This window comes from Acipenser ruthenus, chromosome 2 (genome assembly GCF_902713425.1).
Source record: "Acipenser ruthenus chromosome 2, fAciRut3.2 maternal haplotype, whole genome shotgun sequence".
Taxonomy (NCBI): Eukaryota; Metazoa; Chordata; class Actinopteri; order Acipenseriformes; family Acipenseridae; genus Acipenser; species Acipenser ruthenus.
The window spans coordinates 63,192,196-63,480,553 of NC_081190.1; the positions used below are offsets into that span (position 1 = coordinate 63,192,196).

Genomic DNA, 288,358 nt, shown 5'->3' on the forward strand with positions numbered 1-288,358 from the left:
TATACAATTAAAAACATATTTAACCACATGGTATATGCAAAAGGGTCAGTGTATGATAGGATCTCAAGCTGAAATACGACCCCATCGGCTTGGGGTTAAATTACTTTTTTAGATAGCTGAAATCGTGTCATGTCTGCAGAAGATTCACTTTACCCAAAGTGTTTTCATCACTTCATATAAAAGTGAGATTGAATTATTCTCCAGGTAAAAAAATATAATTAAAAAAAAAAAAACCTTAAAAATCCTGTTATTGATGTAGTAAATATTTTGCAGACCATTTACTTATTTTTTTTATAAGTGTTAACGTGTCAATTATAGCTATAAAATGTATTTTTGACAGAAAATCTCTACATTTCCACCAGCTGTGGAGCTGACCTTGAGTGGAGCAGGCTGCAAAAGAAGCACAGGTGTGGAGCGGAGCACGAGCGGAGCAGACTGAGGAAATAAAAACCTTGCAGCGAGAAGTTTTGGAGACAAAAAAAGATCATTGGGAATGGTTAGAGTACTCCATTAAGTCAGATTCAGTTTTTTTGTTTTCCATGCAGAACATTTGGATCTTTAACAGGAAATCCCGACCTTGCCTTTACTGTTAGCGGATATTGTGATTGGAAGCACGCAATTGAATCCAATAAAGGTTTAAATAAACATGCATTAAGTAAGGGACATCTACACTGTAAGGCTGCTTGGAATGAAAGAAAAGTACAAGGCGCTCTGGGAAAGGCTGTATCCACCCTTGTGAATACCGGTCAGCTTGAGAGGAATCGGTACTATATGGCTGCAGTTATTGACATGATTGAATTCCTTGCAGTACATGAACTGCCGTTCAGGGGCAGTGACAAATCTGTTGACATTGCGGATAGATCTAGTGGAGTTTTCCTGGGTTTATTTGAGTACACTTTAAGAAAAGATCCAGAGCTGGGAAAAGTTTACCAAACTATACCAGGCAATGCTAAGTGCACCTCGCACGATATACAAAATGAAATAAACGAAATAATGTGTGAAACTGAAGGAAGAGATAGTACGAGAAATTGGGTGTTCGTGGGATACAGTAATAGCTGATGGAACACGAGACCCAGCTGGTTGTGAAAACATCTCGATTCTAGTTCGTTTTGTAACTGCGAATGATGAAATCAGGGAAAAGCTTTTGACTATAGCCACAACTGACAGTTTCGGTGCAGAGACATTTGGAAAGACGATTGTAACTGAAATAACGGAAGCAGGACTCTGCCCTTCTAAAATATTAAGCCAGTGCTACGATGGAGAAAATGTTATGTCCGGCTGCCACGGGGGGGGGGGGGGGGGGGGGGGGGGGATTTCAAATGATTTTGCAGGACATATTGTGAAGGGAGGTCCTGTACATCCATTGCTTTAATCACCAGCTACACTTGGTCGTTAGCATGCCAATTCCTCAGAAGAAAAGGTAGAATAAGTTTTCAATGTGTGCAGCTCATTGTACATTGTATTCTCTACAAAGGCAAGAAACTTAAACGATTACTCGAGCAGCGTTGGACTGGGCATTACTGTACAGTTGGGGTTGTTGTGAAGTTGTTTAACAGCATTGTAGAATTACTTTCAGAAGTCCAAAGCACTCGAGGACTTGGAATCGAAGTTAAGATTGAAGCTATTGGTTTATTGAAGCAGGTGTCAGCTGTAGACTTCAAATTTATTGCACACATGGTGCAAAATTTTTTTGAGTATACTGGACACTCCAAACAAAATGCTTCAGGGAGAAAAAAAAGCGATCTTCTTTCTGCTGTAGAGGTCGTTCGTAGTGCTTTAGTGTTTTGCGAAACTGCGTTGTGATGCATGGGGGCAAAGACGGCAGAGGGAGCTCCTGCTCCTCTCCTCCAGGTGGTGGTGGTGGAAGAGGCAGAGGGAGCTCCTGCTCCTCTCCTCCAGGTGGTGGTGGTGGAGGCAGAGGAAGCTCTTTCTCCTCTCCTCTAGGTGGTGGTGGTGGAGGAGGCAGAGGCAGCTCCTGCTCCTCTCCTCCAGGTGGTGGTGGCGGAGGAGGCAGAGACAGCTCCTGCTCCTCTCTTCGTGGCGGTGAAGGCGGCAGGAGCTCCTCCCCTTCTGGCGGCGAAGGCGGTAGGGGCTCATCCACTTCTGGCGGCGAAGACGGCAGGAGCTCCTCCCCTTCTGGCGGCGAAGGCGGCAGGGGCTCCTCCCCTTCTGGCGGCGAAGACGGCAGGAGCTCCTCCCCTTCTGGCGGCGAAGGCGGCAGGGGCTCATCCACTTCTGGCGGCGAAGGCGGCAGGGGCTCCTCCCCTTCTGGCGGCAAAGGCGGCAGGGGCTCCTCCCCTTCTGGCGGCGAAGGCGGCAGGGGCTCCTCCCCTTCTGGCGGCGAAGACGGCAGGAGCTCCTCCCCTTCTGGCGGCGAAGACGGCAGGAGCTCCTCCCCTTCTGGCGGCGAAGGTGGCAGGGGCTCCTCCCCTTCTGGAGGCGACGACGGCAGGAGCTTCTCCCCTTCTGGCGGCGAAGGCGGCAGGGGCTCCTCCCCTTCTGGCGGCGAAGACGGCAGGAGCTCCTCCCCTTCTGGCGGCGAAGGCGGCAGGGGCTCCTCCCCTTCTGGCGGCGAAGGAGGCAGGGGCTCCTCCTTCTTGGGTGCTGGAGATGGTCGGGTCTGGTCCACCGCCCAGAACTACTCTGCAGTGTCCCCCGCCGCACATGGGAGCCACTTCCATCCTCCACTGCTCTTGTTCGGCTGCCCAGTCCAGGGGTCCAAATGGAGATGGAACCCTGGACCACCAGCTCTTAGACTGCTGCTGCTGCTGCTGTTGCGGCTGCTGCCGCTTTTGCTGCTTTCTCTGCTGCTGCTTCTTGCAGCTTTTCCTTCCCAACTTCTTCAAAAATTCAGAAAACAAAACAAAAAATCAATCAATAAATAAATAAGGCACCTGCAGTACCTACTTTGGCCTGAGTCTAGGAGGTGCTGATGATCCCACGATGAGCACCACATGTGACAGGGATGGCTGTAGTGGTGATGTCAGGCCAGAATGCAGGAACAAAAACAAAGAAGCAAGTACTGCAGTGCAAAGGCGTTTGCACCGTTTATTTAAACAACAAAAATAAACTAAAAGGTTTAACAAAAAAAAAAAAAACTTGCTCACAGAGCGAAAATAAAACAGTTACACAAAACAAAATCTCGGACCCAAAACACATAGATCGGTCAGGCTGGGCAGTAGCCTTCACTGACACAGATTTCTTTTAGTTTTGTTTTCTTTTCACTTTAACTCGCTCTTGTTCCTCCTTCCTAGATCACCCACACAGACTGCAGAGCACTGCAGGCTTTTATGTAAGTGCCCATCTCCTGATTAGCAACAAATTAATCACTTTATTCAGGAGATGGCCACCTTCTACACAAGGTTTTTAACTACTACTGGCAGAGGACGAGCTGCCGACCTCACCTATGCCAGAACACATTTAATAACATTTAACTTTTCATGTGCAGGGCTCCTCGCCCTGTCACATATACTTTTATTTGTATTTTCAACAAACAAGAGACCTATCTTTCCTGTACCTTTATTATGAGGGCAAGGAAAACAAACAAACAAACAACAAATACAGAAAATAATTGTGCATTCATCCCTGCTTCTTAATGGCAGAACAGGGGGGAAACAAATTTAAGGTAATAACACTTAAACCCAGAAAGCAGGGTCCTTTTCAGTCAAACAACTTGACCAACTTCTCCTGATGACCTAATCCTTGTGATTTTAGCATGGAACCATAACCTCACGCCAAGACCTCTGTACCATGCCTCTGGGCTTGTAAGCCAATTAAGCCTCCAAAACTTATAGAAAGAGACATAGGGGAAAACATCATAAATCAGCATTGCACATACAAGTAGTATTTATATGGACCAAATCAGGGGACAAGGTCCTTTAACCTGTCATAGGCTCGTTAAGAACTCCCTAATCAGTGGTATGGCTCTTTTAACCAAAAATGTTGGACAGCTCTGCGCTACATGACTGCTTTTGGCACAGCAGGCTTGAAAGTGAACAGCAGAAACTGAGCAGTGAATTATTAATGAATAAAAAAGGTTAGGAAGCACATTAATACCCATGGACGGAAACAAAAGTAAATCTAATCTCACCAGTAAGTTTATAACTTTATTGCATGAGGGTTTTCTTCTTCCACATATAGTGGAAGTGTAACTCACACTGGTTTGATTTTATTATTTGTTGATTTATTATGCAAAAAAAACAAAACATGCAGAATGGCAGACATTTACAGCACCTCAAATTTGAAGTTATAATTCTGTCATATTTAATACATTTATATGCACTGTATATTTAGTATGACCTTGTTTGACATCTAAAACAGCCGTGGATGGTTTAGTATGAAATGCACTAGTTTATTTTTCCATTTACTCGCTAATTACTCGCTGAGACTAGGAAATAGATGCATGTTTGGTCTTCCATTTTTTTCACCTTGTCTTTTAAGTCAGAAACATGTTGGGAGCCACTTGTTAACTTTATCTTTAAAAGCTGTCAGCAATGTAAGTCACACGTGTCACTGGTTAAACGAGCGACCACTAATGGTAAGTCTAACAACTATTTCTATATTCGTAGCTGACCATGCCACCTTCTTTTTTTGTTTGGGTGGTTTTTTTGGAGGGCAAAGTCCTCCTAGCACTAACCAGATCTTTCCTTCCCTTAGCAGGTTCTTTAGATTCCCAGGATCCACCACAACACAAACACAGGGGTAAGTATAATCAACGTTACAATTTTTATTAGGTTAACAAGGCAAAAATAAATAGAGATTTACTCAACGAGCAAATATACACCAAAAGTTTGTTAAAATACTATTTAAAGCAACGTCCTTCACAAGTCTTTGCTTAACTGATAGAACTGAGATCGTAGTGTCATAAACGTAGATATGTCTATTAATGCTTCTGGTAGGGTTGTTGTCCGAGGGCGGAAGGCCTCTAGCGTCCGAACCAAAGCTGGAGTGGGAGATCCCAGGAAACCTGGGAGGGGGCAAAACAGTAAAGACCTTCAGGGTCCAGCACATTCACAGGTAAGTGGGTTACTTATTATTTCACACACACACTTGCAGTTAGGCTGGATCACCTCCCTTTTAACTGTCTTTAACTCATGTATATTTCCCTTGCTCTCCTTCTATGCTGGGCCTCCGTCACCATCCCTCCCACTCTCGATGAGGGTGCCACCCGTTGCTCCTCGTCTCTCACCCTGCACCCAGGGATGATCAACTCCACTGCGGCTGATCAGAGCTGAAGGAGCCTTATTTAACACACAAAAGGCTGGCTCAGCACAGCATAAGTATTCCATAATGGGGGCTCAAACAGAAGGATTTAAGATTTAATAATAAAAATAAAAATATCACTTCCCTTATGTAGACGGACAGCCCCTGCCGCAGTCAGGAGATCCCAGTTGTTGCTAATCAATCACCTCCAAGCAGACACAGGAATGGATCAAATGGATGTAATCGGTAAGTAGTTCAACCAGGCTGGTCAAACCACTTCTTGTCTGAACACCCACTTCACTATCCTTAGGTATCCACCCTGTTCCACACTACAGCTCAAGGCTGGCAGACAATTCCCCACCCTGGAACAATACAATCTACTCACCGTTGTAACTCTCTGGTTAGTATTGTTAAAAGACTCTATGAGCTAAACCAAAGGATTTAGTAACGTAGATAAAAAATAACAAGACCCACTCTCTACCTCGCTCTCTGTAAAATCCCAGTTCCTGGATTCACTGTGTAGCTACTCCTGCTGCTGCTGTTGTTGTTGTTGTTATCGACGCACTCCATACACAGTCACTCCGACTGCCTGCTCCTTCTGGCCCCGTTTTATCCTCCCCTGTATCTGCTCTCTTTCCGCCCTCTATCCGCGCTCTCTCCATGGTCACAATCCCCACCTTTTATTTTGTCTTCCTGCTGCAGTATCCAATGAACAGCATCTCATCAGTTGTAAAAGCGTGGTCATAATTGAAAGTTCATAAGTGGATAAATTAACTACGCACAGCTATCAAATGTGAAAAAAACTAACAGTGATTTTAGTGAAGCTGTTTCTATATATGTAAAAAAAAAATAAAGACACAAAGTGCAATAAAAAAAAAACAAATAACTCTGACACATAACACAATATAAAGTGCAACAAATCAAAACAATAATAAGTGCAAAAAATAAATAAATAAATAATAAATACAATTTGTCACTTGTGACAAAGCTACTCAACAGAGTTGGTCTGTTCCCTGGGGCAGTGTGACAGAGAGAGAAGGAATCAGAGCTGCAAATCTCCCTCCTGACCAGAAAGGGCGTTTGTAAGGTTGGTGGTATGCTGTCCCATAGACGGCGTGACTCAGTGGTAGGTGGCAACCGGAAGTCGGACACTGGAAGTCAGACACCGTTGACGGTTCAAGAGATATCAGCGACACTCGGGCCCTGCGTGGTGGTCCAACAGCTGGCGGATGAAATGACCCGCCGGCTCTGCCCCGGCACCCAGACACCCAAGCAGATGCTGGGACTCATCGCCATCGAGCAATTCGGGCAGGTGTTGGGGTCAGACCCAAGCTTGGGTCAGCAAACACCGTGCAGCCACGCTGGAGGCAGCTATCCGCTTGCCAGAAGCATTCGATGACTCCTGCCTGCCTCTCCCCTGCCTGTTACACAACTCTCCCCTCCGTCCTCCAGCTGACCTAGGACTCCGGCCCCAAGGACGGGGCCCCCTCCTCAGCGAGGCCCTCTCACCCACGGACCTGCACCCCCTCAACACCCAATGGATGGCCTCGCTACACAGCAATGCAGACCGAGATCGACCTATCAGATTTCGCGGAGTGTGCACGGAAATATAAAATAAATTACGTGTACAGATTTTTTTTTAACAGCAAATATACAGATAAATGCACTGACATCAAAATTAACATCAAAGTTACTCAAGCACTTTACAATAGCTTGTGAAACGGTGTTGTAATTAGCAGCCTGTAGGTAAATTGTATCTGCAAGGACAGCTTTCAGTTCTAGTATGTCAGGTGCATGTTCACCATTTAGGTCTTGTGCATCTGTAAACCAGACTGTTTTACCAATTCCATAATCTCCTGCTTGTGATGATACTCGGCAACTTTAGGTAAGTATTCATGTCTCAGCTAGACTGATGAAGGAATCACTCTACCATTTGCTACACTCAGTCTGAAGAATTTACGTAACTTTTGGTTGCCCAATTTTTCAAGAGGGATATTTGCGCAAACAAACGCCTCTGTCAGGTCAAAATTTAATAAGTGGATTTTTGGAATATGGAAGTCACCATTTTTTGTTTCTTTGCAAGTAAAGCAGTTGCAGTACTGCTCTTGATTTCTGGGGCGACTCTATGGTAAGTGGCAACCGGAAGTCAGGCATTTTGGTGAAAGCGCGTAGCTGCAAGTTTTCTAAACAACTCCATTGTGGTCAGCTGCGGCGCCAGGCTGATCACAGGGAGGAGTTTGGCAGTAAAAAGGGGACGCAGCTATGCGAATACAGCCCCTTACGCTGAAAAGAGAATAACAAGCCGGAGTGCTGTTTGTTTTATCTTGTATTTCAGAGGATTAGGAGACAGGAGCTGCCGCCATGGAGCCAGTACAAGCCCCTGAGCACTACCCTCACTGCACTGCACAGACACACACCAGGTCCCTGGTTTGGAGAGCAGTTTCATGCAGTGTGGATTGGGGAGTGGATTGTATTTTTCTGTTTGGGACAGTAACCCGTCGTGTACCCCCCAATACCATCACTGGTAGAGGGGCGGCTTTATTGTTTACTGTTTTTAATTAAACACAGACGTTTTACAAATATTATTATTTTTATTTTCTTATGGTACAACCCTGCATTACTTAAACCTACTTGAAGTAATCTGCCCTGTCGCTCTTATTTGTGTGTTCCGTCCTCCTCCCCATCTCTCTTCCTTTCAGTCTGCTTCTCATCTGTTCCACATGGAGCTTTGCACACATTTGTACCTCAGCTACTGGCTATACTATTGTGTATAAAAAGATTGAGCCAAATTTTCACGTCTTGAACTCACTTACAGAGGAAAGGACTAGTCGATGAGCTAGCATGAGGTACCGTGGTTGCTGGTAGGCACTATACAGTGCTCACTACATTCATGAGGAAGAATAAAACGCACATGTATATACTGAAATTTACTTTGCGACACAGAAACATGAGCACCCTCACAGAGAAATGTACTTTGCATATATAAATACTGCTGTACAGTAATATTTTTTCACATTAAACACTTTTTAATCACAATTTACAGGAGTGATTTCTGTGTTTCCATGGGAAAAATATGTGTGTGTCCAACGTACATTTCAGTATCCAGTGTTTTAGAAGCACAATCCTCTTAAAGAGGATTACAATGATCTGAGGTGATGACAGCTGTCAGTACAGGAGGTCATATTGCCTAGAATGACTGACGATGAATACCAGAACTGCTGCATTAAGCCCATAAATGATAGATGGGATTTAAGAAAATAACTGACAGCTCACTTCAGTTAAAGGAACTCCAAAAAGTCTTTATTTTCTCATCTAACATTATAGTAAAAATAAAACATAATTGATAATGAATTCTTTGAACAAAGATGCTTAGCAATTTTCAACATGTTTTAACCACAATAATAAATCCTGAAATTCTCAAATTAAGTATAATTAAGAAGTTAGGAAACCCAAAGCAGTTAAATTTTTTTTTTAATTTTTTTTTTATTTCAGACTGAAGCGAATTGGATGCCAACATTTACACGTACAAATAAAAATTAAAGTCTTTTATTTGTGTATTTATTTTTGTACTTCAAATTGTTGTTAGCATACCAATTACAATTCTAAAATGAATAAACTTAAGACTTTTTACAAGCCCAAAACTTAAATGTCTGAATTGTTTATTGTTGGTTTGGGGGCCTTGAGAATCCAGCCAAATATGTTCTCACATATTTCAAAACTATAAACATCACTAATTCAGCATGTTGCTTTCACCCTGTTCCAGGGTCAACATTGTGCCTGCCAGCAATGGATTAGGAACTCATTTTATAATACCCTGACTATGTGATGTGTTATTAGCACTCTTGTGGCTATGTGAACCACCGATGGGATTTCACTTCTCACTTTGACCTTATTGTAACATGAACATTGTCCAATTATATGATCAAATATATTTGCTACTATGCCACGCTTACATCGCATACTTATTTTAGAATCACTGGGTACATTTTGGTACTGTTTATGGTATTTGAAATAATGCTTGGTGTATACCTTAATATGAAGTATACAGTCTTATTTCCCATTGTGGTTCTTTAGTATATAGTTAGTATATATTTTTAGAAGGGGTTTTAATCTTGATATTTTCTATTGATCGATTAATCTTACCTGTTTGCTAGTGATATGAAATTGTATTGAAAGACAATTGCAAGTAATACAAAGTATTAACACAGTGCTGTTTACTGCAAATATGTCATAATGCCAGCTAATATACATATAAATTTACATGAATATTTGCTTACATGTTATTGGAAGTTAGCCAAAGTGAGTCATTTAAAATATAAACTTAGTTTTGAATTGCCCTTTGTGGTGTTTTATAGGTTGTGTGAGGTCATACCTGGCTCTTTTTAATTTTAACGTTTCATTGGAAGGGGAGGAGAGAACTATTAACACAGAGGGGGACATGTATCAAGATCGACCGACATTAAAAGCACTAAATTGCCGGAGTGTAAAGTAGCGCTCTGCCACGGCACAAATTTGACCCCATCCCAAATGTATTCTGGCCCAAAATAAATGAGGCACGCCATAACATAAGCTGATACATTTAAATGCTTAAATGTGCTGTGCCGGTGCTCAAAATGGGTTATCGGTAGCATAGATTAACAGACTAATTTGAAAAATAGCGCCTCCCCTCCAAATGGGCTACCTCAATTGAACAATAGGTCATTTGGGGAGGCAGAAATGACAGTTCAAAATGGGCTAACCTGTGTTTTAAATAAAATGTACAGGTTTTAACCCAGTAAAGCCTGGGTAGCTCATCTGGAGAGGCAGAAATAGCCCTGTGTTGAGTGTCTTGCGTTTATATTATATATATTATTATTATTATTATTATTATTATTATTATTATTATTATTATTATTATTATTATTATTAGACGACGGATAAAGCCAAATATACATAATGAAAAGGATAACTAACCTCCATTTCAAACTTGATGATCCAGCGGCGTGCTGAACTGAAATGAAATGACGTATGCGTAGAGCCGCACTTCATCGCTGCACTTATTCCAAAGCAATCTCCCACAATGCATTGTAGTAAGTAATGACAAAACCAGGAAGTGAGTGAGTGTGAATGTATGTGTTTGTTTACGTTTGTTATCGATATTGTGCAATTGTACCGTGAAAACATTTACCCACTCTATCACATAGCATTCCGTGATCTAGCTAGCTAATTAGATATTGATTCGAGTGATACCGGATGGCAAACCATTATTTGCTGTCGCTTCAAGCCAGTGCTAAAACCCAGACAGCACTGAACCTGTACTTACAACACTACTGTTAAATTACCGCACCTTGTTTATATGCTGGCAATACCCATAGTTGGGTAGAGCCAGCATTATTATTTCAACGGTGTGTCTGTCGTTGTCTGGAGCACGTGCATCACCACTACACCTGTGCACTGCAAACAACTCGCTCACACCAAGTATCTGTAATCTGTACATCAAAATATGATGCAAATCAGGCTCCAAACCCTACCCACATGTACGCTGTATATATAGCGCTCTATATAACAATTTACATTAATATAACTGTTAATAAAGTCATAATGTGACTAAGACAGAAAACATTTTCTTAAATATACTAAATAAGAACAAACATGCCTATAAATGTTTGTTTAAATTCTAAAACAGAAATCAGGCACTTTCAAGTTGAAGAAAAAGACATTTTAATGAACTCAGTGCTGGAGTTAATATTTTCTTTTAAGTGACTCTGGTTTTCCCATTCTGTACTTTATACAGTGCAGCACCCAAGCCAGTTACACTTCACATCAGTGTGCAATATATACATGAATTTCCAGTCTCCAAGGATCGGGTTTAATTTCTCTATTACTTTCTCAAAAGCATTCTGACAATCTGCAGTCCATTTACTTTCTAAAGACTGGTTTCTTGATTGGTTTCTTTGACTTTTTAAATTTTAACGGTTCTCCTTTGAAAAGGTTATTTAGTGGTCTGACAATCTTAGCACAACTTTCCATAAACCACCTGTATTAGCCAGAAAAACCTAGAAAAGATTTGAGCTCCTGTATGGTTTTAGGTCTTGGCCACCCTGCAATGTCTGAAGTCTTATCTCAATCTGGCTGTACTCCCTTTTCTGATATTACATGACCTAGATATTTAACTGAAGTTTGAAAAAATCGACATTTTGAAGGTGACAGCTTCAAACCAAACTCAGTAATCCTTTTGAGTACCTTCATTATGTGTTCCTCTTGCTATTCTACAGTATCAGAGAATATCATCTAAAAATGCAATAACCTCTTGCAAATGAATTCCAGCCATAACCTTCTCCATAGTTCTTTGAAAAGTAGCTGGGGAGTTAGTAAGACTTTGGGGTGTAAAAGGTGTTGTGAATGTAGTTTTGGGACAGTATTTAACTTCTATTTGATAGTATCCATTTTTAAGATCTAATACAGTAAACCACTTGGAACCTGATAGGAGAGCGAATGTTTCCTGTAGACTTTATTTATTTATTTATTCATTTATTCTGCTGCTGTTGACTTGTTGACTACTATAAGTTTTGTATATAAATATTATTTTCTCCATGATATCAAATTATTGAAAATCCGGTAGTATCCACCAGTGTTATAATTCATGTTTTTAATCTTGTTTTTGATTTTCTTTGCAGGTATGGTAAGATGCTATATAAAATAGTTGCTATAAATGTTTAGTTATACTTTTAATTTAATAAATAAATTACATAATGTAAGTTTTTAATGTTGTTCAGTTTTATTGTTTTATTTATTTATTATTTTTTTATATGAAATAAAAGTTCTCTAAAGATGTTTTTCTGATGCACTTGTAATTTGTATATATAAATAAAAACTACTTTTAATAAAAACAACTTCATTTTCCCTTGGGTTTTTTTTCATACATTACCATGATAAAATGTTTTACATAAGACTTGGCAATGTACTTTGTGATATTCTGCTTAGTCTGGACTACTTTCATAAAATAGCTGACAGTTCTGAAAATAGGGCAGTTTTGGGGAATTTTGGCATACAGACCATGGCTCGGACAAAGTCTTATAGCTCCTCAATAGTAGAAGATATTTTAAATCTGATTTTTTATTTGAAATCCTCATAAAATTTCACATCTGTCATATACTGATAATTTGTTTATATCTAACTTGCAAAGGGGTCGAAATTGGCAGTTTTTAAAAATATAATTTATTGTTATACATTTTTCAATTATTTTTTGGGAGGTGCAGTTTATATTAAAAAATATATATATATATATATATAATACATTTCACAATAAAATACATTACGTTATTGGAAACAGCTACTAAAGGCAATTCTATAGATATACTGGGTTTTAATTTCTGATGTAAGGTTGCCAAACTACAAGCGCTAAACACAAAGTGGTCATATTCAAGCACAATATGGTCATTCTACCTAGGCGTCAAAGGGTTAATTTGTATCTCCGTAATTAGGAGATGTCCCGCAATGGCACTTTCTGTTCTCGCTACGCTGTCTAAGTGAGGTTTGCTTGCTGTAAATTACTCCAACATGTGCTACCCACATGTACGCTGTATATATAGCACTGAGCACTGCTCTAAGTAAGTGTACCTTGATGCCTGAAAGAATGTATCCACATAGTGAAACACACATACAGTAATTATAATAACTATAGTTGTTTTCTGAGGGAAAACGAAAGATGGGTTACACTAACACGGCCTTAACTTGGGCATAGTGTGTTTTACAAGCAAAACAAGGGGGAAGATGTGTGTCTGATTGTTTGGAATGCCAAAATGTATTAGTATATTTGATTTTTGTTTTTATATATATTAATTTTCTGATACTGTTTGAAAGAAACATGTTGAATAAATAGAAACATCAACTTGTAGTACCGCCATGAAAGTAAAGCACTGATGAGCAAATGTTACAAGTTTTTTCTTCATTCTGAGATATTGGGATATATTGGGTATACCTTCCAGTTGCCCTTTTGCCAAGGTCACCCATCTCCATTTTTCAAGATTTATTTTTTGTGCACCATTTTTTGGTACCGCACTCATGTAGACAAGATGAATCAATCAATTATTTGTTAATCGATAAAGCTTGCAGGTGTGATTAATCATTATTTGATAATTTTGTATATATTTTGAGTATGTGATTCATTGTAGCAACACAATAAAGCATTGGTATCATCACTGTTGGTCCAACATGATGCATTTGCTATTCCCTTTCCAAATAGACTTACTGAAACCACATAACATTTAATTGCTGATACCCAAGAGAAAACAGCAGTAATAACATATCGTTTTTGGAAGGGATAACAGAAACATTCCTGGAACATTTGTCTGCTTAGTAGTATCTTCAGTTTTAGAAACAAATTAGTATAAAACAAATGATGCAAGCTGTTTTTTTATATAATCATAAGGGTATACTTTGCTGTCATCAATGTTTTTAAAGCAGACCACTGAAAAAAACACATCTGACTCTGGTTAAGTCTTTGATCTGAACAAGATCACATGGAGGACCCACACATCACCAGAAAAAGTCAATGTATTTAATAGTCCATACTAATTCTTTTTTAGGTTAGTGTTACAACCTACTGTATATCTTATATACCAAGAATTCCTGCAGTGGTAAATACTGTAAGACAAGAGACAAAGGCACTCTGCTCTATGGAAGTGACGTCAACAGTCTTGGCTTCTAAATTACCATTGTATGCAATACAATGCATTTTTTTGTCTGTGATTATTATGTTAGAATTCATGAGCTTTTTTGATGTGGGTTTTTTAATTTTACAAGCGTATTACATCAATTGTTCTCCATTACAATGCTTTTGTATATGTCTCGATTTCCAAGGTAACCCTGCTTTCATTTATTCAATTCAGCCTGTTTCAAAAAGGCTTCCTTTGCGTAATACTTACAAGCAGCCCTTCCTAGCTAGAGCAGCCGCAACTGGTATTTCTCAAACAACACAGTACAGGAAGTCATAATTTATAAAGGGCACTTGAAAGAATTGAACCAATTAGGTTGTGTAATTGTAGCTGCAAGACACTTTTTCTGACTTTTAAAAATAAAGTTTTAACAGTTTTTCTTCTCTTTAACATTGTGCTATACTATTACACTTGGTGACTTGATGGTATTTTGGTATGAAAACTTGTAAATGTGAATGGTTTTACAATATTATACTGGCCTAATTGGCCATTTCCAGCATTAATCACTGGCTCCCACAAATCTTAAAATAGTAACTACTATTAATTTTGTTAATTAATGTTATAATGTTTAATGTACATAATATTTCATTTATAGAAATTAATCATTTACAAGAACCTCTTTATATTTATAGTCAGTAGTTTTCTACCAATAGTTACTGTGTGAAGCATATTGGACTAATGATTTTTACGTCTTTTTTTTTTTTTTTTTAACAAGATTAACCTGAATAATAAACTGTAAAACTAAGCAAGCTGAATTATATAATCAACAGTATATATCATCCCTTAAATACACCAAACAAAACATTTTCTACATTAAATTTTGTAGCACAATGCAGATTAGTGCTGACATCTGCTGGAGAAAATAATAATGACACTTAAAGCTGAAGAATAAGTGAGTGGTTTACAATCCAATTCCATCAGGAACTATTAAAATGTCCTGGGGTTTTGGTTACCTATTTAAAAATGGTTTTATGTTTTTATCTCATCTTCAGCAAGCATGATCAGTCATAAAGTTGGTACATTAGTGTGAATAGGCTAAGATAATACAGTAAAGGTTGCCAAAACAGCTATATAAAATTACAAAAAACTTATATATTTGCATTAATGTTAAATACATTACTAGCATTTAATCAGTCTAACCAAGGGTGTCAGCTTCAACAACATTACTGGGGAGTTGGTTCCAGACCCTCACAATTCTCTGTGCAAAAAAGTGCATCCTATTTTATGTTCTGAATGCCCCTTCATCTAATCTCCATTTGTGACCCCTGGTCATTGTTTCTTTTTTCAGGTCAGAAAAGTCCCCTGGGTCGACATTGTCTATACCTTTTAGGATTTTGAATGCTCGAATCAGATCACCACGTAGTCTTCTTTGTTCAAGACTGAATAGATTCAATTCTTTTAGCCTGTCTGCATACGACATGCCTTTTAAACCTGGATAATTCTGGTTGCTCTTCTTTGCACTTTCTAGAGCAGCAATATCCTTTTTATAATGAGGTGACCTGAACTGAACACAATATTCTAGGTGAGGTCTTACTAATGCATTGTAAAGTTTTAACATTACTTCCCTTGATTTAAATTCAACACTTTTCACAATATATCCAAGCATCTTGTTGGCCTTTTTATAGCTTCCCCACATTGTCTAGGTCTTTTTCAGATTCCTTCTTCAATTTTCAGTATCTCACATATGATATTTATAATGCACATTTTTATGGCCAGCATCCAGTACTTAACACTTTTCTCTTTTAAATGTAATTTGCCATGTGTCTGCCCAGTTCTGAATGCTGTCTAGATCATTTTGAATGACCTTTGCTGCTGCAACAGTGTTTGCCACTCCTCCTATTTTTGTGTCATCTGCAAATTTAACACGTTTCAGAATACAGATGTTATCTCAAGCTTCATGCATGAATCCTTATTTTATTTAGTTTTATTTTAAAAAAGACAACTACAAACAAACAGTTACAAAGTCAGGTTGTAAACTTTTATTAAGTCATAAAAGAGAACACCAATTATGAACAAACCACATACAATTTAATAGCTCTTTGTCATCTCATAAGCATCTGGAAAGGGAACCGATATGTGTCCTGAGCCCATAACAAGAGGTAGGATTCCAGCGTTTGGCACGACATTCCAGGACAGTGTCAAAGTGATGTTTTTATTTCCCCTGGTAACAAGAAACAGTTTTGGTTTTACAAAGTGCAACACATAAACAAATAATTCCACAAATACAGCAATGCAATGGAAACATATATAAATACACCTATTTTGGAAAAATAAACATGCATGCTTTAGTTTCAGTATAATTATATATAATTCAGTTAGACATTGAACTGTGAACACAGCCATGTATTGCTTTATAAGAGAGATTTACCTAGTTTTACTAGGTAAGCGAATGTGTGTAATCTGCCAGTAAAGACAATCAGTGCATTAAACACCATTCCTTGACCAGACATCTTAGAAATCGATGGACATCTCAACAGGCACTCTCTGCAGGTTTGTCAGTGAAACACCACTTTCTTTGTTTCAATAAATACATGTGACAAAAAGTACTTCTGACTAAAGTGACACAGAAGGGGTCCATCACAAGTAAAGGTACAAAGAAACTATTTACAAAGAGAGCTGAATATTTAGTGACATGACAGTGCCATCTGCCGATACAAGATGGTACTGCATGCAAGTGCAAATTTATAATACAGGGATGGAAATAATACTGTGAAATGTATACTGTTTTATCATAAGAGCTAAAAGGGAAGTGTGACTTTGAAGCTTATTATAAGTTGGTAATTGATATATATTTTCTGTGAAATATAAAGCTGTTCTTACCGGAGACCATTACCATCATCGAAAAAGAAATATTTTGATTTCATGTCCTTCAGGGAAAGTTTTGTGTTCTCCCCTCGAAGGATTATCTTATCCCATAACACCACTTGGTTCAGGGCCTGCAAGAAAACACATACAAGTCATTAAATATTCGGTGATGAAGTACTGGAGATATTTGGTGCATCAATCTATCAGCTGACACTTTATATACCAAGAAAACAATTGCACTCATCATTCAACTGTTTAATAACATATCTATACTACCAGGAAGACAGATCTAGCTTTTTCAAGGTAATTACCATCACTTACATATTAAGGCCAAACAAAATATATAACTATCCTAAAGGAAGAAAAGAACAAGGAATTCCAACAAGAAGTTTATTAGGCAAAATACAGACCAGTACTTACGTTGCTTTTCGTTTCATAGTCAGCTGATAAATACAGAAATAGTTGCTTGACATTCCAGTCAAATAGTGGCCTCAGATGTGGGAAAAGTTAAAGAAAATCAACACATACTTCACAATTTATCATCCCTTTACTCTCGCTAAGCATGGGACAACGTGAACATACTGTTTCTATAACTTTATATAAAACTATAATTGTGGATTCTGAAATACAATTATTACCTTGCGAAAGTTGGGGGAATGATATATTTCCTTTAAGTAGCTTTTAACATTTATAAGAACTGCATTTGCACAGGATTGTATTTGTACACAAGTTTATTCTACTCCTACTTTGAGAATGAGTAAAAACAGAAGATGAACCTATTTAACAGAAGATGAACCTATTTTTATAGCTGCCTTAACCTCTGTGTCACAGATGTACTTTAAACACAAGAGGAAGTTTGTACTTTACTCTTTACCTGTATAACAGTTTATCAATATTGGATCATTGACTCTGGAGGTCAAAAGTGAAAGGTTCCCCATAATGTTAGCATAAATAATTGACAGCACAGTAAACCAGATGAACACCTTACTTAACATTGAATAACACCTGTCACTTCTAGGGTTTCACAACAAAACTGAAGAGTTCTAAACCAAACCTGTGGCTAAAGTGGGATTTAAGTCATGCAGATTCTTGCAGTTCTGTGCAGCCAACCATTGTTCATGGCCAGCTGCACAAATCTATACTGGTGAAAAATACACTCCGGTAATATATATATAAAAAAAAAGTCTAAAACCTACTAAATAGCTAAAGGAGTACACATGATATTTACTACAAAAGCACACAGGAACCAATACAAGGGGTGTAGTAAGGTGTAGCGAGCTAGCTGTTCTGCTGGCTGCTGCAGGTGATGCCAGGCTATCTGCAGCCAAATCCGCCAGCATAGTTTAATTTGGGGAAAAAAAATAAACCATAACCATGCAAAGTGATGTAGCGTCCTTCCTTTAAAAGCATAGCTACTTGGCTGCTTTGTGAAAACATTCAAAAAGAAAATTACAGTAGTTATAACATATATTAATAGCTTAAATATTCTAACAATAGCTGCAGTTTTGTTTTAGTAGCAACAACTCACTGCTTCTGTGCAAATACATTCACTACAGACTAAGAGCAACAGTCTAGAGCTAAAGCCACTGATTGATGCAGCTGGTGTTTATCAGAAACTTCTCAACATTTCATCCCTGGGATAATACATGACAGAATGCACCGAATCTCCTTTAATTATTATTATTTTTTTTTTTTTTAAAAACAGCAGCTATGTTCCCTTACATACACTCCAATGAGAAACACACTGCATTCAATTAGCCTAAACACTGGAAGATTTAAGTTTAAATCATTTAGAAATGTTACATTTTGATCAATACTGTAATTAATAACTTTTAAAAGACAAAAACACACATTGTTACAGCAAGGGTTCTGAATAATCTACCGTTACACGTCCCCACGTGTTGCTACAACTGTTTAAATAACATATCTGTACTTTCTTTTCATTGTTAACATCCCGACAACTTTTTACACTTATAACTTTAAAGTCTGTTTCAAAGTTATTTTTAAACAGTCCGCTCTAGTGCTCTGGGGTTTGAGATCTGTCCTCTAAATCAGTGTTCTCAAACTCGGTGTCCTGACCCAAAAGGGGGTCGCGTGATCACAAAAAATACTGACATAACCTTAAGCTCCTTAGCATTACATTTCAGCGCATATACACTTAATCCTTAACTGTATACATGTGGCTGTGTGGTCCAGTGCTTAAAGAAAAGGGCTTGTAACCAGGAGATCCCCGGTTCAAATCCCACCTCAGCCACTGACTCATTGTGTGACCCTGAGCAAGTCACTTAACCTCCTTGTGCTCCGTCTTTCGGGTGAGACGTAGTTGTAAGTGACTCTGCAGCTGATGCTTTGTTCACACACCCTAGTCTCTGTAAGTCGCCTTGGATAAAGGCATCTGCTAAATAAACAAATAATAATAATAAAGGATGCAATATGAAGCCCGACTTCCCGTCATGTTTACCAAGTGTCCAGATGCTTGTTTGTATGTGTATATAGTTGTGTATAAAGTGCTAGCACTGGTCAAAAAAAATTAAACATTTTTTTAGGGACCAGTTAGGCAACGGGAATAGTCAGATTGTTTTCCAAATGGTTTCATGTGGGTACATCTGGCATTAACATTTTTGAAAATCCAGTGTTGCACCGAATATAGCCTTGCAGCCAAATAATATTTCAAAAGAACAGGCAAGAACAGCCCTCAGTTTAAAGAGGGAGTTTCCTTTTCTTTATTATGGGCTGGGAACCTTCCATTGAAAACCCACCCAACAGTGAGATGGGCAATATTTTCCAGTTCAGCATGTTCTACTATTAATTCTAATTACTATACGGATTATTGGTAACCTAAAACTTCATTCCTATCTTCACATATAATGGTTTACTTGAAAATACACATTTTAGCATCCAACTAACCTAGTTAACTGGGTTAAGTAACTCATATACCCAGGCTCCCTAAATAATATTTATAGATCAGTTTCTTCATCTTTTTAGGTGTAATGATTACATGTGCCTGCTTCATTTAGGGTTCCTATTTAGTATATACAGTCATTTCACATGATATCGCACTGCAGGGTGGGGGGGGGGGGGGGGGGGGGGTCGTCACAGCCTGAAACATTTCCAAAGGGGGGCCCAGCAAAAAAAGTTTGAGAACTCCTATATATATATATATATCTATAGAGATAGATATATATATATCTATAGAGATAGATATATATATATCTATATATATATCTATAGAGATAGATATATATATATAGAGATAGATTATATATATATATATATATATATATATATATATATATATATATATATATAGAGAGAGAGAGAGAGAGAGAGAGAGAGAGAGAGAGAGAGAGAGAGAGAGAGAGAGAGAGAGAGAGAGAGAGAGAGAGAGAGAGAGAGAGAGAGAGAGAGAGAGAGAGAGAGAGAGAGAGAGAGAGAGAGAGAGAGAGAGAGAGAGAGAGAGAGAGAGAGAGAGAGAGAGATTTCAGTTTTTTATTTTTCTTAAAAATATTTCCCAACATAAAACTAATGTCACCTTACAATAACTGATTTTGAGTTTCAGTGTTTTAAAATAAAATATCAAACAGAACGCAATTTCAATGTACCATTTGTAATTCAGTAATATGACAGAATTGGTCAGGGGTCTGAATACTTTTGCAAGGCACTGTGTGTGTGTGTGTGTATATATATATATATATATATATATATATATATATATATTAGAAAAAAATAAACATCTGTGCACTACAATGCTTAACCACAATGAGGTGCTGACCATATAAGGTGATTGTATATTAAAACAAAAGAAAGTCTGTTTGGGCTTACGTTCACTTCTCAGAGAGGTACACCGACCTTAGTTTGTAGATTTAAGTCCCAGAGACCAATTGGTCACACACTCAAAAATAGGCCAACAAAGCCCTGTTGTGTTGAAACACGCAGTTCTATTATTCTTTTGTTTGTTTGCTTGTTTTTGTAAAAACATGTTTTAACTAATAAAATTAATTAAATCTTTTTTAAAAGATTACAGTAAATCCTGTCCTATTTTTGAGTGTGCGACCAACTGGTCTCTGGGACTTCAATCTACAAACTAAGGTCGGTGTACCTCTCTGAGAAGTGAACGTAAGCCCAAACAGAATTAATTTTTTTTAATACATTATTGCTGTTTTACAATGTGGGCAATAATCCTTACACTATCAGTGCACTACAGAGGACATTCTGAACCCAGCTTTGAAACAGACTTTAAAGTTATAAGTGTAAAAAGTTGTCAGGATGTTACCAATGAAAAGAAAAAGGGCAGGTATGAAGGACGAGCCCCGCTACTTACTCTTTAAATAATACTGGTGTTTAGATCAGGCTCCTTTAGATCAACTTAACACAGCTGACAATATCAACATCTTAACCCACTAGTTGAATTTCATCCAGCAAGTAAAGGATATCAGCTGTAACATCAAAAGTTATGAAACCCAAGTCACTTCTTTCTCTGGGTCCAGTGAAGTCATCCACATTTTTTCTGCAATGGAATAACAAAACAGTAGATTTATATTAAAATAACTGTTGAAACAGTTAACCTATTTACCTATATATATATATATATATATATATATTTTTTTTTTTTTTTTTATTATTATTATTATTATTTTTTAACTTCTTGATTGTGTGTTGTTCACTGCCACATACATATGGAATTTGAGAACCACTGGTCTCTTTAAATTTGGATGGCTGATAGAGGGAAATAATTTGTAAAGTTATATTTACACAAGTCAATTTGCTTAGCAGCTTTTTAACTGCAGACTACATACATATCAATTACTTTATGCCAACATCATCACTCTAAACATTACATCTATCTATCCACACACAGGGATGGAAATAAGACTCCCATTGTATAGCAGTTTGATCCACTCCTGGTTTCACAACGAGTTTAATAAGACGCACCCTAACTTGTTATCTATACAGTGGGGCTAATCAAGCTCATAGTAAAACCTGGAATGGGTGACCGTGAAACTGCTATCCAATAGGGCTCTTATGGCCATCCCTGTAATTTATTTATATGTATGCATGTATGCATGTATGTATGTGTGTGTATATATATATATATATATATATATATATATATATATATATATATATATATATATATATATATCCATCCAAGGTGTAATGCCATTGGTAGACCTAGGCATATCGTCAATTGCCCCATGTTTTGTAGCCTGAAGCCAAAATAAATAAACAAACAAATAAACATAACTACCTATTTTCTTTTCTCGGAATTTAAGACATTTCTTTCTTCAGCCCAGATGTTAATCGAGCGCATGGCGTTGTGGTCTACACATTTAGCATTATTTTCATACATTTAATCATTAATTATTTCAGTTTAAAGCACGCGCCAAATATATGAATCGTACTGAAGCGCCACATGTGTATGAAAAAACACTAAGCTCGTTAGCGCTGCTGCAGTTTTGCATCAAATGTGTGGGTTTGTGGTTGACGTGTGTGACTGCCATTGGATGGACTAAATCATATAGCGAACTCGGGAAGAAATAGTGTGCTGTTTCGCCAAATAAATAACTTTACAATTATTATAGCTGCACCCTTACTTTGTAAATATGCAATCTTTTTATAATGTCTATAATGAACTGTTTAGTTTTTAAAAACATGTAGGCTAAACAATAACCATATGGCACATTGTACATGTAAGCAATAGAAATCTAGCAGAATCTTATGTTGGAACCTAATTTCCTATGGAATATCATTTTTTACTTTCTACCAAGAGTTACGTCTTAAAAGTACTATGTATAATAATAATAATAATAATAATAATAATAATAATAATAATAATAAAAAGTAATTTCCGTATATTGCATGACAACATTTTCAATTCACAGTAGCTAGCAACCGATTCAATCACATTTCATTTAGAATCAGTAAATAATAATTTCAAATATTATGCTGATTTTCAGGAATAATTAAATTTCGTTTTAAATACTCACAGCATTACTCTGGAAACCTGGATATCAACCGGAGCGCTTCTGTCTTTAAAAGCTGTGGTGACAAAACACCCAAAAGTGAGAGCCGCCATCACACTGAGAGAAAATGCAAAGAGAGAATTTGCCCGCGACAATACCGTATTCATTTTTGATCAGTTTAGACAGACAACTTACAAGAATAACAACTTAAAGTTAACAGTGGATGATCAATACCATCAAGCACAGTATGTATACCCGCTGTACTGGGCTATCTAATACATTAACAGGAAGCAGTATTACGGAATTACAAAGTTTGAAACCATAAATTCTGATACATTTCCTGTTTCAGGCTTTTGTGTGTGTCACTCAAAACTGCACTGCCACCTACTGTATCGGGGCTTAGGAGAATCATTTCACTGTACAGATGTGGTACCTGAAAACAGGCACACGGCAGTAGCCTGGTGTATTACGTGTTCTGAAAACCATACAAGAAAAATAAATTTAAAGACGTATTGCTAATCCCAACAAACAAACAAAAAACCATTGCAAAATATATCTTAAAATACACTATATATATATATATATATATATATATATATATATCGTAGGTACTGGATATAATTTGTAACTAACTGACCATTTACTTAGAACATATCACATTGTTTAAATTGTAAAGTTAGCTAGTTATTCAAATCTGTCCATTTCTATTTTTTCCTACTTTAAGACTTTTTGCTCATAACAAAAAGTCAATCAGCGTGCTGTATAATGACAAACTATTTTTGGTTACTTGGTGGTGCACCACAGTCATCGCTGATGGCATATTTGTTAAGACAGTGCTAGACATAAATTAGAGGGTCTGGAACCAACTCCGCAGTAATGTTGTTGAAGCTGACACCCTGGGATCCTTCAAGAAGCTGCTTGATGAGATTCTGTTGAGCACTACTGACACCGTTGAAACGGTGAGTCTAAGGTCGCCTGCGGATAGATTAGTCCAATCAATGTGTCTGAACCTGGTGTGTAATCCCAAGGTAACTGCTCACTGTTAACACGTTTTAAGACGTTAATTTGTAACAAACCCAATCCTTAAGCAACGTCCAATAACTAGTATTTTGTGACGGAATTACAAGTAAACTACCCTGAACAATATAAACTCTCCAAAGTAGTAGGATTGCGTGACAGAACCAAGAAAAATTGCTGGGTAAGGCAGGATTGTTTACAACACATAGAAAATATTTAAAAAATGTAATCAGAAGACAGCACCAGAATTCACATAGCAGATGTTATTGAATATGTGTGGAATATTATACTTGTCAAAAGAGGTATCAAACATTTGATGTACATGAGTTTTAAATCAGACAGCATTGCTTCCCGATCTCTCTTTTATAGACAGCAACCTTCTTCAAAAAAAAAAACCCCTGCTCTTTCCTCCAAACACTCTGCATCCACACAAAACCACACCCAAAAAAGAATCACCCAGAAAAGGAACCACCCCCTTCCCAGGACGTAATAGCCATATTTAAAGGGCAACCAATTAAGATACTTAGATAATGATAAATCAAGCTCAATAATCCCTTTGCCAAGGCAATTAGCAACACCTGACTCTAATTAGAACTTCCATGTGGAAATTTAGGAAAAGATCATTCAGTTAAAACAAGAGAGACCAGTGCAGAGAGAAACCCCTTACCAAAAACTGACAGTAAATTGAAGTAGCTTCACCTAAGTTTTACCTTATGAATCTGAAAAGCCCACTTTAGAAACGAGGACAAAATTACGTATTTAGCAATTTAATAGAGAATTAACTTAACCTGGCCAGGTATTCTGATACTCAATTAAGAGCAGCAGGCAGCAAATTCCTTATGCTGCATTAATGTAGCTAGTGCTACAAATTCACGATTTAAGTAATACACTGTCCCCTTCAGACATGTTAAAGGAGAGATTCGGAAATAACATTCAAAACTATGCGCGAGTAAATACCATCCTAACTGCTAACATCCAAAAAAAATAACAATAATAATAATTATATATATATATATATATATATATATATATATATATATATATATATATATATATATATATATATATATATATATATATATATATATATAATTGCATGCCCCGGTATCTACGATATGGAGTCTTTCCATCCACCTCCGGTTGCTTCAAAGAAAGAAAAAAACAACAACAATAATAATAATTATATATATATATATATATATATATATATATATATATATATATATATATATATATGTATATATATATATATATATATATATATATATATATATATATATAATTCTTATTATTATTTTTATTATTATTATTATTATTATTTATTTCTTAGAAGACGCCCTTATCGAGGGCGACTTACAATCGTAAGCAAAAACATTTCAAGCGTTACAATACAAGTAATACAATAAGAGCAAGAAATACAATAACTTTTGTTCAAGTAAAGTACAAGTTTGACAAACCACAATTCAATAATACAGCAGGTAATAGTGATAGTTACATCAGGATATGATTAAATAGTGATAGTTACATCAGGATGTGATTAAATACAAAGTACTACAGGTTAAAAACTTGGCAGATTACAGTATTCTGAAGTACAGGATTAAATGCAGTAAAATAGGGGGCTGATAAGAGCAAAATAAAGCACATTTACATGAAGGGTGATAGTGTCCCAGGATACAAACAGAGGAGTTCTACAGGTGCTCTTTGAAGAGGTGATTCTTAAGGAGGCGCCGGAATGTGGTCAGGGACTGGGCAGTCCTGACATCTGTAGGAAGGTCATTCCACCACTGCGGAGCAAGGGTGGAGAAGGAGCGGGCTTTGGAGGCAGGGGAGCGTAGCGGTGGTAGAGCTAGTCTTCTAGTGCAGGCGGAGTGGAGAGGTCAAGTGGAGGTGTAGGGAGAGATGAGGGTCTGGAGGTAGCTGGGTGCAGACTGGTCAAGGCATCTGTAGGCTAGTACAAGAGTCTTGAACTGGATGCGAGCGGTGATCGGGAGCCAGTGGATATATATATATATATATTGTATATATATATATACAATAACATGCCCCGGTAGCTACGATATGCAGTCTTGCAGGCCCCGGTAGCTACGATATGGAGTCTTTCCATCCACCTCCGGTTGCTTAAAACTGCTTACCAATCCCAAGGTAACTGCTCACTGTTAACACGTTGTAAGACGTTAATTCACGTTTTAAGTAATACAGTGTCCCCTTCAGGCATGTTAAAGGAGAGATTCGGAAATAACATTCAAAACTATGCGCGAGTAAATACCATCCTAACTTCTAACATCCAAAAAAAAACAAACAATAATAATAATTATATATATATATTTATTTATTTATTTTTTTTGCATTCCCCGGTAGCTAAATGCTTAGTTACGGCTCTGGGCAAAACCAAAGCCCATGGCCAGTATTCAATATTTTTCTGTCTGTATTATTTTCTGTTGAGCACTACTGACACCGTTGAAACGGTGAGTCTTAGGTCGCCTGCGGATACATTAGTCCTATCAGTGCGTCTGAACCTGGTGTGTAATCCCAAGGTAACTGCTCACTGTTAACACGTTGTAAGACGTTAATTCACGTTTTAAGAAATACAATGTCCCCTTCAGGCATGTTAAAGGAGAGATTCGGAAATAACATTCAAAACTATGCGCGAGTAAATACCATCCTCCTAACTCCTAACATCTACGATAAGGAGTCTTGCATGCCCCGGTAGCTGCGATATGGAGTCTTTCCATCCACCTCCGATTGCGTCAACCGGAGGAGCATGCAATTTATATATATATATATATATATATATATATATATATATATATATATATATATATATATATATATATATATATTTGCATGCCCCGGTAGCTAAATGCTTAGTTACGGCTCTGGGCAAAACCAAAGCCCATGGCCAGTATACAAAATTTTTCTGTCTGTATTCTTTTCTGTTGAGCACTACTGACACCGTTAAAACGGTGAGTCTTAGGTCGCCTGCGGATACATTAGTCCTATCAGTGCGTCTGAACCTGGTGTGTAATCCGAAGGTAACTGCTCACGTTAATTCACGTTTTAAATAATACAGTGTCCCCTTCAGGTTATGTTAAAGGAGAGATTTGGAAATAACATTCAAAACTATGCGCGAGTAAATACCATCCTAACTCCTAACATCTACGAAATGGAGTCTTGCATGCCACGGTAGCTGCGATATGGAGTCTTTCCATCCACCTCCGATTGCTTCAACCGGAGGTGCATGCAATTTATATATATATATATATATATATATATATATATATATATATATATATATATATATATTTGCATGCCCCGGTAGCTACGATATGGAGTCTTGCATGCTCCGGTAGCTGCGATATGGAGTCTTTCCATCCACCTCCGATTGCTTCAACCGGAGGTGGATGGAATATATATATATATATATATATATATATATATATATATATATATATATATATATATATATATATTTGCATGCCCCGGTAGCTAAATGCTTAGTTACGGCTCTGGGCAAAACCAAAGCCCATGGCCAGTATACAAAATTTTTCTGTCTGTATTTTTTTCTGTTGAGCACTACTGACACCGTTGAAACGGTGAGTCTTAGGTCGCCTGCGGATACATTAGTCCTATCAGTGCGTCTGAACCTGGTGTGTAATCCCAAGGTAACTGCTCAAATTAATTCACGTTTTAAATAATACAGTGTCCCCTTCAGGTTATGTTAAAGGAGAGATTCGGAAATAACATTCAAAACTATGCGCGAGTAAATACCATCCTAACTCCTAACATCTACGATATGGAGTCTTGCATGCCCCGGTAGCTGCGATATGGAGTCTTTCCATCCACCTCCGATTGCGTCAACCGGAGGAGCATGCAATTTATTTATTTATATATATATATATATATATATATATATATATATATATATATATATATATATATATATTTGCATGCCCCGGTAGCTAAATGCTTAGTTACGGCTCTAGGCAAAAGCAAAGCCCATGGCCAGTCTACATTCTGTCTGTATTCTTTTCTGTTGAGCACTACTGACACCGTTGAAACGGTGAGTCTTAGGTCGCCTGCGGATACATTAGTCCAATCAGTGCGTCTGAACCTGGTCTGTAATCCCAAGGTAACTGCTCACTGTTAACACGTTGTAAGACGTTAATTCACGTTTTAAGTAATACAGTGTCCCCTTCAGGCATGTTAAAGGAGAGATTCGGAAATAACATTCAAAACTCTGCGCGTGTAAATACCATCCTAACTTCTAACATCCAAAAAACAAACAAAAAAAAACAACAAAAAAAACAATAATAATAATTTATATATATATATATATATGTGTGTGTGTGTGCAGAAAAATGGCAGCAGGTGCTCTGGACTGATAAGTCAAAATTTGAAATATTTGGCTGTAGCAGAAGGCAGTTTGTTCGCCGAAGGTTGGAGAGCGGTACACGAATGAGTGTCTGCAGGCAACAGTGAAGCATGGTGGAGGTTCCTTGCAAGTTTGGGGCTGCATTTCTGCAAATGGAGTTGGGGATTTGGTCAGAATTAATGATCTCCTCAATGCTGAGAAGTACAGGCAGATACTTATCCATCATGCAATACCATCAGGGAGGCATCTGATTGGCCCCAAATTTATTCTGCAGCATGACAACGACCCCAAACATACAGCGAAAGTCATTAAGAAATATCTTCAGCGTAAAGAAGAACAAGGAGTCCTGGAAGTGATGGTTTGGCCCCCACAGAGCCCTGATCTCAACATCATCGAGTCTGTCTGAGATTAGATGAAGAGAGAGAAGCAACTGAGTCTGCCTAAATCCACAGAAGAACTGTGGTTAGTTCTCCAAGATGTTTGGGCCAATCTACCTGCCGAGTTCCTTCAAAAACTGTGTGCAAGTGTACGTAGAAGAATTGATGCTTGATGCTGTTTTGAAGGCAAAGGGTGGTCACACCAAATATGGATTTGATTTTGATTTTTCTTCTGTTCACTCACTTTGCATTTAGTTAATTGATAAATATAATCTATTAACATGTCTATTTTTGAAAGCATTCTTACTTTACATCATTTTTTCACACCTGCCTAAAACTTTTGCACAGTACTGTATATATATATATATATATATATATATATATATATATATATATAGATATAGATATAGATATAGATAGATAGATAGATAGATAGATAGATAGATAGATAGATAGATAGATAGATATATTGCATGCCCCGGTAGCTAAATGCTTAGTTGCGGCTCCGGGCAAAACCAAAGCCCATGGCCAGTATACAATATTTTTCTGACTGCATTCTTTTCTGTTGAGCACTACTGACACCGTTGAAACGGTGAGTCTTAGGTCGCCTTCGGATATATTAGACCAATCAATGCGTCTGAACCTGGTGTACATACATTTTTCAGTTTTTTTTTTAATTAAATGCAAAACATTTCAATATTACTGCAAAATACTTTTTTAAAAAATATGTACTATTAATTTTACGGAAATATACACTGAAAAACATGTACGTATGTAATTTGCTTACAAAATGATAAATTCCGTTAAATTAAAGAAGATAACTTTTAAAAAACCGCACAAGCTGTATTTATAACGACACAAAGTTTAATGTTAATGTATGTAACTGTTATTTAAAAAACTGTAAATTACTGCTAAATTAATTATTTAACAGGCTTATCTGAGTTAAATTAAATAATGAAAAAAGCTAAAAGTGTTTACTTTTTAATGTCGTTCAGATTTGTTAAAATGAGCTGTGCTGTAGTTTTCTTCCTAAAATAATAAGCCTACTTAATTTCAATGACTGGAAATAAACAAGAAAAGCTGCACATTTCAAACTCACCAGTCCTCAATGACTTAATTTGATTAATTATTCAATTAGCTAGATACATTTAACACCTATCCAGGCCCCAAACTAGTATATGAGAATCGGCAACTGTACCTTGAATCAAATGCACGTTTCAACCATCAATTTAAAATACCTCGCAATTTAAAAACAGTGTGTATATATGTGTGTGTGTGTGTGTTAAATCGAATGAATAATTAGATCAATTAAGTAATTGAGGACTTGTGTGAAATGAAAACTGAGTTTGACACTCCTCTTTTAAACCTTCTCTCAAATATGGTTTGTGGTCGCTCTGGTCATTTTATATCGATTTAAAAAGCGCTGCATTGATAACAAGCCAGCACTGCTGCACAGCCTCTCTGACAAAGCCGACGAGCTGACGAAGCTCTGTTCACCACCACCCTGTTATCAGTAAACTTTCTTTTTTTTTTTTTTTTTAAATGTCATATTGATGATTCATTCATTCATTTCTAATATTAATTGTACCTGAATTATTCATTTAATTATAAATGTTAACTTAAGTTTTTAAAATCTCGCGATACTATCAAGCCTGGATGACGAAATGTCCTGGACATTACCTCGTGTGAAGTAGAAACAACGTTTGTGAGAAGCCATTTTATTTTTACTGATGCAAGACTCTGCTCGACAGAAAAACTTGAAAGGTGAGTTTGTGTTTGGCAACACAAAATGTTGTATGAATGATATTTTATTTGTACCGAAATGAAAAAAAAAGTCTGTATTTTAATTAGAGCATGTCAGGAAATATGAATTAAAAATAGTGGGAGATTTAGGATAGCCATTATTCACACATTTTATACAACTAAACTTTAAAGACAGTGTCCGTGCTTAGACGTGTTGTGTGTGTGTGTGTGTGTATATATATACAGACGTGCTCAAATTTGTTGGTACCCTTACAGCTCTTTGAAATAATGCTTCATTCCTCCTGAAAAGTGATGAAATTAAAAGCTATTTTATCATGTATACTTGCATGCCTTTGGTATGTCATAGAATAACGCAAATAAGTTGTGAAAAGAGATGAATTATTGCTTATTCTACAAAGATATTCTAAAATGGACTGGACACATTTGTTGGTACCCCTTAGAAAAGATAATAAATTATTGGATTATAGTGATATTTCAAACTAATTAGTTTCTTTAATTAGTATCACACATGTCTCCAATCTTGTAATCAGTCATTCAGCCTATTTAAATGGAGAAAAGTAGTCACTGTGCTGTTTGGAATCATTGTGTGCACCACACGGAACATGGACCAGAGAAAGCAAAGGAGAGAGTTGTCTGAGGAGATTCAGAAAGAAAATAGACAAGCATGGTAAAGGTAAAGGCTACAAGACCATCTCCAAGCAGCTTGATGTTCCTGTGACAACAGTTGCAAATATTAAGAAGTTTAAGGTCCATGGAACTGTAGCCAACCTCCCTGGGCGCGACCGCAAGAGGAAAATCGACCCCAGATTGAACAGAAGGATAGTGCGAATGGTAGAAAAAGAACCAAGGATAACTGCCAAAGAGATACAAGCTGAACTCCAAGGTGAAGGTACGTCAGTTTGTGATCGCACCATCCGTCGCTTTTTGAGCGAAAGTGGGCTCCATGGAAGAAGACCCAGGAGGACTCCACTTTTGAAAGAAAAACATAAAAAAGCCAGACTGGAATTTGCTAAAATGCATATTGACAAGCCACAATCCTTCTGGGAGAATGTCCTTTGGACAGATGAGTTAAAATTTGAGCTTTTTGGCAAGTCACATCAGCTCTATGTTCACAGACGAAAAAATGAAGCTTTCAAAGAAAAGAACACTGTACGTACAGTGAAACATGGAGGAGGCTCGGTTATGTTTTGGGGCTGCTTTGCTGCGCCTGGCACATGGTGCCTTGAACCTGTGCAGGGCACAATGAAATCTCAAGACTATCAAGTCATTCTGGAGTGAAATGTACTGCCCAGTGTCAGAAAGCTCTGTCTCAGTCGCAGGTCATGGGTCCTCCAACAGGATAATGACCCAAAACACACAACTAAAAGCACCCAAGAATGGATAAGAACAAAACATTGTACTATTCTGAAGTGGCCTTCTATGAGTCCTGATCTGAATCCTATCGAACATCTATGGAAAAAGCTGAAACTTGCAGTCTGGAGAAGGCACCCATCAAACCTGAGACAGCTGGAGCAGTTTGCTCAGGAAGAGTGGGCCAAACTACCCGTTAACAGGTGCAGAAGTCTCATTGAGAGCTACAGAAAACATTTGATTGCAGTGATTGCCTCTAAAGGTTGTGCAACAAAATATTAGGTTAGCGGTCCCATCATTTTTGTCCATGCCATTTTCATTTGTTTTATTATTTACAATATTATGTTGAATACAAAATCAAAAGCAAAGTCTGATTTCTATTAAATATGGAATAAACAATGGTGGATGCCAATTACTTTTGTCAGTTTCAAGTTATTTCAGAGAAAATTGTGGATTCTTCGTTTTTTGTGGAGGGGTACCAACAAATTTGAGCACGTCTGTATATAAATGTAATTTATACACGCATACAATTCCATTAAATTAGCCATTGTATGGTCTCATGTTATGCTTTACCTAAAATAAATACATTCATCCTAAACTGGTATAGAAATGTATTCCCTGTATCTACTGGCATACATTTCATCAAATGCTCTTGTCAAATGCTCTTGGTTGTGAACACAAAAATAAGCATTACTGTTCTAGCTTTGTTGTTCTCAGTCTTTAAAATGTATATTAACAATCTAACAGCTTGCAGCTAACATGCTTAACACTGTGCGTAATAATGATCTACGGATAAGCTTGATCAATTATGAAAGAGATTGTTGAATTAATTTGAAGGAGTAGCAATTTTATATATAATGTGTGTTCCGTTCTAATATCCCAGTATATAGTCACTTATAAGTTACGTTGCAGTACTCCACACCATTCTTCCCATGGCCTGAACTCAGAATAAACTGTCCAGCTAACAAGTTATAAATTGTTCATTGGCTATGAAAGAAGGGGTTCTTACTAACTTTTCACTTGTAATCTTACATGAGAATCATCCAGCCAGTTGTGCAAGAAAAGGCTCTGATTGTTGTATGATAATGTGGGGGAGGAATGTATCCAAAGAAAAGACAAAAACTTAGTGTATGGTGTATTGAGGGTTTAGTAAGTTGAAGGTAAAAGATTAAACTTCAAAGTATATTGAATTTGGTATTTGACTGCATTGTGACCACTTTAAAATCCACAGCCTTCCTTTATAGTTTGAGTTAAGCGAACAGAGCAAGGCTATCATTTTAATCTTTTTTTTCTTTTCTTATAAAGCTATAAAATAGCAGCTCTGTAAGTGTTTGCTGTAAAAAGGTTGTCAGTATAACAAAGGGAATCCTTTTCAGATGCTGCTTTGATAATACACAATAGCATCCCCCAAGCAGGTTTCCCTACATCCTAAAATATTTGGCAATGAAAAAAATTGATTACTGTGAAGGAATGGTTTGCAGTGTGCAGGTGTAGTGATGATGCAGTGCTCCAGAACAAACGCACACAAGACAGTTCACAATTAACAGCTCTTTATTTTCAGCTGGGTTGCGTGCCAACAACACTTTAAATAATAAGCATGGGCTCTACACATCAATGTGTATTGCGCCATGCAAAAGGAGGGTTACAGTCCCGAAATAATAAAAACACTTTTTAAACACACAATACACAGACACAGACATGTCTCCTGACAGTGGGTGCTCTAGTGCAAGTGAATGGTGAAAGACAAACACAGAGGTAACAGTAGGTCAGTGTAGTCCGGGGTTTGGTGCTGGCGTGCAGCGACAGCTCCCGGTTCGTGTTAGCCGTCTAGCCAAACAAACAATGACAGTTAGCTGACACACACAAAACACTCACAGTACTTTTAATTCTCCTGTGTATACGGTCCTTATGGTTTAACCATCAAAACTAAGGAACAGATCACTGGGGCCACTTCCCCTTAAAACCCTCCGTCATGCCCTCTTTCGGTGGCGCGGCCAATCACGTCTCCTCCAATCCGTGACTGACACATCACCTACCGCATTAAGGCGCTGACTTCAGGTATCGTGGCCCCACCCCCTTCCTGAATGTCCGGCTTCCGACTGACCCTGGAATGAACTGCAAAAACATCCATTCTGGGGCACTCTGTTCTGGTTCTACAGCGCCCTCAGAGATTGGGAGGGAGATTGTTGACGAGGATTCATTCACTCTCTGTCACAATTACCAACCATTTTTATTAGTGGGGCTTGCGAAGCAAGAGTCCCCACTTTAAATCTTCGACATACTTCTTCTTCTTATTCTTTGGCACGCTACTCCTCTTACACCGTTTAAGCTAGAAACGCCGTTCAAACTTTAAAACGTGTAGACCGGTCTGGAATAGTGTGCTTGTATACAACTTTTTGATATCTTTTTATACTTTTTAAACTATTAAGCTTTTTATCCTTTTTTGTCCATCTTCCTTCACTTTAATGGGACTTTTTCAACATTCTAAAGCTCCCCATTGTTTAAAAACTCCCAGACTTCCAACATTCTATTTACTGTAAACGATGTAACTTTTGACACAGATCAGCTACTTTGACCACTTTCCCAACAAGTAAGACAAGAAGTTAGAGCATATGGAATCTTCCTCTACTTCTCTGCTATTCAAATCTGAAATCAAAACAGAAATAACTTTTACCAATCAAGAGGTACACCTGTTTTAGTAACCGCACCAACTAAAATGTTCTCTAACTTTTTATAAACTGCCATTTTGACCACTTTCCCAACAAGTTAGACAACTACTTAGAGCAAATGAAATCTTCCTCTACTTCTCAGCTATTCAAATATGAAATCAAAACAGGAATGGCGTCTACCAATCAAGAGGTACAGCTGTTTTAGTAACCGCATCAACTTCTTTCAGTAGGCTACTTCCCACTGTTGAATTAACTGTCATAGAACTTTGAGAAATTTCAAATTCTAGCACATTCTAAGCATGAGACAATTAGTAAACAATGTGACTTTTGACACAAATCAGCTACTTTGACCACTTTTCCCAATAAAGCAAGCCCCACAACTTGTAAAGTTACCATCTAGTTTGTTTTGTTTTTGTTTTACAGGCATTAAACAGCCAAGCCATGCTGTATTGGTTGCAGCAGCTGCAAATAAAACGGTGGCAGCACAATACCAGCCTGGTGAAAATACCTGCAGAGCCCTCCACTACCTCCACACAGCTCTGCCAGCTGCCTTCTGCACCTTGGGAAGGTAAGCTCACTGACAGCCCAGTTTTAATTCTAGCTCAGCTCAACCAAATTGTGTGTGGGGTGGGGTTCTTCAGTTTGTGATCTGATGGAGAAAAGGGTTCCAGGGTAGGTGTTGTGTGCATGCAAAACAAAACAGCTGAACCGGAATAACCCAATTTAAATTATTTATTCTAAACGCTTACAAAGTGTTGCTATACTCTTGTAACCACCACATATTTTTTCATGTTTGTCCCTTTATTGTAATTATATCTAAGATATTTTTATGAGGTGTAATGTGAAGCAAGAAATGCAATGCTTTAATTAGGTGAGGTAACAAAAGTACCAGGACTTTGTTTATTGTGTCTGGTGTCAGATATCTTTAATGAATTCAAACAATCAAAAATGATGATCATACAGGAGACTGTTGGTGCTGTGTGGTGGAAAGAACTCAAAATGACAAAAGGGTGATTTCAATTCTGCCCCATACCCATGCTGAGACTGTTCACAGTGAGACAGTCTCATTTCTGCCGATGACTCACCGGCTCTGTTGTGCTTGAAGCCTTGAAGCAGGCTTAGTTGCTGAGAACACAAACATGGTAACGAGACAGGGATTCACTTTGTGATGTTATCTTCTGCCTTGTTTCCATTTTTATAACAACAGCGTTGTGTGGAGGTGACTCTGGCTGTTCATCTGTCCATCTGTATGTCACACCTGTCTAATTTTGGTTAAACTAGGTGTACACATTCTGTGGCAATATTTATTGTGCGTCCATTCATGTCTTGGGACTTTTCAGGAAACTGCATTGCCATTTCATAATGCTTATGTCATGGTCATGAATTTACAGTCATGGTGGGGAATGTATGTTAATGAAATACTTGGTTCATACTTGGATTCAGGTTAACCAAATTGGGTTAATATTGCTCCCTCCCAATGCTGTTTTATTTATTTCTCAATTTACTGCCGTGATAATAAAATTGTCAATTTTTATATTTTACAGTCCTTTTGCCTGTCCAAACTACTCACAAGACAAGCTGTAAAAATGTCTTAACAACACCAGATTTAAATACCACTGAACTCTTTATTAACAACACCCAGTAGACTTACAGTATTTTAGATCTGGTGCTGTTTTAGACTAGGTACTGTATACAGGTTTAAAGCTGGCAAGATGTATATGCACCTCCGTATGTATAATAAAATAGACCCAGTATTTACAGCTGACTCTTGTCTTCTGGTATAAGAATGACGTATACTTTTAACCTGTACTTTCTTAAGACAGCAGCTTAAACAACACAGCCCGCAAACACCGTTTCTGACAGCTGTTGTGAGTGAGACTCTCTAATGTTGCCAGAAACTTTCCCAAGCAAAAGGTGCAGGGAAGGACATTTTCATTTCACTAAAACATACATATATCTACAGTTTTTGGAAATACGGAGAACGGAACCAAATAATACATTTGTATATCTAATCATTTAATTATATTTACTCCATGAAGTCCAGCAAGTAAGTACAAATGTATTGCAGTACATTAGAATGGCATTTCCACATGATAAATGAATATGTATGAAATGTGTACTTTGTTTGAAGGGATGGGCAGTTGAGATGCTTGTGCTCTTTTTCAGGAAGGACAGAGGACTTCCTCCCAGCAGTAAAGACCCCCAAGGGCCTAGTCGGAGAAGCCGCAGCCTGTCTGCCAGACCCTGGCAACAAAATGCACTGCAAAAGCTCTCCCTCAAGCACCCCATCACAGAGATACAGTAAGACACTACCTGCATACCTTGTTTTTTATGTGCCTCTTAATGGGAAAACACACTGAATTAAATGGCTCTCTTACGTACAGTTTAAGTACCAAAATCACAGCAATGGCTAGGGCAATGTCAGTTGCTCATGATTTGCTAGCACCAAATATTTTGTAACCAAAATATATTCCTTGTCTTCTATTTAATAACAGCAAAGTTTTCACTAGTGGGAAGCAACATGTGCTTTTATCCTAAGGTCATTTTGTATTTGAAAATTTACAGAAGTTATTCAAACCTGTTATGTAAACTAGTCAGCCCTATCCAGGCAGCTGCCTGTAAGCAAGAGAAGCAACCAGTTGAGCTCTGGATTTTGTTATTTGTTGTGTACTACTTTAGTTTGTGTGTGTGTGTGTGTGTGTGTGTTTGTTTCTATGCATTTAGTTTCGTTTTCTCTGTACTTTGCCTTCAGAAGTCAGTTTGTGTTTCCCCTGCCTTGCCCTTACAGGAACACAGTCCTCAATATCTGTGGAAACAAGCCAGCTCAGGATCTGAGGCGGAGTGTGTTCAACTTTGACAAGATTCAGCAGTCGCAAGACTGTCCCTGTGAGGATCCTGTGACACAGATACTGGGGGAAACAACAGGTGCGTCCTTCAGTTGACAGGAAACTGCCCTGCAAAGTCTGTGTCTCTGCTTAGTTCATGTCTGGATCAGTTCAATGCGGGGACCACCACAGTGGCTCTGAAACTATTACATTCTTCTCATGCAGGGTAAGAACTCTTTCTGCTGTTATAAATGTGCAGAGGTTTCCTGTTCCTAAAAGGTGAACCATGCAGGAGTAAAGCTTGTTAATAAGATCAAGAATGAGTGTCAATAAAGCCTTTTTTAAAGAAATTTCTAGAAAACTCACTTGAAAGCTCACAATTTCACCTTTCATTGAAAACAACAGCTCTTTTTAACAACTATTTTCTTTTGCAGCAAATTGTAGTTTTGGCTAGGCACCCTAGAATTAACATCGGTACTATGGGTTCTATGATGATTTTTGTGTGTAACAAATTTGAATTCCAGAAATAATCATTATTTTCTTTTTTTTGTTTAATGATTATGAAGGGTATATTGTCAGGTAGGTGGCTCCAGAATAAAATAAAGAACCAGCAAGTTTAAGAAAAAAAAAAAAAAATATATATATATATATATATATATATTAAATAAATATTCATGCATTTCAAATGCTTTCTTTGCTTGCTCTATTTCCTAGCACCTCCAGCACCGCCTGTACCTCTGACACCCCCAGCACCTACAGTCCTTTCAGCTCCTTCAGTTTCTTCAGTTACAAACGAGGAAGCGCCCAGCGTACCGTAGCCAACTCCATGGGCACAGAGACCTTCTGCAGGCTGCAGGAGAAGATTGAGCACCTCAAGGTTATTTTAAAAGTTACTTTTACATTACAGCCATGGGAAGTACGTCAACTCTTGTTTCAAGAAACACAGGTAAAACCACACTCTTTTTTTTGGTTTTGTTTGACCACCATGTAATCCTGCATGATGTGAAAAAGCAGTAAAGTAACTGATCCATGTTTTCACTGCTGGGCTGTCACATACGGTATTCTGCACCTTCTCTGCATCCAATAAGCATTACAAACATGACATCTTAACTAGCTTTTATTAGCATTGGAGCAGAGACACAATTACTGTTTGCCACTCCAGTCTAAGAATGATTCATTTATAGCAGAACCGGTCCAGGGGTCCAGCGAATATATACTAATATTGTATCTCAGAGGAAGTCGTTTTAGTATATTGTAGTTTCTTTATTAATGTCGGGGCATTATAAATGAACAACGTCAGGTACATCAGTGTGCCTAAAACACCAAAGTACGACACAGCATGTATACTATACAAAAAAATCTGTGAAAATGACTGCACAAGCACTGAAGTACAGTATTTCTCAGTTTACAAAACAGCATTCCAAACGGTTCTTAACGTGCTTTCTCAGTGTATACCAAAGTAATCTGACAGGTTTTTTTACATTGTGTGTGTTAACCTGAGACATAAACAGTACAGTAATTTTATGAATCCTTTTCTTTTATTTACTATGGTTAAACTGGGCAGTTATGTGAAGTGACAGCGTGTACAAATTCTGTCTTGCTAAGAGCTGAATTTACTGTTTTAGACCCATAATAAAATGTGCATTGGTCAGTTTCCATCAGTACCATTCAGTTGGTAACAGCATATGTAAGTCACACATGGCACAGGTCCATTGGGTAATGATGGTGTCATATCTTACAGGATCAGATACGACAGGTTCGACCGTACTTTGTATCACGTTACTGTGATTTTGTACTGTATAGGTCAGGCTTGCATAGTGTTGATGTGATGTTACAATGAACAGCAAAAATGATTATAATAACATAAACATACTGTATATAAAAAAAAAAAGATCCCTGTGTAACCCCAGGCTACTAGGCATGAGGGGGTACACTGCTCTCTGATAAAAGTTAGGAGACCAGTTATCTGCTTATTAGCAAAACTTAAATCACCTAATATAAAGTCAAATAATAATTCCAGACACGTGATCAGTTGGCCTATTTTTTTTTTTAGCCGTTTTAGCATTTTTTTTCTTCTATTTCTTTGTTATTAGAACAAAACAAGTATATTGTTTTTGTACAGTGTATTAATTGACATTAGTTAGCCACACTTTTTTTTTTACGTATCCCAGCGATTTTCAAACAGTGTTTTATAGGGTACAAATGAGTACAATTATGAAAGCAAAGAAAAGCAGTGATCAGTCAGGACTAGGTCAAACCTGTGCTCTTAATAAGTAGAGCTCACAGTAGAAATGTTTTAAATTTAACCACAGATTGTGTTCTGATTTTATTCTTTTACTGTGTTTACTAGGACGATATAGAGGCGCACAAGATGCAAAACAAGTTCCTCAGCTCTGAAATCTACAAGCTTACTAAGCTGTGGAGGAACAGTTCAGAAGAGGAGAAGGGCCTCCTGATGAAGGTATGTGCTTTACAGCTTGCTGTGTGACAGATCTGTACCCATTTAACCATTGTGAAAAAACATATATGTTCAAAAAATATATTATCCTTACCTACAAGTCTTTAATGCAGTATCGTCACTGTGTAAGGCTAATATATAAGTGACTTTATTTAATACTAAACATCTTATTTTCAGCTTTTATAGCGTAGGCCCCAGATTAATAGTAATAGTAATGAGTTTCATTTATTTCTTTTTTCTCATAGCTTTAACCACAAAATCACAATGAGATCTGTGATTTCACCTAGAGACATCTCTGTCTGCACTAAGAAGCCAAAGTAAATTAAAGAACAACTAGCATGCTGGTACATTATGATAAAGCAAACTGCTTAGTGACACATGGATTGCAAGTGGTTCTAATGTAGTGACGCAAGCTGGTGACCTACTGGGCACTATTCTTACACAGTCTAACGCAAAAAACAAAACAAAATAAAAAAAACAACTTTAGATTCACTTTGTATCATTTTCACATCCTGGTAACTTTTTAAAAGTTTAAAGCATTCCTTTGGCTTCCTGTTTAACCACAGTATTTCTGCAGTTTTACCCATGCTTTTCCCATGGTTATACAATGCATTTATAATAATTTACCTGGGTTTACCATGTTTATTAATATACTTTTATTATTATTTATTTCTTAGCAGACACCCTTATCTAGGGCGACTTACAATTGTTACAAGATATCACATTATTTTTACATACAATTACCCATTTATACAGTTATACATTTATACGAGCAATCGAGGTAAAGTACCTTGCTCAAGGGTACAGCAGCAGTGTTCCCCACCTGGGATTGAACCCATGACCCTCGGGTCAAGAATCCAGAGCCCTAACCACTCCTCCACATACCTTCTTACCTTGTTATTGTAGTCTAGTATCTGCATAAATAAAGACATAGGCAGTCAGTATTTTTGGTCAATTATTTGCTTTTTTTGCAGAGATACTTCCTCTGTTATGTTTCTCTTTAGTAATTTGTGGTTTCTTTTTTCATTTTATACTGTACTTCCCTTATTTTTATAATTTTCTTTGTACTTCTGCTAGGTTTCACTCCTTGTTTCTTCTTCTTAGTTGACTGTCATAGTAGTTCTGAATGGCTGGCTGTTAGCCTGGTCGGCAACCTCGGGTGTGTTCATGCATTACTAATTAAAACCACAGAGAAGTTAGCAACTGAGCCAGCTCCAGTCTCCCAGAATGAACAGATCAGACTGATTGGGGTGTTTCCCTTTCATCTCCAAATCTAGGTCTCCTCTAGATGCAGAAAGCAAATTGGAAACATACAGTGCCTTGCGAAAGTATTCGGCCCCCTTGAACTTTGCGACCTTTTGCCACATTTCAGGCTTCAAACATAAAGATATGAAACTGTAATTTTTTGTGAAGAATCAACAACAAGTGGGACACAATCATGAAGTGGAATGAAATTTATTGGATATTTCAAACTTTTTTAACAAATAAAAAACTGAAATTGGGCGTGCAAAATTATTCAGCCCCCTTAAGTTAATACTTTGTAGCGCCACCTTTTGCTGCGATTACAGCTGTAAGTCGCTTGGGGTATGTCTCTATCAGTTTTGCACGTCGAGAGACTGAAATTTTTGCCCATTCCTCCTTGCAAAACAGCTCGAGCTCAGTGAGGTTGGATGGAGAGCATTTGTGAACAGCAGTTTTCAGTTCTTTCCACAGATTCTCGATTGGATTCAGGTCTGGACTTTGACTTGGCCATTCTAACACCTGGATATGTTTATTTGTGAACCATTCCATTGTAGATTTTGCTTTATGTTTTGGATCATTGTCTTGTTGGAAGACAAATCTCCGTCCCAGTCTCAGGTCTTTTGCAGACTCCATCAGGTTTTCTTCCAGAATGGTCCTGTATTTGGCTCCATCCATCTTCCCATCAATTTTAACCATCTTCCCTGTCCCTGCTGAAGAAAAGCAGGCCCAAACCATGATGCTGCCACCACCATGTTTGACAGTGGGGATGGTGTGTTCAGGGTGATGAGCTGTGTTGCTTTTACGCCAAACATAACGTTTTGCATTGTTGCCAAAAAGTTCGATTTTGGTTTCATCTGACCAGAGCACCTTCTTCCACATGTTTGGTGTGTCTCCCAGGTGGCTTGTGGCAAACTGTAAACGACACTTTTTATGGATATCTTTAAGAAATGGCTTTCTTCTTGCCACTCTTCCATAAAGGCCAGATTTGTGCAGTATACGACTGATTGTTGTCCTATGGACAGAGTCTCCCACCTCAGCTGTAGATCTCTGCAGTTCATCCAGAGTGATCATGGGCCTCTTGGCTGCATCTCTGATCAGTCTTCTCCTTGTATGAGCTGAAAGTTTAGAGGGACGGCCAGGTCTTGGTAGATTTGCAGTGGTCTGATACTCCTTCCATTTCAATATTATCGCTTGCACAGTGCTCCTTGGGATGTTTAAAGCTTGGGAAATCTTTTTGTATCCAAATCCGGCTTTAAACTTCTCCACAACAGTATCTCGGACCTGCCTGGTGTGTTCCTTGTTCTTCATGATGCTCTCTGCGCTTTAAACGGACCTCTGAGACTATCACAGTGCAGGTGCATTTATACGGAGACTTGATTACACACAGGTGGATTCTATTTATCATCATTAGTCATTTAGGTCAACATTGGATCATTCAGAGATCCTCACTGAACTTCTGGAGAGAGTTTGCTGCACTGAAAGTAAAGGGGCTGAATAATTTTGCACGCCCAATTTTTCAGTTTTTTATTTGTTAAAGTTTGACATATCCAATAAATTTCGTTCCACTTCACGATTGTGTCCCACTTGTTGCTGATTCTTCACAAAAAATTACAGTTTCATATCTTTATGTTTGAAGCCTGAAATGTGGCAAAAGGTCGCAAAGTTCAAGGGGGCCGAATACTTTCGCAAGGCACTGTATGTAGTGAATTCTAAATACAAGTACAGTGCTGTGAATGTAGGGCACTGTTCACAAAAACACAAATGCCTGGTTTGCAAATTAAATTAATGTTTAATCTTGTTGGCCCCAATGTGTTCTTTGGGGTGGGTCAAGTTGTAGCTGTTTCTGTATCAGTGCTTGATCTGTCCTAGTGCCTGCGTCATGGCTCCATATAGTGATACCCCCTGAGTGCACTGTGCAATGAAACAGCTACTGGCTGGTATGATTGCAGCAAATTTAGATGTTTTATCTATCTGGTCTGATTGGCAATGGTTTTAAATTATTTTAGATATATTTAGGATCAGACCATTTTTGTGACATGAAAAACTATTGTACTACAGTAGAGTTGTTTCAGGATTTCTGGGAGCACTTGAATTAATAGGTATCACATTTGATACCAGGGTGACTCTGGTTTAAAGAAGAACCAAATAGCAAAAATTGTAAAAATAAATAGATATACATAATTTCAGTTGCAGGTTATGCTAAAACTGCTAAAATTGCCAAAAACATAAACGCTTTGATTTCCGAACCGTAATCGAAAAAAAACACATGTATTGTACACAACAGTTTAACTTTCAAAGAAATGACCCTTCACAGCCACAGTGTCCATAAGCACTCGGGTGACACACATATTGCACTGTAGGAAATAGCAGTCTTGTAATTAATATAAGCAGCACAAGGGAACAAGTGAACACTGCAGCGAAGAGGATTTTTAAATAAAATTAATTTAAGGAGCAGAAGCAAGATTATAATTGGAATGGCTCCATCAGAACTGTAAAATTAGTTATTTGGAAATGTACTAGGTTCATTTTTACATTTTAATAAACAAGTTCAACCCAGTTAAAAAGTAACAGGGTGTAGAAACCCTCTGCCTTTGGACTGCCCTATCTTGGAAATGAGTGGGAGGTTGTGGGAGGGTTACTGCTTTCACCAGCTGCTGTGTTTTGTTTTAATCCTAAACCTCTCTTTTGTGTTGCAGTGTGCCTACCTGGAGGCCAAAAACTGCCAGATTGAGAGCAAGTACCTGGTCGTGCTGCGCAGGCTGCAGGAGAGCAAAGGGCTGGACAGCAGTCAGCAGGAGATGGTGAAAAGGCTCATTGAGGACGCACCGCAGGGAGACAAGAAGGATGTCTTTAAACTCAACCCTGTCAGGTAAGACAGTACTGACATTTCCATACCGGGGTTTCACAGCGAAAACTTTTTTCCCCCGGCTACTTTCTTGTTTTTTTGTTACTAAGTATATTTAAAATGCAATTCTATTGTTCAACTGATGATGTGATTGCAAGCTACACCAGTTCCATTTTCATATAATACCCTCATATCCCGAAATGAAATACCAAAACAAGCAAAGGATCAAAATGTTAATGTTGGTTTGTTGCAATTGTGATCTAATAGGTGCGCAAATGAAAAGCCAAAAAAGAGCTGGAACTTCCAGTAGTTTCTGGGCTTTGCTGTCTATGATTTTCTATGTCATGTGCCCTGCTCTTTTAATGTGATAATTTAATAATTGAAAAAAATATATAGTTTATGTCACTTCTTTAAAACAAAACAAAAAATCTTTTTGTTTTGTTGCATGGTCTGTTTAGAACAGAAGTGCGAATTATATGCATTCCTATTTTTCATGATTATTTTCTCAGTTTGTTTTTGTCAATATTATAGAAATTCCTTTCGTAGAGTTTACTGTAGTCTTAACAGCTGCACAGGAACTCAGATTGAATAGTATTGATTGTAAATTGAACAGAAAATGTTTGTTCTGCTGTTCGAGCGATTGATGCAAGCAGCTGAAATGAGCTTGCTGTTAACTGTATAGTAATCCACATCACAATACCACTGCACACCTTAGCAGGCAAAAAGAAAGGTCAAAGATTGGATTGACATTGAACTGCTCCCTAACCAACCACATAAAGAGCAATGTGCGTCAATAAACACTGCAATTCCAGGACCATATATAAGGGTTGATGTTAGGCAGTGAAGGTGTATATATGCCCAAAAAGCAGTCAGAGGCTGCAGCAAGTCTACAGTTTATTTAGAAAACTCCAGGATCCTTTGTTCATACATAAGGCCCTGTGAAAATAGTGTGTGTTTTTTGTTTTTGTTTTTAATTCAAGGCAGTACCACGGGTAAAGTGTCGTATTTTGCAGATTGTGCACAGAACTATTTTATAAATTGTGTACAGATTATTATTATTTTTTTATACAGCAAATAGATTGATTTAAATGCACCGACATCTTCAAAATCAACGTCAAAGTTATTCAAGCACTTTACAATAGCTTGTGAAACGGTGTTGTCATTAACAGCCTGTAGGTAAAGTGTATCTGCAAGGACAGCTTTCAGTTCTATGTCAGATGCATGTTCACCATTTAGGCCCTGCAAAACAAATACAATGTGAAACACATATTGCTATTGGGCATCAGTCGACTCGTCAGTGACCATTGACAAGCAACCAGACTGTTTTACTAATTCCATAATCTCCTGCTTGTGATAGTCAGCAACTTGAGGTAAGTATTCACGTCTCAGCTGGGCTGATGAAGGAATCACTCCACCATTTGCTACACTCGGTATGAAGAAATTACGTAACTTTTGGTTGTCCAGTTTTTCAAGAGGGATATTTGCGCAAACAAACACCCCTGTCAGGTCAAAATTTAATGTGTTTCGTGCTTCATGGTTTTCAGTGGACTTTTGGAACATGGAAGTTCACGTTTTTGGTTTCTTGGATTTCCGCCTTTCTCTTTCAGTGAATACTTGAATCTAAATGCCTGTCAAGAGATGATTTGCAGTAACATTGCAGGACATACAGAATAGCTTACCTCCATCGTATGAAATACAAATAATAATTATAAGAATATTGAAAAAATCACGGTATTGGGCTAAGTTTGCAATTTCTGCGCAGTTCGTGAAATCTCGATTTACACAGGGCCTTATACATAACCCTAGGCAGGTTAGTTTCAGGCACACATACCATTTACACATAACCCTTTCCTGGTTCTTGTACTGGCTTCCAAACACATTTACCTCCTCATAACCGTCAAACTTCAGCCCACTCCCTTCTCTCCCTTTGTCTCTCTCCGCCAGCTGTTCCAACTCAACTAACTAACTCAATGCTCTCCTGCAGCGTTGGGGAGGAATACGCTGGCAGAGGGGACTGATTAGAAATATAACAGTACAACTTAACATAGAGGTTCATTACACATAACTAAATCACAAAAACCTGGAGCCATGCACCTACTATACAATGTTGTATGATAATTTAGGGAATATGTGAATACTGCATGTTACCAACATCCTTGTTTAACTTTCTGTTCCTTCCCAGTGAGTACGACGACTATGGATTCAAGACCATTCCTGATTATGAAGTAGAGGACGTGAAGCTCCTGGCCAAAATCCAGGCCCTGGAGATCCGTTCCAACAACCTGCGCAACAATGAGATGGTGGACAAGCCCTTGCGGACCAGGTGGGCTAACTACCTGGCCAGCCGTCCCTTGGACCAGCTGGCTCCCTCCCCGGAGCTGAAGGGCCTGATCCGGTGTGGGATCCCTGTGGAGTACCGGGAGCAGGTGTGGCGCTGGATCGTGAGGACGCGGACGCAGGTCTATAGGAAGCGGAATCCCAATCGCTACCAGGAGCTGAGGAAGCACTGCGAGGTGTCGGAGCACCCGGCCTCACGGCAGATCAGGCAGGACCTGCACCGCACCCTCACCAGCAATAAGCACTTCTCCTCGCCCACCTCCGACGCAGTCCAAAAGCTGCAGCGCATTCTGGTAGCCTTCTCCTGGCAAAACCCCAAACCCCGCTACTGCCGGGCCTCAACCGGTACTGTACCTTTTGTATTGAAAGTTCTTAATGCCATTCGCTCATGTTAAGTAGTAAAAGGTGTTGCCAAAAAAAAAAAAAAACACTTTCTTGTACTTCTTGGACGTGGACTAGCATAATTTATCCTTTTCTAAAACAGAGAATAATGCCTATTACCGGTAAGCAGTGCCACAGGTAATGGCAGCATTACCGGTGTTTAACATTTTTCATTGGAGGTAGCTATGCCAGGAGACTATACTAGAGCAATGTGTTGTTGTATTATAAATAGCAATAAGAATACACATGCAAACAGTGTTTATTTATTGAGTTCAGAAATATTTGAGAAATTATGACACCTAGTGGTTGTTAACTGTGTTGTGTATTCTTAGCTACTCATCCCTCCCCTGTACAATATATCTTTTTCTGGAATCACAAATATACTGGCCCAGATATGTTCTTTAATATTCTACACAACTGTAAAGACAACTGTGGTGGAAAGCACGAGTGGCCATATTCAGGCAGATTAAAAATAATACGATGGCCAGTCCCTGACCATCTTCCAGCGTCTCCTCAAGACTCACCTCTTCAGACAGCACCTGTAGAAACTCCTCTTTTCCATCTGGACACTTATCACTCTTCCTTAAATGCACTTTACTTGCTCTTATCTGCTCCCTATTTTACTGCATTTAACCCTGTACTCTAGAGTACTGTAATCTGTTGAGTGTCATTTAATCTGTAGTATTTTGTATTTAATTATATCCTGATGTAACTATCACTGACACTGTTATCTGTTCCGTTATTGAATCGTATTTTGTCATATATACTTGTACTTGCTAGAACCGAAATGATTATATTTTATCTTGCTCTTAATTGTATTAATACTTGTACTGATTCTTGAAATGTATTTTTGTCTACGACTGTAAGTCACTCTGGATAAGGGCGTCTGCTAAGAAATAAAATAATAATAAATACAAATAAGTGTATAATTTACATAATTTCTTGCTAGTTTCATACATCAAATGTATTTATTCCTCTGAATTTTTCAAAATAGGGCCTAAAATGTGTAAACATGTGGCTTGGCACACCTATGTGTCCCCCTTTTCTTCTGAATATTAGCAGCACACTTCCAGTGGAGTCATGTGGTGTGTGTGTGTTTCCTCTTGCAGGTTGGCAGCTATTGCACTTTTAGTTCTTAAGGAGTCTGGTGGCTGTTGTTAAAATCATAATGCCACAAGACTACTACAGCAAAACCCTCACTGCCTCTCAGGTACAGTATGTACAACAACTGATTTCAAATCAGTGAACCCTCTTCTTCCCTCCAGGGACACAAGGACGCAACAAGCCCTTGCCACCTCTTGATCTTAGGCAACTTTCTGTGCCTCATTTTCTTTTCCCTTGCGGTATCCATTGTAGAGCTACCTTCTGGATATGGGTTTGTTCCATCCCGAGTACGTGGCCTATACACCTCAGTCTTCTTCTTTTTGTATCTGTGATGATTTGGTCTTCTCGTGGAGGTCTTTATTTGAGATTTTGTTTGACCAGTTTTTGCCTGTTTTCCAAAGGCACCTGTTATGGAAATTGGCTAATTTGTCCATGTCTCTCCGTTATTACTAAGAAAATGTTAAAATATTTGTGACATTGCTCGTCAGCCTATAGCTGAGTTTTAATGCTATCCCCTTTGCTTCTCCAGTAAGTACTGTGGATGTGCTAATTCTGGCAGTCATAGTCCCTATTTGTTCTAACAGCTGAGCAACTCCTGCTGCTCTAAGCAGAGCTCTTTGTTTCTTGCAGGCTGATCAGAGGGTGTTCCGTGACTTTCTTGCTGAGAAGATGCCTCGCCTGACGGCCCACTTCAAGGAGCACAGCATCGATCATTCCCTCATCACCTTCAACTGGTTCCTGGTGGTCTTCGTGGAAAGTCTGGTCAGCGACATCCTGCTCAGTGTGGGATGCTTTCCTCTATGAGGGCACAAAGGTACAGGGCCGGCTGTGTTAGTAATTGATCCTTTAATACCCACCCCCCCACCACCAACACCACCCACACCACCCACACTTACCCAACTGTGTTGAAACGTGCTTAATACATTTTTCAGCACAAATTGTTGAGAAAAATTGTCTTAACTTGCAAACATGTGCACAGTATGTCACACTTACATTGTAACAGCTTATCCAATTATTTTAAATTATAGTAATGACATTTTAGAGTTATATAGAGTAAAAATGAAAAACATGGAATTAAGTAAAATATAATTAATTATAAAGGGCTCAGTCCAGTGACGACTTGATGAGCGAAAGTATCCTTCTTTTTTAACCTGAACAGTATTTCCTTCTTTCTGTTTCCAGGTGATATTTCGCTATGCACTGGCCCTCTTTAAGGACAATGAAGAGGACATTCTAAAAATTCACGACAATCTGGAAATCTACCAATACCTCCGTTTTTTTCACCAAAACTATCTCTGATGGCAGGTGAGGCAGAATGAGGATGATGATAATGAACAGCAGACGCATCAGACCAGTTGCTGTCAATCACAGACTGTATAAACAGTTCACACTCATCTCACTCACTCCAGTGGCCATGCTTTTAACCACTAGTAAAGTTAGTGATTTCAATAAACTGTCTTGTACCATTTTGATGATGGTAAATGTGAACAGTGATTTTGCAGTTTACTGAGCTTTACCATGCATCCACTATGAAACCGTAAGTCCTTCTTTACCATTCATTTCCTACAGGTAATGGAGCCCCCACCTCACAGACCCACATAATGTCCTCTTTGCAGCTTAGAAAACAGATGTACTGTATGTATAGCTGTTTAATGAACAGTTTGCAAGCAGATTATTAAAGTGTTGAACAATTTAACTGGTGGGTCAATTGGCTGGTTTCACAGGCCCTGATTAGCACTAATCCTGGACTACCTATTGTTATCTTAGGTAAGGTAGTCCAAAATTAGTGCTAATTGTAGTTTGTGAAACCAGCCGTTTTATGATACTATTAAAAACAGAATTTTCTTGCCATTAGGTCTTAGTAGTAAAAATAAGTTATCCTAAGGATGAATAATTCCAAGGTTCTGTTGCCTTTTATTTACTGAAAACATTTCCTTTCTGTTATACTGTAGCACGGAACTGGATCAATCAGTCTGCTTTCTCTTGATTTTCAGTGAAATAACTGGGTTTATATGATAATAATTTGGCAGAGCTTTCTCACAATGACTGTAAAGCAGCAGAAATATGTTTCCATTTAGTTCTCAAAGCCTTTTCATTGGAATTATTGATTCAATCACCATGTTTCTCCTCTGCCCAGCCACTAAACCTGAAATACAAACGCATTCATTTAGATGCAGCCATTCATGCTTCAGTATTAGACAAGAATCCAGGCAGTGCCGGCTGTGCAGAGACAGGGGGCCATTGACTGATTTGGACCACCTGAAGATTGATACACTGTAGAAGTTAATGGGTTCAATCTCTAAATAATTATGTTATAAAATTAGCAAGTAACAACTTTGTATGTCAGACTTAAATTTTTTGTTCCTGTTAGAACTGTTTATTGTTTCTCAAGTGTGTATGTTTGTCTTTTTGTCTTTTTATGAATTTAATTTTGGCAGGCCCATATTTTTGTTTATTTATTTATTTATTTATTTATTTATGTATTTTTTGAAAGGGAAAAATGCAGAGTTCCCAGGTCCTTTTAACTTTGCAGTTGTTTCATCAGTGGCATTTTGTTTTCTCTGTATCTTCTGTCTTTAGGAAACTAATGACCATAACGTTTAATGATATGAACCCCTTCCCTATGAAGCTGCTGAAGACGAGACGAGAGTTTCACATGGAGAGGCTGACAGCCGAGGTGCAGGAGCTGGAGAGGATACAGGAGGAGTTTGTGAAAGAACAACAAGTGGAGCGCAAAGACAAGGACCTGGACACTGCTGTCAGCGAAGACGAAGAAGTAATACAGACTGCAGTTAGCTTGCATCACATGTCCTAACATTATTGAAAAATTACACATCACTGATACTATTTAAACTAATTTGTTTGCTTTATTATTCCCTGCTGTGGAATATAGTGCGGCTTACATACTGTGTATGTCACACATACATCTAACTGTTATCCTCTGTTGAGTATGTAGGTATGTCAGACTTACATTTTTATATGTACATACTGTTTATCGTAGGTCATGGCTCTTATTTTGTAATGGCGGGCGTTATCTTGGGTAAGATAGTCCAAGATTAGTACTAATTGTAGTTTGTGAAACCAGCCGTTTTATGATACTATTAAAAACAGAATTTTCTTGCCATTAGGTCTTAGTAAAAATAAGTTATCCTAAGGATGAATAATTCCAAGGTTCTGTTGCTTTTTATTTACTGAAAACATTTATTTTCTGTTATACTGTAGCACGGAACTGGATCAATCAGTCTGCTTTCTCTTGATTTTCAGTGAAATAACTGGGATTATATGATAATAATTTGGCAGAGCTTTCTCACAATGACTGTAAAGCAGCAGAAATATGTTTCCATTTAGTTCTCAAAGCCTTTTCATTGGAATTATTGATCCAATCACCATGTTTCTCCTCTGCCCAGCCACTAAACCTGAAATACAAACGCATTCATTTAGATGCAGCCATTCATGCTTCAGTATTAGACAAGAATCCAGGCAGTGCCGGCTGTGCAGAGACAGGGGGCCATTGACTGATTTGGACCACCTGAAGATTGATACACTGTAGAAGTTAATGGGTGCATGGCGAGTCCGCAGTGTGAAAAAAAGGGGTCGGCTGACGGCACACGCGTCGGCCATTCCAAATTGGGGAGAAAATAATAAAAAATATTTGGCAACGACTAAATTAAAAAAAAAAAAAAAAAACTGCATTGTTTCTCAAGTGTGTGTTTGTCTTTTTGTGTCTTTTTATGAATTTAATTTTGGCAGGCCCATACTTTATTATTTATTTATTTGTGTATTTTTTGAAAGGGGGGAAAAATGCAGAGTTCCCAGGTCCTTTAACTTTGCAGTTGTTTCATCAGTGGCATTTTGTTTTCTCTGTGTCTTCTGTCTTTTAGGAAACAGAAGCATTTAATGATATGAATCCCTTCCCTATGAAGCTGCTGAAGAACAGACGAGAGTTTCACATGTAGAGCCTGACAGCCGAGCTGCTGGAGCTGGAGAGGATACAGAAGGAATTTGTGAAAGAACAAGTGGAGCGCAAAGACAAGGACCAAGGACACGTTGAGATTTTGTTTGTGCTTTTTTTGTTTACTAAAAAATGTGAAGAGAAACGCTATAATAAAAAATAAGAATAATGGAAAAATGTGTTAAAATAAATTATTTTTGTGAAGAATGGATTGTCTTTTGCACTCGAATCAATGTATAAGGGCCTGTTGGCAACCAATACAAGCTGCCTTTATTTTCTCACGTGTTGCCAGGTTGATTACCTGGTCAAAGACTAAACACATACATGTAAAACATTTAGAACATATTTGTATTCTGTATTTGTATATTATGATATTTTATTGGATTTTTTTATGTACGTATCATTGCACAATAGGGAGAATTAACGAGAACATATCTAATATTTAGGCGTTCATTTTTGTACTGCTGTTTTATAAAGTGATGGCAATCTGAACTATAGTCAAAGTCTCTCAAAGTGAATTATTATTTTAGGAAAGTATTACGGCACAAGCACTTATATATTACCAGTGTCACTCTCCTCACAAGGTTAAACTGTGAAACCCAGAACATACTTTAACTGGCTGAGATGAGCCCTTTTCAAGGCATTTTCTCTGCTGTATAATATAACAGAACTTGTTTTTTGATGAAATGGTGTGCATTTTTTGCATCCTTTGTGTAAGGTATTTGAACTGAATAAACATCAAATACTGGTATTATCATTGTGTTTTAGATTTGTTAAACAAAATCTTATTCTACTGACAATATTTTTCTTTTGTTTCTATAAAGGTTTATATAAATACAGTAATAACATTTGCTGACACTGCAGTGGAGAAACACTTCATTTATTAATTTGTCCCACAGCAAATTCAGAAAAGATTGTTCTACAACAGTGTTAGTACAGAAGCATTTAAACTAGAAAGGAAGGGGGGAGAAAACAAAAAAAACAGAAGGGAGACTACATCAAAACAAGGGCAACAACTCAGGTAAGACCACTATTAAATGTATTTATCTTAATGCTAGAAGTCTCAGAAACAAAATGTTAGAACTTGAAGCTACTGCACTAACAAGTAACTACGATGTGATAGGTGTTACAGAAACTTGGTTGTCTGAGAGTGATGGAGACGAATATAATATTAGTGGGTACACACTGTATAGGAAAGACAGGCAGGACAGAAGAGGCGGAGGGGTAGCGCTATACATAAGAAATAGCCTTGAAGCCCAGGTGTTAAATCAGGACAAAGAAAACAATGCAGAATCAATATGGGTCAGAATAATGGACACAAATTCAAAGGGCATAATAATAGGAGCATGCTATAGACCGCCAAATTCAGACGCTGAGCAAAATAATCTGTTGTACAATGACATTCGAAATGCGTGTAGAAAAGGAGAAGCCATACTAATGGGGGATTTCAACTTCCCCCATATAAAATGGGAAAACCCAACGGGGGGCACGACGGACGAAATTGAAATGGTGGAAATGACAAATGACTGCTTCCTAACGCAATTTGTCAAGGCACCGACTAGAGGGGAGGCATGCCTTGATTTAGTCTTTTCAAATAATGAAGACAGAATAACTAAAACAGAGGTCAGAGAGCCATTGGCAAACTCAGACCACAACATGGTCTCATTTGAAATATTTTTTAAAACCCCAAAAGTAATGACTAAAGCTAAGGTTTACAATTTTAGAAAAGCAAACTATGAAGGTATGAAACAGAGACTAACAGAAGTAGATTGGAGTAAAATAGAGAAAACATCCACAGAAAAAGGGTGGCTGTTTTTTAAAAATGTAGCACTAGAGGCACAAAACAATTACATCCCAAAAGTAGACAAATCTAAATCTAAAACAAAATGGCCAAAATGGTTTAATAGATCAATTAAAAAAAAATATTCAGCGAAAAAAGGCACTTTACAGAGCGTTTAAAAGGGACCAAAAACAAAGCACACAGAAAGAGTACTTGGAACTGCAAACACAAGTCAAAAAGGAAGTTAGAAAGGCCAAGAGAGAGATAGAAATCAATATTGCTAAGGGGGCTAAAACCAATTCCAAAATGTTTTTCCAATATTATAACAGCAAGAGAACATTCAAAGAGGAAGTTAAATGTCTAAGAGACACAAATGGCAAAATCATAGATGAAGAAAAAAAAATAGCAAATATATTAAATGATTACTTTTCACAGGTTTTTACAAAGGAGGACACGGACAACATGCCCCACATGTCGACCTGTTCCTATCCAGTTTTAAATAACTTTAGCATAACAGAGGCAGAAGTGTTAAAGGGACTAGGAGCTCTTAAAATAAACAAATCCCCTGGGCCGGATGAGATCCTCCCAATAGTACTCAAAGAAATGAAAGAAGTTATTTACAAGCCGCTAACCAAGATCATGCAACAGTCTCTTGACACGGGTTGTACCGACAGACTGGAAAATAGCAAACGTAATACCGATCCACAAAAAGGGAGACAAAACTGAACCAGGTAACTACAGACCAATAAGCCTGACTTCTATTATATGTAAACTTATGGAAACTATAATAAGATCCAAAATGGAAAATTACCTATATGGTAACAATATCCTGGGAGACAGCCAGCATGGTTTTAGGAAAGGGAGATCATGTCTAACTAACCTACTTGACTTTTTTGAGGATGCAACATTGAAAATGGACAACTGCAAAGCATACAACATGGTCTATTTAGATTTCCAGAAAGCTTTTGACAAAGTCCCGCATAAAAGATTAATTCTCAAACTGAACGCAGTAGGGATTCAAGGAAATGCATGCACATGGATTAGGGAGTGGTTAACATATAGAAAACAGAAAGTACTGATTAGAGGAGAAACCTCGAAATGGAGTGAGGTAACCAGTGGTGTACCACAGGGATCAGTATTAGGTCCTCTGCTATTCCTAATCTACATTAATGATTTAGACTCTGATATAGTAAGCAAACTCGTTAAATTTGCAGACGACACAAAAATAGGAGGAGTGGCAGACACTGTTGAAGCAGCAAAGGTCATTCAAAATGATCTAGACCGCATTCAAAATTGGGCAGACACATGGCAAATGAAATTTAATAGAGAAAAGTGTAAAGTATTGCATGCGGGCAATAAAAACGTTCATTATAAATATCATATGGGAGATAGTGAAATTGAAGAAGGGAACTATGAAAAAGACCTAGGAGTTTATGTTGACTCAGAAATGTCTTCATCTAGACAATGTGGGGAAGCTATAAAAAAGGCTAACAAGATGCTTGGATATATTGTGAGAAGTGTTGAATTTAAATCAAGGGAAGTAATGTTAAAACTCTACAATGCATTAGTAAGACCTCACCTAGAATATTGTGTTCAGTTCTGGTCACCTCGTTACAAAAAGGATATTGCTGCTCTAGAAAGAGTGCAAAGAAGAGCAACCAGAATTATCCCGGGTTTAAAAGGCATGTCGTATGCAGACAGGCTAAAAGAATTGAATCTATTCAGTCTTGAACAAAGAAGACTACGCGGCGATCTGATTCAAACATTCAAAATCCTAAAAGGTATAGACAATGTCAACCCGGGGGACTTCTTTGACTTGAAAAAAGAAAAAAGGACCAGGGGTCATAAATGGAGATTAGATAAAGGGGCATTCAGAACAGAAAATAGGAGGCACTTTTTTACACAGAGAATTGTGAGGGTCTGGAACCAACTCCCCAGTAATGTTGTTGAAGCTGACACCCTGGGATCCTTCAAGAAGCTGCTTGATGAGATTCTGGGATCAATAAGCTACTAACAACCAAACGAGCAAGATGGGCTGAATGGCCTCCTCTCGTTTGTAAACTTTCTTCTTCTTATTATTATTATTATTTATTTCTTAGCAGACGCCCTTATCCAGGGCGACTTACAATTGTTACAAGATATCACATTATACATTATTTCACATAGAATTACCCATTTATACAGTTGGGTTTTTACTGGAGCAATCTAGGTAAAGTACCTTGCTCAAGGGTACAACAGCAGTGTCCCCCACTGGGGATTGAACCCACAACCCTCCGGTCAAGAGTCCAGAGCCCTAACCACTACTCCACACTGCTTCTTATGTTCTTATGTTCTTCTTCTTCTTCTCTCTTTAGTTTACTGATAATAAATGTTAATAAAAAACATTAACTAATATTAAACTGCTGAAATGTCTGTATTTCTTTTCCCCAATATATTTCTGTTTTACTCAATGACATTCCAGTTAATTATTCAACAGCCAAGCTTTTATGTTGTATATCCTGATGCAGTCAACATTTTAAAATCATAATTTTTTCATCTATGTTTGGAAAAGGAGACCGTATAGAAAAAAGGTAGTCGAGGATCAAATGATGATATATGAGCCTCTAATACAATCACTAATAATATATATTGTAACAAAAGGCTGTCACTGGGACTTTGTGCATGCGTCTGTGCTTGAAGTGCTTTGCAGAGCAAAGTTGCATGGTCTGCGACCGTGCTTCCCATGCGTAGGAGCGCTTACCCTGCTGCAGACACTGTTCCCAAGGGCGTAGGTTTGGTTTGAACATTGGTGGGGACACAATTTTTTAGGGGGGTGGAGTCACATCGCTAGGGGGGTTCAGGGGCGTGCCCCCCCGGGAAGACATTTTTTAGGAGACAGCTGTTAAATGATCACTTCTGGTGGCTTGAAATGAATGAATTGAGGATAATCTGATTGACATGAAGTTGGCTGGTATACACTTAAAACACTATGATAAAGTGGCCCTCCTGGAAGCTGGTTTGACATCCCTGCTATAGAATTACTAATAACCTGAATTATAACCTATCCCAGCCTTACTGAAGCTACCATTACCCCTACCACTACAAGCATGAGCACATGCACGCTCACGTGCTCTGCCTACCTCTCCTGTGTCTGTGCTGCTGCTCATACCTGGGTGCATTGCTTCATTCACCTGATAAAATAATAAATTGATGCATGCCATATAGAGAGAAAATATATGGCTATGCTAACTTTATTCACTGAGTATTACTATACAGCATTAGCCTACTATCATATCACAATGTGCCTCAAACAATAATATATCTCAAAACTGAGTCTAACACTTTCACTTTTATTATCACTAAGCCATTACAGACCTCACCTGCGACTCTGTTGCTCCACCTGCCTCTGTACTGCTTTTACCAGGTTGCACTGCTTCTTTCACCTGATAAAATGATAAATTGATGCATGCTGTTTCGAGAGAAAGTATGACTCTGCTAACTTCATTAGTAAATTATTTTTTCATTTGCTATGAGAATCATTATCAATTGTGTTTATTACTTTAACAACATCTTCCTACTTACACTTTGACTTTTTGTAAAAAAAACTTCCTTATGTCCACCTTTATTTTTTTGGCTGCCAATATTATACTTGTCAAAAGAGGTATCAAACATTTGATGTACATGAGTTTTAAATCAGACAGCATTGCTTCCCGATCTCTCTTTTATAGACAGCAACCTTCTTCAAAAAAAAACCCTGCTCTTTCCTCCAAACACTCTGCATCCACACAAAACCACACCCAAAAAAGAATCACCCAGAAAAGGAACCACCCCCTTCCCAGGACGTAATAGCCATATTTAAAGGGCAACCAATTAAGATACTTAGATGATGATAAATCAAGCTCAATAATCCCTTTGCCAAGGCAATTAGCAACACCTGACTCTAATTAGAACTTCCATGTGGAAATTTAGGAAAAGATCATTCAGTTAAAACAAGAGAGACCAGTGCAGAGAGAAACCCCTTACCAAAAACTGACAGTAAATTGAAGTAGCTTCACCTAAGTTTTACCTTATGAATCTGAAAAGCCCACTTTAGAAACGAGGACAAAATTACGTATTTAGCAATTTAATAGAGAATTAACTTAACCTGGCCAGGTATTCTGATACTCAATTAAGAGCAGCAGGCAGCAAATTCCTTATGCTGCATTAATGTAGCTAGAGCTACAAATTCACAATTTAAGTAATACACTGTCCCCTTCAGACATGTTAAAGGAGAGATTCGGAAATAACACTCAAAAGTATACGCGAGTAAATACCATCCTAACTGCTAACATCCAAAAAAATAATAATAATAATAATAATAATTATATATATATATATATATATATATATATATATTATATATATATATATATATATATATATATATAATTGCATGCCCCGGTATCTACGATATGGAGTCTTTCCATCCACCTCCGGTTGCTTCAAACAAAGAAAAAAAAATAACAATAACAACCGGAGTTGCATGCAATTTATTTATTTATATATATATATATATATATATATATATATATATATATATATATATATATATATATATATATATATATATTGCATGCCCCGGTAGCTAAATGCTTAGTTACGGCTCGGCGCAACACCAAAGCCCATGGCCAGTATACAATATTTTTCTGTCTGTATTCTTTTCTGTTGAGCACTACTGACACCGTTGAAACTGTGAGTCTTAGGTCGCCTGCGGATACATTAGTCCTATCAGTGCGTCTGAACCTGGTGTGTAATCCCAAGGTAACTGCTCACTGTTAACACGTTGTAAGACGTTAATTCACGTTTTAAGTAATACAGTGTCCCCTTCAGGTTATGTTAAAGGAGAGATTCGGAAATAACATTCAAAACTCTGCGCGAGTAAATACCATCCTAACTCCTAACATCTACGATATGGAGTCTTGCATGCTCCGGTAGCTGCGATATGGATTCTTTCCATCCACCTCCGATTGCTTCAACCGGAGGAGCATGCAATTTATATATATATATATATATATATATATATATATATATATATATATATATATATATATTTGCATGCGCCGGTAGCTAAATGCTCAGTTCCGGCTCTGGGCAAAACGAAAGCCCATGGCCAGTATTCAATATTTTTCTGTCTGTATTCTTTTCTGTTGAGCACTACTGACACCGTTGAAACGGTGAGTCTTAGGTCGCCTGCGAATACATTAGTCCTATCAGTGCGTCTGAACTTGGTGTGTAATCCTAAGGTAACTGCTCACTGTTAACACGTTGTAAGACGTTAATTCACGTTTTAACTAATACAGTCTCCCCTTCAGGCATGTTAAAGGAGAGATTCGGAAATAACATTCAAAACTATGCGCGAGTAAATACCATCCTCCTAACTCCTAACATCTACGATAAGGAGTCTTGCGTGCCCCGGTAGCTGCGATATGGAGTCTTTCCATCCACCTCCGATTGCTTCAACCGGAGGTGCATGCAATTTATATATATATATATATATATATATATATATATATATATATATATATATATATATATATATATATATATATATATATATATTTGCATGCCCCGGTAGCTAAATGCTTAGTTACGGCTCTGGGCAAAACCAAAGTCCATGGCCAGTATACAATATTTTTCTGTCTGTTTTCTTTTCTGTTGAGCACTACTGACACCGTTGAAACTGTGAGTCTTAGGTCGCCTGCGGATACATTAGTCCTATCAGTGCGTCTGAACTTGGTGTGTAATCCTAAGGTAACTGCTCACTGTTAACACGTTGTAAGACGTTAATTCACGTTTTAACTAATACAGTGTCCCCTTCAGGTTATGTTAAAGGAGAGATTCGGAAATAACATTCAAAACTCTGCGCGAGTAAATACCATCCTAACTCCTAACATCTACGATATGGAGTCTTGCATGCCACGGTAGCTGCGATATGGAGTCTTTCCATCCACCTCCGATTGCTTCAACCGGAGGTGCATGCAATTTATATATATATATATATATATATATATATATATATATATATATATATATATATATATATATATATATTTTTTTTTTTTGCATGCCCCGGTAGCTAAATGCTCAGTTCCGGCTCTGGGCAAAACCAAAGCCCATGGCCAGTATTCAATATTTTTCTGTCTGTATTCTTTTCTGTTGAGCACTACTGACACCGTTGAAACTGTGAGTCTTAGGTCGCCTGCGGATACATTAGTCCTATCAGTGCGTCTGAACCTGGTGTGTAATCCCAAGGTAACTGCTCACTATTAACACGTTGTAAGACGTTAATTCACGTTTTAAGTAATACAGTCTCCCCTTCAGGCATGTTAAAGGAGAGATTCGGAAATAACATTCAAAACTATGCGCGAGTAAATACCATCCTCCTAACTCCTAACATCTACGATAAGGAGTCTTGCGTGCCCCGGTAGCTGCGATATGGAGTCTTTCCATCCACCTCCGATTGCTTCAACCGGAGGTGCATGCAATATATATATATATATATATATATATATATATATATATATATATATATATATATATATATTGCATGCCCCGGTAGCTAAATGCTTAGTTACGGCTCTGTGCAAAACCAAAGCGCATGGCCAGTATACAATATTTTTCTGTCTGTATTCTTTTCTGTTGAGCACTACTGACACCGTTGAAACTGTGAGTCTTAGGTCGTCTGCGGATACATTAGTCCTATCAGTGCGTCTGAACCTGGTGTGTAATCCCAAGGTAACTGCTCACTATTAACACGTTGTAAGACATTAATTCACGTTTTAAGTAATACAGTGTCCCCTTCAGGTTATGTTAAAGGAGAGATTCGGAAATAACATTCAAAACTATGCGCGAGTAAATACCATCCTCCTAACTCCTAACATCTACGATAAGGAGTCTTGCGTGCCCCGGTAGCTGCGATATGGAGTCTTTCCATCCACCTCCGATTGCTTCAACCGGAGGTGCATGCAATTTATATATATATATATATATATATATATATATATATATATATATATATATATATATATATATATATATATTTGCATGCCCCGGTAGCTAAATGCTTAGTTACGGCTCTGTGCAAAACCAAAGCCCATGGCCAGCACACAATATTTTTCTGTCTGTATTCTTTTCTGTTGAGCACTACTGACACCGTTGAAACTGTGAGTCTTAGGTCGTCTGCGGATACATTAGTCCTATCAGTGCGTCTGAACCTGGTGTGTAATCCCAAGGTAACTGCTCACTATTAACACGTTGTAAAACGTTAATTCACGTTTTAAGTAATACAGTGTCCCCTTCAGGTTATGTTAAAGGAGAGATTCGGAAATAACATTCAAAACTATGCGCGAGTAAATACCATCCTAACTCCTAACATCTACGATATGGAGTCTTGCATGCCCCGGTAGCTGCGATATGGATTCTTTCCATCCACCTCCGATTGCGTCAACCGGAGGAGCATGCAATTTATATATATATATATATATATATATATATATATATATATATATATATATATATATATATATATATATATATATATATATATATATATTTGCATGCCCCGGTAGCTAAATGCTCAGTTCCGGCTCTGGGCAAAACCAAAGCCCATGGCCAGTATTCAATATTTTTCTGTCTGTATTATTTTCTGTTGAGCACTACTGACACCGTTGAAACGGTGAGTCTTAGGTCGCCTGCGGATACATTAGTCCAATCAGTGCGTCTGAACCTGGTGTGTAATCCCAAGGTAACTGCTCACTATTAACACGTTGTAAAACGTTAATTCACGTTTTAAGTAATACAGTCTCCCCTTCAGGCATGTTAAAGGAGAGATTCGGAAATAACATTCAAAACTATGCGCGAGTAAATACCATCCTCCTAACTCCTAACATCTACGATAAGGAGTCTTGCGTGCCCCGGTAGCTGCGATATGGAGTCTTTCCATCCACCTCCGATTGCTTCAACCGGAGGTGCATGCAATTTATATATATATATATATATATATATATATATATATATATATATATATATATATATATATATATTTGCATGCCCCGGTAGCTAAATGCTTAGTTACGGCTCTGGGCAAAACCAAAGCCCATGGCCAGTATACAATATTTTTCTGTCTGTATTCTTTTCTGTTGAGCACTACTGACACCGTTGAAACTGTGAGTCTTAGGTCGCCTGCGGATACATTAGTCCTATCAGTGCGTCTGAACCTGGTGTGTAATCCCAAGGTAACTGCTCACTATTAACACGTTGTAAGACGTTAATTCACGTTTTAAGTAATACAGTGTCCCCTTCAGGTTATGTTAAAGGAGAGATTCGGAAATAACATTCAAAACTATGCGCGAGTAAATACCATCCTAACTCCTAACATCTACGATATGGAGTCTTGCATGCCCCGGTAGCTGCGATATGGATTCTTTCCATCCACCTCCGATTGCGTCAACCAGAGGAGCATGCAATTTATATATATATATATATATATATATATATATATATATATATATATATATATATATATATATATATATTTGCATGCCCCGGTAGCTAAATGCTTAGTTACGGCTCTGTGCAAAACCAAAGCCCATGGCCAGTATTCAATATTTTTCTGTCTGTATTCTTTTCTGTTGAGCACTACTGACACCGTTGAAACGGTGAGTCTTAGGTCACCTGCGGATACATTAGTCCAATCAGTGCGTCTGAACCTGGTGTGTAATCCCAAGGTAACTGCTCACTGTTAACACGTTGTAAGACGTTCATTCACGTTTTAAGTAATACAGTGTCCCCTTCAGGCATGTTAAAGGAGAGATTCGGGAATAACATTCAAAACTATGCGCGTGTAAATACCATCCTAACTTCTAACATCCAAAAAAAAAAATAATAAAAAAATAACAATAATAATAATTTATATATATATATATATATATATATATATATATATATATATATATATATATATATATATATATGTGTGTGTGTGTGTGTGTGCAGAAAAATGGCAGCAGGTGCTCTGGACTGATAAGTCAAAATTTGAAATATTTGGCTGTAGCAGATGGCAGTTTGTTCGCCGAAGGTTGGAGAGCGGTACACGAATGAGTGTCTGCTGGCAACAGTGAAGCATGGTGGAGGTTCCTTGCAAGTTTGGGGCTGCATTTCTGCAAATGGAGTTGGGGATTTGGTCAGAATTAATGATCTCCTCAATGCTGAGAAGTACAGGTAGATACTTATCCATCATGCAATACCATCAGGGAGGCATCTGATTGGCCCCAAATTTATTCTGCAGCATGACAACGACCCCAAACATACAGCGAAAGTCATTAAGAAACATCTTCAGCGTAAAGAAGAACAAGGAGTCCTGGAAGTGATGGTTTGGCCCCCACAGAGCCCTGATCTCAACATCATCGAGTCTGTCTGAGATTAGATGAAGAGAGAGAAGCAACTGAGTCTGCCTAAATCCACAGAAGAACTGTGGTTAGTTCTCCAAGATGTTTGGGCCACCTACCTGCCGAGTTCCATCAAAAACTGTGTGCAAGTGTACGTAGAAGAATTGATGCTTGATGCTGTTTTGAAGGCAAAGGGTGGTCACACCAAATATGGATTTGATTTTGAATTTTCTTCTGTTCACTCACTTTGCATTTAGTTAATTGATAAATATAATCTATTAACATGTCTATTTTTGAAAGCATTCTTACTTTACATCATTTTTTCACACCTGCCTAAAACTTTTGCACAGTACTGTATATATATATATATATATATATATATATATATATATATATATATATATATATATATATATATATATATATATAAATATAAATATATAGATAGATAGATAGATAGATAGATAGATAGATAGACAGATAGATAGATAGATAGATAGATAGATAGATTGCATGCCCCGGTAGCTAAATGCTTAGTTGCGGCTCTGGGCAAAACCAAAGCCCATGGCCAGTATACAATATTTTTCTGACTGCATTCTTTTCTGTTGAGCACTACTGACACCGTTGAAACGGTGAGTCTTAGGTCGCCTTCGGATATATTAGACCAATCAATGCGTCTGAACCTGGTGTATAATCCCAAGGTAACTGCTCACTGTTAACACGTTGTAAGACGTTAATTCACGTTTTAAGTAATACAGTGTCCCCTTCAGACATGTTAAAGGAGAGATTCGGGAATAACGTTCAAAACTATGCGCGAGTAAATACCACCTTAACTCCTAACATCCAAAAAAAGAAAAAAAAAGAAAAAAAAATAACAATAATAATTATATATATATATTTCTTAGCAGACGCCCTTATCCAGGGCGACTTACAATTGTTACAAGATATCACATTATACGTTATTTCACATTATACAGATATCACATTATTTTACATACAATTACCCATATATACAGTTGGGTTTTTACTAGAGCAATCTAGGTAAAGTACCTTGCTCAAGGGTACAACAGCAGAACCCACAACCCTCCGGTCCAGAGTCCAGAGCCCTAACCACTACACCACACTGCTATATATATATAATTGCATGCCCCGGTAGCTACGATATGGAGTCTTTCCATCCACCTCCGGTTGCTCCAACCGGAGGTGCATGCAATTTATATATATATATATATATATATATATATATATATATATATATGTATATTTGCATGCCCCGGTAGCTAAATGCTTACACTGTAAAAAAAAAAAAAAAAAAATGCTGTATTTTTAGGTGGGATTAACCTTAATTTTTACATACATTTTTCATTTTTTTTAATTAAATGCAAAACATTTCAATATTACTGCAAAATACTTTTTTTTAAAAAATATGTACTATTAATTTTACGGAAATATACACTGAAAAACATGTACGTATGTAATTTGCTTACAAAATGATAAATTCCGTTAAATTAAAGAAAATAACTTTTAAAAAACCGCACAAGCTGTATTTATAACGACACAAACTTTAATGTTAATGTATGTAACTTTCATTTAAAAAACTGTAAATTACTGCTAAATTAATTATTTAACAGGCTTATCTGAGTTGAATTAAATAATGAAAAAAGCTAAAAGTGTTTACTTTTTAATGTCGTTCAGATTTGTTAAAATGAGCTGTGCTGTAGTTTTCTTCCTAAAATAATAGGCCTACTTAATTTCAATGACTGGAAATAAACAAGAAAAGCTGCACATTTCAAACTCACCAGTCCTCAATGACTTAATTTGATTAATTATTCAATTAGCTAGATACATTTAACACCTATCCAGGCCCCAAACTAGTATATGAGAATCGGCAACTGTACCTTGAATCAAATGCACGTTTCAACCATCAATTTAAAATACCTCGCAATTTAAAAACAGTGTGTATATATATATGTGTGTGTGTGTGTGTGTTAAATCGAATGAATAATTAGATCAATTAAGTAATTGAGGACTTGTGTGAAATGAAAACTGAGTTTGACACTCCTCTTTTAAACCCTTCTCTCAAATATGGTTTGTGGTCGCTCTGGTCATTTTATATCGATTTAAAAAGCGCTGCATTGATAACAAGCCAGCACTGCTGCACAGCCTCTCTGACAAAGCCGACGAGCTGACGAAGCTCTGTTCACCACCACCCTGTTATCAGTAAACTTTCATTTTTTTTTTTTTTTTTTTTTTAATGTCATATTGATGATTGATTCATTCATTTCTAATATTAATTGTACCTGAATTATTCATTTAATTATAAATGTTAACTTAAGTTTTTAGAAAAAAACTTGGACTTTCTAAAATCTCGCGATACTATCAAGCCTGGATGACGAAATGTCCTGGACATTACCTCGTGTGAAGTAGAAACAACGTTTGTGAGAAGCCATTTTATTTTTACCGATGCAAAACTCTGCTCGACAGAAAAACTTGAAAGGTGAGTTTGTGTTTGGCAACACAAAATGTTGTATGAATGATATTTTATTTGTACCGAAATGAAAAAAAAAGTCTGTATTTTAATTAGAGCATGTCAGGAAATATGAATTAAAAATAGTGGGAGATTTAGGATAGCCATTATTCACACATTTTATACAACTAAAGACAGTGTCCGTGCTTAGACGTGTTGTGTGTGTGTGTGTGTGTGTGTGTGTGTGTATATATATATACAGACGTGCTCAAATTTGTTGGTACCCTTACAGCTCTTTGAAATAATGCTTCATTCCTCCTGAAAAGTGATGAAATTAAAAGCTATTTTATCATGTATACTTGCATGCCTTTGGTATGTCATAGAATAACGCAAAGAAGTTGTGAAAAGAGATGAATTATTGCTTATTCTACAAAGATATTCTAAAATGGACTGGACACATTTGTTGGTACCCCTTAGAAAAGATAATAAATTATTGGATTATAGTGATATTTCAAACTAATTAGTTTCTTTAATTAGTATCACACATGTCTCCAATCTTGTAATCAGTCATTCAGCCTATTTAAATGGAGAAAAGTAGTCACTGTGCTGTTTGGAATCATTGTGTGCACCACACGGAACATGGACCAGAGAAAGCAAAGGAGAGAGTTGTCTGAGGAGATTCAGAAAGAAAATAGACAAGCATGGTAAAGGTAAAGGCTACAAGACCATCTCCAAGCAGCTTGATGTTCCTGTGACAACAGTTGCAAATATTATTAAGAAGTTTAAGGTCCATGGAACTGTAGCCAACCTCCCTGGGCGCGACCGCAAGAGGAAAATCGACCCCAGATTGAACAGAAGGATAGTGCGAATGGTAGAAAAAGAACCAAGGATAACTGCCAAAGAGATACAAGCTGAACTCCAAGGTGAAGGTACGTCAGTTTGTGATCGCACCATCCGTCGCTTTTTGAGCGAAAGTGGGCTCCATGGAAGAAGACCCAGGAGGACTCCACTTTTGAAAGAAAAACATAAAAAAGCCAGACTGGAATTTGCTAAAAAGTTACGTTGCAGTACTCCACACCATTCTTCCCATGGCCTGAACTCAGAATAAACTGTCCAGCTAACAAGTTATAAATTGTTCATTGGCTATGAAAGAAGGGGTTCTTACTAACTTTTCACTTGTAATCTTACATGAGAATCATCCAGCCAGTTGTGCAAGAAAAGGCTCTGATTGTTGTATGATAATGTGGGGGGAGGAATGTATCCAAAGAAAAGACAAAAACTTAGTGTATGGTGTATTGAGGGTTTAGTAAGTTGAAGGTAAAAGATTAAACTTCAAAGTATATTGAATTTGGTATTTGACTGCATTGTGACCACTTTAAAATCCACAGCCTTCCTTTATAGTTTGAGTTAAGCGAACAGAGCAAGGCTATCATTTTAATCTTTTTTTTTTCTTTTCTTATAAAGCTATAAAATAGCAGCTCTGTAAGTGTTTGCTGTAAAAAGGTTGTCAGTATAACAAAGGGAATCCTTTTCAGATGCTGCTTTGATAATACACAATAGCATCCCCCAAGCAGGTTTCCCTACATCTAAAATATTTGGCAATGAAAAAAATTGATTACTGTGAAGGAATGGTTTGCAGTGTGCAGGTGTAGTGATGATGCAGTGCTCCAGAACAAACGCACACAAGACAGTTCACAATTAACAGCTCTTTATTTTCAGCTGGGTTGCGTGCCAACAACACTTTAAATAATAAGCATGGGCTCTACACATCAATGTGTATTGCGCCATGCAAAAGGAGGGTTACAGTCCCGAAATAATAAAAACACTTTTTAAACACACAAGACACAGACATGTCTCCTGACAGTGGGTGCTCTAGTGCAAGTGAATGGTGAAAGACAAACACAGAGGTAACAGTAGGTCAGTGTAGTCCGGGGTTTGGTGCTGGCGTGCAGCGACAGCTCCCGGTTCGTGTTAGCCGTCTAGCCAAACAAACAATGACAGTTAGCTGACAAACAAACAAAACACTCACAGTACTTTTAATTCTCCTGTGCATACGGTCCTTATGGTTTAACCATCAAAACTAAGGAACAGATCACTGGGGCCACTTCCCCTTAAAACCCTCCGTCATGCCCTCTTTCGGTGGCGCGGCCAATCACGTCTCCTCCAATCCGTGACTGACACATCACCTACCGCATTAAGGCGCTGACTTCAGGTATCGTGGCCCCACCCCCTTCCTGAATGTCCGGCTTCCGACTGACCCTGGAATGAACTGCAAAAACATCCATTCTGGGGCACTCTGTTCTGGTTCTACAGCGCCCTCAGAGATTGGGAGGGAGATTGTTGACGAGGATTCATTCACTCTCTGTCACAATTACCAACCATTTTTATTAGTGGGGCTTGCGAAGCAAGAGTCCCCACTTTAAATCTTCGACATACTTCTTCTTATTATTCTTTGGCACGCTACTCCTCTTACACCGTTTAAGCTAGAAACGCCGTTCAAACTTTAAAACGTGTAGACTGGTCTGGAATAGTGTGCTTGTATACAACTTTTTGATATCTTTTATACTTTTTAAACTATTAAGCTTTTTATCCTTTTTTTGTCCATCTTCCTTCACTTTAATGGGACTTTTTCAACATTCTAAAGCTCCCCATTGTTTAAAAACTCCCAGACTTCCAACATTCTATTTACTGTAAACGATGTAACTTTTGACACAGATCAGCTACTTTGACCACTTTCCCAACAAGCAAGACAAAAAGTTAGAGCATATGGAATCTTCCTCTACTTCTCTGCTATTCAAATCTGAAATCAAAACAGAAATAACTTTTACCAATCAAGAGGTACACCTGTTTTAGTAACCGCACCAACTAAAATGTTCTCTAACTTTTTATAAACTGCCATTTTGACCACTTTCCCAACAAGTTGGACAACTACTTAGAGCAAATGAAATCTTCCTCTACTTCTCAGCTATTCAAATATGAAATCAAAACAGGAATGGCGTCTACCAATCAAGAGCTGTTCTACCAATCAAGAGGTACAGCTGTTTTAGTAACCGCATCTACTTCTTTCAGTAGGCTACTTCCCACTGTTGAATGAACTGTCATAGAACTTTGAGAAATTTCAAATTCTAGCACATTCTAAGCATGAGACAATTAGTAAACAATGTGACTTTTGACACACATCAGCTACTTTGACCACTTTCCCAATAAAGCAAGCCCCACAACTTGTAAAGTTACCATCTAGTTTGTTTTGTTTTTGTTTTACAGGCATTAAACAGCCAAGCCATGCTGTATTGGTTGCAGCAGCTGCAAATAAAACGGTGGCAGCACAATACCAGCCTGGTGAAAATACCTGCAGAGCCCTCCACTACCTCCACACAGCTCTGCCAGCTGCCTTCTGCACCTTGGGAAGGTAAGCTCACTGACAGCCCAGTTTTAATTCTAGCTCAGCTCAACCAAATTGTGTGTGGGGTGGGGTTCTTCAGTTTGTGATCTGATGGAGAAAAGGGTTCCAGGGTAGGTGTTGTGTGCATGCAAAACAAAACAGCTGAACCGGAATAACCCAATTTAAATTATTTATTCTAAACGCTTACAAAGTGTTGCTATACTCTTGTAACCACCACATATTTTTTCATGTTTGTCCCTTTATTGTAATTATATCTAAGATATTTTTATGAGGTGTAATGTGAAGCAAGAAATGCAATGCTTTAATTAGGTGAGGTAACAAAAGTACCAGGACTTTGTTTATTGTGTCTGGTGTCAGATATCTTTAATGAATTCAAACAATCAAAAATGATGATCATACAGGAGAATGTTGGTGCTGTGTGGTGGAAAGAACTCAAAATGACAAAAGGGTGATTTCAATTCTGCCCCATACCCATGCTGAGAATGTTCACAGTGAGACAGTCTCATTTCTGCCAATGACTCACCGGCTCTGTTGTGCTTGAAGCCTTGAAGCAGGCTTAGTTGCTGAGAACACAAACATGGTAACTAGACAGGGATTCACTTTGTGATGTTATCTTCTGCCTTGTTTCCATTTTTATAACAACAGCGTTGTGTGGAGGTGACTGGCTGTTCATCTGTCCATCTGTATGTCACACCTGTCTAATTTTGGTTAAACTAGGTGTACACATTCTGTGGCAATATTTATTGTGCGTCCATTCATGTCTTGGGACTTTTCAGGAAACTGCATTGCCATTTCATAATGCTTATGTCATGGTCATGAATTTACAGTCATGGTGGGGAATGTATGTTAATGAAATACTTGGTTCATACTTGGATTCAGGTTAACCAAATTGGGTTAATATTGCTCCCTCCCAATGCTGTTTTATTTATTTTTTCTCAATTTACTGCAGTGATAATAAAATTGTCAATTTTTATATTTTACAGTCCTTTTGCCTGTCCAAACTACTCACAAGACAAGCTGTAAAAATGTCTTAACAACACCAGATTTAAATACCACTGAACTCTTTATTAACAACACCCAGTAGACTTACAGTATTTTAGATCTGGTGCTGTTTTAGACTAGGTACTGTATACAGGTTTAAAGCTGGCAAGATGTATATGCACCTCCGTATGTATAATAAAATAGACCCAGTATTTACAGCTGACTCTTGTCTTCTGGTATAAGAATGACGTATACTTTTAACCTGTACTTTCTTAAGACAGCAGCTTAAACAACACAGCCCGCAAACACCGTTTCTGACAGCTGTTGTGAGTGAGACTCTCTAATGTTGCCAGAAACTTTCCCAAGCAAAAGGTGCAGGGAAGGACATGTTCATTTCACTAAAACATACATATATCTACAGTTTTTGGAAATACGGAGAACGGAACCAAATAATACATTTGTATATCTAATCATTTAATTATATTTACTCCATGAAGTCCAGCAAGTAAGTACAAATGTATTACAGTACATTAGAATGGCATTTCCACATGATAAATGAATATGTATGAAATGTGTACTTTGTTTGAAGGGATGGGCAGTTGAGATGCTTGTGCTCTTTTTCAGGAAGGACAGAGGACTTCCTCCCAGCAGTAAAGACCCCCAAGGGCCTAGTCGGAGAAGCCGCAGCCTCTGCCAGACCCCTGGCAACAAAATGCACTGCAAAAGCTCTCCCTCAAGCACCCCATCACAGAGATACAGTAAGACACTACCTGCATACCTTGTTTTTTATGTGCCTCTTAATGGGAAAGCACACTGAATTAAATGGCTCTCTTACGTACAGTTTAAGTACCAAAATCACGGCAATGGCTAGGTGTCACAAAGACAGCCGGAGTGGGTGGCGTCAGACCAGAAGCAGGAAATAAACAGACAGAGATTTGGGTTTGGTGAAGCTGAGCGAATGCTTTCGCTCAGCATTTAATAAACAGAACAGAAAATAAAAGGTTTTAAACACAAAAACAGGACACGGCGCTTGAGGCCAAAATAAACAGTCAAACAAAACGAACTAACACTTAACAAACGGTGCACGGAGACAAACAAACACGGTGAGAACAAACACTTTACGTTTCTGTCAGTCTCTGAATTTCTTCAATCAGCAGTTCCATTCCACTCAGATCAATTTAGTAAATTAATTATTTTGTAGTTTCCCAAGAAAACAAAAACTCATTAGAGATCTTGAAAATTAATGCCTTGAAATGTGATTAATTTAGGCCAGGCTAATCTGAACAAGTACAGAGATTCCAGTTATTTTTCAGACCGGCAACCAGATTCCAGATTTTCTAAACGAGACTATCTCTGAAATAAACTTATTTTTTATGCATTGGTTGTTTGTTTATATTCCTGTAAATTGCATAGTTCAGTTATTGCTAAGTTAAGAGAAAGACGTTGCTTTGTTTAATTATGTTAAATTGTATGGCAATCCTTCATGATTTGTATGAATTTACTTAGGTTTAGAGGTACAGTTTTAATTCATGTACCTCTGATAAACCTAAACTAAGTGACGAAAGCAAAAACACAAACGTTTTTTACTGAAGCTTGAAAAGAAAAAAATAGGATGAATACAGTGCTATATATACTGTGTGTGTGTGTGTATATATATGTATATATATATATATATATATATATATATACAGTGCCTTGCGAAAGTATTCGGCCCCCTTGAACTTTGCGACCTTTTGCCACATTTCAGGCTTCAAACATAAAGATATGAAACTGTAATTTTTTGTGAAGAATCAACAACAAGTGGGACACAATCATGAAGTGGAATGAAATTTATTGGATATTTCAAACTTTTTTAACAAATAAAAAACTGAAAAATTGGGCGAGCAAAATTATTCAGCCCCCTTAAGTTAATACTTTGTAGCGCCACCTTTTGCTGCGATTACAGCTGTAAGTCGCTTGGGGTATGTCTCTATCAGTTTTGCACATCGAGAGACTGAAATTTTTGCCCATTCCTCCTTGCAAAACAGCTCGAGCTCAGTGAGGTTGGATGGAGAGCATTTGTGAACAGCAGCTTTCAGTTCTTTCCACAGATTCTCGATTGGATTCAGGTCTGGACTTTGACTTGGCCATTCTAACACCTGGATATGTTTATTTGTGAACCATTCCATTGTAGATTTTGCTTTATGTTTTGGATCATTGTCTTGTTGGAAGACAAATCTCCGTCCCAGTCTCAGGTCTTTTGCAGACTCCATCAGGTTTTCTTCCAGAATGGTCCTGTATTTGGCTCCATCCATCTTCCCATCAATTTTAACCATCTTCCCTGTCCCTGCTGAAGAAAAGCAGGCCCAAACCATGATGCTGCCACCACCATGTTTGACAGTGGGGATGGTGTGTTCAGGGTGATGAGCTGTGTTGCTTTTACGCCAAACATAACGTTTTGCATTGTTGCCAAAAAGTTCGATTTTGGTTTCATCTGACCAGAGCACCTTCTTCCACATGTTTGGTGTGTCTCCCAGGTGGCTTGTGACAAACTGTAAACGACACTTTTTATGGATATCTTTAAGAAATGGCTTTCTTCTTGCCACTCTTCCATAAAGGCCAGATTTGTGCAGTATACGACTGATTGTTGTCCTATGGACAGAGTCTCCCACCTCAGCTGTAGATCTCTGCAGTTCATCCAGAGTGATCATGGGCCTCTTGGCTGCATCTCTGATCAGTCTTCTCCTTGTATGAGCTGAAAGTTTAGAGGGACGGCCAGGTCTTGGTAGATTTGCAGTGGTCTGATACTCCTTCCATTTCAATATTATCGCTTGCACAGTGCTCCTTGGGATGTTTAAAGCTTGGGAAATCTTTTTGTATCCAAATCCGGCTTTAAACTTCTCCACAACAGTATCTCGGACCTGCCTGGTGTGTTCCTTGTTCTTCATGATGCTCTCTGCGCTTTAAACGGACCTCTGAGACTATCACAGTGCAGGTGCATTTATACGGAGACTTGATTACACACAGGTGGATTCTATTTATCATCATTAGTCATTTAGGTCAACATTGGATCATTCAGAGATCCTCACTGAACTTCTGGAGAGAGTTTGCTGCACTGAAAGTAAAGGGGCTGAATAATTTTGCACGCCCAATTTTCCAGTTTTTTATTTGTTAAAGTTTGAAATATCCAATAAATTTCGTTCCACTTCATGATTGTGTCCCACTTGTTGTTGATTCTTCACAAAAAATGACAGTTTCATATCTTTAGGTTTGAAGCCTGAAATGTGGCAAAAGGTCGCAAAGTTCAAGGGGGCCGAATACTTTCGCAAGGCACTGTATATATATATATATATATATATATATATATATATATATATATATATATATATATATATATATAATTGATCGCTACATATAGATTTTCCAATGCTGGTAAAATGTTGAATTCAGTTTTTAAAAATGTTTATTTTTTAATTTTTTAGGGATGCAAGACATGTAACAACTACTTGTCTAAAGTTTTTAAATACCAACTGTTAAATAGAATTATGGATATTAATGTGTTGATTGTAGGGATACCTTTTGTTACTGGAGCATGGCTGCATTGTCTATTGCGCTGAATTTTAACCAATTTTAACATTGTTCCCATTATTCTTATTTTTTATTTTAGCTTTTCTCTTCAAATATTTTTTAGAAAACACAAAAGCACAAACAAAATCTCAACGCGTTTCGTCTTATTCATGAGTAGACTTAATTTGATACAGGAACACCCCTTTTTTTATTTTCCACAGAGATGGCTCAGTTGACAAACAACTCTTGAAGGGAAACTTTTGTGATATTTTTTTAATTCTGTTCCACCACATGGCCTTAATAAAGACTTTAAATATGGGTATTTTTTGTAGAATGTATGTTTGTATGTATACAGTATATACCTCTGTTCATTATTCAAGTTGCAGAGTAAAAAGAAAAAAGTAACTTAGTAAAAGAATATTTAGTGGTATGAAAAGTTTTGTGTTGATGTACAGATTGAGTGTTTAAAATAATATTAAAAAGTATGGTCTTCTGCCTTCTGTTGTCATTTCTGTACCTAATTACTTATTAATTTCAGTTGTTTTTGATTGTTCTGATTGTCAATTGAAGGTTTGTGACGTAAAGGTGATTAATCGCCTGTGGAGAATTGAGTGTAAAAAAAAAAAAGGGGTGTTCCTCTGTATCAAGTTTACTCATGATTAAGACTGTTGAAACACGTTGAGATTTTGTTTGTGCTTTTTTGTTTACTAAAAAATGTGAAGAGAAAAGCTATAATAAAAAATAAGAATAATGGAAAAATGTGTTAAAATAAATTATTTTTGTGAAGAATGGGTTGTCTTTTTCACTCGAATCAATGTATATGGGCCTGTTGGCAACCAATACAAGCTGCCTTTATTTTCTCAGGTGTTGCCAGGTTGATTACCTTTTCAAAGACTAAACACATACATGTAAAACATTTAGAACATATTTGTATTCTGTATTTGTATATTATGATATTTTATTGGATTTTTTATGTACGTATCATTGCACAATAGGGAGAATTAACGAGAACATTTCTAATATTTAGGCGTTCATTTTTGTACTGCTGTTTTATAAAGTGATGGCAATCTGAACTATAGTCAAAGTCTCTCAAAGTGAATTATTATTTTAGGAAAGTATTACGGCACAAGCACTTATATATTACCAGTGTCACTCTCCTCACAAGGTTAAACTGTGAAACCCAGAACATACTTTAACTGGCTGAGATGAGCCCTTTTCAAGGCATTTTCTCTGCTGTATAATATAACAGAACTTGTTTTTTGATGAAATGGTGTGCATTTTTTGCATCCTTTGTGTAAGGTATTTGAACTGAATAAACATCAAATACTGGTATTATCATTGTGTTTTAGATTTGTTAAACAAAATCTTATTCTACTGACAATATTTTTCTTTTGTTTCTATAAAGGTTTATATAAATACAGTAATAACATTTGCTGACACTGCAGTGGAGAAACACTTCATTTATTAATTTGTCCCACAGCAAATTCAGAAAAGATTGTTCTACAACAGTGTTAATATCTCCCTTTAGTTTACTGATAATAAATGTTAATAAAAAACATTAACTAATATTAAACTGCTGAAATGTCTGTATTTCTTTTCCCCAATAGATTTCTGTTTTACTCAATGACATTCCAGTTAATTATTCAACAGCCAAGCTTTTATGTTGTATATCCTGATGCAGTCAACACTTTAAAATCATAATTTTTTCATCTATGTTTGGAAAAGGAGACCGTATAGAAAAAAGGTAGTCAAGGATCAAATGATGATATATGAGCCTCTAATACAATCACTAATAATATATATTGTAACAAAAGGCTGTCACTGGGACTTTGTGCATGCGTCTGTGCTTGAAGTGCTTTGCAGAGCAAAGTTGCATGGTCTGCGACCGTGCTTCCCATGTGTAGGAGCGCTTACCCTGCTGCAGACACTGTTCCCAAGGGCGTAGGTTTGGTTTGAACATTGGTGGGGACACAATTTTTTAGGGGGGTGGAGTCACATCGCTAGGGGGGTTCAGGGGCGTGCCCCCCCGGGAAGACAGTTTTTAGGAGACAGCTGTTAAATGGTCACTTCTGGTGGCTTGAAATGAATGAATTGAGGATAATCTGATTGACATGAAGTTGGCTGGTATACACTTAAAACACTATGATAAAGTGGCCCTCCTGGAAGCTGGTTTGACATCCCTGCTATAGAATTACTAATAACCTGAATTATAACCTATCCCAGCCTTACTGAAGCTACCATTACCCCTACCACTACAAGCATGAGCACATGCACGCTCACGTGCTCTGCCTACCTCTCCTGTGTCTGTGCTGCTGCTCGTACCTGGGTGCATTGCTTCATTCACCTGATAAAATAATAAATTGATGCATGCCATATAGAGAGAAAATATATGGCTATGCTAACTTTATTCACTGAGTATTACTATACAGCATTAGCCTACTATCATATCACAATGTGCCTCAAACAATAATATATCTCAAAACTGAGTCTAACACTTTCACTTTTATTATCACTAAGCCATTACAGACCTCACCTGCGACTGTTGCTCCACCTGCCTCTGTACTGCTTTTACCAGGTTGCACTGCTTCTTTCACCTGATAAAATGATAAATTGATGCATGCTGTTTAGAGAGAAAGTATGACTCTGCTAACTTCATTAGTAAATTATTTTTTTCATTTGCTATGAGAATCATTATCAATTGTGTTTATTACTTTAACAACATCTTCCTACTTACACTTTGACTTTTTGTAAAAAAAACTTCCTTATTTTTTTGGCTGCCATTATGCTTTACACCTAAAGCCAAATTGAAGTGATTAGCTAACGTTAGTTGGTTGACGATATCAAAACATGCTCATGCACACTGACTCTCTGTTTGTCTCCCTCTCTCTCTCTCACACACACACACACATAATGATTAGCTGTGAAACAAGCTAGCTAGCCACCAAGGACGTGGGGTTAGCAGCTAGCAATGGGTCGCTAACGTAATAAACCTACTTACCTACTTAGGTAGGTTTATTCTCTCAAACTATGTTGCTGACGAGCTGACAATACCTTCAGCCGCGGTACCTGGCTTTCATTCAGTCAGTGGCTCACACTCATATCAGACTGACAGGCAAGCGGCAGCTTCAGATGAGCGTCTTTCCAGAGTCCAGCCTAAGCCAGCGGGTCTCAACCTTTTTTTACTCACGCCCCACTGAAATTTTTTTTTATATCCCCCCCCCCCCCCCCCCCCCGGTTAATTTGTCACACTGTCCATTCAATCAAATATATGTTCGTGTTCGCTTTTTACACACACGATACAAAAATATCAAGCAAGGAGTAAGTTAGTTACAAAGGGAGGAAGGAGAAGGATTGAAATAATGTGACAACGCATTAACCAACAAACACAAAATAAATATCGAATTTAACTGATTACATGTGTTCTTATTTTTTAAAATAAATGTGAAAAATGTGCCACAATATACACCGTTTAAGATTGACTAGAATGTTCCTTATTTTAAACCCAGAGAATCACCTTTAACTCCCGAGTCCTTGTTCACTTTCGCGCCTCAATGAAACACCTACAAATCCCAGGGTGCCATTCTTTTTAAAGCTATCTCTTTTTCTCTCTTTAATAACTCGCTGCACTCAAAGGGCGAAATCGGGAGTATCGTTTGGCACGTCACTGTTATTATTACTAGTACGTTATTATTCAAACGTTCACCGCCCGGTTGAGAACCTAGTGCCTAAGCCAATCAAATTAGCGGTTTGGTTTTTTTTTGGAGGAGGGAGTAGCAACGAGGGGATCTTGAGAGAGTTAACCCTTTGTGGAGCGGATAAAATAACATGACAAAAGACGTTTCAGATTTATCAAAATTATTGGTAGGGACAATTCAGCGGTCCCTTGACATTGGTAGGGACATGTACCTACCGTCCCTAGCTAAATCTACGCCGGTGTCTGGGATCAATAAGCTACTAACAACCACACGAGCAAGATGGGCTGAATGGCCTCCTCTCGTTTGTAAACTTTCTTATGTTTCTTATGTTTCTTATGATGAATGCAATGATGACTACAGTGATCGCCCATTTTATACCAAACAGGTGGACACATTAAAGTCCAAGTGCTCCACTTTGTTTTTCTTAACCGGATTAGTCTTTTCAGTAATTTTGGCTTCATCAATAGTGTGATATTTTCCCAGTACAGTAAATGGTTGATTAGCTTTACATTCATTTTAATACAATTTAAACGATGTAGACTAATTCTACAGTCATGCCTAGTTATTTTTTGTTGTCCCCATATTTCTGTTAACACAAGTGATACCTGCTAAGCAAAATATTATCAAATGTACTTCACTTGGCTCTCACTGACAGCATCAAACACCATTAATCACTCTAGAGGCCAAATTCCTTGTCCTTATAATCTGTCAGAAAACTAACTGTTGTTTTTACAATCTCGATAAAATCAGAGGCAGAATTTAAACAGGTACAAAGTTTGAACCTTAATATAATAATAATAATAATAATAATAATAATAATAATAATGACAATGATGCAAATCAAATATTGTTACGACTTACAAAATATTGCGCTTAAATTTGATTATGTTAGGAGGTCAAGGGTTAGGTATTAAAACTGCTTGATGTTAGGACCCAGCTGTTAAGGGGATTTCTAGTGGGTGGCATATGATACCATCAACACTTCAGAGACTCATACCAAAACATTTATAGAGCCTGACAAGAAGCAATGGCTGAGGTAGTGGAAAACAAGCCTTTTTCCCTCCACTTATCGAATGTCTACTTCACAATTTTTGCACTTTTCTGTTTTAAACTATCTGTGAAAATCAGCCTTGCCATACTGAGCCACTTCTACATAGTCAAAGGAAACCGTAAGGAAGCAGCCCGGATAGCTGCAGAGTTTTACGGAGTTACTGAACAAGCAAGTAAGTGTCATTTTAAAGATTTTTTTTGTACCTACTTGATTGCCACTTGCTTTAACCTGTTAGGGGCAGCAGTGTGGAGTAGTGGTTAGGGTCGTGGGTTCAATCCCAGGTGGGGGACATTGCTGCTGTACCCTTGAGCAAGGTACATTACCTAGATTTCTCCAGCAAAAACCGAACTGTATAAATGGGTAATTGTATGTAAAAAAAAAAAAAAAAATGTGTAAAAATAATGTGATATCTTGTAACAATTGTAAGTCGCCCTGGATAAGGGCGTCTCCTAAGAAATAAATAATAATAAGCAAATGTAACTTCCACTCTGGTAGAGCTAATCAATGGTAAACAAATTATTCTGGATTATAATCTTAGCAAGATTAACTGCCCCAAGAATATTAAAGTTATGTAATTGTAAGGTTTACCACAGACAACCAGAAACCTGCATAATTTAGTATATACATGTAATTTGTGAATAGCTACTGCAATGCATTTATCATTTATAATTCCCATTGGTAGAGTAAACATAATTAACTTTGTGGCTACATAATTCAAATCACTTTAAAAAAAAAAAAAAAAAGGTAAACACATATATATTGCTCCACATTCCCTCTTAGTGTATTAATCTTTTATGTCATGACATTTACCTCAAGATAAAATGCTTAATGAAATTGCAATCAAAATTTCTCGATGCACAGTATTTAGATATTAGGTAAACTATTCACACCACAATACATACTATGGTTAAATATGCTATCTGTAGATCGGCCTTTTCATTAATTAAACACATTTGTATCACACTCTTGCCTCTGTAGGAAGTGGAAGTGCAATGAATACTGTTTCAATTGTGTTATACAAAAAAAAGAAAGAAATAGGCAGTGCATGTTAAACATGTCCATTGAAAATATTATACAGTAATTATGAAGCCATTGTAAGGTGTTAACTTTGGGACTTGATAATGCAGTTCAAGGGAAATTGATCTACATGGGTTTTATGTGATTTACATTCATAATTTTCATAAGTCATTGTGGCAATGGAGCTGCTTGAAAGCGATTAGGAAAATTGCAGTTGTCTGATTGGACCAAAAACGTTTTTTTTGGTTGTTGTATTTTTTTTTTCTTCTGAAAACTTGCGCTCCATATACCAGAATGGAGCCCTGTTCAGGGATCAAACGGCATGCCCATTACATAATGGTGCCCCAGAACTCTGGGGAGTTTTCTCTTACAGCAGTGGAAGTTATATGTCAGTAGACTCAATTGAGACATCCACAATAACAGAAGCTTACTTGAGACATACAGTATACACAACAATTAATGACCCAGCCTGTTAACTCATCTATTAAAATAGGCCTACCAAAGGCAAACTATAAATAGTGGTCTATACCTGCATGGATTTTTTCATCTACTTTAAAACTATATTAGTCTTTCTAGCTACCGGAAAACGATCAAATGTTACATAATGGCGGCAAAAGGACAGAATGATAATCCTTGGAATGACCTGGGAAATAAAGCCTAAACAGACTGCCTTGCACTTCCTGGATCATTTCACCTTTAAAGGGAAATTGTCTCCACCCCTTTAGGGCCTTCATTCTTGTCAGTAACCAACCAGCTGCTCCCCTAATGACTGACATGCGTTGTAGCCAGTAAGATGCTTTGACCCTGAATTCGCTGCTGAGGTAAAGTGACTTAAGAAGTAAAGCAGTAACAGACTTCCTGTAAGTCAAGGCATGTTAACTCATGACATGTCAGGTTCAAAAATACAGACAAATACAATATTTTAATGTCAGGTTTCTTAAAAAGAGGCTTTATCCAGTTTCTTTCTTATAGCACTAGCAATTAATTTATTATTGTTTCTCTGGAAGACATTTAGGTATTTTTGCATATCTGCATTAAAGTAAAAATATTTGATCAAATACAGCACAATAAAGTCTGTTGCTTATTTGTAGTACAGTACCAAATTATTTAGTGTGTAGTTTTAGAGTCTCACTCCAAGTAAATAGAATACTGCAGCTACAAATAGACCATGTGTTATACAACACAGGAAGTGATTTAGTACCAAGAAGCAGCAGTTTATCTATAGTGTTGTATTTCAAATAAACTGCATTATGTTTTGTTAAAAAAAAAAAAAAAATGAAAACACCACAGAGGGTTGAGTCATGAGAGTGTGGTTTGAATATTTGTGTAGAGTTGATGATCATGGCAGGAGGTAAATCATCCTTGGATTGTTCATCTCATTGCACCTCAGGCTCCCCTACTGGCCAGTCACCCAATGAATTTAAAAAAAGCACTATTGTGATGACTTTTCACTGTTGTCTCGTAGCTTTCTTTACTGGTGCAATCTGGTAATTACAGTACAGGTGACTGAATTCTAAATGTAAGAAAATTACACTTGAAAGTCTCCCTTATTATTATTTTTTTGTAATTTATTAAATTAGGAGAATTTTGGATAGTGACTATTAGGGTGATGAACAAAGTGAAGGGGGAAGTGGTGCAGTGTTAATAGATCAGTTAATATTTCAGTTAAGACCATTTTTATGTGTGCACATAATCTAACCTAATGACTGCTAAATCCAGAGCATACTGTTTTTATATGTTTTCATGTTTGGATGTTTGTTTGTTTCTGTATGCCATGTTGGAATGATTTGTCTTCATAATAGTGAGGGAATGAAACAAGCAGTTGCAAATTCCCTCCAAATAGATCTATGAGTATAATCAGCTGTAAGTGTACATTATTATTTACCGTCTAGTTTTAATTGATGGCATCATATATATCCATAGTTTACCAACTGTCAAGTAATTGCAATAATGATGGTTATAATACTAATTCTGGGCTATTTACATATTATTTGGTGCACAGTCTCACACCTTAGAACATAATAGCCATCGATTATCATTCTTCTAGGAGTCTTAACCTAATGTCTGCTAAATCCTGACCAATACCTTACATTCCTTTAAGGTTGTACTTTTTCACTGTGAGTAAACAGAAAGCAATGTGAACTACCGTACCTGAAGAAAAAGTCATCCTTATTATTATTATTATTATTATTATTATTATTATTATTATTATATTTTTTGTTTATAATAATAGGATAATAACATATTTTAGGATCAGCATTACAAACAGACTGGCTAAGAAGATAACACCATTGCTAATCATCAATAGATTAAACCACTTGCTTTGGTAGCAGGTTGCCACTTAAATAGTTAACACTGGCACAGAGGTTACACTGATTCTTAACCTGCTTTATAAATAGAATATGTCTATGCAATCCTTCTCCCCCATCCCCCTACTGCGGTTCTCCTGTGCACTGGTTATTCGTGTTATTGAACACAGCTCAGTGCTGTTGTCAATATAAGCCACATTCCACTGTAACAACAGGGCACCCAATCAGCAAACACACAGGCCAGATCTCATGCTGCCAAGGGCTTGCAGGAAGGAAAGGCTGACAGAAGCATGCCTGTCCCTTCCATTGAGAGCAACTGCACTGAGCAGACTTCCAGGAAAAGGAGACTAGAAATTACAGAGGATTTTCCTGCTAAAAAGAAATCAAGCTGGGGTATACTTACTTGCCAAGGTCTGTATTTCTTTAGTATTTATATTACCACAGAATACCCTACAAGAATGTGTAGATAAATAATGATCTTAATACTGTTGGAATAATAATTGCTTATTGTGTTTGTGTGCAAAACAAGTTAAGAGCTTTTAATGTTAGCCCTCCCCCACACTGTCCAAGAAATGTTTTTATTGTTTATGAACTTACAACTGAACTGCTTTACATATCCTGTAAATAATCCTTCTGTAAAGTGTATGGCCATTTGCCTTGTAATGAACGAAAAAAACGTACAATCATATTGTACTGCAATGTATAGTAAAAATATGGTGCTGGGACACTTGGTGTGTAAAACAGTTACAATTTAAAAAAATATAGTAGTCTTGTTCAAGATACAGTACTGTAGGGATCCTTGCTTTAAAACTGGGAATGGCTGAGGTAATCAAAGTTCATTATAGATTTTATAGTTGTTTTTCTGTCTCTATAGTCTCTGTTTAAAATTATCATACCATGACATGACAAGTACAAGACCTCCAGTTTAACACACACTAACATACATGACTATTTTAACAACGTCCCATCCCAAAATATGACTTTATAACAATTGACAACTAGTTGTCTATCTCACACACTGTTTAACCAGTAAAGTATTTGGGTAAAATCTCATTATTATGGGTATCCTTGGAGATCGCTCAAAACAATAGGCACTGATACGAAGTAACACTGCATTTGAACATGCACTGATTACTAATTTAAACATTACAAAACCACATTCTTCAAGGGTATTCCAAGGGAAACGTTACATTTATTTTTTAAAGGAAGCCCTTGTCCAGTTACAGTGTCTGTTAGCGCATTGATTGTGAGTTCTGACTTGTAGCAGATGTCTAACTTGATTTAAAATAAAAAAATGTGCCCCTCTTTCAAACTTTTGTTGGTTTCTTTAACAGTCGTTTCATGACCAAATAGGATTTAATAGATTTAAAACAGACTTTAATAAGTTAAAGCTTTTTAAATGCCCATTACTTATTAGCTCTTCAAAACTACTGTATAGCATACAAATATCAACTGTAGTACTGGTATTATTTAAATTCTAAGCAATTATAAAATAATTTAGGTAGGTCTGCTTGACTGTATAGTGAGTAAAAGTTGAATGTTTAAAGCTTTTGCATTTCTTGCTTTCCACTTTTCAGTGGTGTACACAGTGTGGGTGAAGGGTAGCAGCTACATCTTACCATATTTAGTTACACACAGGCAACGTGTCATGTTTACCATTGCCCTCATTCAGCATTGCGTGATATTTGTTTGCTTCAGAGATTAAGGCAAGGCAGCTTTCTGCTTGTATCTGAAGTTTAGCAGGTTAAGAAAGCTAAACTGCATTTACATTTGGGATGATTTGACACCAACAGTTTAAGTTAAATTGATGATAAATGAAACGTCCTCATTATAATTGGGTATTTGTTTGACAACCCCAAGCGGATGAGAATTCAACTGGAGTAATATTTCGGTTGACCAATATGAACTCTAACTCTATCACACTACAGATCTGAATGCTTATATATCTCAATGCAGGAATAAGGAATTTGAACATTGGATAAATAAAACAGAAACATAACTATAAATAAGTACTGCAGAATACATGCAGGATATAAACTGTACAACATCATACACACAGCATGCATATATAATTCCACTTGCACCCTCATTTCTGCAGGTCAAAGTTCCTGTGGAGATGAGCTATCATTCCAAAAATAGCTATACTGGTTCACATTTAACTGAAGCCAGTTAGTGGTGACGGGCTTGCTTTTTCTAAATTTGCAGGACATGACATATATCTTTGATCAGTATGGCTGGCTAGATGTGCCTTGGGGAGATGGAGATCTTGGTATGTCTTTCCAGTGTTTACATTCTTTATCTGTGTTTGGCTTACCCTCCGTGCTTTGCAGTCTGTGTTTATGAAACGCAACTGGCTACTGGTAACGCTCTGAGAGAGTGATTTGCCATGTGTCTTTGAGGTAGCACTAGTTCTAAATATAGCCTTGTAGCAGGGTGATAGTAAGCCCTGCTGATTTAAATGTGTGTATTTATTTTAGAACAGGGTTTCCCCCTCCGCCCATGTTATTTTGTATTTATTTGTTTGTTTGTTTATTTATGTATAAATATGACGGTGAAATATGAGACGCCATTAGGGACATAATTCACCCCATGGTACATACACTATATACTGAGACGCATACACTCTATACTGAGATGCATACACTATATACTGAGATGCATACACTATACTGAGATTTTCGGTCATACACTATACTGAGATACTTCCGTATACACTGAGATCGGTCATCAGTCACGTGCCCGGTAAGGTCCACACCCATTTAGCTGAGCTCACACGTGTCAAACGCCGTTTTGAAGATTTAGCCTGAGATGTAGGGCTGTTTTTTATTTCTTTCAAAATCCATTTGAATTATTGTCTGGCAATATATTAGTTAATGTTGTATTTAACTTGCACCATATATTATTTCATATATTCCACTGGCTTTTTTTTGAGATGCACTATACACAGAGATATGCTATACTGAGACACAGTTGTATTCTCCACCCATATTTTTGAAAGCTGCTTGTTGTACATCTGTCATTTTGAAGATTACAGGAAAAAGCAGAGGTGTGTTTGTTTCAAATATGAAGTTTCTTGAATTGATTTGTATTTTTGTGTTAAGTTCTGCTATACCTTTAGTTAAATCCAACAATGAGGATATTATTGAATATTTTATGGACGTGAGAATGTGCCTGGGGGGTATATGTCGGTACAAATTTACCAATGACCTCATCCGCCACCAGCATACATACAGGAACCTGGAGGATCATTTACGAGTTATCAGTGCAATTCTGTATGTGTGCTCTGAACATGATGGTTCTGGCATACAAGAGCTGCTTACAATTTTGGAAAATATGTACAGTTCAATGTTGCAGTTGCATAGCAACTACCTGTCTTTGACAACTCAAAGAGTTTCCTGCCATAGTTCTTGTGTCCTATTAACACATCGATCTGGAGGACGTGGAAGACCAAGATTTGAAATATCAGCAGAACAAATAAACTATTGTGTGTCTTTAGGACTGAGTTGGCAAAACATTGCCAGATGTTTTGGAATTAGCAGAAGAACACTTTATCGTCATTGAACCACATGAATTTTCTGTGGTTTCTGATTATCAGTTAGTGTTGTCTCCGAGATATTGTCCCAATGCAGGGGAAACTTATGTAATAGGCAGTCTAAGATCTCATGGTCTCCGTGTCCAACGTTGGCGCATTCGTCAGTCTCTTCAACACCTCGAACCAGTTGGCAGGGCTTTCCGAAGGAGGCGAGCAAATAGAAGGCGTGTTTACAACATGTTATGCCCAAACCAGCTGTGGTGAGTATTATACTGTATCTCTATTTACATTGAGATACTGCTGAAAGTAAATCATCCACAGACCGCTGCAGTGTGGAGTAGTGGTTAGAGCTCTGGACTCTTCACCGGAGGGTTGTGGGTTCAATCCCCAGTGGGGGACACTGCTGTTGTACCCTTGAGCAAGGTACTTTACCTAGATTGCTCCAGTAAAAACACAACTGTATAAATGGGTAATTGTATATAAAATAATGTAGTATCTGTATAATGTGCAATGTGATATCTTGTAACAATTGTAAGTTGCTCTGGATAAGGGCGTCTGCTAAGAAATAAATAATAATAAATAAATAATAATGTAATTGTATGTAAAAATAATATGATATCTTGTAACAATTGTAAGTCGCCCGGGCTAAGGGCGTCTGCTAAGAAATAAATAATAATAATACAATTATTATTATTTTTTTTTTAATGTAGTCGTTGCCAATTAGTTTTTTGTTATTTTTATTTATTATTTTCTCCCCAATTTGAAATGCCCAATTATGTTTAGGCTCAGCTCACCGCCACCACCCCTGCGCTGACTCGGGAGGGGCGAAGATGCACACACGCTGTCCTCCAAAGCGTGTGCCATCAGCCGCCCACTTCTTTACACTCTGCAGGCTCACAGTGCAGTCACCTCAGAGCTACAGCGTCGGAGGACAACGCAGCTCTGGGCAGCTTACAGGCAAGCCCGCAGGCGCCCGGCCAGACTACAGAGGTCGCTGGTGCGCGGTGAGCTGAGGACACCCTGGCCAACCTAACCCTCCCTCCCCCCGGACGATGCTCTGCCAATTGAGCGCCGCCCCCTGGGAGCTCCCGTCCACGGTCGGCTGTGGAATAGCCTGGACTCGAACCGGCGACGTCCAGGCTATAGAGCGCATCCTGCACTCTAGCGAGTGCTTTTACTGGATGCGCCACTCGGGAGCCCTAATAATAATACAATTTAAACAACTTTATTAACTCTTTCCTCCTCCTACTTACACATTCAACCCACAATGGAGCACTATTATATAGAAATCTTAACACGCATTATTAATTATGCTGTTGAATTAGTAGTGAACACCAAGGTTTCTCAGCCCCGGTCCTGGAGTACCCCTGTGGTTGCTGTCTTTCGTTCCAACTGAGCTGCTCTCAATTACTTAATTGAACCCTCAATTGAACTAACAGTTTTCTTAATTAGACATTTTAAATGGTTTTGCTGATAAAACATTGAATATTTCAAGTTACTTAATAATATAATTTTAGACATAACTCGAGAAATATCCAACTCTTTAGGAGCTAAAAATAATTCAAAAGCACTGATTAGACAAATTATGAGTTCAAATTAGGGTTCAATTAAGTAATTGAGAGCTCGGTTGGAACAAAAACCAGCAGAGGGGTACTCCAGGACCAGGGTAAAGAAACACTGGTCAGCACTACACTACATTGAGACAATATGATTAATAATTCCTAAATGCCAAAGCTGTAGAGGAGAATAGTGATTTTGTGTTGAGAGCCCATGGTGGTTCCACTGATTAACAATGTTCTGCTGATCCACGAACTGGAAGAGATTGCAGTAGTGTGCAATAACTACTCTATTGAGTTCTGCCCATAAACTTTCAATTCTTTGGTTGTGAACACTTCTTCCAGTAATAAAGCTACCTAGATTAAGGCCCCTGCTTTCAAGTGTTTCTCAACCCTGGTCCTGTGATAGAATAAGGCTTATCTTCTTTTTTCCTCCTCTGACTATGTAATACATAACATTGTCTACTTAATGTTAACATCAGAATACTAAAATGCAATCTTTAAATTTTCCATTTCTTTAAGCTGTCCTAAGAAGCAAAAGTATTTGGAATGCACCGTGGTTGTACATGTTATTCAAATAATATTTGGAATGAGAAGGTCCTTCTTTTTAATTGAAAACAACAAGTACATTTAACAGAATGATCTGTGCTGCAATTATAACAATGCAGAAATAGTTCTAGAAAAGTGGAACCTGTCTTTCTTCTCCATTTCCATTAGGATTTGAGCTTTTGTTCAACTTTGTTACTATACAATAATCAAACAGCAAATGAAAGAATCTGCTGGAAATATCCAGGATAATTTTTTTCTTTCACAAACATGTGTAAAATACATTATAGAAAATTCCTGAAACAAATGAAGAATTTAAGCCACCCATAAATCAAAATATACAAACCCAGTACTTGTTGGTTTTCTTTGTGCCAGGAGCTCCTTACTTGTTCTCATTCACCATCAAATACAACATTTATATTTTGCAACCTGTGGGTAGGCTGGAGTTTGATTAAATCTAGGCCTATGTATTTTACGAAAATAAATCAGTGTTCTTTAACAAAGGAAAACATTTCAACTTGATTTCCTACACCCAGTCAAAAAAGTATACTCATATATGTAAAATGAATGCACACATATCAGCATTAAAGACATTTTCAGGTCCTGAAAATGTCTTTAATGCCGACATGTGTGCATTGAATTTGTTGTTAGCAAATAGCCAACCATACAATTTAAGTCAATTGCAATGGCCACTTTTACTTTCATTTATCATTTTACATAAAACAATATACTTTTTAAAAACAAAGGAAGCAAACACCAATAAGCATTACCGGTTTTATGTTTGTGATCACACGTTATTCTTGTCTGAAACCTTGAGTGTTGCAAAATGCAAAATCCATTTTTGCTTTCAATTCTTCATATGTCTGATGGATGGGTAGCTTTAGACAGTTTATGCATGTGTTTGCAACTGGTAGTACCCCTGGTTGCATTGTTTCAGTTTGATGGAGAAATGCAATTGTTGGTGCAGGAGAGAATCCACATGGAGGAATGCTGTCTGCCCCTGTTGCAAATGCTAGAATCAATTCCATTGTCACTGATGCCTTGTTTTCTGCAAATAAAGTTGGTTAACCTCAGTTAAGATCACTGCTTAAAAACAAACAAAGCATGAATCTCTATGCAATACACTACCTTTTTACATTGCAAAACTACACATTCATAATAAACATAATAACATCATAACAATTTAACACAGGACAATGTTAAATGATTTAGGTCAGGGGTAGGCAACCACTTCAGGACTTTGATTCAACAACAAGTAAATGCACTTAATTGGCCCTTATTACTCAATTATCCTTGTTGCAGAACAGAACTTCACTAATTAGGCCTAAGCTTTAGTTGAAACACAATGGAATAAAATGAAAGTGCCAAAGTTTGCCTACCCCTGCTTTTTCTTTTTCACCATTGGAGTAAACATCAGGGCATGAATTTACTACTTTTATGACACAATGCTCTGATTCAATGCTGTATGAACAAAATAAATTGAATTAAAAATATGAAGATACTACAGATGAGTAATTGTTAAGCCTGGTCCTGGAGCCCTGTGTCTGCTGGTTTTCATTCCAACTGTCAGCTACTTATTTGAACATTTATCTGAACTCCATCTTTTTAAGAGCTGAAAATGTTGAAATAAGACAATTATTAGTTCAATACAGGGTTCAAGTAATAGGAACTCAGTTGCAACGCAAACCAGCAGACACAGGGGTCATCTAGGACAATGGTTATCAATCCTGGTCCTGGGGATCCACTGTCCTGCTGGTTTTTGTTTCAACCGAGCTGCTCTCAATTACTTAATTGAACCTTAATTAAACTAATAATTTCCTTTATTTTACTTTTTAAACAGTTTAGCTTACAAAAAGTTGGAGAATTCAAGTTTATTATAATATAATTTTATATTTAACGTGAAATCTCGAACCATTTAAAATAATGAAAAAATTCTTATTAGGCATATTAGTTCAATTAAGTAATCGAGAGCTCGGTTGGAACAAAAACCATCAGGACAGGGGGTCCCCAGGACCAGGATTGAGAAGCACTACTCTAAGATGAAGGTTGAAAACCACTGTTATAGGGGATTGATTCTTACCCTCCACATCTTCCAAAAATTCCCTCCAAAAGGCAACTACAGATAATTCAGCAACTTTTTTGTTGCTTCCCTCTGGTGAGAAGCAAATTGAGAAGAGGTTATCCATTTTTTCTGCAGTAAGCTTTTCAGGCTTGTGGCAGAAAAGTGGTGAAAAGACAGCAGGAAATGTCTTTACTTGCTGAAGGAGTCCCAGTCTTTTTGTACCATCTCTGAACCTAGAAAGAAAAAGTAGAACAGGCTTTCACAATAACGAATAACAGATGCATCAAATGTTAGTTTGAAGAAGTATAAAGTTGGACAACAGATTACAAAAACCCATGGAATATATAAACCAAAGTAGATGTCTGCCAAGACAGGACAATCAGTGTAGGCAGAATATAAATATAGCAGGTGTACAATTAAAGGCCCACTCCTGTGTGTGTGTGTGTATGTATATATGAGATAAAGAGAGATATATAGGCAGACATAAAAGTTTAATTGCAATACAAATAACAGTCCCATAGACTAGATTAACTAAAACCAAACTGAGCTGCAAAATCTGTATTTATTCACATCCCTATTTATAATCATAAGTGGTATTCATGAAACCACAGTTACCAGTTATCCAAAGTAAAAAACATGTTAAAACCTTAAGAGAGGGTTATTCCAGACACTAATACAGTATTGGAAATTAAATGGAAATAATAGATTTGCAAATTAAGTCTGAACTAGTTTTGTGGGTATTTTACCTTTTGGAGAAAGGCAAGAAGTCCAACATTGTGTCAGTTTACATGAGTGCTATTTCTCACTGGAAACCAGCATTGCATGTGAACTTTGGCTGGAAACAAAATGGTCAAAACTGGCACAAAAAACAACTCCAAATATTGGATTAACCCTAGTAGTTGATTAAACTTTAGACAGTAGTGCTGTATTTTGATTTTTCTGCCAGAGATTACAGTCCTACATAGTCAATCAAACCACAATTGAGGTATTTGTTACTTAAATGAAGTCTTAATTCATACTTAAACACAAATCACTGCATATCCATCATACTTTGGTGTGAATATGTGAGAGATTTCATTCTATGGACCAGAAACTGCTTAATTAACCCTGTGAGAGAGTGCCAAAATGTCTGTTTAATTTTAATTTGCTATTTTAGGATTACAAGATATGACTGATTATTATAGTGGCAACTTTATCTACAGTACCTTTCAAATGGTCCTCTCACACGATTCATAACATGGTAGTGCAGCATATCTTTCACGAGAACTTCCTTGTCATTCACTGAATGGACTGGCCTCAAACAACCAGCAAAGGACAAATAATCACCACTATTCTTTATTGCTGTCCTCAGTTCTTCAACAGTCGCTGCATTTGCAATCTAGGTGAAACATTACAGTTAGTTGCACTTTTAGATAGGTCCGTAATTGTAATATACAAAACAATATTGTTTATGTATTTCAATCACAAGCTTACAGAATATATTTAAGCAGGGATATACATGTAATAGAAAGGATAATCTTTGACTTTAAATTTTACTGAAAACTAAGTAATATTTTCAAAAGTTTCACATCTTGTCAGTCTTCAGTCTTAGTGTATCCCCAGACCCCCTTCAAAAAGAGGGGATCCCTCAAGGTAATGTGTGTTAAAGTTCTTTGAGGATTGCAGTCATCATCAGGAATATTGACCACATCACTTATGTTGTCTTGATTAAAACCCCAAGGCTTACTTTCACAATTCCCCTCTCTACTTGTGTATTGTGTACTTGTACTTATGTGTGGTTGTGGACTTGTTGAGACACCTTCATCTTCACTGTCTGTGTTACATTCCTGTGAACATTAAAAAATTAAATTTTCATTCCAACTTAGCTCTTAATTATCTAATTGTCTTTAATGGACCATTTTAACCATTATATTCTAGGACCGATTGTGAGCACCTTCGCATGCAGGGCTATTTACAGCATCAGTTTGAACTAATACCTCTGTACGTAACTTAGTAACTAATACCTGTACGTAAGCTACAGTATATTCATGTACAAATTATTTTTTTACTTGCCGTCAATTTTAATTATTTCCGCGGGAGAACTCTCATCTTCATATTTCACATCAACTATGCTTCCTATTTCGAAAGATGTGTTTAATACATCGGTCCTATGGACAATATCCAATGTTAGTGGAATTTCTCTCCATTCAATAAGGATCCACATATCTTACTGTAATAAATAAAATAACCTTTTCGGTAGACATGTAGACACATTTCTTTTAAAAGTATATATAACTTAATTTAAATGTGAATAATGTTTCCACTTACCGGAGAAATAAAGTCGTTATCGAACTGTCCCGCATAAAACTATAAAACTATATTAGACTAGTCTAAACCATTAGACTAGTCTTAGTTTGACAATTGACTAGTCTAATGCAAGTTAGTCAGTTGCATAGAAATTAAGACTGACTAAGCCTAAAAGGTTACTAAGACTTAGCCTAAAAAGTTAGCCTCTTCACACCCAGGCTAACTTAGAATTTAAGTCTATCTTCCATGGAAACCATTAACTGTCAGAAAGAAATCATGGCCTCCCACCACAACCTCTGGCTATATGCGTGCTGTTTGAGGAAGTGGCCCATCACCACTAATGTTTTTATCATATTTTAACATGATTTCTGGATTTGCATTTGACTACATGCGCTGCTTTCTTTTAGGTATCTGCCGTCAAATGTTTACATTGTGGTTTGACAGCAAGTTCCATTGTGATGCATGGTCTATATAAGCAAAAAAATAGATATGGTTGACAATCGGATTCTTGCTATAAAACCACCTACTAATATTACAAGGGCACCACGTTCTATTAATGCACCAAGGTATTGGAAAGCTTCTGAATACAGACATTTTATTTTGTTCTATGCTCTTCCTTGCTTAAATGGAATCTTACCAAAACAATATTTACAATATTTACTACTTCTTATTCAAGGTACATTCATTCTTCTGAAGGACTCAGTCTCCCCAAAGGACATTGATTTGGCTGAACTGTTCTTTAAAAAATGTGTCATTTATTTTGAACAGTTATATGGCAAATGTCATGTGAGTTACAATGTCCACATTTTACTGCATGCATGTAATTCAGTAAGGAATTGGGGCCCATTGTGGTGTCAAAGTACCTTTCCTTATGAGGGCAATAATGGCAATCTACTAAAACTGTTTCATGGCACGCAAGGTGTACCTGAACAAATTGTTAACATGTTTTGCTTATACCAACATGTCCCCATTCTCATGACACTTGCTTATGTGGAGGGATTAGAAGCCCAGAGCAAAGGTTTTGTTGAACAAATGTTAAGGGGGTACACACTTACAAAAAAATGTGTCCTAAAAGATAGTGTTGTGCTCCTTGGCTATCCACTGATTAGAATGCCCACACCAAGAGAAGCTCACTTATTAAAAGAAACAGGATTGCAAAAAGTACGTAATTGTAAATTCCATAATAGGGCAATCATTAATGGAAATCGCATTCACACAAGAACATGTAAAACATTGTTTAAAAGGATTAACTGTGCTGTGGTACTTTTGGGTGGATCAGTTGGGATTGTTAGATCTTTTGTTGATGTTGGATATGAGTGTATGACAGCATTTGCATTTATTAATCCTGTTGTCACATGTAACAGCAGCATTGTGACAGATAAGCAAACAGGTGCTACTGCTACTGGAATTGTAAGGAAAGTGACTGTTTCTAATGACATTCAATTGATCAAGTGCTCAGACATCTTGACAACATGTGTTTATTTATGCAACATCCCTGATGTTGTTGACCATTTTTATTGCATTCAACCAAATAAGTCGGAAGTGGACTAAAGTGACAGATCATGATAAAGCTGTTGGATTCATAACCTTAACACCCTTAACATTCCCAATGAAATTAATATTGATTTTATTCTAAGACTCTTCTTATAAATGACTCTTCCATGTATCAGCAAAACACTTATAGGTATTTCCTATTGAAACTGTTTTTTTAATAATATATTTGTTAATTCTACTTATATACAGTGTATGTATATATATATATATATATATATATATATATATATATATATATATATATATATATATATATATATAAAATATATATATATAATATATATTTCTTTTAAATAGGTACTAGTAAGTGACTGACTACAGTTTATTGTTACACTTAAGATATAGTGCAATTAACAAAGTCTCACTAAGTGTTTGCATAAGTTTCTTCTTGTTGTATCAATTTATTATTGAGGTTGAGTGCTATTGTATCATCTAATTGACACCAAGTGTTTTTACCTCCTTCAGTTATACTTGTGATACTTGTGATATGTTCAGTTTACTGAACTGTTTACAAATATTATAAAGTTTTTTTTTTTAATAGAAAATCGTTGTATTTATTTTAAGGTTTTTTTTGCTTTCAGTAATAAAATAAATAGTAATTGAAAAAATGTACCTAAACTCACATGAATGATTTAAGACTTTTTGTTTTTACATACAAAGATGTCATGCCTTTTTTTGTTACTAAATGTCAAAAACTGCTGATGTGTCTGCATTATGTGAATAAAAACACTTACATGCATCAACTAAACACCACTGTCATTGATTGTAATTAATTCAAGTAGTTCTTTCATCTTAATGCTATAAACAATGATAACATTTTTGAGGGGATAAAAGCCTCTTGAAGAATGTACTGTATGTAAAGGGGCAAACTGAAAAATGTTTTTATCTGATTTATTTAAGTTATTATTTAATTCTACAAATTAAAGTAGTATACAACATTATACTTGGGCAAAATAGGATATTTAGACAATATTATCCTAAGAATATTTTATTTGGCACAGATAGGTTGGAGTTTTTATATAATTCTTTCAGAATATCCCACAGGATACATTTCTCACTCGATTACAATTCCTGCAGGACAACATATATTCATACAGAACACTTATTCCTGCAGGACACCTGCACAATTCCTGCAGGACACCAACAATTCATATAGGAATCAAATATAATTCCTGCAGGACAGCAACAATTCCTGTAGGACTCAAATATAATTCCTGCAGGACACCTGTACAATTCCTGCAGGACACCAAAAATTCCTGCAGGACACCTGTACAATTCCTGCAGGACACCAAAAATTCCTGCAGGACACCTGTACAATTCCTGCAGGACACCAAAAATTCCTGCAGGACACCTGTACAATTCCTGCAGGACACCAAAAATTCCTGCAGGACACCTGTACAATTCCTGCAGGACACCAAAAATTCATGTAGGACTCAAACATAATTCCTGCAGGACACCAACAATTCCTGCAGGACACCTGCACAATTCCTGCAGGACACCAACAATTCCTGTAGGAATCCTGCAGGATTTTCTTGTAAGGGCAATCACATTGAATATAAAAGCTATTTTAAAAAAATGCAGTTCTCAAGTCTGCAAAACATAGAAGTGCCTAATTTTGGTTTGAAACTGGAAAATTAGTGGTTACCATGCACAGACATGATGGAAAATACTGTGCAGTAACTGCATCTGTATTTGTCACCTTTGTTTTTTAAAAAACATGTGCAAATTCCATGTCCGAACATGTATTTAAGAAAAAATAAACCCATGCTCAGTTCTTCTCAGTGCTGTGAAACAGCGGGCTGGGAATGTCCGCTCCGCTCTAGCAACTACCCCGCTCCGCTCCCCCACTCGATATATACAATTGGCTCATTCCGCTCATTCTCTGTCCCCAACGCAGGGCCGGATTAACCAATATGCCAATAACACCATTCGCCATAATAGGTATAGGGCCCTGTGACAAAGTGGCTGAGTGGATGCAGGTGCAGGATTAATGCAGTGTGGTAATGAAACAGACAGAGATTTAAGCCGGTTTGGAAAAGGAGTCTTTTATTTTTGTATCCAGGTCTGGTGACCAGTAACAATAACAATAAACAATAACGGGTTTGCAGACCCAAACAATAATAATAAACCACACGTATCCGCCCCACAATTATACACACAAGGTCACCAGTCTTGGGTGAGTGCAGTAGTACTCGTGGTGGATGATACAGTTTATTTTTGTGACAGTAGTGCAGTGCTGTTCCGGCTTTAGTGCTGGCCCTCCAGAATTGTGTTAGCCATCTAGTGTAGTATTACAAACAAACTCTGTTCTCGCTGCTTAGCGTCCTCACAGGTCAGGAGGGAGATTTACAACCAAGAATCATTGTATTTCTGCCCCAGTCCCCCATTCATTGTTTTCAGTTGTTTTGAGGTTTTAAAAAAAGTTTGCATTTCTTAGTGTGAAAGTTCATATTCATAACAGTGAAGAAGCAACATTATCAAAATGATCAATCTGTCCCTCAGGCAACGCCTTTCTCTCGAGTGTAAGACAGTAAAGATGTCGTGCAAGGACAGAAACGGTCTAAGTTAAGACCCCCCCCAGAAAATCGCTTATCGTGAAACAAACTTAAGACTCATAACAAAGTCAGCAAAAGCGACTTAAGCCCATTTTTTGGTCTTAGACTTAAGTCAGCTTTGTGAATACGGCCCCTGTTGTTTTTCACGTAAGCCAGTGTTGAGAAGGCCAACTCGCACAAGTAGGTTGTGGGAAACGGTAATATTATTTCAGTAGCGCGGTCTGAAATATTCTTATCCCGCAAGCAACCAAAATGTGTCCAGAGGCAACTCTGCAAACTTCAGTTTCAGTGTGCGATCCATCCTGTGCTCTCGGAACATCACAATTCACCCATTTTCCAACTTTTTCCTGCCAAAGGGCCAGTTTTGATTTGAAGCCTTGAAGTCAGAATGTTCTTATTTTTCCCCGCATTTTAATATTTAGCTCATTCAGATGGCTGAATCTATCTGCAAAATAAGCAAGCTTAGCACACCAAGAATCAACACATATTAAATCTTTGTGGGGCAATTTTTGCCCAGTTGAAAACTGTTTCAGCTTGTTCCGGGGCTCATAAACACGGGAGAGCCTTCCCCCGAGACAGCCATCGCACTTCTGAGTGCAGGAGTAAACTCTGGTGCTCGGCTCCCATCTCTTCACACAAAATAGTAAACAAGTGCAATTTCAAAGGACGTGATTTTATATAATTCATGATTTTCACTGTTTGGTCTAATACTGCACTCAGGCGGCATTGTTTTGGTGACAAGGACTTCACGGTGCAGGATACAGTGGCTGACCTGGATGTCAGGATTCTGTTCTTTCACCTTACTCACGAATCCTTTAACTTTTCCTGTCATGGAAGCTGCTCCATCAGTGCAGATGCTATGGCACTTGGTCCAGTTAAAATTGTTTTCCTCCAGATAAGCATTTGTGACACTAAAGATTTCCTTTCCGGTCGTGTGATTCATGGAATCCCCATCAACATACCTAACATTGGCTATGAGCTAGCAGTGTCCCGTAATATCTGTGGAATCATCAATCTTTCTTATTTCTCTTGAAGCACCTGTTCAATATCAATTGACATTTCGTCAATACGCTGTTTGATTGTATTATCAGAAAGAGGAACTTTGTCGATTTCTTTGGTGGCATCAGCTCACAACATTACTCTCACAATACTTTTGCATGCCGGCAGAATTAGTGTCTCGGTAATGGTATGCAGCTTCTTCGATTTCGCTACGAGCTCAGCCACCAGGTAACTTGCCTCCTGTGCCTTATCTGAGACCTGCACACATCATACATTGATTCTGCTTTAGGTTTTGTTCTCTCAGGCGCTTGAAGTACTGTGTATCCTTGCTGGCAAGTGAAGGTTGTTTTGTATTCAAATGGCATTTCAACTTACTTGGTACCATTGCAGCATTTGACAGCTTCTCCCTGCAAATTAGGCATTCTGGGATGAGGCAAGAGGCATCACCAGTCCACGAAAATCTGAAGGCCAAGAAGCTGTCACTGTACTGTCTGCGTACGATACTCGTTTTTTCTTTCTTTCTTGTTTTGGCTGCATTTGAATCAGAGCGGGATTCTTCACTTCTTTTCTTCAAGAATGTATCCGTGGTTGCAGTGTATATCATATACAATATGCAAATGTTGGTCCGGCAGTGTTTCCTTTATATGCGTATGTGTTCTGTGTTGTCTTGTTATGCACAAAAAAGCGCAACCACTGTTGTCGGGTTACCATGTTGTACATTTTGAAATAAGCCATTTTTTTGTGTTTGTTGATTTAATATCCTTTATGCTGATTTGATTTCCATTGTGCAGTAATAAAAGTATTTTTGTATTTTTATTTGATCTTATTGTACTTTTAAAGCGGGCATGGGCAGTATTTACTGTAAATAGGCAGTTAATTAAAAATAGTGAGGGACTTCCCATATGTTACCGTTACTGCTGCTAAAGAGAAATTATGGTAACTAAATTATTTTTCTGTGCTTGGCCTATTTGTCAAAATATTTTTTAAAAAAGCAGATAATGTTTATTTAAACATACTGTATGTATATAGTTAAAACATGATGTATACTTTGTTTTTATTTATATACATCTATTTGAGTTATTTTATTAATGTGCATCTGTAATAAAACGAAATAAAACAAACTTTGTGAAAAATAAAATGAAAAACTATAAAAATAAATAAAAATAATTTCAAAGGGCTCTAATTATAATATTGCTTTAATCTTTGAATGAATTTAATTGCTAAACTGTTGTTCCTTCCTCAAATTGTGCAGAGAATTGTAGAACTGAACCCAATTGTTTTTTCATAGGGTCTTGGGCAGACCGGTCACCCCTTCATGAAGCAGCTAGTCAGGGCCGTCTTCTGGCTCTGAAGACTCTGCTTTCCCAGGTAAGAGTAATGAGGTTCAAGCTTGTTCAAGCCCAGCTGGTTTTATTTCACCTAAAGTGTTATATAGTCTTTGAAAAGGTGCTTGTGTATAATGTTGTACTATTTGATAATATTTGTAGAACACAAAGTTTCATATTACAGTACTACAACAGCTTAAAGAAGCAAAAGGAAACAAGGCCTACCAGAAATGTATTGCTTTTTATACACGAATTGTAAAAATTAGGTCAGGCAATTTGCCTTGTTATTGTAAATTCTTTCCAAAATGAATTGTACTGGTTTTCAGATACTGATGAATACAATATATATATATTTTTTAATTACTTTAAAGTTGGAGTACATTTTTTTGTGTTTAAATTACTATATGTGTTAGTTTTATGTATACATACCATTCAGAAAAATATACAAGTAGTTTTTTGTCAATGGGTATTGTTGTTATTCTGATAGTTCAGAATGTGAAGAAATTCATGGGCAAAAATCCTTTGATTCTGGTGCCCCATTCATTATAATATGAAATGCTCTGGTGTTTTGTATATCGCTGACTTTGCTGTCTGAAACTGTCTGTGAATGTACGATCCACTGTCTTGCCAGAACATCATTGCAGATGACATCTTTGATGCACATGAAATGTGTCCTGCTAATATAAATAAATCAGAAACTGACATTGACAAGTGATACATATAATTGCACTTTTTGTATTTTACACTCGGAAGGGATACAATGCAAACACCCTGACCATTGACTATGTGACCCCACTGCATGAAGCCTGTCTTGGAGACCATGTAGCCTGTGCTAGAGCACTTATTGAAGCAGGCGCCAACGTAAGTATATATTTATATTTAAACTAAACATGTTCTGTTCACACACAACTTTTATACACATATGTAAAGCATCGTTATTGAGAATAATTTTTTGCATACAAATACTTCTTTATATTATTAATCTTACAACATGTTGAATGTTAGTATTGTAGCATGCCAAGGAGGTGGCACCACAAAGCAGGACAGGGAACAAAGCTCACGCAGTCAGTGGTCAGGTGGATTGGCCGTCAGCTGCCTTTATTAGTGTCACAGCCAAAACGAACCCTTTCTAAAGGCCAATATTGGAGGGTGCTCCATAAAGAGAGCACATTAGCAAATGACGGTACTAAATTATTCTTTTTTTTAAACTCACCAGAAGATGTCCCTGTAGCCCTGGGTTCAGTGACCTGAAGCCCCACTATATATCCCTGGGCCACAGAATGCACAATTAACACATACATTAGCTAATTACTAACCAATGTTGTACTATGCCTATCATGAGTCGATATTAGTTGTAGCTACAGAGATCAAAAGGGGGCAAGTAAGTGAAAAATATTTTATGTTCTTTGTTTCAATACGAGCTAGCTACTTACAGTAGGAATAACAGTTTTGATTATTTATTTATTTTTGGTTAAGAAAAAGTTGTTTCTTACCAGCTTGAGTCTCCAAAATCTGTTTAAATGTTAATTTATTACAGGTGAATGCTACCACAATTGATGGAATGTCTCCACTGTTTAATGCATGCTCACGAGGCAGTGCAACTTGCGTGGAGATATTATTAGAACATGGCGCCAACCCTGAGTCAGACGCATGCCAGCCTTCACCAATTCACGAAGCATCCAGTAAAGGTAAGACAAGGCTCTGATCCAGAGGGCAGGGAACCACGGATAGCCATTTAATGAAAAAACATAATGTATGAACATTTTTTTAATTTATTTTTTATTGGGCATTATTAAAAATGAGTGAAACACATACACTGCTGTGCAAAAGTCTTAGACATGTTGCATTTTTCTACTTTGATGCATTATGAGCATTAACAATTTACTCAAAGCCTCCACTAGCATTTTCTACTATTATAACAACCTTGACATGCATAAAGAAGAAAAAACTAGTGAAATAGCTTGCATCACTTGATTTTCAAAGTGTGGTATCCAAAGTATAATCAACAAGTACAGAGAAACATCATCAGTAATTGACAAATCCAGGACTGGAAGACCCAAAAAGCTGTCTAACAAGGATGCGCAATACTTGAAGATAATATCCTTAAGTAATAGAAAGAAGACAAGCGTTGAATTGACAACAGAACTGGCAGAAGCCACAGGTGTCGTTGTCCATCCATCAACAGTCAAAAGCACCTTTGACAATTGTTCCATAGTCCAATTTCTGTGTTCTTGTGCATATTTGAGCCTTTTAGTCATGTTCCCATTTCTTAACAGAGGTATTCTTACTGCAACACATCCTTTAAGTCCTGATTTCAAGAGTGACTTTCATACTGTTGATTTGATGGACAACGACACCTGTGCCTTCTGCCAGTTCTGTCATCCTTGTTAGACAAGTTTTTAGGTCTTCTAGTCCTGGGTTTGTCAATTACAGACTATGTTTCTCTGTACTTGTTGATTATGCTTCGGATACCACACTTTGAAAATCAAGTGATGCTAGCTATTTCACTCAATGTTTTTCCTTCTTTATGCAAGTCAAGGTTGTTATAATAGTAGAAAACACTAGTGGAGGCTTTGAGTACATTTTTAATGCTCATAATGCATCAGAGTAGAAAATGTATCATGTCTAAGACTTCTGCACAGCAGTGTATATATATTGAATTAGATAATCACTACCGTATTCTTTACCAGCAGATGGCAACAATAAAGAAATAATGTTATGAACATCCTGCAGTTAAAATAAAAGACAATTAACACTAGTTAATCATTTTTTTAAAATATTCATTCCCCCCCCCCCCCATGTTATATTTAATCCCCTTTCACACTGGCGCTACCCAGATCAAGCGAGAAAATGTATGATGGGCGTTCATAAGCGGACGAAGTAACAAACAGCCATGTCTGCGTGAAGGTTTCATTTCCGCAAGGGACTTGCAAGATTTCTGTTTATGCTGTTTAGCCATATTGCTGTTGATTGAGACACACCACAAGCCATGTTGCTGCAGGGATGGCATGGAGCAATGAAGAAACATTTGCTGTCATCAACATTTGGGCAGACAATTCAATCCAAAGAAAGCCTGAAAAGATGAAAGGGTGGTCATGTGAATGTTGCTTCTTCTGGGGCATTTAATACACTCATTCATTGTGTACTTGCTTCTTCAGCCAGGTCGACCCTGTTTCTTCAAAAAGCTGTGTGAAACCTGTATGACCGGTTCGGGACACGGGTAGAGCATGCCAGTGTGAAAGGGACTTTAAAGATTTACATACCATACATATGCCTCACTTATACATAAGAACATAAGAACATAAGAAAGTTTACAAACGAGAGGATTCCATTCAGCCCATCTTGCTCGTTTGGTTGTTAGTAGCTTATTGATCCCAGAATCTCATCAAGGAGCTTCTTGAAGGATCCCAGGGTGTCAGCTTCAACAACATTACTGGGGAGTTGGTTCCAGACCCTCATAATTCTCTGTGTAAAAAAGTGCCTCCTATTTTCTGTTCTAAATGCCCCTTTATCTAATCTCCATTTGTGACCCCTGGTCCTTGTTTCTTTTTTCAGGTCAAAGAAGTCCCCTGGGTTGACATTGTCTATACCTTTTAGGATTTTGAATGTTTGAATCAGATCGCCGCGTAGTCTTCTTTGTTCAAGACTGAATAGATTCAATTCTTTTAGCCTGTCTGCATATGACATGCCTTTTAAACCCGGGATAATTCTGGTTGCTCTTCTTTGCACTCTTTCTAGAGCAGCAATATCCTTTTTGTAACGAGGTGACCAGAACTGAACACAATATTCTAGGTGAGGTCTTACTAATGCATTGTAGAGTTTTAACATTACTTCCCTTGATTTAAATTCAACACTTCTCACAATATATCCAAGCATCTTGTTAGCCTTTTTTATAGCTTCCCCACATTGTCTAGATGAAGACATTTCTGAGTCAGCATAAACTCCTAGGTCTTTTTCATAGTTCCCTTCTTCAATTTCACTATCTCCCATATGATATTTATAATGCACATTTTTATTGCTCGCATGCATTTACACTTTTCTCTATTAAATTTCATTTGCCATGTGTCTGCCCAATTCTGAATGCAGTTTAGATCATTTTGAATGACCTTTGCTGCTGCAACAGTGTCTGCCACTCCTCCTATTTTTGTGTCGTCTGCAAATTTAACGTAGATTAGGAATAGCAGAGGACCTAATACTGATCCCTGTGGTACACCACTGGTTACCTCGCTCCATTTTGAGGTTTCTCCTCTAATCAGTACTTTCTGTTTTCTACCTGTTAACCACTCCCTAATCCATGTGCATGCATTTCCTTGAATCCCTACTGCGTTCAGTTTGAGAATTAATCTTTTATGCGGGACTTTGTTAAAAGCTTTCTGGGAATCTAAATAAACCATGTGGTATGCTTTGCAGTTATCCATTTTCAATGTTGTATCCTCAAAAAAGTAGGTTAGTCAGATACCTAAATCCATGCTGGCTGTCTCCCAGGATATTGTTACCATATAGGTAATTTTCCATTTTGGATCTTATTATAGTTTCCATAAGTTTACATATAATAGAAGTCAGGCTTATTGGTCTGTAGTTACCTGGTTCGGTTTTGTCTCCCTTTTTGTGGATCGGTATTACGTTTGCTATTTTCCAGTCTGTCGGTACAACCCCTGTGTCAAGAGACTGTTGCATGATCTTGGTTAGCGGTTTGTAAATAACTTCTTTCATTTCTTTGAGTACTATTGGGAGGATCTCATCTGACCCAGGGGATTTGTTTATTTTAAGAGCTCCTAGTCCCTTTAACACTTCTGCCTCTGTTATGCTAAAGTTATTTAAAATTGGATAGGAACAGGTTGACATGTGGGGCATGTTGTCTGTGTCCTCCTTTGTAAAAACCTGTAGTGAAAAGTAATCATTTAATCTATTTGCATATATATACATGTACATATGGTGGTTGCAGTTCCTGTGTTCATTGGAGAAATGTAGGTTGCTAAAATATGTGTTAACTGTACAAACAAAAACAAAAACAAAAAAAAAAATAGAAACAAAATATTACACCCACCCCTCGTTATATCGCCCCTCGCTATACTGCGGATTCGGATATATTCCTGGAGTTGGCTCCCCATTTTAACAAATTAATCTAACTGCGCATGCCTTAGCTGCAATAGGCATTTTCACTTAAAATGACTGTTCGTTTTATTTTGCACTGCACATCACAAACAAAAATATATAAAACAATTAAAAACAAAGCATTAATATCGTACTGTTATCATAGCACAATAACACAAAGCAAATTAAATATCTACTTGCTAACGCGCTTTGTATTTTAGCGAGGTGTTCGCTTGTGGCAGCAATGCACTAGCAAAAGTCACAGGGCAGTGACGTCAGCTCCCTAGCAACAAGCCTGTTGGGAGTGGATTCTTTCTATGCAGCGGGTTTGTACATTTGAGACAGGAGGAAGACTCATAAAATGAATTGGAGACTTAAGTTGATGAGAAGCAATTACTATCCACAGTACAAATTAAAACGGTGTGCTGCTTTTTATACGAAAAATGAGAAAAAGCGGGTTGCATAAAGAATTTATATTGCACCCTGACGTCCCCGATAAAACGAGGGAGTGGTTGTACAGTATTTGTTATTAGCCTATTTGTTTTTCTATGGGTCTCTCGCTATATCGCGGCCCTCGACATATAGCGGATTTATATTGGACCCAACACCCACGATATAACAAGTTGGTGGTGTATTTCATTTTGTATTTTTAAATGCAACTGTTGAATAGGATGATACATATCATACATATCAATACATCAATTTCCAATTATGTTATTCTGCAAGCAAACTACAACAATAGTAGTGTAACTGAGTATCTCTGTTTACAAAAGTTAACCACACAAAACTGACTGGGAACCTAACGTCAATAGCATTTATGGGTGAATGTAGTGAGATTTATGGCAAACCAACAGATCTGATTTAAAGGTTCAAGCAACACATTAGTAAAGAACTTGCATTCTGTATTTGAAACCAGGGAGGAGCGAATGTGTGGCAGCCCTAATATCTTGGGGAGCTGATGTTGATAAAAACATTCCTCACTTGGGAACTCCACTCTACGTAGCATGCGTCTCTCAGCAACTACATTGCACACAGAAGTTACTCGATGGAGGTAAGATCATTTTGGACTATTTTAACTTTTTGTAACAACTATAGTACTGTATGTATCAATATGGACACAATGCTTCGTACAGTATATCAATTTTGTGTTGAACAGGAGTTTAAAAGTATGACCCCTTTTGTAATGTTAAATTTGTATATAAATACTCAGGGAGTCGGATATTCCCAGAGTCTTTTAGAAGAAGACAAATGGATAACCTGCAGTTTATACGCCTAAAAAATATTCAGCACTACCTGCTTTCTTTGTTAAAACTGTAGCAACATAAATTAGTTCAATCATGATATAATAATTGTTTACTTTTGGTACAAGATCAAAACAAGCAGTCATTTCTGCTGCAATATGTAATGGATTATAATGGTAATTTAACACTCAAAAAACAACATCCACAGGAGCTAATGTTCAGAAAGGCAAATTCCCTGAAACCCCGTTGCATGCTGCTGCTCAACAAAACAGCCCTGAGATTGTAAAATTACTGCTGGACTTTGGGGCAGACATCAATGTAAAAAACTTGGACCTGAAGCGACCTGTGGAGGCAGCTACACCAAGCAGCCTGGTGGAGAAGTTCCTATTGCTACATGAAGGTATGAACTGTTAGTTCTGTAACCTAATTGCAAGTGTATCCTTGTGCTTTTTTGTAACCTATATACCTCTACCATTCCCTAACACTAGCTGAAACATTATCCTAGGTTTACCTTATCTTTTCAGCCCCTGTGGAGTGTTGTAAGTTTTGGATGAGTTTTCTTCCTCTTCTCAATCTAATGCCTTCTTTGGCATGTAATAAACCTTGAAAAAAGATGATAAAATGCAATGCACTTTTGCATGAGAGTAGTTTGGAGCTCCAGTCCCCAGGGGATGTAAAAATACCAGATTTATTACATTTGCACTCACTGCAGAAAACAGTAATGTTTACACAGAAAGGATAACATCTAAAAAGTGTGGGGGAACTCAAACGAAACTACTATGCATATATACCAAGATCAGAGAATCACAAAAGTGAGGTTTTAAAATCACTACACTATTACAATGCATTGTGAATTCCAGTCTTTTCATGATTGGGACTGGTTAATTAAGCAACATTTGATTGGTCTAAAAAAAGTCATATACAGAAACAATTTTGTTATCATGTCTGCTGTTTAATGCTGTTTAGGTGCAGTGGCGAGAAGAAAGATAAAGGGGTGGTAACGGTTCGAGTTTTCTCTTACAGCCACTCCCTGTTCTCTGCTTCAGCTGTGCCGCTTGAGTATCAGAAACTGCCTGGGGAGGTCCAGACAGCACCTCATTTCACAACTCCAGCTGCCTACCATCCTGCAGAATTTCCTACAGTACAGATAAAGAGCTAAGCAACTGCATTGCTAAAGATGAGGTAGACTCCCGGTTTAATCCAGATACAGTTCTGTATAAGAACAATAAAACCCATGGTAAATGCAGCCTCGTAAACAGTGAGTGCTTCATTTTAAAACTCAACAACATATGCATTTAATTGACAGCATTTATCAAATGAAATTAGATGTTGATTTTTTTTTAGAATTTGATCAACTATATCTTTTTCAGTAGGAAATTTAAAAACTGTAATAGATACAACATATAGAATATGAACAACTAAAGCAATTTTGGATTGTCATTGGACGATTTTGTGTTAGTAAAGCCTTATGTTGCATATTGTCTGTAGCTAATTGCTAATAACTTCCTTATTATCCGTATAGCTGAAAGCCATGGCTATGCAGTGGTGCCAGATGTTAAAAAAGGAAGCTTTAATAAGCTTTAAAAATAAAAGTAACTTTACATAAATCATAGACAAGCTAATTGCTCTTTTCTAATTTTAACTTAATTTTAAAATCAAGTGTATAACAAAGCTGCCATACTTTTCACAATGCCTCCTTTTCTGTTTAAATAATAAACATTAATACATGTACTGTATATCAAAGTGTATACTTTAAAATTAATATACTGCAAATGATTTTGTGGATTAATACGGTTTGCCTCAGTAAGGGCTCTGCTCACATCAAACACAAAAAGGCAATTCATCTTGATAATCATGTGCACTATAATTTCCATTCTAAATATTTTGTTGTACTTTTAAGCTTTCCATAGAAATGCTTCATATGTCACTAGTGTAAGTTCTTACTCATTACTATTTATAACCATTCAGTTATGCCAGAACCAAAATACTTTACAGTTATGTTGTAGTAATGTATTAACAGCATGTTTCATTTTTTTTTACTTTGTTCTACATTTAGTAACAGGTTTTAGCACACATGTACACTGAAATCTTAAAATAAAGTGCTATATATTTTGGCATTATCTTCCACATTTAATACAGGCTACTATTGTTACATTAAGCCATCCTGGCTTAATGGCAGATCTCCATGTTGCCATTTAAAATCCATAAACTTATTTCCGCAGCATTTTTCAGTAGTTCAGGGAAAAAAAAAAAACACAACACAAACATTTACACAGATTTATTTATTTTTTATTGATGATTATGTGACATGAATAGCCTCAAACCCACTTAGTTTGAGGGGCCATTAAATGGCCAAATGGACAAGGCAGTAGACCCTCCAGAACCAGTTAGATAATGATTGAAATTGTAGTTTATCTGATTGGTACTTAATGTGATTAAATTTAATTCTTGGAATGTAGTAAAATTAATTAGTGGGTAAAGTCACCCGTTTTGCGAGGTTTAAGGGTGGCTGTATTTATATAGTGTATAACAATATTTTACATGATAAAATTAATCCGGGTGTTTAACATTAGCAACATGCCCTTCAGGGTGTTTTGTAAATACTACTAAAACCACCGTAAGAGTGCACACCAGTTCAGGTCACAGGCCACACTCCTGAAACTTCAGCCTCCAGTATTCGCCTTCAAGGTTTTCAAGAGTGGTGTTGCAGTGTGGCTCAATTGATGATTTTCACCCTTCAGAATATAACGTTAGACGTGTTTTCTGCCACATCTCACCTACAGTCTGTACCTTCCCTCATCCCAATGGATCCTGGTGGTCAAAGATTCAAGACTGATGTTTGTGTTTAATACACTGGCTATATGTTACAGTTAGTCAGATTTAAATACACATATTCCATGTATGGTAGACTTAGATATGTTATTTGTTATTTTCAATCATGTCAAATCATTATAAAACAAAATCTTTTGAATATATTTCGAATGATTAGGATACAGGTGTGTTTTGAATGCCTATTGTCGATTAGTTTGAAAATGGTTCCACACGCAACATAACACTTCCAGTGGGATTGACAGTGAACTGCAGCACTGCAGTTAGATTCTTTCTACCCCACTGCTCGTAGGTGGGGAGGATCTGAGTGACCACGCAAGACATTTTACAAGAACTGTCCACCCCTAGGTCATTCAAGATGACAGCAATACTACGGGGTCCTCCAATTTCCTCCCTGTTAAGGAAGACGAGGGCAAAACTGTTTCCAGATAGCTCCCTCTTCCAAATGTCAAAGTTGTTGCTCTGTGAAACACAAATACATAAATTAAACACCAATCACTAAAGAACAACCTCTATTTTATGTCTGACATGTATACGGTGCAAACTTGGCTCTTGAAAGACTGCCTCCATTAACCCAACGCTGATTAACTCTTGGCTTTTCGAAGAGAACCTACGTGTGACATCAGCTTTCACTTGCAGTTGAAATTAGCCTGAAAATCTGTAAAACCAAACTACCAAACTAACCTTGCTGATCCTCTGACCCTGTGCTCCCAGTGCATCTTGGTTTACAGCAATTACATACTTGTTCTGAAGAAGAGACTTGGAATAACCATCTATATTTCTTAAATCATTGGACATTATCAGAGGTGATGCCATAATGGCCCAAATTGCCATTTGGGTCACTGCCTGGTTACGGCTCAGTCCAAAGTTGCCTATAACAAGCTGTAAAAGATGATCAAAGTCAGTTCATGTGTTTTTTAGTACAGATTCATAAGATTTAGTGTATATAAAAATCAACACAATATATAGATAGTATAATAAAAATGTATCAAATATCAGAACCATTAAGAAAATGCTTTGTTTTTCATACATACCATATCTGGATCATTCCAACCACCAGGTCCAGCAGCAGGCACAATGATTTCCTGATGGTCTGCAGCCCAGTCTATGGTACTCTTAATGCTACTCCATGAATCATAAATATCAGCAAAATTTCTCCAGCTGTTGCAGTAGTGCCGCACTGCTGTATAATTTGGCTTTAAGAAAAAAAAAAAATGCAAGCCTGTGTTCCTTCTAGCAATTAGTTTTACAGTTAAATGTATCTAGAGTATCATTTCACAGTTGATGCAATTTAAAATTGTACATTAAAGCCCTCTCCTTGATGTATGTAATGTCATGCTATTTATATTGCTGAAATGGCCCTTTTGCCTGAATACGGTTGTTCTGTACAGCTCAGTAATCACACCCACCATGCCCTGCATACTGATCCAAATGTGTAAAATAAACATCCTGCTCACTGAATGGATACCACAAATGTTGCAGTCATGCCAGTGATTTATAAACGCTTGCAGTATGAACGTATGGGCTGTCTGTCAAAATGTGTATTTTTTTTATCAAGGTTATGATTAACAAATTTAAAATATAATAACCATTACTGGATCAAATAATTTTACAGTACAATTTACATAATTAAATATCTTAATACATTCATATTAATCATAAGAGAGAGGAGGAGAGGCTTTATATTCAGTACTTAGATGGTACGTTTGTCTTAAAATTGAGAGATTCCCTGATGTCAGAAGCAATACCTGCAGACCACCATCCCAGGTGTATAAAGGCCATTCACAGGCATAAACTATGTCTCTTCCAGTCTTGTTTAAGGCGTTTGACATGTCAATATATCCTGGTTCAACAAACAAAAAGCAATATGGTCAGCATAGTAAACTATAAACATATTTAGAAATGTTTGCTGAAGACTAAACTGAAGATGGTGTTTTACCTTTAACAAGCTGATCCAGATTGTCAAAGTTACAGCCATCAAACTTTAGAAGATCAATTCCCCATTCTGCAAAAGTCTTAGCATCTATGTCATAGTAACCAAGGCTACCTGGATAACCAGCGCAAGTTTTGTGACCCACATCTTCATAGATACCAAGCTTGAGGCCCTTAGAATGTACCTGGGACAAAATAAAAAATTAAATGCTAATTAACATTTTATTGTGCCTTAACATCCGTTGTGTCCACACTGAACTGTATTACAGTATATCTAATCTTAATATATATCTAATTATAATATAATCATAGGGCTACATGTAATACAAATCTGTAACTGGAAATTGTCCTACAGTGTTGATGTGGTGTTATCTTACTTGCAAACATTGGACTCAATTTAATGTAGTACCAACTGTAAGAATACATTCTATATAATAAACAGTAATAAGGCTGTAAAATATATCTGGAACTTGATCACTGGATCCATCTGGTATCTAGAAGCTTAAATTGATAATAGTCACAAGTTTATTACAGATAAATGGATAGCCTCTAATAATTATATCTTACTGTGCAGTATGTCCAACTATTATGTAAAACAGTATATTGTACACGTTTCCATTCAATTATCTGTCAATTAACTTACATAGTCGGCAAGTTTTTTTATGCCGCTCGGGAAGCGTTTGGGATCAGGTTGAAGGCGTTTCTGAGAATCTCTGTCTGAAGCAAGCCAGCAATCATCAATACAGACATAGTCATAGCCAAGTTCCTTCCACCCTTCACTTGCCATGATATCGGCCATCTGCATATACAACTGTTCACTGCAATGGATCGGAGATATGTCATGATAACATGCTAGACATAAATCACAAAAGAAAATGATGTACAAATAATTTCCGTAGAAACTGAAAATGCCACAAGTTCAAGTTCACAAGTCTGTAAGTTTTCATTATAACCAATAATTTAAGTCATTCACAATATAATTCCTAAGGGTCAAGACATCAAACAAAATATAACTTGTACAGTAGCTAATTGCAGTGATGAGAGTGGCAGTGTGGAGTAATGGTTAGGGCTCTGGACTCTTGACTAGAGGGTCGTGGGTTCAATCCCAGGTGGGGGACACTGCTGCTGTACCCTAGAGCAAGGTACTTTACCTAGATTGTTCCAGTAAAAACCCAACTGTATAAATGGGTAAATGTATGTAAAAAATAATATAATTGTATGTAAAAATAATGTGATATCTTGTAACAATTGTAAGTCGCCCTGGATAAGGGTGTCTGCTAAGAAATAAATCATGATGATAAATATATCTGTGTGTACAGAAGTTCTAGAAAGTGTTAAATCAGCAAATAAAAGGGCTGAGAACCGTAAAACATATTTAATTCCCAAACGTTAGGTTACTTACCGTAACCCTGGTTCCCTGAAAGAGAAGATGACCACCAACAAACTTATGGGATATGCCTGCCGTAGGCAGGTATTCACTGAGCATTTTATATCAGAGCTGCTGATAGGCCCCTTCGTGGGATGATGTCCTCGGTCCCGCCTACTGAGGGATTAAACAGTCAACCTGCGGAGACCATTTTATCTTTTGCATCGAACCCGTGAGGGTGACCGATGCAACCTCGCTGGTTGGTGGTCGTCTTCTCTTTCAGGGAACCAGGGTTACGGTAAGTAACCTAATGTTCCCTTTCAATTTGAAGATGACCACCAACATACTTATGAGAATTATACCAGAGTAGTCGCGAGGGAGAAGGAACGGCAGCACATGAGGGACGCATCAGAACCGCATAACCCAAGGGTTAGCAGTGTGAGCGTGCAACCTCAAGGACCCTCGTGCCTAATGAAGGCAGGGAAGGATCTACCACATTAAGGCGGTAGAACCTGGAGAATGTATGCGGCGTAGCCCAGCTAGCCACAGTACAAATGTCAGTCAATGAAGCTCCTCTAAAGAGAGCCCATGACACAGCCACACCTCTGGTAGAGGTTAAGGCCATTCTCCCAGGTGTGGGTAGGCCAGCATTAGTACACGCAGTCCACAATCCAATGGGACAGTCGCTGCTTAGAGAGGGCTTGACCTCGGGTCCTTTCACCATGACAGATGAAGAGCTGGTCAGACTGATGCAGCCCTCTCGCCCTATCCACTTAATCTCTCAATGCCCTAACAGGGCAGAAGGAATTCAATTTCTGGTCCGTCTCCTCCGCAAAAGGAGGGGCATGGAAAGCCTCTAGTTCCACTGATTGATTCAAGTGAAAAGCTGTAGTCACCACAGGGAGAAAAGCAGGGTTCGTGCACAACGATACCCTGTTTCCATTGTCCCAAATATGCATACAGGAACTGTGCACTGACAGAGCCTGTAGCTCACTAACCCGCTTAGCAGAGATGATGCCTAATAGAAAGGCTGTCTTCATAGAGAGATATTTCAGCTCTATGGAATGCATAGGCTCAAACGGGCCTTAGTGAGAGCCTCCAATACCACATCTAGACTCCATTCAGGGAGGACGTCCTTCTTAGGAGGACGTAACCGCCGAGCACCCTTCAGAAAACGGGTCGCTAGTATATGAGCGCCCGGGACACTGAGTCAATGAGGACGCTAGGTACAGTTTCAACGTAGAGGGGGATCTACCCACCTCTAACAGATATTGCAGAAACTGCAAAATAGTTGCTATAGGGCAATAAATGGGGTCATGAGCTCTGGTCATGCACCAATTTTGAAAATACTTCCACTTATAGGCGTACAACGCTTTTGTGGAAGAGGCCCTAGCATTCTGCAGTGCACTGACAACTGCGTCTGAGAGCCCTAAGGTGGACAGTAGGGTTGTCACGATACCAGAATTTTGAACTTCGATACAATACCAGTTCAGTTTCACGATACTCGATACCTCTTCAATACCACGGCAAAAAAAAAACAACATCTGAACACGCAAAATAAGAGAACTTTCCTTTAATAAAGGTAAACAATCTTGACTCCAGGTCAAACGGTGCAGGTGCAGTAAACGTAATTTGCATATTATCACTTAAGAAAAATTAGCAAATGTCCATATTTCAATAACCGCCAACTTAACAATTTCTATTGAACAAATTTAGCAGAAGAAAAAGAAGTAAAAAAATGTTGTGCAGAACAATAGAGTGCCTAGGAATCTAATGTTGTCAAGTGTTAACACATGCTTATGTAGTGTTATGATGATTACTTAAGCTTTTTTGCAATCAGGTTCCTTGAGAGAAACACAAGCATGTCAATGTTGTCCTGGGTCAGTCTTGATCGTGCCGGACTGCAAATGAACCCAGAGGTACTGAAAACGCGCTCAGATGCACAGCTTGAAGCTGAAATGCACAAATGCTTTCTGGCAAACTGTGACAGCAGAGGTAGGCTTTTTTCATTTGTTCTCCACCAAGCAAGTGGATCCTCTTCAGCACTAAGTTCTGGCATTTTGCTATATATCAAAAACTCACCGGCCAGTTTTTCCTGTGGGGAGGGCTGTGCAGTGCCGGATGGGTCCTCTCTTGTCCCCTGTGTTTGTTCACCTTTTTTTCACTTTTGATGCTTGATAGCAGGCTTTTCAAATCAGTTTTTCTTTTCTTGCTTCCTTGCCCTGTATTTACCACTGGCTGTGTTGATTGCTGAAGCGTGTGTTCCTCCTGGCCAATGTCTTTTTGCCCCAGAAGCCTTTGCTTGACCTCTTCTTTCAGTGGTCACAAAACTGTCCTTAAACCTTGGATCAAGGAAAGTAGTAGTGTTTAGAACGATCAGTAAATTTCTGTCCTCATACCGCTGCTTCAGATCATTCCTTATTTTCTCCTTCATGTCATGTGCAAGGATGCTGTCAGTCTCAACAGGTGTCACACATGAAAATATCTTCCATGTCAGAGGCAGGACAGAGGAAAGAGTGGTGTGTTTTTCTCCACTTAGTGCATCAGTGAATGCACTCAGTGGGGCAAGAGCATCTCTCACCGTCTCAAGAATGGTGATGTCTGAATCTTTGGGCATGAGGTGCCATTTCTTTCGGTCCTCTGCAAGCATGGAGCAAACAGCTTGTTGCTGTTCCAGGAATTGCTCCACCATTTCATAGGAAGAATTCCAGCGTGTGGGCTCATCATGAATAAGTTTATGCACTGGTAGATTTAGGTCTGTCTGCTTTTTAATCAGTTGTCTTGACATCTTGGGTGATCTAGTGAATGAAGACAATGTCTTGCGAAGCCTAGATAAAGCTGCAGAGACTCGATCAATACCTATGGCTTTGTTGACTGCCAGGTGTAGATTATGTCCAAAACATGGGATCCATGTGTAGTCCTCAAATGCCTTGCGATTGTTTGAGGCATTGTCAGTTGTAATGCCAGCCATTCTGGACATGTCCAAACTCCATGCATCTTCAATGAGCTCCTCTAGTGCCTCCCTCAGACTCTCCGTGTCCCATGACTCTGTGATGAACTGGAGAGTTACAGCCATAAATGTGTCTGCTGCTCTGCTGGTCCATAGATCTGTTGTGCATGAGTAAAATGGTCTCCTTGCAAGTTGTTGACTAAGTACATTTCTTGTTTCTGTGTACAATTTTGTGATTTTGGTGTACATGAAGTAATTTACAGTTAAACTGCTCAAGCAGTTGCCTGAATCCAAGCTTTTCAACTGTATATACAGGAACCTGATCCATACAGATGAACTCTGCCACTGCCCTGTTCAATCTCTTTGCCTCATTTGAAGTGCTTTCATATTTTTTGTGCTGCTCAAAAACTGCTGCTAGGGTAGGCTGTGTCAATGTAGGGGTCTCCCTCTCAGCTGGTTTCTGATGCTATGAGAGAAAAATCCATAATGAGGTTTTATGGTGGAAAATGAGAACATAAAACAACTATCACAAAATAATTCTCTATAATTATCTGCCATTTTCTGTTGTATTGTGTAGGAACTATGATTGACTGGCCCTTTAATAGTTCTGCTTGTTTTTGGTAGCGAAATAAAGAGGATGAAGTAAAACTACGAAATGGATGAATTTGAGATTTTTATTAAGCGATTCAGGTAAGTGCTCTGTACATTATTGACAGAAAAGTTCTAAAAAAAGTTTTTACTGTAATCATGTTTGTGCTTATAACTGTGACTACAGGGGTTTCAGGTAAGTACCATATGTGGAATAAATCAGCACAAACTGGGGATTCAGAAAATAAAAAAATCCATTGTTTGATTTGATACCCACTAAATTTAGTACAGAAACAAAAAAACTAATGAATGGCATGATGAAAATAAATAAATAAAATACACTTTTTAGAAAAAAAACATTTGTTGTCAAAAAATATTTTTTTCAGTGCTCTAAGTAGAAAAAAAATATTTTACAATCAAACTTCAAGGTCTTTGGAACATGTCTAAAATGAAAATAGATGCCCATATTTGTTATAATTAAAACGCCACAGTCCGCCCCTTTCCAAGAGTGACAGCCATATGCGCCTATGATATACCGCTTTCCCATGACGTGTTTCTTGAAGCCTCTTGTCATACAAACACTGTGCTATTTCAATGTAATTTTTTAAAATATATACATATATATTTTGCTTGTTTAAAGAAATGAGCTAGTTAGCAAAGCTATCAATGTATTAGCTTAGCTAGCTTGCTTGCTCGCTGGTTATCTGTAACACAACACCGTACACATTAGCGCTAAATTAGCTAGCTTGCTTTCTTAATTTCACATTTCCCCATCTTTTTCATTGAGGACATGTATTTTTAACTTATATATGTGATGCATTCATTCAATAATCTACGCTGTCACTAACCTGTCTGAATTCTTTGAAGAGATCAGGGTGCCTGTTCGCTAAATTTGAGGTGTTGCCTCCTTTTGTTGTACCGTCTTAAAGCACCGTTTGCATATGGGCTTGGATGGATCTTTTGCTTTGCCCTGCTCATTCGCTTCATAAGTGAAATACTTCCACACAGCACTCCTGCTGTTCTCTTTTTCTAAGAGTGCGGGCCGCTGGGCTTGTGTGCCTTCCATCTTAACCTTTTACTCCTGAATCCTGGCTGTCTCGTTGTCGTTGTTTCTACCTGGAGTGTATGGTGGCCTTGCGTGGACATAAAAGGAAGTTTTTTTTTTTAGTAATGGACTGCGTCTTTTACATGGAGGACGCAAATATGCAATTTTCATTATACAAGTACAGAGTGCTCCGATACTTTCTGTTTTTCGGTATTACCGAATGCATAATTAATGAAGATCAGAACCATTTTTGAAATTTGGTATCGCGGTAGTATCAAAGTATCGGTATTTTTGACAACCCTAGTGGACAGATGGTCCCGTTTAGGGGCCAGACCCACAGTTGAAGTCTGCCCAGTTCTGGGTGCCAGAGGGTGCCTTTCGCCTGACTGAGGAGATCCATGCGCAGCTTGCCTCCACCACCGTAGGGCTTCCCAGCATTGGCGAGACACGGTCAGCCAACGGTGTCTGTCGCACTTGGGGTGTAGTCGAAAGGCACTGAGCCACACTCCAGTAACCCCAGTTGGGTGGCTGATGAAGCTGTGGCCATCAGACCCAATAGTTTTTAACACAATACCAATTGTAATGTGAACCCTTGTTGAACAGGGCCAGACAGTTGCGAATGGCAGCTACTCTATCATCCGACAGGTAGGCTTGCATCATAAGGGAATACAGCCGGAGACCCAAGTAGACCGTACTTTGCACATGTATTAATTGGCTCTGGCATCGCTGAGGGTGAGACCCAGCCTCAACAGATGCTTCATCACAATCGCTGTGTGGGCCACTGCTCCTTCCTGCGACTGGGACAGAGGTCAAGGTAGTTCATCACCGTGATCCCTTACAGCCGCAAGTGAGCTAGGAGGCATCCATGCACTTTGAAAATGTGCGGGGGAGCTAAGGAGAGGCCAAATGGCAGCATGGAAAACTGGAATACACTCCCCTGAAAGGTGAAGCGGAGGTACTTCCTGTGCGCTGGACGAATAGGGACGAGGAATATGCATCCTTTTGGTCCACTGTTGTAAACCAGTCGCCTGGCCGGACAGACTGGAGAATGTGATGGTGTGCATAACCGGTGTATATGGTGGCGAGCACCCAAGTGGGGGCTGCCTGGGGCGGCGTTGAAACTACCTCCGAGATCGCTGCTGTGTTGGTATCCTACGTCCGGCTCCCTCCTGTCGTTGTGGGTAGGCCCGGCTGTTAGCTGCCTCGGAAGCCTGAAGGCGGTGCCTCAGGTCATCATGCGGAGCAGTGGGGATCGGGACCGTCCTAGTCAGTATGACAGCGTCTCGCTCTCTCCCGTACCAGAGTACAGGAGGGGAGCATTGAGGCTACCTGCTGAGACGCCTTGCATTCTCGGTGAGAGTGCTGCAGTAATTCCTCTACCGCTGGTTCAAAGGAATGGTCAGGGGAGGTAGGGGCTGCTTCTGAAGGAAGGAGCCACCTTCCCATGAGGCCGCGATTGAAATTGTATCATGGTCCTCCTCAGCAATGCTGACATCCGGTTCTGTAACATCCAGGACGACCACCGGTGCAGGTGGGGTCAGCTCCGGGGCTGAGTGCTGAGTGCTGAGCTGGGGCCAGGGCAAGGGCTTGAGCCTGCTGCCTGGCCAAATTCTCAAGGACCATTGGTTTTTCAAGTCCATAATATCCTGTGCCTGTCTCAACTTACTTGGCCCGCTCAGCACTCCATGTAGGAGATTAAGAGCGGGTGCGAGAGCGAGGCATCTGAGCCTGAGCGGAGGGTTTTTTTAATACTCTGTGAAGGGCTCAGTGACAGATTGAGGAGGGGGACGGAGGGGCTCCCAACGTCACGCACGGGTCAGCCGTGCTAGCAGGGGACATTGTGCAGGACTTGCAAGTGTGGAATTTAGCTATGCTTGATGTCTGTATGGCCCCAAGGGCATTATTTAAACACCAGAGGGTGTAGACCTGTAGGGTGTATTGGCGCACTCAGGCACTAAGAGTGCAGAAGCACAGAGGACACTGAGTGAGGTAGAATACAGTACTGGTGCACCGAAGAATCTCTCTGCAGGTGTTATTGACAAGCTGGGGCGCTGAAGCACCGAGACACAGAGTGTCTATGTACCAAGGAAGCACCGAGGCTCTGAGGCACTGAGAGGCGCCTAGCCTTAACCGCGTGTAGTCAATGCAACCTGGGGTGGCACATAGCATACATCGGGGTGGATACACAGCAAAGCTGTGAGGGTAAAATAACAGTCACCACGGCAACACAGGTAACTTTTTTTTTTTTTACCAGCGAGCCGAGTAGGCGGGCTGAAACAAGGCCCGACACACCGGGTTGAGGCAGCAGGCGAGGTCAAACCACCGCCCCGGTGTAGGAATTACACGGCTGACTGGCTGTTGTTGTTTGTTTTTTTACTGCACGCAGCCAAAATTAATAGCACAAACACAGACAAAGCGGGGTTGTGCGACAGGGTCAACACAAAGGAAAAATGCAAAAGAAAAAATGGTCTCCGCGTGTTGACTGTTTAATCCCTCGGTAGGCGGGACCAAGGACGTCACCCGACGAAGGGGCCTATCGGCAGCTCTGATATAAAATGTTCAGTGAAGACCTACCTAAGGCAAGCATCTCCCATAAGTATGTTGGTGGTTGTCTTCGAATTGAAAGGGAACTTTAGTTATCAACAAAAAAGAACTTTAGCATGTATAAAATAATAAAAAAAGTAATAAAATGTCACCTCAAAGTTAAACCATATAAAACATGTGATCACCATTGTCAGTCTGAATTTTCTCCATATTCAAATTGAATTTGCTATAGTCTCATGTCAAGTTTTATGTGAGCTAAAGAGAATAGTAAAACTGGGCAATATGTTTATTTTGCTCTTTTATATAAAACAATCATGCACTAGGACTGTCAAATCTTGAGTCAAAATTGTCTACTTTCACAATGTCAAACAAACCTCTGTTAAAATGAAATTTTCAAGACAAATACCATACAGTATATGTAGGGTAACCAGATTTCCAGAGTGAAAAATTTGGTCGTTTTTTTTTTCAATTCATTAGCACTATAGCAACTCTGAAGCACTTGAAATGGTTGTGTTACTCAAGACACAATTGGCTGGTGGCAATACCAAGATAAAACAAATTAAAAAAAAAAAAAATTAGACAAGGTCCAGGAAGTTAAACAGAAAATGAGGTAATAAATACATAATCAGAATTATTAAAAAATAATGGTGCCAACACAATATAATAAATGAGTCTGTTGTTAACTTGCTGAGCACACTGCTACAGTTTTGTACTTAAAACAAAATGTGAATACAATAGCAAAACTGGGACTATTTAACAATTTTACTGTTTCTGACTGGGACAAAAAATTTAAACTGCAAAATTGGACAATCCCAGATTACCTGGGATGTCTGGTAATTATAATTATTATTATTATTATTATTATTATTATTATTATTATTTATTTATTTATTTATTTATTTATTTATTTCTTAGCAGACGCCCTTATCCAGGGCGACTTACAATCGTAAGCAAATACATTTCAAGTGTTACAATACAAGTAATACAATAAGAGCAAGAAATACAATAACTTTTGTTCAATCCTAAGTATGTGGTTAGGTGATACTATGAAAACGTGATACTCCTTACTGTTAGATTTCAACAATGACCCTGTTTTACAGCATCCAAACTTGTACCAACAATTGCTATAATAAAAGTGACGCAGACATGTTGCAATGACATTTTTTAAATTTTGCTTTAAAATAGGTTTCTTTACCTGATACAATTTTTTGGATCATTTGTGCAATCTGTATTGCACATAAATCGCTCCCAGTGCAACCAGCCCATTGTTGGTGTGAGTGCCAATCCATTGTTTAAGGCATCTGCTGGTTTGGTGATGATCATCAAGAGAAAAGAAAAAATGTATGCTATTTTTTTAAACATTTTAAAATGACAGGATTCTCCCAAGAAAATGACAGGTACTCTGACTAGATGATATCTGTTGATACAGTCTTTGTACTTTGGCTGTATTGTCTTATATAGCCTACTTACAGTACAGTAACTGCACGTGTGTGAACATGAACTCTGTGAACTTTGCTTACACTCGCCAGACAATATAAAAACACTGTATATGTCTTAGCAATTTCTTTAGTGCTCAACTTCGAGGGTGCCTAAGCCAGAACTGTACATGCGCAATTATCTATTTTGTGTATGTACTGTATTAAAACAAAAACAAAACAAAACAAAACAAACAACAATAAAAAAAAAAATCAATCTCGTGCCCAGGGGGCACCCGAGGGGGCAGAGTCCGCGGGTGGGTAGCGCCGGCACTGGGATGGAAATATGAAAGCTCGTCTTCAGGGTGATTAATGAAAATACCATGAGATACAAAAAAAACCAAAAACTAAATAAACATAAATAAATAAACAAACATTTTAGTGGTTGTAACTGAGCGGCTCGGGGTCAGTTGTTTTGGTCTAGGAGTCAGGTAAAAGTAGCAATGGAGTGAAAGCAAAAAGACTGGTAATTGACCACCTGGAAGTTGGTTACTTATTCCCGGTTCCTTATTTATGATGTAGTTGACAAAGCAGCGTGTTCTTTTTCTATGTGTTTTAACTCACTTACACATCTTGCTCAATTAATATATTGCCACTATTTAAAAAATAATCGCTCCTTCAAAAAAAAAAAAAAAAGAAAGAAAGAAAATATTAATAACAAATCTGTATCAGCAGCATAGCGGTACCCTATATTACCCGCTTGTTTCGCCCCATTTAACCCACCTTAGACGCCTTGCTCACTAAATATCCAGGTATCCCTAGATAGGTTATGAACCCCCCTTTGTAAAAACACTAATGATTTTAGTAAGCAAGCCGTAACCCACGATCAGCAGCACCCCAAAATGTAGCCGATTATAACCTATACACAACGCATGGGGGCACGTTTTTGGATCCCCGGCGTACCCCCTTAGACGGCTTGCTCACTAAATATCCAGCTATCCCTAGATAGGTTGTCACCCCCTCTTTGCAAAACCACTAAAGATTTTAGTGAGCAAGCCGTACTCCACGAGCAGCAGCACCCCAAAGTGTAGCCCATTATAACCAATACAGAACGCATGGGGGCACGTCTTTGGATGCCCGGTGTACCCCATTAGACGGCTTGCTCACTAAATATCGAGGTATCCCTCTTTGCAAAAACACTAACAGTTTTAGCGAGCAAGCCGTCTAAGGGAGTACACCGGGGATCCAAAAACGTGCTCCCATGCGTTCTGTATTGGTTATAATGGGCTACACTTTGGAGTGCTGCTGCTCGTGGGGTACGGCTTGCTCACTAAAATTGTTAGTTTTTGCAAAGAGGAGACGATAACCTATCTAGGGATACCTCGAAATTTAGTGAGCAAGGCGTCTAAGGGGGTAAATGGGGCAAAACAAGCGGGTAATATAGTGTACCGCTATGCTGCTGTTACAGATTTGTTATTAATATTTTCTTTTTTTTTTTAAAAGAAGGAGCGATTATTTTTTTAAATAGTTGGAATATATTAATTGAGCAAGATGTGTAAGTGAGTTAAAACACACAGAAAAAGGACACGCTGCTTTGTCAACTACATCGCAAATAAGGAACCGGGAATAAGTAACCAACTTCCAGGTGGTGTAAATTGTACATGTTACTGAGCTGTGTCAAGCTGCCTTTTATCTCTCCTGCTTTTGCATTGGTCAGATTTCCTTTTGCTTTAACTAACAACGTATAAAAGCTCCCAAATATAAATAGATTTACTCGCAAGCGCGTCATCTTGTGGCAAGACTATGTTGCTGCATTGGTTCTTGCAAACAAGGCAAGAGAAACAAAGTATTATTTGAATGCAGCTGTTGTCATGGAGATATAAACATTGGAACACTACAACACGATAAGGAACCTTGCTGTGTCGTGTGGAGGTCTGATATTATTAACAATTTAATCATATGATGTATTGATATTTTATCAAGAAGCGTGATAGAAAAGGTTATTTAAATACATTCTTAAAGGCTTGATTGAGGCTGTGACATTGAATTCCGTTTATATACAGGTTTTGACAATGTCCTATATGCATACCCCTAAAAAATCTGGAATACCTCGAGAGGTGCTAAAATGGTTACAAAGTCTTGATCTGTCCTTTGCTCCTAAAAACGCTCGCAGGTGAGTATGTTATATAATATATATATATATATATATATATATATATATATATATATATATATATATATATATATATTCTGTGAGCCTTATATTCGGTGTTATTTTATATATGACAGTAGTGCGATGTTTTAACAGTAACACAATTATTGAAATACATAGAAATCCAAGAACAACATTATGAACACAATTGTGAATAGCAGGTAAATATAATATATAGTATAGCTATATATGTATACAGAACCATTTAAATTAAACCTTTTTTTATTATTTCTGTGGTACAATTATGTTCTTTTCAGAGACTTTTCAAATGGATACTTAGTCGCTGAAATATTCTCTTGGTACTACCCTGAAGACTTCCCAATGGATTTTTATGATAACGGAGTTTCATTACAAACAAAATTTGGGAACTGGTCACAGATCGAGAAGGTGAGAAAAAAAAAAAACAACACATTTTTGTATTACAGAATCTTCTGCCTATTATTAAATAAACACAAGAATAAGACAAACATAAAACATGTAAGCAGATTATAGCTGGATATTGTTTAATTAAAAGTGTATTAACGGAATCATAGATTACGTTATTATAGGCCTGAAGTTCTAAATACATCTGTAATTTCGATTTTTGTCCTACTTTTTCAAGTTCCTATCAAAAAGAAATATCAACCTCCACAAGGAAGTGATTGATGGGACGATTCACTGCAAACCTGGTGCTGCAGAAATTCTAGTTCGTGAGATTTACACGATACTGACAAACAGAAAGTGGGTGCCATTAAATTACTGTTCCTTCAGCAAAGCTTAATCAAGAATTCAGAGCCATTTCATCTAGTATTATATATTATATAGTCTTAGCATGATTGTGTTAAAGGTGTTTACACCTCTTACTAGTTTTTTTTTTAGCATTAACTGGCTCCTCTTTATTCTGCTGTCTAGTTTTTTTTTTCTCACACACTTTTTTAATGTTAATTTGGGATATGCACATATTTAAATATAACATGGCAGTATAAATCACCTGCTCTGTCCTGGTACCTTTGCTGTAGATTAGGTCTGATGGCAGTGCGTTTGAACTACAGTTCTAGGAAGTAGAAGCGACATTATGTAAAGCATTGTTCTTGAAAATTCCAAATTGAAATATAAAATGCAAGCCAAAAAACTAATGAAAATGGGAACCATTGATAATTCTGCTACTGCTAATAAGAACTCCATTTTATATTTTTTTAATTTAATTTTAAGGATTATGAAAATGTGAGTTGCTCTGTAAACCAATGCTAGACTATAATGTGCCTAAGTGAAAGTGTATATATATATATATATATATATATATATATATATATATATATATATATATATATATATATATATATAGTTAAACATACAGTTAAATATTTTTAAATTTCAGGATTAAAACTACTCATGAAGAGGAGACTGATTTCACTGACCGTAATTACCAAGAGATGTTACCAATGGTTGCTCGAGCCACAGCTTCGAAATCTATCAAAAACAACCTAAGAATCACTGAGCTTATGTCCGAACCAGACACCAATACAAACAAGCAGAAAATTCATGCAATCATCCACATGCATCTGCAACAGAGGCAGTTTGAGAGAGCAGAGAACCCCAGTAAGTGAATTGACTAATGCATGAAAAAAAAGGAAAATTACATACATGGGCTGGACAGAAAAAGTTTTATTCTGTAAATTAGTTGTTCCTTACATGACTGATTAGAGGGTATTCACTAAGAAATCCTGCCATAATAACTCCACACTTTGCAGACCTGTCACATGAAATTAGTTCAGTCCTGGCAGCCCATGTTGGCCCTACAGTAATGAACTGCATTATCACAGGTTTTTCTGTGTTTTTTGTTCAACCCCAGTAGATGTAACTACATGGCTATGAATACATGTTTAGCAAAACAACAACTTGGTTGAGGATATATTTACTTGGCTTGGGTTGGATTTATGCTGTTCCAGTGTAATAAATTGGCTGAAGTGACCCTGAGAGCTGTATAAAGTATAATAACAAGCCTAAAATACCTAACATTTTACCAGTTCCGATATAGTAATTTACCTATTTGCTCATTTGATACTTTTTCGAGGGCTTGTCATTATACTGGAATGTAGTTGTCACAAAGACGGCCAGAGTGGGTGGCGTCAGACCGGAAGCAGGAAAGAATACAGAGACAGTGGTTGTGATGAGCTGAGTGCAATGGCTGCACTCAGCGTTTAATAACAAATAAAAGGGTTGTAAACAGTACAAAAACAGGACACGGCACTTGACGCCAAAATAAACAGACATACAAAACGGACTAACACTAAACAAACGGTGCACGGACAGACAAACAAACACGGTGAGAACAAACACTTATATTTATGATCTTTACTTCTTTTAACTCTCCTCTCTCTCTCACCCGTTCTCCTCTTCCGAACACCCAACCACCACTGAGTGAAAATGTGCATCTATATATACTGTTGTGCTGGGATTCAATTACTAATTAATTATTCACTTGAATCCCAGCACGTGAATTAATTACGTGAAACCCCGTGTTCACATATTATATTTTAAATGCACGTGCGTGATGTGCAATCCCGTGCCTAAATACAAATATACACTTTTTAAATACACGTGAAACACAGACCCGTTTATATCCCGTGTACCAATGACTATACACCAACATTAACATACGCACGCATATACACAACACAGAACACACAAATGCACACAGGGGCGGGGCACTTTGCCACATATACCCCCCCTTGTGCGCAGCACACATGGCCTCAACGGCCACCTCCCCCCTTAAATACCCAGCAGTCCCGGCCAAAGTCTCGGGCTGGGAAGGGAGGCTTTAGTGGGCCCATGGCTGGACATGCTGTCAGCTCCCCTGCCGGTAGTGGCACGGCTGACAGCATGCTGGTCCCGTCCTGCAGCGAAAAAGCTGCGGGGGCAGGTGGTCCCCCGACCTCCCCCTTCTTCATAGCCGGCAGCTCCCTCCTGTGGGGCTCCGGCCACAAGAACTCCTGCAGCGAAACTGCTGCTGGGGAAAGTGGTCTCCAGACCTCATCCCCCTTCTTCGTGGCCGGCAGCTCCCCTTTCTGGGGCTCCGGCCACCGTACTCCCTGCGGAGGTACGGGCAGCAGAGACAGCTCCAGCTCCTCTGCTCCAGGCGGTGGCGGAGGCAGAGGCAGCTCCAGCTCCTCTGCTCCTGGCGGTGGTGGAGGCAGAGGCAGCTCCAGCTCCTCTGCTCCTGGCGGTGGTGGAGGCAGAGGCAGCTCCAGCTCCTCTGCTCCTGGCGGTGGTGGTGGCGGAGGCAGAGGCAGCTCCTGCTCCTCTGCTCCTGGCGGTGGTGGAGGCAGAGGCAGCTCCAGCTCCTCTGCTCCTGGCGGTGGTGGAGGCAGAGGCAGCTCCTGCTCCTCTGCTCCTTGCGGTGGTGGTGGCGGAGGCAGAGGCAGCTCCTGCTCCACTGCTCCTGGTGGTGCTGGCTCCCTCTGCTGTGGCGGCTGGGCATGTGCGCGCCGTGCTGCCTTCAGCAGCATAGCGAGAGGCTGCTGGGGAACACCAGCATCCTGCCCTTCTCCCCCCCAAAAATTTTCAGGGGGTTGAGCCTGTAACCCCTCCCCTTCCGGCTCTTGGGGCTGAACCAGCAGGCATTTTCCCTCTGCTGGTGGCTTGGGTCCCAGGGCTGTGGAAACCCCGACTTGCCTCCCTTTGGGCTGTGGACGCACCGACTCCTCCCTTTTGGGCTGTGGACGCACCGACTCCTCCCTTTTGGGCTGTGGACGCACCGACTCCTCCCTTTTGGGCTGTGGACGCACCGACTCCTCCCTTTTGGGCTGTGGACGCACCGACTCCCCCCTCTTGGGCTGTGGACGTTCGGGCTCCCCCCACTCAGGCGTAGGACGTTCGGGCTCCTCCCACTCAGGCGTAGGACGTTCGGGCTCCTCCCACTCAGGCGTAGGACGTTCGGGCTCCTCCCACTCAGGCGTAGGATGTTCGGGCTCCTCCCACTCAGGCGTAGGACGTTCAGGCTCCTCCCGCTTGGGCTGTGGACGCTCAGGCTCCTCCCGCTTGGGCTGTGGACGCTCAGGCTCCTCCCATTTGGGCTGTGGACGCTCAGGCTCCTCCCATTTGGGCTGTGGAGGCAAAACCAGCAGGCATTCACCCTCTGCTGGTGGAGATGGGGACAGCAGGTACTCACCCTCTGCTGGTGGAGATGGGGACAGCAGGCATTCACCCTCTGCTGGTGGGCCTGCTACCTGGGCTGCTGTTCCTTTTATCGTTGCCTCCAGGTAGCTGAGGAGAAACTCCACACCTTCCTCCAAGGTGTTTGGGGTGTGTTCCTCCTGATAGGCCTCCCATCTCTCACTGTCCATCATCCACAGGGCCCGGACGATTATGGGCAGAGACTGGGCCTCCAGCCCAGCATTTTCTAGGAACCAGCCCCGCAGTTTGATGGCGTCTTCTGCCATTGACCTTTTTTTTTTTTTTTTTTTTTTTTTCCAGACCCCTCCTGGTCTGACGCTTGGAGGCGCGGCTATCCCACGATGACACCACGTGTCACAAAGACGGCCAGAGTGGGTGGCGTCAGACCGGAAGCAGGAAAGAATACAGAGACAGTGGTTGTGATGAGCTGAGTGCAATGGCTGCACTCAGCGTTTAATAACAAATAAAAGGGTTGTAAACAGTACAAAAACAGGACACGGCACTTGACGCCAAAATAAACAGACATACAAAACGGACTAACACTAAACAAACGGTGCACGGACAGACAAACAAACACGGTGAGAACAAACACTTATATTTATGATCTTTACTTCTTTTAACTCTCCTCTCTCTCTCACCCGTTCTCCTCTTCCGAACACCCAACCACCACTGAGTGAAAATGTGCATCTATATATACTGTTGTGCTGGGATTCAATTACTAATTAATTATTCACTTGAATCCCAGCACGTGAATTAATTACGTGAAACCCCGTGTTCACATATTATATTTTAAATGCACGTGCGTGATGTGCAATCCCGTGCCTAAATACAAATATACACTTTTTAAATACACGTGAAACACAGACCCGTTTATATCCCGTGTACCAATGACTATACACCAACATTAACATACGCACGCATATACACAACACAGAACACACAAATGCACACAGGGGCGGGGCACTTTGCCACAGTAGTGTACACACAACTTTCTGACTTTCAAGCCTTCATCAAGAGATGTGTTTGGAGACTTGGTTATTTGAAATTCAGCATTGAAATTCTGCTTTCATTACCTTTCAATTAATTGTTTCTTAAAAGAACGCTTTGATATTAAGCCAACACTGGGAGAGCTTGCTGTTAGACTCCCACCAACTTCCCTGCAGTGTCAGAATTTGGACCCAGAAACCAATCCCCCAAAGCTGAAAGGAGAAATCAAATGTTTGGCAAGTATGTACTTTCATACTTTTTTCATACTTTGTATAGATTAGGTCACACACAAAAAATAAATCCTTACATTAAAATTGGGTGCAATGAGAACCTTTTTCTTTTGCCAATGTAAATGTGAATACCAGCAGCCCACAGCTGTTTATTTAAAACTCAGTTAGAGGCATCCTACATTTTGTGAGTAAGATAAACTAGAACTTTTTAGAATTACCAGTTAAGTACAGCATGCATCACGAAAACCTTGAATTTCTACATTAAAATAATGTGTTCAGAGTGTTAGCATTTTCTATTGTGGCTTGTGCAATGGTTCTAAATGATTCCTACAGTTTGGAAGGTCAGTGCTGAAGATAAGTCAATGTGCATAATAACTAATAGTTTAAAAAAATAGTTTCGTTTCAGTTGGTCTGTTTTTAGAAATAATCTGTTTTACATTTCATTTCAGTTTTCAGAAATCTTTTATTTTGCTCAGAAAGAATGATTTCACTATGTAACACAATTTTTGTTCCTGGGTAGTAAGTGTTATTTCCTAATTGCTTATGCCTCAAAAGTATAGAAAATGGCTAATATTCCCCACAAACTTTGCTTTTGTGACCAGACAGTGATATTTTGAAATTTGCCTATTTCCAATGAGAAAACGGGCGAATTTGTGTCTTTTCGTTCACATAGTCAGAAAAAAACAACATATGAATCCAAATTAACATGTATTTACACTAAAGTAATACAAAAATGACTACAAAACATTTAGAAGTGAGTAGTTTTTCGAGATTTACGATTATACTGTAAATCACTTTCACGAATCAGCCCCCAAATGTAGTCTCCCATCATGTTCTCGTTATACTGTCCTTGGTAGCGGCGTTCAAAGTCCAGTATATCCTGGTGGAAGCGCTCGCCTTGCTCCTCCGAGTACACTCCCATGTTCTCCTTGAATTTATCAAGATGAGCATCAAGGATATGGACTTTGAGGGACATCCTACAGCCCATTGTGCCGTAGTTCTTCACCAGAGTCTCAACCAGCTCCACATAGTTTTCAGCCTTGTGATTGCCCAGGAAGCCCCGAACCACTGTGACAAAGCTGTTCCAAGCCGCTTTCTCCTTACTAGTGAGCTTCTTGGGGAATTCATTGCACTCCAGGATCTTCTTTATCTATGGTCCGACGAAGACACCGGCTTTGACCTTTGCTTCAGACAGCTTAGGGAAGAAGTCTTGAAGGTACTTTAAGGCTGCCGACTCCTTATCTAGAGCTCTGACAAATTGTTTCATAAGGCCCAATTTGATGTGCAGTGGTGGCATCAGCACCTTCCGGGGGTCCACCAGTGGCTCCCACTTGACGTTGTTCCTCCCCACAGAGAACTCGGTCTGCTGTGGCCAGTCCCGCCTGTGGTAGTGCGCCTTGGTGTCCCTGCTGTCCCAAAGGCAAAGATAGCAGGGAAACTTGGTAAAACCGCCTTGGAGACCCATCAGGAATGCCACCATTGCAGCCTCTTGATGCCATCTCAGAAAAATGCAGATATGTATCCACTTAGGCAGCTGGAACTAAACTGAACTGGTTGGCTTAAGGCCCCTGTATTTATACTACTATTTATATTACTGGAAAGTTCTAGAAGTTACTCCAAGTTTACTCACCACTGAATCTATCTGGAATGTTCTGGAAAATAGGTAAATTTCAAAATATCACTGTCCTGGTCACAAAAGCAAAGTTTGTGGGGAATAATAGCCATTTTCTATACTTTTGAGGCATAAGCAATTAGGAAATAACACTTACTACCCAGGAACCCAAAAAAAAAAAAAAAAAAATCTGTTACACAGTGTTTTCGATTGTAATAGGTGCTACTATTGCATTACTAAAATGTATATTTCCATCTTGCTATTTTATATCCTAGAGCCGTCACCTTCAGAAATCAGAAGCAAGAGCAACGTTCAATTCAAGGAGATTGATGTGAGACAGACTAATAAAAATGCATTGATCTCCACTGCTGGCTTATCATCTCAAATTAAAGGAATTTACAATTGAATTAGGACCAGGCCTACAGCACTTTGAAATTCATCAGCATGGAGAAACAAGAACTCACCCTTGAATGTATTTGTGTGGTTCTTTTTACGTTTTACCCAATAAAATTATTTCTTAATTACTGAGAGGTTGGGGGTTGTCTGAAACCCTAACAACCAGAATTATATGAATTAAGATCTTGACGAATATTTTAAAGTTCTTTATACTATGCTTGACTCAAAGTCTGTGTTGAGAAAAGACCACACTTCATAGCAAACCTGTAAAGTACTGTTCTTAGCTTGCATCTTTGCTTCTCATTTGCTTGCTTACAAAGACCAGTGGGGAACGTGGTTTCGAAGAAGTGCAAGAACTCCAATCTGATTGTTTAACTGGTTTATTATACAGTATAATGCAGCTTATGGAAAATACATTTTCATTCGTTGAAATTAGGTTTTGAAATACATATTCAGAACTGTACAACAGTATACATATATGAAATAATGAAGACAAAACTTGAAATGTGTATCACCGTTTTCAGTATGACAAAAGACTGTAACAAAACCCTGTCTTGTGGTAGATGTTTTAGAGGCTGTATTTTTTGACTGAATAAACTTCCATTGTACATGAGTCACACTTTCTCAGATCCATTAAGCAGTTAGGAATCTGACATTTTAGAAGCTGTGCAGATGTGATAAGCAGAGAGAGAGAGAGAGAGAGAGAGTGTCAAATCATCTGTAAAGCATTGGATTCCTGACTGCATAATGCAACTGATAAAGTGATGAACTAATTCGTTGATGTACAGTAGTTATAAAACTGGATATGAAGATGTCAAAAAACGATACAACAAATATTACATCATCTGCAAAGTTATCTTTAAAACTATATCATTTAGAAACTGCCACAAGCTGTATGCCACTGCTGTATTATCATTAAAATCAGATATAAAACTTTTAAAATATAAATGATCTTCCTAAATGAATTTGAAAAAATACAGATTATTAGTACTCTTTGATAAATAAATAAAATGCCTGTATTAATAACATAATTATACATATCTATAGTCTTTTTTTTGTTCTTCTGATACATGGAAAAGAAATGGAGTTTCTGGGCACTGAAAACATTACATAGCACAAATGTACATTTAGATCCAAAAGCAACCACGCATCGTATCTCTCTTCACAACAACAAAATGCTGAATTTTTGCAGAAAAAAATGCTCAACTACTGAATAACTGTATAAATGATGTAATAAATCAAAAGTATTCTTTGGCAAAAACACTTTTCTTATAAAGCATGCCAATTGATGAAAACAGTTTCATATTCCTTCCCACTGACTTTAAGCCAGGGTATTTCTGCATTAGTATGTGCTTATTTAAAAATAAAAGGTTATTAGCTGTTTTCCCACATTGCACTCTGTTAATTTTTAAAATAACAAAACTACCACACATTTATGTAAAACACTATTTTAATTTTGCAGAACTTTATTTAGTGGTATTTGGTGGCATGACACAATAAGTTCCCAAGTTTGCCAAGATTAAAGTTTTCTTCAATATTTTTTTTAATTTGGAATATTGTTGCCATACCACTCTGGAAAACGCTTATATTTATACGAATGAGTAAGCAACAAATGTAACAGTTTTGTTTTTCACAGATATTCTGAAAATGATGCTGTTTGTTCCTTACAACTACCTGGAAAAGGTGGCTCTTGAATAGTTTCATCTTTATTAAGGCACATCTTCAACATTTATAATTTAGTGTATCAAGCCTTTTTTTCATATACATTGTGAAGGAATATATGCTGTATATACTGTACACTAATAGGCATATACCATGAGTGATCACAGCTATTATGTAAACCTTGCACCCTAAGGCAAAGAAGCTACTGTTTTATCTCTAAACATTAGTTATCCTGTAGATGTAAAATAAAAAATAATTCTATACATAAAATAAGAACTTGTAAATAAATGTCAAATCTAAACATCGACTTTCACAAGATGGTAAAGGTTAAGATCATGCATGATTGTATTTAACAAACATCTGTAGGCCTATATATCTTACCAATAACTGCAGTCATAGAAACTGCTTTTATCTGCGAATATCTTGCATATATTCGTATATCTGTGAAATTCAAAAGAGATGCAGGGAAATTAATCGCAACTCAGACTACACCCCAAATGATGCAGTGTAATTTGTGTATGAGGTGAGCCAATGGCTCAAAGCGTTCAAAACCATAGTATGGGCAACTTTACAGAAAAGGAGATTATAATATAACTGACAATGTCTTAGAAAAAAAAAATAATAATCCAAGGGTGAGAAAAATAAAACGTGGCACTAAACAATGCAAAACATTTGAAAAACGATGCCACATAATTACGCCATCATTACTGTGTACATATTAAAAATAGTTACATGAGTTTTCATATCAAAATGCTTCTGGACCAAGACAAACCTGTGCAGACGTGGCACTAAATCAACGAGAAATGTCTAACTATACTATACGATTAAAGACGTGTGATCTCATATAATGCTAAAATGCTTTTTAATATTTAAAGGTTGAGTAATCGTGTGGTATAGTTTTACACTGTTTTAGTGTCCTGTCTGGGCAGTTTGGTCTTAATACAGGTTTCCTCCTCTCCCCAGATAACATAATGCTGTTTCAACTGTTCCACATTATATAGATGATATTAAAAAAAGACATTATGATTTGAAATGTGAGTTATAGAAAAAGCTTCTCAGATTTGAATATTTTCCAAATTCACTGGTGGATGACTTGTCTCATAACAATTTCCATAGAGGTTGTGGAAGGTATTAGAAGTCATTACATTATTGAGAGCTCTCTGGGTACAGCTAAACCAGCAGTGCCTCCAACATCTGTTTTTACTGTACCAGTATCTGAAACTAATGCTAAACCTACCTGTTGGGGCTACATACATACATCTCTAAACAACTACAAGTTGTATATTTTGTTTAAACATCATATATTTCAGAATTCCAGCACAGTATTTTCTCTTTCTTTTTTTTTTTCTTTTTTTTTTACTGTTGCTGTTGTTCAGTCAGGACTTAAGAATACACATTAAAATTCCACCTTGACTAATTACTAACATTCACACACTCAATCGCCCCTTAAATTAGTTAAGTGAAGTCAAATACATGCAACAAATTTGTCCCCAACATTGTGATTTGAGGACAACATGGACTTTCTTTTTCACAACTCCTCCACAGTTGAGGAAAAATCCCTGCAACTGCCCCTGTGAAACTCATATCTCTTTTGAATATCTGTCCCTAAAATCATGCCAGATTATATTCTAAACATAATTTGCTTAATGTGATGTTTATTTGCAATACATCTTTACTTTGTATAACTTATTATTGTTCAAGTTTAATCACATTATGAATAATATTTTTCTTTGTACTTTGCAACACATCAGCAACATGTCTTAAATTGCATTACATGGCACCCATTTGTCCTTAAATTAATATGACATTGCAGTAACCTGTGGAAGTCCCTGCACGGCACTGTGCACTTTAGAGTCCAGAAAGGTTCCTTTAAAATGGATTGAGACGAATTCCTGTCCCTAGTGGTGAGAAAGGATTTACTTTTGCCCACATTAAAGCATCATTCAATGAAATTGCTGATTTGCCATCTTCGAGGAAAAATACAGGACCCTGAAAAACAGATAAGTTCCCTATACTTCAAATTTCATTTAAGTTTTTTCTTAAAAGGCATTTTTTATAAGAAATATTATGTAAAAACTCTTCTTACAAAACAACAACGGCCATGTTTACAACAGAAAAAGATGGGTATACAAATGTTGTCTTTCCAGTTTAGCAAGGGACTAATGTAGGGAACATATTTAGGGACTGAAAATAGTCATACAAAGGGTAAATACTTCCAAAAAAACCAACTTATTCATAGTTTGTAAATAATAATACACAAATGTACATACCTGTATCCTTGATCCTGTTAAACAGGAAATATAGACATCTGAATGGCTTGGAAGATTAGACCCAGTCACATAATCAGGGCCATTCATTCCTATGAGAGGCTCCTCTTTAACCCTGTTTAGCAGTATCTCATAGACTTGCTTTTGGGCTTCAGATGGAGGAGTGTATGACACTTCATCTAAGGATCTAAGGATGCAATAATTATAAAAGACGTAAGTAAAATATAATTCTGCAACTGAAATGACTCCTGGGTAGATAAAAGTCCAAAATCCCTTTCTTGAATTACATACAACCATCCCCAATTATGCAACAAATGTTTTAAACATACCCTAAATTTCTTTTTTTTTTTACAATACGTTTTAGCGGAGGCACCTGTCAACAGTAGATTCCTTAACTGAGCTGGAAGGAAAACGCTGTGAACCACAAGTTTTATTTTCAGCACAATATAAACACTATTTTATGGTTTGATCAATTATTTATATGAAAGTCAGATTTTTCGGATCAGATAAGAATTTCATTACAGAAGAATTAAATAGGTACAGGTAAGTACAGGTCTGTGCTGTGCTGAGGTTTAAAAAGTTTAAGCCTCTGTCACCTTGGATTAATCGTGCAATATTCAGATTCTATACATACCATAGGATATAATGAATATAGTACCGTAGACTCCCTATAGTACCGTTAATAGAACAGGCAATTCCACTGTTGTATAATTAAAATTAAAATAATCTAACAGGCTGATGCACTGCTCCCATTTTAAGCATTTTGTTTATCCCATCAAAGTTGTCTGATCAATTTGACAACCCTAGAGTAATAAGATATAAACTGTTTAAAAAAAAAAAAAAGATCTAGCCCAATAGGCCCTATTCGCAAAAGCTTTAACATAAATAACTACTGTGTGACATATTGGGCATCAAAGCCCAGTCCAACATGTCTGTAGATTTTTGTTTAAAAAGTCAGACTAGGACAGTTGTATGAATGCTAAGCTGAGTACTGAATATGTTCATAAAACTGACTTTGTTTTAATAACTCTTAAAGTCTGTTTAATGAACAAAGAGTGAGTTTTCTGAATAGAACCCAATGGTGTCACATGTTCTATTCGTATATGTATACCTACTTGTTTAAAGATTGTGTGCATGATCTCCAAGCATCCAGCTCCACCGAGAGCTGCTCAATCTTTAGAGGGACAGACACCTCTCGCCTTTTTAACAGCTGGCTGAAAAATAAGGCGCACATGACATACTTACTGAAAACAATAATACAAATTGAGACGTAGTAGTCACAGATCTGTAAGAATTAGGAGGTCATGAATACTTGGAGTAATCATACATCTTACACACATTATATTATGGTGCAGACTGGCTGCTCTCAATAAAACAGGAAATCCAATTGTGTTGAAATGTATCATGATGGACAGTAAATATGACTTGCCAGAATAATGTCAGAAATGTATTTTAAATGTTTCAAGTCAGATAAACAGAAGTAGATAAAATCTGATGTAGAATACAACATTAATGTACACTTATATGATTAACTACACACATAATAAGATATGTATGTGGGTTTGTGGAAATTCCTTTTACCCCACCAGTTATACAGAATATTTATTTTTGACCATACATACAGCAACGTATTATTTTTTTTGAGACTCTAATCAGATTTTTGTATTGTGTCCTTACCTTGTATATTCATAAAGAGCTGGAACAATACTAGAGTACTGTCTTCTGGTTGCTAACAAAGCTCCAATATATCCACAGAATATTAGTAACTCGTTACAATCTCTAGAATAATAGAAACGGTACACAGTGAATATAGTATACATTATATACTTTATATTGTAACGATCTCGGTTCCCGCAGGCAGGGGTTTCTCACAGACGGAGGTGGGACGCGAACCCGGGACCTCCCGCATTGAAGCATAGCGCTGATACCGCAGTACAAAAGAGCCGGCTCCCTTGCAGACGCTGGTATCGGGCTAAAGTCTTCATATTTGATTGCCTCACCTACCAGCCCTGACCCCTACCCCAGTGCATGATCCAATATAATATGGAGAAACAGGGATAAATAATAAGTGACTTTCTTTCATTGAGCAGTACCTTTGAGAAATGCAAAAAAAAAAAAAGAGACAAAATCGAAGTAAACACAATATACTAAAAAAATAAATGAAAAATGAATACAAGTTTTAAAAAAAAATGTCCAACACATCCTGACATTCGCTGTCTGCCACAAACACAACACTAAGTGTATTTATTTTGTATTTCTTGGATGGTGACGGTGGGATAGCAAACTCTTATCTCATGACACACGGATATGGGTGGGGGCTCCAATTCTCTAAAATGTTGTAAAATAAACAGACTTCCTAACTTAATAGGCATGCTTGCAAGTTTGCTAGTTTCAGGCATTGTAGTATTAATAAATAAAAAAAGACGTTACCTCAGAATTGAATCGATTACATCTTTGCTGTTTAAATTTAAACCAAAATGAATGTTGATTGACCGTCTGCTAATGTGGACAAAAAAGCAGCAATATTTCTTGCATGTGTGTATATCAGGGTACTTTTATAACAGCACTGCCGTGTGAGAGTTTATAAACTAGTAAAGCAAGGTGTCTTGATAAGCAAGATAAGCAAAGTGTCTAAAATAATTTCTCTAGCTTTTTAAAGTCTTTTTTTTCATTATTCTGCATGCAGTGTAAATAATAAGAGTTGTATTTGGTGGATCAATCAATGGATTTTTATGTAATAGCTTTCATTTAATTAACCTCTTTATGTCTGAGCAATGCAAACAGTTTATGATACTGGTAAATTTTATGTGCTATACAGTAAGAAAAGTAATCAGAATGGCGATGGAATTAATTCCTTAAATGATCCTACCCCACATAGTTTAAAATGCTGCAGTAGAAAAGAGGGGCGTAGGTGTTTTTTATGTTTTTTTTTTAACTATAAACGCAAATCCCCATTGAGATTAAACAGTACCTCGAAAGGAGCCTGTTTGCAAACGGTATCGAGATTTTGAAGTAAAAACTCAAGCCTGTTTATGGGTCGCACAGTAAAAAGCCTTTGCAGCTGTAAGTTGAAGGGTTAAATCAATGCTCAGTTATTCTAGTGTGGTATGTTAGTGGACGAAATTAACTCTTTTTCAATAACCTAGGTTATTTTAATCCTCAGTGATTCCAACTAATTTACAGTTTCATTGAAGAATAAATATTTCATTTAGTAATTTGTACTTAGGGTTCTTCATGTTCTGTGTTTCATGTTCTGTGTTCTAAATGTTAGTGATGTTGGGGACAAATCTGTATTCATAATTATCAACAGTGTGATCTTTTTGGTCCTGAGCATTCTTAAAATGCAAATAAAAGGCAAAATAATTGCTCAACGTATTTAACTTTAATAAAGTGTACAGAACAACTTACTAATAGTTTCTTATATTTTAAGTATCTAAATGAAATTAATTATTTAAACATACTTTAAAGTAGTGGTATCTCATATCACCACTGTGATACTCAAGCCGATCCATACATAGGCGTAATATGATCTGGAATTCAGACAGCATTAGCCTTTGCCATTATAAAAACCGCTGTCTCAAATGAATGGTGTCTTTAAGCAAAACACAGAATCATATTGCAATGATGAAGCAAATGGAATTATACATGTAAGGGTTCAAAAAGAATAGTATTGCACAAAACCTTGTATGCAGAAAATCACCCTGCATGCAGGGAACTTTTACATGCAAACTACAGCCCTGTTTCAGAAAGAGCGGTTTTATATATTTTTAAATGAAGACTAATGCCACTACTCAATGCAACGGATGCAACATTTTAAAATGGTTGGTACAATGTTGCAATACTCAAATTAATACACTTGTATACAAATTGTATACAAATGAAAGCAGTCTTGTTTCTCAAAGGTTAATGGAAAATGACTGTGGTCCTCCTGTCGTATTTATACGCCAGGTAAATTGGTCAGTGGAATATGACAGGTGATACGACCAAGTAGTGTGAGCAGTGTTATAAAGAAACGCTACTTAGTAACATCATAGTACTGTACTTGTATCTCTGGAGTCTGTCTTAGGTTTGTATTGATATACTTACTCACTGCACTTGGGAAGCAGCAGTCGGTCTGTGCGAATGTAACTAAGGAGGTCAAGAATAGGGTAGACTGAGTCCAAGGTCCAATCAGAGCTACTTATTTGTTCTGTTGAATAAGAAAAACATAATGTATTAAGAATATTTTTAAATACTACAAAACATTTTGAACAAAGGACTTTGACTTTGTATGATCTTTTTTTTTTATAAACTGAAATGTGGAGGCTTGTTGTCTTATTGTGTGAGGTTGTGACGTTTATACAAATGTCACAACCTCACACAAACACTTTAAAACAACTCATTAGAAAAAAAAATGGTAACATAAGCTATTATTCTATTACTCCAGTGGAAGGCAATTGAAATTCATATGAATCAGCATACATTTCTTTAAAAGTGTTACCATAATGTATTCAGTGTTATTAACTACATGGTCACTAACTGGGATTTTACAGTTACATTTACGCTTAACTGTGTTCTCTTGCTGTCAGTTAATGGTAGCATTGTATAAATCTAATATGCCAACTAATAATGTTGTATTTCCTGATACACTTTTATAAATGATTAACATAAGAACTTACATTTCAGACTTTAAAACCTCACATGTAAGAAATATACCTTTAGCAAACTGAATGCCGATTGGAAGGGCTTTCTGTGGCTCAGGACTCAGCAAGTAATACTTTACTGCCTGGAAGATTTCTCCATCATTGTATGCCGTTTCTGCTAATTCCAAACATTCTTCTAAACTGGGAAGATTACACTGAAAAAGTTAAAAAAAAAAAAAAAAAAGAATGAAAGAAAAAAATCACTATTATACCAAATGAAACAGTTATGAGTCTCAATTTGCATTAGCTTACTGAAGTCACACCCCGGGTGATGCACCCAGTCATCATTTACAAGGGGGCAATTGGAGGTCAACAGCATTACTGTTAATTAGAAACAAAGTAATACTACCAGGAAGCTGTGCTGGCTTTGATTGTCTATGGCACTTGCTTTTATTTCTTACCTGATTGCATTTTCAAACAAATAATAAATGCAAAATGCTTGTGCGCATGTAGATATAAGTATTTTGCCTAGAAAACACCACTAAATAAATGACTACCTTTAATACAGCTTACAATTTGTTCACTGTAATGCGTTAGGTTCTGTTACTGTTACTTACTCTTTCATGAAGATCATTAATCTCTGCTGAGTTTCCAGGGTAGAAAGCACACAGCTTGATAAGCAGTAATTCATTATCTGGAATCATATTTAATAAGTGTGCTGCAAGGTCCCTGGACAGAAAAATGTAATACAAAATCACTGTAATTAATGTTAATAACAGTAAAATCTTCAGCAATATCTTGATTGTTGTGTTTTTATTGGCCCACAAGGGCAGGTGTTTTTTTTTATGGCACATCAGCAGTTCTGTATTTATGATATTCATTGATGTTGCTGAACTGCCTGCTGTAATCTGTGTAAACCAAGTCGGATCAAATGGATTACTGGTATATAATTAGGCTGATGAGTGAAAAATATGTCTCTAATCAGCAATTTTTTCTAGGGCTTGCTGGTGCTTTGCTTATAAGTGAGGGTCTCCATGACAACCCAGCCTACAACTTGCAGTGTGCGCCATTAGCTGAAGACAGACTATGTTTACAACGACTTTTAACAAGCCAGAGCGGTATGTCATCTTCCCACAATGCACTATTTTGTACAATCTTGCTTTAAAGTAGACTTGTATGATGTTGACTTTTACAATAGGTAGTATTTTGTGCGTTCTTAAAAGACAATAGGTGATGAAAGTGGCAAAATATGCACCTGTATAAAGCCATTGTTCCGGGTTAAATTTCAGTCTCGCTCTGAGATAGGGTTCAAACAACATGCTATGGGGCCAGAGTTTCCTAATCCTGCTCCTGGGGACCCACTGTGCCTGATGGTTTTCATTCCAACTGAGTTATCAATTACTTAATTAAACCCTTAATTGATTTTTTCATTAGCTTAAGACCTTTTTAATTGCTTTCAGCTTTTAAACAGTTGGAGATTTCAAGTTAACTATGATTTTATAAGTAACTTGAAATCAGCAACTTTTAAGGAGCTGAGAACAATTAAAAATGTTTTTAATTAAGTAATTGAGAGCTCAGTAGGAATGTTATTATAATTATTATTATTATTATTATTATTTATTTCTTAGCTGACACCCTTATCCAGGGCGACTTACAATTGTTACAAGATGGCACGTTATTTTTACATACAATTACCCATTTATACAGTTGGGTTTTTACTGGAGCAATCTAGGTAAAGTACCTTGCTCAAGGGTACAGCAGCAGTGTTCCCCACCTGGGATTGAACCCACGACCCTCTGGTGAAGAGTCCAGAGCCCTAACCACTACTCCACACTGCTGTAAACTGGAAGATACAGTGGATCCCCAGGACCAGGATTGAGAAACCCTGGGGTAGGTTATGTAGCCTACACACACCACGGCTTTACAGACTAGGTAGAATGCAATGTGTTAAAGCCAAAGAAGACTTCAATAGGGAGTGGGAGATCTGCCTTGTAGAACATACAGTACATATACACATCACACCATTAAACTGAATTATAATAGGCTATTTTAAGAGACCATACTGTGCTATTTTGCTTTACTATATGGTTAACAGTGTGTAGAAGACATGACGAGGGAATAAAGTGGGTTTTAATTGTGAAAGAAAAATGCAATAACATACATTTTTAGTACAAAAATGGACTGCATGCACAAGTAATTAATTTTCTTTTTATACCAGATGGTATTAACAATACCTGTATCCAACAGATGGAAAGCTAAAACGAAAATTGAAATAATAATAAACACCAAAATTCACTTTACCACAATGGAAAATTAATGCATAACAGAACACTTGTGAAACAATACAGTATACAAAAGGAATTGCTGCAACAGTTTGCACAATAACAAGTTACAGCATGCATGTCTGTCTTTGTTAACAATATATTTTACTATGTTTCTGTTCATGTTGACTTTCTACTTTTTTTTTTTTTACAATAAATAGTTCATTACATTTCTTCTGTTCTAAATTTAGAAGTTCTAAATTTAGAGTTCTAAATTTTCAGTAATGCATTTATTTTTATTGTTAACAGTTAGCATCTTACCATGCGGTGGCTGTCATGTACTTCCTTGCCAGTAGTTCAAGAATGTAATGCGTCGCCTGTGACGCAGCTTCTCCCAGCACAGTCCCCACACACAGAGCTAGCTCTAGTTCATTGCCACGAATCAGGTTGGCCATTGCTAGCTTTCTCAGAAGGAAAGAGATTCCCTCATATAACATGTTGTACAAATAAGGTTATTTTCTAAATGTATGTACATTAAACACAGGGCAATCAGATTAGACTAATAGCATGCAACAGTTATCCAGGATGTGCAGTTTGTGATGTTCATAATAAAGCTTAATGTGTTTAAATATTCATAAATATTTAGAATATTCACTTTAAACCTTTGACGGCTATCTGTAAATTGATCCATAGGTTTCATGCGAGTTGTTCTATTGAAGATGGTACATGAAAATTTATGTCACAAATAGAAAGGCAAAATCCTGTTGACAGTATCATGAGAAGAAAGGGCTCCCTGAATGCATTAACAATATGAGAAATGACTTATTTTAAAGTTTAATTTAATTCGGCAAATGATTCTGAAGATATACTACGTAATTCATTCCCCAGTCAGAAATCAGAAATCACTTATCATCTTTATCCATACCATATATTAATGACAGTTTTAGAAGCTCAGTAAAAATAATGATACCTCAATGTTGTCCACAGCTAGGTGGCAGCATGCTGCCAGCACTGCTCGTCCATCCTGGAAGTACCACGTGGCAAGCTCTTTGCTGACTTTGTGTAACAATCTGAAACAAAATGCTAAGACTGAGTGAAAAGCTTTTAGGATAGCTACGTTAACGTAATCTTAAATGCATTACAATTACGTTCTACAAAGCTCCTCTCTATAGTCTGACGAACAAAATATGGTACATATATATATATATATATATATATATATATATATATATATATATATAGTGCCTTGCAAAAGTATTCAGACCCCTGACCAATTCTCTCATATTACTGAATTACAAATGGTACATTGAAATTTCGTTCTGTTTGATATTTTATTTTAAAACACTGAAACTCAAAATCAATTATTGTAAGGTGACATTGGTTTTATGTTGGGAAATATTTTTAAGAAAAATAAAAACTGAAATATCTTGCTTGCATAAGTATTCAACCCCCACACATTAATATTTGGTAGAGCCACCTTTCGCTGCAATAACAGCTTTAAGTCTTTTGGGGTAAGTATGTACCAGCTTTGCACACAGTGTCGGAGTGATTTTGGCCCATTCTTCTTGGCAGATTTGCTCCAGGTTGTTCAGGTTGGTTGGACGACGCTTGTGGACCGCAATTTTCAAATAGTGCCACAGATTCTCAATGGGATTGAGATCAGGACTTTGACTGGGCCACTGTAGGACATTAACCTTTTTGTTCTTGAGCCACTCCAATGTTGCTTTGGCCTTGTGCTTGGGATCATTGTCCTGCTGAAAGGTGAATTTCCTCCCAAGCTTCAGTTTTTTAGCGGACTGAAGCAGGTTCTCTTGCAATATTTCCCTGTATTTTGCTCCATCCATTCTTCCTTCAATTTTAACAAGATGCCCAGTCCCTGCTGATGAGAAGCATCCCCACAGCATGATGCTGCCACCACCATATTTAACTGTAGGGATGGTGTGTCTTGAGGCATGGGCAGTGTTAGGTTTGCGCCACACATAGCGCTTTGAGTTTTGGCCAAAAAGCTCTATCTTGGTCTCATCTGACCACAAAACCTTTTCCCACATCGCAGCTAGGTCACTCTCATGCTTTCTGGCAAACTCCAGACGTGCTTTCAGATGGTACTTTTTGAGTAACGGCTTCTTTCTTGCCACCCTCCCATACAGGCCAGTGTTATGAAGAGCTCTTGATATGGTTTACTGGTGCACCATTACTCCACTCCCAGCCACTGAACTCTGTAGCTCCTTCAAAGTGATTGTTGGCCTCTCTGTGGCTTCTCTCACAAGTCTCCTTCTTGTTTGAGCGCTGAGTTTTGAGGGATGGCCTTTTCTTGGCAGTGCCTGGGTGGTGTGATGCAGCTTCCACTTCCTGATTATTGATCCAACTGTGCTCACTGGGATATCCAAACACTTGGATATTATTTTGTACCCTTTCCCTAATCTATGCATTTGTATTACTTTATCTCTAACTTCTGTAGAATGCTCTTTGGTCTTAATTTTCCTTCAGATTCACAGCCTGACCAATGATCCTTCAACAGTGGGGTTTTTATCCAGAAAATGTGACAGCAACTTTAATGGTTCACAGGTGGAGGCCAATGGTAAGGTAATTGTGTCCTCGTTAGGGCAATTTCTTTCGTCGGTGTAAACTGGGAGCTTCCACAGCACAGGGGTTGAATACTTATGCAAGCAAGATATTTCAGTTTTTTATTTTTCTTAAAAATATTTCCCAACATAAAACCAATGTCACCTTACAATAATTGATATTGAGTTTCAGTGTTTTAAAATAAAATATCAAACAGAACGAAATTTCAATGTACCATTTGTAATTCAGTAATATGAGAGAATTGGTCAGGGGTCTGAATACTTTTGCAAGGCACTGTATATATATATATATATATATATTATATATATATATATATATATATATAGATATATATATATATATATAGATATATATATATATATATAGATAGATAGATACATGCAGGGCTGGCGCAAGGATTTTTGCAACCCTAGGCAAACGAAAGCCATCCTCCCTTTTCACTCTTTTTTTTAAAATATATATATATATATATATATATATATATATATATATATATATATATATATATATATATAACTAGAAAGCATGCAATTTGGAACATATTGGAATTATATTTCTATATATTTGACAGGTTCTTGTAAATTGTAGAACTAAAACCAAACCATCAGGACCTTTAAAATTCACAGAAAAAGCTAATCAAAAGGAATGCCTGACATGTTGTAAGTCTGATTTAGTCAAAATGAGTAAGACAACATATATGGTTGATGTCAACAGCGATATGATAGAAGGCACTTGGTTGACAGGAGCCTCCATATACATTTTTTTTTTTTCACTGATGTTTCATGTCTCAGTAGTGTGAACTCTATGGGTCATTAGGATTGGTCACACATCCCACCCTGCAGACAAGCGTGCCTGTGGCCTGCACCCTCTTAAACTGTTTCAAGGGAGGTGTTTCTGTTGGGTTTTTTGTTCAACCCCAGTAGACAACATTTGTAAAAACTGTCTTAAACATACCCATTGTAATTGTCCATGTTGTTACCATCAGCACTTGGGGAGTTGTTTGTGGGGGAGGTATGTGGGACTTGTATGTTTCCTTCACAAGCTGCCTATTGAATGAAAATCAAATATAAAATAAAAAAGTCATATAAACCCATTAAGTACCAAATTAGTTTTTCTTTGAAAAAATCACAAACTGATACATTTGATACATTACATTTAGACTTAACTTTTGCCGTTAACAAAATTAGACTAAGTCATCATAATGATATAGTTATGAGAAAATTAAAATAACCATTACAAAGTAGTCTGTCCTCAAATGAGGACAATGGCACATAATGGTTTAATGTGATTTCAGTTTCTATCTGTTCTCTTTGGAATTATGAATTCTTAAATTAATATGTAGGGCTTTGTTTAAAAAAATACAGAAAAAATACACATTTTCTAAACATTTGGATACAAGCATCTGCATCTAATTTGGGGATTTCTCTTCTCAACACCTCTCAACTCGCTGGCTTTTCCCCCTCTGCTTTCAAAAAGGCCTGCATCACCCCCATCTTAAGAAAAAAAAAAACTTCCCTTGATCCCTCACCCCTCCAGAACTACTTGTCCTGTCTCACTTCTCCCTTTCCTCTTTAAAACCCCTGAGCGAGCGGTACATCGCCAGCTCTCTGCTTTCCTGTCAAAACATTCTCTGCTTGACCCCCTCTGATCCGGTTTTGGCCAGGCACACTCCACTAAAACTGCTTTTCTCTCCATCACTAACTCTCTGCTCTTTGCCCGTGCTGCCTCCCTCTCCTCTGTCCTAATTCTCCTAGACCTCTCTGCTGCCTTTGACACAGTCGACCACTCTCCTGTCCTTCCTCGCTGATCTGGGGCTCTCTGGCACTTCTCTTACATGGTTCTCCTTCTACCTCTCCAATCGCACGTACCGTGTGTCCTGGAGTGGCTCACCCTCTGCCTCTTACTCTCTTTCTACAGACGTCCCCCAAGGCTCAGTCCTGGGACCCCTACTGTTCTTTCTCTACACCCGCTCCCTGGGTCCCCTCATCTCCTCCCATGGCTTCCCGTATCATTTCTATGCTGATGATGCCGATCTTCCTCTCTGACTGACATCTCTACCTATCTCTTTGCCATCTCCTCCTGGATGCACTCGCATCATCTTAAACTCAACCTCTCCAAATCAGACCTCCTTCTCTTCCTTCCCCACCACTGATCTCTCTATCTCTATTCCTCTTGAATCCACCAAGAACCTCAGTGTCACCCTCGACCCCTCCCTCTCCTACTCTCAGCACATCTCTACTCTGGCATGCTCCTTCTTCCTCAGCAACATACACAGAATTTGCCCCTTTTCACCAACTACTCCACGCAGCTCCTAGTTCAGGCCCTGGTACTGTCCCACCTTCACTACTGCAATTCCCTCCTGGCCAGCCTCCCTGCTTCTGCTATCCGTCCACTCCAGCTCATCCAAAACTCTGCTGCTCGCCTTCTCTTTTCCCTTCCTTGTTTCTCCCATGCTAATCTGCTGCTCCACTACCTCCACTGGCTCCCTATCGCCACTTTTGTTCTTGCCTATCGCTGTCTAAACCTTTCTGCACCCTCCTACCTCCAGACTATTATTTCTCCCTACACCACTTCTCGCCCCCCTCCGTTCCTCTGCCACCGGCAGATTAGTTGTACCCCCCCTCCGCTCCCCCTGCTTCCAGAGGCCGCTCCTTCTCCACCCTTGCTCCTCAGTGGTGGAACAACCTACCCATGGATATCAGGACTGCTCAGCCCCTGACTACCTTCCGGCACCTCCTCAAGGCACACATGTTCAGACAGCATCTGTAAACCTCACAACTCCAGACTATACTGGACTATATGGTACCCAATTGTATCAGTACTTGCATCATAACTTGTACTTGCACTTAACTGCTCCACACTGCTGTATTCTACTACTGCTCTTAATTATAACTATTTTCTGTACTTGCTTTTATTCTTAAAAGTAACTGTATTCACATTGTTTGTAATTGCTCTTATTTGAAATTGTTCTTATTCATTAATTGTACTTACTACTACTTAATGGAATTTACTCTTATAAGCAAATATTTTTACTATAAGTTTAATCGCTTTTAGTTGAAATGACTTACTGTATATTAAAAAAATTGTATTCTCTCTTATTTGAATGTGCTCTTATTTACCACTGATTATTGTATTTCATAACTGCTCTTGATATTTGTGATATTTTGTAACAACTGTAAGTCGTCCTGGATAAGGGTGTCTGCTAATAAATAAATAAATAAATAAATAAATAAATAATTTCTGGCTTAAGAGCTTGGCATTGACTATTTAGATAGAAGCCAGGTGCTGCATAGGGAATGCAAGATGGTCTGGTGCTGTTGCATTTACATGGTATCTGCATTTCAGACACACTTTAAGCATTATAAGTGCTTAACCCAGCATCAGTTATCAAGGTAATTTTTAGGTACATGCATCCAGTCAAAGAATATAAACATTTCTAAAATCATATGACATTTTCTAGGCTACCTGGGCAACAAGCAGAGCATCTTTAAGCTGTCCTCTTGAAGTGAAAAAACTGACCAGTTTCTTCACATCACCTGTGGCAATGCAGTAAGGAATGACATCATCGTTTTCTTCTTGTATAAGCTGGTCAGCTCTCCTACAAAAAAAAAAAAAGAATCAGTGCTAACAGATGCCCACTTCAGAGTGTGATTATTTTTATGGAAACTTGAAATCTAACTGCTTTTTAACAGGGCTGTGGACCTTGGTTGTGTCTGTGTTTCTATAGGAAACTGCCATAATAAATGAATAAACAGTTTGAGAACGAGAAAAGGCCATTCAGCCCATCAAGGATCATCCCTTGTTAACACACCATTTTCCCCTATGGGGGGGGGGACTAATTTAAAGCACACAATCTAGTCTTTTTTAAATGTTCCCAGTGTTTTTGATCTTACTACTTCACCTGGAAGGCTGTATAACTGTGTAAAAAAGTGCTTCCTACTGTAAGTCATATTGGCTTATTTTTAACAGTTAAGTATTCTGAGTAATTAATTAATAAGGCTGCAAATTAATCAAGGTAACTCACTCAGTCAGCACAACATGGGGAAACTGACAAATTTACTTTGAGCCTAGCTGACAGGAGACAGAGCTTCATGTCAAAGGAAGTGTGGGATCTGATATAACAAGCCAATCAGAAACTCTCTCTGGTCTCCCTTTGTTCAAGGGTTTAGCAACTAAAAATTGTCCCTTCAAAATGGCTACAAAGCTGTTGAGTTGGGGTACCACGGCTCTGGTTCCCTTAAGAAGTCCTGCTTTACCTAAAACAGAACTATACAAACATAAATTACACGCAAGTATCAAGCTAATGCTTATCGGGGTATGATTTATATATATATATATATATCATACCCCGATATAGCCTGGAATTAAAATGCATTAAAATAATTTTTCATTTATCTACACATCCTACCCCACAACTTCCAAGTGAAAAAAATATTCTAGAAATTTGTAGAAAATTAATTAAAAATAAAAACTGAAATAGCTTGGTTGGATAAGTGTCCACCCCCCTTGTAATAGCAATCCTAAATTAGCTCATGTGTAACCAATCGCCTTCAAAATCACACACTAAGTTAAGTGGCCTCCACCTGTGTTAAATTGTAGTGATCAGGATAAATTCAGCAGTTCCTGTAGTTTCCCTCTGCTGGGTTGTGCATTTCAAAGCAAAGACTCAACCATGAGCACCAAGGCGCTTTCAAAAGAACTCCGGGACAAAGTTTTTCAAAGGCACAGATCAGGGGATGGGTATAAAAAAATATCAAAGGCCTTGAATATCCCTTGGAGCATGGTCAAAACGATTATTAAGAAGTGGAAGGTGTATGGCACCACCAAGACCCTGCCTAGATCAGGCCGTCCTTCCAAACTGGATGACCGAGCAAGAAGGAGACTGATCAGAGAGGCTACCAAGAGGCCAATGGCAACTTTGCAAGAGCTACAGGCTTTTATGTCCAAGACTGGTCAAAATGTGCATGTGACAACAATATCCCAAGCACTCCTCAAATCTGGCCTGTATGGTAGGGTGGCAAGAAGGAAGCCATTACTCAAGAAAGCCCACCTTGAATCCCGTTTGAAGTATGCAGATTCTGTAGCCATGTGGAAAAAAGTTTTGTGGTCTGACGAAACTAAAATGGAACTTTTTGGACAAATGCAAAGCGTTATGTTTGGTGCAAACCCAACACAGCGCATCACCCAGAGAACACCATCCCTACTGTGAAGCATGGTGGTGGCAGCATCATATTATGGGGATGTTTCTCATCGGCAGGGACTGGGGCACTTGTCAGGATAGAAGGGAAAATGAATGGAGCAAAGTACAGAGAAGTCCTTGAGGAAAACCTGCTGCCCTCTGCAAGAAAGCTGAAACTGTGACGGAAGTTCACCTTTCAGCATGACAACGACCCAAAAGCACACAGCCAAAGCTACACTGGAGTGGCTAAGGAACAAAAAGGTAAATGTCCTTGAGTGGCCCAGTCAGAGCCCTGACCTAAATCCAATCGAAAATTTGTGGCATGACTTGAAGATTGCTGTCCATCAACACTCCCCAAGGAACTTGCCAGAGCTTGAACAGTTTTGTAAAGAAGAATGGTCAAATATTGCCAAATCTAGGTGTACAAAGTTGGTAGAGACCTATCCCAACAGACTCACAGCTGTAATTGCTGCCAAAGGTGCTTCCACCAAGTATTAACTCAGGGGGGTGGAGACTTATCCAATTATGATCTTTCAGTTTTGTATTTTTAAAATATAATTTTTTTCTCAATAAAACCTTTTTTCCCCTTAACAGTGTGAAGTATGGTGTGTAGATAAGTGGAAAAAAATTAAATGCATGAAACTCTGAGGCACTGACACAACAAAATGTGAAAAAAGTTAAAGGGGGTGTAGACTTTCTATAGGCACTGTATATACACACACACACACGTGTATGTGATTAGATAACAGGTATCTTACCTTATAAATAGAGTTCATATTGTAATTTTGGTAACTTGTTTAAATCATTTATGGTCTTCCTAAGGGTTCTTTCTATACTCCAGAATATCTGCATATCATTAAGGTGTGAGCCATCTTTCTTGTAAAGGTCGCTTTTTCCCCAAAAGGTGCTCCAGTTATCTACAAACCCCAAACCCTCCCTTCTGCGTTTATTCTCTAACCATATATTTAAACCAATTATTCTGCTGAGCCTCTCCTTCCCTGCTCTCAGAATTGGAGGCACCCCGGAGACGATTACTTGATTCCTTTTCTCTTAAAGCCTGGCAGAGTTCAGTGAACCTCTCTTTCAGTACCTCTGACCTCCTCTCACGTATGTTATTTGTCCCTACACGGAAAATCACTGTTGGTTCTGCACTTGCCCTGTTTGTGATCTACTCTGTCGATCACATCTTCAACTCTGGCTCAAGGGAGACAGATAACACTCCTGTTTACTGAGTCCCTTCTGCAAAATGTCCTGTCAACATGCCTTATAATTGAATCCTCCACTATGATTGTCTGCCTCTGACTGTCCCCACTCTTTTAATCAGCAGGCTTACTAGTAGTACCAACACACTGTATTACTGACCTGCTCTGTAGCCTGCTGCAACGCTTCACTTTCCTCCACCTGGTCACTACCCGACTCCTGTTCTTGTGGTCCAAGAGCAAGAAATCTGTTTGCAGGTTCTGGACTCTCCTCTACTCTTCTCCTGTGTGCTGCTGTGTATCCAGTGGTGCCACATGCAACTCCACCTGGGAGTCTACAAACTGCTCCAACTCCTTGATGCCTGCTGCTGGTCTAGCTGCTCTGTCAGACTACCTATCACATCTTTGTACTTGCTTTCTGCTCTGCAGCTAGTGCATAACCTACCAAGCTGTTCATCTGCACAAATACCTGCTATCCTGTTACCCACCAGATCTTACACCCAGTGCACTGCACCAAATGCACTTCTAGTTCTTTAGCTTTATGTTTTCTGCTAGTGGTGTCATGCCAACTTTTACAATTTTACCTGGTTTTAGATATTAATTGATATGTTACTGGTAGTTTCTTAAGTGCTTTTTGATTGAAATAAATAGTTGATAAATCTGGTAATCAAATATTAGGTTTTATTTTAATATACATGGCTAAACAGTAATACTATACTATATAATGTTTATTATGAAACAAGATTACTGCAGCATGGTCACTGTCAGTTGAAACCAAAAATAAATAAAGAAGTTAGAGTTTACCTCTGGCGGCCTCTTGCTCTTTAAACATAAAAAAGTGAAACTGTGAAAATGGACATGCATTTTTCAAACCTTTTAAATATGTTCAGGTGCAGAAAATAAAAATGCGTTTAAGAATGCTTTTAGCTTTCCGAATACAACCGATTTTGTTTAACTCTGGTTATTTTTGTTTCTGAATTTTGTTAAATGTAGAAAACAAATTCTTACCTTTGCATAAGCTTTTTCCAGTACTTCATTGATACACCAGGTGCTACAGATAAAGCTTTGTCCCACTGAAATATATGTATTTGCACATAATGAATAAAGGGCCCTTTATTCTTATTATTACATTTTTTTTTCTTTTGGTTTGATGTCATTGCAGATTGGAAAGGACAATAAACAAAATAGGTCTAGTTGTTCTCATGAAGACTGAATCATTAGTTCCTGCTTCATCATGACATTATCACAGGGTGGATATTTGTAAACATGAACCTCTTCATGAACTTCTTTATTTCAACCTGATCCATCTTCCTTCTTTTGTGAATTGTGTAGTTTGTCTAGTTTATTTTACACTTGGAAAACACTATCAAGAATATACCATTTTATTGTTCAGGGGAAATACAGTGATTAGTTCAGTACTTAGTTCAGTACTTTAAACGTCTGGTCATAAAGGACAATAAATGCTATGATTAGTATTGTTTTTATTACACTTTTTTTTCCAAGTCAAAATGCATACCGGTATTTAACAATGGTTGATGATGACGATGAGGATGATAATGATGATGATGATTTTTCTCTCTTGTAATATATTTCTGACAGCTTTTCAAGAAAAGTAGAAGATGTAAATAGTTATTTGAGTAATTAACTGTTTTGAACATACCTCGCCAAGCTCCACCATAAGTTCACAGTGTCTTTGGATCTGGCCTAATCCCAGATGAATTTTTGCTGCCTCTTTTAGCCTTTCCTCTTTGCTTGGTGCACCAATGCCACCTCCAAACTTGGACATTTTCACAATAGTTAACTCTTGGGCTTCTGACTATAAAAAGACAAAATACAGTTTAAAAATATGACATTTTAATGTAATGTTTTAGTATGTGAAGTTACTATTGTACAATGTTGTACAATCTCTATAGACACATTGGTCTGTCCTGTAATATGCCTCTATCTCCATCACTTAACAGGCTGCAAAGCAACCAGCATTTCATCATGTTTCCCTTATGAAAGTTCCCCATAATAAAAGCACAGCAAAGTGTAATAAAGTGAAAGTGAAAGCATGGTAAAGCACAGGTAAGCATTGTAAAGCACAGATGAGCATGGTAAAGCATATAAAAAAAAAAAGGTAAACTATGGTAAATGCGTAGTATAACCATAGGAAAAGCATGATAACAGTATAAAAAATACAGTGCAAAATACTATGGTAAACTTTATTAAGGGTTGACTCACACTAATATCAGTTACATTGCTATTTACCATAACTGGCAAGCAGTCTAGATAAGAACTTAAGGCTACAATAGTGTTGGATTTAGTGATAACACCTATTGAGTGTGCATAATGAACTGCTACAATGGGCACCAATATTATATGACTCATTCATTTTAATTAGTATGACTAAAATGGCTTTCACCAAATTACTAACATTGCACAGAAAATATGGATAACAAGGCATAACCATTGATAACCTCATACAGTAAAATTCAACCCCTGTCACAAAGTGTTTTTAGTTCTTTTTACTTCATTAAACTGTCACAGATGGTTCTGGCACGTCCCTTTTGTGCTATAAGTCATTAGATCCTTTTTACATGTAAGGCCTCGGTTGCAAGGGTGTGCGGTTCTTTGATGGACCCAGATTCAGTTAAAATGTGTTTGCCCACTGACGATGTGAATGAGAATGTAGAGATGGGAGCCCAGCTAACAAGATTTAAGTTTTTGCAGGTATATAAAACCAGTAGAAAATATTATTAGCAGATCTGTGTAAGGCCTGTGTGGAGAAGTTCATTGCATTGAAGGTCAGACTGACCTGCTGAAAATTCCAGACCTCCCTTACCAGGCAAAAGCATCTTTTTTAATTAGACTCAGAGCCTCAAAACATTCTGATCCAGCGAGAGCAGAATGGCAGAATCTATGGAGCACAGTTAATATGCCAGAAGCAATCAAACTAGGTTTGATTATAGTAAGAAAAAACTAAAGTATTTAAATAAATAAGAGACCTAATATAATAACATTAAGTAAATGTATGAGCAGTCCTAAGTTTTAATATTCAAGGTTACATTTGCTGCTAAGCAGGTGCCTAATTAAAAAGTAACCTCTTATATCAATGAAGTAAAATACAATTACAATTTATAAAAGAGATTGCTATATTGATGTATCTGAATTAGAAATACAGGTTGTAAAATCATTTAAAGTTAAACTGTTATACAAATAACATTTGTGAAATAGCGGGTTATGAGAAACAGCAGGGAGGGGGTTAAAACCTCCCTGCGAGAGAAACATGTGCGGAATGCACATTTTGTTTAATTGTTTTATTATTTTGTTTAATTGTTTATTGATTAATTATCACCCGCAACTGAGCTTTATTGTAAATTAATGCCAGGCGCGGGGTATTTAAGACGTGCAGCTTGGCTGTACGTGGCTGCTGAGTAGAAGGAAGCAGAAGAGAGGTGCTCTGCTTCTGAGCAGTCGTAATTGTAAGTGCTGTGTTAAACCTGTGTGGTTTTGGTTTGTGTTAGCAGGTAAACGGCTTAGCCGTCCTGCAAGTTAGTGAGGGAAAAACGTGTGTAGTAAGCGCTCCAAGAGGAGCTAGGTGTTTATTTTGTGTTTGTTTTATTTTTGGTGTGTTTATTAAAAATAGCGCGTCAGCGCTTGAAAATCCATTTCAGTGTCCTGGGTCGTATTTTTAAAGGGGCAACGAACCCGAGTGGGTGCAATCATGTTACATATCAACCGCAATACTGCTGCGCAGATAGAGCAGACAGCGACATGGGAGAGACAGATGAGCGAGATGGGGTTGGCACCGCCGAACAGACAGGAGTGGGAGCCAACCGAGTTGGAGCTGTTGCTCCAGAAATGGGGGCAGGCTAGCGCAGCTCCACAGTCTCCCGAGCCAGAGAGGGAGGAGCTGCTATCGCCGCTTCCAGAGCCCAGAGGGGAGGAGCCGCCGCTTCCGGAGCCCAGAGGTGAGGAGCCGCCGCTTCCGGAGCCCAGAGGGGAGGAGCCGCCGCTTCCGGAGCCCAGAGGGGAGGAGCCGCCGCTTCCAGAGCCCAGAGGGGAGGAGCCGCCGCTTCCGGAGCCCAGGGGGGAGGTGAAAAGCATACCTCCACCACAGCCCCGACCACCACCCCTACGGTCCAGTCCGGCACCGCTGCGTCCAGTCCCTCACCCCTTGCTCCAGGACACCCGGCCGGTCTTCCTGGACCTCCCTGTGCTGGGCCTAGAGCCCAGGAGTCTGCAACACTGGCCACAGCTCTGCCCCTGGTTCCCTGCTCCGCTCTCCCCGAGCACCCAGACGTCGCTGGGCTGCTGCCAGACATCGCTGTCGCTCCCCCTGTTCGCTGCTTCGCTTCCCCTGGGTGATCGGACATCGCTGCGCCGGTTCCCAGGGGAAGATTTCTGTCCACTGCTGCATCCTCCAGTGTCAGCGCTGAAAACTCAATTTCTTGTGTCCTGGGTCGTACTTTTAAAGGGGCAACGAACCCGAGTGAGTGCCGGGCTGTTACACATTATTATTGTTTAAAGAATATATTACAGTTAAAAACGAAAGAAGTTCAGTACTAACTGACACTGTCAGAATATTGTAATAAGAATATAAAACCAGCATAAATAATATTGCAGCAAATTATGAACAGGTTTCAATGATTTGAACTAGTGTCAATGTTAGAAAAAAAAAGCTAGTCTGTATGTATGTCTTTGTTATTAGAGTGTATAAACTCTTAGAAGCTGGTCAGACTTAAAAATAGTGTCTTCCTTATTTTTAAAGTAATAAAGACTATTGCATGCAGAAGCCTGTGGCCTTGGCAGAAGCAGGCACCTCATTTGTTTGGCTTGAAAGTGGAGCTGTTTTACAGGCGCTACTGTAATACAAATTAACTGTAAACTAAACCCAAAATCCTTTAGACATTACAATATCCATTAAATTAAATAATATACATGTTTGGTTTATATAAAGGTTTTACTGCAATAAAAACAGATGAACTGTTAAGTTTGAAATAAGAGAATATAGTGCAGACTGTATTTAATAAACTTTAGTATACAGTAAACTTGCTGAAGGAATATAACTAATTGTGTGACCTCGTCCTTTGCCTGCTTGTAATAGAAGCAGCATTGGAGATGACAAATTGGTGTTAGCTCTTGAAAGCGGGATTTGCCAACCTTGAATGATAACCAACGGAAGGTGCTTTAAGAAAGACAGGAGTATGTATCTCATTATATTATAAGAAAATAATGAGAGCTGAGCTATAAAAATTAGGATGTAAGCTTTTTTTATTATCTGAAAAGATACCGGTCCAGGTGTCTCTTGAATAGGCAAAAAAATGACTTCATGCTGTGAATTTGGAAAAGTGCTTACAGTGGAGTATCATATTAATGAAAACACTAGTCTTGGCAAGTAAACAGGGTGTCTAAAACCTTCTTGTGCAGGCGAATTTTTAGAAGCAGAGAGGGAGATCAGGCTTGGTCCAAGCATGGTACAAGTTAATATAGGCAATTACATTTAACATGTTTATTATAGCTTAAATTTAAATGGAAATAACTGAGCTGACCACTGTATTCTTATTCAAAGGCTTGTGATAAACCCCTACGTTTTTTTATCCAATACTTTTTTAATACACCTGTATGTGAAAGTAAACTAATCTGAAAGGTTGACAAGATATGCTACTCAGAGGGAATATATTGTAGACCCAGGTTAATATAATCACACAGAAAATTGATGTTATATATAAAACAGCATCTCTTTTAATACAGATATTGTAGTAAGGATCCTGTGAACTGTGATTCACCCACCTTTTTAGAAAAAGGAGGGGTTAGGAAAAAGAGAGCTAAATCATGTTCCAATGTTTTTTGGAAAGAAGTTATATCCAATTAGTTTTCAAAAGAGTTGACAGGATCCTTCTAGAATATATCATTAACTCAAAGATAAGAACTGTCAAAACAGATTGCTGATCAGATTTAATTGGGATTCCTGATGTATTCAACGGACGGAAAATCATAGAGCAAGACCCCATTCTTTACCATTGAACTTGATCTTGCAAGCTGACATGGTCCATGCTCTGAGGGTCTCTGAAAAACTGATTACTGTTTGGGTCATATTTAGAAGTCTTTGCCTTTCAAGACAGCTCTTGTTCTTACGTTATATTCTACACTTCCATATATATTTTGGAAGGTAAGAACTATTTTGAATCTATATCTCTTTTATATTGATGCATTGCTATAAGGTATATGATTTATGTTTTAGTCTAAGAGAGTCATATATTGGATGCTCTAGAATTTAGCGGTGGGTGTTTTTAGCTTTTTGCATGACTAGCCTAAGGGCTAAGCATATGATAATTGTATTTGTATTACTGTATTGGTGTTAATGCTGTTATACCTGTAAAGGCACTGGAGACGCCCAGATTGCCTGTCAGCTGGGATTCAAAGTAGTCTGTTAAACTACTGAGTCCATTATTAAGCATTTCATAAATCGAAAGGGTACTAATAATACTCAGATTGGGTAAAACTGCAAATTAAATGAGTCTGTGTGATTTTCTTGATTGTTTAAAAGTCATCTGGATACGTTGTCAGTCATGGCAGTGACACGGAGAGGTGGGGAGGAGGGTGTGTTGGATTTCCCTCTCTCTGAGTGGCTGAGAGGCGGGCCTTGGGGGATTGCTGACCCTGTAAGGTAACGCTCTGTTGTTCCCTCAGCCTGCTCCTCTAAGACGAAATGAGCCAGCTGGCAGAAGCTCTGCTGCCGGACCGAGCATGACCGGAGAAGAATGAGCTCAACAACAAATTAATTAAAAAGAAAAAAGAAAAGGAATTTTTAGTAGCAGGGAAAAACTTGGGCAGAACCCCAAACAGTATAAGCAGGCTGAGGGAAAGGGTGAGCGTAGGACAGAGACCCGGGCCGTAAGGATAGTGACGGTCGGGGCACTGCTGCCGAGTGCAGCACCTTTATTTTATTACGGTGTTTTATTTTCCCTTTTTCTTTCGCCTTTTGTTTCCATTATTATTTTGAGCACCTGCGTGTGCGCTACGACCTGCCAACCTTTTTACCATTGCTGGTATTAGGTTGTGCTCCTGGAGCAGTACCACAGTGCCATCTTGTGGCAAAAATAAATCAGTGCGCCAAGCGGCATTTCATATAAAACCTTCTGTCTCCCGTGGGTGTCAGTGAATTGCCCACAACCCTTCCACAGTCCTCCTAAACATCTCCCCTGAGTTTAACCCTTAGTGGTCCTATGTCAGACCTGTCGGACCTGGTCCGACATTGCAATTATTCCTATCCGGTCCAATATTGGACCCTGTCCGACATCATCAAAAAGACGCAAAAAACGGGTTTCTAGTCGTTTTTTCTCTGGAAAAAGCCGAGAAAACCATTCAATGGCCGAGTGGGAGCGATAGGAGCCGAGACAAGCCGAAAAAAAAAGGACGTATCTCATGAATAGTCATACTTGCCCCTGGCATCAGATAACGGCGGCCATAAGGAAACAAGCTGGCTGCTACTGCATCAGCGCTCAGAGAATATCATGGACATTTTGAAGAGCTTTTTTCAGATGTTATAATAATAAAATAATGACTTGGATTGCATTATTGAGGCGTTTGGTGATAAAATGAGTGATCAGGAGATGATTGATCAGTATGTACAACTATTATTATTATTATTATTTATTTATTAGCATATGTGAAAGCTATAGTGAACGAAAGGGTGGGGCGGGGCTGGAGATGCCTAATGATTGCTTTGTTGATATGCAGGGCCTTTTAAACCTGTTTGACTGTGGAAAAAAATACTTTTAAATAGCGCGTCTAAAATTAACTGCGCGTGTGAAAATAAATTGGACCTGATGCACCTGACACGCACTTAATAAATGGACTGCAAAGGGTTAAGAGTGTGCTTAGAGTATATATAAATAAAGAGTCAGTCTGACAACACATATGCAAGAAAGAATGAAAAAAAAGTTTTTACTTACAGTTTTAAATCTAACAAGGTGCTTCATGTGCATGATTCCTTTGCAGTAGTTCTGAGGAAGCAAACTATCATCCTGACCTTTAATAACAGCAACAAGATCCCAAAGGTTTTTACTGCCTCCTGGTGGCTATGTGGAATACAAGAAAACAATTAAATACTTGTTCATTGTCCTGTGATAAATGTTCTGCACAAACCAGGATCATTTTAAAAGATGTATTTATTCCTTTTATTTTGCACTTTTAGGGCCAGGGTACCACTAAGTTAGATGAAACATGTTTCCCACCATGAAGTGAAGCAAGCAGTCTTACAAAATGTCAGAATCTATAGCATAGTGTGTAACAGTCACTGATTTCCATAGGCATATGATTCAAATTAGATTTGATCTGCTGAGCAACACTTGTTTAAAAACATATAAAAAAACAAGAAACAGCTACTTACATGGGGGTTGAATAAAGAGCTATCTCTACAGTTTACAAAATATACTCACAGAAAAGCATTCGGAAAACCATCTCAGCTTCTTTACCCGAACATCATTTGTTAGTTTATCGAGCTCCTGCTTGATATCTCTTGAAACTTTGCCACAGAGGAGAGGGGGAGCACCATGTGCCATTGCACGATCTAAAGAGCAATATTTTGACATAGTTTTAAAACAGTTATTTAGTATATTTGTTTTGGAAAGAGTATTTAGATGAAAATGAATGTATGTGTCACTACTGGCAATAAAATACTTGAAAAACGTACGTTCCTTGAAACATTGATTATATGATCATAATTTACTTCCTAAATAAATATCTCCTGGTTTTACAGACCCCAATTTGCACCAATGATGGACTACCTAAGGTAAGGTACTGTAAGTAATATGGTTTGTGATAATACTGAAATAAGCAGAAATATCTGTACCCGTAGTTTTCACAATACAATTAAACAAACACCAGGGTTCTTTTAGTGAAGCAAACATGTCTATGCATTTTTTTAATAGACTTACCAGTATTGCCAATGATTTCTTCCCAGCTACGGTCAACTAAAATTTTAATCTGAAGTGGAGCAATTAGAGGTGTTAATGACCACAGTCTCACAGTGGAATCTCGAGAACACGAAGCCATAGTGAAAGGACGATTAGGATGACAAGTCAAACCTAGAGTAGCATTTAAAAAAATGAAATTTATAAAAGAAAACATGCACAAATAACATTCTATAGACGAAAACTTTGACAGATGCATCATCATTAATGCTATGACTTTGTCACGGAGGTCACGGTGATCACAGAAATTGTAAATTTGAATAAAGTCTGTATGTCACTAGGTGACTAATGTTTATGCTTGGTGACGTTTTTTTATGTGTATGTATTTAATTATTCATTGTAGATTTGTCTTGTTTGTATATTTAATTATCACATGTGGGTTAATTATTATTTAAGATATATATATATATATATATATATATATATATATATATATATATATTGTAGAAGTCTGCACTTGTGATCACGTTTTATAATTGCTTTGTATTTGATTCAATTATTTTTCATGTGCACTGATTTTGTTTTGTGTCAGCAGCAGCATTTTCATTTGTGCCGGCTAGTCTATGCACCGGCAGGCAATCTCAGTTAATTGACAGGTATGCAGTGACGGTCACCTTAAAAAGGCAACAGATCAGGTAGAAAGGAGAAGGAAACAAAAAAAGGAGAGCAGGGACAGACATACAGAGAAAGAATGGAAATGAAAAACGGAAATGAATGGGACAAAGGACAGGTACAGAAACAGAGGCAAGAAAACGAGACAGAGAAAACGAAGGATGAAACAGAAACAGAAACAGAGGGAAGAAAACGACAGACATACAGAGAAAGAACGGAAACGGAAATGAAAAGCAAAAACGAATGGGACAAGGGATAGGCACAGAAACAGGGAAGAAAACGAGACAGAGAAAACTAAACAGGAACAGTGATAGCGACAGAGAGAGAGACAGAGAAGCGAAGAATGAAAATGAACAGCAGAACAAGGCAAGAGAAAGCTGATGGCGAAAAGGAAAACAAACTGAAAGATGAACTAGAGCAAAATATATATGAGGATGTTAGTATTGTCTTAACTTGTATTTGCAGTAGAATAATTGGTAATTAGCTTCATAATAGTGCTTTAGTGATCTTTTGTTCCTGTTGTTCCAGTATATGAATTTTATGTGTTAGTAATATTTTATTCCAAAAGTTTTTAGATAAATTGTATTGTGGTGTTTTAGTTGATATTTTGAATGCACTTTTAGTTAGGGTTATTTTACTAGTATATTTATTGAGACTGCTTGCCAGTAACTGCACTTTATTGTTTGGGTTGGAAATAACTATGGATGCGCCTGCTCTGTCTATTTTCTGTTTCATTGCAATAATTAGGATCTTCTCAAGCTCTAGTGCAGAGTGGGGCAGGACATTAACTCCTCGTATTTCCATAACTGTATCAAGGCAACATTACAGGACTGCTTGTATTTAGAATTAAGAGACTGAACTGGAAATACTTAAAAGCAATTACATGTGCTAATTACAGCTGAGGATTACAGGGTTTGGCCGAGTGTGTGACAGTTGTGGGGAAGGGTATTCATTGGTGTTACTGTCCTATTTGTTTTGAAAATTAGAGCATTACTAAATTGTGGGAAACAAGTGTTCGTACATTCTGGCCGCCTGTATATCCCAGACGGTGGCACTAGAAGTAGATCTGTGATTGTTCTATTGATTTTAAAACATTGCTGTGAACCCTGCAACATTTTTAACTTTTCAGTGTGTATTTAGGCTTCCAGGCCATAGGCTGGGAAGCCTATTGTTATTACTGGGATTATTCTTATTCTTATTATTTTTCTTTCCGCCAGAGTTGCTCGAAAACTCACCAGATTCGGTAGGTTGGTAGATGCTTATGGGAAGATGGAAAATGCTAAAGAACTTATGTCGTAAGTCACATGGTTAGGCTGCCATATTGGATTGAAAAAAAACATTTTGCCTAAATGTAAAAATTCGGCTTTCGAAAACGACTTATTGCAGAGTGCTGAAAGTTGGTATAGTTGTTGAGGGATAGTCCAAGATTAACTGGTGCTCGTAAGAAGCTGATAGGTTGTGTGGTATGGAGGCCATGCTGCATGACATCAAAATTGCATGGTACAGACGTCATAATCATAAACTACAAAGATCTTCTTCTCCCAAACCGCTAGTCAGATTGAAACAAACCCAATGGCACATATGATTGTAGTGTTGATGTCTTTAAAGGGTGTTAAAGGGAAGTTGCTACAATAAAAAAACATGGCGGCCACTTTGGATGACATCATCAACATACAAAACTGGCTAATAACTCCTTAGAGTGCAGATAGGGCCATGGTTACTATGAAACACATATAGTAACCCATGTATGCTCTATCAAAAAATGTAATTGCCCATGACCTTTGACCTCTCCTAAAGGTAAAATGTAAAACTGGCTCATAACTCATAATAGAGTGCACATAGGGTCATGGTTACTATGTAAAAATGACATTCTGTACTATTTGCTAAAGTGTTTGGTACTGGTACTGGCATTTTGCACTATTTGCTAAAAATGTTGGTACTGTTACTGGCATTCTGTACTATTTGCTAAATTGTTTGGTACTGGTACTGTTACTGGTACTGGTCCTGGAGGCCGTAAAGTTGCTGGCAACTCTATTTTATTATTCTTTTTGGAATAAAAACTGTTGATTGTATTCTTGCTGCCTGTGTGTCTGACTTCTGGCTGGTGGTGGATTTTAGTGGTGTGGCTCCCCTACAGAAATATATTCGAACCTGTGTAAGCCTTTTATTGCAATTGTATGGTCAAGATACCGACATATAGGAAACAGTAAAGGTGTATATAATACATTTTGTTAGTTCTTTGTATGGGGTAGTTCTGTTCTGGCGTAGTCGGTCTACATTATATATATATTCTACTTTTGCCGCCAAATGTAAAATCTTGGAAATTGATGTAAAAACACATTGTATTAGGCGCTTCCTTTATTTCTATCAATAATGTAGTATGCACTGAAATTACAAATCTGCGTGTATCTGTAAATTGTTTGGTTGTGTATGCACTCAGCATTTACATGTAGCTATGTAGGCCAGCAAATTAGATTTGTAGCTGAGTGAGCAAGCATGTAAATGAGTGGAGTGGAAGTTTATGGGGTGGCAAAATGGTGACATAAGTGTGAGCAAAGTGACAAATATCACTGCTAAGCAGAGAATTGAAAAATATCCAAAGTGGACATTTCATGAGTGGTGGCATGATGTTTTATACAGCAGGTAAAGTTCCTGTGGTAAAAGCATGCTGTGACAAACATACTGAAAGTGCTTTACATAAACGAAAGCTACAAGCCATTGAATCTGCAGTAGGAAAGACAGCTAAAATACAAAAAACAGTGAGTGAGCTGTTTTATGTAAATACAGAAGAACAAATGAATCAGAGAACAGAACTTTACCGATTTACATAGACTTTCTTACAACATGCTATTTCAGAATCGTAGAAGACTCTAACTGTAAGTTCTGTACTCTAAAGTAACATTTAAACTTGTCAGTAGTCAAACACAATAGTCTTTATATTATTGATTCTGATGTACTATTTAAAAGCTCTTGTGTATGTTGTGTGAAATCTTTTTTTTTTTTTTTTTTGGCCACACCTTGCCGATGAAATGTACTAAAAATGACCGTGCCAAACTCGTAGCCTTAATCATCATGCAAACATTACTTTCATAACTGAGATGGAAGTGGTATCCTCTGATCATAAGTCATGTTTTAATTAATACTGGAGAAAGTTTGTTTAAAGCCTAAAAAGATTGTAATAATCTTAACCCATTTACATGGTCACCTGCGTTTTTGATTGTGCTGTACCATGATTTTACAATGCTTGTCTTATGCTTGATTCTTTGCAATGCTCTTACTTTTGCAAGTGATACAATCAATTACTAATACTAATTTTAACATATTACCGTAAACATCAGCACCATGATCATACACAGTGTCTAGACATGTTCCATCTCTTGTGTCCCACACTCGGATTGAATAGTCCCAGCTTCCTGATATTAGCAGATAGGGGATTTCAGTGTTCCACATCAACCCTCTTACAGGAGCTGTATGTCCACTTAGAACATTAATGCAGGCATCCTGTGTGTAATCCCATATTCGTACAGTTCTGTAAAGGAAATAAACGCAAACGACTAAGCAACTGTATTTTCACAAAAAATAGATGAACCAAGAATTATTTCTCTTTTTTTAATGAAATGTGTCCTGTTGTGCCTCACCCTATCCATGCCCAAGTAATTGTATGCTTTACAGTCAAAGCTCTGATGTATGTTTTACCTTAACATTTTCTATCTGAAATACATTCTGACAAAAATAATAATGTTTTAAGGACCAAAGTTATTCTTAGACTCCACAGAAACAAAGTTACCCATCATCGGATCCACTGCAAAGGATGCCCTCCCTCAAAGGGGACCATCTGACATGGAACACCTTGGCAGTGTGCCCAGTGAACACCTTCAATGGCTGGTCAGAACTGGTTGCTAAATAATACACTCTAACATTCTTGTCCTCACAGCCAGTGGCAATCATATCTCTGCAAATAAATAATAAAAGGATAGTTAGTTGTAGATCATGTGGCATTGTAGTTTTCTTGTATTTGCTTCCAAAAACAACACACTATTGAGTTGCTTCATATAGACACACTGTAGATCTCACAAATTATAGGCCAGTACCAATGATACATTTAATTTTTTAGACGTGTATGTAGTAATAGTTTCACTGTATAATTTAGCATGATTTAAAAGACTACCTTTGTTAATCAAATCGATTTACTGTTTTCTGAAGGCTTAAGTGGTCAGACTTAATAAGCATTACAAAGCATTACAGTACTTACTAAGAATTGCAAATTACCTCTACCAACACTCTGTATATTGAATTTCAATAGCCTGTTTAGCGAATCAGAGCTTTGCACAGCATACAACAAAATATATTTAAAGAACATAGGCATGCACAAAGATGGTGGTGAGCTTGGAACTTGCTCTGCAATCGAATTTTCCTGCTTTTAAAATCAGAAACTAATTTACATGATTTTCTCTCATTTGACATTTTGAAACCTGCTGTTGGAGAAGTGTTTACAGTATATGAGAGCTCTCATCTTCAGAGGTACCGTATTTACCAGATGATAACATTTTTGTCATTCTTTGTATGCTTTTTCTACGTAAGCAACAATGCAAATTGTTTAACACATTCATACTTACTTGTTGTTCTGACTCCAGTCACAACCAAAAACCGCAGCTGGGTGCTTATATTTATGTAATATTCTTCCATCGACTGTATGAATTAGGCTGAAATTTAAAAAAATTATATATATTGTAAGATAGCGGGTTTTGTGAGACAGTAGGGAGGGGGTTAAAACCTCCCTGCGAGAGAAACATGTGTGGAATGCACCTTTTTGTTTGATTGTATTGCTTTATTGTTTCATTTAATTTGCTAATTGATTTGTTTAATTGTTTTATTGCTTAATTATTCCCTGCACCTGGAGATCATTATTAAAGTAGAACCAGGTGCAGGGTATAAAAGAGGAGCAGTCAGAATGCTCAGGGCTGCTGAGTAGAAGGAGGCAGAAGAGGTGCTCTGTCTCCGAGTAGCCAGAAAAAAAAAAAAAAAAAAAAAAAAAAAAAAAAAAAAAAAAAAAAAAAAAAAAAAAAAAAAAAAAAAAAAAAAAAAAAGTAGTAAGTAAGTGCGGTGTCAAACCTGTGTTTTTGTAAGGACGGGAAAACAGCTTAGCTGTCCCGTGTTAGACAGTGTGTTCCTGAAAGTTGAGTTAGTGCTCCAAGAGGAGTTAGGTGTTTATTTTGATTTTGTATTTGTTTGATTTTGTGTTTATTAAAAAATTAGCGCAAACACGCTTTAAAAATCCACTTCTGTTGTGCCAGGTCGTATTTTAAAGGGGCACGAACCCGTGAGTGCTACGGATCTTTTACAATATATATATATATATACACACACACACAGAGTCAATTCTCATTAAAATAAAATCAGATTAAACACATTTCCTAATACAAAAAATGTAGCAGTTGCTTATTGTAAAGTACTTATTAGAATACGAATTCACTTAACACAAATTTCCTGTTTGTGCAAATTATTTTGGAGACCTCCCAGGGAAGACACAATTTAATCATACAAAGTTTGAACAGCTGACTGTAAAGGATAATGGGAAATGTATTGACTTGCATCCAGATTAGCACCTCTGTACTGTATTTTATTGCTGGTTTGGGACTACTAATCGTATGATACATTTCGAGTTGCCACAGTGCTCATGTATCAATTATATTTCCATGAAGCAGCACAAAAATATGTGCATTATCCCTGCATACAAATGTGAAGGTGTTGAAAGCTGTGGAAAATGCACCACCGTACAAGAAAAAGAAAACTATTGCTGCAGATTTCAACATTCCTGCGAACACTTTGTCAGCCATTCTGAAAAACCAGGCCTATGACCAGCAAACTGTGGATGCAAGTCATCAGCCTTTTCGATTTGCTTTTGTGGTTTAGAAATGCAGTGATCAGAATGGGACATGCAGATTTCAAGTGCAGTTCATTTGCAATGTATACTTTTTAAATGTTCACTTACAACTGTATTTTCAATAGAATGGTCAGTACTTTTAAATGTATAATAATTTTCATTGTACTATAATTGAAATTAGATTTCTGTGTTACAGTAACTTCAATAAAAACTGGCAGTATGCATTTGGCTTGGACTCTTGATAATAAAATTCATATTAATAAGAGAACTGTATTTATATCAGTAATCTGTTAAACAAAAAATGGCAAACAAATGTTAGGTAAATTGCAGATATTTTGAAAATTGTTGTACAATACAGTAAAAAGAAGGAGCTGTTTTTTCATACTTAAAAAATAAACAAACATTCTACATGTACAGATCAAAAAACTATTACATTCAATATTGGGGCATCAGAATGCATACATAATAAAAAGGTAAGGAAAAGATAAAAACAATAATAAAATCACCTTTAAAGATAATTCAAGGACATACACTGCTGTGCAAAAGTCTTAGACATGTTGTATTTTTCTACTCTGATGCATTATGAGCATCAACAATTTACCCTAAAGCCTCCACTAGAGTTTTCTACTATTATAACAACCTTGACTTGAATAAAGAAGGAAAAACATTGAGTGAAATAGCTTGCATCACTCGATTTTCAAGGTGTGGTATCCAAAGCATAATCAACAAGTACAGAGAAACATCATCTGTAATTGACAAACCCAGGACTAGAAGACCAAAAAGCTGTCTAACAAGGATGAGCAATACTTGAAGATAATATCCTTAAGGAAAAGAAACAAGACAAGTGTTGAATTGACAACAAAATTGGCAGAAGGCACAGGTGTCATTGTCCATCCATCAACAGTCCAAAGCACCTTTGACCATTGTTCCATAGTCCAATTTCTGTGTTCTTCTGCATATTTTAGCTTTTTAGTCTTGTTCCCCTTTCTTAACAGAGGTATTCTTACTGCAACACATCCTGATTTCAAGAGTGACCTTCGTACTGTTGATTTGATGGACAACGACACCTGTGCCTTCTGCCATTTCTGTTGTCAATTCAACGCTTGTCTTCTTTCTATTCCTTAAGGATGTTATCTTCAATCATTACTCATCCTTGTTTGACAGCTTTTTCGGTCTTCCAGTCCTGGGTTTGTCAATTACAGATGATGTTTCTCTGTACTTGTTGATTATGCTTCGGATACCACACCTTGAAAATCGAGTGATGCAAACTATTTCACTCAATGTTTTTCCTTCTTTATGCAAGTCAAGGTTGTTATAATAGTAGAAAATGCTAGTGGAGGCTTTGAGTAAATTGTTGATGCTCATAATGCATCAAAGTATAAAAATACAACATGTCTAAGGCTTTTGCACAGCAGTGTATGTGTAAGTGCACTTTCATTTGCCTTGTCAGGTTACATTATCAAAAAATTTGAGGTTATGTTGATGAATAAGACTTACCAGTATCCATCCGCACTACATGTGGCTATCCTTTTAGAATCCTTGTGACTCCATGCAATACAGAAGATTCCATTTTTTCCATGCTTAAAAAAAATATTTAAAATGTTAATATCATCTAACATAAGCATACAGAATGCTGTAAATGTTAAGAAGATGCAGTCTATGAAATTTAACAATTCCGTAAAGGAGACTTCTAATTCTTTCAAACATCAAGTATGTGGGTTTCCATATTCTGATGGCTATTTGATGTGCTAAATTAAAAAACAGACAGCATTTTAAAACCTAAGCACACTTCACGTTGCCCTACTTTTTATTACCTTCTCAAAATCAACTTACCTCCTCAAATTTTGTTATCAGTTTGCCTTTCTTTAGATCCCATATTAAAGCACCATTTCTAGACGTGGCACAAGCTATGCAGTTTAAGTCTCCTTTTGTAAAATAAAACAATAGTTATTAAATTAAACCTGGGTATAATGTAAACCTTTATACATACACCCATCTTTATTACTAAAGACAATTTCTGACCTGGAGCCCATGAAAGTGAATAGATCACTCCTTCATTGCCCGGTGTAGTGTATACTGCTGTTAGTGTGTTTATATCCCATACTTTTACTGTTCCATCAAATGAAGCTGTAGCTAGTAAGTTGGGATCATCTGGTTTGAATTTGCAGTCAAATATTGTCTCAACGTGTCCCTGAAAGTAATATAAACATGAAAATGCAGGAAGAATAGTTATTCACTTAAGGCACCAAACAATCAAAGCAATACATACAAAACTAATATGGCCTACAGTATGACTTTATGACATTACTGGTAAGTTATATTTGTCAATCAGATTTTGTTTAAAATTGAGAGGAATTAGAGTTAATTTCATCATAAATATGTATTAACTAACTTGGCCTCATTTACAAAAGGGCACGAAATTTGGAGTTACCGCACACGTAAAGTAGGGAGTCTAATTTGTGCGATATATCTAAATTTATTGCCCTATTTACTAACGCATGCATTAATTTACGTGCACATTAGTTATCTAATTTACATACCATACCGTGCACACTATATGTATTGTGAGTGACAATTTAATGTGCACGATAATGTCAGAGACTTACCCGTGACCACTGTGACATCAAAAGCCCCAGCAGTCCTGCCGTATCTTTTAGTCAGTAGCTTATTGTGGAGGTGGAAGTGGCTTACATTGACCGATAGGGGACAGATAGAGGCAACGGAAAGTGAAACTGCACTGCGTACCTTTTAATTTTAACATGTATTCCTTGCCTGATGTAAAAAAATAAAATAAATAAAAAAGCCTTTTTTCCTTTCTCCTTTAATGCATACAGCCTGCCCATTAGTTTCTAAAATTGCATTGTATTGTATGGGTTTGGAATTCGTCTTTAAAACTGGCCGCCTCTTTAATATAATATGCATCTTCAACGTGTGCAGTCTGCATTGTATTAGTGACATTCCCATTAAGCCAATCACAGCTCACAGAGGTAGTAAAATAACCAATCAAATAGCACACAAGATCCGTTTCCTCACACACACAGCACACATCATTTAGGATAGCGAAGCGAAGGCTTGTTATTTTACTTAGTGTAAAATTTAAAATCAGTAGCAAAAAAGGAGTTGGAGATGTCACGGAAGCGAAAGGTGGAGGCGGAACACAGAAGATTCCAAAATCATTAACCAGATGATTATTTGTTCAATGAATAATTTTGACGGCAAGGCAATATGTCTGATTTGCAGTGCAACGGTTGCAGTTGTGAAAGATTATAACATACAACATCACTATGACACGCTGCACAAAGCAACGTATTTTGAGTTTACTGGAAATGAAAGAAGTTATGGAGTCAACGAAAGGTTTTTCTGAAAAGTGCTGTGGATGCTATGAACAACACAACCACAGGAAAGGACTTTTTTAACTTCAAGTAGCCGTGGAAAGTGAAGAATTACCTTGGAAGAGGAAGTAACTGTAATTACAACACAGGGTGCACCATATGATTGGAATAAAGAGTGGACTGGCTAGCTGGACAAAATTAAAGAAAGAAATTTAGAAGAACCAATTTTCTTACACTGGATTCTGCATCAACAGGCATTATGTGAAAAAGTTGCAGAATTAGAACACGTAATGTGTCTCCACCTGTTTTTTGCTAGAAAAGAAGTGACACGTGTCTAGACAGAAATCATAAAAAGAAACATTTCATAGTGGCACTGTTTACTATTTAACATTTTCACAGCTTCTTAGTATCTTTTTTTCAGAGCTGTTAAAAACATTATATTTTGGAATATAAGTTAAATATTGAGATTTATCATTATATAGGCTACTTTTTTACTGTTTGAGTAAAATAAAATACTCTTCTATTTCCCATTATATTACATTTGTGATGTTGAGTTTTTTGTCAGTGTTCTAGGAAAGCTGCTTCTAGTTATATCTGCCTATTTCTGTATAAAATACATTAAGTAATATGTAGATTAATTGATTGAAACCGTGCCTGCTTACTTACTGATGACTAGGAATCGTGCAGTGGGGATAATGTGTTTTGTGTAAAGTAGTATATTTGAGTATATTGGCCTACATACAATTTATATAGACATTTTCACATTTTTTACGATGTGGCCCACAAAGTGATCAGTCTTAACTTAAATGGCCCCTGCTGCCAGATTTTACTGTTCAAACAAATTTTCATAACCAAGTAATTCAGCAAGATGTATTTATTTTGCAGTCACTGGTTTTCAGGCCAGAAAAATAGCGCGCCTATCAGTGGTTAAAGCCTGGTTCCCATACGCACTAATAAATGATCACTTTATCCACACAGTAAATACCATGTGAATACAGCTCATCTCATTATTCTGAGCTGGATGCACCTTTAAATACATTACCATGCATTACCATACAAATCACATATTCATCATTAAAGTGCACAGTAATTGCAATTATCATGCACCATAAAGTTTAGCACCCTTTAGTAAATGAGGACCTTTGAGTCAAAATTATTTGGGCCTATGGCAAGAACAGAGTCTTTGAGAAGAACTTATCTGGTTTGTGAGGTCAGTGGAAAGTACCTAAATGTTCAGCCAATCCACAAGATATCTATCACATCCTGGCTGACTGGATTGGGGTAAACTGAAACAAAATATATGGGTTATAGTCAAATATATAGGCAAATTTGTTCCTGGCGAGTCCTGCAGGGTCGTGTACCTGTGGGTGACTGCAGGTCGGGTTTCAGGTCAGGCTCGGGTCAGGCTCAGGTCTGAATTTGAATCACCAAAAACATTTTCTGTCCTTTCAGCGTACTCGTCTGTAACCCTTTCCCAAATAACGTGTGGCAAATGTACCAGTATTTCCTACACTAAAGCAGGAGGCGATTAGGGAGGAGTCAGCTGACTCAGCAGTGTTCTCGGTTTGTTTTGCCGCTTGTTTTATACGTCGCAAGATCCTTTTATCACGTCTGCTTGGTGATATTTAAAATGTCTGTGGACAAGGTGAAACAAAAGATAGCGCAGGGTTTATCTCATGTAGTGGATAAGAGTTTGAGAAGTAAATCAGAAGCGTGGAATTCATTTGGAATCATAGCAAATTAAAATAATGAACATGTGACTGGATTTGTTGCTTGTAAAACCGGTATGTTTTTGTGAATGACAGCCACAAAACTGGTACATCATCTCTGCGAAAGCACAGGTGTAGCTCTCTTTCAACTGGTTGAAGGAAAGGAAGAGACAGGTATTTTATAGTAAAGTAAGTAGAGATAGTTAATATGCTACTATGTTAAAATATATCCAGACCAAGAGCGAGCTACCACGCTATATAGCCTATTGTATAAAAATCTGTGGAGAATGGTAGCTATATCTGTATGTGAATGTGAGAGCATGAGAGTCAGTCGATGCAGGCAGTAGGTTAAGGACAAACACTTGCGGTTTTTGGTCGGGTTGCAGGTCTTATTAAAGCGGGTCGGGTCGCGGGTAAGAAGACAGTGCTGCAGCGGGTTGCGGGTTTGGGTTGGGTCCTGTAGTAGCTTCTCCAGGTCAGAAGCAGGTCGTAAAAATTGGACCCATGCAGGACTCTGTCTGGAGTGCCATTCCATTCCAGGTTCAACAGTTATAATTAAATGATTATGTGCTTTAAGACCTGGTCAAGGGTTTGATTGGTTAAATGTAATAGTTAAGGACACTGATGGAACAAGGACATGAACTAGAAGTGTTGCATATACCTAAACCTACTATGGACTACAGTGCTGGGGAAACCCACATGTCCAGTCCCCAGTTAAAACTGGATCCAATGTGTGGATTGTGGGCTTATGTGGCTTGTACCCATTTTAACTGTGACACAGACTAGAAACTCTTGGCTTAATTCGTAACTAGTCAATCAAGGTTTAGGAAAAAAACTTTATGAAAAGGTCAGCGAAAATACTCAGCATTGGAATCCATGCACTTGGTTCAAAACCCCTAATGATTCCAGAGATCATAGATGCAACAGACAATGTGTTTTTTGGGTAATGCTCTATATTAGGGTTTCCCAATCCTGGTATTTGCTTAATTATACCTTTCTAATTGTTTTCAGCACTTAAACAGTTGCAGATTTCAAGTTAGCTGTAACATTTTATAAGTAACTTGAACTCTGCAACTGTTAAGAGCTGAAAATTAAGAAGGTCTAATTAAGCAAATGATCAGTTCAATTAAGGGTCTAGTTAAGTAATTGAGAGCTCAGTTGGAATGAAAACCAGCAGACACAGGGGGTCGCCAGACCAGGATTGAGAAACCCTGCACTATATTATTTTGTTCGTTTTTACAACAATATACAAATGGTCAAATTAAATAAAAGAAAACGAAACTCCTGTATGATAATTATTAGGAACATAAACATGCATAAGTAAATTTACTGGTTTGCATTGTGCAACACTAGGCGCTCACCAAGTCTCTGAGAAAATCCCATTTCTTAGCCCCCATGTCATATAGCCCAACTCCACCATCCATAAAGCAGCAAACGGCATGACCAGGTGGGAGGGAGAATGCCTGGTTCTGAGACAGAGTTGGTGGTGGTACTGCTTCACTTGTAGAAGAAGTATGATGATTTTTTGTTGGGGATTGTGTGGAAAATGCTAGATTTACAAAATAAGCAAGGAAACATTTTGAGATTTAAACAGAACAGCTGGAATTGTTATAACATAAGCCCCTCGAGTAGCACCCCTGAGATTGTTAGATTTAATGTAGACCCCCATTTCTATTCCTAAGTTTAAATGCCTGGTATGACATAGCAGCATGTAGAATATGCAAATACTAGAGTAACTTTTTTGTGACTTTATTTTTCCTGTCAGACCAGTGAGCAGATGGTATCAGCAAACATGGTTGCTCTTTTCCCCTCTAAATGTAAATACTGTAGTTCATCATAGTGGCTCTGCTTTTTTTAAAAACAGCAGCTACTGAATATGTTTATCTGCTGCTTGCATCCACTTCAAAACTCTTGTACTCACCTATCGCTGCCTCGACCTTTCTGCTCCCTCCTATCTCCAGACTATTATTTCTCCCTACCTACCTCCCCCCACCCAATAATAATAATAGGTTGCAGTGTTGCCTGCATGTATACATCATAAACAATACAATGTTACATACTTTTTTTCTCTGGAGGAGAGTTCAATACATGTAATGCATGAAAACCTGTCTTCTTTAACTTGAAGTTATCTATTGGTGTTGTTCTTGATACATTCCAAACTCGCAACACACCAACCTGGGAATCTGATAAAAAAAAAAATAATAAAAAAAGTAATTTATTGTAGAATACAGTGGGTCACCAACATACTGTGGGTCGACACTCTCACTGAAGTTCTTAAAGAAGTCAACATGCATATAAAACTGTATTTAATCTAGCACTTGGATTCAAATATTCTCTAATTAACATGTGAACAGTGACTGACAATATAAAGGAGGGTGATATAATATCGTGGTAGGATATGGTAGTAAACTGTTCATTTCAAGTGGAAAGCAACCTTAGGTTGTGGCACCTATATATTTTTGGGGAAAAAACTGTGTATGACTATGAATTGGAAATAAGCAACGCTGGGTTGAAAATTGAGAACAACCACCATACCGATGTGTTTCCTATGAATGATCTGTGGGGGTTTTTTATGCTTGTGACTCATGAAAGACATCAAATGCTGTAAACTTACCTCCAGTTATAAACATGCCAGGAGCACTAGGAACCCATGCTAAACACTGTACAGATGCTGCAGCACTTGGGAAACTAAATGTTGTAATACATGATAAAGACTCTGAATCAACTAATCGAATTCCATTGTGGAGATTAGCAACAAGGAGGTAGTCAGTGGACAGAGGGTCCCATTCTAACGCAGAGACTGGATCTTCCTCATCTGTTCCCTCTAAAGATTCTGGTCTCAAAACATGCTTTTGACTTTTGGAACCTTTAAAACATAACAATGGAACACAATAAGTAATATGCTCATACATAGGTATACACTTGATTCATATTGTTTTTGAAGTATTGTTTTGTAAGTACTGTAGGTTTTGACAGGTGTAGGTGTACAACCGATAAGTAATTTTGAATACAAATTTGCACAAATACATAGTTAGGTATTGTGGCAGGGTGCCCCGTCCCTGTGTGTAGTTTGTTATATGTTGTATGTGGTGTGTTAATGTTGTCTGTTATATGTAGTATTGAAGTGGTGCACAGAGTGTGGGTTATGCAGCACAGGTAATGTAAAGTGTATATTTGTATTTAGGCACGGGATTGCACAATCACTCCATGTACAGATTAAAGTGGGTATTAGGATGGAAGCATAGGGAGCACAATTAGTTCATGTGCAGATGTACCAAGATTCCAAATGAATGATCAATTAGCAATCGAGTCTCGGTACAGCTGCATAAAAAGAGTCAGTTCCACTCACTCTGGGTTGGGTGTACAGTGGGAAGGTATGGGAGAGAGAGAGAGAGAGAGAGAGAGAGAGAGAGAGAGAAGGAGAGAGAAGGAAATAACTAAAAAGTAGAAATAACAATTGCTAGTGTGCTGGCTTTTAAACCAGCATGATACTTGTTATACGCTTTACATTACCTATGCTACATAACCCACACTATGTGCACCACTTCGATAATACATATAACAGACAACATTAACACACCACATACAACATATAACACAAACTACACACAGGGGCGGGGCACCCTGCCACAGGTATGAAGACAATTTATTTTGATTTTTAAGATTTTAAATGGAAGCTGTATTGCTTGCCATTGTCTAAATGATATGGTTGATGCTGTCTGTGTAAGGTAAATGGTTACAGATACCAAAATCTAGATGCAGTTTGTATAATGAAATCTAAGAAATCTAGCTAAAATGCTGTTAAACTGAATACATTATGAAATTGACTATAGAACAGCAGTGAGACAAGCTGTATTTTATAGTTGTCTTGTCTTACTTTTATTATTATTAAAACAACTTGATTATATTATATAGAATTTGATAACAAAAGAAGACGTTTACCAGGTTGAAAAACAGAGAGACTTCCATCTGTATGCCCAAACACAACCTTCCCTTTCTTTTTAGGATGCCACCTAAAAAGACTGATGTCTGACAAGAAGCTGTGGGCTTCTTTGTGCACTGCTACCCCACTATCTGGTCCTGAGATAGTCCATATATACAAAGGCCCTCGCTGCGAGACAAATGCAACAGCATCTCCTGCGTTCCAGCACCAACTCAGAGTGGCAGGGATACCTTGGGATAAGACATAACATTTAGTAAACTGGCTTTGTATCATACTAAATAACGAATAATAAATGTAGGTCTTTGATTGTGTAGGAGATAAAATGGGCCTCATTTACAAAAGGTTCTTAAAAGTAACATGCGTCTTAAAACTATAAATAAGTTGGTATTTACTAATGTGAATGCTGCTTATTAAGACGTGTGCTTTGGAAATCAATAGCATATTAAGACGTGCCTTATCACAGAAGATAAGGCGCGTATTAATAAAATGACGACATAGGGGCCACTGACTATAAAGGAAGGAGCAGAGATTGAGATACGCAGTTGTCAGTTCTTGACTTTTACTAAATATATGTATTAAATACTCTATAACGGCGTTTGAAAGGCAGGATCGCAAAAATAAATAAATAAAAAGTTATAAACAATCCTACCTAGACACCGTCATGGCTGTACAGTGTATGTAAAAAACATTTCGCTTATATAGTATAGTAGCCTATTCTTTTTTTTTCCCCCAACCATTGAATAGATCAGTCTGCAGCCCTTAGGCTACATTAATGAAACTGTGAATACAACAAAGTATGGAGTTGGCATTTAGACCAGGTGGCATATTTCAGTGATCAATGCATTTCTGTACATTGAAATGGCGTTCACATGTTTTACAACGTGGATCTCACAGACATCAATTGCAAGAAATGCACAGGTAATAATAACTAGGAGTGACTATACTGTACTGTATAATCTATTGTAACTAGACAGAATCATTTTGTACAGAAAAGTGCAAATCGGCTACGCTGTGAAGGTACAGAATTATTTGTACAGAAGTAAAAGCAGGTATGCAGAAGGTATCGACCCCAGTGCCAGCCGACACATGCAGTGGTATAGCTGTGCCCAAATCGTGTGGAGAAAAAGAAGAGCACTGTCTGCAGGTATGTGATTTAGGAGAACACGTCCTTCTTTGATATTAGGTGCTGTTGTGATTGTAAACCCAATTCCCTTTATTTATTTATATTACCGTGTTTCAATTATGTCTGTATGAAGGTCTTTTTTTTCGTTTGCATAGTAAGTTTTTGCGTGCTTTTTATGTCTATAGGCTACATAAACACATTTATTTTCAATGTCCTGTTACTTATTTTGTTTGTACAGTTTTATTTAATCATAATATACCTGTATATAGACGTATTTCTGTTCAATAGTTGTTTTTCTTTATTTATTTATTTTATGCAGTCGGCTGGAATATGTGCGTTTTAGTATATAAATGCATTTATTTTAAAATTAGTCTTATTCAGAGTTTCGGTTGTGTAGTACAGTACATACTTATACCTGTACCTTGTGCTGACAGACAGCTTTAAGACTGATCTCGGCTCCTAACACCTGCTTTCCATCAGTGCTATCTAGCACGCGATTTAAGGTGTGTTCCATGGTTAGCACAGTTTAGTAATATTGTCTGAATATCATTAGCCTCATTAGTGCTCTCATACCACTTCATTTGAATATATCACCATGCATTTTGCATATTCAGCAGATGCTAATATACCCATAGTGTTATTTCTAAGGCGTGCATGCTAACTCACGTCTTATGCTTTAAGTCGGCTTTATCGTGGTTGATAAATACGGGATTATCTAGCACGCGCCTTTATCCATGGATAACACGCGTGTTATCACATAAGAACCTTTAGTAAACAATATATTTACATACAATTACCCATTTTACAGTTGGGTTTTTACTGGAGCAATATAGGTAAAGTACCTTGCTCAAGGGTACAGCAGCAGTGTCCCCACCGGGGATTGAACCCACAACCCTCCGGTCAAGAGTCCAGAGCCCTAACCACTACTCCACACTGCTGTGTCAAATGTTAAATGTTGGATTAAGCTACATTTCTGCTCTTTTAGTAATATTACTCTAAGCCTCCACAAGAGAGTTTCTCATTCAGTCAGTGACAGAGCCATAACAACTCTGTTGTGGTTATTGTTCTCAGTATTGGATGTTCTTTATGCACCTGTACTGGAAAAGGAGACTATTTGTAACTCCCCAGGGTATTCTGTATATAATTCAATAAAGTGGCAAATAGAACACATTTTCTACAATATATGTAAGACAAAGTATAAAAGAGAAAGATAACAGAGCTTTTGCTGTGTTGTATATCTTATTTATACAGTACTTCCCATTTTTTAACGCTGTAGGTAAGAGACCTTGCAAATTGTGTTATCTTTTAACGAGAACGCAAGTGCTAGTGCAGTGGTATTATGGGGAAAATGTGAGCCATGAGGACCCTATTCCCTTACAACCTGTTCCCCGGCATAAAATAATGACAGAAAACCCAGCACTCCTGCACTAATACATGTTACACAGAAATCATTACAAGTTTTGATTCCAAGTTAGTCCTGTATTTTTGTCTAAGTAAGCCCCAGGATTTTTTTCTTTTTAATTTAATACTTTTAGCTTACCTTTTGTGTTATCTAATTTTGTCACCACTTTTTGTTCAGCCACGTTCCAAACTATCAACAGATTGTCTGCACTAGCACTTGCAAACACATCCTGGTTATGTGGGCACCATGATATAGCAGTTATAGTCTTTTTGTGTTCGGACATGATTGCTCGGAGCTTGAATTCATTAAACCTGTGATCACGCTGTAAAAAAAAAGAGAAATAAATAAGGAACATATTTCATTTCAGAGTTGCATCCAAAAGAAGATAAACTTGGCACTGCTATGGAAATATTTATGTTTTGATTTTAATTAATAAAACAAAACAACTGTACTGTATATTGATTTTATATAAAGAAAAAATAGTGTCATGCTATGTTAAATAGATTTCACAATTTGTATCCCTTTCTTTAGGAATGTTTACATGACCTGTAGTTTCTGAATTCCCTGAACATATATTCTGTGTTCAATGACTACACTAGCAGCCTTGTATCAATCAATAGGGGAGGTAAATGGTTGGTTAGTAACATGAGATGTTATAAGTTTTTTAGCAAATAGCTACTTTTTGGATTGCAACAGATGGGTTTATAATGCAGTAAAGATGAACATGTTGCTCTTCAAAGTATTAAGCAGGAGAATCATCTTATTGTAAAACCAGCAGACAAGGGTGAGGGTCTCGTCTTAATTCCTAGACCACTGTATGAAACAGAAGTGATGAGACGACAACTCTCTGATACTGATTTTTATAGAAAACTTACTGGTGATCCCACTATGAGCTTTAAATCTGAGATTGATACTTTTTTACAATCAGCATTTTAATTGGGCTTTATGTCTGACGACTTACTTAATTATTTTGAAGAGCAATTACCCTATAAAACCTGTATTATATCTGCTACCTAAAGTGCACAAAACACTGGTCAATCCACCTGGACGTCCAATAGTCTCTGGTATAGGCTTACTTACTGAACGCTTATTTAACTATGTTGACCATTTTCTTAGACCACTTGTAGTAGAGTTACCCTCGTATATTAGGGACACAGGTGATTTTATTGACCAACTTTCAAATATAAAATTGGACAGTCAGAATATAATTTTAGCCACACTTGATGTTGTTAGTCTGTACACTAATATTCTGCATGCAGATGGTCTACAGGCATTAAGATTTTATCTAGATCAGAGAGCTAATTCACAAATCTACAGATTTCCTATTGGATATGACACAGATTGCTCTCACTAAAAATTACTTTTTATATGAGCAAGACTTTTTCCTACAGATACAGGGCATGGCTATGGGTGTTTCATTTGCCCCAGATTATGCCAACCTTCATGGGGTTTCTATATAAACAGAAAACCCTTATCTTAATTAAATTACATTGTGGAGATGCTACATTGATGACATCTTTATCATCTGGACTGGTACATCTATCGAGTTGGAAGCCTTTGTTAACCATCTTAATGGCTTGATTACTTCCATTAAATTAAATTTAGAATATAACACCTGTACCGTCAATTTTCTAGATACACAAGTCTGTTTCACTGAGGGAAATTTATATACTACTCTGTATACAAAACCGACTGATAAAAATAGCATTTTGCGTGCTTTAAGTTTTCATTTTGTACCCCTTAAACGGTGACTTCCATACAGTCAGTTCTTAAGGCTTAAGCGGATCTGCTCGAAACCTAGAGATTTTGAATTTGAGGTACAGAAGATGTACAATCAGTTTCTATCTAGAAACTATCCAAGAGCCTGGTTAGATAAAACTCTCTCCCAGGTTTGACGCAAACCTATTAATGAGCTCCCTCATCTAGTTAAAAAAAGATAAAGAACACTATATCATTTGTTGCACTACTACTACTGCAAAGTCTGGAAATTAAGAATATAATTAGGAAGCATTGGCATGTTCTATCTGCAGATACTATTGGCAGGATGATTTTTAATAAATTACCGTTATTTACTCATTACAGAGGGAGAAACCTGAGAGACAGTTTGGTTAGGTCTGATTTGTTTAAATGTTCTGGAGGTGTACTGAACAAATCGACTGGTTTCTTTCCTTGTCGCAATTGTGCTGCCTGTGATAATGCAGTTAAAACCAATAATTTCACACGCAACACAACCCAGAATAAGTACAATATTTTACAGGTTATTACCTGTGCCTTGACTAATGCCATTTATTTGATTTCCTGTTCTTGCCATTTACAGTACATTGGAAAAAAAAACACCAGACATTTAAGATTGCTCATTAATGAACACAAGAGCTCAATCCGGAGAAAAGACATCCATTCACCAATAGCTAGACATTTTTCCGATGCCAGACATTCGGATCTTAAATTTTGTGGCATACAACAATTATTCCAAGCGCATAGGGGTGGAAATCGTGATTAAAAATTGCTTCAGTGTGAATCAAAATTGATTTTTTATTTACGCACGATACAACCGGAGGGATTGAACGAAGAACTTGCATTACCGTGTTTTCTATAGACTACTGTGCTGTTATATTTGTCTGAATTTCTATTTTCTTTTCTTTTCTTTTCTGTGTAAATTTAATCATGAGCTATGAATATTGAATATATATTGAATATGACAACAATGCGCTGGAATGATGGAATTAACTAACATTTTGAATATGACTTTATTGCAATGTCATTGTCCTGCTAGCTGTGAACATGCTGTCTATCCTTGTACTGCTCATTATTGTATTATTTCTGTTCATGCACATAATTCATAGTATATCTGGTCCGTATATGTCGACACTCCGACACCTGTTTTTAATTGTTTTCAATTGCCTGTTTTGCACATAATTAGTATCACATCAATTAAACTAATTGAAACAACTATTTATAAACAATTTATTTTTGTTCTTTGTTTCTGGTAGCACTGATGATGGTCAATATTTGACCGAAACGTCTGCACATTGTGTTTTAGCCTGTCATTAATAAATACAGCTTGTTGTTTTTCATTGAATTTAGCGTTGGTGCGCTTTTTTTCCTTGGTGTGCGGGTCTGTTCTGTGGCATTTTACCTGTGAATATATGGAGATTGACACACCTGTTAGGTACTGCCTGTTGGACATTGTTTTTAAGACGCAGTGAAAACTTATTTTCTTTATAATGTTGTTCCCACTGTACTTTCAAAATAAGGTAAATCATTAAAAAAATACAGTACTTCTAACTGGTTTTAACAAACCTCTTCCAACAAAACAAAATATAAGTCATTAATTAGAATCAACCACACTGGGTTTTTACCTGGTAGACATAAATAGCAAGTGTAGCACAATATGCAAATCGGTCCCCGCTTGCAGCGCAGACATCTTTGTTCCACGGCTGACATCCAGCAGCCAAAAGACCAACTTGTTTAACTTGTGACATTTTTGCCTGCAATAAAAAAAAAAAAAACGATTTAAATGACTAGACAGAAAGCATGAACTTCCTTAGCAGTGAAATAAACTGCATAAAATATGTGACTTAAGTTCAGGATCGCATTTTTATAGTAGTGCTGCTAAACTGCTTCAAATCGCAAAACAAACAACATACAGACGTGCTCAAATTTGTTGGTACCCCTCCACAAAAAACGAAGAATGCACAATTTGCTCTGAAATAACTTGAAACTGACAAAAGTAATTGGCATCCACCATTGTTTATTCCATATTTAATAGAAATCAGACTTTGCTTTTGATTTTCTATTCAACATAATATTGTAAATAAGAAAACAAATAAAAATGGTATGGACAAAAATGATGGGACCGCTAACCTAATATTTTGTTGCACAACCTTTAGAGGCAATCATTGCAATCAAACGTTTTCTGTAGCTCTCAATGAGACTTCTGCACCTGTTAACAGGTAGTTTGGCCCACTCTTCCTGAGCAAACTGCTCCAGCTGTCTCAGGTTTGATGGGTGCCTTCTCCAGTCTGCAAGTTTCAGCTCTTTCCATAGATGTTCGATAGGATTCAGATCAGGACTCATAGAAGGCCACTTCAGAATAGTCCAATGTTTTGTTCTTATCCATTCTTGGGTGCTTTTAGCTGTGTGTTTTGGATCATTATCCTGTTGGAGGACCCATGACCTGTGACTGAGACAGAGCTTTCTGACACTGGGCAGTACATTTCACTCCAGAATGCCTTGATAGTCTTGAGATTTCATTGTGCCCTGCACAGATTCAAGGCACCCTGTGCCAGGCGCAGCAAAGCAGCCCCAAAACATAACCGAGCCTCCTCCATGTTTCACTGTAGGTATGGTGTTCTTTTCTTTGAAAGCTTCATTTTTTCGTCTGTGAACACAGAGCTGATGTGACTTGCCAAAATGCTCCAGTTTTGACTCATCTGTCCAAAGGACATTCTCCCAGAAGGATTGTGGCTTGTCAATATGCATTTTAGCAAATTCCAGTCTGGCTTTTTTATGTTTTTCTGTCAAAAGTGGAGTCCTCCTGGGTCTTCTTCCATGGAGCCCACTTTCGCTCAAAAAGCGACGGATGGTGCGATCAGAAACTGACGTACCTTCACCTTGGAGTTCAGCTTGTATCTCTTTGGCAGTCATCCTTCGTTCTTTTTCTACCATTCGCACTATCCTTCTGTTCACTCTGGGGTCGATTTTCCTCTTGCGGCCGCGCCCAGGGAGGTTGGCTACAGTTCCATGGACCTTAAACTTCTTAATAATATTTGCAACTGTTGTCACAGGAACATCAAGCTGCTTGGAGATGGTCTTGTAGCCTTTACCTTTACCATGCTTGTCTATTATTTTCTTTCTGATCTCCTCAGACAACTCTCTCCTTTGCTTTCTCTGGTCCATGTTCAGTGTGGTGCACACAATGATACCAAACAGCACAGTGACTACTTTTCTCCATTTAAATAGGCTGAATGACTGATTACAAGATTGGAGACATGTGTGATACTAATTAAAGAAAATAATTAGTTTAAAATATCACTATAATCCAATTATGTATTATCTTTTCTAAGGGGTACCAACAAATGTGTCCAGGCCTTTTTAGAATATCTTTGTAGAATAAGCAATAATTCATCTCTTTTCACAACTTCTTTGCTTTATTCTATGACATACCAAAGGCATGCAAGTATACATGATAAAATAGCTTTTAATTTCATCCCTTTTCAGGAGGAATGAAGCATTATTTCAATGTAAGGGTACCAACAAATTTGAGCACATCTGTATATACTGTATATATATATATATATATATATATATATATATATATATATATATATATACATATATATATATATATATATATATATATATATATATATATATATATGCTGTGTGCAATTATTTAATTGTAACACTGCTTAAAAAGATTACAAACAAAATTAAATAAAATTGTAGGGTTAGAGGTAATTTGCATAGAATTCACTTAACCGAAAGACCTACTCCCATATTAACCAAATATTAATATGAACTGACAGCTCTGACGATTAATTTGATAACAACACACGATTTTGTAGTTAGAACAGTGATTCTCGGTTGAACTCAGATCATAATTTTACATTTGAAAAAGAAAAGAAAAAAAAACACAGTATCCTTTTTTTGTACTATTAACATGCTCCACAGGGTTGTTTAGTAATGTTCTACCTCAACGGTTCACAAACTGGGAGCACAGCACATACAGTAAAGAGTCAAGTTTCACGACAATTGGATACGATTTTCCAGATTTACCCAGTATGCAAAAATGTGCACTACAGTAAGTGCGACATACAGATGGATGGATATACAGACAGGCAACTCCTATATTGACAGAATCTGAATACAAACATACAGCACATGTGTACGACCGCCTCCACTTTATCCCATCAAAGGGGACAATAAAAATAAAGAAAACCAATATTTTCAGGTGGGCCAAACCATGTTTGACCCCTCAAATAATATGTTTCTCACAATCAAAAATACAATGTTTTTTTCATCATGCCATATATCTTTGACAATGTGTGTGTGCGTTTTACATGATTTAATTTTCAATGTCCGTGGAAACTGCACGTTTGAACAGGTAAACGTATTAAAAATGTCAAAACTTGAGCTAGAAACATTTCAGCTACAGTTGCTAAATGGAAACAGCATACAGTGTACAATATGTGCTTAAAATGGCAGTCCACTAAAAAAGCAATGATAGCATCAAAATGGTAATTTGACAGCTTAATTCTTAACAGCAAATTGAAAAAAATAGGAAGACAATAAAAATGTGTGTAATATATATATATATATATATATATATATATATATATATATATATATATATATATATATATATATGTAAAAAAATTCTAGGCTTCAATACCTATGTTCCTAATTATTAACAGTAATGAAAAGCAATGTTATTCCTCAAAAAGCAGTTTGTTATATAGTCATATGACAAATCAAATTAAACCAAGCTGTTACAATTACTACAGCAAGCTGCAACAGCATGAGATGCTGCACATTCTGGCATGTTCTAATTTCAGCAATTCAATACAAAAACTCTCAAATGTTCTTCTGAAAGGTAGATATTAAACACAGTATTAATTTACAGGTCATGTTTATTGCTTCAATAACAATAGATATGTCTGTGACAATTCCTACCTTAATATCGGTATCGTTTTTTGTAAACCATTTGAGTATTTCCATCTCCATATTGTGGTCCTCTGTATTTTTACAGGGCTATGTCAACAATCGTCTGGATAGATGGATTTAATTCCTACCCCTTAAACATGAAGAATGAGCAAGGAGACCTAGTTTGTTCATTGACTAATGCAGGCTTACCGGATGATACAATCAGCTAGAGCACCAGAGCAACTGTGTCAGTAGCCTGGCAACTGCAGAGCCTTTTATTTAAATGATCCCTTCTATTCCTTTACTAGCCTCTTCAATGTGTTTTTGTTTGTTATCCCCCTTTTCTTTTCCAGGAATAATGTTTTCAGCTACAGTACAGGAATAGTCTCCCTCGCTCCTTCAGAACATGTCACATGATTGCAGCTGCAGTTTCCCTTGCCTGTATATATAGCACAAAAAATGATACCTGGTAAACACACTCACAGAACCTATTGTGTCTGCTTATTATAAAATGGCAGTCTAATATTAGACATAATTATTATGAGCTGTTTTACAAATTATGTTTTTTTTTTAAATTCAGATCTATTATTATTATGAAATTGTTATCGTGTCGCAGGTGCAATGGAGACCTATCCTGATTGCTTTTAGTTTTAGTACATAGATGATGGTGCATGACCACAACATGTTCTGCTTAATGATGATGTTTTTAATTTATTATCTTTATGTGGCACGATGCTTCAGTCCTTTTATGGAAATCCCTCCCTTAGCTGGAAATTAACAATGCAGGAAACACCTCTCAACAACACTGTCTCCTAGGCAATGAAGAAATTATGAGTGGATGTGAAACACAAGTGTCAGGGGATCAGTAGTAATATGTTATTCTTCATCAGCATAGGATGTTTACAGGGAACTATTCTTCTTTTAAATGTCCTTTAACAGGGCGGGAGCCAGGCTACCTCTTAGAGTTTAGCAAAGATTGAAAACATATAAGAGAGGGTCGTTAGCTAAGGCCCAATCATATAGAAGAGGGGTCCCCACCATTTGGGGAACCAGACACACAGGGGAGAACCCCTGCACATAAATAGAGGCTTGAGAACCTGAAAGGAAAGAAGAAAAGGGGAACTCTGGCTAGGAGAGCTGCCCTCAATGAGGTGAATTATAGACTTCCAAAGCTGGGACGGTGATACACCCCCAGAGAACCTGAAACGAGAAGAGAGCCTCGTGTTACGAAGGGAGAGCTCCCACAGTGAGGTTTAGCAAGAATAAGAGAATGGACCCCCGACTCCCCGATAAAGACTCCTATATGTGCAGACAAACAAGAGATCCTCCAATGCATATACAAAGAAAGAAAGAAAGAAAGAAAGAAAGAAAGAAAGAAAGAAAGAAAGAAAGAAAACATTTTAACACAATAAAGAAGGTTAGTATCTGGCTCCCTACTGACTATGTGAAGACGCTCCACTCAGTAGAAAGGAAAACCCTCCTTTTTAGGGGAAACCTTTGGTGGTTTGTCCGGAAGGGTTGTCCCCTCTCCAGACATGCTAGCAATAGACTGATGTGCAGAAGATATCTCAGATGGGGAAGAACGTATGTATGATTCAACTGCTGATGAGGTCCAGTGACCCATATTTTTAATAAGATGTTGGGTAATCTTTGCTCTTGCTGCTGATGTGGCTGCCCTGATTCTGAATGAATGAGGAGTATAGAATTGAGGGGGAAGTCCTGCTCTGGAAACCAACGTAGACAGATGAGATGTGAACCAATGTCTGGATATAACAGTCCGGTTTGAATCGATGAACATGAGTCAGAATTTGAAATAGGTTTGCCTTCTGCGAAAGATTTCTGCATGGAAGCATATGGACATAGACAGTCCATTTTTGATAGCTGAATAAATTGACCAAGCTGTTTTGGAAATGCTCAGGAAGAGGATAAAGTGGGAATCTAAGATGAGTGTGAGATCACTGCAGCAAATACCTAGCATAGGAAAGCTGGCAATAGAAGGAACTGCATATTCTGAACATCTTAAAAAACAAAAAAAAATGCAGTTAGGCATATAGTTTCCATTGTTATGTCATCAAATGTAGAGAAGCAGCCTTGATGGAGAATTGAAATCCAATTGTTTAGAATATCTACAGAGATAGTCAGGCAAGGAGAACTGGTCAGAGAGCTCTTAGAGATTCCGCGCAGGAGGAGACGGACAGCTGGTATTGATAGGAGAATTGGAGAGATAATGGACATCAAGCAAAATTGGTATTGTATTCCTGACAAATAGGATTTGATTGTAGCTGGTACAAGATGTAAAGAGTCATTTGCGTGTACTATAAAACCCATAATCCAGTCCTGGTTGAATGGGGTCAGATTAATCCTGCTTCGAGAGCAGAAAGTCAAATAAGCCAGTGGAATAAGAAGATCTGGTGGAAGGAGTGAGTGCTGCAGCCATGTATGGTTGCGCTGTAGTCCGCAGATAGTTGGGTTCAGCTAGTTGCTGGTTGAACTTGGGTGTCACTGCTGGAGTTGGCACAGCTGTAGGGACCAGACTGTGAAAATAGCACACTTGGATTAGAAAATGATTTGATACTGAAATCCAATTCCATAATAAGAGGTGAACTGGAAAGGCCTTTATTGATAATATCAACTATAGATTTGTTATCGCAAAAGAAAAGTATTGATTTCTTTGACCAAAGATGACCCCATAGATGTGCTTCCGCGACTATTGTGTAAATTTCAAGAGGAGCTGTGGATTTAGATGCGGTGATAGGTTTTTGATTTCTAGTGGCCATGCACTAGAAAACCGTTGATTGTTTAAAATACCTCCGAATCCAGTGAATGTAGCGTCTGTAAATAAAGCCAGGTTGTGTGGTGCTGAAATTAAATCATCATAGAATCATCATGGGGCAGCAGTGTGGAGTAGTGGTTAGGGCTCTGGACTCTTGACCGGAGGGTCATGGGTTCAATCCCAGTTGGGGGACACTGCTGCTGTACCCTTGAGCAAGGTACTTTACCTAGATTGCTCTAGTAAAAACCCAACAGTATAAATGGGTAATTGTATGTAAATATAATGTGTAAAAGATAATGTAATTGTATGTAAAAATAATGTGATATCTTGAAACAATTGTAAGTCGGCCTGGATAAGGGCATCTGCTAATAAATAAATAATAATAATAATAATAATAATAATAATAATAATAATAATAATAATAATAACATAGACAGACTGTTCCAATGCTGTATGACAGCAGACCACATTTTAATGTCTTTCCTAGCTTATGATGAAATATTGATATAGGAGTCCACGTTTTTTGCTGTTGATGAAAGAGCAAATAATCGAGCGATAAATATTTGTCCCTGGGGAATAATGCGAATTGCACAACTGAAATGTCCCAGCACGTTTCCTTATCATTTTGCTGAGCTGAAAGTTCTGACTAAGAGAACTGATATGGTCAAGTTTAAATAAGGGAAGGCTGGTTTCAAACTTTTCTGTGTCCAGTATGATTCCTAGAAATTCCAGTGAATGAAGGGGGCCAATTGATTTTTCTTCTGAAAGCAGGATGTTGACTTCTGAAAATAAACTTTTAAGATTGGTGATTGCTTCTGCATCTGAGGGAGGAGAGATCAAGAGAAAATCATCAAGTAGGTAGAGCAAAAAGTTAATTGGGTATAAAAATAGAATTTCTTTTCCCAGCATATCCCGAACAGGTGGGGAAGAGAAGGATGGATTGGCATTACTTTACATGTGTCTGATATATCTGCTTTTGCTAAACAGGGGCCACGACCTGCCAATTTAATTAAATTAATTGCATCCGATATGATAATTTACTGTAGAGAAAATTGAGATTGTGAGGAATGAGCAAGTTGATACTACTGGTTCTTGATTCCCGTGGTGCTGACAAGTCAATGATGAGATGCTTTTTTCCTGACATTTTCTGAGTGGCGATGCCTATGTGGTAAATCCTGAATATTGGAAATGGGGGAGCTGCAAACAGGCCAACCATAAGTCCTTTTTTAATCTCTTTTTGAACAAGAGTGTACTGTCTTGGGCTCTTGAATAGCAGAATGGAGGTTTTTGCTTTGGAAGGAGGAGGGAGGGATTTGACTGTCCAGTTGAAAAACCATTCTGTAGTCCATCGATTAAGTAATTAACAAAGCTCTAGTCTGGATGATTCAGAAGTTTTTGTTTTAAAATGGAAATATTTATGGGAGTGGAGACTTTAAGAGTTGGAGAGAGTCACTTTGGAGCTACTGGGCAGATGGCTTTTGAACGAGCGTCCCTGCAGAAACTGAACATATGGATGTTTTTGCATTGCCTCATCGAGCAGATACCGAAATTGAAATTGTTACATATTTGCTTTCTTCGCCCAAATCTGTGTTCTCTTGTAGATTGCTCAGTTGGGGATGAAGAATGGATAGAGTTAGGGATTGAGATTCTGTTAGAGAAATGAGGACACCATGTGATTTTTAGCTCAAATCCTAGAGCTACACAGCCACATTTTTTAATGAAGTGAATGGCAACCCCAGGTAGTCCCTCTGTAGGCGATGGCAGCAGCAGACCCTCATAAGGTGATGGCAGGTGCGGACCCTCGGGAGGTGATGGCAGGAGGGGAGTCCCCGGCCAATAAGATGGCAGCGGGAGCGCCACTTCTCCCCCTGGTGATGGAGGTGGGAGCAGTAGGTAGTCTTCCCATGGTGGTGGAGGTGGGAACAGCTCTCTCTTGGGCTTTGGATGCTCAGCCCACCCCCTTGGGCACTGGATGCTTGTGCTCCTCCCACTTGCACGCTAGTTCCTCCTCTTGATATTGGGAGGGGCTGATTGCCACTGTGTGCTTGTAATCACAACAGGTGGGGCACAACTCCGCAGCGAGGCTCCTTATAAATGCCTCCCAGCTGTCATCCCATACCTCCTTTGCTTTTCCTTCCCTCTGTCTTCTCTCCCCTCTTCTCTCCTTGCTCCTTTTTCCCATTTTCTTATTAATTAAACAAACAAAAAAGTTAAACAAAACACACCAAAACAAATGGGCACATTGGCCAAAGTAAAATAACACAAACAATAATGATTATTTTGTAAAACGAGTACCTTAGTTTGCTGTCTGGTACCTTTCGCTCTCGCTCTTAACACTGCATAACAGTGGCAATTTCTGACAGCACTTCGGCGATAAAGAGGTCTTGTCAGGCCAGGTGAAAACATCGATCATAGAAATAATAGCACATATGTGTTAAGGAGGGGTGTCTCTAAATAAATCTAGGTGAATCATGTTTAAAAATGCAATCGTTTTAAAAAGAGAAGGCTTGGAATAGGAAACGAGGCAGATTTTACATTATACAGATAGGGGATAAGTCTGGAACTGGAACTTTTTGGATTCCCATGATGCACCGGTTCGACAGGGATGGAAGAAAAGGTGGAGTTTACTATCTTGTGTATATAGAAAATCTTTGACCAAAGTAAACTCGTCTTTGGGTGCTATATTTAAAGAAAAATAAGCATGAACTCTTTCTCTTGGACTCTTCTCTTCGACATGGATTCTTGGACTCTGACTCGTACTCCCATCTCGCCATGAAGTAAATACAGAGCCTTCGCTTGTAATGGGGACCCATTCAAGTGTAAAAATCTTCATCCTGAAGAAGACTCCTCGCCGCTACATCCTGCAACTCTGTGTGTTACGTGAAGACCAGCTGCATTCCAACTTTGTTTTTCAACAACGACCACATCTCCAGAATAAGTATTACGTTTTAAAGACTTTTATCATTCAAGTAAAATAATAAGTTTGTGTAGGAAATATCTACATGTAAACCTGAAGTAAAACTGTTTACTACAAAGTAACACTTTGTTAAGATTAAAAATACAAACCATTATACTTTGATGAACAACTTAAACAAGATAAGACTGTATATTAAAAAACTTTAAAAAAAATGGAATACTGTACTGCAGCAGATAATAAGCAGGATATTGTTTTTAGATGGGTGTGTTTGCACCTCAGTGCTGCTGACTATTAAATTGCAACAACAACAAAAAAGTCTTATCCCGCCTTACTGGGATACTGATAATCGGGATTTCTGCTTAAATTGGATAAAACTCTGGGAGACGGTTCTTCCCAGTGCTATTTATGTTGTTTAATTGGGATGTAATTTTGTTTAATTGGGATACACTACTTTCAAATGATGAACAGAGATCGCATTTCAGAGCAAGACAGGTTCTCCTAGCACAGTGCAGTGAGTATGTGATTACGCTGTGACTTCCATAAACCACTTTTAACTCTTGAAAGTGTTTAACTCTTGAAAGTGTTTTTATACAGTTGTTAAGATGCTGGGCTGGCAAGTGAAGATACCTAGGGCATCTTCAATGTCAGCCCTGCATCTTATGTTTAGATTATTAAAATAGGTTCCATTGTAGATACTGCATGATACATTTCTAAACTTCCTATATTGTTCAAATGATTTGACTGCAACAATACACTGCTGAGAGACACAGTAGCTGAACCAAGTGAATTTACAAACTCAACAAATCATTTATTACCACAAATTAAAGAATTTACTTCCTGGATAAATGTACTGTATATGTTAAGATTGTTGCTGTAATAATAAGTCACTACATAATAATGAGCTTTCAAGTACAGAAATCAGCCAATACAAAAGAACAAAGCTTGGGTACGTGCCAGTGAAGATGCCCCCTAACCCAGCCCTTGTTATATCACAGTCCAGGGGAGACCTGATAGAGTTCATCAAATTAGTTCAAGGTTTATTTGTTTCCAAAATAACAGAATGCAGAAGCTTGTTATCAGTGTGAATGACTTATCTTGCAGCTCACTCTTATAATATGCTTGTAAAACTACAACTTAGTAAATAGGTACATATACAGTAGCAGCATGCTGGCATGCCTTGCCAGCTAAAAAGAAATTACACTGTATATAAAAATATAGTAAATCAGGGTAGGCTAGCGACTGACCTGCTTGGATTGTGTTTTGCTGTTTGCACTCGGAAGGAAGAAACCCCCACCATTTTGGTAAGTACAGTTGAATGCTTGTTGCTGATGTAACTACATTAGCTGGTTGAAGGAATTAATTTTCTAAAGTTTTCAGAGCTGTGGTTGATTGAAGTGAATTTAGATAGCATGTAAACTGGACCAGCTCTAGACCTGCAGGACATTATAAACTGGCAAACAGTCTCTTAAAACGCAAGCAGTTCTAAGCACCAGCCATCGAAGGGCCACACGTCCAAGGGCAATCTGAGCTGTGGCAGTCCGAGTGAGGACAGATAGAGCGAGGATCTTTTCCAAATCTCTCCCAGTGGCTACTAGAGGCCACGTTCAAACTCTTAACATTAGCTGAATTTACTGTAAGTAACATTATAAAAGGTGGTGTTATTTTTAATTAGGTGATCTACTGTTTGTGATTAGTACCAGGTGAGTGGTTAAATTGAATAGAGGTTGATTTGCAATCTGATTGGTTTCCACACAGCGTTTTGTATTTGTGTGATCCCATTGAAGTGCATTGAAATTATTGTATTGCTTAAGTATTGTCTTTAGCACAATTTAGTATAATAGACAGCTAGCCTATTTGTGCACCAGCACGAAGCGGCAGCCAACCGAACAGCCTCTCTACCAAAGAGCCGGGAGTCTAGCTGTGGGAGTCCAGCGAGGAAAGACCTGCAAGGAGAGGCTGTTGGAGAAAATCCAAACCTAGCAGCGCCCTAAAAGACACCAACTATTAGGCAGGTTTGTACCCTCCTGTACCTATCTGTCTCACCTGTCCTGCTATGACTGTCTCTCACATCCCTGTTATTCTGTCCTATCACTCCCGTCATCTGTCCTCACTCTGCCGCTGCTCCCCTAACCTCTTTAACCTCATCCCTCTGCCTCTCCCCCCTCACAGTTCTCTCCCCTCCCACACTCTCTCTGGTGCCCTCTGGAACTGTCACTCTTCTGCTAAAAAAAGCTGATTTTATCTCTGTCTGACTCCCCCCTCTCTCTCTCGATTTAGTTGCTCTCACTGAAACCTGGCTCTCTCCTGATAACACTGTAACTCCTGCTGCCCTGTCCTCTCTATACGTCCTGTCCTATACTCTGCGTCTCACTGGACGGGGATGTGGGACTGGTCTTCTCCTCTCTCCCTCCTTACTCTTTTCTGTCCCCTCTGACCTCTCATCACTCTCTATTAATACCTTTGAATTTCATGCTGTCCAACTAACCTCTCCCTGTCAACTCCTGCTCATTGTACTGTACTATCTCCCTGGACCTCTCTCACTTTCTCGATGAACTCGACTATCTCCTCTCCTCCCTCCCCTCTCTGTCTACCCCAACTGTCCTGTTAGGTGATTTCAATATCCATCTCTCCCATCCCACCCACCCTGCCGGATTCTTTCCTCTCCTTCACTCCTTCTCCTTCTCTCTTTCTCCATCCCCTCATACCACAAAGCTGGCCGTCAACTGGTTCTCACCTTCTCCAGGGCCTGCCAGGCCTCCACCCTCTCTGTCACCCCTCTGGACCTCTCTGATCACTATTTCATCTATTTTTCTCTGTCTCTCCCCTCTCTCCCTACTCCGCCTACCCCCATTGTCACCTCCCGCCGTAACCTCCGCTCTCTCACCCCCTCTGTCCTTGCCTCCACCGCTTTCTCATACCTCCCTCCTATCGACTTCTTCTCCCAACTCTCTGTACACTCTTCTACCTCCACCCTCTTCTTCCTCCTCACCTCCTCCCTCTGTCCCCTCCCCAACTCTGGCTCTCCTCTTTGCTCCGCTCAGCAATAACCAAACTGCACTCTGCTGAAAAGAAATGGAAGAGAACCAAACTCCCTGCTGCCCTAGACCTCTACCGTTCCCTCCTCTTCCTTCTCCTCTACTCTCTCCTCTGCTAAATCCTCTTATTTCCAATCTATTATCCAATCCTCCACTAACAACCCCCGGAAACTATTCTCTACCTTCTCCTCCTTCCTCAACCCTCCCCCCTCCTCCTCCCTCCTCTATCTCCTCTGATGACTTTGCCTCTTTCTTGTCCTCTAAAATCTCCTCTCCCTCCCCCCCACCCCATACACTTGCACCATACCTAACCCTGATGTAACTATCAACACTGTTATCTGCTCTTGAACTGCCCCGATATCAAATCGTACTGTGTTTTGTATTTGCTCTTATTAGACCTGAAGTCATTGTATTTTGTATCTTGCTCTGAATTGTACTGTAATTCTTGATATGTATTTTATGTATACGACTATAAGTCGCCCTGGGTAAGTGCGTCTGCCAACAAATAAATAATAATAATAATAATAATAATAATAATACATGGTGAATGATAATTTTCCTATTCACTTTTGTGGTATACCGGTGGTGGCGCAATACTTGTATAATAAGATAGTGGTGGTGCAACCCCGTCTATAATAATAGTGCCTTTGTATAATAAGATTGATGATAAAACTTCTACTCTCAATTTTTAAAACATGACCACAACAAAACACTGTCAATACCAAAACAAACAAAAACGGCCTGCAGATTTGATGTTTTAATCTGTCAGACTGGGAGAAATTTGAGGATAAGCAGAATAATGCAAGTACTTTCAAGTACCCCGGCCACAGGCGCTATCTGTGATGTTAGGCAGTGTCAACTGATGGTCCTCAGAAAGCAGAGGCTCCTCAGTGACAAGGAAATCATCCGACTCCACCCTCCAAAAAAGCCAAGTGAATTATCTACTCTGATTCTTAGTGATAATACATAGTTATTACAGTTTTCCTGTGCCCCACCTGCTCCAGGCCAAAAAAAGGTAATAGATAAAGAAATACTGAAGTTTAAAATTAATTGTTAAAAAATAAACTTACAAAAAATAATAACACTGATATGATTAAACAAAGATAGAGGGTGTGACAATTTTTGTAATTGGTTAATGCTGGCTATACAAATTTGGTAACGCTTTATTTTGAGTGTCATAAATACATATTTAATTAATATGCAATTAACCATTTGGTGTAGTTTATCTACATGTTAATAATGTTGATACACAGATATGCCAGGCATGTGTGTATCTATCCGACTGCCATTTGAGTTCATATTTCATATGTATGGGGAGTGTTTTTTTGAGACTTGGTAGTTGCCTGCTTCAGTGGAAAAGACAAAGGTATGTAAAATTACCAATACCCTATTAATGCGAACATCACAATTTGAAAACATGATTGTGATGGCAATCACGTGGTTTAAATGCAAATTATTTAGTTAGTGTGGGTAGTATATATTTTTTACTAGAGCAGGAAACTACCAAGTCTCAAAAAACACTCAACATACATACGAAATACAAGCTCAAATGGTAGGTCTACTGATAGATACACACACATGACTGTTTATCAACATGTAACTAAACTTCGGCAAATGGTTCATTACATATTCATTAAATACTTATTTATGATACTCAAAGCATTTCCACATTTATTTTTTTTATTTTTTAGTAAAAAGATCAACAATCAAAATCAGCAACATTTGATGTCAATTATTAACAAATGCAATGCAGTGTCTGTAGAATCTCTGTCCCTTACCTGTGCTTTCTTTCACTGCCAGGAAAAAAAAAATATATATATATATATAATCTTCTGCCAAGTCACAAGTCACAACACTGCAGCTGTTAATTATTACAGTTTCAAGCAGGGGGCTGTTGCACCAGCAGGCTGAAAAGGTAAATAGGTGCAGTTAGACTGCATGTGAAAGGTGATAGTAATAACTCCCTTCCCTTAAGAACACAAAGAGGATAACATTAATTGAAAGTGAAAGAAAGCTACAACGGATTTTACTTATCTCTCTTCTCATTGGACAGTTCTCAGCTCAGGGCTGGTTCTTATGTCAGCCCAAAAGCTCAGTCTTTTATCTCCTCCTGCTCCCACAGTGCTAACACTGCATTTTTAGAGTAATAATCATGTTCTCTCAGTATTACAAAACAACTGTAAAATATGTTCTCTTTCAATATGACACGTGTGTTTTTGTTAGTAACATTTATTTACCTAAATGTTATGTACCTTTTGCATCCTCTCTAATATATTATTTATTTCTTATTTCTTAGCAGACGCCCTTACCCAGGGCAACTTACAATTGTTACAAGATATCACATTATTTTTTACATACAATTCCCCATTTATACAGTTGGGTTTTTAATGGAGCAATCTAGGTAAAGTACCTTGCTCAAGGGTACAGCAGCAGTGTCCCCTACCAGGGATTGAACCCACGACCCTCCGGTCAAGAGTCCAGACCCTAGCCACTACTGTGTGTGTGTGTGTGTATTTTTTAATTTTCTTTTTGTATACAGTATTTCCAAATGAAGGCCTGACATGCAGTCCTTAAAAACTTCTGCTGTCATTTGGCAAAATCCTGTTTTTCTATAAACAGTGTAAACATTGTATATAACAATAAACAGTTAGATCTACTTACTATCTATACAGGCTATGCAGGCAATACTTCTATTTTACTTGATTAAATCACATTACAGAATCAGAGAAAACACACAACCACACTACTTGATAAATGCAGGTATGTTTGTGAGTTCTCCCCTGATAATAAAATCTGCAATGACTAGACAGGTAAGAAAAAATGACAGATTTTTTTTTCTGTATTTTGTAATTAACATTTCATATTAGACAAACAACTACAACAACACTTCAAATATGTACTTATTTCTCCTATTCCTGATCCTTCAGATGAATTGGTTGGCCCTCTATTGTTGTGTCATTCATGGTTTATTAGGGCAGCTCTCATTTGTGTGTGAGGTATTGTCCTTGTTGTATGTGGCCTCATGCATTTATGGTAAGCTTTTGTTTCTGGTGGTTTTGGTGTGATCTACATTATGATTTTTAAAAAAGCTAATCTGTTGCTGTTTAAAAAAATATTTAGTATAATAACACAAAAGTCAAAAATGTGCATACTGTAGACTTTGAACAAAAATATTTGTTATTTGACTAAATGTTTTTGTTTTCTTTTTACTAGGTATAGTGAAGCTAAATTGGATGATACTGTGATAATGGTTTATAGGTATTTATTTATTATTTTAATTTCTCATCATATTGCTAATTATGGTATTTTGGTAATTTTATGATTAAGCTGCACAGGAAGTGAAGGTACTTGATGCAGAGATGATGCATCTCAGATAGTTTTGAATTATGTTTCTGGCCATATATAAAATCTTAGAGGGGGGAGGCCAGCGCTAGCATTCAAGCAAGCTGTAAATTAGGTCTAACTTAGGTCTATTTTGTCACATCGAAGGTATTTTATCACTGTAACATAATGACTACATATTATCTGTAAAAGCTTCTAGATGATCGATCTCTAGTGAAAAAACGTCAATAAAGTGTTTTTTTTTTAAACATGTTTTTAATTAGGACGTAACTCTTATGTTAGGCAGCACTGAGCGAGCGTTTTTGAGGACGTAACAGATACGTTAGGCAGCTCAGAGGTGGTTAATTTAATCTTTATCATTATAACATGAGCAAATAATTTTCAAAAATGTATATAGTAAATGAGAACAAACGGGATACATATATCGCCTGTGTAATGTGTAAATGCAGATTGGATTGTAGATTGGAATGGGTGATGTTGCATCATGATGAGATGCTGGTTTTACACAGGTTTCACTGTGTAGAAGGAAATGAGTCTTTACAGTACATACTGTCGGTAAAAGGCCACAGCTGAAATTCACAGGTCAAACCCTTTAGCTTTTTACTTACACTACTACAACAAGGGTCATATTCACAAAGCATTAACATGTCAGTAAATGCACAGGAATGCATTGAAATTACCAGTACATTAAAGCTTCATGAATTCAACCCTTAGGCTCTAAAATGGTCAGTGCCCACAACGAGGGCCCAAGTCATTCAATAGTGTATTCCAAAGTACCATTGACAAGAGATCTCAGAATCCTTTATATGGGTAAAAACTAAATTAGGTCTGGACAAAAATACAGTCACTGCTTTTTAGGAGCCTCATGCAGTATGTAGACTGATCGTGTCTGTCTTCTCAGTCTTTAAGGTTGCATTTGGCTATAAAATGTGGATTTAAAGCACATTTTTAACATATAGGCTACATTAATTTAGTCTGACTATGCGGTCCCTTTATATGTGTGTTCATGAATTGTTTCTGGATATTTCACAGCTGCTGTACTGTATGTACACATACTGTAGTATGCTGTGGTTTATGATTGTTTATACTGTAGTAGCAAATGGTAACCTGGATTGCACTTTGCTGTTTATTATTATATTCATCAGTAGTACAATCATTCAAGCTACCCTCTATTGGTCTACTTCTAATGGTTGGAACTGAATGACTGTGACACACATGATTACAAGTTAAAGTCTTGGAACTGTTATTTTAAATTCTATAGGGCCCTTGTGTCTTATGGTTATTGTCAATCAATTTTAATGAGTGCATCTGGGACATTATCTTATCACTGAGATGTGACATAATGACCAAATTCCACAGTGTAAAAATCCAAATTAGCACACAAGCAACCAAGACTCATAAAACAAATATGTCCCTTAGAAGCATACAGGTTTTGAATTTATACATACTGTATAACACACAAGTTTACAAAGATCTAACATTATTTGTTTTTAAACTAATTAATTGCAGATAATAATACAGACTTGTTGAGTCTCACCAAAACATGAATCTGCTAATCTTGGTTCACTGTATATAACTAGTCCTACAGGGTATACATTTTACGAGAAGTCGCGTTTGGTTGGGAAAGGAAGAGGTATCTATAAATCTCACTTTAATGCTAAGGTTTTGCCACTGAAAGACTTTTCTTCATTTGAACACCTTACAGTTAGATTTCCTGCACCATTGTTGCTAACTCTGTGTACCACCCAAACACAATCCTTCTTTCTTTTCTGAGATAAAGTAATTGTTTTCTATGTTGTTTACTGATTCTAAGAAATTGCTCATCTGTGGTGATTTCAATATTCATATGGACTCCTCTTCCACTATGGCTGTAGAATTTAATACTATTCTTGATTCATTTGGGTTTTCCCAAGCGATTCAGTCTCCCACACATGCTCACGGACATATTTTAAATCTTATTATCTTTCAAGGTTTTGAACTTTCAGATTTCATGTTACAAGATATAACTATATCTGATCATACCTAATTACGGCAAAAATGAATCTTCCTTTGACCAACCTAAAATAACTAAGGAAATTACTTTTTGTAACAAGAGTATTTTAGATCCAGTGGCCTTTACTGAATGTCTTGCCTTCACTATTGTAAGTGCAGCCCCAAGTAATGTTGATGATGCAGTTGCACTTTACAATCTGTCTCTCACCAACATAATTGACCATGTCGCCCCACTTAAAACTCGAACCGCTACAAAATGACATTCTACTCCTTGGTTTAATGATGAGCTAAGAGCACTGCAGAAAACTGGAGCGCCAATGGAAGTGTTCAGTCTTTTTGTTCACAAAGAAATGTGGAAACACCTTTTTGGTTGCACACTTGCCCTAAACTCTGCTATGTCCAATTATTTTTCTGCTATTATAGCTGAGGGGCAAGGAAACCCTGAGATATTATTCCAGTTCTTAAAAAACCTTCCTTGGACCCTGCTGTCTTGTCAAATTATCGTCCAATCTCTAACTTACCTTTCCTTGCAAAGGTTTTGAATAAAGTCATTGTTGCTCAGTTGTCTGTACATCTTTCTGCCAATAACCTCTTTGAAAAAGAGTCTGCACTTGTAAAAATTGTAAATGATACCCTGCTGAATGCAGATCAGGGGTTGTTATCGCGGATAGCCTTCATGGCTACATCTGCTGCTTTTGATATTATTGACCATAAAATCCTTCTTGATCGCCTGAGAAATATACTGGCTTCACTGGCACAGTAATCTCTTGGCTGTGGTCTTATTTAACCTCTACACCATTCTGGGTCCTTTGGAGGATCACATTCAGCTGATACTCCTGTAGGTTCCCAGGGTTCCTCAGGGCTCTGTCCTCGGTCCTTTGTTTTTTAACTTGCATATGCTTCCGCTGGGCAATGTGATTAGACAACATGTCTCAGCTGTATTTAAGTCTGCTTATTACCATCTGCGGAACATTGCTCAAGTCTGGTTGTAACTTGCTGAATCTGATGCTGAAATTTTAATTCATGCGTTTGTTTCGTCCCGTTTGGACTATTGTAATGCCTTCCTGGCTGGTCTGCCCTGTAAGCCTATCAATCGATTATAGCACGTACAGAATGCAGCAGCACATATTCTGACAGGAACAAAAAGATCTGAACACATTACACCAGTTCTTGCCCAGTTACATTGGCTTCCAGTAAAATATACTCATCTTCAAAATATTATTAATGACATTTAGGGCTGTTTCTGGAAATGGCCCTACTTACATTAACGACATGCTTATACTCTATGTCCCTGGACGCCAGTTGAGATCAGCAGGTGCTGGACTTTTGGTGTCTACAGTGGTTAAGCATAGTTCTCTTGGTGGACGAGCTTTTATTTGTTATGCACCCGTGTTGTTGAATGCTCTCCCTTTAGAAATTCGTAGTGCTGATTCATGAATTACATTAAAATCTAAAACTTAAAACGCATTTTTACACAAAGGCCTATTTGTAGACTGGGATGGGGTATTGAATTGTTTTGTGTATCAGACTGTTTACATGTGCTGTTATATTGTTGTTTTGTGTATCAGACTGTTTGCATGCGCTGTTATATTGTTGTATTGTGTATTGGATTGTTTTGTGTATAAGACTGTTTACATGCACTGTTATATTGTATTGTGCATTGTATTGTTTTTAGATTGTTTTTAATATGTAATGTTTTTTTAAGTACTTATTTTGACTGTTTTAGTATTGATGTTTTTATTTTTATATTGTATACATGTTTTTACTGTGCAGCACTTTGGGATGCCTTGGCATGAAAAGCGCTATATAAAATAAATTTGATTGATTGATCATTTATTTTCTGGGTTTGCTATGTCAACAACTTGAAAGAACTGACTTACCAACTGCATGTTACCTGCAGTATACTGTATGTCATATATCTCAATTTAATAAACTTTGGCACATTAATTAATATGAAAGAAAACAAATTATGCAATCACATAACAAATACATAACAAAAAATACAATCACCCTTTTAAATAGTCAGTAGTCAATACAGTGTACTCATTTAAAGTACTTTAGACAACATCAATTATTATAATTTACATGTTACCAGCTCATCAGCACCAGTGTCGGGTAACGTAAATAAAGTTGCCTTACATCCCACTGACATGAACATAAAGAGGTTCTCCTTGCAGGCACAGAACGTTACTGTTTTATTTATGTGTTACTTTTTTTGTGACCCACTTCAATCCTTCAGTCATTTAATTACGGCCAGCCTAAAGTTAATAGTTACCTATTTCCATATTAAGTTGACTCAAGAACAATACTTTTAAATACATTGTCAATAAATAAATAAATGCATAAATGAATACATGGGCAAGCAAAATATACATCGAAATGTGCCATACAATGAGCTTTGTTATTTTATGTTTAACTTTTACGTAGCAATTAATTTTCATTATATATATATATATATATATATATATATATATATATATATATATATATATATATATATATATATATATATATATATATAACGGGAATATATGAATATACACCATTGTTTTGGTTACAAAGTTTATTTACCTACCAGAAACGTTTTTATTTGTGCAATTATTTGTCAATCTTTTTACTTTATTTAGAACTGTAGTTACCAAGCACACAAATGCAATACTGCAAAAGGACAAGGCACTTCCTGGCGACACACAGTACTCATTAGTAGGCTACCGCTGTAAATTCATACAAATGCTAATTGACACATAATTGCAATATTAAGGCATGTAATTAAACTTTAATTCAAAGCAACAAAAATGCATTTGAACCCAAAGTCAATGAACAAGACTAAACCTACCTTAGCCCAACAATTGACACCGGACAGCGGAGGGGTGCTGAAATCAGATTGTGGTGAGGATCACAGACACCTGGTAATTAACGCCCGACCTCTCTGCATGCAGCGATTGGACAAGTTAAGATCCTTTCTGCAGCTGTGTTTGGCCGAGTAACACACAATTGGCGAGTTCCAACATCAGTCATAGAAAACGTGCTTTCAGTATGTTTGGTTGTCTCTTGCAAACATTAACCCAAACGCTGCTAGCTTGTCACCATAGAAACGCGCAATCTCATTAGCCGAGGCAGAGTTTTGCTGTTTGTTTATAAATGGCAGCAAACACATAAATCAAATATTTATTACCTGCCATTTATCAAGAATTCAGCGTGCTGTTCATGTTCTGTTTGTCTTGCTGTTTCTGTTGTAAACGCAATGCTGCACTGCACCTCATAAAGTGTTCTGAGACAGACAAACAGAGGCGGAATCTGCAGTTCATTTAGGTACCTGTCAGTGTAATGTTGGGAAAATATTTTAGAGAAACACGGTAAATGCCACTGTTCAAACACGGCAGTGCAAACAAGCTTTTTAGTAAAGGATTGTTTTATGTACTTTACTATTATTTTAAATGTATAGTGAACGTATATACATTTAGTTATATGTGTGTGTGTGTGTGTGTGTGTGTGTGCGCGTGCGTGCGTGTGTATTTATATATGTGTGTTTATTTCTCTATATATATCGATAGATAGATCAATTATATAGCTATCAGGCTGGTATTAATAAGGGATTTATCTGTCAAAAAATAGGCCAAATAAAAAGGAATAAGCAGTATAAGCTGTAATGTGATACAAACTGTGTAGCATACTGCAAGGGTTAAAACAGGGTTAAAGCCTGCAACGAGTGACGAATAAGGGGTACAAAAAGAGACTGATGGGTGATGTAAGGATACGTGCAAAGTGATTTGTGGGTGTAAAACCTCCATAAGTCTGCCGTAAATCGTGTTTAGCAGGCGTAAAGTCTGATTTCACCAGTAGCTAAAAATGCGGTGTATGTAAAGAATGATGTTCACCTGGCGTTCTGCACCCGCTATCACATTTGCACTTTGCCATCATTAATCCATAGAAATTATATTGAAATGAATTCAAATGAAGAAAAGAGCATGGAATTGGATGGGATCTGGATACTAAGCAGGTGCAAACATTATAATGTGATGTAAGGATTTTGCATTGCACTTAGGCAATTGCTGACTCTCCTCCTCTCACCTCTTCTTACAAGGTGCAAACCATTGTAGAAGCGAGTAATTAAGAGCTGTATAAAAGCACACACCTGCAGAGACCTCATTGGCTCCAGAATGGCTGCTGTGATACACTTCCTGATGCAGCAACACTTGGCTCTTGTTAAGGAGAGGCAGGACAACGTTCAAAGAGAAGGGCAAGACAAAGAAGACCCTGTATATTAATCCCAGGGTCACTTTGTTTGGGATGCCGGAAGATGTGGTGCTAAAGTGTTATAGTCTTACTCCACAGGTCCTCCTAGACCTAATAGCTGAATTGAGGGATGAGCTAGACCTCTGCGTCAATCTAGGGACCGCTATCCCAGCACATGTGAAAGTGCTGTGTTCTCTGCACTACTTAGCATCTGGTTCCTTTCAGACCACAGTTGGAATGTCTGGAGGGATAACCCAATCCACCTTTTCCAGAGTACCAGGCAAATATGTAACGTTAAAAAGGGCAGGCTAATACATATCCACACAGCAGTGTGGAGTAGTGGTTAGGGCTCTGGACTCTTGACCGGAGGGTTGTGGGTTCAATCCCCAGTGGGGGACACTGCTGTTGTACCCTTGAGCAAGGTACTCAATACTCAATACTGTACTAATATAAGTACACGTATCATATAATGAAATATTAAGTGTTTATAGACAAGTTTATACAGTTAAAAGCATAGATAATCATGAAAAACCTGGTTTGAAGCAGGTGTACTCAAACTTTTGACTGGTACTGTATATATGAACATAATTTTGATATTTTATTTAACATTATGTAACTTCAAAATTATATCACAAACATCTACTGGAAGCCATAATAGTAGTACAATATTTCATGTTATGTATCAAAATGTCACTTTTTCAATTTTTTTCAGTTTTTCGTTACATATATGGAAAACTAAGTGGTATGTAATTCAATATGTTAACGTAACATTGTTCAGCAGGTTTAATTCACCTCAAAGCAAAATTAGTTAATTCTATAGGGTGATGCAAAGCTTTTAGCCATAGCTGTATATCCTGTCAATCTTGCATCGATGATCATTTCTCTCTCAAACTCAGTCATGTTAAATAATTCTCCCATGCTGTTTGTTAGCAGCCTTCCAGTAAAACACCTGCTACTATAACTGCACCACCTTTATTTAGGATTCAGGTTGATTCGATTTCCACTAGTTTGTGGCTCCAACAGAGATGGATATATCATTATGAGGAAAATGTTGTTGATCATGGCATATATCAACCATATGTATAGAGCAGTATATTTTTTCTTGTACAGCTGAGAAAATCTTCATTTGTTTTTGCCACTCTATTGCAAAAAAACCCATATGTTTAGTATATGGCCCTGTAGTTTGATGTACTGTAATTCAGCCCATTCTCATACTGTTTTTCTCTATTACAAATACATTAGAGAAACATTTAAAATATACAGTACTTGAGGACACACTTGGCTCCAGCATCACAATTTCTATTAAGATCCAGCAAGCAGTGCTACACTTTTTAGTTGACTGGGTGGAAAAATGCTTCAGCATTCTATTTATCTATTTGCAGATCACAAGCACAGCCCACATAACAACAGTGATGATAATATTTTTTGAGCAACGTAGGATATTCTAAGTTTCTGTGACATACATTCACATCTCAAGCCACATTCCATCTTAACATTCCATACAGTATATGTAGGCTCCATATACACAAATAAACAAATATGGTCCTAAACTGTAACTGTTAAGAAGCAGGTATTGAAGGATCTGTACTTTTTAAAAAATCTGGTATCTTAGTTTGCATAGCAAAGCACTCCAATAATAACAGTTTGCTATACGTTTATTGGGAAGGAAATGCATATCCCAGAGGTCCAATAAGAATTGTGCATATAACTAGAAAACTGTTGATGTAGATGTGTCTTCCATACACATGCATGTCCCATATTTACAAATGTAGAACCGATTATCCAGTTCGAGATAAATCGGTACAGGAAGGACATTTTGAGCACGCCGTTGAAGCTTTATTGAATGTAAATACTGTAGAAATTAGTATTGGTGAACTTGCTTTGTCAACATTTTTGCAGGTATAAAAAAAGAAAATGTCCTATGGTTTCTGTGATTTGATATCAGAAATGTTGGGTGTATGAAATAAAAAATAAAAAAAGACAAACTCATTACACCAACCCAAATAGATCTCACTCTGTTTATATGGCACTATTCCACAATCCCACCCATGGCATTTGCAGAAATCCCCTGTGTTGCTCTCTATTACAGAGAAAGTAACTTCAAATGACATTATCTTTTTTTTGTGATGTTTGAAATTAATCTTAGTAGGTTTACATTGCACTTTCTTAATTAGAGTGTTTATTTAATTTTTTTTAACGTCTGTCTTAAGATACCTTTACTATGAGTTTAGAATCTGCCAGCTCTACAGCAGTTTCCTGCCCAAACGATACATATTATAAGCTAGAGCAGCCAAAGCATCTAGTACACAGCAGTCTATTCCCAGCAAAACAAGCAATAAACTTGATCCAAAGTGGCAGATCACTAGATGACTAGCCTATGTTACATGTATCTATGCTAGGCAACTAGAACTGAAGAGCATGTTCTGAACTCTTAACATGGGCTCATCAACAACAAAAACAAAAAAAAAACACAGTAAGAATGATTTTAATCGTCATAAAATGGTAATAGGACAGTAAAAAAGAATCTACTTACTCTTTAATAAAAACCATATTATGCCAAAGCCCCCTGCTGAAATGAAAATATAGCAGTCTGATCCAAAATTAACATTTATTTATTTAACTAGTAAAATGGTCCAATCTGGATATTTAGGTCAGGAGAATATAAATGTACATTGTTAGTTCTTGATTGTGTAAAGCAGTAAAATATCAAGGATTTTAATTTAAAAATTCATCAATATGCATATACTATGGTACATATCCCATGAAGACGTACCATAAGCGCACATTTTTGTTCAGAATTCATATAATTCAGAAGCAGTCACCCTCTGTATTTATGTGTTTTATTGACAGGCTAACATCACCTCTACTGTACCTTTTTACTCTATCCCTCTTCGCTGTATACCTGCTTTGGAGGTGTAAATGTTCAATTTTGTTTTTTTAGCACACAACCAATTGTTCCATTTAAGTATGCATTGGTGCAAAGTCAGTCTATTACACAGATCTTATCTGAGTCTTATTTTAGGTCATGACAGACTAAGTGGGGGGCAAATACTGTCGTGATTTTCACTGACATTAACTGGGGACAATATACAGTATAGAAACTGCAAAGTCCCCTAGAAAGTTGTCTGAAGGTAAAGTCATACCTATCCACCATAGGTGTTTCCATGACAACTCCAGAAAGTCAGAACCTTTTTGGTCTCTCTGATTGTATAGCCTAAATCTTGCAAAAATATTTAAATATTTTGAACTGTTTCGATTTTGTATCAAAATAGTCAGCACAAGCTTAAGATAATAATTAAGTCATTGAACAAATGTTTTTGTAAAAATATTATTTACATAAGAACGATTTAAACACATATTTTCAAGCACCTGGTGTGTCTAAATAAAACCAAATAAACTGAATGACTATAATTGATTTCAAACTTAGGTTTCACCTGCTTTAGTGACGTCATCCTCGTGTACAAAGAAACACCTGGTGTGTATACAAGAGCTGTTTTGCACCCTGTGCATTGTTATCATATCTTTCACATATAGTTAGAATTAAAAACAAGAAAAAGGCATTTAGTGTACACATCCAGTATCCAGTGCAACCCAAACAAAAGGTCTAACAAAGATGCACAAGGATTATATGGAAATGTTGTGTGGAAAGACTATTTTTGTATCAGTATCTTTCTGTGGATCACTCTTTATATTTATTAAAGCACTTCTGCTTTACTTTTGTTTGCAATGTTTGCTCACTCAATGAAAAACAAGCAGACGAAAGACAAGATCGTTTTTTCTTTCAAACCTTTACCGAAATATCCTAAATACTGTATTTTATATATCACCGTGTGAACACAAAACATTATGTTGGGCTTATGTCTAGACCATTTATATTGCAACGATCTCGTTTTCCACAGGCGGGCTTTCTCACAGGAGGAGGTGGGATGCGAAGGATTTGTATGTCCCGCTGCCGCCTCCGCAACCCCCTCCTCCCCCCCCCCCCCCCCCCCCCCCCCAATTCTACATTCGTCCGACTTTGTAGTATACTGTAGTCTAAACCAAGCTTCTAAACCAAGCAATGATACCTGCAATCTTAGCAGTGTCTGGGGAAGATAATTTCAACCGATACAGTATTTTGATAATGGGTTTAAAGGAAACTGTCAACGACGCGTAGAAGTTTCAATATCTCAATGAAAATCTGCAGCAGGAAAATTTACTCTTTCTCAAAGTAGTTATGTTTAAGTTATTTACAGTATTCAAACTTTTTTTTTAGGTAAGTGAATTATTTTTTTTTGTACAAACTCCACGTGTAATAATCAGAAGCTTACTTAACATCAAGTAACATACGTTTTTAGCATAAACTACATTTTAATGGTGTTGCTATACACTATTTTATTTATCCCGTGCCAAAAAAATCTCTGCTCTTAACTAATAGCCTGTATTGGTAAATATATTTGTATTTTAAGCAATATAACGGATCATTCTCTAATTGTGTTTATCACCAGCTGAAGAAAGTATTTTATTTTACACGATACAATTTTTCTAACAAACTGCTGCACCACGTTGTTTTGAGCAAATTATAGATCTTAATAATATAATAATTCATACTGTGGTATATATTGTGCCACTTTAGGGTTGTTTTAAAGTTTTTAAAACTCTTTTAAAAATACATAAAATTGCTATGCCTTTTTTCAGCTTTTTGGTGTAGTAAAATATGAAATGAGAAAGTTCAAATCATTGTGTGAAAGGAAGTGTTTGACAGCGCCTGAATACACAATCATTACACAACAGAAGCACATCCGCTCGGTGTGCAGTGCTGGAGTTTTACTTTTTAATATGGTGGTGGGAACGCAAAGGGTCTTGTGCAGGGCTAGTTGTTTTAAAATATTTTATATATATTAAAAAAAAAAGTTCCCACTTCATCAGCCCCTCCTTCGGGGTGCTGGGCCCCCTTCTAGGCGTTGGGCCCCGGGGAAATGCCCCTGTCCTTCCCGCCCTTTCGGTGGGCCTGGTTACATTTTGTTCGGTGTATCCAGTGTATCAAGATTTGGATTCCTCACAATATGTTGTGACAGAGAACATTAGAAAATTCTTTCACAGACCCTGAAAGGCTCATAGACTACCTTAATGTAACATTGGAAGGTAAATTACAACGCCTACCATCATTTAGGAATATCTTTAAGCATATTAGTGCACTGAAATATGTGCCCGAATCATATGAAATATTAGTGCACTAATATATTTTTCCCCACCTCACCTCCTAAAGTTTTCCTACCACGTATCTCTAACAATCAATACAAGTCTTTTTAATTTTTTTTATTTTAGTACAATCAATACAATGTTCACCGTGCATTGCAAATACAGAGCCGTTTACAAGTTCAGAAACAATTTGCAAGTGCATAATAAACGAACAAAGCAAATTTGCTTTGGATATACACACTGTAGTTTGGCTTCTTACACGTCTTGCTGTGATCTGCTTGATATTGGCCAGATAGGACTCAAATATCGTTCTTTCTTCCTTGTTTATTTGTTTTACAACTCATTTACTGCACAAAAGACCCTCCAAGTTTCAAGGATTGATACTTGGCAACAGAGAAGTGTCTGCCCGCCTCTAAAAAGAGACGACGTCGCCTGTTCCCACCGCCTGGATATGTTAATAAGCTGCAGCCCAGCTGAAGCTGACAACAGCGGTAGAAGAAAGTTATAATTCATCAACAAAACACTGAACAAATAAGTCGTGTTAATCAGCAAAGTGGTTTAGGAACGCCGGGGATACAGACACAGCATGGGTAAGCAGCATGTTATCGTTTTAATGTGTTAAAAATTAGTGGTTGAGGAAGGAAGAATACTATATTGTAAATTGTAAATAACGTAATATACCTCTGATGCTTTAGTAACTTTTGCTGTGGGTAACACATAGTTATGCAGTTAAGATTCATCTAAACTTTCCATCTGGGTCTTTCATGTTGGGAAAAATGGGAAGCTTCTCTTTCTCTGAAAGGAATGTATGTACTGTACAATGTAACAGATTGAATAATGTAATTATAAAACGGAACAACTTCATGTGTAGATGTATGGGCACGACTTTACCGACATCCTGTATGTGAACGGTACATTTTGTTGTAATGGTAGTAAATAATGCTGGTATAAAGTTACCAACGTTACTGTCTGTGCCTCTTCGGTTATCCTATTCAAATTAAATAGCCCGTGCATTTTTGGGTTAATTATTTTTGGGGAGATTTTTTTCCCCCACTGAGTTTAAGCAGCTAGAGAAGATAATCAGATTATGCGGTACTCTCAGGTCATAATGTCAGCCTGCATTATGGTAGCTAGCCTATTTGCTCCATGCTGTAGAACGAAAACTGCTGGTTTAGGACAGAATACCAAACAGTAGGCTTTAGTTCTTAGAACCTAATGACATGTCTTTGGATTAACATCATTAAAATACAGTATGTATCTCTTTGGAAACACTCGCATTCGCTTTCTATTCGGCAAATTTATTATAAATATTACAAATCACGTTACCATTTACTTACCATCTCAGCATAATTATGTGTGCCACTTAAGATTTTTATAATATCCAAAACATTAACCAAAGCGACTCTGTATAACTTTGTCACTTTGCACTTTAGTAATCTTGTGTTTTCTTCCCTCGTAGTTCTTTTGCAAGTACGAAATGTATCTATCCATTGCAAATACCGAAAACAAATTCAACCAGCCACTATTGCTAAACGCAGCCGCGCCTAATAAATAAAACAACTGTCAAAGTATGAGTATTGTGATTATTACCAGTATGTGTATTGTGATTATTATCAGTATGTATGTTTACATGATCATTTATACTTCTAACAAATACAAAAACATTGACCCTGAATATCAAAAGAGTCTTCCCACAGTCCGAAACTCGCGGTCTCCGTCTATTTTAATTTTACGTGAAAGTGCCGGAATAACTATTCAGTATTTAAACGAGAAACGATTTCAGGATCCCAGTCAATGGACAGGTGGGATTGAAAGGTAGTAAAGGTGGAGAAAAACAAAACAGGCCTGTGTTTGAGGAGATACGGAGAAAGAAGATGCATTTAACATTACATAATAATAAAGCAAGTACATCAGGACAAAAAAAAGTAAAGTTAGAGAGCTCATATTTCAATGTAGCCTATTTAAAAAAAAAATCTCTACTGTATTAAAGTATAGTTACGGTTATGGAGGATATTTTATGCCAAAATGAAAAATAAATAAATAAATAAATACATATGTAAATAAATGAATGCATAAATACATATAGAAATAAATAAATAAATAAGTAAATATATAGACATATAAACAAATCAAGGTTTTGGTCAGACAGCCTTCATCAGGTTGTAGTGAATAGATAGACAAAGGGCAGCATTAAATACATGGACACTTGACCTCAATTAGTTAATTACCGATACAATCATTAACAAATAGCAATTCAAATATTCATTATAATAAGTGCAAACAATGCTATTGAATCATTCAGTGATATAAACATATGTATAGATAGTATCAATTCATAAATTGAAGTGAATCCAGTATTTGATCTATCAGGGAGAAGGCATCTTAAATCATATTCTTCCCTTACACTATCCAATGTAAAAATCCAGAAAGCTTCATGGCATAGTCATTTTTATTGCCGCCTCTAGTAGGCGTCCTAATTTTTTCTATAACCATACACTTAGCTTCCTTAAAATGTTTTGCTACTGAGGAATTAAAATCCTCCCAAATATCACTATTATGCTCAGAATGCAAATCTTAACAGGTCTTGTAGTTTCACCAATACAAGTCCGCTTGGACATTTTATCAAATTAACTACATAATCAGAGACACGTGTCAAGTTGTCCTTAGTATAATATTTCCGTCCAGAATATGGATGCTGGAAGGTCTTAGCTCTAATCATATTTTTATCGGATAGGAAATGTGTCTTATGCATGATTCACACAGGACTAAAAATCAGGTGTCCTCAGAGTTGGTCAAAAGCAGAGGACGTCTAGACGTGGACTAGTTTTCATCAAAGGACACTTGGTAAATTCATAAGGAAATGTGATATTGTGGCCGGAAATGGGGCTTTTGTGCATGGCTTGTAAACAAGGCACTGGATGTATTTAAGTCAAGATGGAGGAAAAAACAAAACGTATCAACGGATCGCCTTTTCATTTCATTGTACCTTCTTTTCCAAAGGCTACCAGCACCTTGACCACTTTGAACAACTGTTTCTACCATTGATTGATATTTATTTCCATATATATCTCCAAATGCTTTGTTGAAAACATCCATTTTTTCAAGAATTGGCAAGTATGTTTTGTATTTTCGGCCATCCCCAATTTGGTTAAATGCCAATGTCGGTAACAATTCTGAGGCCCCCTGTTTATGTGGGTATTTTTAGTCCTGTGTGAATTGGGCTTTAGTTTCTGTCTTAAGTTCTGAGTATGAGAGTGTATCTCCCACGTTCTTTCCTCGTTTGTAAGATATATAAGTGGTAGTTCAGAGAAGATCTTTTCTACCTTTTCATTTTCAGCTATAAAATGGTAATTTCTTTTAATAATTTTTGAAAAAATAGAATATCTTGTATTAGGTGGTACCACATGCCTATTTCAACTGTTTTATTTATCTCTGTTTAATACAAGTGTTTTTTCATACTTTGTATAACCTCGCCTCCGTTACACCCGCGAGTACAAAAACGACCAACCATTATTTTAATTCGTTTTTCACATTCTAGGAGGTTCTAAAACAAGTAGTTCAGTGTCAAAAAATACCTTTTTTGAAAGGTTGCTCACTAATGTCTCTTCATGTGGTCCTTGTGTTATAGTGTCCTCCACTCCATCAGAGGGCTTTTTCCTCTTCTTCCCTGTTCTCATCCTCTTAAAGACTTGCTCTGAAAGACTTAAAGCTGAGAGGGGTACACTATGTGAAGAGAGATATTGTTCTAGATCCACATTGTCAATGTTTTTTTTAGATAATTTGAGTTATTTTTAGGATATTTTGAAGGGAATGTTGTTTTTTTAAACTGTTTAGTCGGTTTAATATACGGTGGGATAGTATGGTAAACTTTCCATCTGTGTAATTGTTATGATCCCTCTCAAATGTATACAATTTACGTTTATTTTTTGCAACTCTTCTAAATTGATTTAATTCTGAATTGCCAGTTCAGTGTTTTCAATTTCTTTGGTAACATTTGGAATCTCTTTTCGTCCTTCAATGGTAAAAAGTAATACATCAAGGGAGCATTTGTTCAACACCTGGCACGATCTTTGATAAAATTCAGGATCATTTAATTGGTGATTTTTTTTTTTCAATGTGAAGACTGTGGGATCCGTTTCATTTTAAAATACTCTGATAATGTGGCATCAATGTGCAGTCAGATGTTCAAAATAAGCACATTTCTGTTATGGAGAGGAGCAGATATAATAACATGCTGGTCTGACATGGGCTTGCTCTGCCAAACTTAATAAGTACACATATTGAAGCAGTACATGACAAAACTAATACAGAGCAAAATGTTAATCAGAATTTCTGGCCTATTTAAATAAATAAAGTCATAGCTAAAATAAACACCAGACTGCCTTTAATTTCCTGTCGTTCCTATTGTGCATACCATTTTCATTAACTTCTTTACATTTTGGTACTAGTACTGTTCTAGAAAGGTGTTCTGTTGTTAAGCAAACACTGACATATAATATGGGTACCATTTAAGTTCAATGGGTGAATGTTTTTTTGTCATTCAACAGGATTGCAACCACGAAACAGTAAAAGATGGAATGATGGCTGTGTTGTTTTCATTCCTTTCGGTATGCCTTAATGATTGCGTCTTTCATATGTTATGTTTCAGTCACATGAGAAATGAAGGGTTGCATTATATATATGTGCCCCCTCATACTGTAGATTGTATAGAGCCTTTCAGATATTCAACAAGTATTGTACTGTTTTATGTAAGAATGTTTCACACTAAAGACTGTGGTTTTGCTAAAAATGCATAACTTAATTTCAGTCACAAGACAGCTTTGGCTGATAGCACAGAATGCTGTCCTGTTCTCTTTTTGTAACACACTTCTTAACAAAATGAGTATTATAATGATTGTGGGGGGTGGTCTTCTCACTACTTTGTATCAATTCTTCCCTCGAGGCACCAGCTTAGCAGGTGAGAGGGTATTTGTTTTTAGTGACTTTTGGTATGCAGCCTATTAGGAACTGTGCTGCATCCACCAGTACTTATTTAATTTAATATATACATAAATATAGGTACTGTACAGTGACTCAAAAATGTATTTAATATTTGGTGCATGTTTTAGCCAATTCAGATGTCTTGCATACCAAATACCTTAGTATCCCTGTATAAATAGTGATACCTTATTCAAATATATGTAATATCTTTTAAATTAGACATTGTCTCCCCCTTGTGGCTATTAGAAATACAATATTCACAACTGTCACTACAAGAATATATTTTTTACATAGTGAGATATAATTTGTGAAACTAATTAATAACATAACAAGAAATAGCTCTTGGCACAAGTGGAGAATTTTTTGGTTCAACTTGTAGGCAAAATAATTAACATATTATAATCTTAAATTAAAAAAATAAAACAGTCCAATGTTTGTTGGCGCAAAGGTGCTTTTCTTACACTTTCCCGATTGCTCCCTAAGGATATTGAGAGAAATATTTATACTATTGTTGATTGTTCAAATCTCTTAGTATGTATAAAGCTTGTAGACTGAGCTGAAAGACAACAACATCCTGAGAGTTTGCTTGAATATATTACAATATAATGTTAATTGTTAATTACAGTAAAATGCACAGGGAATCAAAATAGATAAACAGAGGCTTGCTTTTTTGAGGCTTTGACATGAAATACACTAAAATAACAGAATATTGTTGAGTGCCAGGGGAGGCACCGGCAAGACACAAGGAAGGTCGGTAGGATGGAATGGAGGTAGTGCGTGTGTACTCTTGTGTGGTGATTTACAATGCGGGGCCGACAAGAGATAAGTGGTCATTTCAACTGCCTCTTTACATTTTCCGTGCTATTTTATGCTTTTTTTTTTGCGATCATTCAGATTTTTTCTAGATTCTGGGCTTGTTTGGTGCATCCAAAGTGCTGGTACTGAACAGCTTTTCTAATTACAGTCAAATCATGTGCAGTGTGACTGCTAAACATTGCTAGCATGACCTGCTCTACATCTTTATAGATGGTGACAGAAGATAGGACTGGCAGAGATCATATTGTCACATTCTTGGAATGGAAAGAGGAAAGTTGAGTCCTAGAACTTGGAATTCTCCAGACAAGCTCAAAGCAAGTTCAAAGCCAGATCAAGGCAGTTTAGAGAAAAAATCAATATTTGAGCAACAGAACCCAAAACCAATCAACATGTTTACAAGTAAGGGAAATACAAAGAAAAAAAAAGTAATTCAAATTACATTAACAAAAACGATGTTTAACAGCAGGATTGTGAATCTAAAGCAAATGCTCATGAGTTGTTGGAAACTGACTTACTTTTCTTATTTTAGTTCAGTTTTTAACAGATGAGCGAATAATCCTACCTGCTGTGTGAGTGCTCTCTGCCCTCTTACATAACCTTTTACCTTGCTTTTCAGATTTTACGCTATTGTTTATTTGCTCCAGGCTGATCTCTAGGCTTGCCTGACTGATTCAATTTGCTTACAGTTCATTCCAGGTACAATAACTTGTATGCACTGCAAATCATACTGAACATGAAAGCAGAGGGCCAGTAGATTACACCTGAACCCAGTAGCCTTATAAAGCATCTGTAAAAAAAAAACTAAACTAAACAAAAATGAATGAAGTCTATACTGTAGAACTATTTGAATTATAATTTAGAAAAAATGAAGACGCTAAGTACAGTACAACAGTTTGAAGGGATTACAGTCATGCTTGTTAGTCTGAGGGTAAGAATAAAGAAATCTTGAACTCAGTTAAATAAAGGTGCAGGTGCCCCATATGGTTTTATAATATAGTTAATTATTAAAGGAGGTTAGTTGCTTGTAACCTTGCATTGAAAAATAGGATGAATACAGGTGTTGCCTGCAAACAGACCTGCTAATTTTCCTGAGCTATAACAAAGACAGGAGATAAATTGTTTATAAATTCCTTATTTATAAATTCCTAAACTGAGAATAGTAGCAAGTGAATGCCTATTTGAGGAGTATTAGTCGTGCAGGGACAAGGATGTTTCAGCTTGGTAGAAAGCTGGTGTCCCAACAGCTAGTTTCGGAGAACAGGTAAGCTGCAAACAAACCTGTTAGCATGACTTATGTTTACAACAAAAATACATTAGAGGTGATTGTAGCACTATTGTTCCTGGAAAAAGTCAAATTGGTCTTGAACCAGTCTACCTCTTAGAGTTGGCAAAGATTGAAAACATATAAGAGAGGGCCCGTCGTTTGCTAAGGCCGAACATGTAGAAGGGGGGGACCAGACACACAGGGGAGATCCGCAGCACATAAAATGTGGACATTTATAGTTGTGTTTAAAATTTTTTGATGATATCATAATGGGTCTTGATAACAATTACAGTTGTGCAGCTATATTTATTGATTTCTTTAAGTCTTTTGATAGTGTAGATCACTCAATTCTCTTGAATAAGTTGTGCGATATTGGTTTTGATATCAATTCTCTTGCATGGTTTCAAAATTATTTTCAAAATAGAGCTCAGTGTGTAAAATCTGATTGATTTGTTTCACAATTTTGCAGTTTCACAAAACCCATATTAATAAAGAATTGTTTTTCTCTTTTACACGTTCCACTATGTATACTCTAGTCCAGATGTCTGTTCTTCCAATACTGGATTATGGTGATGTTTCAACAAAATGTCCTCGAAAGCTGCTTTGGGGAAGCTTGATGCTTTATACCATTCTGCTATAAGATTTCTAACTAGTGCTTCTTATCTTACTCATCAGTGCAATCTTTATATTATGGTTGAATGGCCTTCATTGCACACAAGGCAGTTGGATCATTGGCGTAGGTTAGTTTATAGAACCCTGATTGGGAAACCCCCACTATATCTGTGCAAGCTATTACAGTTCTCTGCTTCAGTTTACAATTTAAGATCAGATTCATTTATTAGATTGGTTCTTCCCAGAGTGTCCACTGTTTTTGGGTGTAATTCATTTCAGTTTGCGGCTGCTTAAGACTGTAATGAATTTCAAATCAAATTAAAACTATAGAATGTTTGTACTTGTTAATGTGTTATTGATTTATTTTTTCTGTGTTATATTTGTTTGCTTTGTGCTGCTGTGATGTTTGCCTCTTGACCGAATCATCGTTGTAAATGAGAATTTGTTCTCAATCTTCTTATCTGGTAAAATAAAGGTTAAATGAAAAAAAAAAATGAAAAATGAAATTATTAGATTGGTTTACAGTCGGTTTCAGAGTGCCAGTGGGTGCCAATTTGTGGTAGCTAAGGAGGGGCTATGTTAATTAAGACAAAACAATTATAAAAATGAATGTGCTGTTCTGAAGATGTGCCAATACTACCAATTCCATTGAACTTTATTTTTTAACTACATACTCTTATTTAGGGATGGGCATTTCCATATATTTTAATTATCGAATACACTTAATTTACTAAACGATAAACAATTACACTATTATATGTTACATCAGCGTGCCACTCGCTAAAAGTAATGCTTACATGATACCAACATTTAATAATATGTAAAAAAGAGAACAATTGTGTTACTATTCAACAGTGCTTCAATAAGTAACTTTTTATTAACGGGAAGTGTAATACAAGTACAGTGTGTATAAAGCCCAGAGTAGACTTTAAATCACTGAATGTCATTAACTGCACTTTTAAGGTATTTACCCCTGTCCTTCAACAGTCCTGGCAGTTAATGTATCTTTAGCAATCATTTCAAGCATTAGGTTCATATGTGAATTTTACTATTTTAGTGTCTAATTTTGTAAAATGTCCCCAAACAAAGCTATCTTTTTTTTAAAACCACAACGGTTTAAGTATAAATAATTATACTATGACTTCCGACAATACTGCATTGTATGATATCTCTCTCTCTCTTTTTTTATTCTGCTATTTTGTAGTCTCTTGCATTAATTAAATGGAATAATTAAATTTAGAAAATGATTCAGTATCATCAGCCAATCAACTTCCAGCTATAGCGGGCATTAACCCTTTGCGGTCCATTTATTCAGCGCGTCAGATCCAATTTATTTTCACACGCGCAGTTTATTTTAGATGCGCTGTTTAAATTTTTTTTTTCACAGTAAAACAGGTTTAAAAGGCACTGCATATCAACAGGACACTCAGTACTGCATCTCCAGCACCGCCGCACCCCTCGTTCGCTATATTTTTCAAATAAATGTAATAGTACATACCGATAAATCATCTCTTGATCACTCGTTTTATCACCAAACTCCTCAATAATGCGATCCAAATCATTATTTTATTTTAACATCTAAAAAAAGCTCTGCAAATGTCTGTGATAATTCTTTGATCGCTGGATGCGGAAGCAGCTATCTTGTTTGTTTATGTCCGTGTTATCTATGTGATGCCGGGTCTATCAGTATTCATGAGATACGCCCCCTTTTTTTCGGCTTCTTTTGGCTCCTATCGGTCTCACTTGGCCATTGAATGGTTTTCTCTGCTTTTTGCAGAGAAAAAACGACTAGAAACCTGTTTTTTGCGTATTTTTGATGATGTCGGACAGAGTCCGACATTGGACCGGAAAGGGAAAATTGCGATGTCGGATCAGGTCCGACATAGGACTGCAAAGGGTTAATACATTCAATGTCGGGATCATGACTGCTTGTATGGATATGGCGAGGGTGGTGATTATGGACTATTTGGCCGCTGGTCCCACCTGTTAAGGGGAGAAGAAGAAGCCACCACCCTCTGAAAGCAGAACTGATCTGGCGATGCCAGGATCAGCAGGGTGGACCGTGACAAAGCCATGCCTGCTGGATTCACCTGTGAATCAAATTTAAAATCAATTAGCGCAAGTACTGGCTTTTTCATTTGGACTTGCTGTATTTTTAAGCATAGTTCACATCTATTGGACAGTAAATATTAAACAAAGACACAATGGGTCCAAATTTATATTATTATCCACCAAAACCAGCCAATCAGTACTTTGCATCGATGAAAGCAACCAATCCTGTACCTGCAACTGATGAGTCAGCCAATCACAGCTTGTCAGCTCGACTGGAGCTCAGACACAGCATCTCTCAACAACAACAAACCGAGACACGGACAGTAATATTGCTCCAATCAGATATCTGGCACTGTTCAGATAAACTATAAGCAGCTCTGACACATAAAATAGTTATTTGTTTATAAAGTACTTTTTTTCTCTAATTACAGTAGCTCTCATAAGTATTCACCCCCCTTGGACTTTACCACATTTTATTGTGTTACAACATGGAATCAGAATGGATTTAATTAGGAGTTTTTGCCACTGATCAACACAAAAAAAGTCCATAATGTCAAAGTGAAAAATAAAATCTACAAATTGTTCTAAATTAATTACAAATACAAAACAGAAAATAATTGATTGCATAAGTATTCACCCCCTTGAGTCAATATTTGGTAGAGGCACCTTTGGCTGCAATTACAGCCATGAGTCTGTTTGGATAAGTCTCTACCAGCTTTGCACATCTGGACACTGCAATTTTTGCCCAGCCTTCTTTGCAAAATTGCTCAAGCTCCGTCAAGTTGGATGGGGACCTTTGGTGAACAGCAATTTTCAACTCTTTCCACATATTTTCAATTGGATTGAGGTCTGGGCTTTGACTGGGCCACTCCAGGACATTGACCTTTTTGTTTTTAAGCCACTCCAGTGTGGCTTTGGCTGTATGTTTGGGGTCATTGTCCTGCTGGAAGATGAATCTGACTTCAGCAGGTTTTCCTCCAGGACTTCTCTGTACTTTGCTGAATCCATTTTGCCCTCTATCTTCACGAGCTTGTCAGGCCCTGACGCAGAGAAGCATCCCCATAGCATGATGCTGCCACCACCATGCTTCACAGTAGGGATGGTGTTCTCAGGATGATGTGCGATGTTAGGCTTGTGCCAAACATAGCACTTAGCGTTGAGGCCAAAAAGCTCTAATTTGGTCTCATCAGACCATAGAATCTTCTTCCACTTGGTCTCAGAGTATCCCACATGCCTTCTGGCAAACTCTAGCTGAGATTTGATGTGAGTTTTTTTCAACAATGGCTTTCTTTTTGCCACTCTCCCATAAAGGCCAGTTTTGTGAAGCACTCGGGCTATTGTTGCCTTATGCACAGTGTCTCCCAGCTCAGCCATGGAAGACTGTAACTCCTTTAGAGTTGCCATAGGCCTCTTGGTGGCCTCCCTGACTAGTGCCCTTCTCGCCCGGATACTCAGTTTTTGAGGACGGCTCGTTCTAGACAGATTCACAGTTGTGCCATTTCTTAATAATGGACTTTACTGTGCGGGGAATATTCAGTGCCTTGGAAATGTTCTTATATCCTACCCCTGATTGGTACTTTTGAAGAACCTTATTCCAGATTTGCTTTGACTGTTCCTTCGTCTTCATGATGTAGTTTTTGTTAGGAAATGTACTAACCAATTGTGGGACCTCCCAGAGACAGGTGTATTTAACCTGAAAGCATGTGAAACAGCTTCATTGCACACAGGTGGACTCCATTCAACTAATTATGTGACTTCTAAAGACAGTTGGTTGCACCAGAGCTTATTTAGGTGTGTCATAGCAAAGGGGGTGAATACTTATGCAATCAATTATTTTCTGTTTTGTATTTGTAATTAATTTAGAACAATTTGTAGATTTTATTTTTCACAGTGACATTATGGACTTTTTTGGTGTTGATCAGTGGCAAAAACTCCTAATTAAATCCATTTTGATTCCATGTTGTAACACAATAAAATGTGGAAAAGTCCAAGGGGGGTAAATACTTTTGAGAGCTACTGTATGTGTGTGATCCTTTCTGAAAAATTTGGAGACTAAAACTTTTCCCAGCGGGAGGGTACCCGTGAAACATTACAAGTTCAAGGTAAATGTGATAATGAGATAATGAAAATGTTTTTCTAATAACAATAGTGCTCTCTCAATGAAGGCTCTACCGTGTGGTAGTTGACCTTGACTTTGGCTCGGGACGCATAACTCCAGTCGCGGTCAGCTACCACATGGTAGAGCCTTCACTGATGGGCACTATCACTTAAATAGTTTTAATATGTTCAATGGTGCATTCCAACCATCTCCATTTTCCCATTGGTATCACCCAGCACTATCTGTCAGGAGCTTGAGTAATTTAGAGCCATAGAAAGAAATAATTATTTATTTAATATTTATTTATAGTAAATATATTGGGTTTATTTATTTATAGTAAATACGTTGGGCTGAAGCAACAGGTTTAGCGTGGTTATTGGGTCTGTTCAGACCATTTATCTGTTGCAATACAAGACAGATTATACGATTAGTAATTTTCTAAACAATTAACAATTTTCTAAACCAAATAATCAAAGAAATTAGTGCAGGTGCCCATCCCTACTATTAATATGTGTTTTGTTTCATGCCTACCCCTCCATACTCGGCCAATGCAACCATCATTGCTTCAGTGTAATATGTCTGGGAAAAGCTTTATGATTTTTAAAGAGTAAGTAGTGGGGTTCCGAAAAATATTATAGGTCCCCACGTGTTGCTACAACTATTTAAATAATGTACCTTTAATTTGTTTTTTCGTTGTTAACATCCTGACAAGTTTTTTTCTGTTATAAATTTCAACTCTCTCTCAAAGGTCTTTTCAAGATGTCTGCTTAGCACACAGGTTTGAGATCAGAGGTGTGTCTGCTCTAACTGCCGGTAGGCTTACATTTTTTTCCTACCCATATTCCTGAAGGACACGCCCCAGTGAAGATAGGTGTGTTTTTTTCTTTATCTATCTATCTATCTATCTATCTATCTATCTATCTATCTAAGGACCCCAAACCAAAATGCAGAGAATGCACTTTACTTGAAGCCGATCTTTAGAAGAAGATCAATTTGTACTTTTGAAATGTAAATAAATAATTAAATAAACAAATTGATGGTTTGATAATTATATTTAAGTGCATAGGTCAGCAATGTATTTATTAGGCTACCGTATTGACATTTTTTTTTTTTTTTTTCAAATAGTTTGACACATTTGGGGCTACCCTGGAGAATATATTCCAACTAGTCTCGTTCTTAAACAAAGGGATTGTGGTAATGTGACAGACGGTCAAGGCTGGACAGCGCCAGAAATATAACTCACCGTAGTTTTAGCAATTTTGCGCACTTTTATTAACTCAAATACAGAGTCGGGCCACAGGCGCTTTAATAACACAAACAAAACAAAAACCTAACTCTGTTTTTGGAGTATTAACTAAACTTTTAAATAAATCCTAAACTATAAACCCGGATGGCTAAGCTCTTTACTGGTTCTTAAAAAAACAAAATACAAGTATCACGTACCTTTCTTTTAGGTTTCGTCACACAGGTTGCACACACACAGACCTGAATTAAAATACTTCTACTGTTGAAAATATTGTACTGTACCACACAAAACCAACTACAGTATATCTAAATGGAAGCTTACTTATTTTAAAGCACAGTCCTTTCTGCTGTGTATTTTTGATAGTGTATATTTTTTTGTGTTCCCTGAAAAAATGGACATGGGTTGGAATAGGCTAAAATGAAATAATGAGATATGCATCACACTTGTTTAACCGTCACTGAAGTCAAAATTTTATAGGGTCGGATATGTGAGTGCTGACTGTATTGTGAAAGAATGTTCCATGCTGGATGGCTAAACCCATTGTAAACAGAGCCGTGTGATTTCTGATAAAATATTCATAAATGCTTAAATCTATGTATATATTACATGATTGAACATGGTTTTGGGACAGTGTGGCTTTAATACAATTGTTAAATAATAAATAATCCCTTTAAAGTACAGCTGATTTTGAATGTTTCATCCAGGATATGTTAATGTGTATTTTTAAAGCTTGACTGATGCTTTCAGTTTAAGTGGTTTCCAGACAGACCAGAAAATATACTCCTAATTTGATGAAATTGTTATTGTCAACATTTTCAAATTAAAAAAAAAAAACGAACTGTTTAGGACATTTTCTCTCTTTGTCTGTTTTGTTGCAAGCAAATGTGAGTGTTACATTAAGCAGACTAATGTAATCTGAGGGTTTGAGAATAGCCTTCCTGCTTTTTTGGAAAGTACAGTGAATACTTTAGGCACGGTCTCTGTACCAAATGTTTAAAACAGTTCTGACAATCAGATCATTATGTGGGCAGGAAGCATAACAAATTCTTGTCTTTTATACTCCAATAGCACCCACGCATATGAATATCAGATGAAATAAACAATCTTTTTTGAGGCAATGTGAAAGATATTATTTCATCCTCCAACCCCAGCCATGCTGTGAAGCCAGCCTGTAAACCCTTCTAGTCCAAAGCCAGTAGTTTTTTGGCATACTGTGTCACATAAACAATTTGTACAGTATCTCTCTGAATGAAGGTATTGTTTTGGAGTCTTCATTTGAGTGATTGGTATTTCCTTGGTTTCTATTAATTAAGCAACAGAACCCGAAGAAAAGGGCTTTATCGTCTGGTAAGGCCTGCTTCATGTCGTTAAATGTCCCAAGCCGAAGGCAATTGCATTTAACATAACGAGAAGGGCCTTACCAGATGGTAAAGCCCTCTTATGAGGGTTCTATTGCTATTAGAAAATGGATATGTTAAAAAAAGAAACATTTACAGTTTTTTAGATTTTTTTTTCTCGTGATTTTATGCTGCACTAGTATTTGATGCTAATGAATACAAAACGTTTTCCTCATTATTCGATCAGTAATGTGGTTTGCTCAGAATTCCATCTGTGGTCTGATAGCCTAACCTTTAGCCTAGCCTAAACTCTCAGTCACACACAGTAACAAACGCATTTAAAATAATATAACAATACTGTTACATTGCCTTTGTCTACAGTAGGAGTCCAGTAAAGTTTGACCGCCAGCTCTAGGAAGAATATTGAACATTTCACGGGCGGGAGCTAGGGCTGCGTGAAGAATGTAGGTTAGTATTTAGAGGCTTAGCCTTGAGGGAATGATGATGGCCTGCGGGCCAGGAGTGCTTGTTTTGAACTGTTAGTGGCCTGGAGTGTGCCTGCAGGGGTATCTGAAAAATAGAGTTTTGTTAGTATTTGGACTGTAGTATTTAAGGATTGTAGATGACTACAGCTCTTACTGGTACAGTGAGAGAGAAACAACAGAGTCTTTGGGTGAGACAAGAAAATAGCGCATGAGCTGTGAAAGAACAGTGTGACTGGTGGTCCCCTCTGACTAACTGTGGCAAGGACCCCCCTTTGAATGAAGGCATGAGTAGCTGCGGCTGACTCAAGACCGGGGAAGTGAGACTCACTAACCCCCCAAAAGGATGGACCACCAGCTCCCCACAAGAACCACACCTGTGAAGACAAACAAAAGACAGTGTGCCAATGCGCAACATAAAACAAAGAGGGACAAACGAGGACAAAGAGAGAGATGGTTAGTAAAACGGTATATGTGAAACCCTCCGCTCGGTGGAGAGGAAGAACCCTCTCATTTAAAAGGAAAGGGTGCCCCCACTCCAGGAATACTAGCAATTGATTGGTGAGCTGCGGAGATGTCTGCAGGAAGAGAACGAATGTAGGAGTGGACAGCTGCTGATGACCAGCAACTTATAGTTTTTATAAGGTGATAACTATCATTGTTTTTTGCTGCTGATGAGGCTGCGCCAATCCTAAATGAGTGCGGGATATAGAACTGGGGAGAGAGAAATGATTATTGGGAATTACTGAAAGATCACAAGAACGAATACCTATGGCTGGGAAACTGGATAGTGATGGTACTGTGAATTCTGCACTTCTTAGAAATCCAAAGAAAGCTGACAGGCACATAGCTTCCATCACCAGGTCGTCAAATGGGTTGAAACATCCTGAGCGCAAAATTGAAATGAATTGGGAAAGGACGTCTGTAGATAGGTAGTCTGGATGGAGGTGAAGGGGGAAGGCTCTTGGAAATCCCTCTGAGTGTGAGGTGCACTGCGGGGATGGAAAGAAGTGTCTGCGAGGGGGTGGACAAGCTACGATAATGAAATTGGATACCTGAGATGTAGGATTTTATGGATGCTGGCGAAAGATGAAGAATGTCTCGTGCATGGACAATGAATGCTACAATCCAATTTTCATCGAATGTGGTGTGGGGATATTCGGTTCTGGGTGCAGAATGAAGAGAATGATGACCAACCTGTAGTGTAGGAGGACCAGGTAGATGGAGAGAGGGCTGATGACATATATTCTCTTGCAGATGAGAGTAGATTGGAAAGCGATGCGTTTAGTTGAATATAAGATGGTGGGACCTGAAGAGGGATTGGAGCTGCTGAAGGAACCAGACTGCGAAACTTGGTGATCTGTAAATGAGATAAAGCATCAGCTGCCTTATTGAAAGATGACGAGTTGTAAGAAACTGAAATCCATATGAGACGGCAGAGAAGTTGCATGATGAGGGGGGAGGAGGATCTGCCTTTATTGCTGATATGCACAGTAGATTGATTGTCACTGAAAAATAAAATTGATTTCCTAGACCAGGAGTGCCCCCAGAGGTGAGCTGCTGCGACTATAGGGTAGACTTTGAAGAGAGATGATGATTTGAGTTGAAATGGCCCATTGTTTTTAGGCACAGAGCTGTTGAGTGAGCGGTAGAGGCGTAGACACTGCATGCATTGGCCCGCAGGCCACTGAAAATGCGATTGAATAAATCATTATCTGGGGATGACCAATTAATAATAATATTATCTGATGAGAGAATTGCTGCTGCTTTGGCTGAAAATGCTTTATGATATTTGAGGAACATGATTCCCCCATATCTCACGGATAAGTCTACAATGTAATAGAGATACTGATCTAATTCAGAGTGGCGATGGGGCTAGGCAGAGCAGAGGACATCCCGAAGATAGAGAAGGCGAGAACAAACTCACCAACAGAAAGATTTTTAAAAAGGCAGGGGTCATGGGATTTCAATGTGACTGATAAATCTCCACAATCAACAACTGTATGATCAATAAATTCTGATGGTACAATAAGAACGGAAATGAGATTGACATCCTTACCTTCAATTCTTTGATGGTGTAATTGAGGGGAAAGAGTGTTGCGGCGAATAGCTGCTGCAGACTCAGGAGAAGCTGAAGCAAGGTTGAATTCTGGAATGTTGATGATTGGAATTGAGGTTGAACCAGGGGCTGGCTGGGTTGCTATGGCAATTCTACTAGATGTGGGTGGAATATGGATTCCCTTGTCGAAGAGGGCTTTGAGCAGTTAAATTATTGGCCAGTCTTTAAAGAAAAGTCACTCGGGGTTGGGATGCTATCAGCATTTCCTTTGTGAGCGACGCGGCTGGGGGAACTTGAGGAATAACCTGCCTGATCTGCAGCTGAAGCGAACGGGGCAGACTCTGGATTCTCTGGGTCTGAAGACAAAAAGGAGGTAAGAGGATCCATGCTAGATGTCAAGTACAATGCTGCTTTTGGTTTTCAAATTGGGAACTCGTACTGCAATTTTCAAAGCCAATTTGGTTAGGTGTGCAAAGCAGGGGTCAAAGCCAAATTGAAAAGTCGTTCAAAAATATTCAAAGCAGAGTTGGGCAGCCATACAAAGCAGGGGTCAGATGGGATAACAGGTAGTCAGACAAGCAAGGTTCAAACACGATAAGCACTATATATATATATATATACAGCTCTGGAAAAAATTAAGAGACCACTGCAAAATTATCAGTTTCTCTGGTTTTACTATTTATAGGTATGTGTTTGGGTAAAATGAACATTTTTGTTTTATTCTATAAACTACTGACAACATTTCTCCCAAATTCCAAATAAAAATATTGTCATTTAGAGCATTTATTTGCAGAAAATGACAACTGGTCAAAATAACAAAAAAGATGCAGTGTTGTCAGACCTCGAATAATGCAAAGAAAATAAGTTCATATTCATTTTTAAACAACACAATACTAATGTTTTTAACTTAGGAAGAGTTCAGAAATCAATATTTGGTGGAATAACCCTGATTTTCAATCACAGCTTTCATGCGTCTTGGCATGCTCTCCACCAGTCTTTCACATTGATGTTGGGTGACTTTATGCCACTCCTGGCGCAAAAATTCAAGCAGCTCGGCTTTGTTTGATGGCTTGTGACCATCCATCTTCCTCTTGATCACATTCCAGAGGTTTTCAATGGGGTTCAGGTCTGGAGATTGGGCTGGCCATGACAGGGTCTTGATCTGGTGGTCCTCCATCCACACCTTGATTGACTTGGCTGTGTGGCATGGAGCATTGTCCTGCTGGAAAAACCAATCCTCAGAGTTGGGGAACATTGTCAGAGCAGAAGGAAGCAAGTTTTCTTCCAGGACAACCTTGTACTTGGCTTGATTCATGCATCCTTCACAAAGACAAATCTGCCCGATTCCAGCCTTGCTGAAGCACCCCCAGATCATTACCGATCCTCCACCACATTTCACAGTGGGTGCGAGACACTGTGGCTTGTAGGCCTCTCCAGGTCTCCGTCTAACCATTAGACAACCAGGTGTTGGGCAAAGCTGAAAATTGGACTCATCAGAGAAGATGACCTTACTCCAGTCCTCTACGGTCCAATCCTTATGGTCTTTTGCAAACCTCAGCCTGGCTCTTCTTTGCTTCTCATTGATGAAGGGCTTTTTTCTAGCTTTGCACGACTTCAGCCCTGCCCCTAGGAGCCTGTTTCGAACCGTCCTCGCCGTGCACTTCACCCCAGCTGCCGTTTGCCATTCTTTTTGTAGGTCACTTGATGTCATCCTATGGTTGCTGAGTGACATTCGAATGAGTTGGCGGTCATCCCGGTCAGTGGAGAGTCGTTTTCGCCCTCTGCCGGTCTGTAGCTTTGTTGTCCTCAATGTGTGCTGCTTGACCTTGTTCTTATGAACCGCCGTCTTTGAAATTTTAAGGATGGAAGCAACCCGATGCTCACTGTATCCCTCTGCCAGTAAAGCCAGAATTGAACCCTTCTTTTCCTCACTCAAAACTTTCCTTTTCAACTCTTTGGGCATGGTCAATAGTTATTTTTTGATTCCAATTACTTTTGAGGTACTACTAGCACTGTTTTGCCATCCAGCTGGTCCTATTGCAAGAGGATAGTGATGACCACAGGAGTGGTTTTTATGCTTTTCCTTGTTAAATAAGATTTGGTTCAGGTGCTCCCCTAATCAGTACCTCATTCAGTAGCATGAGGTGTGCCTGTGTTGGAATTCAACAGACACTGGAATGGAATGGCTGCCATACATGTTAGAGATGCTGATTTAAGAAACATTTGCAGTGGTCTCTTAATTTTTTCCAGAGCTGTATATATATATATATATATATATATATATATATATATATATACAGTGCCTTGCGAAAGTATTCGGCCCCCTTGAACTTTGCGACCTTTTGCCACATTTCAGGCTTCAAACATAAAGATATGAAACTGTAATTTTTTGTGAAGAATCAACAACAAGTGGGACACAATCATGAAGTGGAACGAAATTTATTGGATATTTCAAACTTTTTTAACAAATAAAAAACTGAAAAATTGGGCGTGCAAAATTATTCAGCCCCCTTAAGTTAATACTTTGTAGCGCCACCTTTTGCTGCGATTACAGCTGTAAGTCGCTTGGGGTATGTCTCTATCAGTTTTGCACATCGAGAGACTGAAATTTTTGCCCATTCCTCCTTGCAAAACAGCTCGAGCTCAGTGAGGTTGGATGGAGAGCATTTGTGAACAGCAGTTTTCAGTTCTTTCCACAGATTCTCGATTGGATTCAGGTCTGGACTTTGACTTGGCCATTCTAACACCTGGATATGTTTATTTGTGAACCATTCCATTGTAGATTTTGCTTTATGTTTTGGATCATTGTCTTGTTGGAAGACAAATCTCCGTCCCAGTCTCAGGTCTTTTGCAGACTCCATCAGGTTTTCTTCCAGAATGGTCCTGTATTTGGCTCCATCCATCTTCCCATCAATTTTAACCATCTTCCCTGTCCCTGCTGAAGAAAAGCAGGCCCAAACCATGATGCTGCCACCACCATGTTTGACAGTGGGGATGGTGTGTTCAGGGTGATGAGCTGTGTTGCTTTTACGCCAAACATAACGTTTTGCATTGTTGCCAAAAAGTTCGATTTTGGTTTCATCTGACCAGAGCACCTTCTTCCACATGTTTGGTGTGTCTCCCAGGTGGCTTGTGGCAAACTGTAAACGACACTTTTTATGGATATCTTTAAGAAATGGCTTTCTTCTTGCCACTCTTCCATAAAGGCCAGATTTGTGCAGTATACGACTGATTGTTGTCCTATGGACAGAGTCTCCCACCTCAGCTGTAGATCTCTGCAGTTCATCCAGAGTGATCATGGGCCTCTTGGCTGCATCTCTGATCAGTCTTCTCCTTGTATGAGCTGAAAGTTTAGAGGGACGGCCAGGTCTTGGTAGATTTGCAGTGGTCTGATACTCCTTCCATTTCAATATTATCGCTTGCACAGTGCTCCTTGGGATGTTTAAAGCTTGGGAAATCTTTTTGTATCCAAATCCAGCTTTAAACTTCTCCACAACAGTATCTCGGACCTGCCTGGTGTGTTCCTTGTTCTTCATGATGCTCTCTGCGCTTTAAACGGACCTCTGAGACTATCACAGTGCAGGTGCATTTATACGGAGACTTGATTACACACAGGTGGATTCTATTTATCATCATTAGTCATTTAGATCAACATTGGATCATTCAGAGATCCTCACTGAACTTCTGGAGAGAGTTTGCTGCACTGAAATTAAGGGGCTGAATAATTTTGCACGCCCAATTTTTCAGTTTTTTATTTGTTAAAAAAGTTCCAATAAATTTCGTTCCACTTCATGATTGTGTCCCACTTGTTGTTGATTCTTCACAAAAAATTACAGTTTCATATCTTTATGTTTGAAGCCTGAAATGTGGCAAAAGGTCGCAAAGTTCAAGGGGGCCGAATACTTTCGCAAGGCACTGTATATATATACAGTGCCTTGCAAAAGTATTCAGACCCCTGACCAATTCTCTCATATTACTGAATTACAAATGGTACATTGAAATTTCATTCTTTTTGATACTGTATTTTAAAACACTGAAACTCAAAATCAATTATTGTAAGGTGACATTGGTTTTATGTTGGGAAATATTTTTAAGAAAAATAAAAAACTGAAATATCTTGCTTGTATAAGTATTCAACCCCCACACATTAATATTTGGTAGAGCCACCTTTCGCTGCAATAACAGCTTTAAGTCTTTTGGAGTAAGTATGTACCAGCTTTGCACACAGTGTCGGAGTGATTTTGGCCCATTCTTCTTGGCAGATTTGCTCCAGGTTGTTCAGGTTGGTTGGACGACACTTGTGGACCGCAATTTTCAAATAGTGCCACAGATTCTCAATGGGATTGAGATCAGGATTTTGACTGGGCCACTGTAGGACATTCACCTTTTTGTTCTTGAGCCACTCCAATGTTGCTTTGGCCTTGTGCTTGGGATCATTGTCCTGCTGAAAGGTGAATTTCCTCTCAAGCTTCAGTTTTTTAGCGGACTGAAGCAGGTTCTCTTGCAGTATTTCCTAATGACTTTCGTTGTATGTTTGGGGTCGTTGTCATGCTGCAGAATAAATTTGGGGCCAATCAGATGCCTCCCTGATGGTATTGCATGATGGATAAGTATCTGCCTGTACTTCTCAGCATTGAGGAGACCATTAATTCTGACTAAATCCCCAACTCCATTTGCAGAAATGCTGCCCCAAACTTGCAAGGAATCTCCACCATGCTTCACTGTTGCCTGCAGACACTCATTCGTGTACCGCTCTCCAGCCCTTCGGCGAACAAACTGCCTTCTGCTACAGCCAAATATTTGACTCATCAGTCCAGAGCACCTGCTGCCATTTTTCTGCACCCCAGTTCCTGTGTTTTCGTGCATAGTTGAGTCGCTTGGCCTTGTTTCCACGTCGGGGGTATGTTTCCTTGGCCGACCACTGCGTCTACGGTCCTCAACGTTGCCCGTTTCTTTGTGCTTCTTCAAAAGAGCTTGGACAGCACATCTGGAAACCTGTCTGCCTTGAAATTTCTGCCTGGGAGAGACCTTGCTGATGCAGTATAACTACCTTGTGTCTTGTTGCTGTGCTCAGTCTTGCCATGGTGTATGACTTTTGACAGTAAACTGTCTTCAGCAACCTCACCTTGTTAGCTGAGTTTGGCTGTTCCTCACCCAGTTTTATTCCTCCTGTAGCACTGTTGCTACATATGTGGGTGTAATTTTCACTCACCTGTCTCTTTAAGTAAAGGCAGTAGCCTGGCCAGGCCAACCTAAAAAAACTACATTTCCCAGTATCCATTTCTTTCTTTCTTTCACCCCATTGGTCCATTCAAAATTTCATCCACCAATCCTCTCACACAGTCAATCTTCACCTGTCTCTTATTTCTCTAATTGTGGGGGGTTGAGAGGGTGTTTTTCCGGTAGCTAGCACCTTGTGGTGAGAGTCTGTCTACCTTTTGAAAACCTAATCTTTATACTGTTAGCTAGATATTATTCTTTAGCCTTTGTTTTTCTTTTTGTCTGCTGCTTTAGTTTATTGTCTAGTTACTGTTTTTTGCTTAATTAGGTGGGGTAGTTTCTTTTGTGTTTGTTGCTGGAGTGTGTGGTTGTATGTTTTTGTGCATCTGTTCTGGACTGTTTGCAACCTCAGTTTTCATCAAACATCCATTTCATCGCTCTCAATGTTTTTCATCTCCTGAAGACCTCTACATCATCGTTCACATTCATCCCAAGTAATTAACTGGACTTCCATACCGGTTTGGTGAGCTCTTTCCATTGACTGTGTCATCGTGTTTTGTTTTTTTTCTTTTGTTACTTTTTGGGACTTCATTACTATTTTGTTGATTTATATTTTGTGTTGCATTGTTTATTCATTCCGTATATTAATCATCCTCTGTGTCAGTAATTGTTAAATTGTTGTGGTTATATTCTTAAGCTGTGCTGTGTATCTTCATTTATAATCTGTTTTCCTGGGTTTGTTTGCACTATATTCTCTTCCTTGTCACTCTGTCCCTAATTGAGTTGTTTTCTTCTGTCATTGTTTAGTCTTATTCTTTTTGTCAAGCTTTGTGTTCCTTGGAATAAACCAGTGTTGTGTAGTTAAATTGACGCATTGTGACGACCCTGTTTTACTGTCAGTCACCCTTACTGACTTATTTAGTTTTAATTATTTGGCCAGTAGTATCTCCTAAGGGAGGACAGTACAGTTGCCTATCAACTGTGTAGGGTGACCGTTACAGATTGGTGGCCCGTACGGGGACTCTTTAGTGTCCTAATAAATTTACTCCCCAAATTATCTGGTTAAAATTTAAAGGTGCACAATGTCTGACAAAGAGAATCACTCTTTGGATACCCTTAGCTTTTCTGAGTTTGTTGAGAGACCCCATGTTACCATAAGAGAGCCTATCAATGAGTTAACTTCCCGTTTAAGTGACCTATATATTAGTCATGAAGAGTCAGCACTTATCAGGGGCGATGATGATGAAGGGAATCTGACTGACAGGGGTGCTATTGAGCAAATGTGTGAGCAGATCCAGCAACTCACCCAGCGAGTGGAGCAACTGGAGAGTGACTTCACCCACAGTCAGGAGAGCACTTTTAACAGGGAAGAGGTCCTGAGAGGATATATCGAAAGAAGATTTAATGAGATAAGTACATTTACGGATGAAGGAATTGACGAATTGGAAAAAGCCACAGTCAATTGTTTTAAACGCCGTGATGCACTCTGGGCAGAGGAGCTTAAGAAGCTCCTAAAAAAGACCAGCACACCTCGTCTGCCTCTAGTTTTCCCATCTACCACCTCTGGAAGCCTATCAGTACCACCACAGTTCTCATTTGAGAGGGCGTCAACTGGTTCCAGAGGTAATCTTCCTCAAGCGAAGCTGCCAATTAAAATCAACTTCCCGGAGTTTGGGGAGGAACCCAACACTGATGCCATCGAGTTTGTGGATAAGTGTGACGAGTTCCTTGCTCTACGGCCAATGTCCGACAGTGAGATCCTTGCTACACTCTCAACCACCCTGAAGGGTTCGGCAAAGAGCTGGTGGGTGGCGGAGCGCCACGGCATTCAAACTTGGCAGGTATTCAAGGATGTGTTCCGTCAAGCCTTTCTGCCTTCAGACTTCCAGGCGGAGATCGAGGAGCGGCTCCGATCCAGGGTGCAGTTGCCCAACGAGCAAATAAGAGATTTTGCCTATGACTATCGTGCACTGTGCCTGCGCTGGAAGCCGGATTTGGAAGAGGTGGAGGTAGTGCGACGGATACTTAACAACAGTAATCCCAAACTCGCCAGCTGTCTGAGAGGAACTGTGAGGACGGTGGCAGATCTGGTACGGGTGGGTACCCAGGTGGAGCGTGACAACTCTGCCCAAAAAGAATACTGGGCCAAAGCCAACTCCAACCAAGCATCCCTAGGCAAGAAAGGTAACCGTATGGCCTCCAAGAAGCCTGCTGAAGTCAGTGTGGTGAATCCAGAGGAGAAGATAAAAGTGCAGCCGCTCCCAAAACTGTCTCTTCTGGTGGTGAACATTGAGACTCGAGGGTTCCATGGGCCTGCCCTTCTGGATACGGGATGTACTTTTACACTCATGCAGGAGAGCCTGTGGAGGAAGATTTCTCGACCAGGAGAAGTACTGGACTCCGCTCATAACCAGAAGTTCTCATTGGCAGATGGACAGTCACACAGAGCCCTGGGAAGGATACAACTGACTTACTTCTTCCATGATGAGATCTGGTTCTTGGATACTTACATCCTTGCAGACTCTCACTTAGCTTTCCCTATAATCCTAGGCTTGGATTTTATGGAAAAGACTTGCACTCAAATCGACATCCCTAACAAAAAGTACGGTGTAAAACGACTCCATGGTTTCACTTACCATCCTTTTCGACAGGTATCAGAGTTACAAATTTCATGGTCTGAACACACACCTAACATGAGTTTGTATTTCCCTGTTAGTCTTCAGTTGCCTTCTATCGGTAATACCGAGTCACTCCAAACTGCAACCGGGACCGTGATTATATCATCTGACAGCCAGGAGTGGTGTCAATTGCAACTGGCAAGGCTCCAGCAGAAGTGGCCATCAGTCTGTACAGACCAACTGGGAATAACGAAGGTGATTCGACACACCATAACCACGGATGATGAGATTCCCGTCCGAGGATATGCGTCTAGGGTGTCTCCCTTGAGGAAAGCTCTCATAAAGGAACACCTGGACGATATGCTTCGGGATGGAGTGGTCGAGCCATCTATCTCTCCTTGGTCATCCCCGGTGGTTTTAACTGAGAAAAAAGATGGTGGATATCGGTTCTGTGTCGATTATAGGAAATTGAATGCCAAGACCATCTTCGATGCCTATCCTATGCCACTCATACATGACATACTGGAATCCTTGAATGGTGCATCGGTGTTCAGTTCAATGGACTTACGCTCGGGGTATTGGCAAGTGGCCCTGGATAAAAACAGCTGTGCTAAGACTGCTTTTTCCACACCTTTTGGACTTTACCAGTTTAACGTAATGCCATTTGGACTGAAAAACGCAGCTGCTACTTTTCAACGGCTTATGGAACGTGTGTTGGGAGACCTACGAGGGAAGGTGTGTTTTGTATACATTGATGACATCATTGTGTATTCACCAACGGCGGAACAACACCTTAAAGACCTCGAAGCTGTTTTTCAGAAGCTCCATCAAGCCCACCTAACGCTGAATTTAAAAAAATGTAATTTCTTTAAACCTTCCCTTCACTTTTTAGGACATGTAGTGTCGGCGGAGGGTATAGCGGCTGATCCCCTGAAGCTAAAAGCCATACAGAATTATCCAGTACCTACTAACTTGAAAGAGGTGCAACGGTTCCTGGGGTTAGCGGGTTGGTACCATAAGTATATTCCCAAGTTTGCCGACACTACTGCTCCTCTTAATCACCTTAAAATGAAAAATGTCCCATGGAAATGGGATGCCGAGTGTCAGCAAAGTTTTGAACTGCTAAAGGAAGCTTTGGTCAGTCCGCAGGTCCTGGCTCACCCGGATGTCAACAGGACCTTCAGAGTCTACACTGATGCAAGTGATGTAGGACTTGGAGCTGTGCTGACCCAATCTCACCAAGATGAAGAAAAAGTGATTGCCTTTGCTTCCAAGTTACTCAACTCAGCTGAGAGAAACTACTCCACCTCTGAAAAGGAGTGTCTCGCTGTTGTATGGTCAGTGGAGAAATGGCGGCATTATTTGGAGGGAGTAGAGTTTGAGGTGGTCACTGATCACGCGGCACTGTCCTGGGCTTTCAAGAATCCCAAGATTTCCTCCCGACTGACCCGTTGGACTCTCCGTCTGCAGCAGTTTACTTTTAATGTTCTCTACAGGAAAGGTAGTTTGAACATCGTGCCGGATGCACTCTCCAGGGCTCCTGTAATAACATCTTTAACCTCATCTACTGCAATCTGTGTAAGCAAAGCCTTTGCGAGTAGTGGGGACCTTCCGACCACTTTGGACCAGATTGCGGCCGCACAGTCCAAAGACCCTGCTATCGCCAAAATCATTAAAGATCTTGATAACACCACTGCCAATGATGATCGTATTTCCTTTGTATTACAGCAAGGACTACTGTATCGTCGGGTGCCGATTGCTAATGAGGGGTATAGATTTCAGTTGATTATACCTGAAAAGCTAACTACTTCCTTCCGTCAGTATTACCATAACAACCCCCTTGGAGGGCACCTTGGTAGAATGAAGACCTTACGGCGCATCCTGGAGGTTGCCTGGTGGCCCACTGTACGAAAGGACACATGGAGCCATGTGAGAGAGTGTCAAATCTGCCAGACCTACAAACCTTCGAACAAAAAGCCAGCCGGTTTCCTTCAATCCACGACTGTGAAGGAGCCTGGAGAGATGCTAGGTCTGGATTTAATGGGTCCTTTCCCAAGGAGTAAAAAAGGTAACTCTTACCTCCTTGTCATTGTCGACTATTACACCAAATGGGTTGAACTGTTCTCCTTAAAGGATAGTAAAACTCCCAAAATTGTGAGTATCTTAATTCAGGACATTTTTACAAGATGGGGAACGCCGCAACATCTTTTGTCAGACCGTGGTCCTCAATTTACCAGTCAGCTACTCTCTGAGGTTTGCAAAACCTGGGGGGTGATACAGAAACTTACCACCAGTTACCACCCACAAACCAATCTAACGGAACGAGTCAACCGCACTCTTAAAACTATGATTGCTTCTTTTGTCGGAAACAACCATCAGCTGTGGGATCAATGGCTACCCGAGTTCCGGTTTGCAATCAATACGGCCAAACATGATACCACAGGGTTCACACCAGCCAAATTAGCTCTGGGGCGAAACCTCAAAGGCCCCTTGGACCGTCTCATTGCGGTTTCTCCTGCCCCTTCCACGGATCCCTACCAACTCCTGGATCGCCAGCAGGAAATGGCGAGAGAAGTAAGGAATCGTGTCTCTAAAGCCCAACAGCATCAAGCTCGGAATTACAATGCTCGGAGAGTACCCTGTCAGTATGCAGAAGGTGAGCTGGTCTGGATCAGATCACATCCCATATCTGATGCCTCTGGTAAGTTTTCCGCTAAGCTTGCACCTAAGTGGGTAGGGCCCGCGCTTATAACCAAGAAGTTAGGCCCTAACAATTATCGTATACAATGGGGAGAGTCCGATAATATAAAAAAGGACACCATGAATGTAGTGAATCTTAAACGCTATTACGGCGTTCATCCCTTGCACCTCCGGTGTGGGGGGGGGGGGGGGATTATGTAGCACTGTTGCTACATATGTGGGTGTAATTTTCACTCACCTGTCTCTTTAAGTAAAGGCAGTAGCCTGGCCAGGCCAACCTAAAAAAACTACATTTCCCAGTATCCATTTCTTTCTTTCTTTCACCCCATTGGTCCATTCAAAATTTCATCCACCAATCCTCTCACACAGTCAATCTTCACCTGTCTCTTATTTCTCTAATTGTGGGGGGTTGAGAGGGTGTTTTTCCGGTAGCTAGCACCTTGTGGTGAGAGTCTGTCTACCTTTTGAAAACCTAATCTTTATACTGTTAGCTAGATATTATTCTTTAGCCTTTGTTTTTCTTTTTGTCTGCTGCTTTAGTTTATTGTCTAGTTACTGTTTTTTGCTTAATTAGGTGGGGTAGTTTCTTTTGTGTTTGTTGCTGGAGTGTGTGGTTGTATGTTTTTGTGCATCTGTTCTGGACTGTTTGCAACCTCAGTTTTCATCAAACATCCATTTCATCGCTCTCAATGTTTTTCATCTCCTGAAGACCTCTACATCATCGTTCACATTCATCCCAAGTAATTAACTGGACTTCCATACCGGTTTGGTGAGCTCTTTCCATTGACTGTGTCATCGTGTTTTGTTTTTTTTCTTTTGTTACTTTTTGGGACTTCATTACTATTTTGTTGATTTATATTTTGTGTTGCATTGTTTATTCATTCCGTATATTAATCATCCTCTGTGTCAGTAATTGTTAAATTGTTGTGGTTATATTCTTAAGCTGTGCTGTGTATCTTCATTTATAATCTGTTTTCCTGGGTTTGTTTGCACTATATTCTCTTCCTTGTCACTCTGTCCCTAATTGAGTTGTTTTCTTCTGTCATTGTTTAGTCTTATTCTTTTTGTCAAGCTTTGTGTTCCTTGGAATAAACCAGTGTTGTGTAGTTAAATTGACGCATTGTGACGACCCTGTTTTACTGTCAGTCACCCTTACTGACTTATTTAGTTTTAATTATTTGGCCAGTAGTATCTCCTAAGGGAGGACAGTACAGTTGCCTATCAACTGTGTAGGGTGACCGTTACACTCCTACACAGCTGTTTCTGTTTCAGTTAATGATTGTGTTTCAACCTACATATTGAATTGATGATCATTAGCACCTGTTTGGTATAATTGTTTAATCATACACCTGACTGTATGCCTACAAAATCCCTGACTTTGTGCAAGTGTACCTAGAAGAATTGATGCTGTTTTGAAGGCAAAGGGTGGTCACACCAAATATGGATTTGATTTAGATTTTTCTTCTGTTCACTCACTTTGCATTTAGTTAATTGATAAATATAATCTATTAACATGTCTATTTTTGAAAGCATTCTTACTTTACAGCATTTTTTCACACCTGCCTAAAACTTTTGCACAGTACTTTATATATATATATATATATATATATATATATATATATATATATATGAGAAGAGGAGCCCTTGCACCCGCCGCAGAACCCCACTTTAAAGTTAACATAATAAAAATTACAAACAACCTTTTATATGTTAAGGTTTAGCAAAATTTATTTATTTTTTAAAAAGCTACTTAATTGGGTGGTTGGCAATGGGTTTGGGTGGTTGGCAATCGTTGGCAAAGCTACAGATTGACCTTTCTAAACAGCTGAGAATCTAAAGATTATTAAGAGAATAATGTTTTCACTCTGTGATGAAATATACCCTATGATTACCAAGTTTGAATGTAAAAAACTCAAATTAATTTCTCTTTAGAAATGTATCCATAAGTGCAATTTAGTGATCTGCCTAAAAACTGTAAAAGTATCAGTGGTAGCCACAGCTCTCAGGAAGTAGTATCAGATTAAATTTTATAATTACCTTGTCTGGTTTTCATTTTACACCAAATTGTTTGATGGGTGAGTAATGTGAGTAAGTTTGCCATCAGATAGAACTGTCAACTCATCTTCATCTGTAAAAAAAAATATATATTTCGGGTCGGTAAGCATTCATGGTTATGTAAAGCAATTCACTGTGCTCTCCGGTAATGCTGTACTTCAAAATCATGGCAATCGAAACCGAAACCTAAGATACTGAAGAAAAAATTATAATTAATCACTAATTGATTGTGTTCATTGTTTAATAAAAACAAAATCTTAAAAGTGATATTCTATTTGTGTTTGTGTTTTGTGGGACAGTGAGGGGGCAAGTAGATTTTTCTAGCATTTTCTCCTTTGGTCAAGAAGTTTTTTTCAAAAATTGCACACCCCTGAAGTAATCAGACTGCATCCAGTTGTTTGATTTCGTCAACTCGTTATTTAAACCGGAAACCGCTGACAACAAACACTATTCTCAATTTATTTGATTTATTTGCTATACTAAATTTAAATATATAGAATTAGCAGAAGCAGAATTAGTCTACATTGACAGGCAACATTCAGAGGGCATGTACAGGAACAGAAATTTTGTTTCAACAAGCAGAAAAAAGGTAAATACAGGAATACTGTATTTACGTATTTACAGGCGGATTGATTTGGAACCGTGATTTAACATAGTTTGAAAGATAACATTCAAGGTTCTTTATCGGAGATTAAAGCCCTCGTTCGTACTGACCAATCAGGTTAAAGGAAATCTCAGATCCGTTTTCCAATGTACATTATAATTCCTCGAGAGCAGGGCTTCTCAAACCCGGTCCTCAGGATCTCAGTGTCTTTTGGTTTTCGTTCCGAGATCTCAATTACTTAACTAAACCCTTAATATTATTAAATTTTGCTTAATTAGGCCTTTTTTAATTGTTTTCAGCTCTTAAAAAGTTGGAGATTACAATTTAACTATAAAATTGTATAAGTAACTTTTATAAGTAAAAGCCAGAAGACACTGGGGTCCTGGGGACCGAGTTTGAGAAATCCTGCTGTAGGGGATTGAGCAGTCTGGAGCGACATTAACCCTTTGCAGTCCATTTATTAAGTGCGTGTCAGGTGCGTCAGGTCCAATTTATTTTCACACGCGCAGTTAATTTTAGACGCGCTGTTTAAAAGATTTAAACACTTTTTCCACAGTCAAACGGGTTTAAAAGGCCCTGCATATCAACAAAGCACTCACTAGGCATCTCCAGCCCCGCCCCACCCTTTCGTTCACTATCGCTTTCACATAGGCTAAGAAATAAATAGTCGTACATACCGATCAATCATCTCCTGATCACTCGTTTTATCACCAAACTCCTCAATAATGTGATCCAAGTCATTATTTTATTTCTATAACATCTCAAAAAAGCTCTGCAAATGTCTGTGATATTCTCTGTGTGCTGATTCAGTAACAGGCAGCTTGTTTCCTTATGGCCGACCCTATCTGATGCCAGGGGCAAGTATGACTATTCATTTATTTATTTTTTTAGGCTTGTCTTGGCTCCTGTCGCTCTCACTCGGCCATTGAATGGTTTTCTCGGCTTTTTCCGGCGAAAAAACGACTAGAAACCTGACATTGGACCGGATAGGAATAATTGCAATGTCGGACCAGGTCCGACATAGGACCGCAAAGGGTTAATGTTCCAGGAGATAATAATGGACTGTGCTCAAGCATAGGGGTTGTCAGATTTTCAATTGCGCATGTGGTCCAGTGGTTAAAGAAAAGGGCTTGTAACCAGGAGGTCCCCGGTTCAAATCCCACCTCAGCCACTGACTCACTGTGTGACCCTGAACAAGTCACTTCACCTCCTTGTGCTCCGTCTATCGGGTGAGACGTAATTGTAAGTGACTCTGCAGCTGATGCATAGTTCACACACCCTAGTCTCTGTAAGTCACCTTGGATAAAGGCGTCTGCTAAATAAACAAATAATGATGCCTCAATGCTGCAACTGAACACTAGTTTTCACCTGCCTTCTCTGATTATTTTTAGAACTAGTCATAAAAATGGGCCACTTAAAAAAATACAGTACCTCCACCTGCTTGTGGCTGTAACATATCTGTCTAGCAGCCAAATAAAATATCCTGTTGGATCTTATTCTGATTAACTCTGGTGTGAGTGCAGCGTGAACTGCTCTGTCTGCATTGTATAGAATATAAATGGTAAGGTAATCTTGCTTTTGAATATCTACTTGTAACAAAATCAAATCGTAAATAAAAAAGTTACATTCAGGATACTATACTAATTCACAGGGAAATGTTGTGCTAAGTTCTTTTTATAATATGATTAAAATAGGGAGACTAGAGTAATGCTCAGCATGTACTGAGATCAACTTAACCTTTAGTACAGTATCAAGTACAACAGGTACACATACGAGTTGTGGGCGAGCCTGGAGTTTTTTTTGTTTCTAATTGCACCTATTTTAAAATGTGTACTATTCTTTGATGATTGTCAAGAGTTCAAGGGCCTCATTTACGAAAGGGCACTAAACTTGGTGCACCATAATTGCCATTAGTGTGCATATTAATGACATTAAGGAGGCAGCGTGGTTCAGTGGTTAAAGTCCAGGGCTTGTAACCAGAAGGTCACAGGTTTAAATCCCACCACTGCCACTGACTGACTCGCTGTGTGACCCAGAGCAACTCACTTAACCTCCTTGTGTTCCCTCCTGCATAGGATATGTTAATTCAATTGTAAATGACTCTGCATATAATGCACAGTTCACAGCCTACCTCTGTAAAGCTCTTTGTGATGGTGGTCCACTATGAAATGCGCTATATAAAAATAAAGATAATAATAAAAAAACTATCACATGCGATACTTAGCATATTATGGGGCTCACTAAATGTAGTGCTTCATACTGTGGTAATCAGAATGAATATGTGATTTTTATGGTAATGGAAGCTGATGTATTTAAATGAGCATCCAGCTCAGAATAATGAGATGAGCTGTATTCACATGGTATTTACTAAAGGATGTTAATTTTAGTGCGTGCATTAAAGTGATCATTTATTAGTGCGTATAGAGACCAGGCTTTAACCACTCAATCAATCAATATTTCTCGAGTAAGCAGAACAAAAAGAAAAATATGCCATTGCACAACATGATGTTTATTGTATATGCATTAAAGGAGAAAGGAAAAAGCCCTTTTTTATTTTTTTGGTAATTTACATCACACAAGGAATTCATGCTAAAATTAAAAGGTAAGCAGTGCAGTTTCACTTTACGTTGCCTCTGCCTGTCCCCTGCTGAGTGCTGTGTCTGTTGATCGCTCACTTTCGGTCAATGTAAGCCACCTCCACCTTTACAATAAGCTACTGATCAAAAGATACGCCTGGACTGTGGGGCTTTTGATATCACGGTGGTCACGGGTAAGTCTCTGACATTATCGTGCACATTAAATTATCGCTCACAATACATATAGTGTGTACGGTATGGTATCTAAATTAGCCAAATACAGTGAACGTAAATTAATGCGTTCTCTGTTAGTAAATATGCCAGTAAATTTAGATTTATCGTGCATGTAAGGCTCACTGCTTTATGTGTGCTCTAATTCCAAATTTTGTGGCCTTTCGTAAATGAGGCCTGCAAAAAAATGTAATATATATATTTTTTTTTAGTTTCCAGTTTTATTTTATTCTCTAAACCTTAAACTATGTAAAATGGTTCTGTAAGGTAACTGTTTAAGCTGATCATATAGTTCCAGCCTTGTTCATGTTGTTGTTGTTTTTTTTTATTTCAAATCCAAATTCATTCATGTAGTTCTGCATCTCTTTAAGAAAAGAAAATACATTTGGATGTAAGATAAAAATCCTGAACTTTTCCAAACTGCCCCAGTGAACCGGGAACCATTTGATAACATTTAGTCAGTCACGAGATATGTATGTCACACTTTTTAAATACACGAGAACCACTTATCCAAGTGTGATTCCAACCATATACAGTACATAGCCTATTCAATGCTGGCTACTAATGTGTAATCAAATAGTGTTTTAGTTTTAGGGTTGGGGCTTAATTTGCACTGTGCTAAAGATACAGTATTACTCCATTTCTTCTGGCACATTGGTTTTCCACTGGCTATTTTTTGAGCGAAGTGAGAACCAAACTGTGAAACTGACCTTACACACAAATTTTCGTCATTACGTTACGCCAGTCAGTACAGTCGAGAAAGATGAGCAATGCTATACGGCATCTAAAGGCAGAGTGTCTTGCATGTCAGATCCAAATTACTGCTCTCTCCGAGAGGAATATTTCTCCTCTGCATAATCAGTCCACCGCTGCATTTCATTTGTAATATATGAAGAACGAAAAACAAAGAAAAACACCACCATAACCTCTGGATCCCCCAATCTCAACTCAAATACTCATAATACAGGATCATCAACATGCGACTCACCACATTCATTGCATATACATATATATATATATATATATATATATATATATATATATATATATATATATATATATATATATATATATATATTAAAACTAAAGACAGAAATGATTGTGTATACAGCCATAGCGATTCATGTTACAAAATACTACAGAAAATGACACATTTTGTGTATAACAACTCCCTAATTTTCATTTTAGACCTCTGTTTTAGCAATTTCACTGCCAGTTCACTTCAACTATTTACCAGCCATCAATTTGGAATGTCAGTGTGATTTAAACTTTGGTCCGTGGATACAGTATCCATTTGCTAAAGTACTAATGAACTGCCTTGAAGTGTTGTTTTAAACATATAGGTATAACTTGAATAATGATTTGGGTAAATGGAATATAATTTATCTTAGGATTTCAGACAAGCCTCTGTTTTAGATGCTTCCTTGTGCTATTCAGCTAATTGCATTCTGTAAGCAGCTCAAGGGATCATTTTATAAATCTTAGTTAGATGCTTGCGCAAAGAGTAGGAGTCACATGATTTGAGTAGCTGCTGTGCTATGGATTAATTCACACATCCACTGAATGGAGGCCAGCAGGCAGTGCTAAGCAAGGCATGTTTCTGATTTGCAGGTGGTTACTATGGTAACAGAAACACATTTGTTTTCAAGATGCTTTGGATGTAAATGAAAAGGACCTCATGCAATTTTTTCTGATACTATTTGATAATGGCAAAATAGACACACACACGTAAATTATTGTACATGACTATATTATTTCTTTTGGCAGCACAGTATTTGTCAGGTTGAGAGGAATTGATACGTTTTCATGTCCTGGTAATGTATAGACTGCGATTAATTGATTTGCTGCCCCGTCTAGACAGTTTTGTCTTGGTCTGGAAGCATTTTAATTTAATGAAAACTCATACAATGCTAATTATTTTTAATATGTTGACTATAGTGATGGAGTAATCGCGTAATATAGTTATTAAAGATTAAGTACCGTGTTGTTACAACTGTTTAAATAACGTACCTGTATTTTGTCTTGTTATTGTTAACATCTGACAAACTTTTTACACTTATATCTTTAACCTGTGCTTCAAAGCTTTTTTTTTCAAAATGGCCGCTCTAGTGCACTGATGATAGTGTAAGGATTATTGCCCACATTGTCAACACAGCAATAATGATGCATGATGTGGTGCGGAACAGAAAAGCCAGAGCACTTGTTGTTATGTTTTTGTAATCGCTCTTCCTGCAGTGATTTAGAGGACAGATCTCAAACCCCAGTGCACTAGAGCGGACATTTTGAAAACAGCTTTGAAACAGAGTTAAAGTTATAAGTGTAAAAAGCTGTCAGGATCTTAACAATGAAAAGAAAAATGACAGGTATGTTATTTAAATAGTTGTAGCAACACATCGGGATGTAAAATGCTATATTTTTTAGAAACCTGCTACTTACTCTTTAACACTAGAAGGACCGGAGATATACTCATACCTAGAAGCCCCGTTTTCTGACGGCTGTATTCAAAACACTGTAAATAGTATAACAAAACGAGAAACAGTCGGATGTAATTATTATTATTTTTTTTTATTCAGTACGTCTCAAACATCTGAACAACTGAAGTATATATATATATATATATATATATATATATATATGACAATTTATTTTAAAAATAAATAAACATCTGAACAGACATTGGTTTACAACATACATATTTATAAAACTGAAACGATAGCAATACATGTTTAACTTTTCAATGACAATTGGTTTATTATCAGATGAGCAAAAGCAACTGAACAACATATATAAACAAAAATATATAAATAAAAATAAAAAACATTTTACAGACGCGCACAGCACAAGATGTTATAAAAAAAGTCTAATTTATTTTTATTTTTTTTGGCAAAAGGATATTCCTTTACATTGAGTCTAAGGCTGTTCACAATCAACACAGATAATGCGCTTCTCCACGCTGTCTTTCTGCACAGGGCACAGCTGTCCGAAGTTTTATTTTTACTGCACTTGCCAACCTGGCATTGGCGTCTCTTTAGGCTCTCAGCAGAGTTGCCAGCTTCAGCTGTGGGTACATGCTTGGCAGTTTCCCTCTGTTCCAAATGCTTCTTGCGAAGTTCCTGTGCTAACTGTAAAATATATTCTCTCCTTGGTAAATTCTTTTGTGCATTCTTTGTAAAGTACCCAGGAGTTGATGGCTGCTAGGTCCAATACATTGTAAAACACCTGAACCACCGTTAGGAGCCAGCTTCCACTGAATACTTCCGTGCCATCTGATCCAAAACATCAACTCCATATTTTGTTGTGTTGTAAAACTCCACTGTCTCTGGTATTTATTTTCACTAGTCCCGATGCTAATTGACTGACCAAAGCAGCACAGCTGGCAAGCAGGCACCAGCCTTCAAAAGGCTGACTGAAAACAATAGACTGTCAGTCTTTCATTCAGGTAGAGAGTATAGATTAGTCTGATTACAGCTAAACACATTGCGGACTGGTAAATAAAAATAATAAAGTAGAATACTGTTGTATATAATCACAATACAATTGTTTTCTGTGTGGCCGTCAATGTGACTGCTCCTGGGGCTTTTAGGTATAATGTAATATATCGCCTTTATTTCTGCACTCTGTCGTTTCATGCTTTGTGAGAATATTGAATACATACGGACAGAAAGGTACATGAACGTGCAGCCCCATATGTGTTACACGACTGGAGAAAATTACATTTTAAAACCAAAAACCACCAAAATGACTGCCGCGGGGCTTCTAGTGTCAATACGTTTTGCATTGTTTAGTGACAAATCTTATTTATATGTTTTTTTCCCTTTTTGTCAGTTATTATAATCTCCTCTTCAGTAAAGTTGCCCTCTCAGTGATTTTGAACACTTTGAGCCATTATCTCAACTCGTACGCAAATACACCTGCATCATTTGGGTATAGTCTGAGTTGCAATTCATTTCCTGTTTAGATTCATTTTAATATATTCATTTCCACAGTGCTGCGATATTAGTAATTTCCCCACATCTCTTTTGAATTTCACAGACTTGTGAATATATGCACAGTTGCATAAAAGCTGCATAAATTTGTAAAACCTTTGAATAGTTGTCCCTTTAGAATTCAACATTGCAGTTGCACCATCACACACTTTGCAAATGTCATAAATAATTTGGAGGACACACCATCATTAAAAAAGACACCCTTTCAAGATGGCAGGTCAGAGAAAATGATCAGCAATGAATTTAATTAGAGCCTCCAGTTTTCCAGGTCATGTTGTTTACCTACCTTCCTTTTGAAACGATGTCAGCCTATGTGGTTTCTTAATTACTCACATAAAAAAGACAGCGGAGAGACGAAAGCTCTGTTTAATCCACAAAAAACACTGCTTATTCTGTAGCTTATAGTTGAAAAATGAAGAGGTTGGTACAATGCACCACAGTTATCACCTGAGGGACAGATCTACAAGTGGGGTACCAAAAGTAAGAGGTAAAGAAAGGGTCATATTTAATGGGAATTGGCAATAGGTGATGGTATAAATATAGTGCTGCAGTACAAAATAGAAATATACAGTAGCACCTTGTGGCAAAGTGGTTTATAGTGCGCAGGTGTAGAGGTGATGCAGTGCTCCAAACAATGACAAACACAGTACTGGTGATATGATGGTTCTTTTATTTTTAAATCAATAGTCGAAACTGACCAACAGAAAACAATAATGAAATACAGGCAGTACTCAATGCTTGGTACTGCTCTGTATAAATAATGGACGGGGAAGTCCGAAATGATAACACACAAATCCACAAACAAATAGACACACAGACAAAATATACACAGTCACCAGTCCTTTAGTGAGTGCAGTCGTGCTAGTGGTGAATATAACGATAGTGTGCTTTAGTGCAGTGATGTTCCGGGTGGGTGCTGGCCTCTGGCAACAGCTCCGGAACTTGTGTTTAGCTGTCTAACAAACAGACAAGTAATAGTTAGACAAACGAAGACAAAACACTCACGGTACATTTACGATTCTCTGTCCCCTTTTTATGCTGTCACACATGACCCCTTGGTAAACGAGTGCAACCACCTCTCCAATCTGTGGCTGCCACATCGTTTACCTTCCGGGTCAATGCGTTCTTGCAACGGAGTCTCGCCTTCATCCAGATTGACCGACTTCCCGACCCTGGGAAAGAACTGTCAGACCAGCCCATCCAAAGAACTCTGTTCTCGCTGCTTAGCGCCCTCACAGGTCGCGAGGGAGATTTACAACCAAGACTCATTGTATTTCTGTCACACACCTATACAATGGTTAATGGAAAATTCACGGGACAGGAGCAAAAGCTGAGTGGTGGAAGAACCTTGAGAATAGGAGAGAAGTGCTTTTGCGACTTAGGGATGAGTACAATGTTTGCCCTTAGCTCACGGAGAGCTGCCATCCCAGAGGTGAGACCGAGCCGATCGACCTCCAAGGCTGGGAAGCGAGCTTTACTTCCCCCAAGGGGAAATGAAGAGAAGGATAGTGGAGAGATTGAAGAGAAGATTACTCGGCTTACAAGGGTCGCCTATGCTTAGGGAGGTTGGCGCAACCAGACCGCAGAGGGAGAGCCACTCGAGGATACAGGAATGCAGAAAAGAAGAATACAACAGGAGGGGTCTCTGGAGAGGGAGGCTGGCACAGATTAAAGTAGATAGTTAGTTAAGAGCACAGGGTTTCCCCTTGGCTCGCGGAGAGCTGCTCTCTCGGTGAGACCGAACCGATTGGCCTCCAAGGCTGGGAAGCAACTGATCTTTTTTAGAACATAAGAACATAAGAACATAAGAAAGTTTACAAACGAGAGGAGGCCATTCAGCCCATCTTGCTCATTTGGTTGTTAGTAGCTTATTGATCCCAGAATCTCATCAAGCAGCTTCTTGAAGGATCCCAGGGTGTCAGCTTCAACAACATTACTGGGGAGTTGGTTCCAGACCCTCACAATTCTCTGTGTAAAAAAGTGCCGCCTATTTTCTGTTCTGAATGCCCCTTTATCTAATCTCCATTTGTGACCCCTGGTCCTTGTTTCTTTTTTCAGGTCAAAGATGTCCCCTGGGTTGACATTGTCTATACCTTTTAGGATTTTGAATGTTTGAATCAGATCGCCGCGTAGTCTTCTTTGTTCAAGACTGAATAGATTAAATTCTTTTAGCCTGTCTGCATACGACATGCCTTTTAAACCCGGGATAATTCTGGTTGCTGTTCTTTGCACTCTTTCTAGAGCAGCAATATCCTTTTTGTAACGAGGTAACCAGAACTGAACACAATATTCTAGGTGAGGTCTTACTAATACATTGTAGAGTTTTAACACTACTTCCCTTGATTTAAATTCAACACTTCTCACAATATATCCGAGCATCTTGTTGGCCTTTTTTATAGCTTCCCCACATTGTCTAGATGAAGACATTTCTGAGTCAACATAAACTCCTAGGTCTTTTTCATAGTTCCCTTCTTCAATTTCACTATCTCCCATATGATATTTATAATGCACATTTTTATTGCCCGCATGCAATACTTGCCATGTGTCTGCCCAATTCTGAATGCTGTCTAGATCATTTTGAATGACCTTTGCTGCTTCAACAGTGTTTGCCACACCTCCTATTTTTGTGTTGTCTGCAAATTTAATGAGTTTGCTTACTATACCAGAATCTAAATCATTAATGTAGATTTGGAATAGCAGAGGACCTAATACTGATCCCTGTGGTACACCACTGGTTACCTCACTCCATTTTGAGGTTTCTCCGCTAATCAGTACTTTCTGTTTTCTACCTGTTAACCACTCCCTAATCCATATGCATGCATTTCCTTGAATCCCTACTGCGTTCAGTTTGGGAATTAATCTTTTATGCGGGACTTTGTCAAAAGCTTTCTGGAAATCTAAATAAACCATATCGTATGCTTTGCAGTTATCCATTTTCAATGTTGCATCCTCATAAAAGTCAAGTAGGTTAGTTAGACACGATCTCCCTTTCCTAAGGATATTGTCTCCCAGGATATTGTTACCATATAGGTAACTCTGATGGGGGAATTGAAGACTAATCTCACCGCAGTGGAGAGTAAAATCCCCCCATGGGAGGAAACCTGTGGTGGTCCCATCAGAGAGATGGCCCCCACTCAGGGCATGCTAGCAATACTCTGTTGGGCAAATACTCGGTTGATATATCATGGATAGGAATGAACACAAGACTCCACTGCAGTGGAAGACCTGTTAACATTGACTTGGCTGCTGCATTTTGATTAAATGCAAAATAATATTACTTTTTGATTCTGAAGGGGAGGATGGTGGAAAACAATAAAACACAAGACAGAGAACAAGGGCATGACTTGGGCTTTAAATAGTGAGATTGGTAGATATTATTGGCGGGACAGAACAGGGGAGGAGCCCTAGCTCCTGCCCCCCGAATTACACTCAAGGTTACAAAAAAATGCAACTCCCTTCTAACTGTTATGAACAATACGATATTCAGTGTCGGTTTGAAGTTTACCTTGCTTTATATTTTTATCTACTGCAGATACTTCCACAGTAGATGGTTTGGAAGCAGGTGACAGTTTATTGGATGGAATAAAGTTGCAGTGATGCTGAGATGGTCTGTAGGGTTTACATTTTATAATTAATGAATTTAGGACACAACTTCAAAATACTCCAGTTAAACTAGTCTTGCTTTGTAATTCTGCTATTGCACATGTCTAATGTGTGTAGTATTCTGGATCGAATGTGGAATAATAGTGGCATATTACATTCCACTTGCAGGTAAACAGATTAGTCCAGGGCTTCTCAAACTCGGTCCTGGGGACCCCCTGTGCTGCTGGTTTTCATTCCAACTGTGCTCTGAATTATTAAGTATACCCTTAATTTAACTGATAATTTGCTTAATTAGACCTTTTTACTAGTTTTCAGCTAATCAGCAGTTGCAGATTTCAAGTTAACTATAACATTTTAGAAAATACTTGAACTCTGCAACTGCTTAAGAGCTGAGTACAATTAAAAACGTCTAATTAAGCAAATGATTAGTTCAATTAAGGGTTTCGTTAAGTAGTCAAGAGCTCTGTTGGAATAAAGACCAGGACAACAGGGGGGCCAGGACCAGGTTTGGGAACCCCTGGATTAGTCAGAGCACTTATTTGTAGGGATCTACCTAAATCGCAATTTCGCGGATTTCGCAGAAATTGTGAAATTGAGGGGTGACCGCGAAATTCACCTCTTAGGGGCCAATGCATACAAACAAGTACGGAGAGGAAAAAAGAACCTTGTTTAAATGAACTACTGCACACCGCAAGCGACGCAAACTACGTATCTTCCTTCTGTAGATAGCTCTTTTTTATTCCTTCACCGTCCCATGTGCATTGCACTTAAGCAAAAAACAAACAAACAAAAAACGTCCACAAATAATATTTACACAAAGCAGTTGACGTTCTTTTTTACTATTCAAATGACAAAGTTTTAATCAGCCGATCCGTTCGTCTTTACTGCTTTTATGTGATCTGAACTGTGCAGTAGGGGGTGGGACAAAGTTGGTGCTGCATTGTTTTGATTTAGGTTGCTAAAATCTAGTTTTCAGCATTGGAGGTAAAATAGTAGAAATATTTCGGCTGATGATCATTTCAAGATATTTCCCAAAGAAACTGTACATGCAGACTGAGGTAATTGTTTTGCATATCTTAATGTGTCTTTGGAGAAAATAGAAAATCCGATCAATTTAGCTTAAGAATCACACATTAAACAAAAGGCTACTACAGAAGCTGCTGAACAGAACGTAAAACGAACAGCCTTCAGAAACCAAACTGGAAAGTCAGCCCAGACTAAAAGTATTCCTGTCTACAAGTTAAATCAGTACTAAAACGATCCAGCACAGCCACCTCGCTTCAAACTGCTGCTTACTTTTTTCGCAGTTGGAATTTTTTACCCGAATAGCCACGTTATCTTTGTTTTGACTCGGTACTGATAAAATAGATTATTGGATGGGACAAATAACATGGCAACTAACATGCTGCATACATTGCCTTTATTAAAGTATGCCAGATGCCCTTGCTTAACTGAGTTTTGGGGCTGTTTCTAATCAATTTCCACATCTGTATAACTTGGCAAAGCTTTGCCTTAACTTCCAACCAATTCCGTGGATGCAGAACGTGCAGTCTCAATGTATGGGCAAGTCAGCTGCAGGGGGATGCTGCATGCTTGCCTTTAACAAATGACAGCACTCTGTTTTAGTAAGGAAGTAAGTACCACTATTCTTAGGCCTTATAGTGTTCGAAAATACTGTCTACTTAGGTTTATTTAGTTTAAATAGGTCCACGAAATTTCTGCGAAATCCTAATTTTATTCCGCAACATACCCGTGAAAAATACATAAATTTACGTATTACGATTACGATTTAAGTAGACCCCTACTTATTTGGAATACTCTCATGCATGTAAACATACATAATGTTGAAAGAAAACATGAAGCACACTGGAGAGATTTTGTGGAATGGAAACAATTCTAGGTAGTGTGTTATAGCAATCTTAATTAACTAACAACTATGAGAGATAGATAGCTAGATAGACAGGAGACCAATCTTTATGCCTCCATGCTCTCAAACATGGCAGCCAACATTCAAAATGTGCATTCAAAAACTGACAGATTTTTGATGATGACTTGAAGTTTTTCTCCTTGAACAAAAATTATGATTTTGTTAGACTACACAAACAGCATATATTTTGTAATATGTTTTAATATTTGGAATTGAAAGGTACTGAATTCATCAGATATTCATTGGCTTTGAACTTAGTATATTATTCTGTTTTAAAATGAAAACTAAGAGTAAATGTACAACCATTGTTTTGCAGTTTAAGTGTACACTTGATGAGAAGGAAAAAAAAAAACATTATATAAGAAGCAAAGTGGAAAGTAGAATAAATGAATAGAGATTATTAGTTATGGTAGAGTATTATCTGCACATGGCTCCCCCTCTGAGTCAATCAATCAGTTTTCGTTATCACTGGACTGCTGGGCTGGTTACCGGCAGGAACTCTACCCAGAGACAGAAAGCAGTTTTAAAGCGCTGTTGCGCACTTTATTAAACAAAAATAAAACAAACATGGCACGAGGGCCAAAACAAAAGGCTTACACAATACAATACAATACAATACAATACAATACAGGCTGGGCATTCGCCTTCACTATAAAGCTGCAAAACAATACTCTAACCGATGAGGACTAGTTGATGTCTGTGTCTAAGTAGTCCTGTGGGCGAGTGCTTAAAACAAATGTACAGATATACTCTCACGTTCATAGGCTTGTGTTTAAAAAATGAAATAAAAGTCAATTTCACACGGGGTGTAGCAGTGGTGGACAAACATTAATAATGCTTACAAAACAGTTACTCAGAACCAGTGGTGTTGCTAGGTGGGTGGTTTTAGGGGTCTGACCCCCCGCCCCAAATGAATTAACTACGTGAGGCAATAAAAAATTATCAGCCATGTGCAAAAATCACGATCCAACACCAGCACCAGATAGGTAGGTTGATCTTTAATCAGTGTAAAATATTAAAGCATTGAAAACCATAGGTTAAAGGGATGATTGCTTAACTATGTCTTATTACATAATGTAATGTGAGGAAATAGCTATTCACTTGAGCTATTTTGTCTTTTGACATTTTTATACTGTTTTGATGTCTAAAAAGTCAATTTAGTTTATAATACCGAAAGTTCACATTTAAACCACCGTGATGAATAAATTAGCGCATTGCATCTTTGAAGTAAATGTAAATTAATTTTACAAAAATGTGAAGATTTATACCGGGTTGTGACCCCCCACCACAAAAGATAAAAAAGGCAATGATTTGCAAACACAAGGAACATGACAGAGAAAAGAGGCAGCACACTTTCCACATAACCTGGCTTTCACAATTTGACTGGCTGCAGTAAGTCTGCGCCTTCAGAAAATAAGATTTGCTGCAAGGTTTGTATCCAGTATGACCAACGCCAGAGTGGCACATTTGTGACTGGGTCGTCTGCCTTTAAGATAGAGTCGATTTTAAAGTGCGTGAAAAATCAAGTAATCATTATACTGTGTGAAACTGATGAAGGCAAAGACTGCCAAACAAGGCACATCAAAAGCGTGACAATTACTACACACCATAAACGCCTCTGTAATTTTAAAACTAAAAGTGCTTTTCAGAACAGCTCACGCCCTTGCAAAGCATGCACAACCGTATTCTGATTTTGTGACCTGGATGAGGCAAAAGGATTAAATGTGGGGAAAGCCTATAGAAGTTCTAAACAGGCACAAAAGTGTATACACGCTATTGCGAGGACCCAGCATCCAACTGCTAAAAATGTGTCGATTATCTCAGACAGTTCTACAGATAGTTCCATTAGTGAGGCAGTGATATGCTACATGAAGTTTGCTGTCAACTGTGTTGTCCACAAAGACTTTGTTGGGTTTGGGAATGTGGGGAAGGCAGATGCAGAAATGCAATCAATGTATCTGTGAATGAGCTTTAATGTTTATTGTATCAGTTTTTTTTTATTTTTATACAATACTTTTTTTATGTGTTCATTTTTTAGGAAAATAAAACGTAAGCCTAATATTTTGGGGACCCCAACAGCTGTTGTTGATTCCGACTCAGGAACTATGTAAGTCTACATCAGGACTAGCAAGTTTCAAAGGGTATTAGTCCTTAGGACCAGTACCATAATTTTGTTAGTTTCTCACCCTGCGATATAGAAATTACAAGAGAGCAAAGAATGAAAAGGTAAACAAAAAGATGTCATTAAATTAATAACCTTTCAATTTAAAACCAACAAATTAGATTTCATGGAGGATATGAAATGTTTTTTTCAGCATCCCATCCCTTTTATGTAGCCTGGCTGTGGAAACTGCTGCCTGCATTTTACTAAAGTACTGTAACATAAATTACTCTTATGGATCTTGTTTTGTTATTTTTATACCGTCACATAATTTGTTGTATTTGTATTTATTATACTGAATCCTTATTTTCCAAATTAAAAATAACTGGATAAAATGGCTGACTGCTTATAAACAGCAGTTCAAATGTGTTAAAAAGATACAGCTTAGGGAAACACTGGCATCCATAAATGTTTAATATGTGTTTATTTCCATCTAATCACAAGCTACACAATGAATACTGTAAACAGTTTTTCATAGTTTGCATAATAATAAAAAAAGGTTTTCTGTTGGTGAAAATCTGTTAATGCAGCATACAGAGCCCACAGGCTGTCAGGCTTTTCCATTTGAAGAAGTAGGGGGATATTGGTTGGTGGTCTGCCTCTGTTGCAAAGGGACACCCCTCCATCCTGTTCTCAGTGAAAAGGTCTGTTTTTAATGCTAAAGATAAATTTCACCACAAACCTCAAATTATTTTTTAAACACCTTGCCAATAAATAAAAGCTACTGGCAGCATTTCACTTGTGTCCCTTGCACACTGCCTAATTTTACCTCCAGATTCAGTAGGCTAAATACATGCGTACAGTGGCTTGCAATGGACAACATTGAGAATAAAAATTGATAATCTTCAAGGAAGAGTAATTTGAATGAAATTGCAGTTGAAAAGCAATCTCAAAGCAAACTAGGGAGTGAGGGGGTCTGTAAACTAAGCTCTGAGGGCTTGCCTAAGCAACTGCTGTTGTAGCTTCCAGGGAAAACAAGATTTTAAATATCTTACTGAGGGCTTTGTTAAATTTTGTGTAGCAGCTTCAAGTCAAGAGAAGCAACAATGGAAGAGAATATGGAAGAAGGACAGACACAAAAAGGTATTGTGAAAGAATTAGCTGTATTTTTTACTTAGAAGCATTGGGTATGGTTATCTTGTTTGTGTGTGTGTGTGTCTTGCATTTTGTAAAATGTCGTGGATTGATTTGAATCTCCTACTTGTAGAAGGTTATAACGTTAAAATGAATAAGATGGAATAGATTGTGAATGCTAATTTGTGCATTTATTCTGTTTGCCCATGCAAATGTTCCCTCACAGTTTTATATTTAAACACATTGATATGTGCAGGGTGAGTTGCTCTTCAGTAGCCTCCTGTGTGGAAGGTCCGTGAGAATTGTCTTTGTTTGCCTTCATTTATTTCTCATGCTTTCACGCTTGTCTGGACGGGTCAAAGGAGTCTTGAGTAAAGTGAAGTGGGGAGCGCTTCTCTCTGGATATTTCTAAGCAGTGGCTTTGGAATGAAACTGCAATGAAACTAGTTTTTAGAGTCTGTATTTTCAATGTTGAAGTAAAATTTGGCATTACTTTGACATTATTTTTACCTGCTGGACCTTTTCTCTTTTAAATTAATTTCCATGTATTTTGTTTTAAATAAAACTATTCATGTGGAGTAGTAACTCCTTTGAATGTTGGAAAAATCTGGAGGTGGAATACAAAGAGTATAATGAATTTATGTTTCAGGACTTAAAACATATTTTTACAGTACATGCAACACTTTTGTAACTGTAAATACACAGTGACTTTGGATGTGTTGTTAAATATCCAATAACAATAATTCACCCAACATTTTAATTATGAGTCTTGTCACGAGGGACATGTTGAGTTATAATTATTGTGTCATCAATCATGTTCTACTGTTCTTTAAGCACATATTATGCTTGCTCATTAGAACTGACCCACTTATGAAAATAGGGTATCGTTAAGCATACAGTATTTTATTTTATCCTGATCTGTGCATCTGTCTGGCAGGATGGTAAATTAAGAACACAACTGTCTACTCACCGTATGTCAGCAGAGTTCATGTGGTAAATTATTTTAACAGTGGAAATTATTTTTGGGGGTTTTATTTCCTGTGTTTTTTTTTTTCTGGTGCTGCTTTAGTGGTGTGTTGGGCAACAAATGGTAGTTGCTTTGTACATAGAAAACATCAAGCTTCATATATTTACACCTGTTACTCACAGTACAATAACCATCAATATAAATGTGCATTATCTCTGGTTCTAACCCAGACATACACCATCAAAAACACCTAATATATTGCACCAATAGAGCATCAGCTTCCTCAAAGATATTTAAATGTATTTTTTACCGACTCAGCAGTATTCATATTTAAATGTAATGAATATCATAAATGCAACTCAAATGAAGTGATGACATTTCCTTTGTATTTGTTTTGACAATTCATGATGACATAATCGATTGGCCAAAAAAAGAACTAGGCTGCAGAAGAAAAAAAAATGAATTGATAAAATTGACCTTTTGAAAAGCCTCACAGCATGTGAATTGTAAAAAACAATAACAATTATTATTATTTATTTATTAGCAGACACCCTTATCCAGGGCGACTTACAGTTGTTACAAGATATCACATTATTTTTACATACAATTACCCATTTATACAGTTGGGTTTTTACTGGCGCAATCTAGGTAAAGTACCATGCTCAAGGGTACAGCAGCAGTGCCCCCACCTGGGATTGAACCCACGACCCTCAGGTCAAGAGTCCAGAGCCCTAACCACTACTCCACACAGCTGCCACTATAGTAGTGCTGCTAAACAGTTACACAGAAAATGTGTAACGATAAAAACACCAGCGAGAATGTATGTTAAGCCCTTTTCACACTGGCATGCTCTACCCGGGTCGGAACTTAAACGGGTCATGACCCGGTATCATGAGGGTCAGCTATGCGATTTCACACTGCTTTTGATAAAGCAGGGTTGATCTGGGTGACAGACGCAAGTAAACAATGCGCGTCCCGGAAGCAGCTTGTTACAGACGTTTCTATCCAAGCTTCTCTGGATTGAACCATCGGCTCAAATGTTGATTAGAGCAAACGTTTCTTCATCCCTGCTGCAATCTGGCTCATGGTGTGTCTCAAGCAACAAAAATATGGCTAAACAGAATAAACAAAAACATTCCTTGCGGAAGTGAAGCAGGTGTGGCTGTTTTTTATTATGTCCGCCGTAATGCATTTTGTCTCGCTCAACCCAGGTCATAGCATGTTGACCCACAGTTTGAGGTGGGTCGCTGGGACTCGGGACGACCCAGGTACGTGGTTTCACACTACGCAGGATTGTGACCCGGGTAGCCAGATCCAAGGTCTGGACCTGGGTAGGAGTGCCATGAGGGAAAATGTCTGTAATGGCGTATTGACATGTATAATTATTTAAAAGAAAACAGAATATTACACCATTGTCTTTGGGGGTTTTATCCCAAGATGTGGTTTACTGTCATAGCAGTTGTTTCTATCAAATCTTTATAAATCATGAATAAAACATTAATCTTTAACAGATGGTAGAGTGCTCCAGATTATCTTTCTTCTTTAGTAGTCTTATGGATCAACAGACTGATGAGCCATTATTGTGTCCATTCCAGGGACCATTTTAACTGTTAACATACATATGTCAATATATCTATCAATAAACAAGTCATATTATAACATGTTGTACATGTTATTGTTTGTGTTTGTTTAGCACTTCCCTTTAATAAGCTGCATGATGGAATTATAGGTACTGTACAGCATTGTGCAGATATGCCACTTGAAATGTATTTTTGTAAGTCGCCCTGGATAATGGCGTCTGCTAAGAAATAAATAACTGGTTCTGCCATTTGGTGCTACTTGTGTTTGTACTTAATAAATGCTCAGTTAGTAGATATTCTATATGTTATGTTTTAACACCTGTCCAATTTTGTGGCTTTTACTATTACAAAAACCATAACTTGAAAAAGACTGAACAGTAAAAATGAGGTTTACCAGAGCTTCTTAGCAACAAAAAAATAATTTGCCTCGCTACACTCAGCAGTTCTTATTTACCTTTGCCCCTCCCACTATTAAACACAGTTAGGCATCCCTGGTCAGGGAGTCTGAATTTCAAATGCTCATCACTATAACAGTATAACAATTGTTTACATGCGTAGTTAAATATTAATTGAAAAAGTTAAATATATGTGTTAAATGGTTTTAAAAAGGCTGAAATTAAAAGCCTAAGTGAAGCTTTCTTTTCATTATGAAAAAGTGATGGTTTTATACTGTAGTTTAGAATATATATATATATATATATATATATATATATATATATATATATATATACACATATATATATATATATATATATTGTAAGGTAGTGTAGTCCTGGGGGAATGGGACTACATCTCCCAGAGGAAAAAACCTTAGTGGTTAATTGTTTTATTTAATTGGTTTATTGTTAATGATCCCCTGCACCTGGTAGTGATTGTAAATTAGGACCAGTTGCAGGGTATATAAGAGGTGCAGTCAGTCTGCACAGGGCTGCTGTATAGAAGGAGACAGGTAGAGTGTTCTGTGTCCAAGCAGCCACGGGAAAAAGTAAGGGTTTTGTAAAAATACTGTGTGTATTTGTTTTGTGTTGTGGGGAAACGGCTTAGCCGTCCCACTTTATAGTCAGGGTGTTCCTGAGGTTTAGTTAGCGCTCCGAAGGAGCTAGGTGTTGTTTTGTGTTTGTTTATTTTTTGTTGTGTGAATTAAAAATAGCGCGTCAGCGCATAAAAACCCCATTGCTTGTGTGCTGGGTCAATTTGTAAAAGGGGCTAGAACCGAGTGAGTTGCAGCTTTATTACTATATATATATATATATATATATATATATATATATATATATATATATATATATATAAACATTTCTTTAATTTGGCATGAAAAAACAAGATTTGATCTGTTTTTAGCTTTTGTTTTTCTTTGATATCTTGTTGCTGCAGAATAGATTTCACCACGATGGCACAGAACACCCTTTATTTTCTTGCAACTCATAAATTCCATGAACAGCAACAATGTGATGTCATTTTTATTTAGGGTTTACCCAAGATGATATGGACATTCCTAGGATGGTTCAGTTTTTGAGCTTTGCCCAACATGACCCATAACCTTAAAACAAATCTTTGTCTGTGATTCAGATGTTAACAATATTAAACTGTATGTTGGTTTTTCTACAACATAGTATACTTATTGACAACTTTAAGCACAGGTTTTGTAACTGACAGAAATATATATTTTTGTGTACCAGCTGAAGCTGTGTTTGAGATTTGAATCAGATCAATAGACATTGGTATTCTTCATTAATTTCAGATTGTAGACCTATTTTGGACAATAGATATCAAAAGTTCCACGCGAATCAGTATCTAAATTTAGTGTCTGTTATAATGAAATGGCATATACAAACTCTGCTGGAAACAAAAACTTCCTGTAGATAGTCACGTCCATCCAAATTTAAGAGTAGGCAGATCAGCATACTTTTTATAACCTGCACATATTGTGTTTAGGTGGCCATTTTACACATCTCTCTTTATAACACAAAATAGTGCATTTGTAGAATATTCATATGAATATGGGTGGTGAAATTGATTGCAATAGCATTTCATTAGAAACAGAACAACAAAAGCATCAAAACAAGAAACAAACAATTTTAGGGTAATAACATAGCGTAAAGAATCTCATTCTACAGTTTTCAAGCTGTGCATTCAAAGACTATATACAAAAACATATCAGTTAGGCTATCAGAAAACTGAGAGATTATTATACGTCTTTTTCTTAAAATTGTGATAAACATATTTTTTTTCTGGAAGGAAAAAATATTACATTTCTAAAACAAATAAGAAACAACTTGAAGACTACTTACAGTACAAGACCCACATGGGACATTATAGGTTTCTATAGGGATTTACCAATTTTCTCCGTGGAATGGTGACCAACTCATAACAGACCATAAAGTACACAATAGGTCCATAGATATACAATATACGCAATGTGAACCAATTGGGGTGACATACATACACACACAATGCACAATGCACAGAAACCATGTGCTCCTCAACTTACTGCCTATAAGACGTCAGATATCAGAACAGACCAGGAACCAAGCAGCATGCCCATTTGTATAAGTGTGTCACAAAGGTCCAGCAAAATATCGGTTGTAGACTTGACTGTCAATGCATTTCACTGCTGCGACAATATACGTGCAGAGGCAGATTGCACTCTTACTCTGTAATGCAGAATATGTTGCATTGATTAAATAAAATGTAAGGTACTAAAATGGATTTTTAATCTTTACATTCTTCAATACACATACAACATAGTGTAATCTTTAAAAGGATAGGAAGCTGTAAAAAGAGTAATAAATAGCCTTTCCTTTAATCCTATGACTTGACATTATATTATGTGCATATTAACCAACTCGTTGTGTCACGAAACCAGAAAGGCTAAAAATGATCAGCATAAAAACTCCAGCAAAAATGTTTTTTTGCAGCTCTTGGATTTTTTATGGATTAAAAAAAGTCCAGTCTGCCATTGAACTCAAAGAAAGTCTTCTTATTACCAAACCAGATTCTTCCTTTAGACAGACGTAAAGATGTTTGAACCTGGAGCACAATCTCAACTAATTGAGTCATATTAAGCATTCAATATCCCTTTCTAAACACAGCCTGTGATACAAAAACATGTATTGATCTCATTGTTAAAAGGAATTGCTGCATAGAAAGATGGTATTCATCATGGCATAATAGTTGCTTTTAAATGTGTTAAAACCAAGATAAAGTTGAACATTTGTACAGTTATTATATATGTTCTTGAGGCTCAACCATATAGAAATATACTTTAAATACATATTTAATATTTCTGTATTTCCCATTCCAGATATTTTTCCCGGTGCCCGGGCAGGTGTATTGTCTGTAAAACAGCGCATGTATTTGTGCAGAATGTTGTGTGTTATTTTTGCAGTTTTATCTGTGTTTGGTCTGTTTTTATTCTAAATGTTTGAATTAGAGAGAGAGATGTGTTAAATTGTTCTTGTTGGAAATGATAGAATACTTGCTATTTAAAATGTAATATGAAAACCATTGGGTTCCTTTCCTTTGTGAAAAATTGCCCTAATAAAATTTGAAGTAAAAACCTGGGAATTTAGCCCCTTTTCTTAAATATGACTATATTCTTCCAAGTCCCTTATAGACTTTTTTATTCACTTTGACTTGGATGAAGCTACCAATTTATCAATTAATTTACCCCACTTTAGCCTCACACTAATATTAAGTACTGTGGGGGTGGCAGGATACTTTGCTGGAGTCAAAATAAAAAGGCAAGCTACAGCAAAATATAAGCAAGAGTAATTTCATCCAAAAATATCCTGTGTTAATGCATTGCTATTTTAAACATGGGAGAAACAAGAACAAGAACACAGTAATGAGGCTTTATTCATGCACATATACACAGAATAGAGTGAAGCTGAGGTGTATGTCATGCTCATTACAAATTAAACATCACAAGCTTTACAATTAAGTAATAACTAACTAAAATAGCAGTATTTTGACAATTGTTTAGGTAAATCATGGATCTATAATAGCTGCACAACATTAATGAATGGACCTATCAGTTTAATAACTCAATGTTTTACACCCTTTTAGAGTTTAACCTTAAAAAACGAAACTCTGTCTTTAAACCTAAAATCAGACCCTGGAATAAGCAATTTGGCACATTTTCATGTTTTCATTGCATGAAATATCTGTGTGACCAAGTACTAAAAAACAGAAGAATCTGCCCAGTCTAAGGGGGTTTGTGAGAGTGCAATACTAATGAGATGTGAGAAAAACATTTTAAATTGTGTTCTCATTCTATTCTAAACAGGGCAGAACAACTGTTTTGATGGTCAGCATTTAGTCTTTTTAATGTAAGTACTACAGTATTGTTCACAAATATTTAATGAGAGAAGATGGGTTGTCACTAATCTATATGTTCAAAGTGGGTCTGTGTTATTCTTTGACATTTCTAGCTATTACCACCTACTGTACCTCTCCCAACTGGGGTTTATAATAATTCCATAAATGTTACCTTTTCATGCACTTCCCTTCACTTTGTAGCCTACTGTATGTACTGTAGGTGCAGTTTTGAAGAAAAAAAATCATGTTATGGTAAGAAAGCTCTGTTTCCATACCTTACTTTCAGGTATTCTTGCACTGCCTAGGTCATATCACCTGGAAATAGAAATTCACCCCACCACTTGTGCCTTACTGTATATCAGGCAAAATGCTTTGACCCTTAAGACACTTCTGAGGGAAAATAAGCTACAGTATGAAATTAATCTGAATTTTAAAATGTACATTTTATTTAACTGTGATGGACATGCTGCGATGGCACGCCATGAAACCATCAAAAGAGAAAAGAATGGATGTAGGTAGCCATGACCACCACTTTCACACTTTCTCTGGGCCAACTAAAACCACACCATGGTAAATTCTGCATTCAGGATTTGTCCGAGTAATATTACCAGACCCCCTAATAATTCTGTAGATAGGAGTTTTACGAGATAGTGTATGAATAATGTTTTACATATTATTTTACTAATTACCTCTCCAGCCTTGACGGTTGAGATACAGTGCATACTGTATTGGCAATGTGCTGGAATCTTTCGATCTTAAGTACCATCATTAGTATAGTAGTTACTGTATATCATTATGCATGTATGCATCATATTATAATAAACCCATTCTTTTGGGAATGCATTCATCAGATAATCTTATAGAATTTTATCTTCTTTTGATTTTTGTGAAAGCTACGTGTTTTTTTTTTTTTTTTTAATGTTATCTGTACATGCTATATAAACCTTTGCTTGTAGATTTCAGTAGTGTGGAGTAGTGGTTAGGGCTCTGGACTGTTGACCGGAGGGTCGTGGGTTCAATCCCTGGTAGGGGACACTGCTGCTGTACCCAACTGTATACATGGGTAATTGTATGTCAAAATAATGTGATATCTTGTAACAATTGTAAGTCGCCCTGGATAAGGGTGTTGGTAAAGAAATAAATAAAATAGGATCACTACTATGCAAACAATTTTTTTACACAGGATTTTCACATTTTTGAAGTTGTTGTGAGTTTCGGGCTGCTGAGTAAAGTGGCGGAGGGAGTGATGAAGCAAACTCCGGTTTAAATGTCACAAGAGATCGGCGTAATTGGCAGCTTTGCAAAATGATTCAGAGAATGTGTTGTCCGTAGTCAAAACCAGTGAGCGGTTGTGGATAACAAAGGCAATATATGGCCAAACCTGAAAAATTTGCAAACTGGAATCAACAGGGGAGCTTTCTATAGGGAGACAGTTTATAATGACTTTACTAAAATAAATACAGTCGCACTGTTGTTTCTCCATATGCTTTTAAAATGTCAGTGTTCATTGCGTGTCTGCAAATGTAATCTAAAACTAGGTCACAGATTCTCTTAATAAAATGTATGTTTAAAGCAATACAGAAAATTCAATTGTCAACAAATGGTAAGCATTTCAACAAATGTGATTACGTTTTATTTTGAACAGACCATTTAGGTCAGTGCATTTGTTAATGGGTCAGATAGATTTTTCCATCTGGCACACTCATTAAACATTGAAAGAGAGGGTAAGGGTGATGGAGGCATTAATGTTTTTAACTTGAACTGCTGTGTGGTTTATCTGTGCCATCTGTGTTCTATCTACTCCCAGCACATCTACTATCCTGACCATCTTTCTTCTCTGCAAGGGAGCTGCGAGTTAATATCATATTATCCCCTTCGTTGTTGTGAGATGCGTTTTCTTTTAATGGATGACAGGTCTGCCACAAGCAGTGCTAAACTATAAATGCCATTAATCTTCCACGTCTAAATAGATTAGAGGTTTAAAAAGGCTTATACTAAACTGTAGCAAGTTTTACAATAAAAAAGATAATATAATAGTCTGACTACGCCAGAGTGTAACCACCACTCAATAAGTACAGGGGCAATTGCCCACCTGTAACAGGATATTTTATTTGGCACTGGAATGGGTTCAGTAACACTCATGCAAGAGAAACAACTGAGTGGGCTGATTTAAATAATTTATTACAGGCCGTCAACAACACACAAAGCACTATCATAAAATTATCAAATAAATCAGATAGTATAAAAAGAAGCTTTGCATATTAAAATAAAATACAATAAATATAACAGTGTATAAAACCAAAAATATACAAAGCACTATCAATCACTCTGTAAATTGATTGCGTATAATAAACGGAAGCTTTGCATATTAAAATAAAATATATATATTAAAAAATAGGTCGGCCAGGGTGTCCTCGGCTCACCGCGCACCAGTGACCCCTGTAGTCTGGCCAGGCGCCTGCGGGCTTGCCTGTAAGCTGCGCTGTCCTCCAACACTGGTGGCTGCACGGTAAGTCTGCAGTGTGAAAAAAAAAAAAAAACGTCGGCTGATGGCACACACTTCGGAGGACTGCGTGTGCTTGTCTTTGCAGCTCCCGAGTCAGCGCGGGGGTGGTAGTGGTGAGCTAAAAAAATAACTGGATATGCCAAATCAGGAAAAAATAAAATAATTGGCGATTACTAAATTAAAAAAAAAAAAAACAATAAATACAATAAACAATATAAAATACACAAACCAATAAATATTAAAAACAACCAAATGCCTGAGTAATACTAAAATTCTAAAAGCTAAAAGAAACGGTTACACAGAAACACACAATATAAAACCCACTTGGTCTTATACTAAAACACACAATAAAGCTCTTAAGGATAATTGCACTGCCAGGTAACATTAAATCCAATCACTTTGTCTCACTTAAACTGGATCATACAATCTTTCTACCATACATAAGACTAAGCCCAAAAGTGGCGCAGTTAAAAATAGTCCAAATTCCATTTGCAAGCCTCTTCGGCGAGATCAGAAGATTTGCCTAGGACTGGAACGCTGGTGCAGCTTCGTGGTCCTGGTAGTAATTCAGTGCTGTACCCTTAAAATAAAATACGTATAAGTGCATCGTAAGAAAACATGATAAATAAAACAAGACATTTCAAAACAAAACAATTACTACTAAGTGCAGTGTTACACTATGCTGAATCTACTCTTAATTTTATTTAATGAGTTGGTCATGTTTCCTCTATTGTATTCCACAATTAAACAAAATGTAGCCAGCTATTTTATGGATGATTTTCATCTGTACGAATTGAGTTATTTATCATGCTCATGACTTACCACTTAAAAACCTCTAATGCCCAACAACTTAGTAAAACATAGAGAAATACAGTAACTAAAAACCAGGCAGTCAATAGCTTAATAGGGCCGACGAATATACATAAAAATGTTTTGACTCTGCTTTCTCCTCATTCACCAACTATAGTATATGAATGTCTTATTTCTCAGTTTTCTCACCAAGCCTGTTTACAAAGTGTTTTCATTTATCTCACTTGAGGTGAGACGCTAGAGGTCCATTTGATTAAAGCTCACACTCATTTTGTCAACCTTAAGCAAATTATTTAGAATATTGTTTTCAGGTTTAACGTGTAGTTTGGTGGACAGTTTTATTTGGTAAACCATGGGAACAACAAGGTAAAGCCCAATAAATGAACAATCACAGGAAAACCACGATTGCAGTGAAAATATGTGAATAATGAGTGAGCTGCTAGGCAGAATTCAGATATTAAAGATCAGCTTTTGACTAATGATTTTCATATGTTGTTGGAGATGGTTTATTGTGGAACCACAGGTGTTCTTGTTTGTGATTCATTTAGGATCCTATACAAGCAAATAAATCCTGGTCATGCATCAACTTTATTACATTACCTTTTGTATGCTAATTTTTTTTTTAAAACAAGATGGTGCAGGGATCATTGGAAAGTGATCGTTAAGAAAGCAATTCATTTTTCCTTTTTGGATTGAAATTACAAAAACAGTGCAGTCTAATTGCAGGATAACACGATCATGGAATGAGATTATTTTTGTCATAATGAATAGTCAAGTACCCATTCATCCTAACTGCAGATTTCCTTACACTGTGTTTAATTTATTTTGGATGAATGGATGACGCAAAAGTCAAAGGCAGAGGTCTCTCCCACCTATTGTATAGCTGCCCTTGTAAGGTGTGTCTGCATTTAATGTGTTGTGTCAAAGGAATCAGGGTACTATTTCGGACAGCAGGGTTTAGCCAGTTTAGCATAACCTCTGCTTGATTTCACCAAGCCTTCATAGATCCACTGCAAAGATACTGGAAAATGTTGGAAAACACTAAATGGCTGCATACATAATTACAGCCAATAAGCATTCAGAATTTTAACTCCTGGTAAAATCTGTGTCTGAGCTTTTAGTCCGGCCCTCGCTTTAGTTCCCCTAGGGTTTAATCTTTGTAATGGGTCTGATTCACTCTTACCCCAGTTAATTTAACAGACCGTAATTGGGTCACTGCATTGAAGTACCCAGTCTCTTCACAGAATTTGCAGTGCTTGTTGTCATGGAAACCACATTGGTCGATTAAACATGCGCAGAGGAGTCAGAAGCCTGTGGTGTTCAAAAGCTGCTGTCTTCAGTGGAAGAAGCTGTTGGTATAATAACATAATGTGCAAAGTACTTCCTGTTACATTACTCCTTTTCATTATGTTGTGTTTTTTTGTTTAATTTTTCAAAAGCTCCCTTAATTTAACATGTTCTTATATACAGTAAGCATCTAAAATCAAGTAAAACCAGTGTGTGATTCCTGTTTTTAGCTTTTAGCTTTTATCTTGACATCACCTAATTGTGAAGCATTTAAGTAAACTGAGAAAGCTGTGTGATCGAATGGATTTGTCTTGAGAACGTATAAGACACCAGCTCTAGGTCGTGGCCTTCTTTCCAGAATAGCTAACCATTAGATAATTATGACCTCTGACCTGAAACAGATGAACGGAACGACTGATCCTTCTGTTGCCTGTTTGACATCTAGCTGACAGATGGAAAATAAATTGGGGGTGGGGTGGGGAGTTATCCCTTTGTCATCTGAAAGGAGTCCTTCTGTCTTTTATAATGTAATATGTTCCTTACATTAGGCCAAAACATAGTTATTATTTAAGAGATAATATGCTTATTTGATAAACGACTACTATTATTATTTTTTCACATTAATGCATTGTATTAAAGTGTAAGCGTTTTTAGCTGCTTAGCTTTCATTGCATTTTAAAGTATACTCCCTTATTTCTATCTATGAAAAAATGCACCAATTATATGCTGATAATAGGTTGGCAGTACAGTACTTCTGTAACTGTAGTATTCTAACTCATTGGGTACTAAATCCTACTTCTTGAGTAGGTTAAATATCTCTTTGATGCAAAAAAAAAAAGCATTACATTAATATTTAATTTCCATTTGCAGCTATTCTCTTCTGTCACAGAAACCCAGATTAGCACTGATCTTGGACTAACTTAAACCTTAAACTACCTAAAATAACATTAGATTAGCTCTAATCATGGTATGTGGAACCAAGAAGTGAAATATACATTACTGTACATGCTTTACACATTTTTTATGATTATTATTATTATTATTATTATTATTATTATTATTATTATTATTATTACAAACCGTATCAGTTAGAAAGTCATGTTGTTCAAAGTATAAATACATAGATGTGGTATTAGTAGTCTGATATTATTAAATATTAAGAATATTATGTTTATTTTGAGTTAATATGGAATAACCTGTTTTATGTGGAACACAGTTGTTTATACTGTCCTACTGTCTCTGAACATTAATTTTCAGCTCATTTTACTCTGTTGGTTTATTTCAGCATTAAATCCAAGCATCTCAAGAGATCAATAACCGTAAATGAAATAGACAAACCCTGATGCTTTACTAGTCATCAGAGTATTGTTTTATTTATGCAGTCATCAATGCATTCACAGCTGTTTTTATCCCAATTTCTCAGAACCAGTATGTTTTCAGTTCATTAATGTCTGGTTTCACAAGTCCTGAGTAGCGCTAATCGTGGACTACCGTAACATTTAGTAGTCCAAGATTAGTGATAATCTGTGTCTGTAAAACCAAATACAATTGTGTTATACAAAGATCATATACATGAACAGTGCTTCATGTATATGATGTATATGATTATCAGAAAATGTTGTGACACCACCCACACTATATTCAAAACAAATTAGTGTTAATCTAGTTTCAGATCTGGTAACTGGGTACAAGTAATGGCACATTCGCAACTACACTATGACACCAGTTTGTAAAACTCTCACCTCGTTCCAGTATTGACCAGATGCTGCCATTGATTCCATCAGCTGTCTACTATCTTAATCTTCAACCAGGGGTACAAGATCAAAGATTGCTAATTCTGAATATATCACATTAATATATAATTCATAGAACCATGGTGTATTTTGGGGGGCTGGAGCCAGAACTTCTCCCCTGAGTCATCCTGCTAAAATACCTGTCAGTCAACCTTTAATTACCTGTCAGTCACCCTATTGAAACCGTAGCCAGCTTCCTAATTCTCATCTTGCTTTTCAGTTTGAGGTTACCACGCAGACTTGCAGACCCAATCTTAAAACAAAACCTTTGTTTTCAATCAGTATAAAATGACTGCTCACCCAAGGCAGCTTTCATTTTCATCTGACTCAGATGAAGAAATTCTCTCTCCATATGACAATGCTGCTGCTTCGATCCCTGCTTATCCAGCTGTGCATGCTGCCATTTCTCTTCACCATGCTAAACGCATTAAACCTGAGGACGATTCTCCAGCGCAAATTTTTTACAAGGATTGGCCAACTCGTGAAAGCCTTTTCAAAAAGGATTGCCCATTGAAGCAGGGTGCGATCAGGCTGCTTTATTTGTTTCATATTGCAATTCCATATCAGACGAGTCTGTCTGTCCTCCTCAAAAAACTCAGCAGAGATCCAAACTAGTCAGTTCACGCGCTGCCCCGCTACTTTGCAAGCTTCTCTCGCATCTACAACCCCTCAGCTTTCAATTTCATCTGATCCTTCCTCCCATTTGCATTATCATATTTTTAACGATATCAACCAACTCATTCATCCTCCATCCACCTCCATTCCTATAATTTCTGATCGCTTGATAACAGGATCTCTCGCTTGGAACCAGCAGCCATTACATCCTCATCAGTAGAGCACCAGCTGCAACGCTTGCCTCCCCCGCTGCTTCAGCCACGCCAACACTGGTTCTCGAGCAGGCAATCTTGACTTTAGCGACTGCCTCTACTTCAGGATCCTCTGCTGTTTCAGTATTTAATTGCACTCTCTCTCTCCTCAACTGAGATGAAATATTATTGAAGGTAAAGACGTTAATTTGGTCTCGATTCTTATGCAATCTCAGAATTTCTGAATCACAAGGTAGTTGACTGTAGAGATTGTCTGTTACTCTAAAATCTCAGAATCCTCGGCTGTGTAAAAAACTTACTCTTGGAGAATTGTGCTTGTTTTTTCTGTTTTTCATGATCTCCTTTGTGAAGTTTACAGTCACCGATGACAAGAACTGGACTCATATTTATTTAACATTGTTGATCTCTCGGTCAGATATGGCAATACAATTTTTATCATAAAGCTTTTTCAGCCAAAGCAGCTTCTCGGTTAGCATTGGACAATACTCTGATTACTGGTCTCAGCCCAATTATGATCTTTAATAGATTATTCAGTATTCTCTGTGCTAACGCTTGGGGTTTGGGCTTCCACCGTCCTTTCTACCTCTGATGAGGAGACTGAAGAGGAGGCTGCTTTTGGACACAGCCTCAAATTATCTTCCCCTGCTCACTACAACATTTGTATTTATTTATTTATTTATTTATTTATTTATTTATTTATTTATTTATTATTTTTTTTAGGAATCGTGTATCTGCAGTTTCTCCTATTCATTCTTCAGCACCGCCTGCTTTTTCAACAAGCAAAGATTCTCATGGAAGAACCATCAAACATTCCGGCAGCAGACAGCTGTGCAGTAATTTCAATTCCTCATTCTGCATTTCCAAAGGATGCCATTTTTTACATATGTACAGTTTTGTGGTGATGGTCATTCAGGTTCCATCTGCCCTCTTGACTTTCTCCTTATATCTCCTCCATCAGCCCCTCCAGCTGAAGCACTCTTAGAACTCATGTCTCTCTTCTCAGCAGTCGACATCCCCCTCTCAGAGGAGAAAAACATCGGTCCAGTTCACTCTCCTGAGTTCCTAGGAATAACTTTGGGTACTATTGAATTTGAAGCCTGACTGCCTTAAATTGGAATGCATTTGCTCTGTCATTCAGTCCTTTCAGATCTCTCTCCTACAGCACTGGAATAGCCATTCTCTGTTTTACGATAACTCCAATGCTGCCCTCCATGACCTCTCACTCCATACGGATGCTTCTTCTATCGGTTTGGTGGTATTCTCTTAATCAATGGTTCTCAGATGTCTGGCCCCAGAAATGAAAAAAATACAAATAAAAAATACAAATAAAAATAAATCTTCCTCCTGAGCTTAAATCCACAGCCTTACTTGAAGTATTCCCTATTGTTGTCGCAGCCTATCTTTGGGGCTGATTTTCTTATTTATCTTAATCTTTTGTGATAATCTACTGTTCATATTATTAATAAAGGCCGTTCCTCTTCCACTATAATTATGCAACTTCTTTGCCAGCTAGTCTGGATTTCAGTTATCAATAATTTTATTTTGAAGCCCAACACATTCCAGGTATTGCTAATAACACTGCTGATGCTCTTTCTTGTTTACAGATTATTCAATTCAGATGTCCGGCTTCCTCAGCTCAACCTTCTCCTCCACCCATTCCTCCATTCAGCAAACTAAATTCATACATTTGCATTCTTCTGTCTCAGCTCCTTCTAAAGCCGTTCTCCCCAATTGTAGTCTACCATTCATTCCATATAGGTGCAGCAACATCAGCAGTCAAAGTTAAAATCAACCCATCCTACCTTAGCAGTTGGTTCTTACATTCGCTCTTCTCTCCTTGATATTATTTTCCGATCAACAAATATTGCTAGTAAGCCCAGAGTGGGGGCCATCTCTCCGCCAGTTCCACCAGAGGTTTCATCTCACAAAGGCAGGGTTTAGTTAATAAGAAATACAATTAGTTAGATTAGTTAATAAATATATATATATATATATATATATATATATATATATATATATATATATATATATATGTAATATATGTATTTAATCAAATTTGTAATTAATCACTAACTTTCTTTTCTGACTAACAATTTTCTATCTTCTTTGTATTGGTGGTACAGTTGCGGGGAGCCGGGGTTCCTCTTTTGGGGGGCAAGTGAAGCTCACTTCCCGACCTTAGAGGCCGACTACATCGCTTCGCCCTCCGCTGGCCAGTGGGGACCCCCGGCCAAATAACTTTAACTACATTTAGTTTTCCATTATTAATTTGCACCCATGCCGGTCTCCCCCTTCAGAGAGCAAGCTGCTCCCAACTTGGTTGTTACAGCTGGGATGGGAGACCCCTGGTTCTCTTTATGTGTTTATTTCTTATTCTCTTTTCCAGCGCTTTTGTTCTCCTTGCGTAGATCGCAAGGCTGTCAATGCGGCCTCAAAGCACCAGCCAAATCTGACCTCTCTCGAGTAGACGACTCAGTAAGCCAGGGAGACCTTGATTCGTCCTCCTATCCTTCCTTAGTTTCCCCTTAGGGGAAGTCCTCACTTCCTGGCCTTGGAGGCAGATCGGTTCGGCCTCACCTCAGCGAGGGCGGTTCTCCGAGTAGTCAAGGGGAAACCTCTATTCTGTTACTAAGTCACAAGCACTTTGTCTTTATTCTGGGAGTCCCTTATGCAAGCCTGGCTCCTGCCACGTGAACTATCCATAAACGTACATCCAATATTTTTCTGATAGTACAGTAATTGACAGCTCTCTGTTTTTCACTTTTATTTATTTATTTATTTTTATTGTGGAGGGGGTTAGATAGTTCTGCCAGCTTGCCAGAGTCCCAATTTGGTCTGCTGTCAAAGAAGCATTAAGACACGACATGGGATGGGTTGACATGATACAACCGCACACTTGAGGTTATATCCTGTCAACCCATCCCCTGAAGTGCATTAATGCTATTATAAAACAATTATAAAATAATTAATAGTTTTTCCATTACAAACATCAAAATTTGATTCTGGGTCTGACATTTTTTTTAAGTTAGTGGTTACTTAAATATAGTAAATGTTATAGAATTATGACAGGTAATTGGCAGAGGAATTAAAATCAAAGGTGATGTGTCTGTTGAAAGGTTGTGCATGATTAACATATGGCTGGTAGAACACAGCTAACTAATCAGAGCAGGTTTTTCCAAGAAGATTTATAATTATAGTTCTCTGGTAGTAGTTATCTGCCTTTGACTGAAAGGGCAAGGCATTTTACATGGTTACGACTTTAGTTTTGTGGAAACAACTTTACACAACTAGAAAGAACGTTGTATATCATTTGTCAGACTAGTATTAAAAAAATACGTGTACAACTAGGGTCGCCACCTGTCCGGGTTTGACCGGACAGTCCGGGAATTGGCACCTGTGTCCTGGTGGCAGGAATTAACAAGCCTGGATGCCCTAATGTCCTGTTTTACATGAAACGCATAAGAAATACCAACCTTCCTTTCAAAGTTTGGTGTGGAATGTAGTTTGGTTTTATTGGCGGTTTTGATTGGAGCACCAATAATACTTCCACCAATCAGAATGTGTCATACAGTGAGCAATCCCGCCCTCTGACAGACTGGTATGAAGCGCTGGACAAGGGAAAGAATGTGACATATGTCAAAGTCAGTATGAGAATGGCAGTGAGTGATGAAGCCAATTTGCTTGAAAAAACTAAAAGCAGACCGGACATTTCCATCAATGGATTTAGAAAATCTTGAATTTCTGATGCGATCAGAAACTCCGAGGCAGTGTAAACTGCACCTGCTACTATTGTACCTAGGACTGTTCTTTTTTATGTTAAGCTGTTTTGTGTTAATTAAGTAACATTACATTTTTTTATGCCAGACGTGTTAGAAAGTCTGTAACACAATGTTGCAAATTTGCTTTGGATTGATATTGTCGATCCATTGTAGATACATGTACTAAGACAAGGTCCCTAAACAGTATGTTCAAATAAATTAGTTCTGCATCATACAAAACTGAGCTGATTTTGCAAGTGCTCGCTGGTCTGTAAACCAGTTTTAAATTTAAAGCATTTTCGTTTTTGCTTTATTGTTAAAGTTTTAACATGTGGCAATACTGTCCTACAATTACTAAATGATACTGTGATCATTCCACTGTGTTATGTTAGTGCTTTTTCTTGTAGAGCTCCTACGTTATGGAATGCTCTGCCATCATTTGTCAGGAAAGCTGGGACTGTTACAGTTTTCAAGTCAAGACTAAAAACGCACTTTTATAAAATGGCTTTCATATCTTAGTGGGTTTTAATGTAACTTTAAAATTGCTGCTTTTATATTATTATGTGTATACTGTTATTTAAATGGTCTGACTGTGGCAGTTGTATGTGTGACATGCTATACAAATGTATTGTGGTTTGTTCTTTTTTTCTGCTATGTACTGTACAGTGGCTTTGTGATACTTTTGTATAAAAAGCGTTATATAAATGCAATAAATAATAATAATAACCATAGCTATGTTTTCAAACTGAGTTAGCAAATGCCTGTCGTACTGCAGTTAGTAATCCTTTCCAATTACTGGAATCTTAAAATTAAGGGCCATATAAAGAACGATAAATAGTATACTGTAGCTACATTAGAAGGCTTTCTTTGTTGTTCTCCAAGTTGCTGCAGTGACATTGTAGATGCTATAATGAGTTACTATAAATGAGATACTGTTTTGGTAGACAGATTTCATTAAGTAAACATGTATTTGAATGTTTTTTAAATTAAAAGTAGAAATACAAAACTGTGGCATTTTTCTTTGTGAACATGCTAGTGAAAAATGGCAAACAAAAACCGTCAACATCTACCAAGGTAGCAAATCCACGAATTTAATACCAGCTGAAAGTTCCCGTTATATGGTACATTAGTTGATTAAAGGATTTCCACAATTTTATTAGAAATGTATTGTTTAGTATTGATCTGTAGATTCTACTTCGAAATTTGTCATGACATGACGGCTGTTACGACCGTCACAAACAGGCTCTTCGGTGACTGTGAAAATAAAAACAGACAGCATCGTCGCTTCAGATATTGCATTGATTTACCTCAGCGTTACTCATCACCACAGCTACTTGTCTCAAGTAAGATTAGCTCTAACGTACCATAGCTACTATTTTTCTGGCTTGCAAGTTTGATTGCTAGAAATATCAAGAGCACAATACTGTGTAAACTGCATGATTATTGATTTCTACCAAGATCTGGTGGTATTGTGTTAAACTGTATTACAGTATACTGCATTTTTGATAGACCTAGGCTGACTGAGAAATATGTCCGGGTTTGGTCTGTGGAAAAGGTGGCAACCCTCTGTACAACCCTTCATTAATGTGTGCATGCTAAGAATAATCATGTTTCTTAAGACTGTATTGGCCCTGTAACAGGGTAAAATAGAAGGTGTGGGTATTACGCTGATTGGCAGGAGAAACTTGGGCTCGAGACGGAGGTTGTCTTTGCCACAGCATCGCAGGCACGCAGGTTTTATTCACATATAACAAACAAGTCAGGTGACACGAACAGCAATGGTAGCTCACGGAGGACATACGACAGAGCTAGTCCCCCATACAGCTATTCTGAGGGGGGGTCTAAAATCCAACATTAATCCCTGTTCCTATCCAAACCCCAACCCCGGATATACACAGTCGCTGACAGTTTTGGCTTCCTTTTCACAGTACAAATCCCAACCCTGGATAAACACAAGGTCGCTGGAGGAGTAAAACACACAGTGACCAGAGGAATTTAGCTTTTCCAGTTCTTATTCAGTAGCACAGACGGTCTGACTCCCACGGCCTTGCAGCAGCCATTAGGTGTATATCCAGGACCCTTTTGTACATGACGGTCCGTCTCCCTCTAAGAGCTACATATTCAAATATAATATGTTTATGTTGGGAATTCTGCGGTTATTAGTTATTTATTATGGTAATGAAGAAAATATTGTATGTTTCAAAGTAGGTCTCTTGTGAGCCATATTAAAAAAACGAATATAATTTTGGAAATTAGAACTTTTTATAAAATTATAAGATTTTTACAAATATTGTTAATAATGTTGGGGGAAGATAAGAGGATACATTCATTCCAGTAACATTTCTATTTGGGAAAACTAAGGAAATCCAACAAAGCAGTAAACATGGGAAATCAAGGGGTATATATTATATGAATAACAGGTTATAATTTAACCTCAAAGCAAAACAAATGATATCTGCGTCTGTTATCCTGCTGGTTTTTGTAATAATATTCATCCTTTTATGTTCATTTTTTTGGCGTTTCCCCCAGCTGTGTAGTTGCAACATAAATCATTTAAAACTAATACTTTAAAGTAAGTCTTCAGGCAGAATGCCTTATCACATCACTATGCAGGGTCTGCTTTACCATGGATAATACATCCACTGTTAGGAATGTAAGAAATGCAAAACCAAATTAGACAGCTTTCAAATATTGCTAATATCAACCAATTTTAAATCTTGTACATTGTCATACAACATGATTATTGTGTAAATTGATATAGTCACTTGTTCAGATTTTATTTTCTGTGTTCCATTAATAAAATGTATGTGTTTGATGGAATCTCTTGACAGACATATTGTGATGTGTGTGTATAGGTATGTTCTTATTTTATAGCACAATAGTTCATTTAAACTAGTGATTATATGGTCAATGTAGTCATTTTGAGAAGCTTTCTTAAGGGTTTTTATTATCGAGCTATGTTTCCCTAACCCCTTTTGACAACCTATCTAAAGTCATGGTTACCAAGGTAACATATCTGCAGGAGAGCTGCAGGGAGATTACATCATCTATATTGTTGTCTTCCATATTTTCACTTAAATAACCACTGTATCAGGGAACTTATTCAAATCTGAATGAGTCTCATCTGCTAATAAGAATGTGCATAATTAAATTGTTATATGAATGAGTTGTAAAAAGAATACATATCTATAGCCCATTTAACAGAAAGAAATATATAAAGATGCATACCATTACTGCATATCAAAAGACGCATAATGGCTAGATAGAATACTTTTTGAAAAAGAAAGAAAAATAACAAGTTTGACTTCTGCTTTTGTTTATTCTCTATAAAACCATTAAGGGCATTAATTATTATTATTATTATTATTATTTATTTCTTAGCAGACGCCCTTATCCAGGGCGACTTACAATCGTAAGCAAATACATTTCAAGTGTTACAATACAAGTAATACAATAAGAGCAAGAGTAATACAATAAGAGCAAGATAATTAACGATTCATTACATTAAAGCTAAAGTTCCTGTAAGTATTAACTGTCAGTTAGTTTTGGAGTAATGGTTGGAAGGCATACACATATGTCCTCCTCTAAATCAATTAGCTCCCAAATGTTTAAAACCTGGGCTGAGCATTACCATTTTTCTGTTTTTTCTTTGTTCCTCTGTCTCTCTTTCACCACCTCTGCCACAATGTCTTCCCTTGCAAGGCTGGTGACTCTCGCCACCCCACTTTGAAATTCGAGCCCCAGTCGGGCTTCACCTTTCTGTGTGTGCTAATTTTTATTCCCCTTAGCTGAGAATATAAACAATACAGACTGACATTAGACTTACTGCCATCTTCAAAGACCTAGCTGTAATAATCTAATTACTATAATAATACAATAACAATGTTACTGGGGTGACATCTAGCAACTGCTAACTCGTTTTTGATGAAGTCCAAATTGATACCATTTATGCATTATTTTCAGTTGACTGAAATGTGCATGTGGATTTAGTTGACAGCAGTGCTACTTGAAATGAAGGGTATTGTGCATGAAATGGGTAAGGGTTGCTTCCCCTTATTGTGCATAATACAAAGCATGATAGGTGGATAATAAGCATCAAGAGCAATCACAATCTGTATCATGTAGTGTATTTACTGATAATGAAAACTGACAATGTTAAATCTCATGGTGTTTTTATCATGTATACTTACTGTTAGTGCAAAAGCTACAGCTTTCTATTCCTACAGTAGCAAGGACTAGACAATTTATAATGAGGGAGGGGAGTACTACAGAACTGAAATCTGTTTAATATTGTAACCATCTATTTGACAGAAACCATTTCTTTAGTATGCTTTAACAAAGAGGACATCTCTGAATTTACAGCAATACAAGTTCATCAGAATAGAGATTAATTGAATTGCTGTACATCTGTTACACACACAAAACAATTTGATTAGTTACTTTTTATGAATTTCAGTATAGGATATTCCCAGTTATATTAACCTTAGTTTATGCATTTTTAAATGTTCCCTGTTCACACTTACTCTACAAAATAAGCACATTACTGATAGGTGTAAAAAAAAATGGAAGCATCTGTTTAGCTGTAAATGTTAATACCACTGTGTATTCAGATTACACAATAATAACATTTAAAAAAATGTTCAGATACCATGCATTTACATTGTCTATTATAGACATACCATAATGTCTTCTTTTGGATACTGTCTCTGTGTAGCCTCACATTGACTAGCATCAGACAGTAGGTGTGCTTGGCTTTGCAATATACTACGCTTCTGAATTCCTGCTGTATACTAAGCACTGAAGCTACTTGATATTCCAGTCATGTTCCTGCTGGCAGCAGAAGTGAAGCTTGTCAAACTGTCACAGCACAGGAGCTGTGAATAGTTGCAGGACCTTCTTTTACTGAATTTAATCAGGATCCAAATGAGGGGGTGTCACATTTCTCCATTGAAAAGATGATGGGTTTCTATAACAAAAAATACCTCACAAATAGTCCAGGGTTGAATAATGGATATTTAATTGTATGGATTGTGTAATCAATTGGGTATCTTTATGTAAATATAACTCCAAAAAAACTATGTTTCTTAGTGCTGGGACACATATTCAAATAGTTGAACAAACACTGCTTGAAATTACCATGTTGGTATTCGTTCCTATAACAGAATTGTATAATTGTACAAAAAAGATGCCATGCAAAGGAAAACAATGCATAAATGAGGTCTGATTGGGTACCATCTTTTGTTATTTTTATTGTTTGACTCCAAAAGAGATTTTGTTAACATAATATTGTTATGCTGTACTACTGTTCTACTGCTGTAGCTAATTTAAATATATCCGTTTACATTTCAAAACTCATGTTTGCCCCAGAACTAACTTTTCTTGACCAGGAACATCATCTCATACTTCCTGTTTAGGGTAGAAAACACTGAATAATTTTGGCTACATCAGTCATGGTTTATTTGGAATTATCAGTGCTAGCTGCTTTATATTTCCTGTAGGTACAAATAAATATTAGTATTATCATTGTACCAGAGCAACCTGCAGTAGTATGTGATTGATTTATCTGTAAATTCAATTCTGCAGTAAAGTTTGGTTTTATTCATGTTAGCCTATTAATTAGACATGTATTATTATACAGTATGTATCAAAGAAGTTTAAACTCCTGACCACATGAAATTACAGCACCTGCTGAAATGCTGCTACTAATATAGAGACACTGGATCTGATGTCTTGCCTGAGGCATCCATCTCAGGAACATTTTTTCCCTATATTAAAACCATGGCAATTATTTTATAGTTTTCTAACAAGGAAAGGAATAAGTGAATGCAGCTAACAACATATAGTGCTGTACATGTGCAGTCTTTCCAGGGCACTTTGTTTGATTTATTTATTTATTTATCCAGGAGATTTACTCATTGAGAACGAGGCCTCCTTTACAAGGGGGTCCTGGAAAACAATAAAAGAACAAACAACACACTGATAAAACAGCAGCACCCAGCAATCAAAGCATATAGTACTCATGTGGACTGAAGGAGAAGCATTGGCAGGAGGTTCTAAGCAATTACCAAATGTGATTTTTAAAACCAGAGAAAGAAAGATTATCATGTGTCATCCTCGTACTATGATGGAAACAGTTCCACGTCTTGTGTTTGAACCCTGGGAACAGCCAAATTAACAGAATCCTCAGAGCGTAAACTTTACGTATAAAAAACTAAGCACAGCGAGTGGGCAGATGCTAAATCATTTTTTTTTTTTTTACAATCTTTAAAACCAGAGAAAGAAAGATTATCAAATTCTATCTTACCATTATGGAAAGTTCCACATCTTTGGGAGCTGATATGCAAAAGAAAATCCTAACATACGTGTTAGAACCCTTGGAACAGTTTAACCTGAGAATGTAAATGTTACATACAAAAGGCTAAGCACAGCAGGTGGGCAAATGCTATAAAAAATACATTTTCTTTACAAATGTTGAATTTCTATTTATGTGCTCTTAATAATACCAGGTTCTGAGTTACAGACGAGGGGCATGGCAAATAAATTGGTATCTTGGGATTTTCAACAGACCAGGCCAAATGCAGTGTGTGACTAAACGGGTCAGCATCCATTCAGATAGGAAGGTCCAAGTTTGTGTCTTATATTGTAAGTAATACAAATAATGTATTTTACTTGGGTAGTCACAGCACAGCACAGCATAACAACCACTATCACCCCCTGAAACAATTGTGATGCCTTTTCTATCTCACTAAAACAGTTATATTTTCTCACAAGGATTGCCTATCCAACTTGGCAGCACTCCAGAGGCCACAGTCTCACAGCAGCCAAATAGCTACATCTCCAGTGTATATAACTATAGAGTAGACCGTGCTCCCAAGCTCAATAAATATAGAAGTGTATAAACATCCCACAACATTTTTGCCTGATATGCTGTACATATTCAGTTATAAATCATCTGCTCCACAGATGAAATGAGTCCTCTCAGTGGTATAGGTTTCCTGGATCCGGGGGAAACGGTCTTGTCTCTCATCAGGTTTCATTCCATTGTGAGAGCAAGTGCACTTAATAGCCAGTACTTTGACAATATTTGTCAAAAATAAAAATAAACATCCTAAGAGAGAATTACAAAACAAAAAACACATGATAATCTAATAAAATAGACAAAATAAACTGGAAACTGGAAAATGATCCCTTTATTATCCTTTGGAAAACCCCTGAGACAAATATCTAATTTAAAGCGGTGACCTGACCAAAAAAGCTGCAGAATATTCAACACCACATAAATGCAAAACTCTTATTAATTATCATTGCAAATAATTTAGGAATTTTTACAAACTATACCATGTGTATAGATAAAGTTATGTGAAACTATTAAGGTAATACCTTCTGGGCTTAAGGTTAGAGCAAGTTTTAGGGATAGTTATAGGGCAATTTAATTATCCTCTACGAACCATAAATTGACGGGGTCATTGTTCTGTTTGAAATCCTAATATATTTTATACAGTGTAATTTCTCAACATCTAACCAGGACATTAGACATACTGTTGTAGCAGTCGTGCACAAATTATTGTTGAAAAAAAATGCAGTCAATAGGGCTGTTTACTGACATTCTTTTTTGACTGTGTTACTTGCAACGCAAAGACATTTTATAGCTTTATGGGCATGGTGAACTCAAAAAATGACAAAATAGCATGTATCACGTTAACAACAAAATATTAGAAAGGCCAAACAAAATTTGAGATGTTAAAGTTACTGTACACAGTGGATGGTTATTTCAATTAAGTTACATTTGTCACTGGCAATGATAAAGATCTTTAAACTGAAGATTAAGTGTAAAATATAGTGATTCTTTCAAATGATCATGTGGAAGGGTTGGCCAATGGTCAGGCAGGCAAATAGCACTAGTAGCAAATGCTGTATAACATGTGGTATGTGGTTCAGCACTGGGGAGTGCAATTTTATTAAAAAAAATAAATTAAAACAAAAACAAAATAAAAAGTCACTTTGAGCAGGCTTTTAAAAAAACATTGGTTTGAAGCAGCAGTGTTCCAACAAGCACCCAGGCAACTATCTTTACTTCCCAGGCTCCAACTAAACTGAGGAGACATCTCCCAGCTCCTCTGAACATTTGGCCAGGCAAAATAGGCCAGGCCTGACTACATTATCACCTGTTTTTGGCACAGGGATAGGGGTTTAAATCCTACCCCTGCTAAATAAAAATACAACTAAAATAGTAACATGTACAGAGTGTCTGTCCTGTCACGGAGCATTTTGTTAACTGGTTCTGAGATATGCAGTCCAAGGGAAAAGTAAAACACAGAACAATAAGCCTTTCTGAAAATGTACACATCACCCACCACACCTGTCAGAATAAATGTGATGGATATAAATCATTTTTGAAAATTGGACTAAATTGAATTTGTTAGGCTTGATCGAACCATTTTTCAGAAGCTGTACAGAGGATTCCTCATAGACCAACAACAGCAGATGAATTAGTTTTACTGTTTTACTTTTTCAATAATAATTGGTAGTGACAAAGCATTCCAAAGTGTAATATCTTCAGATACAATCCACACATATTAATACTAGATCATTATGAATTGAGTAGCTTTATGAATTTCACATAGACTGTTTTCTTTGCTGAATGAGATTGTTGTTTTGTGGATCACGTACTTAAATCTGAGTGGAATTTATTATTTATCCATCAGAAAAGTAGGTCCTTTAGGCATGGGAGAGAAACAAAAAGGTTGCAATAACTTTTTACACAAAAAACAAAGCTGATGTGATAATTCCCTACTGCTGTTTTATGATAACTCACAACCAGAATACACCCTACTATGTTTTCCAGAAACTGTGTTTAAACATCACTTTGAATCTTTTTTTTCTTTTTTTTTTAGAAACCTAACATTTCTGTTTCGATAATGGACTGAAAACCAATTAGCACATGACAATTTTTTTTTTAACCTTGAATTCTTAAGTCAAGTGTTATTAGGCTTCTCTCTCTTGTGCTGGAGACAGCAGCAGGGCTTCTCCCACTCTTGCGGTGACTGAAAGGGGGGATATAAGGGGCAACACGTGCTGGGATGCCCGGGTTCAGCTTTCATTCACACACACAGCTTCACAAACTCCTCTACACACCAACAATAATCACCACCCGTGGCTGGAGCCTTATAATCATAAACATTTATTCAATTGACGGCTCCAGCCACATTCCCACGAGTTTTTGTATCTTTCATAGTGCCGTGCAGCCACATACCTACACACAATACATCAAAACAATAACAATCATGGCGGCAGGTTTTTGTCTGCCCTGCAGAAAATAACACACAATCTCCTAGTGAAATGTTATTGACATCACAATGGTCTAAGTTTTGTAGTTAAAAAAAAATGTCCTCCTTAACAACCATTTTTACAACACACGTGTGCATATAAAACGGTTTGCCCTCCATTGAATCAAATGATCAAGGCAAGAGATATTTAAATAGGTTTCATTTGCTAATAACAGCTGCTATCCAAATGTAGTAACTACGAGCTACTGTATAACTTGGCATAACCTGACATCATACAATACATTTCTGACACATCAAATTGAAAATAGAGTGCTTACATTTCTTGGCTGATTTCTCATGTTAATGACCTACAGTATAATGTTCTGAGAAAAGAATAGGCTTATGAAAATCTTTGTTTACATTTTGTAAACAGATTATTATAAAAAATACAAATTCTCACTGTGCTTGACTGTGCAATACTCCTGTTGCAGTACTGTAATATAAAACTGGTTTTATTAACAGACCCTCATGTGATTGCGCTGGAGCCCATCCGCTGTGTATTAGTACCAACATCAACAGGGTGGAACGGCAATTAAAACAGTAGATTCTGCCTTTAGAATATTATCATCAATTTACTGCAGTGCATCTTAAACTTGCTCCATGTTATTTATATGATTCTGGTATAATGCTACAAAGGGATCAAATCAACTACAGTACTTCATTGTGAAGTTAACAATAACTAATTACTGTATAAGAAACATATGAAAATGTACGATAGAGGAGACCATTTGGCTTGTCAATGTTTGTCCAATTCCAAAAAAGTAACCAATTGATCCCCTTTTATGAGATATTTTATAAATATGTGTTTATGTACCGGTATATGTTTTTTTTTTCTCTTTTAGATATGTGGCAAAATACAATCTATTTTTGGAACTACTGAAATCTTTAATCATGGCCAAAATCCCCCCTAGAAACTAAATGTATGAAAATCATCTTGCAGGATTTGATTAAAATGTGGTTTACAGTATATCTTGGTATCAAATTATTTTTACATTGGTCTCAGGAGTACAAAATCCTGGGTTTCACACATTCAGAAGAAAAAAACAAAAATAAAACTAGTCATTCATACAGTGTAGATAGCTCTAGCTGGACTGAATTGTGGCAGGATCCTGGTTACTTGGCAGGCATATTCGTGATCAGATATTTGACATTGCAAGCAATCTGCAGATTAACAGAATGGAAGCTTTCTTTTTAACAAAGGGGAGGCTGGCACATGAAGATACACAAAGAGCTGATTTCTTCATCTGGCAAATCCATAAAAGTGTTGCTGTGTGAATTGTACTGCTTGCTGCCTGCTGTCCTTGATTGTCCCAGGTGACAGGTGGTCCAGGCATGAAGTCTGCACTACAGAATAGATAACCTATATTTGCATGATGTACTGTACAGTAGAGACATCTAATGAAGTTTGGGATGGGAAAACACCATCCACTTTCCTAAAGGTGCCTGCACAATTTATGAAAAAAAAAAAAACGGCATTACCTGCAATCCTGACAAGCAGGCCAAACCAATTGTTCTAGAGTAGACTGTTGTTGGTTTCCTTAACAGTTTCATGAATATCAAACCTGATTTTATTTTATTTATAAAAACGAACTTTAATAATGTTAATGAGTTACAACTTTGTGAATAAGGCTCAATTAATCATACAAAAAAAGATAATAATAATAATTAATAATTTGATACCGGCTCCTGTTGTTTTTTCTTGACCATCAAAAGTCAATACCAATAATATACTGAAAATCACACTTTGGTTATGACACAAAACGCCACAAAGACAGGCACTGAATAGATATAAGTCCTTACTTATTGCAGCATGGTGGACTTGTGGCACAGAGTTACACAGGACTCCTGACACCTTGCAATGCGTGAAACCGAGACATTCAGTCATTAGCCAAAGGCACTTGGTTATTCTTGAGATTTACCGGTAAAAGTAAAGCGTTATCATATTTAATTCTGACATGTACCACTTTGCTTGGTCGACATTTACCAGTAAATCTTAAGATTTGCCAATGTTCTGACTTTTATCTAACATACACAATTTAAAACATAAAGCATACAATTCAATGGAAACTTGAAAAGTGGCTATTTACACATACTGTATTCATGCATATTCTGGAAAAATATGTATGAGTTATTGGTTACCTGGTCAATGGACTCCACCTTATTTGCTACTGTATAAACAGCTCTCCAATCTATCCACAATCAGGTATGTTCTGTGATGCACAGTGTTCTTTTTACAGCTTCTTTTCAAATAGAACACAGTTTACTTATAATGAAATTATACATCTGACAGCTGAGATTTAAATGTGACGGTTTGTACCAAATCCATTTGATCTGTATGCATGTCTTTTGAAAGTGTTTAACTGCAAAGCGTTCTATGTTTTTCAGGGTGTTTTGAGTGCTGCATTAAATGCCTGGGTGGCATTCCTTATGCATCCCTGATTGCTACCATCTTGCTTTATGCTGGGGTGGCACTCTTCTGTGGCTGCGGACATGAAGCACTCTCTGGAACGGTCACCATTCTGCACAACTACTTTGAGGTGGCAAGATCTGCTGAGGACACCTTAGATGTCTTTGCAATGTGAGTAATAATGTATCTAATTTATACTGTATTTGTTAAAACATATTAAATATGCTTGCCCATCCCACCACACACACACACACACACACACACACACACACACACACACACACCTTAAACAAATATAATACTTGCTCTTCCTTGCAGCTAAATTATTCTGTTGCTAGTTTTATAAAGCTAAAGCCATTGTTTGATTCCTCTGTACTGAGAGAGGAGGTTTGTAATGGAGTTAGTTCTCCTCCAGTCACATGGTGTGTAGGTTTGGGTACTGGTTGGTTGACCAATAGCCAATCAATCAACCAGACAGGTGGATAAAGGACTGCAATTGATCTTGTGGAACTGAACATCACTGGCAGTTAGATAGCTTTGTGTACAAATTCTCCTTAAGATTGATATGTCCCAGGTACTGCGTCCAGCCTGTTTTCTATAGACGTGTTTTTTTATTGTTTATTTTGTAATTTAATTTCATAAAAGTGCACTGACCTTGCACTGAACCATATACTAGTCTGAACTGTGTGATTCCTGCTATTCTGCCTCTGCAGTCTACAACCCAGGTACATGGATATCACCCTCCCTGTGGGCTTGGCAGTGAATGGAGCAGACCAATCATGGTAGTGATATTCGGTTCAAATTAACAGCAGTTGGATCTGGGTATCCGAAAAGGAGACCAGTTCTGGGCAGCTAGAAATGGCTGAAAGGTAGCCTAGCCTATCAAAATACATCCTCACTATACCCAGGTATAAGGTACTGCATTGAAAAAGGGGTTTAATTGAAGACACAGCTTTCATACAGTGGGAATCGGCAGTTTCACACTGCACTGCCCTTTATAAAAACAGTTAAACATTTCAAATATTTCTGGGACATTGTTGACGTCGTATTTAAAGATTTGTGAGATTTTTGGCAGTAAGCGATGTAGCCGTCAATCTGTAAAGCCTGGAGTCCCAAAGTCATGAAACAGACTTTCCTACTAATCTCCGATTACTGTGAGAGACAAATATCTAACAGTAAGATTTTCTCACTAGAGAACCAAAGTGGTGATTCAATGCCAAATCCACAAACGATCTCTTCCCTACCTCCTCTGATTTCAAATAACTCATGTAATTTATTAGTCATAAACCTTTGCTTTATATCAGATTTTTTTAATTCTATATAAAGAGAATAACTCTGATCCATTTTACCAGAGCTTGTACATGTTTTGCAGTTCATGCTGTATTGGCTGAATAACTACTGAAGCTATCATTTTGATATTTTTTCAATGTTTATTCTTTACCTCTGTATGGGGCTGGTTCACAGAGCTGGGTGGATCTACAGTAATTATCAGACATTTAAACATGTTTGTTTGTTTTTGTTGTATTTTAATGCTGCTATATGCATTGACAATTAAAGACATTCTCTTTTTAAAACCATTACACATGCTGAGTTTTAATAAAAAAAATAATCAGTTTGGTGATTTGTTATAAACAAATCAAAATTACTGTATGCCAAAAGATTTACTTAAACTCCTTTTCACATTAGAGCCTCATATTCGTTCATGGCATTCAGGTTTTGACATAAAACATATTTCTTTGACTTAGAATTCCCTTAGCTGCTGTAATCTTTTAATGTGTAGCTTTCTTAACAATAACTTAGTGATATTGGTTTAATATTTAGTTTTATGCATTTGTATGTATTTATGTATGCATTCATATATGTGTGTATGTATTACATTTCAAATTTCTCCTTTGCTATTGTACAATGTCTTATAAATGTAATTTTGCTTTTGTGTTGTACAGTAACACATGTTTAAAAGTAGAGAATTGTAACGATTTGACTTCATACAGTACATCTCCGGGCGCTGAATGTATGTTTTTAGAGGAATGTCTACAAAACGATTATGCGACTTTTGATATATTAAATACACTCCTAGATATATCTATGTTTTTATTAAAGGTTTGGGTGGAGAAGGAGGAATGAATAATCCACACAATCACAGCATCCAGGACTCTGTGGTTATTTACATCTACTGTAAATACTAGCTGTGCTTTGCATTGATATATATATATATATATATTTATATGAAAAGCCATTAGTTTCCAAGCAACCCTTTTTGATAATATAGTCATCTAGATTCACAAGAGGAAAAAAGAGTGCCGTTTAATTTCCACTCTGAGAACACTAAGTAAGCAACACTATCGTATTATAATCTCTTTTTAGAAATGTCGGGACGTTTTTAATTCTGCAGTACCAAGTAAAACAAAAAATGCTGTTAAACAGCAATGTATCAAACATAGAATACTTGAAAAATTAACAAGAAAAGATATGCTTTTAAAAATCGATATATTTAGTTTTATAAGGTGTGGTAATGGTTTATAAGGTGTGATAACAGCATTGTTTCTTTTTTACACCACAATAATACAATTGTGTTACTTAAAAATAATGGAACTTGATTTTACAAGTTTTTCCTTTCACATTGACCCTGATCTCAGTTGTTGAACTCGCTTGTGGGTAATCAATGTGTATGCGAACTCAACTGGTCAAAAATGATTGAATATACTTTTTGTATTACTGTAGTTCAGTGCGTTTTAACACGGGATTGAAGGATGTACGATAGAATGGTAGACAGATCTTTAAAGAAGCTTTGTTGCATCATATGCCACACAGATGTCTGTAAATGGTAAAATAAGAGGGTGCCACTGCTTTGATGAATTATTCCTTTCTGTTTTGTAAGTGTCGCCTACTGTGATCTGTATGTCACACATGCATTTGTGTATGACTGATTTCTTTTTCTTGTTTTTTGGTTTCTGGTTTCAATAGTATATATTAGAGAAAGAAAATATATAGCTAAATGCATAATACAGGTTACAAAAAATATTTTTATTATATAGCATTGTATATGATTTTAGGGATGTAATCGGGCTGCCCATGTTGGATGGAGGGAAAGAGCAATACAGCTGGTATTGTGACTGCTTTATATTATTACCGTATTAATCTAATTGTGTTCTTATTCTGTAGGATTGATATCTTCAAGTATGTCATCTATGGTGTGGCAGCAGCTTTCTTTGTTTATGGGATTCTGCTTATGGTGGAGGGATTCTTCACAACAGGTGCCATTAGAGATCTCTATGGAGACTTCAAAATTACCACATGTGGCAGATGTGTTAGCTGCTGGGTAAGTGCAATATGTAGATGCAGCGTGCTTGGATGATGTGATAATGAATACAGGCAAATCTATTTTTATCAATTTAAAGCTACAGAAAATTGAATCATTTGATTTTTTTTTTTTAAGATACCATACTAACACCTTAAAGGTTGTTTAATGAAAAAAAAATCTATTTCACCCCAATGCTGTATTTTTTTTGTATTGTTTGCATAACTTAATATCATTTTATATTGTATTAACTCTGTGTATTACATATTAGAATAATACCATTAGTTTCTACTGTATATGAATTGTATGCAGATATAAAAGTGATATGAAATGAGTTATGCCAAACTGAACAAATCCAGACCAATGACAGTTGTTTCTAATTGTTCAGGATTCTCACATACTACAAAAAATATAAATTACATACTGTATATTTTCTCTTGTTATAGATTAACACATATTTTGGTGCAAAAGATGCTTTTTGGAGTTGTAGTTTTGTGCCACAAAATACAGGGATCAAACCGCTATTTACATTTCGTTTAGATTATTTTCTAGCTGTTGAGACTGATTTGTAAGTGCAAATATGATAGTTATCTTGACCACAACAGCGAGAGAGTTAACTAAAGAGTTATTAAATCAGTTTAACCATATTTGACACACTTTAAACAATTTAAAATTAGCCTGATTACAAAGGAACATTTTGTGTTGTGTTAAGGGACAAAGTGGATAGGAAAATAATAATGGCATCTGTCCAACCAGCAACAACAAAAGAAAAAAAGCATGCTAGAATCTTACAGATACTGCTAGAAGAGTATAAATGAATTAAGACAATATGAGCCAATGCAACTGTAATGGTCTCTGCCCATCTGTTATACACAGTATGAATTAAAGCAGGGGTTTTCAGCCTGTGGGTTGGGGCCCATCAGTGGTCACAAGCATTGCTGGGGGGGGTGGTCGCCAAAATGTTTGACTAGTCAGATTAAGAAAAAAGAAAATGTATTCGAATACTCAGACGATGATTCAAGAGGAAGATAGTATAGCATTAAATATTTTGGCAATGCTAGACCCTGCATTGGTTTGCTTACCTCGAGCAAGGGGGAGGATCTTGCACAATGACTCACCGTTGCACTGACACACAGTACTGTCATGCGCTGTCCGATCAATCCCCTGGGGCTGGTTGTACTAAATGGATCCGATCCTGGATCCAGGCTCCGATCTTGCATTTGTGATATCTTGGGTTGTACTAAAAGGGTCAGTGCTGAATCTGATCGTACTTCAGAGCAGGATCAGTCGGATCAGAGCTTGATCAAACGTTTTTGAATGAAGGAACTTCAACTCCAATGGCTTATTCATAGACTGAAAGACAAGAGTGTATTTTGTGATCAGCAAAAGTCTCTTCTGGTTTACTGCGTTATAGCCTGCTACAATCCTTTAGTTGTGCTTCAAATAAATGCACGGTGTCATATAAAATATAGTAAACTGAAACAGGATAGCCTTTCTTTTTTGCTTTTTCTTTTGTATGCACAGACAGTATATATTTGCATCATGTCCTATTGCAGATTAGGCCTATTATAATATTCATTTTCACCAAAAAAAACAAAAAAAAACAACACTTTGGTACAACTATAACACACATTGTTAAATGAGCCAAATATGTATTTGTCAAAATATGTATCCAATTCTAAAGAAGGGTCCAACTTCATATTTTTAGCTTTCTATGTTTTGGCCAGCACTAGAAAAAACTGAAAATAAATAAATGAAGAGATTTTCATAACAAAATGACTACCAGCAAGTATTGTGTTGAACTTGGCCTAAAGTTTTTGGAACATTGTTAAACTTTCAGTAATGAAATACGAATAGAGATGCGAGAGTCTGCGCAATGTATTTAAACAGCCAAATAATTTTGAATAAGCAATGAATCATGATTAATTTGGTATAATAAGTATGTAAAAAGTGCTTGATAAAGTATTTCGTTTTTATTGATGACTAGATTTCCACAAGGTAACATTCTTTTTGTATATATAAAAAAGCACAGAGGTCCTTTTACTGTACCATTTTAAGTGTACGGTTTGTTTCAGCTTAATATTAAAAGTTAAACTGTACATAGACTGTTAGTTAGAAACCTCAGTGTGATGACATTAGTAAATAACACTGAGCAACGGTGCGTTCCAAACGTTTTCTTGTTGTTTCGATCAAATAAATTGATTTGGATCCAGCAACCTGGATTTACTTGTTTTAGACTAGTGTGTCCTCCTCTATTTCTGTCCATCCATTTGCCATTTGCTTCGTAACATTACTGTGATCTCAGGCTGTATCCAAGTTTGACAGTCAGGGTCTTTAAACTGTGTGGCACACATGTTCGCTTCTCATTGGTCAGTTTCCCTAGTTACGGCGGGTGCAGCTCCAGGATCGGATCAAGATTGAAGATCAGTGGAACCTGATCCAGGTCCGCGTAGTAAAACACCTTCTCATGATCCGGCTCCAGTGAGCCCGGACCCAATCCCATTTTTTTATCTTGTTAATACAACCAGCCCCAGTAAGTAGGCGTTAATTGTGCACGCTGACTGTTGTAATACAGCCATTTCAAATTTAACAAAAGTCAATATAGGAGGTTTATGAAATGACTGAACCCTCCAACAACTTTGTGTGAGAGTGATGGAAGTGATTCAGAATCTCAACTGCCGGAGGTTTTAAAAAACGACAGCTACAGGTAAAAAAAAAAAAAAAAGAGGCCGGCCTCTAGAAAATTCGCTGAATCTTACATTTTGTATGGCTTTAAGGAGAAAGGTTTGCGTGATTACAGTGTTCCACAGTGCGTCATTTGTTATGAAGTTCTGGTAGGAGAAAGTATGATGCCATCAGAGCTTCAGAAACATCTGTTTATGAAGCATTCAGATGATTCTAATAAGACCGTTTTTTGAGAGGAAGAAATGTGAAAATGGGGGGCAAAAAAGTGTTATTATTCAACACATGACAGTACCCGAAAAAGCTCTTAAAGCATCATACCTTGTATCCCAGAGAATTGCTAAGCTGAAGAAACCACACATTATAGCAGAAGAGTTATTTTTTCCAACATGCATAGATGTAGTCAAGACAATGTTCAACCAGAAGACTGCAGCGGAATTAAAAAAGACTCCTCTTTCTGATAATACAGTTCAGTGAAGAATTGAAGATATGTCTCATGACATAAGGGAACAACTGAGTGATAGGCATAGGGCATCTAAAATGTTTGCATTGCAGCTGGACGAAAGCACAGATGTTGCTAATTCTGCGCAGTTGATGTTTTTTGTGCGTTATTGCTGTGCTGAAGATATAGTTGAGTTTTGGTTTTGTGAAGAACTCGAAGGAACGACAAAAGGAGAAGACTATTCAACTTGCTTGACAAATACATAAAGTCTGAATCACTTGACTGGGACAAGTGTGTTGGAGTGTGCACTGACCGAGGTGAACGATGACAGCCAAATATAAGGGTGTCACTGCTCTGAAAGCCATTGCAACGCATTTCTTCATTCACCGCCAAGCACTGGTTTAAAACACAATGGACCAAATCTACACAAAGTATTGAACACTGCTGTAAAAATAGTAAACTTAATTAAGTCCAGAGCTTTTCATACTTGCTTGTTCCATTTACTCTGTGAGGAAATGGGATCAGAGTATCGTGGCCTTCTGTACCACTCAGAAGTGTGCTGGCTATCACGTGGGAAGGTTCTTATTCGCCTGTACAGTCTTCACACAGAAGTTAAGATATTCTTGGATGAGCAAAAATCAAATTATGCTGCTGACATGGAAAATTTGATGTGGTTGTCTCAATTAGCATACCTAGCTGATATTTTCAGCATCTTAAATTAGTTGAATTTGTCGATGCACATCTGTTCTAATTTACATGGACAAAATAAAAGCATTTCAAGCAACGTTAGCATTGTGGGCTAAACACGTCAGAAAATACCATTTAAAACAAAACCACAGATGTTAAGAAACAAATAATTACACACCTTGTTGCCTTGAGAAGCAAAATGAATGAATATTACCCGGAGATAACATGCGAAAAGATGGACTGGTTTTGAAATCCGTTTCATCAGTTGGCAAGTCAAGATAATGATCTGCATGGGAAGGCTGAAACAGAGCATCTGGATGTTTCTAATGACAGAACGCTTGAGTTAAAGTTTGGTGAGGAAGAAAACAACTTTGGGAAATTTTGGATATCTCGCCACTCCAAGTATCCAACATTAGCATGGGAGGCACTGTGTGTTCTTGCACCATTTTCTTCAACTTACCTGTGCGAAACAGCCTTTTCGTCATTGGCAGTTATCAAAAAGCATTGAGCAAGACTTAATGCAGCACACGACCTGCGAGTATCTGTCAGCAATTCCTCCTCGACTCAACAAGCTCTGCAGCAAAAAACAGGCGCAGCCATCTCACTAACAATCAGCGCTTCGGTTATTTGGTGAGTTTGACTGTTTTCTAAGTAAACTACTTTATTTCATCATTAGTCAAAGTAAAGGCGGGTCGCAAAAATGTTTTACATTTAAGGGTGGGTCGTCAGGTGAAAAAGATTGAATACCACTGAATTAGAGCAGCCATGTTTCACTTAGATAGGCAGGTGTCAGTGGAATATGATAGGTAATACGATCAAGTAGTGTGATCAGCTTTATATAGAAACACTACTTCTATCATATATGACATTAAGCCCCAGGATAGCTTAAGTTTTTGTTCATATGCAAAGTTGTTTACTAAACAACAGTTAATGTTTCAAAAATATAAATATATTACAGTGTATATGTGCACATTTATTTGTATAGGATGTACATTTCTGCTTTCTGTGAATAATTTTACGCAAAGAGAGTATGAACCTTAGTCTGGTTCCTGAAAGGAGTTGTTGACATTTAGTAGCACAAGCCT

At 37.7% G+C, this 288,358-nt stretch overlaps 6 protein-coding genes across 20 annotated transcripts in view; 3 read left to right on the forward strand and 3 right to left on the reverse strand.

Annotated features, from left to right (window-relative positions):
- Positions 1-15,854: 15,854 nt before the first annotated feature.
- On the reverse strand, positions 15,855-22,970 carry spcs3 (signal peptidase complex subunit 3). The gene is made up of 5 exons (XM_058998755.1): positions 22,691-22,970; positions 21,135-21,210; positions 17,124-17,198; positions 16,719-16,834; positions 15,855-16,059 (listed from the first exon to the last, which is right to left on the reverse strand). The coding sequence occupies exons 1-5, from the start codon at positions 22,831-22,833 to the stop codon at positions 15,927-15,929; spliced, it is 543 nt and encodes a 180-aa protein (XP_058854738.1). The 5' UTR covers positions 22,834-22,970; the 3' UTR covers positions 15,855-15,926.
- Positions 22,971-29,992: 7,022 nt separating this feature from the next.
- Positions 29,993-105,493, forward strand: LOC117409509 (ankyrin repeat and SOCS box protein 5). 10 transcript variants are annotated; one of them, XM_058998802.1, is made up of 11 exons: positions 29,993-30,196; positions 34,639-34,783; positions 36,382-36,516; positions 68,275-68,419; positions 70,019-70,152; positions 97,391-97,470; positions 98,181-98,288; positions 98,965-99,115; positions 103,438-103,572; positions 103,971-104,162; positions 104,786-105,493. In XM_058998802.1, exons 2-11 carry the CDS (start codon positions 34,657-34,659, stop codon positions 104,911-104,913), a joined length of 1,335 nt encoding a protein of 444 aa, XP_058854785.1. In that variant the 5' UTR covers positions 29,993-30,196; positions 34,639-34,656; the 3' UTR covers positions 104,914-105,493. The 10 variants fall into 10 exon arrangements, 9 of the variants coding, with proteins under 9 accessions (XP_058854785.1, XP_058854815.1, XP_058854822.1 ...); XR_009308433.1 differs by lacking the exons at positions 29,993-30,196; positions 34,639-34,783; positions 68,275-68,419; ... (5 more) ...; positions 103,971-104,162; positions 104,786-105,493 and adding exons at positions 37,004-37,266; positions 37,755-37,986; positions 39,391-39,501; ... (5 more) ...; positions 49,988-50,183; positions 51,289-52,110 and having other exon boundaries at positions 36,308-36,516; XM_058998814.1 differs by lacking the exons at positions 29,993-30,196; positions 34,639-34,783; positions 36,382-36,516 and adding an exon at positions 64,862-65,040.
- Positions 105,494-106,061: 568 nt separating this feature from the next.
- Positions 106,062-118,412, reverse strand: LOC117409512 (alpha-galactosidase A-like). Its single transcript, XM_058998915.1, has 7 exons — positions 118,212-118,412; positions 109,167-109,341; positions 108,531-108,708; positions 108,340-108,434; positions 107,626-107,787; positions 107,276-107,473; positions 106,062-107,053 (listed from the first exon to the last, which is right to left on the reverse strand). Exons 1-7 carry the CDS (start codon positions 118,376-118,378, stop codon positions 106,784-106,786), a joined length of 1,245 nt encoding a protein of 414 aa, XP_058854898.1. The 5' UTR covers positions 118,379-118,412; the 3' UTR covers positions 106,062-106,783.
- Positions 118,413-119,953: 1,541 nt separating this feature from the next.
- spata4 (spermatogenesis associated 4) lies at positions 119,954-128,358 on the forward strand. The gene is made up of 7 exons (XM_034015685.3): positions 119,954-120,363; positions 120,495-120,604; positions 120,901-121,030; positions 121,245-121,363; positions 122,001-122,221; positions 125,897-126,025; positions 127,903-128,358. Exons 2-7 carry the CDS (start codon positions 120,504-120,506, stop codon positions 128,031-128,033), a joined length of 831 nt encoding a protein of 276 aa, XP_033871576.2. The 5' UTR covers positions 119,954-120,363; positions 120,495-120,503; the 3' UTR covers positions 128,034-128,358.
- Positions 128,359-128,387: 29 nt separating this feature from the next.
- Positions 128,388-198,431, reverse strand: wdr17 (WD repeat domain 17). Of its 4 annotated transcripts, none has more exons than XM_034015681.3 (30): positions 198,302-198,431; positions 178,121-178,249; positions 174,900-175,083; positions 172,236-172,466; positions 170,908-171,159; positions 170,354-170,476; positions 169,655-169,842; positions 165,275-165,443; positions 165,086-165,177; positions 164,750-164,832; positions 161,985-162,071; positions 161,156-161,320; positions 160,695-160,897; positions 156,721-156,870; positions 156,223-156,353; positions 155,737-155,862; positions 149,457-149,612; positions 148,805-148,869; positions 144,884-145,016; positions 142,373-142,464; positions 139,806-139,905; positions 139,157-139,296; positions 138,809-138,829; positions 137,192-137,303; positions 136,648-136,789; positions 136,039-136,141; positions 133,630-133,731; positions 133,068-133,166; positions 131,956-132,139; positions 128,388-131,674 (listed from the first exon to the last, which is right to left on the reverse strand). In XM_034015681.3, the coding sequence occupies exons 2-30, from the start codon at positions 178,241-178,243 to the stop codon at positions 131,555-131,557; spliced, it is 3,876 nt and encodes a 1,291-aa protein (XP_033871572.1). In that variant the 5' UTR covers positions 178,244-178,249; positions 198,302-198,431; the 3' UTR covers positions 128,388-131,554. The 4 variants fall into 4 exon arrangements, with proteins under 4 accessions (XP_033871572.1, XP_058854763.1, XP_033871570.1 ...); XM_058998780.1 differs by lacking the exon at positions 198,302-198,431 and adding an exon at positions 191,910-192,046; XM_034015679.3 differs by lacking the exon at positions 198,302-198,431 and adding an exon at positions 181,437-181,871.
- A 6,883-nt stretch (positions 198,432-205,314) lies between these two features.
- The window catches only part of LOC117409450 (neuronal membrane glycoprotein M6-a-like), a 96,835-nt gene continuing 13,791 nt past the window's right edge, over positions 205,315-288,358 (forward strand). Inside the window, exons 1-3 of one of the 3 annotated variants that reach the window (XM_034015538.3) lie at positions 205,315-205,472; positions 280,143-280,335; positions 283,327-283,483. In XM_034015538.3, coding sequence (XP_033871429.2) covers positions 205,469-205,472; positions 280,143-280,335; positions 283,327-283,483 — 354 coding nt within the window. In that variant the 5' untranslated portion in view covers positions 205,315-205,468. Of the gene's footprint in view, positions 205,473-250,147; positions 250,593-280,142; positions 280,336-283,326; positions 283,484-288,358 lie in introns of those variants that run through there. The other 2 variants (XM_034015539.3, XM_034906816.2) reach the window with 2 other exon arrangements.

Excerpts from the sequence above, each read along its gene's own strand:
- spcs3 (XM_058998755.1), bottom strand. The coding sequence starts at position 22,833 with ATGAATACGGTATTGTCGCGGGCAAATTCTCTCTTTGCATTTTCTCTC. Across the intron at positions 21,211-22,690 it reads CAGGTTTCCAGAGTAATGCT|AAAAAATGTGGATGACTTCA; the intron begins GTGAGTATTTAA and ends ATTCCATTGCAG. Across the intron at positions 16,835-17,123 it reads ACTATGAAACGAAAAGCAAC|GCCCTGAACCAAGTGGTGTT; the intron begins GTAAGTACTGGT and ends GTTTTCTTGCAG.
- LOC117409509 (XM_058998802.1), top strand. The coding sequence starts at position 34,657 with ATGCTGTATTGGTTGCAGCAGCTGCAAATAAAACGGTGGCAGCACAAT. Across the intron at positions 34,784-36,381 it reads GCCTTCTGCACCTTGGGAAG|GAAGGACAGAGGACTTCCTC; the intron begins GTAAGCTCACTG and ends GCTCTTTTTCAG. Across the intron at positions 104,163-104,785 it reads GTTCCTATTGCTACATGAAG|CCACTCCCTGTTCTCTGCTT; the intron begins GTATGAACTGTT and ends TTTCTCTTACAG.
- LOC117409512 (XM_058998915.1), bottom strand. The coding sequence starts at position 118,378 with ATGTTTAAAAAAATAGCATACATTTTTTCTTTTCTCTTGATGATCATC. Across the intron at positions 108,435-108,530 it reads TCTGGATCAGCTTGTTAAAG|GATATATTGACATGTCAAAC; the intron begins GTAAAACACCAT and ends TTGTTGAACCAG. Across the intron at positions 107,474-107,625 it reads GTTGGAATGATCCAGATATG|CTTGTTATAGGCAACTTTGG; the intron begins GTATGTATGAAA and ends CATCTTTTACAG.
- spata4 (XM_034015685.3), top strand. The coding sequence starts at position 120,504 with ATGTCCTATATGCATACCCCTAAAAAATCTGGAATACCTCGAGAGGTG. Across the intron at positions 121,031-121,244 it reads ACTGGTCACAGATCGAGAAG|TTCCTATCAAAAAGAAATAT; the intron begins GTGAGAAAAAAA and ends TACTTTTTCAAG. Across the intron at positions 121,364-122,000 it reads ACGATACTGACAAACAGAAA|GATTAAAACTACTCATGAAG; the intron begins GTGGGTGCCATT and ends TTTAAATTTCAG.
- wdr17 (XM_034015679.3), bottom strand. The coding sequence starts at position 181,487 with ATGGAGATGGAAATACTCAAATGGTTTACAAAAAACGATACCGATATT. Across the intron at positions 169,843-170,353 it reads CTCTCCTCCAGAGAAAAAAA|CATTTTCCACACAATCCCCA; the intron begins GTATGTAACATT and ends TTGTAAATCTAG. Across the intron at positions 137,304-138,808 it reads TTTCCATCTGTTGGATACAG|GGACCTTGCAGCACACTTAT; the intron begins GTATTGTTAATA and ends TTTTCTGTCCAG.